General features: G+C 49.4%; 3 protein-coding genes and 1 long non-coding RNA gene across 8 annotated transcripts; 1 reads left to right on the forward strand and 3 right to left on the reverse strand.

The window, feature by feature from the left end:
- Positions 1-54,833: 54,833 nt before the first annotated feature.
- On the reverse strand, positions 54,834-109,178 carry KIF21B (kinesin family member 21B). 5 transcript variants are annotated; one of them, XM_049857998.1, is made up of 35 exons: positions 107,158-109,178; positions 93,967-94,189; positions 93,478-93,660; positions 90,542-90,691; positions 90,312-90,446; positions 89,769-89,936; positions 89,289-89,404; positions 88,562-88,757; positions 86,900-87,089; positions 85,320-85,383; positions 85,005-85,223; positions 84,351-84,432; positions 83,821-83,938; positions 82,598-82,789; positions 80,701-80,900; positions 76,654-76,761; positions 76,036-76,104; positions 75,293-75,525; positions 74,955-75,102; positions 74,546-74,740; positions 74,347-74,448; positions 73,385-73,550; positions 73,154-73,205; positions 72,914-72,971; positions 71,929-72,134; positions 71,775-71,849; positions 70,021-70,134; positions 68,285-68,323; positions 66,195-66,331; positions 65,172-65,352; positions 62,766-62,930; positions 62,356-62,473; positions 60,931-61,101; positions 60,149-60,348; positions 54,834-59,050 (listed from the first exon to the last, which is right to left on the reverse strand). In XM_049857998.1, the coding sequence occupies exons 1-35, from the start codon at positions 107,244-107,246 to the stop codon at positions 58,996-58,998; spliced, it is 4,917 nt and encodes a 1,638-aa protein (XP_049713955.1). In that variant the 5' UTR covers positions 107,247-109,178; the 3' UTR covers positions 54,834-58,995. The 5 variants fall into 5 exon arrangements, with proteins under 5 accessions (XP_049713955.1, XP_049713952.1, XP_049713956.1 ...); XM_049857995.1 differs by having other exon boundaries at positions 73,331-73,550; XM_049857996.1 differs by lacking the exon at positions 54,834-59,050 and adding an exon at positions 59,460-59,632.
- Positions 109,179-109,727: 549 nt separating this feature from the next.
- LOC126061530 (uncharacterized) lies at positions 109,728-124,576 on the forward strand. The gene is made up of 4 exons (XR_007513822.1): positions 109,728-110,001; positions 120,238-120,523; positions 122,253-122,318; positions 122,565-124,576. It is a non-coding gene; the product is annotated as an uncharacterized LOC126061530 (long non-coding RNA).
- A 4,677-nt stretch (positions 124,577-129,253) lies between these two features.
- On the reverse strand, positions 129,254-219,295 carry CACNA1S (calcium voltage-gated channel subunit alpha1 S). The gene is made up of 44 exons (XM_049858100.1): positions 219,144-219,295; positions 216,955-217,060; positions 193,033-193,172; positions 191,490-191,632; positions 191,156-191,308; positions 188,477-188,682; positions 186,711-186,814; positions 185,138-185,283; positions 184,614-184,695; positions 182,309-182,469; positions 174,947-175,172; positions 173,619-173,826; positions 172,482-172,602; positions 171,502-171,616; positions 170,184-170,277; positions 169,423-169,492; positions 166,807-166,939; positions 165,882-166,011; positions 165,500-165,559; positions 164,448-164,554; positions 163,622-163,709; positions 163,306-163,413; positions 155,173-155,225; positions 154,711-154,857; positions 154,012-154,213; positions 153,354-153,512; positions 151,740-151,850; positions 150,926-151,009; positions 143,637-143,693; positions 142,610-142,738; positions 142,321-142,386; positions 141,654-141,745; positions 140,827-140,986; positions 139,516-139,643; positions 137,584-137,680; positions 137,160-137,262; positions 136,121-136,222; positions 135,685-135,809; positions 134,002-134,130; positions 132,966-133,216; positions 131,159-131,244; positions 130,378-130,469; positions 129,978-130,121; positions 129,254-129,832 (listed from the first exon to the last, which is right to left on the reverse strand). The coding sequence occupies exons 1-44, from the start codon at positions 219,293-219,295 to the stop codon at positions 129,581-129,583; spliced, it is 5,622 nt and encodes a 1,873-aa protein (XP_049714057.1). The 3' UTR covers positions 129,254-129,580.
- A 1,197-nt stretch (positions 219,296-220,492) lies between these two features.
- Positions 220,493-222,072, reverse strand: ASCL5 (achaete-scute family bHLH transcription factor 5). The gene has a single exon (XM_049857988.1). The coding sequence runs from the start codon at positions 221,959-221,961 to the stop codon at positions 221,374-221,376; it is 588 nt and encodes a 195-aa protein (XP_049713945.1). The 5' UTR covers positions 221,962-222,072; the 3' UTR covers positions 220,493-221,373.
- Positions 222,073-239,900: the final 17,828 nt, after the last annotated feature.

A 239,900-nucleotide genomic window follows, 5' to 3' on the forward strand; every position in this document is an offset into this window, starting at 1 on the left:
TACAGGTACAGTCAACCCTGTTCTCTACCTGTAGACTGTGTTCATGTGCTTATATTTGTGACACAGCTTTATTTTTATTCATGCAGCAAAGGTGTATTGCCTGTCTTAGGTGTGTGTCCCCAGGCGTAGTTGACGCCAGTCACTCAAACCAGAAATCCAGGAACCAGGACTCATCCTTGGCTCATTTTCCTCACTCTTCACATCCAATTCAACACCACGCTCTGTCTCTTCTGCCTCCTAAATATTTCTTGGATCTTTCCACTTGGCTCCACCACCATCTCTTGCTTGGGTCATTGAAACAGCCTCCTACTGATTTTCCTGCTTCCAGCCATGCTCCCTGTCCAACCATCCTTCATGCTACCATCAGAGGATTATTTCTAAAACGTGAGAATTTTATTTCTAAAATCAAGTTATTCCCCTTCAGGCTGTCTACTGACTCCCCATTTTCCTTATACTAAAGTCCAAATTTCTTTGTATGGCCTCCAAACCCTGCGTCTGGCCCTTGCTGATCTTTCCTGCCTCATCTATTCCCTATTTTCCCTTTCTCACCCACTCGCATCTCCCCTGTAGGACACACTAGTCAGACCGAACGACTCTCCACCTCAGGCCTTTGCAGAGTCATTTCCTTCTACCTGCGACTACCTTTCACCCTTTCTTTGCTGGGTGGACTTTGGAGGTATTTTCTTCAGGAAACCTCAAATCTTTCAAGCCTGGCCCAAGTGCTCCCACTGTGGCCCTTCCCAGGTTTATCACACTGCACTGTAACTGCTGCTTACATGTCCTGACCTGACACTAAGTTCCTTGAGGGCAGGGGCTTTATGTGTCTTGTTTGCAGCTCTCCCCAGGTCCCAGCAGCAGAGCCAGGCACCTGGTTGGAACTCAATATTGTTTCAGTGAGTGAACTTCATATGGGTGTATAGACTCAGAGACATGAGGCCGTGTCTGCTTTCACTATAGCAGCCTGTCTTACTTCCAAATGCTGTAAACTCACTAAACATCAGAATTCGTTTCAAATGAACTGCCTGATTGTATTCAACAAGAAGTGCCTTTTGCATTACTCTCTGTACTGCATCGTCTAGACTATTGTTCTTTCTTGGGGACTTGATACTAAAGAGCTGGTGGCACTCTGAAGCTGGACCTGACACCATGCAAGATCCCGACCCTGGCAGGGACTGCCCCCACGAGAATCCTGAGGCTGTGGGGCATAGCAGATCCCAGAGGGGGATACCAGCACTGTGTGGGCGGCTGTTGTTCTTCCTTCAGTTCTTCAAGAAATACCTGACCCCTGGGGAGAGAGCAGACATGATCATGACGTCCATGGAGGCCATGACCACTGCCAGCAGGCACGACTCCTGTGCAGCTTCCAAGATGTTAAAGTGTATTCTGAAGGACTCCATTCCAGAAGTTGGAAAGGTAGCTGCTCTGAGGGACCTAATGGTTTGGCTCAGTGTAAGGTTTCTTCCTCTCTGTTGGTTTTTGGTCTTGTTCTGTTTTATTTCCTGTGGGCTTGGGTTTAAAGAATCAGGATTCTTTTATTTATATATTTTTTCAAATAATATTTTATTGTGTTTAAAGTGAGACTCTACACAGCAAATTAGATTCCCATTTAATGATTTCTGCATAAATTATTCAGTGATATTGGTTATATTTTTCACAATGGGTCATCATTCTTATTCATTACATTCTGGTTGTACCATTTCCGGTACCCTAGTTTCCCTCTCCTGTTGCCATCTCATTTTTGCTTTAGAGTAATTATTGACCACTTGGCCTCCTACTGATGATTTTTTAAAGGAGTTAATTACTCACAGGTGACATTCTTTATATTATGAACCAATCTGTTATTTAGCTAAAATGTGACCTCAGGGTGTAGTTTTGGTTTAAGGTTTATGGAGTGTCTCAGCGCAATAGTCTTGGGGCATCCTTTAGTCTCAACCAGCCTAGTAAGTCTGAACTTTTGAAGAATTTGAGTTCTGTTCCACATTTTTCTCCCATTCTATAAGGATCCATCTATTGTGGCCCTCATTAGAACAGTTGGTAGTGCTAGCTGGGAACCATCTAGTTCTTCTGGTCTCAGGGTAGATGAGGCCATGGTTTGTGTAGACTGTTAGTCCTATAGACTAAGGAATCAGAATTCTTTAATCCAGAAAAGGAAAGGTAAAAGAGGAGAAATTGTTTACAATTGTGTGAAAGGCCCTTCTGTGGGGAGGAGTGGCTACCCGGCTTCCATCTCCCCTAAGAAGGGAAGAAGAAGTGAGTGAAAGCTATATAGCAGGAGATTACTATGGGATGACCTCAGTCATCCCTCCTGATTCTACACATGGTTAGCAGAATCTGCAAAGATCAATAAGTGCCTTCCTCTTCATTCAGATGAGAGAACACACGGTCAAGGACAGAGGTCCCTGAGTGGTGCAAACTAAGCGCCTGACTACTAAAACAAAGATTGGTGGTTCCAACCTACCCAGATCTGCTTCCAAAAGGTCACAGCCATTGAAAACTTATGGAGTATACAGTTCTACTCTGCAACACATGGGGTCACTGTGAGTTGGAAATGAGTAAATGGCAACTGTTTTTCTTTTAAAAAATTATGTGTGTATCCCTATCTATATCTGTATGAAACATAGCCATGGAGTTGATTCTGGCTCATGGAGAACTCATGTGTGTCAGAGTAGAACTGACCTCCATAGAGTTTGCAATGACTAATTTTTTTGAAAGTACATTGCCAGGCCTTTCTCCTGAGGTGCCTTTGGGTGGACTCAAACCTACAACCTTTTGGTTAGCAGCGGAGAACCATGTTAACCATTTGCACCACCCAGGGACTCCATATATATCTAAGTTAATACACAAACTTACGAGATGGTGATACGGATGAGAGGTGGAATGCAGAGGAGGACTGGTCCTCAGTAAAATTAAGAAAGCACAGTTGATCTTTTTTTTTTTTTCCTAAATTTATTTATTTTGTTGTTTTTGTTGAGACTATACACAGCAAAACACACACCAATTCAACAGTTTCTACACGTGAAATTCAGTGATATTGATTACAAGATGAGAATGCAACCATTCTCATCCCCCTTTTCTGAGTTGCTCCTCCCTCATTAACATAAACTCACTGCTCCCTGAGGTTCTTATCAGCACAGTTGACCTTTAGCCATCCTGTCTGTTCTATTTTTAACAATCTCATAGACTAATGGATTCACTCTCATTTCAGAGGCCTGACCCGCCCTTCCACCTTGCTCATGTCTGCTTCACAGTAGGCCCTTGTGGGAACCCCTGGGTCTTACTTTTCCACCCTAACTGGCCTGGAGAGCCTTCTGATTGAATGTCTCAGAGCAGCTACCGATAAACTCTTGGAGTTGAAGGGTACTTCTGGGGTCAACTACTCTAGTCTCTCACTCAATGCTCGTAATCCCTTTCAGAGCCCCCTGACCCCTGAGCAGCCAGACTCTGCTGGAAGCAGCACTGGGGAGCTCACCACTTTAGACCATAGCTCATTTTCACTTTTGGACCGCTTTCATTGTTAGAAAGTTCTACCTTATAAAGTGAACTAAAATCTGCATCCCTTAGTTTCCAGTCCCTGGTCCAAATTTGCCCCCTGAGACTATGCAGAATTCAAGTAGTATTCAGGCTTAACTGATACTAGGTGCCATGCACTGTGCTAACCTCCTTCATGTGTTATTTCATTTAATTCTTACAGCAGATCTGTGAGGAAGTAATTATTTCCTCTTTAGAAAAGGGAAAAAGGCCCAAAGAGGCTAGGGCCTTAACAACGGAAGCTTATTGAGCACTTACATGACAGGCACTGTTCCGAGCAATATACGTGACAGAACCACTGAGGTGGGTGAAATTGTTCTTCTTGTGTTCTATATGGAAGAAATAAGGCACAGAGAGGATGAGAAACTTTCCTAAGGTCACATAGCTAGTAAGCAGGGAGGTGAGACCCAAATCCGAGCAGTGTGACTCCAGGGTGCATGGTCTTCATGACTAGGCTCCATTACTTCAGTCCACACAGACAGTAAACAGCGAGGACTAACCCCTTCCCTGGTTTTCAGATATTTGGAGGCAGCAATCATATGTCCCTCAGTCTTCCCTTCTTCAAGTGATTCATCCCCAGATTCTTCCCTTACTCCCCAGACCTGGTTCTAGTCACCCATCCCTGCCCACTCACTATTTTGTCCCTCATGAAATACGGGGGCCAGGGCAGCCCACAGTGCTGCTGGTGTGACTTGACCAGGGCAAAGCCCATCTGGACAGCCAACCCCTTTGATCTGGACTCTTCGTGTTCGTGCCCGGTAATGTTCCTCACGGTGAACTGGTGCTGGTGTCCAGGAAGAACTTTGCTCCTCCCTCCCCCACCCTGACTCCAGGTGCCGGAAATCATCCAGTACATTTGTGACAATATGAACAACATCACTGAAATCACAGCCCAAACCATCGTGCAGAAGATCCTTTACCTGCTGGCCCAGACCTACACGGATGAAGTGATCCTGACACTGACTAAGATGGAGGACCAGTCACATAAGTAGGTGATGCTGTCAACTCCAGACTGACAAGCCCCTAACAGTATTTTTTATTTGCGTATTCTTTAAATGTACTCATTTTTTGTAGTTCCCTACTTATTTGGGGTGAGGCAGCTGTAAAAATAATCTGGGCTTATTGCAAAAATTTGGAAAGCATTTAAAATTTTGAAAAAAAAAAAAATTAAATCTCACCCAAAAGCAAATTCTGCTGTCACTTGGGGATAGCTTGTCCAGCTTTTAAAACTGGTTTTTAAAAATGTATAGCCAAACTCATATGGTGTATACCAATTCCGTTACTGATTTCTAAGTTAATTCCATTATGATCAGATAACGCCTTTTGTATGATCTCTATTATTTATAATGTGTTAAGGTTTGTTTTATAGCCCAGAATGTGGTATATCTTGGTGAATTTTTCATATACACCTGAAAAGAATGTGTACTCTGCTATTGTTGGGTAGAATGTTTATAAATTAGGTCAAGTCTTATCCAAGACTTCTATATCGTTGCTGATTTTCTGTCCAGTTGTTCTATCAATTACAGTAAGAGAAGTGTTGAGGTCTGTAAGTATAATTCTGGATTTATCTATTTATCCTTTCAGCTCTATCAGTTTTTGCTTCATGTATTTTGTTAGCCGTGTATACACTTACGATTGCTATGTCTTCTAAATGAATTGAGATTTTTATCATTTGTTAATGTCCTTTTTATCTCTGGTAATATTCTTTGTTCTGAAGTTTACTTTGTGTGATATTAATATAGCCACTCTGGCTTTCTTTTATGTTATATTTGCATGGTATATCCTTTTCGTTATAATTTTAACTAATGTACTACTGCTGGTAACCAAAAGGTTGGCAGTTTGAATCCACCAGGTGCTCCTTGGAAACTCTATGGGGCAGTTCTACTCTGTCCTGTAGGGTTGCTGTGAGTCAGAATCAACTCAAGGGCAACGAATTTTTTTTTTTTTATGTCATTATATTTAAAGTGGATTCTTGATACAGCATATATTATATGTTTAGCCAGTCTGAGAATCTCTGTCTTTTCGTTAGTATGTTTAGACAATTTATATTTAATGTCTTTATTTTACCTTTGTTCCTAAAGTATATTTTTGCTGGATATAGAATTCAGTTGATGTCTTTTCTTTTAGTGCTTTAAATATGTTATTCCATTGTCTTCTGGACTATATGGTTTCTGATACAAAATCTGCAGTCATTCAAAAACATTATCCACTATATGTAATGTGTTATTACGTTCTGGCTGCTTTCACAATTTTTTTCTTCATCTTGGTTTTCAACAGTTTGATTATGATATTTCTGGGCATGGGTTTTCTTTGAGTTTATCCTGTTCAAGCTTCACCAAAATTCTTGAATCTGTAAATGTATGTTTCTCATCATGTTTGGGAAGTTATCTTGGGAAGCCACTATTTTTTCAAATTTTGTTTTCTGCACCAGTCTCTTTCTCCTGTCCTTCTGGAACTGTAATGGCACCAATGTTAGACTTTTTGATAGTGTCCCAAAACTCCCTGAATCTGTGTTCATTTTTTCTAATCTCTTTTCTTTCTGTTCTTCAGATTGCATAATTTCTTTTGATCTATCCACAAATTTGCTCTTTCCTTTATCACTTTCATTTTGATATTGATTCCATACAGAGAATTATTTTATTTCAGATATTGTATTTCTCAGTTTTAAAATTTTCATTTTTTTAATGGTTTTTATTTCTTTGCTGAGAACATCTATTTTCCTTTCATTTTAAGAACATTTACCTTTACCTCACAGAGCACCGTTAAAATGTCCTTACCTAATGCCAACCTCATGGAGCACCGTTAAAAATGTCTTTATCTAATGCCAACGTCTGGGTTATCTCAGCGTTGGCATCTGTTGATTGAATTTACTCTTCAGAATTGGTCACATTTTCTAGATTCTTTATATGACAAATAAATTTGGATTATAGCCTGAACATTTTGAATATAATGTGAGACTCTTGGTTCTGATAAATTCCTCTGAGAATATTGATTTTTTTTTTTTTTTTTTAAGAAGACAATCAACCTTGTAAGGTCTGACTGAAAGTTATGTTTTACCTTTTGTTGGTGAGTAATTTCAATGTCTGTTCAGTTTTCAAAGCCTTTGCTGTGCTGCTTTGGGCTTATCCTGTCCATGTGCCTTTCAGAGGTTATTTGGGCCTATCCCGTACATATGCTGGAAACACTGGTGGTGTAGTGGATAAGTGCTATGGCTGCTAACCAAAAGGTCAGCAGTTTGAATCCACCAGATGCTCCTTGGAAACCTTATGGGGCAGTTCTACTCTGTCCTATAGAGTTGCTATGAGTTAGAATTGACTCGACGGCAGCAGGTTGTACATATGCTGCTCAGAAGTGATCCTGGGTCTTGTGTTTGCTCATATACAGAATAAGAGGATCCCATGCTCTAGCTTTCTCCTCTCTGAGATTTCCCTCACTTTCTGGGGCCACTTTTTTCCAGTCCTTTGTCTAGACAACTGAGACTTCTCTCAGAGTTTTAGCTGCCTGTGCTGACACACGGTTCTGCACAAATGGGTCCATCTTCAGGGCAATGCAGTGAAAAAAGAGAAAAAAATAACAGGGATTTATCCCCACACTCCTTGGGCCACAAGTCCCTTTTCCTGGTTTTCTGTCAGGGTTTTAGGTACTTGTACCACTGCTGCTGCCATCATTACTGCCACCATGTAGCTCTACAACTGGAGCCATCCTCAGAACAGAGCTGGGAGGAAAAAAAAAAGGGCAAGGAAAGAAAGAAGTGAAGATTCCATCCATACTCTCCAGCTCACTGGGCCCCCTTTCCCGGTACGTTGGCGAGAAAGAGAAATTTCACTCACAGATTTTGTTGTCTGTGCCTGCTGGGCAGTTCAGCACTGAGGCTACCTTCAGGTCAAAGATGGGAGACAACAGAGAAAAAAATCTGGGAAACTCAGTGAGGGTTGTTCTTCAAGTTTTGACTTTCCTCCCTGTCTTAGTTATCTAGTACTGCTACAACAGAAATAATCACAAGTGGGTGGCTTTAACAAACAAAAATTTATTTTCTTACAGTTTAGTAGGCTAGAAGTCTGAATTCAGACTGCTGGCTCTAGGGAAAGGGTTTTTTCACTCTCGCTCTCTCTCTGAAGGAAGGTCCTTGTCTCTTTGAGCTTCTGCCCCTGGATGATCTTTATGTGGCCTGGCATCTCATTTCCCTGTCTCTGCTTCCCTAGGTTGTTTGTTCAATCTCTTTTATATCAGGAAAGAGATTGACTCAAGACACACCCCACACTAATCCTGTCTCATTAGCATAACAAGGACAAACCATTCCAAAATGAGATTATAACTACAGGTGTTAAAAAAAAAAAAACAAACCTGTTGCCTGTTCAGTCGATTCCCAGTCACAGAGCCCCTCCCTATAGGACAGAACAGAACTGCCACACAGGGTTTCCAAGGAGTGCCTGGTGGATTTGAACTGCTGGACCTTTTGGTTAGCAGCTGTAGCTATTAACCACTACGCCACCAGGGTTTCCAGCCACAGCCATAGAGGTTAGGATTTTTTTTATTTTGTAATTTTTATTTATTTATTTATTTTTTAAGTGAAGTTTACAAATCAAGTCAGTCTCTCTTACGAAAATTTATATACACCTTGCTATATACACCTAGCTGCTCTCCCCCTAATGAGACAGCACACTCCTTCCCTCCACTCTCTCTTCTTGTGGGCATTTGGTCAGCTTCTGACCCTCTCTGCCCTATCATCTCCACTCCAGACAGGAGATGCCCACATAGTCTCATGTGTCTACTTGATCCAAGAAGCTCACTCTTCACCAGTATCATTTTCTATCCCATCGTCCAGTCCAATCCCTGTCTGAAGAGTTGGCTTTGGGAATTGTTCCAGTCTTGGGCTAACAGAAGGTCTGGGGACCATGACCTCCGGAGTTCTTCTAGTCTCATTCAGACCATTAAGTCCGGCCTTTTTACGAGAATTTGGGGTCTGCATCCCACTGCTCTCCTGCTCCATCAGGGGTTCTCTGTTGTGTTCCCTGTCAGGGCAGTCATCAGTTGTAGCCAGGCACCATCTAGCTCTTCTGGTCTCAGGCTAATGTAGTCTCTGGTTTATGTGGCCTTTTTCTGTCTCTTGGTCTCATAATTACCTTGTGTTTTTTGGTGTTCTCGATTCTCCTTTGCTCCAGGTGGATTGAGACCAATTGATGCATCTTAGATGGCGGCTTGCTAGCATTTAAGACCCCAGACGCCACTCTCCAAAGTGGGATACGGAATGTTTTCTTAATAGATTTTATTATGACAATTGACTTAGATGTCCCTTGAAACCATGGTCCCCAAACCCCCACCCCTGCTACGCTGGCCTTTGAGGCATTCAGTTTATTCAGGAAACTTCTTTGCTTTTGGTTTAGTCCAGTTGTGCTGACCTCTCCTGTATTGTGTGTTGTCTTTCCCTTCACCTAAAATAGTTCTTATTTACTATCTAATTAGTGAAAACCCCTCTCCCTCCTTCCCTCCCTTCCTACTCTCATAACCATCAAAGAATATTTTCTTCTCTGTTTAAACTATTTTTTGAGTTCTTATAATAGTAGTCTTCTACAATATTTGTCCTTTTGCATCTGACTAATTTCACTCAGCGTAATGCCTTCCAGGTTCCTCTATGTTATGAAATGTTTCACAGATTCATCATTGTTCTTTACTGATGTGTAGTATTCCATTGTGTGAATATACCATAATTTATTTATCCATTCGTCTGTTGATGGGCGCCTTGGTTGCTTCCATCTTTTTGCTATTGTAAACAGTGCTGCAATAAACATGGGTGCGCATATATCTGTTTCTGTAAAGGCTCTTATTTCTCTAGGGTATATTCCAAAGAGTGGGATTGCTGGATCGTATGGTACTTAGATCAAGTGGTTGTTATCTTTTGTTTTATTTATGTGATGGATTACATTAACTGTTTTTCTAATGTTGAACCATCCCTGGTATGAACCCCACTTGGACATGGTGAACTATTTTTTTGATATATTTTTGAATTCTATTAGCTAGAATTTTGTTGAGGATTTCTGCATCTAAGTTGATGAGGGATATATGTCTGCAATTATCTTTTTTTGTGATGTCTTTACCTGGTTTTGGTATCAGGGATATGCTGGCTTCATAGATTGAGTTTGGGAGTATTCAGACCTTCCCTATGCTCTGAAATACCTTTAGTAGTAGTGGTGTTAACTCTTCTCTGAAAGTTTGGTAAAACTGCAATGAAGCCATCTGGGCCAGGGTTTTTTTTTTTTTTTTTTTTTTAATTGGGAGTCTTTTAATTACCTTTCAATCTCTTCTTTTGTTATGGGTTTATTTAGTTGTTCTACCTCTGTTTGTCTTAGTTTAGGTAGGTAGTGTGTTTCTGGGAATTCATCCATTTCTTCTAGGTTTTCAAATTTGTTAGAGTACAATTTTTCATAGTAATCTGATATGATTATTTTAATTTCAGTTGGGTCTGTTGTAATATCGCCCACTTCATTTCTTATTTGGGTGATTTGCTTCCTCTCCTGTTTTTTTTTTTTTGTCAGTTTGGCCAATTTTCAAAGAATCAGCTTTTGGTCTTGTTAATTCTTCCAATTGTTTTTCTGTTTTCTATTTAATTTAATTCTGCTCTGATTTTTATTATTTGCTTTCTTCTGGTGCCTGAGGGTTTCTTTAGTTGCTCTCTTTCTATTTGTTCACGTTGTAAGGATAATTCTTTGATTTTGGCCCTTTCTTCTTATTGTATGTGTGCATTTATTCATATAAATTGACCTCTGAGAACTGCTTTCACTGTGTCCCTAAGGTTCTGATAGGGAGTGTTTTCATTCTCATTGGATTCTATGAATTTCTTTATTTTATCCCTAATGTCTTCTATAATCCAGTCTGTTTTGAGCAGGGTATTGTTCAGTTTCCAAGTGTTTGATTTCTTTTCCCTGCTTTTTCTGTTATTGATTTCTACTTTTATGGCCTTATGGTCAGAGAAGAAGCTTTGTAATATTTCGATGATTTGGGTTCTGCTAAGGCTTGCTTTATGACTTAATATGTGATCTATTAACAGAATGTTCCATGTGCACTAGAAAAGAAAGTATACTTGACTGCTGTTGGGTGGAGTGTTCTGTATATGTCTGTGAGGTCAAATTGGTTGATTGTGGCATTTAGATGCTGTGTCTTTATTGAGCTTCTTTCTGGATATTTTGTCCTTCACTGAAAGTGGTGTGTTGAAGTCTCCTACTCTAATTGTGGAGCTGTCTATCTCACTATTCAATGCTACTACAATTTGTTTTATGTATCTTGCAGCCCTGTAATTGGGTGCATAAATATTTAATATGGTTATATCCTACTGGTGTATTGCCCCCTTAGTCATTATATAATGTCCTTCCTTATCCTTTGCAGTGGATTTTACTTTAAAGTCTATTTTGTCAGAAATTAATATTGCCACTCCTGCTCTTTTTTGATTGTTGTTTGCTTGATATATTTTTTTCCATCCTTTGAGTTTTAGTTTGTGTCTCTAAGTCCAAGGTGTGTCTCTTGTAGGCAGCATATAGATGGATCGTGTTCTTTTAATCCGTTCTGCCACTCTCTGTCTCTTTTTTGGTGCATTTAGTCCATTCACATTCGGTGTAATTACGGATATGTTTTTACATGAGTTTAGTGCTGTCATTTTGCTGTCTTTTTTGGTGTGTTGTTGACAGTTTCTTTTGCCCACTGAATTTTTTGTGCTGAGTAGTTTATCTTTATATATTGTCTTTTCCTCTTATTTGTTGTTGTTGATTTTGTTTCTGCTGAGTCTCTATTTTTTTCTTGTATTTTATTTTGATGAGTAGGATTGTTAGCCTCCTTTGTGGTTACCTTAATATTTACCCCTATTTTTCTAAGTTTAAACCTAACTTTTATTTCTTTATATCACCTTGCCTTCCTCTCCATATGAAAGATCTATGACTACATTTCTTAGTCCCTCTTTATTGTTTTAATGTTGTCTTCTTTTATATAATAATATCATTGTGTCCCTGTGTTGAGTGTTTATCTTGATTTATTTTTGTGATTTCCTTATCTGGGTTGACATCTGATTGCTCTGCCGAGTGTTCTAATCTTGGGTCGATACCTGGTATTATTGATTTTCTAACCAAAGAACTCCCTTTAGTATTTCTTGTAGTTCTGTTTTGTGTTTTACAAATTCCCTAAACTTCTGTTTATCTGGAAAGGTTCTAATTTTACCTTCATATTTGAGAGACATTTTGCTGGATATATGATTCTTGGCTGGCAATTTTTTTTCCTTGAGTGCTTTATATGAATCATCCCAGTACCTTCTTGCCTGCGTAGTTTCTGCCGAGTAGTCCAAGCTTATTGACTCTCCTTTGTAGGTGGCTTTTCTTTTATCTCTAACTGCTCTTAAAATTTTCTCTTTATCTTTGGTTTTGGCAAGTTTGATTATAATTTGTCTTGGTGACTTTCTTTTAAGATCGACCATATGTAGAGTTCAATGTGCATCTTGGATAGATATCTTCTCATCTTTTATGATATCAGGGAAGTTTTCTGCCAACAAATCTTCAACAATTCTCTCTGTATTTTCTGTTATCCCTCCCTGTTCTGGTACTGCAATCACTCATGGGTTATTTTTCTTGATAGAGTCCCACATGATTCTTAGGGTTTCTTCATTTTAAAAAAAATTTTAATGTTATTTTTTCTTCAAGTATATCGGTGCCAAGTGCTTTATCTTCAGTCTCGCCAATTTTGCCTTCCACTTCCACAATTCTACTCCTCTGACTTTCTATTGAGTTGTCTAATTCTGTAATTTTATTGTTAATCTGAATTTCTGATTGCTGTCTCTATGGATTCTTGCAGCTTATTAAAATTTTCATTATGTTCTTGAATAGCCTTTTTAATTCCTTCAACTGCTTTATCTGTGTGTTCCTTGGCTTGTTCTGCTTATTGCCTGATCTCCTTCCTAATCTCGTTCCTGATGTCTTGAAGAGTTCTGTATATTAATCCTTTGTATTCTGCATCTGGTAATTCCAGGAAGGCACCTTCATCCAGAAGACCCCTTGATTGTTTGTTCTGAGAGCTTGTTGAAGCGATCATGGTCTGCTTCTTTATGTGATTTGATATTGACTGTTGTCTTCGAGCCATCTATAAGTTGTTGTATTAGTTTATTTTACGTTTGCTTACTGTATCCTAGCTTCTTGCTTTGTATTGTTTTGATGTGCCCAAGTAGGTTGCTTGAGTGAGCTACCTAATTTTTGCCATTGAAGCTCTGATGTCCTGTCACCAAATGGCTAGAGCTTTTATCAGGTATATGAGCCTAGGAGTCCATTCACTTTTCCTGTATGGATTCAGCTCAGGTGTCCAGGTAGCTGGTCATCAAGTGTGTGGTATAGGCTCTGTCCTACAGTGTTAGAAGGGCAGGGGTGATTGGTGTAGGTACTGGTATCTGGTTGCGACAGAGGGTCACACTCTATACAAAGCAGGGGGCTGACAACCATCCCCCGAGTGTTTGTAAGAGAAGTGTGTCCCTGTTCCCTAAAGCATACAGGTGGGTGGGTTCTGCAGCCAGACCATAGGCACCCAATGCTTTTGGTTGTAAGGACTGGGAGGTATCAGTTATCTTTGGATCCCTGGCACTGTGGCTGGGTGACCTGTGTGGGGCCACCAGTCCTTAGGCCCCTGATATGGGTAGGTGAGGACCCTGTTTAATAGGCAAAGAGATGTCAAACATCAAACACCCAGCCCTCCACCACACAGCTGAAACAGTCGCCGTCTGCCAGCAAGGGCCTATTTTCGTGAAATAGGCCCACACAGGTCCATGCTGGGGGGAAAGTTATTCAAAGTCCATGGACTGTTTATGCCTGGAAAGGAGCCGCTTCTGTCCTAAGTCCCCCGGGTTAGTGGAGCTGGCAAATTATCTTTTCCCTGAATTGTTCATTTATTCCTTCTCCATGGCTGGGAGAATTGCTCAGAGCACTCAGCAGGACCTATCTCAGTCCCAGGAAAATCAACAGGCACTGAAGCCAACTTGGGGGCAGGGGTCCCAGTAAAATACTCGCAAGTACTTAGCTTTTGAGGAGAGCACCGTTCTTCTCTAGTTCCAGAGATGTGAGTAGGCTGTGTGGCTGGCTGTTTCTCCCTGAAGAAACTGCAGCCAAACTCTACCACCAGCCCCCCACAGCCATGCCTGGGATCCCAGCAATTCAGACCTGGTAACTCCTCTCCACTTCTGAACCATCTCTACTTCCCCCTGCCACTCAGTACATTTTCTAACTTTGCCTTTTATGTTCAAGACTCCTAGCTTGTCATAAGTGTAATCATTTCACTTGTTTTTTTGGTCTTTGTTGTAAGAGGGATCACTGGAAGCATCTGGCTATTCGGCCATCTTGGCCCCGCCTCGCCTTTTTTTTTTTTTAATTGTGCTTTAGATGTACTTTATAGAACAAATTAGCTTCTCATTAAACAATTAGTACACATATTGTTTTCTGACATTGGTTACCAACACCATGACATGTTAACACTCTCCCTTCCCAACCTTGGGCTCCTCACTACAGCTTTCCTGCCCCCTCCTGCCTTCTAGTCCTTGCCCGTAGGCTGATGTGCCCCTTTAGTCTTGTTTTGTTTTATGGGCCTGTTCAGTCTTTGGCTGAAGGGTGAACCTCAGGAGTTTCTTCATTACTAAGCTAAAACAGTAACCAGGAACCATACTCTCAGTGTTTCTCCAGTCTCTGACAGAGCAGTAAGTCTGGTCCTTTTTTTTTTTTTTTTGTATGTGAGTTAGAATTTTGTTCTACATTTTTCTCTGGCTCTGTCTGTGACCCTCTATTGTGATCCCTGTCAGAACAGTCAGAGGTGGTAGTTGGGCACCATCTAGTTGTGCTGCACTCAGTCAGGTGGAGGCTGTGGTACTTGTGTTCCATCAGTCCTTTGGACTAATCTTTCCCTTATGTCTTTGGTTTTCTTCATTCTCCCTTGCTCCCAACAGGTTGAGACCAGCGGAATATCTTAAATGGCCACTCACAAGCTTTTAAAACCCTGGACACTACTCACCAAAGTAGAATGTGGTACATTTTCTTTATAAACTATGTTATGCCAATTGAGCTAGATGTTCCCTGAGACCATGGTCCCTACAACCCTCAGAAGTTGGGATTTACAACACATATTTTTGGGGGATGCAATTCAATCCACAACACTCCCCAAACCACCTGCTACCAATAACTTCAGCATCTACAAGCAGTTGCTTTTTGTACTTTGTTGTAGGGGAAAAAACAAAAACATCAGGAAGTTTAGTAACGCAAAAGGAAAGTTTTATTTGGCATGTATTCAAAAAGGCAAAAGTGGGAAGCGGACAAGCATGTTGCTAGAGCTAATGTCTGCCTAAACCCAAGGAGGTATTACAGAATAAGCAAGAAAGGGAAGCAGACAAGCATGCTGCCACAGCCATGTTTATTTGAGTCCAAAGAAAGTTACAGAGTCATCAGTATATATTAACATTACAAATGGGCAAAACCATTGAAAACTTCAACTTTTCAGAGGTTGGCTAGAAACTGTGATCCTACATTTTGAATTGTCCCTCTCAACAATCTTGGTACAGGTTTCAGTAATGACAGTCAGGAGGGTCTTCATTGGTTGGTCCAACAAATTTTCCATCACTAAATGCTAAAAGAAAAAGATAAGAGTGGACAGTCTCCTGTGTTCTGTTTGACTGGCTTTATGTGAAAAGTTCCCTGAAAGATATTTTCCAAGATTATTCTATCTATTGTCTTTATACCTCAGGGCCCAGTTGATGTGTCCTTGTGAGTCCAGCTCCAGCTGGGTCATTCTCTGTGCTCAAGGACAGGGACTAATGATTACAATATTATCTCCTAAATCAGCTTGTCCAGTGTTTTTAGCTGTAACCAGTGGAGAGATAAGCTGGAGTGGGGTTGCTCTGCCTTGGCACTGGAAATGCATTCCTTAGTAAGAAAATTAAGATTGCTTGGTGTTAATTTTTAATAAATGCTCTTTATCATCATAAGGAAGATTTCTTCTATTCTAAATTTGTTGTGGCTTTTTTTTGTAAATCAGGCTGATGGTGCAGTGGTTAAGAGCTACAGCCGCTAACCAAGAGGTCGGCAGTTCGAATCCACCAGCCGCTCCTTGGAAACCCTATGGAGCAGTTCTACTCTGTCCTATAGGGTTGCCATGAGTCGCAATGAGTTTGGTTTGGCTTGGTTGTAAATCAGAATAAAACAAAGAAAAAACCCAAATCCATTGCTGTCGAGTCAATTCCAACTCATAGCAACCCTATAGGACAGATAGGAACTGCTCCATAGGGTTTCCAAGGAGAGGCTGGTGGATTCAAACTGCCAATCTTTTGGTTAGCAGCCATAGCTCACCATAGCTCTTAACTACTGCGCCACTAGGGCTCCAGAAATCAGAATAGACTTTAATTTTTCCTTTGTACAGCTTCCAATGATATATTCATGCTGTTTTCCTTTCTTTAATTTTTTAATCCCCAAGTCGTTGCTGGAAACTCTGGGTTCTGCTCTGCGCGACTCCGTCTAGGGCCAAAAGACAGTGACTGCACTGGGGAGAATGAAAGGCAACTTTATTGGTTGGCCAAGCAAGGAGACAGTGAGGGCTCCGTGCCAACCAAGACTGCCTCATAGGAGCTCGTTGAGGCTGGTTTATATAGGCAGGATCAATTTCAGAATGCAAAATGGCATGCGCACAGGCACGGAGAGTTTTAGAATGAGTAAGCATTTTCTAAGGTCCGGGTTTGACTGCCTGAGCAGGAAGAACTTAGTCATTTTTGTTCATTAGCATGTCAGCTCTCCATGCATGGGGGTAGAATTTACCATACATGAAGCAGTTAATGAACTAAAGGTCATCTGGAGTGCCAGGATGGAGGGCAGGGCTTTCAGCCAATTCAAGCTCGCTGGTGGTGGTTTCTCTTTAAGGAGATTCTGAGGAGGAAAAGAAAACTAGGAAATGGATTGGGTGAGGGGCTGTCTTGAGGCTAAGAAAAGCAGCTCTATGGCTCTAAAAAAAAAAAAGCCCTGTCTTAAAGTGCTTAGAGATTTTGGTTGTATTTTTCTAGCTTTATTGAATGGCAATTGGAGAACACAATCTAAAATTCTTTTCTTTTTAGAATGCACCAAGATTTTTTTTTATGGCCTAGTAAGGTTTTTTTTTTTAGTAAGGTTAAAACCTGGAGGAGCCCTGGTGGTGCGAATGGTTAAATGCTCAACTGCTCACTGAAAGGTCAGCGATTAGAATCCATCAGCTGCTTCTCGGGAGAAAGATGTGGCAATCTGCTTCTGTAAATATTTACAGTCTTGGAAACCCTGTGGGGCAGGTCTATTCTGTCCTTTTGGGTCACTATGAGTTGGCAATGGGTAAGGTTAAAACCAGTTACTGTACAGTTGACTCTTGGTGACTCCATGTGTGTCAGAGTAGAACTGTGCTCCATTGGGTTTTCAGTGGCTGATCTTTCTGAGGTAGATCACCTGGCGTTTTTTCCAAGGTGCCACTGGGGGGACCCAACCTACAACCTTTCATTAGCAGTTGGGCATGTTAAGCCGTTTGCACCACCCAAGCTAGTAAGGTTCCCCAAAAACCCAGTGCCATGGATTGGAAACTCCTAGTAAGGTTAGGGTTATCAATTTTATTATATTTTTAACGGCTCTTTGAAATAAATTTATATTCTCTGTTACACGCAAAGTTACCGAATCGGGCTTGTTAATTATGTTATTCAAATCTTCTATATCTGAATTTGTTGTTGTTGTTGTTAGGTGCTTCGAGTCTGTTCTGATGCAGAGTGACCCTATAGGACAGAGTAGAACTGCCCCACAGGGTTTTCAAGGAGTGGCTGGTGGATTTGAACTGCCAACCTTATCTGAATTTAGTTTGTGTTTATTTGATTTGTCAAATTCTTTTTTTTAAATTGTGCTTTAGGTGAAAGTTTACAGAACAAATTAGTTTCTCACTAAACAATTAACATACAAATTGTTTTGTGACTTTGTTTCCCAACCCTGACATGTGTCAACACTCTCCCGTTTGTTACCAATTGCCAATCTGACACAAAGGATCCTTGTCTTCTCCTGAATAAGAGTACACACGTAAGACAAACTTTATCTTCTGCAAGCTTTGCTTTGCTTGAGTCAAGCTAAAGGAGCCAGCAGGGATCTAAGCCTCTCCACAAAGAAGACTCAAAAAGGGAAGCAAGGCTAGGGCTTATACGGGTTCGGTGGAGACGATAGAGTAACGAATATTTAGTGGGCTTCTCTCAAGGGGTGGGTGCTTCTCAGAACGGTGGTGAATGTTAATTAGGTTGCGCACACATCTGGAATCTAAGGTGGAACCTGCTGATATTCAAGCTGGAGTCCTCTCGGCAGCCCTTGTTGTTGTTGTTGTTGTTAGGTGCCATCGAGTCGGTTCTGACTCATAGCGACCCTGTGCACAACAGAACGGAATGCTGCCCTGTCCTGCGCCATCCTTACAATCCTTATGCTTGAGCTCATTGTTGCAGCCACTGTGTCAATCCACTTCATTGAGGGTCTTCCTCTTTTCCGCTGACCCTGTACTCTGCCAAGCATGATGTCCTTCTCCAGGGACTGATCCTTCCTGATAACATGTCCAAAGTATGTAAGACGCAGTCTCGCCATCCTTGTCTCTGAGGAGCATTCTGGCCACACTTCTTCCAAGACAGATTTGTTGGTTCTTTTGGCAGTCCATGGTATATTCAATATTCTTCGCCAACACCACAATTCAAAGGCGTCAACTCTTCTTCGGTCTTCCTTATTCATTGTCCAGCTTTCACATGCATATGATGCCATTGAAAATACCATGGCTTGGGTCAGGTGCACCTTAGTCTTCAGGGTGACATCTTTGCTCTTCAACACTTTAAAGAGGTCCTTTGCAGCAGATTTACCCAATGCAATGTGTCTTTTGATTTCTTGACTGCTGCTTCCATGGCTGTTGATTGTGGATCCAAGTAAAATGAAATCCTTGAAACTTCAATCTTTTCTCTGTTTATCATGATGTTGCTCATTGGTCCAGTTGTGAGGATTTTTGTTTTCTTTATGTTGAGGTGCAATCTATACTGACGGCTGTGGTCTTTGATCTTCATTAGTAAGTGCTTCAAGTCCTTTTCACTTTCAGCAAGCAAATTTGTGTCATCTGCATAACACGGGTTGTTAATGAGTCTTCCTCCAATCCTGATGCCCAGTTCTTCTTCATGTAGTCCAGCTTCTCGGATTATTTGTTCAGCATACAGATTAAATAGGTATGGTGAAAGAATACAACCCTGACACACACATTTCCTGGCTTTAAACCAATCAGTAGCCCCTTCTTCTGTCTGAACAACTGCCTCTTGATCTATGTAAAGGCTCCTCATGAGCACAATTAAGTGTTCTGGAATTCCTATTCTTTGCAGTGTTATCCATAGTTTGTTATGATCCACACAGTCGAATGCCTTTGCATAGTCAATAAAACACAGGTAAACATCCTTCTGGTATTCTCTGCTTTCAGCCAGGATCCATCTGACATCAGCACTGATATCCCTGGTTCCATGTCCTCTTCTGAAACCAGCCTGAATTTCTGGCGGTTCCCTGTCAATATACTGCTGCAGCTGTTTTTGAATGATCTTCAGCAAAATTTTGCTTGCCTGTGATACTAATGATATTGTTCTATAATTTCCACATTCAGTTGGATCACCTTTCTTGGGAATAGGCATAAATATGGATCTCTTCCAGTCAGTTGGCCAGTAAGCTGTCTTCCATATTTCTTGGCATAGACAAGTGAGCACCTCCAGCACTGCATCTGTTTGTTGAAACATCTGAATTGCTATTCCATCAATTCCTGGAGTCTTGTTTTTCGCCAATGCCTTCAGAGCAGTTTGGACTTCTTGCAGTACCATCAGTTCCTGATCATATGCCACCTCTTGAAATGCTTGAATATCGACTAATTCTTTTTGGTATAATGACTCTGTGTATTCCTTCCATCTTCTTTTGATGCTTCCTGCATCACTTAATATTTTCCCCATGGAATCCTTCACTGTTGCAACTCGAGGCTTGAATTTTCTCTTCAGTTCTTTCAGCTTGAGAAACGCCAAGTGTTTTCCATCTCCAGCTCTTTGCACATGTCATTATAATACTTCACTTTGTCTTCTCGAGAGGCCCTTTGAAATCTTCCGTTCAGTTCTTTTACTTCATCAATTCTTCCTTCTGCTTTAGCCGGTCGATGCTCAAGAGCAAGTTTCAGAGTCTCCTCTGACATCCATCTTGGTCTTTTCTTTCTTTCCTGTCTTTTCAGTGACTTCTTGCTTTCTTCATGGATGATGTCCTTGATGTCATTCCACAACTTGTCTGGTCTTTGGTCACCAGTGTTCAGTGCGTCAAATCTATTCTTGAGATGGTCTCTAATTTCAGGTGGGATATACTCAAGGTCATATTTTGGCTCTCGTGGACTTGCTCTGATTTTCTTCAGTTTCAGCTTGAACTTGCATATGAGCAATTGATGGTCTGTTCCACAGTCGTCCCCTGGCCTTGTTCTGACTGATGATATTGAGCTTTTCCATCATCTCTTTCCACAGATGTAGTCAATTTGATTTCTGCCCTTGGCATCACTTATTATGGGATAATAAACACTTGATCTTCAGCACTATCTCCATCTTTGTTGGGCTAAGGAAGGTTAAACAGCGGTCACACTTTGTTCTTCTGTGCATGTGGAGCCTGTAAAGGAGGAGGGGACTAGAAAAACACTAAGAAGGTGATAGTAATTCATGGGTTGTTTCAATCTTATCTCATGTTGATAGGGTGGGTTCCTGTTTGCCCAGCTTCTAGATGGTAAACTTTTAACACCTCTTTTGTTCCGCTGCTGGCACAGTTAACCCTATCTGTCTCAATCCCCCCTTAGAGATTTCATACTCATGTTTCTTTATGAGGTTGTAGGGGCAGAGGTCTCTTCTTCTGTAACTTCTTCAAGCTGACACCCAGTTGTTGGCCTGCCTAGCAGAGTAGAAATCTCTTCCTATCTGGTCTAAAATTTTCTAAGGACTGGCGGTATCACTTTCAGTAATGGGCTGGAAACCCTGCATCATCTTGGAATTGTTGCAACCTAGAGGACATGAACGGCCCAAAAATCAAAAGTAGAAGGATAACAACTCCAGTAAAACCCAGGGGGCCCAAAAAGGGTAGAAACCAAGTAATAGAGGGGAGTGCCTCCCACACTGCCTACCAAATATCTTGGCCTCCCCCTCTTTTGTTTCTCAATCTCATCTTCTCCACCCCAGGTTCCCTGTTTCCATCCATAGAGTTTTCCTGTTCCTTTCTGCCTTCATGTCTTTGCTTTTGGGCTGGTGTGCCCATTTAGTGTCATATACATGATTGAACTACAAGGCACGTTCCTCACGTGTGTTATTGTTTGCCCTATAGACCTGTCTAACCTTTGGCTGAAGGGTGAACCTCAGGAGTGACTTCAGTACTAAGTTAAGAAAGTGCCTGGGGGCCATATTCTTGGGGTTTCTCCAGTCTCTGTTAGATTAGCAAGTCTGGTCTGTTTTTTGTGAATTTGAATTTTGTTCTCCATTTTTCTCTTGTTTTGTCTGGGACCCTTTACTGTGATTCCTGTCAATAGCTGGGCGCCATCTAGTTGTTCTGGGTTCAGTCTTGTGGAGATTGTGGTAGTTGTGGCCCTTAGTCCTTTGGACTAGGCTTTCCCTTGTGTCTTTGGTTTTCTTCATTCTCCTTTGCTCCAGCCGGGATGGGACTAGTAGATATATCTTAGACGGTAGCTCATAGGCTTTTAAGACCCCAGATGCTACTCACCAAAGTAGGACATAGAGAATTTTCTTTACAGAGTATGTTATGCCAATTGAACTAGATTTCCCCGAGACCATGATCCCAGCCCTCAGCCCAGTAGCTTAGTCCCTCAGGTCTTTTGGATGTGTCCGTGAAACTCCTATGACTTTGCCTTGGTCAAGTTGTGCTGACTTCCCCAAGTATTGTGTGCTGTCTCACCTTTCACCAAAGTTACCACTTATCTATCATCTAGTTAGTATTTTTCCCTCCCCACCCCTCCCCTCCCTTGTAACCATCAAGATTGTTTCTTTCTGTATGCAAACCTTTTTCATGAGTTTTAATAACAGTGGTCTCATACAGTAGTTGTCCTCATGTGATTGACTCATTTTACTCAGCACGATGCGCTCCAGATTCATCCTTGTTGTGAGATGTTTCACAGAATCATCATTGTTCTTTATTGTTGCATAGTATTTCATTGTGTGTATGTACCATAGCTTGTTTATCCATTCATCTGTTGGTGGGCATTTAGGTTGTTCTCTCTTTTTGTTATTGTGAATAATATGGCAGTGAATACATTTGTGCATATGTCTATTTGTGTGACAACTCTTATTTCTCTAGGATATATTCCTAGAAGTGGGATTGCTGGATTGTATGGTATTTCTATTTCGAGCTTTTTAAGGAAGCGCTATTTCCAAAATGGTTGTACCATTTTGCATTCCCACCAGTAGTGCCTAAGAGTTCCAATCTCTCCTCAGCCTCTCCAACATTTGTTATTTTTTGTTTTTTTGATTAGTGCCAGTAAAGTTGGGGTGAGCTGATATCTCGTTGTAGTTTTGATTTGCGTTTCTCTAATGGCTATAGGGAAACCCTGGTGGCTAGTGGTTAAGAGCTATGGCTGCTAACCAAAAGGTTGGCAGTTCAAATTCACCACGGGCTCCTTGGAAACCCTGTGGGGCAGTTCTACTCTGTCTTATAGGATCACTATGAGTCAGAATCGACCTGATGGCAACGGGTTTGGTTTGATTTTTTTAATGGCTATAGGGTCGCTATGAGTCGGAGTTGACTCGATGGCAATGGGTTTTTTTTTTTTTTTTTTTTTTTAACGGCTAGTGTGAGCATTTCCTCATGTGTCTGTTAGCTGCCTGAATGCCTTCTTTGGTTAATCACAGGAGGCACTTCTCAGTGCACTGCCCGGCACATTGAAGTTTGATCAAAAAGCTTTGGCCTCAGATATTTTCTTGGATAAGATTCATAGGCCAAAGGAGCATTTTCTTGTTTACTTCTGTGCGAGACGACACAGAACAGGGAGGTCTGGAGGTGATAGAAAGGAATGAAAGGAGAAAAGGGGCAATGAAGGAAGAGACAAGGACGAAAGGAGGGGAGCCTAGACTCCCTTCCCTCTGAAGCATTGTGGAACCCATGAGAATGGCCGGCTAACCATATTGGTGGGCTTCTGACTCTACAGAGGGTTTCGCAGGCCCTGGGAAATCCTGGCATCCTTCCCCCAAAGCTACAAAGTGATTATGGAGCATCTTCTGCAGAGACTCACTTCAAACCAGAGAGCAAATGACCAGGAGCCCAGCCAGAGGACACAACTCTCTCCACTGATTGTATGGAAGGGGCCAGTGAAGGGGGGGCTGGGTGCTAGAGAGGGGGACTCCCTGATGGCCTGTCCCAGGCTGGCCTGAGCTCTTTGCACCCTTTTCTTTTTGGTGTCAGTGCTTGGTTGAACATTCTAATGGCACAGTCTTGGAGTGGGCTTGGGGCAGGGTGGCGGGGGTCTCTGCCTTATTAGGAAGACAGGAGAACTGGATGCTGGTTCTCACTGGGTGATCTTAGGGTAAGAAAAGCACCACTCCTCACTAACTCTCGAGAATGGTGAGAGAATAAAGCCATCACAATTAGAAGAACACTTAAACAAAAGTATTCTAGAAATAGACCTTTATTTTCAGGGCTCGCACTAATTTAGTCTTACCTTGTTCTAGCAGCGTGGGTTTTACTGCAGTTTGCAATTCTATGGGAGCTTTGGATTGTGGGGCGGGTCACAGGAGCAGGGAGGGGAGTCTGGGTGGTGGATGACTGCAGTCTGCTTCTGCCATTACCCCAGTTGCACTGTGGAGGCCCTTCACAGTGATTGGCTGTGGGGCTGTAAGTTGAAGATGATGAAGATGATAATGCCCCCACTCTCCTCCCACCCCCAGGCCACCAGGGCCATCTATGAACTACTGCTGGAACCGAGCCGGCGGATTGAGGTGCAGGCCTTCTTCCCCTCCCTGTTTATGGCCTTGCTGTTCCAGATCTCCTTTCTTGTGGTTGAAAGGAGTATTGACATTACCCAGGATCAACAGCACATAGCCGAGTGGCTGGACCCTGTAAGGTACCTTCTGCCCCTGAGCCAGAATGGCTAGTGAATGCGTCCAGGACCCATCAGCAAACCACCCACATCTAGTTACTCCCCTGCCACTCACCCGATCTGGTCCCAGCCTGCTGGGCCGGATCACCCTTCCCACACCCCCTCCAGGTACTGAGTTCATTTCCCATACATCATTTTGAGAGGCCTTCCTGGACTTTTCAGAAAAGATCATTTTCTTCAAGTGTGAATGACTAGGCTGACACAGAGATTCTGTACCAATGTGAAATTAGTGCAATAGATACAACAATGGACCAAGAGTATGGAGACTGGATTTCATCCCTTGCCCTTCTGCTCACTCTCTGTGTCACTGTGGGGGCGCCACATTTCTCTTGGTTGCCTCATTTGCAAAAAGATCCTCTCAGGGTTGCCTCACCACCAGCAGTTTGCAATTCTATGGGAGGTTTGGATTGTGGGGCGGGTCACAGGAGCAGGGAGGGGAGTCTGGGTGGTGGATGACTGCAGTCTGCTTCTGCCATTACCCCAGTTGCACTGTGGAGGCCCTGAAGACCTTGATGCGAAGTTCTGGGTATGGATGCTACGTGTCTGATATTCAGGCACTTGGAGGTTGGGCGCTACTCACCAACCCTGAAGGACACTATGACGGAGTCACCCTGCTGGCCAGGTAAGCCTGCACCTGTGTCTCCAGCCAGAGACGGCTTTTCCTGCAGGCCAGGCCTGGTCCTAAGCACTGTGCTTCGTTGGTAGGACCATGGTTGCTAAGAACTGCTGGCACAACTGCCCCATCTTCAGCCTCATCCTCAGGATTCTCCAGGAACTGCAGTACACGAATCACTTAACAGCCCTTGTGTTCATGACTGAGGTGAGTGGTCTTGGTGGGAGGAGGAGGGCAAGTGAGGGTGATTGCTTCCTTTCAGAAGGCAGCCATATCCAGTGGACACTTCCAGGGAAAACGGCTGGGGAGGAGATGGCCTGAGCTACTGCTGCCTCGTGGAAGGGCTGGAGGACATTGTTAATGATGTTTTATTAGGGTATCACGAGCCATGGGCTTTGAATTTACCTGCTCTGAGTCCTCCTTGAGTCTTGAGGTGGCTTGACTCTGCCCTGACTTTTTGTGTGTGTGTGGTGAAAATATACACAACAACACATTCGCCGCTTCAGCAATTTCCACGTGTACAATTCGGTAACATTGGTTACATTCTTCAAGTTGTACAACCATTCTCATTATCTTTTTCCAAATTACTCTACCGCCATTAACATAAACTCAGTGTCCCCTAAGCAAAAGCTCCCCCTTACATCCACCTGTCCCCCTGCCCCTGGTAACCACAATAAAATCTTTGGTTTCTATGTATTTGCTTATTTTGTAGGAGTGAGAGCTACAGTTTTTGTCCTTTTGTGACTGACTTACTTCACTGAGCACAACGTTTTCATTATGTTGTGGCATCCCTCAGGACTTCATTTCTCTTTATGGCTGAGTAATATGTCCGGACTTTTGTAACAACATGGCTCTTTCTGTCAGCTGCCTCAGCATTGATCAGCCATTTTTAATTAACCTTTGTTCAGCCCCACGGATTGACTCAACATAATTTAGCCCCCTGACAGAAAAAAGTGTGGTAAATTTAGAAAATATGAAAAGTTTAAAGAAAAAAAAAGATAAAGCCATTAATAATTGCAATAACCATTGACATCAAGCTGATTCCTGATGATGGTGCCTGGGTTGGAGGGGAGGGAAGCCCAAACAAGCCAAGAGGCCTGACCTGTCTCAATTCCTTCTGTCTCTAGTTTGCTGTGTGACCTTGGGCCAGTCACTTATCACTCTGGGCTTTAGATTTCTAGTTGTAAAAAGATCTTCAAGAACTTCCCGTGTCATTACATGTTTATTGTAAGCATAAATTTTAATGGTGATATAATATTTCATCACAGATGTATACTATAATGTATTGGACATTTTGTTTCTAATTTTATACTATTATAAAATAACACTGTAATGAACATCTCCGTGCAAAAGCCTTTCTCCATATTTCAGACTACTTCCTTAAGGACTGAATATAAGTGGAATTACAGGCAGTCCCCAAATTACAAACAAATTCTGTTCCTTAGCCTGTCTTTAAGTCGAATTTGTACGTAAGTTATGGTTCATATTTAACATCAGTTAGTCAAATGTTTGTCTTAGTATATATGGTGTATCTTTCTGTGTGTAAAAAACATTAAAGAAACACTTCCAGATACACTAAAATATCTTTAACATAATAATGCAGGAATAATTAATGTGTTGATGTGTGTTGCAAAGTAGCGTCAGTTTGTTATTACGAACCACTGTATGTACCTTGAACTTTTAATATAATAAGCTTTATGGGGATTGGTTTGTAACCATGGATTGCACGTAAATTGGACGTTTGTAACCCAAGGACTGCTGGGTTGGTTCAAAAACTATGAATGTCTTCTGTAACTTTTGACATAAATGCCGAGTGCTTTCCAATAAAATTGTACCAATTTTTTCTTCCACCAGCAAAGTTGGGTAGCATTTCAGGATTTCTGACTTACCACAGCTTTAAATAGTCTCCTTTTAAATTTTAAGCTACCAGGATTTTTTTTTACAGGAGCTGGATTACTTTAGAACATAACTGCAGACATAGGAGATAATATGATGCTAGTTTAAGAATACAAACAGGTGCCATCCTTGTGCGTTGTAATGTATTTATATGAGCTACAGGGCAATGGTGTATTGGTGGGTGCCTACTACGGCACAATAACGTGTGCATGTTAGTGTGGGGTTGCTGATACGTGTATTCAGGGATATATGTCCATGTTGGCAGAACTCCTGCTAAGGATGTGGGAATGTGCGCATGTAGGACCAGAACCCTGAGTCCCTTAAGGTGGTGGGTCTCAAGCATTAGTGCACATCATAAACACTGACCCTAGTGACACTACTGTGGGCGTCTCACCTGAGTAGGGAGATGAGCGAACCCCACTCTCAGCAATTAAAAAAGCCAGTAGATTTGAAACTGGATGGTGTTTCAGGTACCAGGTACGGAAGTGAATCAAGAGCTAAAAATGAGAGACCGTGGTTATGAAAGCCTTCTAATGTTTCACAGACTTTTGTAGCATCCTTGTTGGTTGTTTTGTTATCCTCATCCATTTTCCTGCTTTAAATGCAGACTTCTAGGCCCTGTCCCCAGAGATTTTCATTTAGTGAAGGTAAGGTGAGGCCCAGAAGTCTTCATTTTCTAAAAGCACACCAGTGGTTTTTGTAGTATAGGTAGTCCTTGGACCCAGTTTTGAGAACAGTATAAGATACAAGCCCCATGAGATGAATGTGACTCTCTTTAGAGCAGTGGTTCTGAATTTTGGCTGCATATTAGAGTCTCCTGGGGAGCTTTTAAAAAGGTTGGTGCCAACCCTCCCCCTACTCTATTCTAATTGAATTGATATGGGACAGGGTCTGTCTTAGTCCTCTAGTGCTGCCATAACAGAAATACCATGGCTTTAACAAAGAGAAATTTATTTTCTCACGGTCTAGTAGGTTACAAGTCCAAGTTCAGGGTGTCAGCTCCAGGGGAAGGCTTTCTCTCTCTGTCAGCTCTGGAGGGAGGTCTTTGTCCTCAATCTTCCCCTGGCCAAGGAGCTTCTCAGGCGCAGGGACCCCAGGTCCAAAGAACACGCTCTGCTCCTGGTGCTGCTTTCCTTGTGGTAGGAGGTCCCCAACTCTATGCTTGCTTCCCTTTTCTTTTATCTCTTGAGGGATTAAAGGTGGTGCAGGCCACACCCTGGGGAAACTCCCTTTGCCTTAGATCAGGGAGGTGACCTGAGTGAGGGTGGTGTTACAATTCCACCCTAATCCTCTCAACATAAAATTACAATCACAAAATGGAGGACAACCATACAAAACTGAGAATCATGGCCTAACCAAGTTAATACGCACATTTTTTGGGGAACATAATTCAATCCATGACAGGGTCCAAGCATTGTTTTGTTTTAAAAGCTTCCAAGTTTAAAGCTATATTCTGGAAATACAGCTAGGATTGAGAACCACTGGTCTAGAAGCAAACAAACAACAAAAAAAAACAAACCCATTGCCGTCAAGTCGATTCCGACTCATAGTGATCCTACAGGACAGGGTAGAACTGCTCCATAGAGTGCTGGTCTAGAAGCTCCTCCAAATGCACAATATCCAACTGAAACAAAATGACACTGAGTGAAACTTCACTCATATGTCACGCTTACTGGTGCTTGAGGCTGAGAGGGGAAGGGGGGGGACCAGCCTGCTTGGGAGAAAGCTCAGACTAGCACCCAGTGTCATCACCACGGAGGTGTGGGTGGTGCAGACCACAGCGGGTGACACCGTCAGAGGGGATGACACCAAAATGACTGTCTATAAAAATATCTCTGTTAGTTATAATAAAAAAAACATTTTTCATAAGTCCAGCTTACATGTATCAATATACCAACAAGGCTAAAACTGTATGTTAATTTACTTTTTGAAATTTCTAGGGTCGCTATGAGTTGGAATCAACTCGATGGCAATGGGTTTGTTTTTTTTTTTTTTTTAATGCGCTCCTGTCAGAGCTGTCATTATTACCCAGTTACAACCACACTTCAAATCACTGTACACGCCACAGGCATGAGCTGTTTTTGTTGCTGCCGGTGTTTTTTTTTTCTACATGTACAATTTAATGACATTGATTACGTTCTTCAAGTTGTGCAATCATTCTCACCCTCTTCTGAGTTGTTCCTCCTTCGATAAGATAAACTCACTGCTCCTTAAGGTCCCTATCAAATCATTTGAGTTACTGTTGTCAGTTTGATCCTAGATATATAGTTCTTAAAAGAGCATATGCTCAAGGTAGACCATTTTTATCAGTTAAGTAAACTAATGTTCTGGAGCCCTCTTGGTGCAGTGATTAAGCGATATGGTAGCCAAGCAAAAGATCGGCAATTCGAATCTACCACCTGCCCCTTGAAAACCCTATGAGGCAGTGCCACTCCGTCCTATAGGGTCTCTATGAGTGGGAATCAACAGCAACATGTTTGGTTTCTTTCACTCTTTTTTTTTTTTTTAGCACTTACTATCTGGTTTTTAATTTTTTTTTTTAAGTTTACAAATCAAGTCAGTCTCTCTTACAAAAATTTATATACTGTTAGTTGCTCTCCCTCTAATAAGACAGCACACTCCTTCTCTCCACCCTCTATTTTCGTGTCCATTCAGCCAGCTTCTGACCCCCTCTGCCCTCTCATCTCCCATCCAGACAGGAGCTGCCCACATAGTCTCATGTGTCTACTTGATCCAAGAAACTCACTCCTCACTAGTATCACTTTCTATCCCATAGTCCAGTCCAATCCCTGTCTGAAGAGTTGGTTTTGGGAATGGTTCCTGTCTTGGGCTAACAGAAGGACTGGGGACCATGACCTCTGGGGTCCTTCTACTCTCAGCCAGACCATTTAGTCTGGTCTTTTTATGAGAATTTGAGGTCTGCATCCCACTGCTCTCCTGCTCCATCAGGGGTTCTCATTTGTGTTCCCTGTCAGGGCAGTCATCGGTTGTAGCCAGGCACCGTCTAGTTCTTCTGGTCTCAGGTTAATGTGGTCTCTGGTTTATGTGGCCCTTTCTGTCTCTTGGGCTCATAATTACCTTGTGTCTTTGGTGTTCTCGATTCTCCTTTGCTCCAGCTGGGTTGAGACCAATTGATGCATCTTAGATGGCGGCTTGCTAGCATTTAAGACCCCAGACGCCACCCTCCAAAGTGGGATGCAGAATGTTTTCTTAATAGATTTTATTATGCCAGTTGACCTAGATGTACCCTGAAACCATGGTCCCCAAACCCCTGACCCTGGTATGCTGGCCTTGCTTCTGGTTTAGTCGAGTTGTGCTAACCTCTCCTGTATCGTGTGTTGTCTTTCCCTTCACCTAAAATAGTTCTTATCTACTATCTAATTAGTGAATTCCCCTCTCCCTTCCTCTCTCCCCGTTCTGGTAACCATCAAAAAATATTTTCTTCTCTGTTTAAACTATTTCTCGAGTTCTTATAATAATGGTATCTTACAATACTTGTCCTTTTGCAACTAATTTCACTCAGCATAATGCCTTCCAGATTCCTCTATGTTATGAAATGTTTCACAGATTCATCATTGTTCTTTATTGATGTGTAGTATTCCATTGCGTGAATATACCATAATTTATTTAACCACTCATCCATTGATGGGCACCTCAGTTGCTTCCATCTTTTTGCTATTATAAGCAGTGCTGCAATGAACATGGGTGTGCATATATCCGTTCAAGTAAAGGCTCTTATTTCTCTAGGATATATTCCAAGGAGTGGGATTGCTGGATGGTATGGGTAGTTCTATTTCTAGCTTTTTAAGAAAGTGCAAAATCAATTTCCAAAGTGGTTGTACCATTTTACATTCCCACGAGCAGTGCATAAGTGTTCCAGTCTCCACAACCTCTCCAACATTTATTATTTTGTGTTTTTTTGTATTAACGCCAGCCTTGTTGGGGCGAGATGGAATCTCATTGTAGTTTTGATTTGGATTTCTCTAATGGTTCATGATCGTGAGCATTTCCTCATGTATCTGTTAACTACCTGAATGTCTTCTTTAGTGAAGTGTCCGTTTATATCTTTTGCCCATTTTTTAATTTGGTTATTTGTCTTTTTGTAGTTGAGTTTTTGCAGTATCATGTAGATTTTAGAGATTAGACGCTGATCAGAAATGTCATAGCTAAAAACTTTTTCCCAGACTGTAGGTAATCTTTTCACTGTTTTGGTGAAGTCTTTGGATAAGCGTAGGTGTTTGATTTTTAGGAGCTCCCAGTTGTCTAGTTTCTCTTCTGGTGTTTGTGCGTTGTGAGCAATGTCTTCTATACTGTTTATGCCGTGTATTAGGGCTGCTAGCATTGTCCCTGTTTTTTCTTCCGTGATCTTTATCATTTTAGGTTTTATATTTAGGTCTTTGATCCATTTTGAGTTAGTTTTTGTGCATGGTGTGAAGTATGGGTCTTGTTTCATTTTTTTGCAGATGGATATCCAGTTATGCCAGCACCATTTGTTAAAAAGACTATCTTTTCCCCATTTAACTGATTTCGGGCCTTTGTCAAATATCAGTTGCTCATATGTGGATGGATTTATGTCTGGATTCTCAATTCTGTTCCATTGATCTATGTATCTGTTGTTGTACCAGTACCAGGCTGTTTTGACTACTGTGATGGTATAATGGGTTTTAAAATCAGGTAGCGTGAGGCCTCCCACTTTGTTCTTCTTTTTCAGTAATGCTTTACTTATCTGGGGCCTCTTTCCTTTCCATATGAAGTTGGTGATTTGTTTCTCCATCTCATTAAAAAATGTCATTGGAATTTGGATCACAATTGCATTGTATGTATAGATGGCTTTTGGTAGAAGAGACATTTTTACAATGTTAAGTCTTCCTATCCATGAGCAAGGTATGTTTTTCCACTTATGTAGTTCTCTTTTGGTTTCTTGCAGTAGTGTCTTGTAGTTTTTTTTTTTTTTTTTGTATAGGTCTTTTACATCTCTGGTAAGATTAATTCCTAAGTATTTTATCTTCTTGGGGGCTACTGTAAATGGTATTGATTTGGTGATTTCCTCTTCGATGTTCTTTTTGTTGGTGTAGAGGAATCCAACTGATGTTTGAATGTTTATTTTGTATCCTGATACTCTGCTGAATTGAGGATTCTTTAGGGTTTTCTGTGTATAAGATCATGTCATCTGTAAATAGAGATACTTTTACTTCTTCCTTACCGATCTGGATGCCCTTTATTTCTTTATTTCTCCTAACTGTTCTGGCTAGGACCTCCAGCACAATGCTGAATAACAGTAGTGATAAAGGGCATCCTTGTCTGGTTCCCAGTCTCAAGGGGAATGCTTTCAGGCTCTCTCCATTTAGGATGATGTTGGCTGTTGGCTTTGTATAAATGCCCTTTATTATGTTGAGGAATTTTCCTTCTATTTCTATTTTGCTGAGAGTTTTTATGATGTTGTTTATGATGGTGTTGAACTTTGTCAAATGCCTTTTCTGCATCAATTGATAAGATCAGGTGGTTCTTGTCTTTTGTTTTATTTATGTGATGGATTACATTAATTGTTTTTCTAATGTTGAACCATCCCTGCATAATGAATCCCACGTGGTCATGGTGAATTATTTTTTTGATATGTTGTTGAAGTCTGTTGGCTAGAATTTTGTTGAGGACTTTTGCATCTAAGTTCATGAGGGATATAGGCCTGTAATTTTCTTTTTTTGTGGTGTCTTTACCTGGTTTGGGTATCAGGGATATGCTGGTTTCATAGAATGAGTTTGGGAGATTCCATCCTTTTCTATTCTCTGAAATAGCTTTAACGGTAGTGGTGTTAACTCTTCTCTGGAAGTTTGGTAGAACTCTGCAGCGAAGCCGCCTGGGCCAGGGCTTTTTTTTGTTGGGAGTTTTTAGATTACCTTTACAATCTCTTCTTTTGTTATAGGTTTATTTATTTGTTCTACCTCTGTTTGTGTTAGTTTAGGTAGGTAGTGTGCTTCTAGAAATTCATCCATTTCTTCTAGGTTTTCAAATTTGCTAGAGTGCAATTTTTCATAATAATCTGATATGATTTTTTTAAATTTCAGTTGAGTCTATTTTGATATCACCCATCTCATTTCTTATTTGGGTTTTTTGCTTCCTCTCCTGTTTTTCTTTTGTCAGTTTGGCCAATGGTTTATCAATTTTGTTATTTTTTTCAAAGAACCAGCTTTTGGTCTTGTTAACTCTTTCAATTGTTTTTCTGTTCTCTGTTTCACTTAATTCTGCTCTAATTTTTATTATTTCTTTTCTCCTGCTGCCTGAGGGTTTCTTTAGTTCCTCTCTTTCTATTTGTTCAAGCTGTGGGGATAATTCTTTGATTTTGGCCGTTTCTTTTTTTTGTATGTGTGCGTTTATTGATATAAACTGACCTCTGAGCACCGCTTTTGCTGTGTCCCAAAGGTTCTGATAGGAAGAGTTTTCATTCTCATTGGATTCTATGAATTTCTTTATTTCATCCTTAATGTCTTCTATAATCCAGTCTCTTTTGAGCAGGGTATTGTTTAGTTTCCAAGTGTTTGATTTCTTTTCCCTGCTTTTTCTGTTATTGATTTCCACTTTTCTGGCCTTATGGTCAGAGAAGATGCTTTGTGATATTTTGATGTTTTGGATTCTGCTAAGGCTTGCTTTATGACTTAATATGTCGTCTATTCTAGAGAATGTTCTCTGTGCACTAGAAAGGAAAATATATGTGTCTGCTGTTGGGTGGAGTGTTCTGTGTATGTCTATAAGGTCAATTTGGTTGATGGTGGCATTTAGATCTTCCTTGCCTTTATTGAGCTTCTTTCTGGATGTCCTGTCCTTCACCGGAAGTGGTGTGTTGATGTCTCCTACTCTAATTGTGGAGCTGTCTATCTCACGTTTCAGTGCTAATAGAGTTTGTTTTATGTATCTTACAGCCCTGTAATTGGGTGCATAAATATTTAATATGTTTATATCTTCTTGGTGTATTGTCCCTTTAATCATTCTATAGTGTCCTTCCTTATCCATTGTGGTGGATTTAACTTTAAAGTCTATTCTGTCAGAAATTAATATAGCCACTCCTGCTCTTTTGATTGTTGTTTGCGTGATATATTTTTTCCATCCTTTGAGTTTTAGTTTGTTTGTGTCTCTAAGTCTAAGGTGTGTCTCTTGTAGGCAGCATATAGACGGAGCGTGTTTTTTTTAATCCATTCTGCCACTCTCTGTCTCTTTATTGGTGCATTTAGTCCATTTACGTTCAGTATAATTATGGATAGGTATGAGTTTAATTCTGTCATTTTGATGTCTTTTTTGGTGTTGTTGACAGTTTCTTTTTCCTTCTTAATTTTTTGTGCTGAGTAGTTTATGTATTGTCTTTTCCTGTTACTCATTGTTGTTGGTTTTGTTTCTGCTGAGTCTCTATTTTTTTCTTGTATTTTACTTTGATGAGTAGGATTGTTAGCCTCCTTTGTGGTTACCTTAATATTTGTCCCTATTTTTCTAAGTTTAAGCCTAACTTTTATTTCCTTGTGTCACCTTGTCTTCCTCTCCATATGAAAGATCTATGACTACATTTCTTAGTCCCTCTTTATTGTTTTAATGTTGTCTTCTTTTACATAATAACATCACTGTGTCCCTGTGTTGAGTGTTTACCTTGATTTATTTTTGTGATTTCCTTGTCTGGGTTGACATCTGATTGCTCTGCCGAGTGTTCTAATCTTGGGTCGATACCTGGTATTATTGATTTTCTAACCAAAGAACTCCCTTTAGTATTTCTTGTAGTTCTGTTTTGTGTTTTACAAATTCCCTAAACTTCTGTTTATCTGGAAATGTCCTAATTTTACCTTCATATTTGAGAGACATTTTGCTGGATATATGATTCTTGGCTGGCAATTTTTTTTCCTTGAGTGCTTTATATGAGTCATCCCAGTACCTTCTTGCCTGCGTAGTTTCTGCCGAGTAGTCCAAGCTTATTGACTCTCCTTTGTAGGTGGCTTTTCTTTTATCTCTAACTGCTCTTAAAATTTTCTCTTTATCTTTGGTTTTGACAAGTTTGATTATAATTTGTCTTGGTGACTTTCTTTTAAGATCGACCATATGTAGAGTTCAATGTGCGTCTCGGATAGATATCTTCTCATCTTTTATGATATCAGGGAAGTTTTCTGCCAACAAATCTTCAACAATTCTCTCTGTATTTTCTGTTATCCCTCCCTGTTCTGGTACTGCAATCACTCATGGGTTATTTCTCTTGATAGAGTCCCACATGATTCTTAGGGTTTCTTCATTAAAAAAAAATTTTAATATTATTTTTTCTTCAAATATATCGGTGCCAAGTGCTTTATCTTCAGTCTCGCCAATTTTGCCTTCCACTTCCACAATTCTACTCCTCTGACTTCCTATTGAGTTGTCGAATTCTGTAATTTTATTGTTAATCTGAATTTCTGATTGCTGTCTCTCTATGGATTCTTGCAGCTTATTAAATTTTTCATTATGTTCTTGAATAGCCTTTTTAATTCCTTCAACTGCTTTATCTGTGTGTTCCTTGGCTTGTTCTGCTTATTGCCTGATCTCCTTCCTAATCTCGTTCCTGATGTCTTGAAGAGTTCTGTATATTAATCCTTTGTATTCTGCATCTGGTAATTCCAGGAAGGCACCTTCATCCAGAAGACCCCTTGATTGTTTGTCCTGAGAGCTTGTTGAAGCGATCATGGTCTGCTTCTTTATGTGATTTGATATTGACTGTTGTCTTCGAGCCATCTATAAGTTGTTGTATTAGTTTATTTTACGTTTGCTTACTGTATCCTAGCTTCTTGCTTTGTATTGTTTTGATGTGCCCAAATAGGTTGCTTGAGTGAGCTACCTAATTTTTGCCATTGAAGCTCTGATGTCCTGTCACCAGATGGCTAGAGCTTTTATCAGGTATATGAGCCTAGGAGTCCATTCACTTTTCTTGTATGGATTCAGCTCAGGTGTCCAGGTAGCTGGTCATCAAGTGTGTGGTATAGGCTCTGTCCTACAGTGTTAGAAGGGCAGGGGTGATTGGTGTAGGTACTGGTATCTGGTTGCGACAGAGGGTCACACTCTATACAAGGCAGGGGGCTGACAACCATCCCCTGAGTGCCTCCGAGTAAAGCATGTCCCTGTTCCCTACAGCACGTAGGTGGGTGGGTTCTGCAGCCAGACCATGGGCACCCAATGCTTTTGGTTGTAAGGACTGGTAGGTACCAGTTATCCTTGGACCCCTGTCATGGTGGCTGGGTGGCCTGAGTGGAGCCACCAGCCCTTAGGTCCCTGATGTGGGTAGGTGAGGACTCTGTTTAATAGGCAAAGCGGTGTCAAACATCAAACACCCACCCCTCCACCACACAGCTGAAACAGTCGCAGTCTGCCAACAAGGGCCTATTCTCCTGAAATAGGCCCCCACAGATCCATGCAGAGGTAAAAGGTATTCAAAGTCCATGGACAGTTTATACCTGGACAGGAGCCATTTCTGTCCTGAGCTCCCCAGCTTAGTGGAGCTGGCAGATTATCTTTTTCCCAAATTGTTAATTTATTCCTTCTCCAAGACTGGGTGAATGGCTCAGGATGTTCAGTAGATCCTATCTCAGGCCCAGGGAAATCAAAAGCCACTGAAGCCAGCTAGGGGACTGGGGACACAATAAAATATACGGAAGTACTTAGCTTTTGCTGAGAGCACCATTTTTCTCTGGTTTCAGAGGTGTGAGTAGGCTGTGCGGCTGGCTGTTTCTCCCTGAGGACAGTGTGACTAAATGGTACCACCAGCCTGCTGTAGTCACTCCTGGGAATGGTGCCTCAGGGTTCCCATCAATTCAGGTCCGAGATCTCCTCTCTGCTTCCTGAACCACCTCTCCCTCTCCCTGCCACTCAGTCCATTTTCTAACTTTGCCTTTGATGTTCAGGAATCCTAGCCTGTCATATATATAATCATTTCACTTGTATTTTGGATCTTTATCGTAAGTGGGTTCACCAGAAGTGTCTGACTACTCTGCCATATTGGCCCTGCTTCCCCGCCAGTGTCAAATTTTCTGGTGTTTTAGCTACCATATTGTGGCAATTAGTATTTGTGATGCTATATCAATAAGCTTTTTGAGAAGGAAGTAGTAATTAAAGGAAAAAAAGGAGCAATATATGGGAATTACATTTTTTGAGTAACATTAGTACAAAAAACATCATTAGGAATTCTGTGTGGTCTGATATGGGAGGAGGTCCGTGGGGGGAGGGCAGTGGCATCATGAGTTGCTGCACTAGGTGACACCAACCCTAGTGACTCCACTGCAGACACCTCACTCAAGTAGGGAGGTGATTGAACCCCACTCTCAGCAATTAAAGGGAGTGCCAGTAGATTTTTAAATGGATGGGATTTCAGGTACCAGCTAAGAAAGTGAGAACTAAAAATGAGAGACCATGATTGTAAAAGCCTTCTAATGTTTCACAGACTTTTGTAGTGTCCTTGTTGGTTGTTTTGTTATCTTATCCACTTTCCTGTGAGGATCATAAATATAAATATTTAAAACAGAAAGGGCTATGTGCCTCTCTTTGGGGCACCCAAGGAATGGGGGAGTTCAGTCTATTTCTTTTCTTTCTTTTAATTAATGAATTGCTCAGTTTTCATTTTCACCATAACTCTGTGAAGAAAAGGTATTATCACCTCTGATTTGTAGAGGATAAAATTGAGGCTCAGAGTAGCTCAGAAATTGGCTCAACCACTAAGTAAATTAGGTGGATCTGCCTGGTACACATGGGTCACCATGAGTCAGAGTCGATTCATGGCAACTGGTCAGCCAGGCTGCCAATCAAAGAGAGGAAAAACCTGCCCAACTGCCTGTGAACATTTCTTTGTCACTCAGGCCACACAGTAACAGGAACCTAGATACATATATATTCACATATGCATACATGAATACATACAAAAGCAAGTGCATGTATTTTAAATATGTCTTATCAGCTTTTTCCCTTTGCATCTTATTTTAAATAATCTGCATATGCATGCATTTTGCATAAATATACATTTGCCTCCCCCTCTGATCATCTCAGTCCTACACCTTTTTACCTCCTCGTCTCGCTATGAGTCAGAATCGGCTCAAGGGCACTGGGTTTGGGTCTCCCAGGTATTTCATGCAAGCAAAGAAGAACGTATCTTTCTATATTTTTCTCTATGCTCAAATAATCATACACAGATATATACAGATCTGGGGTTTTAAAACCATTGCTTATTTTAAGAGGACAGGATCATGTTATATAACTTTTCTGGATTTTGACCATCTCATTGGATTATACTTTTGTATTGTTCAATGCATTTTGTAATGCTGGAATCATTTCAGCCTTTTTAATGGCTGTCTTCAATTCCATGGTGTGGATGTAGAAGCCATTCTTTAATTGATAGCAAACAGCACTGGGTTTGGTTTTGGTTTTTATTATCACTTTTTCCTTTACTAACTTTTTGCTGCTGAAGGCAATGCAATACTTATGAATATGCCCTTATATAACCCACCTGGAACAAAGGAGAATGAAGAAAACCGAAGACATAAGGGAAAGATTAGTCCAAAGGACTAATGGACCACAACTACCACAACCTCTACCAGACTGAGCCCAGGACAACTAGATGGTGCCTGGTTACCACCACTGACTGCTCTGGCAGGGATCACAATAGAAAGTCCCAGACAGAGTTGGGGGGGAAATGTAGAACAAAATTCAAATTCACACACACACACACAAAAGACCAGGCTTGCTGGTCTAACAGAGACTGAAGAAACCCCGAGAATATCGCCCTTGGACAGCCTTTTAACTCAGTACTGAAGTCACTCCCGAGGTTCATCCTTCAGCCAAAGATTAGCCAGGCCTATAGGGCCAACAGTAACACACGTGAGGCATGTCCTTCATAGTTCAATCACATATACAATACTAATGGGCACAGCAGCCCAAGAGCAGAGACAAGAAGGCAGGAAGGGACAGGAAAACAGTGGATGGAAACTCCCAGAGTGGAGGAGAGGAGAGTGTTGACACATCACAGGGTTGGCAACAAAAGTCACAAAGCAATTTGTATACTTAACTGTTTAACGAGAAACTAATTTGCTCCATAAACTTGCACCTAAGTCATACACAAAAAAGAAAGAAAATAGTTGGCCATCTGCATTGCAAATATTTTCCAGCACAGTATTTTTTCCATGATGTGCCTGCCGTCCTGTCCTTAAATAAAAGGTGTGTGCCAGGTGGGCATATTCATATAAGTAGGTCTGAGCCAGCCCATCTCTGCTGACTTGTACATATGAGGTTGTCCAAGAAGGCATGTTGATCCCAAATCTTCAGTGTCTAGAGCAGTGGTTCTCACAACCCTGGTTACATGTAAGTATCTCCAGGGAAACATAAATAACACCAATGCCTGGACCCCACCCCAGATAAATTAAGTGACAATCTGGGAGGTGGCATGGGGCCCAGCATCAGCATTTTTCATAGGTCCCCAAGTGATTCTGACGTGCAGCCAGGGCTGACAATTTTGGCGTCAGCATTGCTTATATGACGTTGCCTAGCTAGCCCCAGAGACCCCTAACTAATACTGTTGAATGATAGTAACAATGTCCTCTCAATAATTCCCTTTTCCTCCTCATTCTTTTCTTTTTTTTAATTAATATTTTGTCGTGGTTTTGGTGAAAGTTTACACAGAATATTAGGTACCCATTTGACAATTTCTATACAGATTGTTCAGTGACATTAGTCTCATTTTCATAATGTGTCAACATTCTCTTTATTGCATTCTGGTTGTTCCATTTCCAGTGTTCTTTTTTCCCTGCTCCGTTATTTTCACATCTTTACTCTAGAGTAGTTGTTGGCCTTTTGGTCTTACATGGATGGTTTTTTAAATGGAGCACTTTGGTCACAGGTAATATCCTTTATTTTGTGTGCCAATCTGTTATTTTGCTAAAAGGTGACCTCAGGGGATGGCTTCAGTTCAAGCTAAAGAGTATCTCAGGTCCTCTAGTCTCAACTGGTCCAGTAAGTCTGGACTTTTTAAGAATTTGAGTTCTGTTCCACGTTTTTCTCCTATTCTATTAGGGTCCATCTATTGTCACCCTGATCAGAAGGTCAGTAGTGGTAGTCAGGCACCATCTAGTTCTTCTGGTCTCATGGTAGATGAGGCCATAGTTCATGTAGACTACTAGTCCTGTAGACTAGTTTCTTCTCTGAGACTTTGGTTTCCTTCTTCCTCTTTTGCTCTTGTTGAGTAAAAACCCCAAAAAACCAAACCCACTGCCGTCGAGTCAATTCCGACTCATAGCGACCCTATAGGACAGAGTAGAACTGCCCCATAGAGTTTCCAAGGAGCGCCTGGTGGATTTGAACTGCTGACCTCTTGGTTAGCAGTGGTAGCACTTAACCTCTACGCCACCAGGGTTTCCTCTTGATGAGTCGAGACCAATAATTGTTTCCTTACCCTTTAAAGTATGGATCTAGGAGAATTTGTGTTCTCTCTTTTCTTTTCCTTTTCCAACAAGTCAGTCAATCTGACTGATACGTACATCACAGTGCTCCTCAGAGTCACCCCTTATCCATTCCCACTGCCCTGGCCTAGTCCAGACCTTTGCTTGGAGCAACTTCAAAAGATAACACCTGGGTCTTCTCCATCCTAGGACTTTCCTACCAAGCAGAACTCCCCCATTTTCAGCATTTCTCACCTATAAGATCCTCCTCTCAAGTTGGGTTAGTGTCCTTATTGCCCCTCCCTCAACTATATTACGCTAATTCCTACATATTATCTCTGCTTTGCCTGTACCCACCCCACCCCATTAAACACACATGTACACATATTCCCCATTCACCTGGTCCCTTAGTCTTCATGTGCCACCTCTTTCATATTTTCCTAGGTTAATCAACACCTGTTTATAATATTTTTTCCTTGATTTCGATATGTACAAGATTGTTTCGGCCTTGAAATGTTCATCCTGTGTGAGTCTTTACTCCGTAACAGAATTGTTAAGACCCTCAAGGGCAAGTTGCTTTCCTCACTTTTATCTTCTACAGCTTTCCTTGTCAAAGATGCCTAAGGAAAACTTGCTGCATGAATGAGTGTCTTCTGGGATGATAACCAGTTGCCTTCAAGTAGATTTGACTTATGGTGATCCCATGTGTGTCAGAGTAGAACTTGCTCCATAAGGTTGTTTCGTTTTGTTTGTGTGTTTTGAAATTGTTGCTGAAAATACACAGCAAAACGTACACCAATTCAATAATTTCTACATGTACAATTCAGTGACATTAATTGCATTCTTCAACTTGTGCAACCATTCTCATCCTCTTTTCCGAATTGTTCCTCCAATGTTAACATAAACTCACCAAGCCCTGATCTTCCTAGCTAACCTTTGGGTTGCTGTTGTCAATTTGGTCTCACGTAGATAATTTTCTAGAGGAGCACAAGGCTCAAGGCAGACATTCTTTACTAATTAAGCTAAACTATTGCTTGAATATTTTTGATTTAAGGCTTAAGATTTAGAGATTATCTCTAAACAGTTCTGGGGTTCATCCAGCCTCAACAGCTCCAGAAATTGTGGATTCCATGAGAATTTGAAATTATCTTCCTGTTTTATCAAGATTCTTTTATACAATCTTTGATCAAAACGATCGATAATGGCAGCCAGTTACCATCCAGTTCTTCCGGTCTCATGGCAAAGGAAGCAGTTGTTTATGGAGGCGATTAACCATGAATCCATAGAGTTTGTAAGTGCTGAGTTTTTGGAAGTAGATTGCCAGGACTTTCTTCTGGGATGCCTCTGAGTGGATTCAAACTGCTAACCTTTCCGTTAGCAGCCAAGTGTGTTGACTGTTTGCACCACCCAGGGACTGCTCTGGAATAATAGAATGAATTTATTTTATAAATAAGCTTTGGCCTTATACCAATTCTTTCAAATCCTTAAGAACATTTATTTACTACTAAGTAGAAAACCAGGTTACGAAAGTCATTGAGAATTTTTTTTCCCCTTTGCCCATTGTTTCAGCCTTTCTCGATCTTTCAACAGCTGCTCCGGTCCCGAGATGTGGCAGCCATAGTGGATGATGTCACTGTACACGTTCTGGCAGGCTGCTTCCAGTATGAGGAGCCAGCCACGGTGAAGCTGTTGCTGCAGATGGCAGAGATCTTCGCGAAGCATGGAAACATGGTGAAATGGGGCAAGGGCCAAGGGCATGCCCTCTGGAGGTATTGTCACCTGGGGAAGGAATCAGCAGATTTGGAAGCCTAGAGCATTCAGTTACAGATGGAGTGGGACATACTCACGGGATCAAGCAGAGCAACTTCTCATGAGGCCAGTCCACTGAGGACAGGAATCAGGGGCTTGAACCATTAATGCCTTCTCCCTTCAGGGAAAGGCCGCCTGGGAAGGTTCTCACATGGGCTGCTTCATAGAATGAGCTGAGCCAATTCCATAATCCAGACCACCCAGGTCTCCTGGAGATTGATATCATCACCAGGGATGATAAAAGCAATGGAGATGGGGGGATTCATGGGTGTAGTGGAAAGGGGGTCTCCTCTGTCTTCTCCCCTCTTCTCACGGAGAAGAAAAGATACCTGCCCAAATGCTCTTCTGTGAGGCCACCATGACTGCCACCCATTTGCTAGACTAGTCCCAGTTCTGAGATGAAAAGGGTGACCACTGGCTCTTCCTGCGATTGAATTGAATTGGAGTGATTGTTCCTTGGCTTAGAATGAGGATTTCCCCAACCTCTGCATTTCCTGAGCAGCTGTCTCTGCAGGTGAGACAGCTCTGCATCCTCCAGCCCTATGTGCTCAACTGCTGCTACTCCTTGGACAATGACATCGTGGTGGAGACTTTCCTGGTGCTGAAGTGTCTCGTTGAGCATCTCACCTGGCGGCACTCGGCCTCTTTCATTATTCAGCTCACCTTCACTTTGGGGCCCTTCTTTGAGGAGGTGAAGTCCGCTGAGGGGGTTCTTTTCCTTCCTGGAGCGGGGGGAGGCCTGTAAAATAAGGGAGTTGGGCAGAGTTTGCTGGAACACAGTGCCATCTGGAAGGGGGCTGATGCTTATGTCCTCTTGCAAAATGATTGTAAAGGGGGTGAAATGGAGCAAGAGGACAGATGGCAGCAGCAAAGGGGACAGAGCTGGGACAGAGGATGCTGTAGACACAAAGCAAATCATGGGTGGGGGAAACGAGTGTACGAGGAGCACACACTTGGGGGGTGGAGCTGGGGGGCCACCTGTTCCTGGGTGGCTGAGCAGACAGAGTTAGAGGTGTGCACCCTTATGTTCATGTGCATGCATGTGTGTGTGTCTTCTCACCCAGGAGTCAGAGTATCTGCGTTTCATAGCCTTTGAGATCTATGGAGCTCTGTTGGCCAAGGTCAAAAGGAGGGTCCTTGTCTTCCCCTTGAAATATCAGATCCTCAACTTGGTAGTCCTCCTAGTGCTCCACCTGAAGGATGTGAATGCCAGCGTGGCTCAGGTGAGAGGCAAGGCCTTGGAGTCCGGTCTTCAGGCCCCTGTTCTCATGGGAAGTAAAGGCTCAAATTTAAAATGTTGAGTGTGTTGAAAGAGGTGGTAGAAGGATTGAAAGATCCTGGAGGAACCAACTTGAGTCTCTGACCCTGGAGAGTTTCAGTATGAGATTAGAGATGACCAGATGCTTGCACTGGGGTCTCCTCCAATTCCTGCCTCTATTCCACTGGCCACCGACACACAGTGGAACATGGTGGGTGTGAAAACTCTAAGGAGGGAAACTGCATGGTCTGGCACCGGTTCCTCTCTCTGGTCCCTGTCCTTGGCTGCAGTGACCTCCTCTCCAAGCTGCTTTCTGCCCATGTCCTTACCAGTGAATGGAGACGGGGCTTCCTGGGGAGAGACGCTAGTTGAAGGCAGTGTGTGGGCAGAACAGAGAGGCCCGGAACCGACCGGTGTTCCAGAATGGATGAGCCCAACTCTGAGCCCAAGCATGTGAACTGCAACTGGGAAAAGTCACACTTGCAAAGTGGCTGACTCCATTTACAACAGGACACCCAGTTTCCATTGAACTGGCCACTTTGCCATGGCTGAGACTCTGGCAGGCACCTCTGAGATGCTCTGACAAGTGATTGAATTGGGGTTATCACTGTGGGGGTGGAGTCCTACCCATGAACTCAGCAGTGATATTTCTGACAGAGTCTGATTTAGCATGGGGACCACCAGAGTTGGGTGGTCAAGACTCTGGGGAAGTCTGTTTTCAAGGAGACTGTTTAGTGGGGGTGGGAGGCCATGAGTGGATGGATGGGTAACGCTATGAGATAGAGAGTTTTGTCGCTCTGGCAACAACTGGGAAAACCACTATAACTGTCACTTTTAGCTTCTCATTAGTGGGAATAAAGGATGTAGGTAAAGGCAAACAGCTTCCAAGACCCCCGCCTTCCTCCTAAGCCCTCGTTCCCTCTCAGTTCACTGGAGGCTGACCTTGCTGCTCTTTGTCTCCCTTCCTTGTGCCCCTTCGTGTCCCTTAGCCATGCTCCCATAACTCCTTACACTCAGCCTTCCTGTCTCTCCAGGTCTGCCGTTCTGCCCTCTGCCACACTGCTACCACACTGGGCTGGTACAAGCTCAGAGAAGTATTTGCTGAAAAAGATGTATGGACCATCCTGAAAACTCTGGTAAGCCCGCAGCTTATGCACTGGTCTGCTCCCACATAAAGGAGCCCAGCAGGCCAGGTCATGTTCCTGCAGCTTCTAGGCTTTGCTGCAGCAGCAGTTCAACAATGAGATACACTCACCAAGCTCCTGCTTTGTGCTCACACAGACCACAGGAGGGCATGGTTCCTGTGGTCCCTGCCCTCCTACTGCTTACTGTCTAAGTTAGAGAGCTAGGCACATGAGTAGATAATTTCAGGGTAGAGAGGAATGTACTTCCTACTACAAAGGAGGGGTGCTCAGCCCAGTCTGAGAGTTAAAGGAAGGCTTCCTGGAGGAGGTATCATAGTGGAGGGGTAACACTTCATTAGGCAGAGAGCAGGGATCAGGAGTCCAGGCTGAGATGATGCCATATACAGAGGTGTGGAGCAAAGCACTCGCTCTGTCTCAGGGACTGTGCACACACCATCTGCCATAACTCAATCCTCACAACCACGCTGACAAATGAGGGGAGGAGAGCCTCGTACATGGCACGCTCTAAGTGGCTTGGGATCGTTAGAGCAGGACAGAAAAGTCAGATACCTACAAGGCATCGCAGAGAACCAGGGAACAGACTGTGATTCAGCTAAGGCAGTGAGTACTTCTCAGCACGGGCAGACTCAACACCCCCTTATTATGGCACACATTTTATAACACCCCTTTACTATCCTAAATTGAAACTCATAGGTAGTATAATCTGTTGTTGTGACTCATAGTGACCCTACAGGACAGAGTAGAACCGCCCCATAGGGTTTCCAAGGAGCCACTGGTGGATTTGAACTTGCGACCTTTTTGATAAGCAGCCTGAGCTCTTAAGCACTGCACCGCCAGGGCTAGTATAACCTACCTATGCATATTTCCGAAATAAAAAAATATAATGCTCTACCTATAATACAAAGGAAAAATGAAAGTAATTTATACTATTACGTGTAAATATAGGTGATATAAATAACATACGTAAATGCTTGGGCCCAGTTACTCTAGAAGACATAAAGAGGTAGCTGGGTCCTTGCAGCTCTGTGAAATCATTGTCAATGGGCCGGCTACAAACGCAGAATGATATAGATAATAAGGAGTGTTGTGTTGGGGACTCAAATGCCACAAGAATTGTTGCTGTTAGTGATATGACATCCAAAGTGGTGATCAATTCTTGGTGAAGTTCAGAACAAAATGAAGCATAGCCTTTCTTTAATTTATAGCACAGACGCTTTCCTAGAAAATTCAGGGTGGATTTAAATTGTGCAAAAGTATCTGTTTATTTAAAACAGGTTCTAGGCACCAATAATGGTAAGCAGGATTTTGATTGACACAAATATGCAAATGGTACTCCCCTTCTCATCATTTTGACAACCCCAAACTGTCCCTGGTTGAGTACCCATCAGTTGTTTCTATGAGGGAAAGTGGGCTCAGTGTTACTAGATCATTCTATTTTTTAAGGGAAATCTTAATTTTAGGTGAAATTTTCCACATTTATATTGGCGAATAATTTATACTGTTTAAAACATTGGGTGGACAAATAGAAAAACCTGCAGGCCAGTGTGAGGTCTCTGAGGGGCAGCACAAAGCAGGAAGCAAGAGGCTGGCTACGCTGTGTGGTGAAGGTGTTGTACATCACAGAAAGGAGCAGGCCTTGATGTTTTAGGCAATGGCGAGCCACTGGTGTGTTTTAAACAAGAGGGTAACATGGCTAGATAGCTGTGCATTTTAGACTGATCACCCTGGCTGCAGGTCAAATGAAAGGTTCACGAGGGACAAGACTGGAGCTCACATTTGAGAGGCCCAGGGAGAGATGATAATGAGGTTGTGAAGACAAAGACATAGTTGGGATTAGCCAGCCTTGGAGACTGATTTGATGTGGAAAGTGAAAGTAAAGAACTTGGGTTTCTGACGTGGATGAATTCTGGTGTCATGGGCTGAGGTCAAGAATATAGGAGGAGGAGCAGATAAAGGGGAAGATAAACAACAACAACAAAACCCATTGCTGTCAAGTTGATTCTGACTCATAAGCCATTGCTGTTGCCATCGAGTGGATTCCGACTCATAGTGACCCTGTAGGACAGAGTAGAACTGCCCCATAGAGTATCCAAGGAGTGCCTGGTGGATTCAAACTGCCGACCTTTTGGTTAGCAGCTGTAGCGTTTAACTACTACACCATCAGGGTTTCCATTCTGACTCACAGTAACCCCGTATGTTACAGAGTAGAACTGCTCCATAGAGATTTTTTTTTTAATTGTGCTTTAAGTGAAAGTTTACAGCTCAAGTTAATTTATCATTCAAAAATTTATACAAATATTGTTTTGTGACATTGGTTGCAATCCCCACAGTGTGTCAGCATGCTACCCCCTTTCACCCTGGGTTCCCTGTGTCCATTCATCCAGTTCTTGTCCTTTCCTGCCCATTCGGTCTCGTATATTTGATTGAACTAAGATGCGCATTCCTCAGGTGTGCTATTTTTTGTTTTATAAACCAAAAAACCCACTGCCATAGGTGCATTCCAACTCCTAGTGACCCTATAGGACAGAGTAGAACTGCCCCATAGAGTTTCCAAGGAGCACCTGGCGGATTCGAACTGCCAACCTTTTGGTTAGCAGCTGCAGCTCTTAACCACTATGCCACCAGGATTTTATACGCCTGTCTAATCTACAACTGGTAACCAAAAGGTTTGCAGTTCAAATCTACCAGGCTCTCCTTGGAAACCCTATGGGGCAGTTCTACCCTGTCCTATAGGGTCACTATGAGTCAAAATTGACTTGATGGCAATAGGTTAAGTTAGGTTAATCTTTGTCTGAAAGGTGGGCTTTGGGAGTGGTTTCAGTTCTGAGTTAGAGTGTCTGGGAGCCATAGTTTCACTGGTTCCTTCAGTCTCTATCAGACCAGTAAGTCTGGACTTTTTTCACGAATTCGAATTCTACATTTTTCTCCTGCTCTGTCCTGGACTCTCTGTTGTCCGTAGAGTTTTCTTGACTATAATACTAGTGGAAGCAGATTGCTAGGTCTTTCTTCCACAGAGCCACTGGGTGGGTTCAAACCTACAACCTTTCAGAGAGCAAACCATTTGTACCACCCAGGGACCCTAGGGGAAGAGAGTGACTCGATTTTGAGCGTGTTGAGTTTGTAAAGTTTGTAGGGACTTCATGTGGACCTATCCAATCGGGAGTTAGATACCTATGAGAGAAGTTTGGAAAACAGGGCTATGCTGGAGACATGGGCTGGTGAACAATGGCAGATGGAAGTTGCAATCAGGAGCATGGGTATGCTCACCTAAGGATATAGTGCAGAAAGAGAAGTATATGAGTCAACACTGAGATCCCAGAAAGCATCAGTTCCAAGGATCCCGTGAAGGAGACTAGAAAAGATAATCAGGCGAAAAAGTAGAAGGTAAACAAGGAGAGAGTAGGGCAATGAGGACCAACAGTGTGGCAGCGTATCTAAAAGGTAAAGACTGAAAGTATTCACTGGATTTGGACAAAGGAAGCCACTGGTGACCTTTGCCAGACCAGGGTCTGCGGAATGGCGGAAGGAGGAGACTGTGGTGCAAGACCCCACAGCTTTCTCAGGTAGCTTCAGAAGATGGAGGAGATGAACAGATGGCCCAGGATCCACCCCATCCCTACCTTCAACCAGAGCAGCCCCACTTCTGTGGATTTTGGATATTGGATTTCCAGTTAGAAGAACACATTTTGTTTTAGAAAGAAAATATTCTACTGAAGAAAAGCTTCTGCTGCCAAAAATGTGTGAAAAGCACTGAGGTGGCCTTCCCTTTTAAGAACATAGACTGCAAAGTGAAAATGAAGAGTAGGATAGTACCAGGAAGGAAATGCAGGTGATGGGGTTGGGGTTGTGTGGTGTTTGCAAAAAGAAGGACACGTCATCCTCTGATCCTTCTAGGAGGAAGACTTATGGACAGAGAAGGTGATGCATTCCTAGCTGGGGAAAGGGAGACACTAAAACACACAGCAAGGTTGTTGTTGTTGTTGTAGTCAGCTGCCATTGAATTGGGCCCAACTCATGGAGACCCCGTACACAATAGAATGAAATGCTGCCTGGTCCTGTGCCATCTTCACGGTCAGTTCTGTATCGGACCATTGTGATCCATAGGAATTTTCACTGGCTGATTTTCAGAAGTAGGTCTCAGGCCTTCCTACTCCATCTTAGTCTGGATGCTCCGCTGAAACCTATTCAGCATCATAGCAACACTCAAGCCTCCACTGATGGGTGGTGGGTGCACATGAGGTGCATTGGCCAGAAATCAAACCCAGGCCTTGAGCACGGAAGGTGAGAATTCTACCACTGATTCACCAGTGCCCTACGTGCAGCACTGTTCCAAAACCCACCCACTGCTGTCAAGTCAATTCCTACTCACAGCAACCCTATAGGACAGAGTAGAACTGCCCTGTAGAGTTTCCAAGGAGCGCCTGGTGGATTCAAACTGCTGACCTTTTTGGTTAGCAGCTATAGCACTTAACCACTGCACCACCAGGATTTCCGTGCAGCAGTGTTGGGTGTGTTTAAATAGAATGGTGTGGACATGACTGCTTCTTTTGCAGCCTAAAGCAGATGAGCATGAGATTGACGATTTTAAGCCAAGATGTAAATAATAAGGCATTCACTCCTCTACCATTAGGAGTAGGAGAAAAAAATGTGTGAGTCCAAGATTGGGACAAATCTATGCGGGTTTCAGGGCTCCAACTGGATCAAGGCCAGGGAAAGTGATCCCCATGGCTTGTTCAATCCTGGAAAGCTTCATGGAGGAAATGAGATTTCAGGAATTGGGGTGGAAGGGACGGAGGCTAGAATGTTTGCACGAAGAGGATGACTTCAATTACATCTCAAGATTGTCTGAGGGCACAGAAGGACTGGTAGTTGGTCCCTTGCATAATCTAGTACCTCTTCCTACAGCTGGAGCAGGAAACAAACAAAGCCCTCTGGTTCCTGAATCAGTGCATAAGCCTCTTCAAGAGCCCCCAGGCCCCCATTCGCCAGGTAGCAGTGTGGTTTGCAGGTATGGCCTTCCCTCTTCTTAGAGCCCCTATGTTCTTGTCCTTTTCGCCAGTTGCTGTCGAGTTAATTTTAACTCATGGCAACCCCATGTGTGTCCGAGTAGGACTGTGGTCCATAGGGTTTCCAAAGGCTGATTTTTTGGAAGTAGATCTCCAGGGCTTTCTTCTGAGGTGCCTCTGGGTAGACTCAAACTTCCGGCCTTTTGGTTAACAGACAAGTATGTTAACCATTTGCATCACCCAGGGACTCTTCTCCTTGTCATAGGGTCCTTTAAACAGCCTGAGGGCCTGAGATAATTAGGGCAGTGATAATTAGTTGGAGGGTGGAAGGGGGCCTCTCTCCATGCAGGAGGCTCCTGGTTGGGTTGGGTAACCTTCCTATAGCAGAATGGGCCACGGCCAGGACCATAGCTCCTAAAGAGTAGGGGGTGGGAGATGCTGTTCTGTGAGAAGTGCAGAGACTCTGGGCACTGCTTGTTTTCAATCTAGGGAAGGGATCTTCAGAGCAGAGGGGCACCCCCTCCCTTATCCAGCCCAATTTGCCTATGACCCTTCAGAAAAGCAGGGGGAGTAATTTATTTAAGAATTTACGTTTGTTGTTGTTGAGACTATACACAGCAAAATATACACCAATTCAATAATTTCTACAGGTACAATTTGGTGGCATTGATTACATTCTTCAACTTGTGCAACCATTCTCACCCTCCTTTTCCAAATTGTTCCTCTCTCGTTACCATAAACTCACTGCCCCCTAAGTTTCTTATCTAATCTTTTGAGTTGCTGTTGTCAATTTGATCCCATACAGTTCTTTAAAAGAGCACAATGCTCAAGGCAGACATTCTTTGCTAATTAAGCTAAACTACTGTTTGGTTTAGAGAAGACTTCAGGGGATGTTTTTGGTTTAAGGTTTAGAGACTATGTCAGGGCAATAGTTTTGGGGTTCATCCAGCTTCCATGGCTCCAGAAAGTCTGGATTTCATGAGAATTTGAGATTCTCCTTCATATTTTCCAGGGGGAATAATTTAGACTTCATTGGAAAGGTTCAGACCTGAGGCTGGTGGCTAAGACCAGCTGTGGGGAGGAAAAGACAGACAAGGGGTGGGGGGTGGTGGTGGTGGTGGTGAGTGTTTTGGGGAGGGGGCAGGGCTTCCACACCAGAATGGTCTAGCCAGGGCCCCACTGGTCCTCTGTGGGCCACTGAGGGGCCTCTGTGCACCCTTGTAGGCCAGATTATCCCGATCCTAAGGGTAGAAGAAACCAAAGAACTTGAGGAGGCACACACAGGTGAGCAGTGCCCAGTGGCTCACTCCTGTGTCATTTAGAGGCACTGGTGTTGGTGGGGAAGGCTCAGACATGAGGGAAAATGGACAGATGTGGGCACTAAAATTATCCTCCAGAAGGAGTGAAGAGGCAGGCTTATCTCCAAGACATTCAGGTTTTGGGAGAGTTGGTCAGAGCCCTCTTGCACCCATGCTCACTCACCCCCAACCCCACTCCCACTGGGCTCAAGTACTGTCATTTGCCAGGACAGTCCCTTGAATGCTTCAAAGAAGGGACATCCAACTTGAAGCCCCCAGAACTTTTCATGTTGTAATCCATGTATCCCCTGACACTCATTTCAGACACATCTCCCCCTACCTCCTCTTTCCTTTTCCTCCATCTCACCTCTCTCAAGCGGCACATCCCAGGTACTGTTTGGAGGTTCCCAAGTGCCGGCTGCATCCCTGGCTACGGGGCTCTTTGGAATTCAAAAGACTTCACTCATAGCCATTTCGTAGGGAGGAGGAAGGTAGAGCCAGGGGAGGGAGGAGGGGAAGGACTGAAAGAACTGGTAGTGGACGTAGGGTGAGGACTAACCGGGCCGCGCGAGCCAGTAACAGGTGTGTAGCCTTGTTTGCAACTGAGCCATGCAGATTTCCAGAAGAAACTCTTGCTCATCATTTAAAAGCTCCCAGGGCCTGTACCTTTCCCGAGTCACCCTGATGAGCCTCCCTGCAGGGCCCAGACCCCAGGCCCTTCTGCCCGGCCCCGCGGCCTCTCTCTGGTCAAAGTACCCAGCAGTATCTGTGTTCCAGCCCTCAAGTACATGCAGAAAGACCCCGACTCCATGGTCAGCTGCCTGGCCACGCAGACCTGCTACATCCTGGAAGTCAGGGAGAGAATGCGGCAGGACAGTACCCTGACCTCCTGCTTCTGCTGGAGGAGGCCCTGGAGGCACTAATTCTGAGCTTGCATCCTTGGGCCCCCAGCCAGGGCAGACAAGACTGTGACAACTGGCCCAGGCCCCAGAGCCCTGCACTAGAAATGGAAGAATCTGCGCAGAACTTTTATAATAAAGGAAAAGTGTGAACTCTCATGGAAGTAGGTGTCTCCTTATTTTCCCAGTCAAGTCCATTCTTGATTGAGCAGATGGGGCTGAGCCATTGTCTCTGCAGCAAACATTTGGCTCCAGGCTGGCCTCTCCCACCGCTGCCTTTCCGTGCCCTGCTTCCACCCCGCAGTGGGCTGAGGTCAGAGCATGTAGGTTCTTTTTTTTTTTTTTAATAATTTTTATTGTGCTTTAAGTGAACATGCAGGTTCTTTTGAGCCTCAACTTGAACTTCGAATTGAGAGGAGAGTGATGTTGGGACACATGCAGTATTCTAAAATCCAGTTTCACTGGGCAGGGTTCCTGGTGGTAAGCAGCAGAGTCCACTCCAGCTAGTTTAAGTGGCAATGTGATTAATTAAATTTTTAGCAAGCTCACAAAATATCCCAGAAGATTGGAGAGTTTGGACACTACGCAGGCAGGAACAAAGCTGCTTTATAAAACACCCCTTGACCCAGCCCAAACCACAGCCCAAGTGATGACATGCAGGCCTGGATACCAGAAGCTCAGCCACTGTCCCCGGGGGAGCCAGATGTTTCCTCCCCTCCACCAAGGTGAACTGGGGCGGCACCTACTCTCTCATGTCACTGTTGGCGTCAGTCTTACCAGGTCCATCTGAGAGCTCCTGGAGGAATTCTTGGGGCCTATGCAGGGTCACTTCTGCCCTCACTGAAACCAGCCCCTTCCCTGCCCTACCCCCCCAGCCAGAGTGTGTCACCCATTACTTCTGACAATAATGGAATGTCCTAAAAAGTAGACTCCCCCACGGCCAACATGCTCTGACTTGAACAGCGCTCTGGTTTGTGCTGGCTCCCACCTTGCAGTACTGGCCTTGCCGCCGACCCCTATCCCCTGGATCGTGCAGAGCCCCTCACTTGCTCCCCCTCTCCACCCCTACGTGCCTCCCTCCCTAGGTGGCCACGCTCCTCACAGCATCATCTTAGCTTGGCTCAGCAGCTGGTCACTTGCCCATGTATGAAAACAACCCTCAAAGGCAGCAGCATTATCACCCCCACTCATCTCTGGGTTGGCCAGAAGGCTTTTCTCACCCACTTTCCCTGGCCCCTGCTCTGGGTCCCCCATCAGCCACCACCAGCTATCACTGGGGCCTTATCAGCTGAACCTTTATAGGTGAAGGTGAATGGGGAATATTGCAAGACTTGGTGGCATGCTCATAGCCCCGCCCTCGCCCTCCAAAGGGTAATCTTGCTTTGTGACAAGCAATGACAAAGAAATAAACCTGTTGCCTTTGAGTCTATTCCAACTCATAGCGACGCTATAGACCAGGGTAGAACTTCCCCATAGGGTTTCCAAGGAGCGGTTGGTGGACTCAAACTGCAGACCTTTTGGTTAGCAACTGCAGCTCTTAACCACCAGGGCTCCAATAAATTTAAAAAAAAAAAAAAATTTTTTTTTTTTTTTTTAATAAATAGATCTTATTAAAAATCCATTAACAGGTCAAGTGCGTTGGTATATGACCATATCAGATACTGTTCTGAGGTCCCCACAAATCACTCCGTCACCTTGGTCAAGCCATGGTAACGGTCGCAATGGGAAGAGAGACGGGACAAGATCCTGGATCTGGACAGCCTTGGCCTACTCTGTCGTCATCTCTGGGTTTCCTTTTTCCCTTCATTTGTACAGTGAGGGAGTTGGAAAAACTATCTTTTAAGATGCCACCCAGCTTTACAGAGAATCACTAAAACTAACCAGTTGCTGTCGAGTTGATTCTGACTCATGACGACCCCATGTGTGTCAGAGTGGAACTGTGCTCCACAGGGTTTTCAGTGGCTGATTTTTTGGAAGTAAATTGCCAGGTCTTTCTTCTGAGGCACCTCTGGTAGACTTGAACCTCCAACCTTTCAGTTAGCAGCTGAAAGTGTTAACTGTTTGTACCAACCAGGGACTCCTGACAATGAATACTCTCATCAAGTTCTGAGAAATGTCGTTTCCTTGTCTCCGGGGACAGCAGCCCTATAGTTTATATCCTAGATGGGATTTTTCTCCTTGACCCTTTTGCTTTTCAAATTTTCTGTAACAAACGGGTATTACTCTTATAGTCTAAAAAAAAAAAAAAAAAAAAGAAACTGAACAAAAAATCCCAATACTTAAAACAATATAAAAACAATGTTCCATACCCAGTTCCCCTGCTGCCTAGCCCTCACTCCCAGGATCACTAATACTGACAGTCTTGGCATCCTCAAGACACATGGTGACCTGTTTGGAAAAACTGCCTTTGGCTGCAAACCCTGTGGGCGCAAAGGAGAGGAGGACAGTTGCAAGACGCTGGCTCCAGGGCGGCTTCTGACAAGCTGACCAGCTAGCTACCTGCTGGTCCCCTGGTTTCACTCCAGGCCCACCAGCCCAAAGCTGGCCCTATCAGTTGTCACTTCCTGTAGTCAACAGTTGGCTCAGTCCATGAGGGCAGAATCCTATGTAAAATAGCAGGGTGGGGTGAGACTTGGTAGGCGGGTGGGGCCCAGTCAGCCAGCCAAAGACAACTGTCCTCAAGAAGCCACTCTGCTTCCCAGGCCACTTGGCCACATGGGTCTCCCTCAGTGACTTGGGGTCCCCTCTGCCTCTAAGGCCCTTTCATTTGAGGACCAGAAGCTTCTTGGAGGAAACCTCCCCTCCAACTTGCAATGACCCCTGCCTGCAACAAACTCTGAACTCAGGAGCTGGATTATCTGTCAACAGCCTCAGGTCCAGATAAGCAGCACGAACCTGTGCAGCTTGAAAAAACAAATTTATATTTGGGAAACAAAGGGAGGGCTATCGTCTTCACTGGAATCCCTGGATGGTACAGACCCAAAAGGTTGGAGGTCTGAGTCCATCCAAAAGGCCTGACGATAATCAGCCACAGAAAACCCTGTGGGACACAGCTCTACTCTGACACATATGGGGTAGCCATGAGTCAGAACTGACTTGATGGCATTTTTTTTTTTTTAATTGCTTTCACAATACAAAAAACAGAAAGTAAAGCCTTACGAAAGGCCTTGGCTGGGGAGGAAGCTGTAGATTTCTCCCCTCACCCGCCCCACCCCCACCTCTATCCCCTGGGGATAGGCCGGAATCTCCAGGAGTTGGTGGTGTGTGATTTATGGTTATCAACAGGAATATGCCTTTTTAAAGACAGAAAAGCACCTATCTAGAAAAAAGTCTAGACCACTGTACAGCTGTTGTCATGTATTAACTTTTTATATTTACGTCTTTTCTTCATAAGTGGTGAGGGAAGGAAACTTGACTGGCGCACCCAGCATGCGTACACCAGGCCCTAGAGAAGTTGCACGAGATGTTAATGAGAGGAAATGGGTGTGTGGTGTGAGTAAATCTTGGCTCTGTTCTTACTGGCTGTTTCTGGACAAGTCACTTCCTCTCTTGAGACCACTGTCATCCCATAAAATGAGAATACCACCACCTGCCACACAGGGTAGTGGAGATCTAGTGAAAAATGCCAGCAACGGGGCCTGGAACATGGTAGATGCTCAATAAATGCTAGTGAGTCTGGCAAGGAACTCAACACTTTCAAAGCCCCGCTTACTAATTAGGTAAGCCCCAACCTCACAGCCCAAAGTCTGCCCTACCAACCCAACTCCAGCCTCCTACCCCAGAGAAGGGCCACCAGGGAAAGTTCAGCTGCCCTCAGGTGCCACACATCCACAGACAATGGTCATTCAATTTTTATTTATGACAACTTCTTAGAACACACACATCCAATCTAGGAACAGAAATGTACAGCAAGAGGCTTAAATAACTTTCATACACTATGTACAGTCATCAGCAGAGGTACAAAACATATATATACACCTTGTGCTAGCCACGTCACCGAGGACAGCATGAGCCAAATAAAACCCTGCAGCCTGGGCAGGGGGTGATAGCTAGAAAAGAGCTGGTGGGCAGGGCAGCGCCTGATTCACTTCAGGGGTCTTCTCTGACCCTCAGATCTTCACGGAGCAATCCCCACCTCCCCACTCTTGCGAGGGCCTCAGGACATGCGTTCAAAGGACTGATCTGGCATGTGGTGGGGGTTAGGGTTAGGGTTAGGGTAAGTGCCAGGAATGGGGTGTACAGAATAAAGATGTCATAGAAAAAAACAGAACTTTCCCTGCAGATTCTGTCCTTGCGCAAAAGAGGGCAGTGAAGGGTCTGGGAGCCAGGAGAGAAGGGCCAAGCCCAGGAAGGCCTGTGGTGGGCAGTGGCCAAGCCCTAGCTCTGGAGCCTGAACAAGGAAGCTGTGCAAAGTGAAGACAGCAGCAAGCAGTTTCCTGTTTGGGATGGCAAAGGGACAGCCACCACACGTTTGGGCCAGGCAATGGGGAGGAGCTCACCCCTCCTGCCAGGCAGGCCAAGCCCACACACGCAATGGTAAACACACCAGGCCCAGGCTGGGTTTGAACAACCAAGGAAACTGTGCCTACACCCAGTTTAGACGGCATCTGGGGTTGCCCCAGAGTTGGCCAGTCCCTATGCATGGACAAGAGCAAGGCCAAGGGGCATTATGTCTCCTGACCTCACAGCAGCTGCCTGCCAGTGGTGCCACCACACCAGGCAGCATGAGAAAGTCCTGCTATTCCATGTCTTCCCCATGGTGGCTGTGCTTAAACTGCCCTTTGCCCAAGCCACACAGCTCCAGGCCAGAAGCAGGGATGGACAACTTGGGGTGGAGGGTTTCCTAGGCTGAAGCTGGGGCGAGGCTGGGTAGACAGGAGACTACTCCCAGTCCACAGCTGTTCCTTCCCAAGAGCAGAAGGTGGCACCCTGACCACCTCAAAGGCTTGGGCGTGCCAGCGCCAGCCACTTAGCCTTTCCTCCTTCCTTAACAATCTCTAGAAGCAACTCCAGAGGTGTGACTACAGAGAATTCACACTGCCATGGCAGAGTCAATCACTCAAAGAAAGGCCAACACTGACCTGGTTAACACTGAGAATGGGGTTCTGGTACAGGACTGTGCTAGAAGGGCAGGGCATGAGGATACCTTCTATCCAGGGGGCTTGCCAATCGGCTTACAAAGTATTCAGAGGGCTTGGCCTGGGAGACAGGCACCCTGGCCAAACTCTTTAGGCTCAACAAGGATATATTGTTCTGAGGGCTGGGGTCCAGCCTGGGCTCCAGGCATTTAAAGACCTAGGGTGTGGGGTCTAGAGACGACTCAATTCCTGGGCCCATAGTGTACAGATGTGACCCAGCCTTGAGTCTAAGGATGGGCACGGAAGGGTAAGAAGCAGTATGACAAGTCCCAGAATTAGGACAAACTGCGGGCCAGGCCTTCCAGCAGGCCCTCCCAGACATCTTGTCTAACTGGACAGAACCTGCCCAGACTGCCTGCTGCAAGCCCTGCCATTGTGCTCAAATCACAACCATTTTGTGCTTCCAACACCTACGATGTTTGTGCAATGAGTGGAGTGGGGGCCTGCCCCCTAGCCATGTACCTTGGACATCCCTGAAAGAAGGGGTAGAGACTCCAGCGCTCTTGGAGCACAGCTCAGAGCGTGCAGGGACAGTGGGCTCAGGGCTGCCGAGGACTTCAAGTTTCCCAGTCGGTGATGCTCACTGAACAGCAGAGCTGGCCCCGTCATGAGGTAGCTGGCCCGTCAGAACAGCTGAGAGCGGGCAATGGCGGTGGGCACCTCCCACGGGGCCACAGGTCACACCTGGCTCAAGAGCAGGCCTTGTGGCTACAGTGTGTCACCCCAGCCGGGAGCCCCCAGCCTGTGAGGGGAGCGCAAAAGTCTGACGTGTTTCTACAGTTTGTAAACAGTCATGCTAACGGATTTCTTCCTACAGGTTGCAAGTTCAAAGCCTTCTGTTCAGGTGGAGAGGGATGAGGATGGGGAAGAGACTTGTGCTCACTTTTGGGGTAGCTAAGGGGGTTTCCCAGCAGCCCTGGGATGGCCGAGGAAGAGGGGTTTCCGCCATCCCAAACTGTCCCACGGTCCAGGAGACCAGCATTCCAGGAGGTGTCCTTCCTATAAACCAACTCCTTCAACACCACTTCCAGCAGGGCCACCCACAGCAGGACAGCATTTGTGGCCTCAGGGGCGGCTCCAGGAGGGCACAGGGGAGGCAGGGCAGGTATCTTTCCTTTCACAGCCAGGACGACCTCCTGGGCCTGCGCCATGGGGCCAGACCCCTCCACACTGGGGCCACACAGAGCTGACACAACTTGCCCTGGCCCAAGAGGGAGATTAGCCAAGGACAGAAACCCAGATCCACCTCTAGAAGGGCCAAAGGTCACCTACCGTGTCCTCTGAACGGAGTTGGGGTTCCTGGCTCCCAGGCTGAGGCCGGGAAGCACAAGACCAGTTAAGCAATGGAAAAGCCAAGTGTGGACAGGCTGGGGACCCAGTGCTGCAAACTCACAATTCCCCCAACAGGAGGTTCACAAACACCAATTTAAGAACAGCAACTCCTGGCCTGTGAGTCCACAGCCCGAGAGGAAAGAGAAACTCAATTAATCCCCTCTTCTAACAGGGAGGGCCCCTTGCCCCATGCCTGTTTTAAGCCTTGAAAACCGTGCCTCCTGAATAATCAGAGATAAAGAAGCTGGTGGGACAATTGTGCTGCATTGGGTTAAAAACTCTGTCCCAGTCAAGGGTGGGCTGGGTAGAAGGGTGGGGGAGACAGGGTGGCAGGGTGCCCTCCCCACCCCAAGCCTCTTCCTACAGACACAGTACAACAAGCTGCTTCTACGTGACGCTGGTGAGGGCTCTGAACTGAGGGGTGGAACCCCCACCTTCTGGCGGGGGGTGGTGGTGGTGGTGGTGGCAGGCACGAGACCCCGAGAGTGAGAAGACACATGTGGCCCCGTGGGCATGGCTGGTGTAAGGCTGCCCAGCATGGGTGCAGGCCCCGGGACGAAGGAAGGCACTGAAGCTTCAGGCAGCCTGGAGGCCAGGGGTGCACTAGAGGGGCCCAGGGGCAATGTCAGGGATAGGCCAGAGCTGCGAAGAGTCAGAAGGGGTGCCTCCCTCCTCTGCAGGGCAAATGGAGGTGGCACAGGAGGGTCTTGGGGGTCCTGGCCCCCAAGAGCTGAGGGAAAGAACATGTGGGAAGAAACTTCAAGTCAGTTTCCAGGAGGCAAAAGCAAAAAATAAAAACAATAAATTAAATAACTGACATATTTCTGACCGTCTCTCCCAAAGGAATCTTCCTAGCGGTTCCACCTTGGCCCCATCAGAAAACGAAGCCTGCGACCCCAAGGAATGGCTGGGGCCATATGGGACTGGCTGTTGGAGGCTTAGGGGTGGGGGTCAGCTGCAGGGCCCAGCGCTGGCACCTGGTTTCTATGGTTACCTGAGGGCTGTCTGTGGGCTCAGAGGCAGGTGCAGTGGCTCTAAAGGCTGGGCTGAGAGGGAAGAAGGGAGGCCAGCTCACCGGACTGCATAATGGGGGTTGGGGCTGCTTCACCTCCCCCCAGTGCCAGCCCCAACTGTCCCCTCAGAGCCGGGCCAAAGGCCTCAAGGATGGGGCAGGGCCAGCTCAACAGGAGAAAATGGGGCCAGTCAGGGAGGGAGGCTGAGGGCCTGCTAGGAGAGAAAGGAGAGGGGAAAAATGCCCTTTGGCTTCACAGCTTAATTTCTTTTCTGACCTCTCTCCCAAAGAGGCCCCCACAGGCAGGGGAGGGTCTGAGGGAGCAGCATCCTGTGGGAAAGCAGAGGGAGAGGAGGAAAGGGGGCCACACCCAGGCCCGCACCCTCTGTCCCCAGGCAGCTGGCCCTGTCCGGCCCAGACCACGGCTTCCCTTCTGTGCAGTCCACGCTGTCGAGGGTTGGGGGCATCCCTCGGACCTCACTCCTAGGGTGGGCCACCGGGTAAGCGCCGTACACTCCAGAACTTCACCGTCAGGTCACTGGGGTGGAGGACAGAGAGGGGGCTGGTCAGCTCTGGAGGCAGCCCAATTGGCTGCCCCCAGGGCAAAGGATGGGCCAGGTTCCCAAACTCACTGCAGGTAGCCAGGGCGGGAGCAAGCACTGCTGGGGGAGGGCAGCTGTGGGGCATAGGAGGCTGGGCAGAGGGTGAGGGGCCTCAAAGGCCAGAGAGGATCATGATCATGGTCTTTTTTTTTTTTGCTGTTGCTTTGATTTGTGCAGGCTTGAAAGTTCTCCCTCTGCCTTCTACTCCCTGGCTGCCCTCTCCGGGGGGTCTGCCCCACCGGGAAAGAGGGTAAGTGGGGTGGGGAGGAGCAGTCTCTCGGGGCCAGGCAGGCTGCGAAGGGAGGATGGGAAGAAGGAGTAAAATAATCTCATACCGTGAAGAAGCAGCTCAGATCGAAGTGGAGAGAGAGAGGGAAAAGGAAAGAGGGGAAGAATGAGAGAGGAGACAGGTGGGGGGTCAGGGCAGGGTAGTGGCACGGCCCTTTATGGCCAGGACGCGGCGTGGAAGGCAGGGGGTGAGTCCAGGGACGTAATTCCACAACTTGACCCGGCAGTCACTGTGGTGGGAGAGACGGGGAGAGACAGAGAGGAGAGGCAGGAGGAGGTGGGAGGGGTGGACAGGGAGAGAAGGGACATGGTCGGAACAAGAAGGAATAAGAAGAGACCCATCTGAGGAGCACCCCTGGGACAGAGGGCCTGGGCATCCCCTGCACGGGACTAGAGCTGGGGGCCTAGCAGGGCTGCCCTTGGTCTGAGAGGCACATACACAGGGGTCAAGACAGCGAGTGGGGTGGGAGGGACTGCTGTGTGAAGAGGAAAAGGTGTGGGGGGTGGACATGTCCTGGCCTGGGGCCCAGCACCTCCCTGCTCCCCTGCCTAGTGCTGTGCCTGGCACGGGTGGGCACTCAGGAAGGCTGGCCTTGGGCTGGGGATAGAAGGAGGGCACTGTGGGGTCTGCTCTGTGAACCCACGGCCTGCAGGGACAGCTGCAGGGTCCCTGAGCCTCCCAGCCTCCCTGCCCACCCCAGGGAGACAGGTGGGGAGCAAGGGCAGGCCTCTCGCCCAGCACCCACCTGGAGGCTGTGAAGATGTGCTTGGTGTTGGTGCAGATGGCGTTGATGGGGCTGTCGTGGCCCTTGATCTCACCAATGGGCGTGAAGTTGTCCACATTCCAGACCTTGATGACACCCGCACGGCAGGCACTCAGCAGCATGGGACGGCCTGGGACGAAGGCCAGAGCGCACACCCAGTCCTTGTGTGCATTTGGGATTTGCTGCAGGAGGATCAGGACCAGTGATGAGGTGGGAGGACTGGGGACAGGAGCTGGCAGAAGGGTTTCCCTGGGCCCCGGGAGCACACAGCCTCTCTTGCTAGTGGCAGAGGTCTGCTACAAGCCCCTTCTGCCTTAGAGCCACTACATGGGCAGCACCACAGTCTCAGTGGCCAGGCAGCAGTCACGGCACAGTTGCCTCTGTGCTGGGGATTCCAGGGCCTCAGAGATGGGGCCTTCTGCTCTGCCTCTGGGTTCAAGCCTAAGGCGCTGCAGCCCTCAGAGGGCCAGACTGAAAAACAAATGCTCCCCAGAAAGGCAACACGGTCACCTAGTCCCACATTCAAACCCAGTGTGGAGAGCAGGCACTGTGCTGAGAGCAGGCTGCATGGGCAGTGAGGGTGGGGTCAGAGGCTGCAGGTGAGCCGGGGAGGAGGGTAGAGAACAGGCAGGCTGGGAGCTCGGAAACACCTGCCTGAGCTGAAGGGCCCAAGACCCTGGGACCCGAGGCTTTGCCTGAGCTGGGGAGCAGAGTGGGAGGAATCCACCCCCTGGCCCGCTTCCCCTCTCCTCCTCCCAGCCCACCTGGATGAGCTCCTGCTGCTCCAGGTCCCACTTCTTGATGCCATTGTCTCGGGAGCCACTGAACAGGATGTCTCCCTGGATGGCAAGACACTCAATGCCGTCATAGTGCGGTGGCTCGAAGTTGTGGGTAGGGCCCACGGTGCCCATCACACACTCGCCCAGCTCAAACGTCTGTAGGAAGGAGGCGAGAGCCAGGGTCAGCCCGTCCACGCGGACACAGCACCACTGTGCTCTGTTTGAGGCCAGCTGGCGGGCTCCGAGCTGGAGTTTCCCCAGCAGGTGAGGGCTGCCCCCAAGCAGCAGGACTGCTTCCTTTGTTGTTGTTGTGTGCCAGTGAGTTGCTTCCCACTCATAGCGACCCTACAGGACAGAGTAGAACTGCCCCATAGGGTTTCCAAGGCTGTAATCTTTATGTGAGTAGATCTCCAGGTCTTTTCTTTCATGGAACTGCTGGTGGTTTTGACCTGCTGACTTTCTGGTTAGCAGCTGAACTCTTAACCACTGCACTACCAGGGTTCCTTTGCTTTTTTCTAGGGACCAGGGACTCTGAAAGCTGCGGTCTTGACCCTTCCCCTGGGGATTGGGGCTGGGGGGTAGTGGGGAGACTGACTTAAATTAATGCAAGATGTGGATCAGCCTGGGAGACCCCACAGCTAGACACAAAGCAGCTATGCAGAAAGGGGGCTTGGGGGCATCAACTTCCCTTTCAAATTCTTTTCCATTTTTTAATAAATTAAACATTACTTGTACCTTAAATAAAAGGAAAATATTTATTTGTAATCAAACCACCCCACATTTCCCTTTTTTGATGCTGCTTTCCAGCTTCTGGAGTCCCTGGGTGGTGCAAATGGTTAGCATGCTTAGCTGTTACCCAAAGGGCTTGGAGGTTCGAGTCTACCCAGAGCTGCCACAAAAGAAAGGCCTGGTGATCTACTTCTGAAAAGTCAGCCATTGAACACGCCATGGAGCACAGTTCTACTCTGACACCCGTGGAACAGTCTCCATGGCGACCGCTTAGTTAGTGAGCTCCTAGCTTCCGACCGTGTCCACACGTTTCTCAAAGGCATAATCGGGAAGCAAATAAAGTGAGCGTAGTTTTCATGCTTTATCTTTGGTTTTCATATTTATCACTTTAAGAGTTGCATCACATTCCATTTGATGGGTTTTCCAGAATTTACTTGACTGCTATTCTATCTTTAGACATTTAGGTTGTCTCTAATTTTTCATCATTTATAAAGTAATGCTGCAATCTATAACTTTCTGCGCATACCTTCTTTGGAGGGGTTTCTTTGGCATAAATTCCCACAAGCCTCAATGATTTTCATGAGTACTCCCCAAGGCAAAGACAGAGCAGGTGGGTGAGAGTGAGGAGGAAGCATGGAACAGTCTCTAGCTCTGCCTGGAGCAGAGGGCGGCTGCAGGTACCTTAACGTAGTGGTCCTTGGAGCCGGTCACCACGAGGTCATGGTGGCTGGAGGTCTGGCTGACTGTGAGGCACATCACAGGGCCGATGTGGCCGGTCAGCTTGCCAATGGGCTGGAACCTGCAGTGGGGAGAGGCCCAGCCAGGGGCCAGTGGGTCAGAGGGGACCTTGGGTTGGGGTAGGGGGTCTTCCCTGGAATAAATAGGTTTGGCCAGGGTTCTCTCCCTCCCCGTCAAGACAAGATCAAGAGCTTAGACATGAACTTCTTGTATCCCAGGGGTCTCAGAGGAAGGGCGCAAACCCAGTAGCATGGGGAAAAGGAGAATGGAGGAGCAGCTGACGTCCTACCCACCCCTGGTGTTGGTCATGCCAAGTGGAGACCTAAGCACCTGCTCTGAGTCATCTGACTGACCTGCTGAGCTCCCAGATGCGGACGGCGTTGCCTGAGGCGGCATACAACATGGTGCCCGAGGGGCTGAGGGCGATCTGGTTGATCTGGTGCTCCCCCTGAGCACTGGTGATGGCGCGGGTGGTCGTGGCAGCACAGGCATCACCTGAGATCACCTGGCCTGAGGACCTACCCGGGAGGAAGAGAGACAAGGCTAACGATCAAGACAGTCCATCTGAATGGGCCAGGACACCCATAAACCCTCACACAACTATGGCCGGTTGATTTTTGACAAGTGTGCCAAGTCCATTCAATGAGAAAAGAATACAGTGTCTTCAACAAATGGTTCTGGAGTAACTGGACCTCCACATGCAAAAGAATGAAGTTAGGCTCAGACCTCACACCATACATAAAAAGTAACTCAAAATGGATCAATGACCTAAATGTAAAAACTAAAATCATAAAACCCTTAGAACAAAACATAGGGATAATACTTTAGGACCTAGTTTTCAACAATGAATTCTTAGATATGATACCAAAAGCATGAGCAACAAAAGACAAAATAGATAAATTGGACCTCATCAAAATTAAAGACTTATGTACATTAAAGGACTTCATCCAGAAAGTGAGGAGACAGCCTAAAGAACAGGAGAAAATATTTGGGAACCACATATCTATGTGATCAGGGTGTAGTTACCAGAACTCAACAACAAAAAGACAAATGACCCAATCAAAAAAACGAGCAAAGGACTTGAAAGGTATTTCACCAAAGAAGATATACGAATGGCCAATAAGCACATGAAAACATGTTCAGTGTCACTAGTTACTGGGAAAATGCAAATCAAAACCACAATGAGATATCACTCCACCTCAATTAGGGTGATAATAAAAAGGTAGATATTAACAAGTGTTGGTGAGGATGTGAAGAAACTGGAACCCTCGTACATTGCTGGTGTGAATATAAAACGGTGCAGCTGCTTTGGAAAACAGTTTGGCAGTTCCTCAAAAAGTTAAACATAGAATTACCATACGATCCAGCCATTCTACTCCTAGGTATATACCCAAAAGACTTGAAAACAGGGATTCGAACAGATACTTGTCCACCAATGTTCACTGCAGTATTATTCTAACAGCCAAACGCAGAAAACAACACAAGCGTCCATCAACAGATGAATGGATAAACAAAATGTGGCACATGAATACAATGGGATATTACTCAACCATAAAAAGAGATGAAAAAAAAATGAACTTCTGATACATGTTATGACATGGATGAACCTTGAAAACATGCTGATGGAGATAAGTCAGACACAAAAGGATCACAAAAGATCAAATATGATCCCACTTGCATGAAATGTCTAGAATAGGCAAATGCATAGAGGCTGAAGTGTATGAGTGGTTACTAGGGGCTGGAAAGAAGGGGAAATGGAGAGTTATTGCTTAAGGGGCACTGAGCTTCTGTTAAGAGTCATGAAAATACTTGGAAACATAGTGGTGATGGTTGTACAACATGTGAATGTAATCACTGTCCCCAAATTGTACACATAAAAATGGCGGAATTGCCAGATTTTATATGTATTTTTACCACAGTAAAAAAAGAAAAACCAGCCCTCATAACCCACTTTTTCCAGGAAGCTTTCTCTGACTGACAGAGAGTGACAACAGCTTCTAAAAGTTTCTGATCCAACAAAGACAGGACCAAGGGGACAGCTCCATTCCACCCCCAGCAAAAGCCATGTCCCTATACCTGCCCTGTCCGTCAGCTAGAGCACCGGTGTGGAAAGGTTGTTAAGACTAAGGCTGGGTTTAAACCTAGATCTTTTGGAGATCACTTCACCTCTCTGAGCCTCAGTTTCCTCATCTGTACAAAGAGGTGATAATACCCATTCTGTTTCTCTCTTCTTTACGGAGCAAATCAAATAGCAATTCGTAGCTTACAATGTAAACAGAAAGACTAAGCATGACTTTTGCTAAGAAGTGATTTCATTTTCCATGGTCCCTTGTCTTAGTTATTTCCCATGCATTTGCCAGGGACTAGAACCATATCTGAGGGGCTCATTCATGTGGGCAGGTGGCCAAAATGGCTTTGGAGGCCAATACCCCTTGCCGTTCTCACCCTGTTTCCCCACCTCCTCTTTTGGACTCAAAAGGCAATACCTCAGGGAGCAGGGTTGAGGGACTGGGATGAAGGTAGGGACCAGGCAAGTCAATGGAATACCCCAAAGGCTCAGCCAAGCTGCTGCCCCAGACACTGTCCCCAGCCCAGGGGATCTCACCTGGTACCTCAGAGTCAAGCCAAATCCAGGGGCCTGTGAGGGCCTTTGTGTCCATGTAGCTGGCTGTGCTTAGTGGGTCTGGGGCTTTGGGGAAGCACTTGCATGCAACCAGTCTGCTCTGGCCATCACTGTGCCAGGCAGGTGGAGTACTTACGTGAGCGTGCGGATGCACTTGGCTGAGTCCCGGATGTCCCACACCTTGATATAGGAGGTGGACACGGAGAACACTAGCCCCGAGTGGCTGCAGTACTTGATGGACACCACGTTGTTGGGGTGGCCCTTTAGAGCCACGATCTCTTGCCCTGTCACCAAGTTCCACATCTTACAGCTTCGGTCTGCAAGGCATGGGGAGGGAGCCAGAGGAGGGGAGCAACATCAGCCAGGCCACAAACGCACCCCCTATCAGGGACTGTCAAGGCTGGGAGGAGGTGGTTGAGGGGCTGCAGAGGAAGGAGCTCGTGGTCTGAGGAAGAGAAAAAATGTGACCATGCATGCTCACACGAAAAGCCCAGGACAGCAGCTGGACAGAACATCAGACTAAGTTCCTCAAGCAAACTTCTACAAACACCAACAACCTGTGAGCATCACCAAGGTGTCCTATGCTAAAATAAAACCCCTAAGCTTTTGGTGCTTGCTCCTGCACGTGCTCAAAGCTGGTAAGATGAATGCCCAAGCAGCAAGCAAATCTTACCGAAAAACTTGGGATCAATCAATCACATCTAGATTGACAACTATGCCCCTGCCCGCCATGGATATGGATGCTGGTGTTTCTATTTACATGCTGACTATAGAATTATCCTTGCTGCTGAACATTTCTGACTTTGTTGTTGGGATCAAGTGAATCATGACGTTGTGGAGTTCTGCTGCCGAGGTCATAGGAATTACTTAGATATAAGCACTGGGGTGCATGGCAGTGGAAGTGGGGATGTTGGGGGGCTGGGGTGACCAAACATGGGTGGGGCATCTGAGAAGCTCCCTGGAGCTGCCAAGACAGTTTGGAAGGAAGTGCTGGATGGAGCCACCAGGATCAGTTATGTGGGGAGGGTCAGTAAGAGGCAAGAAACACAAGAGTAGAGAGCAAGCACAACCCCCCACATCTTCAACTCCTGGAGCTCTGTGGTCTCATCTTCTTCGGAGACATTCTGGGAAAAGACACTGTGATGTGTGTTCCACTCACCTTTGGAGCCTGTGAAAAGCAGCTCATCCGTGGCGTCCAGGCAGAGGATTGGCTTGGTGTGGCCCTCGGCCATGGAGACACACTGCAGTGGGGCTGTCCGTGCACCTTTGGCTCCTCCAACGGGGGTGATGATGCCCCTTCCCGGGAGAGAAGAGAAAGGGTGTGCCCGTCAGCCAGGGAGACCACACCAGGCTGAGTGAGGCACATGGCTGAGGGGGACAGGACAGAGTAGGGCCTGGGGACTAATGAAGGAGACTCCAGCCAAGCTCCACCAAGGACTGAGAGCCCAGAATAGGCTGCACAGAGTGGGAGGGCCTGCCTTGTACAGAAGCCTGCCAAATGCCATCCTGAGTGCTTCCAGGACACCAAGCCCTGTGCTAGGCACAGCATGGCCCTGCCTATGAGAAGTTCCCATCCGAGGCCTGCCTGACCCAGACTCTGAGACAGAAAGGCTCCCAGGCCCCCACTGGGCAGGGGCAGGGCTCCATGTGCTGGAATTGGCTCCTACAGCTCCCCTCCAGCTGGCTCTTCCATACTGCTTCAGTTAAACTGATAGGGAAGAAGGCTCAGGCTGTCACTCCTGAGTGCCCCAGCCCAGGATACCCATCTGCCAATGGCTGCCTCTGGGCTGGCACCTCCCAAGCTCAGAGACTCACACACCCCACACACCCCTACCCACAGGCCCCTTTGGATCAACAATGGTCAGACCTGTAATTATTTACAAAGAGGCAAATCTCTTTAAGGACCCCCACACAGCATTGGGTTACAGATGTTTGGGGCCCCTCTGGGAACGAGGCTACATCCACCTCCTGGCTCCCTGTGAGCACTCCCAGGAGAGGAAAGCTCGCTATACCAGCCTGCTGGAGGGGCTGGGATGAAGGTTTGCTTCTCAGTGAGGGCCTTTTGGGACGAGGCCCTGACTGGGTTACGTGCAGGACTGAAAATATATTCTAGCCCTTGTCCAAAGAGGATGCTGCCCCTGACGGTGACGCTGTGGCCGAGGGTATATGAAATTACCAGTGTCCAGGCCACAGTGCTCGTGCATAGCCCCCAGGGTTCAGCTGGGCCCCCCTCAAGAATGGCAGTCAGACATCAGCTGCCAGCCAGGTGTCCTGTACACCAGAACACCTCTGTTCCTCTGGTTTTGAACAGCTCCCCAAACAGCCCCAGCTCCCCACTTCTGACACTAATTTGGTCCAGCTGTATTGCTGGGAAGAAGCCCAAGACTGCTGTAGAAATTATATAAAAGGCTAACTCTTCCTCTGATGAGAGAGGGGCAGGCTGACTAGCATCTCATGGGGACAGAGCCTTGTTCCCCACAGGAGGGTATCAGAAACATCAACACCAAGGCCGGAGGTGAGGAGGCCAGAGAGCATGCCAGGTGAGCCAAAGGCAGCTCTCAACCTGAGAGTGGCCTTTTGTTCATCAGGGGCTCATGTCCACCAGGTCCTGAGACTTGCTTCCTGTTATGGGGGCATGCTGGGCTGGCTGGGGAGACCTCTAGGCTGGTCATCCCACAAGCTAGGTGTGGGGGGTGGGCAGGGAGAGGGTGCCGGTACACCTGTGTGCCAAGAGACGCGGGCAGGGGGTATTTCCTCCCAGGTGCCCCTCACAAAGCCAGAGTCTGATGTGCTCCCCCTTGTGGCACGACTTGAGCACGACACAAGGATCCTGATAGCGTCACCAAAGCCCCTCAAAGGAGCGCCAGCCCGGCGGGTCCCCACGGCTCCCAGGCATTTCTCCAGATCGCCTGTCCCTCAGCAGGGCTCAGCCCAGCCAACCCCTGCTTCCCATGCTGGGCCCCTCCCAACCCAGGTGACAGGGGAGAAGAGAACAGGGCCTGCGACGAGAAACTGCGCGCCCCTCCCCAAGCCCCCAGCTCCAGCCAGGCCTGGCGGTGGGAGGCCATGCGGCAACCCTGAGAGGAGGAACCACGGGGCGGGAACAGGTCTCAGGAGAGCCGAGGGCGGGCAGGGGGCGGCATGCTGAGGACGCGGTGTGCAGGCAGGGGTGGGGGTAGGGCAGTGGGAGGCCGAGAGCAATACAGAGAGTGAGAGCTGGGGACCAAACACGAGAGACAATCTGTGTACCTCAGGACCTCCGACAAAGAGGAGTCGCTGTCATCAGACCTGGGAAGGGCAGAAAATTAGCTGGATTAGGGGGAGAGAGGAAAACACTGAGGGACAGCAGAGGCAGCAGCAGCAGCATCGAAGGTCAGAGGACAGGTTATTCTCTTCCAGGAGAGCGGAGTGAGGCGGAATAGGGCGCTAGGGAGAGCAGGAAGGAGGGCGGGCAGGCTGGCCTGGGAGCTGGGAGACTGCCCCTTGAGCGGGCCACCAAGGGGTCCCTCAGCTAACAGGGCAGGAGGAAAGACGGGGCCGTGGGGACATGGGCGCACCAGCCCCACACTCTGGGGAGACGGTTCCTGGTTCTCTGGCTGCCCCATTGCACAAGCCGGGGTCCCTGCTCCAACCCCGCAAGGCTATACCTGCCCAAGGCCGAAGGAAGCCTTGCCTGCTCCCACCCTTCCCTGGGAGCTGGCTTTGTCCAGTGAGCGTACTTATTTACCAAGCCCACTATCCCCAGGGAGCCCCTGGGACTGTGTCTAGAAGCTGGCTCTGCACCACATGGGCTCCAAGACCTGGGCCAGCAGATAGGCCCCAGGCTCTGCTGTCCCACCCGCCCAGCGCCGGCAGAGTCCCACCCCAATCCTTTCGAAAAGCAACCTCTCGATTAGAAAGATGGGGCACCCTGAGGACCAAAGGCTTGGTCCACCCCCTCCATGGGATCCTGAGCTGAGACAGGCTTGGAGAAGGAGGGTGTCTGGTCTGCTGGATTCTGACCCCGAGCTCAGCACTCATTGAGCACTATTTCCATCCAGAAAGGGGCATTTTTGTATGGAGGTGGGAGGGGCTGATGTCAGGCACCAGGTGCAGACAAGGAAAAGCACTTTGTAGCTGGGGTTCCCCTGAAGGACACAGCATCACCCCTAGTGTAGAGAAGCTTTTAGGGATCCATCTGGGGTCCTCTCAGTGGGGGGATGGGTCATTCAGTGCAGAAGGCCCTGAGAGGCCAGGGGGCGTCCAGCCATTTAGGGGAGCACAGAGAGGAAGGCATGGAGGGTGGGGTCTCCCCACTTTCCCACTGTAGGAAAACAATGCCGGCGGGAGTCCAAAGCCCAGGCTTTGGTCCCAGCTCTGTCACTTTCTAGGTGAACGACCTTGGGGAACTCACTGCCCCGCGGTGAGCCTCATTCCCTCGTATGTAAAATGGGGAAGATAATCACTTTCTCGGGCTGATTTATAAGTCATGGATGAAGAAGGCAGGGGTTGCTGTTAACGTAAACTATACCATTTGTAATTGTGGTTTTACAACACAAGCAGCAGAGAGAGGCTGAGCTGTGCCTGCTGGGACAGTTCACAAGGGCTGATGGGGTCTTGTTTGAAGTATTTGGTGGGGAAGGCGAGTGGGTGAACTGAAGGAAGGGGCTTCAGAAACCCCAGTGAATCACGTGAGGGGGATTAAAGGGGCAGGCGGTCTGGGGGGAGGCCCTCTTATGCCTGGCCTGTATGGCCATTAATACCTGGCTGCCCTGTTCCCAGACCCAGTGACTACTTCTTGCCCTCTCCTGAGATCCCAGCATGTTCAGTCCAGAAAGGACAGAGGCACCAGGAGAGGGATGTTGGGCCTCATTGCTCAGAGGGGCCTGACCAGCATGGCTGGTGTCTGCCTGCCTACCCCTGCCCTGCCTCTGGCAAGGACCAGACCACAGGTTCTCTGTCCTCCTCTGCACCCTCCCGGACTTGCCCTCAGCCCTGGCTCTTACTTGTCCAGCGCCGACCCCTGGCTCTGATTACTGGTGAGACGAGAGAAGACGTTGCGGTCGTTGCGGGGCCGAGTGGGAGGGGATGAGGGGGGCGTGAATCCCACATCCGTGGACCTGGGGAGTCGGTACAGAGGGCAGCGTCTGTTAGTGACCACATCCCCCTGCCCATAGGCCCCTCTGGGGTTGTGCTTCTAGCACCATCTTCTGTCCTGGTTGTAAGGCCTGCGGGGTAGGGCCTGCTGTGTAATAATCCTGGAACCAACCCCCACTTAATGTCACAGACGCCGTTCTTAACCTCTCCAGGGCAAAGTCTAAGACCTCAGTGCACCACCACCACCCTGTTGCCATCGAGTCGATTCCAACTCATAGCAACCCTGGAGGACAAAGTAGAACTGCTCCACAGGGTTTCCAAGGAGCACCTGATGGATTCGAGCTGCTACCCTTTTGGTTAGCAGCCATAGCTCTTAACCACTGTGCCACCAGGGTTTCCTTAGTGCACTACCCACTTCCAGTTCCCCAAGATCTCTCTCTTTGGAAAGTTGTCAGTGGTCCAGCCTGAATCCCCTCTCCCTTTGGGAAGTGATTGTGTTGTTTGTTGCCATCAAGTCAGCTCTGACTCATGCCAACCTTATGTATAACAGAGTGAAGCAATGCCTGGTCTTGTATCATTTTCATGATTTCATTGTTATGGTTGAGTCCACTGTTGTGACCGCTGTGTATTCTGAATGCCTTCCAACCAAGGGGGCTTATCTTCCATCACTAAATCAGACAATATTCTGTTGTCATCCATAGGGTTTTCATTGGCTAATTTGTGGAAGTAGATTGCCAGGCCTTTCTTCCTAGTCTTAGTCTGGAAGCTCTGCTGAACCTTGTCCACCGTGGGTGACCCTACTGGTATTTGATATACCGGTGGCACAGCATCCAGCATCATAGCACCATGCAAACCACCACAAGTACGACAAACTGACAGATGGGTCAGTTCGGCCTAAATCCCTCAGACTACAACTGAAGTATGTTCTCTCAGTTTATGGGTGAAGTGAGATGGTCTGTAAACCCTAAGCATACAGATATCCTTGCATCACCTCCCCACCAAAGGCTGCCTCTACCATCCACCCATGCTTTGGTCAGGAGGAGGGCCAGGAGCTTGAGCAAGTCCTCCTCCTGCCTTCTACTGAGGAAGGTAATAAGAGACCATCTTAAGCCCCTGCTTTCTCACTATTTACTGTGTGACCTGGGGGAGGCCACCAAACTGCTTTGACAATTAGGTGCACGAACCAGATGACCCTAAGAGATATCCCGTGATATGCAGAAGCTCTGTGGGGCCTGGTCTCATGCTGGCTGACCAGGTGGAGACTTCCCCGCCATTCTGTATTGATCCCTCTGTTTTTCCTTTGAACTTCTACACTCCTCCAGAGCCTCCCAATGAACTAAGGTTGTGAGAAGGGACTGAAGGACAGCAGTATAATGACCAGTTGAAGTCACCACAAAGCCACTATGCTGAGCACACACGAGCAAATGGTGTTGAGCAACTGGTGTGGCCACTCAGTTCAAGGTGCCTGATGGAGATTTTGTTCCCTAAGCCCACTCCTGACAGGGTGGGGAAGGGATTACAGTGGAGAAGCTGAACAACCTAAGCAAAATGGCCCAGACTAGAAAATGTACATGGTGGTCCACGAAGTGGGACATCCCAGCAGTTGATCCACCCAAAGACCACACCAGCAGAGATCCTGGTGCCAGTTCTAGAACACTCTCACCTAATGGGCTGCCCTCGGTCATAGGACTTCCTGCGGGTCAGAGGGGACGTCTCTGTGCCGCGAGACTGCCGGGGGCTGAAAGAGAAGGGTCCAGTGAGGCCCAGACCCAACTCCCTGCCCACCCAGACCCCCATCCCTGCCTCCCTCTCCTTACAAGGTGCTGCCTCTAGTGGGCAGGCTGATGGTGCGGGAGACCTTGTCCCGGTAATAGGAGTCTCGGATGGAGAAGCCCACTGCGTCCTCTTTGATCTCGACAAGGGAGGCCAGGGACTTGGTGATGTTTTTGGTGGAGATGTCCAGTGGGGGACCCAGGCACTCAGCCGAAACAGCCTTCATTTGGGCAGACAGCTTGGGCTCCCCCTGGGAAAGGAAGGGTTGGGGTAGAGCAACTTTGCCAAAGGGGAAGTTCACATACAAGGGGAACCAGGGGAGAAAGTCTAATGAGAGAAACGGTGCCACCTTGGCCTAAGGTAGAGGAGGTCGTGGAAGGATACCGGTAGACATCACATGAGACCCTCTCCTGTGCTCCACAGCTAAACTCTCAAGGCCTTCTGGAAGAATCCAGAGCAACTAGCATTGTTTCACCACCCTTAGTCAGCCTGTGCAAACACAGACTGCCCAGACTGACCTCTCTGCTGGTCACCAGCTCATCATTTTATCCAAAAAGTATGCACAATCCATGATTCCCAGGCCGCAGTGGTTTCCCTTCTCTCTTGAATAAATTCTGTTTCTTGGTTCAGTCTCTAACCAATCCCTCACCATTAATAACCTCCCTTACTGCTGACTCTCACCTAACAAGCTGCCTAGAGTTAGTCTGTGATGCAAGGCATGAGGTGGAGTCCTGGTGAGGAAAGGGGAGCTTTTGGGAAGCAGGGCCTCTGGCTATGGTAACGTCACCAGGTAGCGTACAAACAGAGGTCAGCAGTGGTTCCACCCACCTCAAACAGGATAGGCTCTAAGAGGTTACACACCTGGGCACTCCCCAGTTCCAGGCTAGACTCGTCTTGGCTCCTCCATCCCAGCTGGGGGCAATATTGGATCAGATTGGGCATGGGGGCAGAGCCATAGTGAGGTGTGGACCAGCTGGGGAAGGCTGGCCCTGACCCACCCTATTGTCCATGGTGGGGCTGATAGCTCACCTTGAACTTGAAATCATCATGGCTGGTGGAGCCTTTCATGGTGAATGACTGGGAGAAGCTAAGGAAGAAGCAGAAGGAGTTTAGAATCCTGATATCCTATGCTCTGGTGCTCTGGGATTTTGACTTACGGGCCCCAAAGAGCTCCCAATCCTAGGCTCAGCTCTAGGGCCCCAGCAACCCTCACTGCAGCCCCAGGTACACACTGTGAGCCAACCTCTTATTCCCAACTTGGAAACTCACCTCCCCTCAGAGAATTCTGAGATCTCCTCATCTGTGCTGGCGTAGCCATTCTCTGTGGGAGAAAAGGAGGGTGAGAGGCCTGAGGGCAAGGAGGAGAGGGCGGCTTCCCTCCTGCATCTCACCCACTGGGGTCAGACAGGGGGAGTTCAGGGAAGTGAGGACCCCCAGGGTCAGCACCTGGGAAGCCCGGGAGTGCTAGGGCCTGTGAGGATGATGTCCACACCCCCATACCCTGCTGCACATTGTAGATGAGGGCCTGCAGCTCGGGGTGCGCCTCAGCCTTCTCGCGCAGGGCGTCCAGGAGCAGGTGGTTCTGGGAGGAGCCGGTCATGTCTGTCTGCCTCAGCCGTCCCTCCAGCAGCCGGATCTGGGCCTCCTTCTGTGCCACTTGCAGCCCCTGAGGGCAGGGAGCAAGGCCTGGACTTACCCTTCCTGGCGTGGGGCTGTGGATGCCTGGTCACTGCTCTTACACAACCTGTTCCCTACTAGACACCTTGGGGAACTCCCTTCTAACTTCCAGGTACCAGCCCTTGTACCTGACACTAACCTGAGATGTACCCCCAGCCCGTTTAGGTCCTGGAGGTCACCTGAGGACACGCTCTCCTAAGACACAGCAGAGCAAAGCCTGGAGCTCTGTGGGGCCAGGGTGGGGAGTCACAGAGTGCAGTCTCCCCACCCTCTTGCCACAGTTACACTGCATGGGTACTATGTGCTGTCTGCCCCACAAGAAACAGGACCAGGAGGGAGAGCTCATCTTCAGGGCAGCTCTCTGCCAGGGGAAGGGGAGGCCACAAGAAAGCCAGAGGACGGCTGACTGTTCCAGTGTAGACCCTCTACCTCCAACATGCTCAAGTCTAGCCTAGCTGCAGATGCCTTGGGCCACAGACAGAGTCACCTCTATGGAGCCCCTGCCATGTGCCAGGCGCCATGCCACGCCTCTTACATACATCATCTCGTTAAAGCCATGCAACATGCTACCAGCTAGGTTTGTCATCATCCCAGCTTTACAGACATGGAATTAGAGGCTGAGAGGCGAGGCAACTTGCCCTGGCCTGCAAGTGATGCAGGCCAGGAGGAGCCAGGTCTGTGAGCATTACCACTAGGGTAGATGGGCTCCCCGCAGAGAAACTGTGGGGACCACAGAGCACCTGACCCATGGGCTCCCTGCACAGGAGTTGCTGCAGCCAGCTTACCTTGTCAATGGATGCCTTGAGAAAGTTGTCCAGCAGGAGGCGGGCTTCAGCCAAGGAGCAGGAGCTGATGACCACCGATGTGTCTGTCGAGTCCAGCTCCTCCTAGGACCAGGAGGCACAAACCCCTGTCACCTGGGGCTGCCCATGCCCGCCTGCCTCTCCCCACACCCCGCCCCAGCCAGGTTGGCCCTGCAGGCACCTTGGTCTCCTCCAGCTGCACGATGGTGGCCTGGCAGTCGGTGATGCTGTCGTTGATGTAGTCGATGTTGGCCGCCAGCACCTCTATCTCCTCGGCCAGCTCCTGCAGCCCCTTCTCCTCCTCGGGGCTCTCGGCCTGCAGCCGTTCCCGCTTCCTCCGCAAGGCTTCCTGCAGGAGGAAAAGCTCCTCCCTTTTCTGGGCAGGGGATGGAGGAGAGGCCTCAGGGGCTGCCCAGCCCAGGGAGCTTCCCAACCACCACAGCTCCCATCCCCAGGTGGGCAGGGACACAGGCCCCTCTGCATTCCAAAGCAGGGCACAGACAGCAGAGGCAGCCAGGAGGGTCTGAGGGGCCAGTGAAGTCAGAGCTGACCGGATGGTGGGGAGGGGAGAGGAGGGAGGCAGGGCCCACCTTGATGAGCCGCTCCATGTCGGCCTCGAGGTTGACAATGGTCATCCTCTGCATGACGATGTCTATGATTCGCCGTTCCAGGGACTGCCACTTGAGTCTCGCAGCCTTGCTGAAGCTCTGGCTGGCCCCCTTCTTCTGGAACTTCTTTCTGGGGAGACAGAGGCAAAGGGGATTGGGTAGGACCACTCAGCCTCTGCAGCTCCCTAGTGCCCCCCACTCAGAGCTCACAGCCACAGGGACCCTCACAGAGCTTCCTTTTCCCTCACCCCCCCCGCCCCCACATTCTTACCCCCTCTGCCTGCCCCACACAGGCCAGGCTACCCCCCAGTCCTCCTTACCTGGCAGGGCGGGTGCCATTTACAGTGGGCACAGGGTGGTCCCCCAAGAAGTGGTTGATCTTGCGGTTCCATTGGCGCACGATGCTGGAGACGGAGCGGGCCCCCGACTCGGCCTCCGACGAGGTGGTGCTGGCCGACACCTCCGCTCCTGAGTCCAGCATGGGTGGCTTCAGTCCTGCACGCCCGGCCACTCGCTCAGACATGGGCTTGGCCAGACGCCTCAGTGCAGAAACCTGGGGGCCAGGAAAAGAGGGACCAGGTGAGGATGGTACCTTGGAGCTCCAAGGAAAGGTCCAGGCTGGCGGGTGGTGGGCAGAGGGGTGTCAGAATGCAGAGACTGCTCTGTGCTGTCCTGGGTCTGGGGCTGCAGAAGGGACAGGGAGGCTGGTTTGACATGAAATGGACATGAAAAAGACTTTCATTTTTTTGTTTTTTTCTCATTAACAGCTCAGGGGATTTGAGACAGGAGCCTGTAGCCTGCCCTCTGGCCTCAGCTCACTTGACGGAGAAAGGCTCTTCTGACAAGGCTTGATGTAAATAGCGATGGCTTTGTTGTGGAAAGAAGGGGGAGCCGGGGTCACAGGGAGAGATTGCGGACTTGTCCCCCCGCCCTCCTGGCTCTGGCAGATTGGGAAGTACCCCCTTCTCCCCCTGACCGGACATCAGAAGCATCGGAAGAGAGGGTGGGCAATATGAGTGCAGCAGGTTGGCCCGCCCTGCGTCCAACCCGCTGCCAAGCTCACCTCCTGGGTCTTCCTCCTGAGGACTATTTCCTGTTGCCGCTTCTGGGATTCCAGAGCCCGGATCTGAAACTGCAGGTGAGAGAAGAGGGGTGGGGTCCATGCTTAGGTGCCTAAGCCCTTTCTGCTTGGTTAGAAAGGAGAAGGTCTGGCCAGCTCTGCAGGTGAAAACCTGGGTTTCAGATTGATTCCCAAGCAGCCAAAACTCTCAGATAAAGTGAAATCCAGGATTAGGCTCCCCCTCCCAGAGGTCAGCGCAGGCACCTTCTGCTGTAGGAACAATCCCGTGGCCTGAGCTCCCCACCCATGAGTGAGGGATGCTAGACTAGAGTGCTTAGCCCTGTGGGGCTTCTCTGTGGGCCTGAAGCTGCATTTGTCTGACTCTGCCTTGCTGGTGGCCTTGGGCAAGATTTTCCCTTCCTCTGGGGCTTGTGCCCTTCCTCTGAGCAATGTGGGGGTGGGCCAGCAGCCCTCAGGGGCCCTAGCCTTCTCTGACAAGCTGTGCCAAGCACGACCACTACCTAGGACATCAGGGATGGAGCCCACGTGGCTGGGGGGACAGCAGGCACATGGGGAAGGGGGCTGCTGAGGGCTCCTGGAATTCTTTAGGGCTGCCCTCACCTCCTGCCGCCGCTGCTCCTTCTTGAGCTGAGCAATCTCCCTGTTCCTCTTGGTCTCCACCAGTCGCCGCCGCTGCTGCTCCTCGCGCATCTGCTTCATCAGGGCCACCTGGGACGGCAGAGGTTGGTGAGGCGGGGCTAGGCACTGGGTGGCTACACCCTCAAGGGAGTAGCTGGCTCGGAGGGTGTCAGGCAAGGGTGGGAGCCTGCCAGGCAGCACCAGCTCCGGACTTGGGGGACTGAAGCCAGGGATCTGCCCCAATCCTCCACAGGAACTGAAGCTGCCCCAAGACCTGGGCCGTCTGCTGAAGGTACTAACCAGCCCGGCAGTGCAGGTGAAGCCACTCTGCAAGGCCCAAACCTGGTCCCCACCGCTCCCAATGTCACAGCCCCGGCAGTCCTCGCTCAAAGCCACTGTCTTGGGTCTGGCCTTCCTAAGACCAGTCTTGGTTGTTGGAAGCAGGTAACCCCACCTGAGTGGAACACCTGCCTCTCTCCCACTGACAGCCTGAGTTGTGTACAGGATTGTGGTGGTGGGTGGGGCCAAGAGCACAGTGACAAGAATAAAAACCACCATCACTTACTGAGAACATACTATGTGCCAGGCACTGTCCTCGTGGCGATTTTGAGAGGCAATATCATTCCTGTTTTATAAATGAGGAAATGAGCCCCACAGTCGCAACTAGTACTGAATGGCTAGAATCTGAGCTCGCATCATTTTGCCCCCAAATCTAGCTCTTCCCGAGGCCCCAGGGCAGTTCAGAGCAAAGCTGGGGAGCAAGCAGAGAGGTAGAGCCTGGAACCTGGAGTCCTCAGGGGTCTGGGTAAAGGCACAGAGAACACCATGAGTGTGGCCAAAGATGGTCCGGTGTACTAGAGACCCATAGCCTGGGTCCCTGCTGCATCGTCTGCCCTCAGGAAGCTGGCTTTGCCCCTCGGCCCCATTCCTGGGGCCCAAAGCATGGGATGTGAGGTACCCAGAGCTTCAGACACCTTCCAAGTGCAGGGCCATGAGAATTACATGGGGTAATCTTCCCTCTGCCACTGAGGACAGGAATGGCCCTGTTCCGAGGAGTGCCAAGAAAGGCAATGGCATTGGAGGTGGGGGGGCCCTGAGGGTCCGGTGGCTGGTGGGTGGGCTTCTCCCTCAGAGGGCAGGCTCCATGGGGGTGAATCTAGAGAGAAGATGAGGGCTCACTGCTGGGTCTTTGGGGTCTGGAATGAGTTTTCCCCAAAGGACAGTGACTGAGAAAACTAAGTCAAAGCCCTGGTTGAAAGTGGAATACCCTAGGACACCATGAGGTTCCTGTAAAGCCAAGATGCCAGGTATTTTCTGGATTCAGGGGTCTGAGGCTACGTTTTCCTGATCTTAAGCCCAACCGCCCCACTTTGCATGTGCTGGTTGAGCTCCAAGGGGCCAAGCTTCATGGAGGTCGAACTCTGAGGAGGCTGAGGTCTGAGGAAGCCAAGATCCATGGGGGCCAAGCTCTGTGGAGGCTGAGCACTGTGAGGGCCAAGCTCTGAAAGGGGTGAGCTCCAAGAAGGCAAGCTATGTGGAGGCCAAGCTTTGTGGAGGCTGAGTTCTGTGGATGCCAAGTTCTGGGGGTAAGCTCTGTGGAGGCTGAGCTCTGTGAGGGCCAAGCTCTGTGGAGGTTGAGCTCTCTGGAGGCCAAGATCCATGGGGGCCAAGCTCTGTGGAGGCTGAGCCCTGTGAGGGCCAAGCTCTGAGAGGGCTGGGCTCCAAAAAGGCCAAGCTCTGTGGAGGCTGAGCTCTATGAGGGCCAAGATCTGCGGAGGCTGGCTCTGACAGGGCCAAGCTCCGAGGATCCTGATGTGTAGCTGAGCTCCATGGGAGTCATTACAGAAGTGATGGTCTCAGAATCGGTGAGCACATTCCAGGCACATGATAATGTGAAATGGGCCAAAATTTGTGAGACTAACATCGCTCTGCAGCTCTGAAGTAAAAGGCAGTGTCCCCCAATCCTGTGTGTCGCTGGGGCCCTGCAGCTGAACAGCGGTGGGAGGGTTCATGGGCACTAGGCTCACAGCATCTGGGTAGAATCCTTGCTGCTGCCCCTTCTGGGACAGCCCAGGGGTATTCTTGTCAACCTCTAGCCCTGTGGTCACAAATACACAGCCATGGGGGCAGAGCGGGACCCGTGCTGGAAGGATCCCAGGCAATCCTAAAGATGAAGCAGAGGTACACGCACGAATCCTCCTGTCCTTCAAATATGGCCTGGCGTTGTATCACTTTTGCAGGCTTCAGAGTCGTGTGGGATGTAGTGCCACGAGGCTCTGCAGGGTCACCCAGCTGAGACGTGGGCTGGCCAGGACAGGCCGGGTCACCCTGCAGAGGCATCTTCCGGGGGACCTCCGTGGAGAGTGTGGGCCCAGCCAACACCGCCCAGAACTGCTCTAGGAGTGGCTGCAGAGCCCACAGGCCCACAGACAGGTGAGCGGCTGGGCCCAGGGGAGAGGAGAATATGGGCCAACTAGTCCCTCCCTTCTGCACCACCAGGGGGCGCCTGGGGTCCTGGGTGAGCTGTGGGTGCTTGAGCTTCAAGTCCATTCACCTTCATCTTGGCAGCCCTCTGAATCAACATCTTATGCGATGGAGGCACCGAAGTGGAAGGAGAAAATGGGCTCTTTGGAGCCAGCCCAGGCCAAGCCAATCTGAGCACAGCAAGGCAGGGCATTTCCCTACCCCGTCAGGCTGATGGAACCCCTAGACCTGTGGGCAAGGCTCAGGCTTGGGGACAGAGCCCCCCCAGGTGAGACTGCTGGGCCTAAATGGTAGCCGAGGCTTCCACCTCCTCTCAGACCCTGCGTTGGCCATCATGGCACTGGCTCTTTTCTTCGTACACTGGTCAGCACCAGCAGAGTCAGCGCAGGAGACACAGTCACTGACGGCTCCCAGAATTCATGCCACTGTCCCTTCAGCCCCAAGCACTGGGCAGCTCCCTTTCATGTGTCCCTGTTTCCAAGGCCAGCCCACCACAGCTTGCTGAGCAGCCACCAGCACTGGGCTGTGCTAGGGGGTCCAGTCTGGCCCAGGGCTGTGGAAAACCCGAGGGGCTGAGGTCAAGCCAGGAACGCAGAACCAAGAAGGCCAGGAGGGGAGGGGCGTCATGAAGGGAGAATGAACCTGCAGAGTCCCAGGCAGGAACGACAACACGTCCAAGACCCCAGGTCCCAGAAAACAGAATACTCTGACTGAAGGCAAAGTAGAAAAGGGCGACACTGTGCCACATAGAACACACAGCTTTGGAGACAGAGAGCTGAGTTCAAATCGCAGCTCTACCTCTGGAATGAACTTCTCTGAGCTTCACTTTCTCATTCATAAAATGAGGATAATCCTTAGGAGAACATAAAGATTAAATGTGATCATGCATTTAGGCTAGCCTACAGCCTGGCCACAGTTCAAACAATGGTTAATTATTATGATGATGATTATTATTCTAGGCAAAGTCAGAAGAACAGCGTTGGTTCGGTGGCAGAATTCTCACCTTCCGTGGGGGAGATTCAGGTTCTATTCCCAATCAGTGCACCATCTGCCCAGTAGAGACTAGTGTGTTATGTGTTGCTATGATGCTGAACAGGTTTCAGAGGAGCTTCCAGACTAAAGAAGACTAGGAAGAAAAGCCTGGCAATCTACTTCTGAAAATCAGCCAATAAAAACTCTGTGGATCATAATGGTCCCATTGTCCATGGGGTCGCCATGAGTTGGGGCTGTCTGGACAGCAGCTAACAACAGGCAAAGTTGCATACAGAGGCAACTGTGGTAAAGCTTCCCACCACAGGGAGCAGCATTGAGCAGGGTCCCCACAGATCCTCAACTGTCTGGCCAGTGCCCCCCCATGCGCCCCACCATCCGGTACACTGGCCCAGATACTGGAGGAAGGGTGCTTCACCCCAGACAATGCACCTGGCTAAGAGGATACTGTCCAAGACACTTGGCAGAACTGATCATTTTTAACATGCTAAGTGGATTCTAAGAAGACATAGCATGGCCACCCCGAGGCACTGCCCTTACCCGCACAGACCCTACCTTGGCCTTCTTCATCTCAGCCACCTCCGCCTGCAGCTTCTTCAGCTCCCTCTCGTAGCGTGACTGGTTCTTGAGCAGCCGGGCATGCTCCTTCTGTGCAGCCTGCAGCTTCTGCAGGTCACGGTTCATCTCCCGCAGCTTCTTCTCATAGTCCGCCTTGATCTTGTTGGCCTTCTCCTCTGTGTAGCACTCCATGGTGCCTGAGGACAGCAAGAGGGGCTGTCTGTGCTATGCCCCTAAGCACTCCTGTCAGCCGAGGCTCAGGCAGGAAGTCAGGGGACCTGGGATCTAGTCTCCCTGCGTGAACTTGGGCAAGTCACACCCCTCTCTGAGTCTCAGTTTCTTCATTTAAACAAGAGGGTCTGCCTGGGTGATCTCCAAGGCCTCTTCCAGATCCAACATTCTATTGGACTTGAGATCTTGGAGCCTTTGGTCACCAGCTTCCAAGAGGGTCCTGTAGGCCGCTCACACTGCCTCACTTCTGACCCAGGAGTCACTGCTGGAGAAGTAAGCTGGGACCCATGGCAAGGGAAGAGTTAGCAAGGTAAGACAGAGTGATATGGGTCAGGACAGAAGGAGTGAGCTCATTCTCCACCCTGGACCTCTCCCCTGAACTGCCTACCAGACATCTCCCCTTGGATGTCTACCACTTGGATCTCAAACTTACCAGGTACAAAACCGAACCCCCAATCTCCACCCCTCACTCTCTGCAGTCTTCCCCATCTCAGTAAATGTCATCACCATCTTTCCAAAGCTCAAGCCTTGGAGACATCCATGGCTTCTTTCTTCCTTACATCCCTCATCCAACCAATCAACAAAGGTTTTTGACTCTACTTCCACATATATCCAGAGATTGACCACTTCTCACCACCTCCTGTCCAAGCAGTCTCTCCCTGGGATCTTTAGAACAGCTTTTTAACTTGTTTCTAGCCTTCACTTTTGTTTGGGACAGCAGCCAAAGTGATCCTTTTAAAATTCAGATCATGTTCCTCCTTCATAACTCCACTCGTTCTCATCTCCCTCAGAGTGTAAGGCAATGTCCTTACAATGACTGATGTGACCTGGTCCCCCATTTCATCTCTGCTACTGTCCCCACTTTTCCTGACTGTGCCCACTCTTACTGTGCCCCAGCCCTTCCAGCCTCCTCATCATTTCTCCAACATGCTGGGCATATTCCTGCCTCAGGGCCTTGGTATCTTCTGTTCCCTTTCCTGGAATGCTCTGCTCCTTGCTTGCTCTGCTCCAGCACTATCTCACCTCCTTCAAGTCTTTGCTCAAATGACACCTTCTCAGTGAAGCCTGCCCTGATCATCCTTTTTAAAACTCCAACCCACCCTCTGCACCCCCGCCCCTCTCCCCTGCTGTCTTCTTTCCCATGATACTTATCACCACCTGACATGCTATATGCTCTGGTTATTTATTTTGTTTGTCTGTTTCCTCCCACTAGAAGGCAAACTCCATGAGGGAAGGGATTTTGTTCACTTCAATATCCCTAGCACCTAGAATAATATCTGGTCTCTAAGACATATTCTATAAATGTTGTTGAATGAATGAGTAAAAGAATGATCAAATGAATGAGCAGAAGAGCAGGGTATGGAAGATACAAGTAGGCTTGTAAACAGATCCAAAGGAAAAGATTCAAGGAACAGAAGGCAGGAGGAAGGCCAAAGGGAGTCATGCTCACGTCCTAGGTGTATAAGAGATTCTACCATGTAAGATGATAGTATTAAAAAAATGAATTTAAAGTGTAGCATAGGAACTAGGGTTAAACACAAGAAGTCCCTTGCTCAGAAAACCAGGTAAATTCCAGAGATGCTAACTGCTGGGTGGCGTTTCTGATGGGCTGGGGCTGGGGGCCCAGGAAGCAGGCAGGGTGGGGCAGGCAGGGCGGCCTCACTGAGGTTCTGCAGCACACGGTCACGCTCCAGCTGCGTGTCACGGATCTTGTTCTGCAGCAGGATCAGCTTTTCCTCATACTGGTGCTTGAGTGTCTGCAGCCTCCGCTGGCTATTCTCCAGCTCATCGATCAGCTTCTGCTTAATCTCGATCTCACATGTCAGGTCAGCCAGGTCCGCCTGGAAGTTCACCTCTATGGGGGCAGGGACAGTCTCAGCCCAGCGCCGGGGAGCAAGGGGTGAGGTAGGAGCATATTCGCCAGCCCTGGGGGCTGGGGGTCTTCCTTGGCCAGCCAGGACCAATTAGCAACAAGTTCTGGACGGGATGATAAATCCCACATGGGTGGAGTGCTGCCAGATGGAGCAGCACATGCAATGTGCAGCCCAGAAATGCAAGGCTGGGCCCTGGGGTGGGATGTGGTCTAGATGTCCCCCCTGCCCCTCCTGTGCCCCAGAAATGCAAGGCTGGGCCCTGGGGCTGGGCGGGGGTCTAGATGTCCTTCCCGCTCCTATAGTGCCCCAGATGCAAGGCTGGGCCTTGGGGCTGGGCGGGGGGGGGGGGGAAGGGGGCGGTCTACACATCCCATCATGCCCCAGAGGCCAAGGTCCACCTGTCATAGATGACATGGGACCCAGCGGGGGTGGGGGAGGGTGAGAGGACCGTTAGCCTTTGCAGGCTGTGGGCCACAGATGGCAGCAGGCAGAGAGAGCTGAAGGGGCAGGTGTTCCCATTCGGGGGAATGGGCTTTGGCACCTAGACTAGACCTAGACGTCATATCTCAGCTCTATATCTAACAAATTGGGGGACGTTACTAAACCTCTCTAAGCTTGTCCTTCAGCGGGAATACAGGAAAAGCTCATAATACCCACTGCATAGGGTTGCAGGGCTGAACGCAGCAATCCTCATAAAGGGTTAAGCTCAGCACTGTGCCTGGGTTTTAATGAGCACTCAGTAAGTACCTGCTGCCATTATTATCCCTCTGGTTGTTTTTGTTGTTATTATCATTGGTGTCACATCCAGAGGTTCTGGGCCCTGAATGGCCACTATGAGAACTATACCCCAGGGGATCTGCCCCAGGCTTAATACCAGGCTCAGCCTTCCAACCAGCCAGTTGGCCCTGTCCTGAGGACGTAGTCTGATCCAGCACTGCCCAGGAGCCCCACCCTGGGTACTGCCCGCCTGGTGTCGCATCTCCCCCCAGTCCCTGGGCCAGGCCCCACATACCCTTCTCCTCAGGGTCCGAGTCTGAGTCCACCAGGCTCTCCTCGCTGCCCGAGTCCTCATCTTCATCCTCGCGTCCTTCCTCCTCCTCACAGCCGCTTTCATCCCGCTCTTCCTCCTCCTGGGCACCAAGCACGGTTATGGGTGGGCTGGTGGCCCCCCTTCACATGGCTGGGTGCGGCCTCAGTGGAGGGGAACCCAGAAGCAGAGGTGTGTCTGGACACAATGCCTCAGGTATGTAAGGAGGTAGAGAGGGGGCAGGTAGTAGGTCCCCTGCCAAGCTCCCTCCTGGAAAAGGAGCACCTCCTCCTACCCGGGGCGAGCTTCCCTGCCTGCATCATTCCTTTGGGATGAGGTGAAGACTGAGGAAGGTCATGTGGCAACCAGTCAGCGCTATCCAGAAGCTCAAGAGTCGACTGCGTGCAGACCTGAACTCCCTCCCCCACCAGGCACAAGTAAGTCGATGAGCCCCCAACCCCAGCAGGGACTTGGAGTGAGTACGTGGTGTGGAGTGGGTGGGACTGGCCCCTCACCTCCTCAGCCTCATTCTCATCGGTCTCCTCGCTGTTTTCCTGTTGGAGTTTTGCCCTCTTTTTGAAGGCGTCCTTCTCTGGGCTGCCCATGGAGGGGAGGGTAGGACCAGTTAGGAGGCTCACCTGCCTTGAGCATGCAGGCAGGGGAATGGTAGGGGTGGGAAAAGGGAGATTCTTGGCCAGAGGGGTGGGGATAGGGCTGGGCTCCTGCCCTGTAGTGAATCTCACTGCTCTTCCAGCCCCTGGCCCAGAATTAACCCCGGTGAATGCCTATCCTTCCTCTCCTTGGAGGGAAGCAAAGCACTGGAGAGGGTTGGGTGGTCTCTGTCCAAAAGACTCAGCAAACATGCTCAGTGAATTTCCAAGCAATACTAGCAGGAGGGAAACCCTGGTGGCGTAGTGGTTAAGTGCTACGGCTACTAACCAAAGGGTTGGCAGTTTGAATCCGCCAGGTGCTCCTTGGAAACTCTATGGGGCAGTTCTACTCTGTCCTATAGGGTCGCTATAAGTGGGACTTGACGGCACTGGGTTTGGTTTTTTTTTTTTTACTGGCAGGAGCCCCTGGGATTGGGCCTTCTGGGCAGCTGCCCTGAACACAGGTGGGCAGCAGTCCTCCTGGGGGGCTCTCCTTTGAAGGGTCTGCACCCTGCTCACCTCTTTCTCCGCTGTCTGCTCTCCTTCTTCTTTAGGCGCTCCAGGTCCTGCTTGGCCTTGCGGATCACCTCAGTGGCATCCTCCATGGAGCTGGCCGGGCTGCCCCCGAAGCTCGGGGCAGCTGGCGATGAGCCCAGGGAGTAGGGACTGCGAGCAGAGGCCCGTGAAAGGTTGCGGCGGAGGGACTCATTCATGGCCTCACTCTCCAGGAGCTTCGTCCTGCGTGGGAAGGAGTGAGGGCACCAGGTGAGCTGGCATCACCCCTGGCCCTGGCTGAGGCCCTCCAGCCTACCCAAGCCTCTGGGGCTCACTCACCGCAGCTCCTCAATCTCCCGGATGTAGTTCTGGATCAGAGTTCCAATGGCCTCGTTGCCATCACCTGGAGGGGTAAGACCAGAAGAGGGTGCAACAAATGAGGTAAATAACAGCAAGGACCTCTGGCTCTGAGATGGTCTGGGGTCTGTGCCTTCAATAGGCTGGCACACACTGGCCTTTTCCAAAAAGGAACCTATGCCAAAGAAATACTTGCTTGTATATGTGCACAGCTATATATACAAGCACTGCTGCTGGTAACAGCAAGAAATTGGGAACAACCTAAATGTGCATCAACAGAGGATGGTTATAATAAGTTATTCATCATCATCATATATGGAACACCACACGGTTGTTTAAAAAAGAATTACGTAGGTTTATATGTTTTGTTATGGAAAATATAATGTTACATGAAAAAGGCAAGTCATAGAACAATACATATGACCTTATACACACTAAAAGAAAAGCCACATATACAGCTTGTATATGTATATATACGAAGCCCTGCTGGCTAGTTGTTAAGAGCTTGGCTGTGACCAAAAGGCAGTTTGAATCCACCATCTGCTCCTTGGAAACCCTAAGGGACAGTTCTACTCTGTCCTATAGGGTCACCATGAGTCGGCATCGACTCACCAGCTATAGGTTTTAATGGGTATGTGTATATAAAAAAAAAACCCCATTGCTGTAGAGTTTCCAAGGAGTACCTGGTGGATTCAAACTGCCGACCTTTTGGTTAGCAGCCATAGCACTTAACCACTAGGCCACCAGGGTTTCCATGTATGTATATATGCATATATGTAAATATGTGAATATATAACCAAAACCAAACTCCATGTCATCAAACCTGTTGCTGCTGAGTCAATTCTGACTCATAGCAACCCTACAGGACAGAGTAGAACTGCCTCATAGAGTTTCCAAGGAGCGGCTGGTGGATTTGAACTGCCAACCTTTTGGTAAGCAGCCGAGCTCTGAACCAATATGTCACCTGGGCTCTGTATATATATACGTACATGTAAGTATAAATATGTATAATACATAGTCACTAAAAAAAAAAAAAGTTGCTCTTGAGTTGATTCGGATTCATGGAGACCCCAGGTGTTTCAGAAAACTGTGTCCTGTAGGATTTTCATGGCTGTGACCTTTTGGAAGCAGATCACCAGGCCTTTCTCTCAAGGCGCTCCTGGGCATGTTCTAACCGCCAGCCTTTCGGTTAGTAGCCACAGGCTCACCCATCTGCACCAGCCAGGGACTCCACATATATTCATACTTGGAGCAAATGTACTGAGAAAAGTGCAGGAGATGGGCATCAAGCTGCTGGTGGCGGTTCCTCCTGAGAAGTGGAGAGGACACGGGGTGGGGGCTTAGTGAGGGGGATTTTAACTCTTCACTTTGGATATTCATGTATTGTTTGCATGTTTAACAAAGAAAAAGTATTACTTGTGTCATACAAATACGTGTTAAAATTCAATTGAAAAAAGAATGCATAAATGAATTGATGACAAAATCGATTGGATGGCCCAGGCTGCCGGATATTCTGGGGTGCATGTGGGTAGAGGGGGCCAGCCTGGCACCCCCCGACTCACCGGCCTTGGCCAGGAGCAGGTTGGCTTCCTGGCTCATGAGCTGGGTGACACGGTTGTTGATGGCATCGATGGCTTCCTGCATGGCCTTCACCCGCAGCCGCAGTGCCCCGTTCTCCTTCTGCAGCATGGCATTCTCCCGGAACAGGTCGCTATAGCCCTCAGTGCCGTCCTCCCCGATGACCCGCTTGCCCTGTGGGAGGGGCGTGCGGGGAGCAGTCAGGCGCCAGAGCCACAGGCAGGGAAAGGGAGCCACGATGTTTCTGCTTCTGCCACTGCCCTGGCCTTGGCCTCATGGCAATGCTGCCCATCTCCTCCTGCCTCAGTTTCCCTAAAACACAGCTCCTGTCTCCCAGTGCTCAAAAACCTTACATGGCTCCTCACTGACAACAAACTAGTCCAAATTCTGCAACCAGCCATCTGAGGCCACCCACAATCTCACCTTGACCTGCCTTTCCATAGCTCACCTTCATATCTTCATAAATGCTAGTCCAGGGGTCAAAGCCTTCTGGGGCCAGCCAGTGGGCATAAATGATTGAATCGGTCTGAGTGTACTACAGTAGGGAGCAGTGGAGACTGGAGCTAACTGAAACACAGGCTCAGTCTAAAAGGGGCCAATTAAGCACCAAATGTTGTTAAATCTTCTGATTTTTCCAGAGAAAGTATGCAATTTCCTGATTTTCAGAAAGTTAAACAACTAATTTACATTCCTTCAAAACAGTGCAAGTCAAAGCAAACTTATTCATGTGTCAGATTCAGGCCACAGGCCACCAGTCGGTTACTTCTGCCCCAGTCACATGGAATTGGACACTTCCGCCAAAGCACCCATCTTACCCATCTCTGTTCCTCTGGGCAGGCCATGCTCTTAATCTACAATGCCTGCCCCACATCCTTTTGCTGCTAGCTCATTCGTTCTCCAAAATCCAGATCAAAGGCCCCCTCCTCCATGAGGCCTTCCCTGACCACCAGGTGAGCAGGGCCAATTTGCTCCTCTGCCCCTCTAGCACACTGGGTTACTACTCATGTGGCCCCTCCACTGCCAGCCGCTCTGTGTCACAGTCTAGGAGTCTCATCTGTTCCAGCAGACCTGGAAACGCCCAGCACAGTGTCTGTCATGTGGATGACACCTATGCAACAAAAGCCGAGCTGCTCTTCTTGCTCTGGTGCAGCATTTCAGAGCCCTGAGGGCTGAGGCTGGGCCAGACTCACCCGGGTGGGCCCCGCTAACTCTCAGGGCCTAGCTGGGCCAGACTCACCCGGGTGGGCCCCGCTAACTCTCAGGGCCTAGCTGGGCCAGACTCACCCGGGTGGGCCCCGCTAACTCTCAGGGCCTAGCTGGGCCAGACTCACCCGGGTGGGCCCCGCTAACTCTCAGGGCCTAGCTGGCTCACAGCAGTGCTCGGCGGGTGTGTGAGGGACGGACACGCAGGTGAGGGCTGGCACACAGCAGTGCTCGGCGGGTGTGTGAGGGACGGACACGCAGGTGAGGGCTGGCACACAGCAGTGCTCGGCGGGTGTGTGAGGAACGGACACGCAGGTGAGGGCGCAGTGGGAAGGATACTGGTGAACTAAGGCATGATGTGTATGCAGGGCCCTGGCTGGACTCAGGAGTGCTGGGCAGTACCCTGCCCGTGTCACGGCCCCCTGTGCCTGGGAGGAGCTCACCGCCTTGTACTCCATCAGTTCCATCTGCAAGCGAGCGATCTCAGCCCGCAGCGCGCTAATCTGTTGGCTGGTCTTGTCCTGGTTCACCACCACCTTGTTCTTGATGTTGCGGGCCCGGTTGGCGTATTTGAGCGTGTTGAGCGTCTCCATAAAGTCCCTGTCTGAGGGGCTCACGCAGGCGATCATGATGGTCTGGCTGGGGGTGCGGCCAAGGAGGAGTGGAGGGTGGCACACTCAGCCCCCACCCAGCAGCACTGCCTCAGAGCAGAGCTCTAGCTCCCACCCCCCACCCCCACACTGTCAAGGAGCTGGGCATTCACAGTGGCGGAACCTGGGATGTGGGGATCTGGAGCACACGGCCAAGGGTTCTATTCCCTATATAGTGGGTGTATTCCTACAGTGGCTGCGGCTAACAAGGTTGGGAGGCTGTGATGCAGAATCTCCAGAGCCTTCTGCTCAGGGACGGGAATGCGCTGCAGCCCCGTATTTTTCTAGCGTTTCCCACCTATGCTGTCACATGGGCTGTGTCACCTCCTTCAGCATTATCTCTCTCTGCTGTGCAGATGAGGAAACTGGGTCTGACTGCAACTGGTGTAAGGTCATGGAACACCTCAAGGTTCCCACCTCCCAAGCCTGCAGCCTGGAGGAGGCAAGTCTCCAAACCCTCACACGAGTATGCCTGAGTCTCCCACCTCCCCTGCCCTTCACTGGGCGGGTCGTCAGGTACCTGTTGCCCCCTAGTGAGTCCTGGAGGAGCCGAGTAAGCTTGGAGTCCCTGTAGGGCACGTGCACCACCTTCTTGCTCTGGTCCCCCAAGGCGCTGATCACGTTGCCCAGGGCCAGCTGTGGAGACAGACCCAGGCACTCAAAAGGCACTCAGCGTGGGGGTGGGGGTGGGGGTGGGGCAGGGACAAGACATTCCTCAAGTAGTCTGTACCTGACTCACTGACCTCAGCAGCCCTTGGGCTCCCTGGGAGGGTTTATGGGAAGATGTGATAAGCTTGGTGAAGTCAGGAAGATGGGGGCAGGGGTGAGGGCTGAAGATGAAGGGTCAAAGGTCCAACGGTAGTGACGTTTGGGTGCTCTGAACAGCAGCTGGCAAGAGGCCCAAGGAGGGATGGGCAGCCGTGGGTCACAGGGCTGTGGGAAGGTCTGAGACTGACTAAGCTGTACAGGCTGCTGGGGCTGGTGACCACCAAGTCCCTACCAGGCCGCAATTGATGGAGATGCCTTCCTTGGCCCGCTCGCCGGTGGCCCCTGTCCGCTTCAGCCGCTCGGAGCCAGCCAGGTCCACAAAGTGAAACTTAGCAGTGAGGGTCTCGTACTCGCTGGCAGGAGTCGTGCCCTCAGGAAGCCCAGCAACTGCCTCGTTCACCTGCAGCAGAAGCCAGCCGCTGACTGCCCAGCCCTTGCCCTATCTTGCTGCTCTGCTGCTCACAGCCCACCGCCCACAGTAGAGCTGTCCAGGGAGACTCTAGGCAGGGAGTCAGGGCAGGGCTGCCAAGGGCCTGGCACTTTACACAGAACTTGCATATGCAGATTCTCATTTAAATCTCATAACAAGAGAGGTATCATAACCCCCTTGTATAGAAGAGGAACCTGAGGTTCAAGGAGAATAAAAAGAAAAGCCAACAAGTGGCAGAGTGAGCCCCAAATTCAGGTTTCCTAGATCCGGATGCATGGCTCCTCGTCCTGCCCTCCCTGGGACACCCCTGCAACACACCTGCTCCTGGCCCCATGGGCTGCTCACCAGATTGGGCTGGGCGCACACACGCATCTGGCACAGGTGGATGGTGAAGATGGCGTGGGAGCGGGAGCTTTGCACGTTCATCTGGGTGCTGGCTGTGGTGCGTGACAGTGCTCCCTGCTTCAGGCACTGGATCAGCTGGGGAGGCAGGAGGAGCAACGACTCAGTACATGGATGCATGATGCCAGCCCTGCCCTTCCCGGGATGCCCCACACCTGCCCTGGGATGCTCACCTCCTCCTGGGAGCTGATGAGGCGAGAAGTGACACCTGTGGTATAGATGCCGCCATTGGCGTCCTCATGGATCTTGATGTTGGACCTGCGGTGGCGGGCATCAGGGTCGCGGGTGCTATCGAACAGGTCAAGGATCTCCTCATTGTAGAGCTGTGCCAGGGAGGAAACGGCTGCTGTGTTTGAACGGCACACAGCATGTATGGCAAGGGGCTTTCTCGTGCTTATCATGCTTATAACCACCTCCACTTTGCAGACGTGCAAACCGAGGCCCTGGGAGGTTAGCTCATCCAATCCAGGTCCCCTCTGGCTTCTTTTTTTCCTTTGCCGATACACTTGCCTTTCTGTAAAAACTGTAACCTGCTGTATACTGTTTTGCACCTTGCTTGTTTCCATTTAACAATATTACTTGGAGATAATACCACATATGTTGTTGTTAGTTGCTGTCATGTTGATTCTGACTCACAGCGACCCCATGTGTGCTCCATAGTGTTTTCAAGCCTGTGACCTATCAGAAGCAGATTCCCAGGCCTGTCTTTCGAGGCACCTCTAGGTGGGTTTGAACCCTCAACCTTTTGGTTAGTAGTCAAGCGCTTAACCATTTGTGCCACCCAGGGACTCCAACTCCATGTGTAGAGTCGTAAGTTTAACATTACAACGTATTCACACATTGCTACACCCTTGTTATAATCATCTTCCTTAATGGCTGCAAAAGTTTTTTTCTCCTGGCTTCTTAATTCCATGATCTTTCTCCTGCACAAGGGTGGGAGGGCAACTGGGCCCTGGGCAGCGCTAGCCTGAGCCTGCACGCTGCCTTCCATGCCCCGTGCAACTAGCATTCAGGGGCTGCCAGTCCCAGTGGAAGGTAAAGGACCCAAAGAGGACCAAGAGACTTGAGCCCTAGATGGAGGAGAGGAGGAAGGTGTGGCCATGATTTGAGCAGGTCCTATTGTCTTACCAGGCTGGGACAGAGGGGTGGGGGATGGTTCCGGATGAAGGCAGCAAAGGCAGAGCTTAGCAGGGACCACAGAACAGTGCCCTGATCAGATGGTCCCTGGGGTTGCAGATACGACAACCTCCCTAGGGTGGGAGGAGCTGTCTGTGTGCCTTGCCCTGTGCTCAGAGGGGAGGCGGGCATGGCGAGTGTGCCATCATAGCCCGGCCTCCTGGGAAAAGCCTGGCAAGAGCATTGTGGGGAGGTGGCCTGGCCGGGAGCAGTCACCCCATTTCAGATGATTTCCGCTGTAGAGATTCCTGCTTTAGAATCACTGGCAAGGTAAGTTTCATCCGTTGGACAGCTGGGCTGCTCACCGCAGTGAGCTGGGGCTGGGGAGCTGGAAAAGGGATGAGGCAGCAGCCAATAGAATTCTGGCCCAGGGGGACTCTAGCCCTCGGACATCTAAGGCTTTGATGGCCTTAAAGGAACAGAAATATCCCACAGGAAGGGGAAAAGGAAAAGGAAAGGACTGGGGCCGAAGTGGGTGCCATAGTGTCTGTCTGTCTGTGTTGGGATAGACACACTGCATCATTTAACCCTTTGTGGTTTGCCCTTTGGCAAGAACTGGCCTTCTCTTTGGGGATCTCCATGGCAACAGGATGGAGAAGGGAAGAAAACAAAGAGATGAGAAAAGCTTATAGATATACAAGCAGTAAGACACACAAGCTTGCATACGCAAGTGTGCGCACACACACGCACAGGCACACACACACATGCACGCATGCACACACGCACACACACACACGGACAGTCAGTTTATCAGAACCAAAAGTCCGGAAGGACAAAGGAAGCCTCTCAAGTCTAAAGAATGCCCAGGAGAAGATAAATGTGGGCAGTAGGGAAGGGGTGGGGCGGGGTGGCCTGGAGACGGCTGAGGCCACATCCCTCCCTCAGAGACAGGCAAAGGGCAACCTGGACACCATCAGAGCAGCAGGTTTAGGGGTGAGAGGAGTGACAGCCCAGCATAGTTCCAAACTCAGCAAATGCCCCAGGGCTGGGGTTCTTAGGTTGTGGTTTTGGATGCTGAGAACCAGAGGAGGACCTGGGCGAGGCAGAGTCTCGAGGGAAACGTTCCGGGCCCACCTGCTTTCCAAGAAGCCCCTCTGAGAGGGCCCCTTTCCAAGAGGGAGCTCCTACTTCTGGGCTTACTGAGCTGCAGCTCAGTATAGGCCCAAACGTCAGAGAGCCCAGAGACCCCCTCTTCTACCCAAAAAGCCTCTGGCCATCGTGATTCTGGGCTTTGGCACACTGGCAACCTCTCAGAGACAGGCAGGGCCAGCTGCAGAGAAGGACCTTCTGTCCAGGGTCACGGAAGACTCAGAGGGCCAGAAAGTGCTTCAGCCAGAAAGGACGGGGCAGACAGCTCTGAGGCTGAGGAGGGACTCGGCGAAGGCCAGAGGAAGGGCAAGAACCAGAGTTCTCACTGTGTACCAGGTCTGCTTCCAGGTAAGCCTCACAAAACCCCCGGGGAAACAGATATTACCACCCTCATTTTGCTGATGGGGCAACCAAGGCTGAGTGGTGAAATGACTTGTCCCAGGTCACATACGTAATAAGCATTAGAGCTGACAATCCCAGAATCAGTCAGGGTTTGAAGATATTGTATATGTCATTGACTCAAACCCCATCAGATACAGGGAAGCCTTTCAGAATATGTCACCATGCAGTCCTCTAGCCTTCACTTGAATACTTCCAGCAGTGGGGAACTCATCACCTACAGATGCCCCTATGGCTCCCTAGGTTCATTACACTGCCTGGAGAGGGGCCAGGCCAGTGCCCATCCAGGGCCCAGAGGCACCTACCCACAGAGCCGAGGGGCCTCAGAGCTGCCATCCTGTTCCTGCCCAGGGTCCCCAAGGTCCACTCAGAGACGCAGGCCCAGCTTCCACGATCTTGTTGTCTCCTACATCTCCCTCCTGCCCACCCTACAAGGCCCCAGTACCTCTAGGAACTGAGCGCTGACTTTGAACTCAGGCCCAGCCACGCCTTGCTCCTGTGCCCGCCGCTTGCGCTCGGCGATGCCCGTGAAGAGGTGTGAGATGGCCCTCGGGATGATGCCCTGCTCGTCCTCCGACGTCGCCATGTCAAAGCCAGTGCCCATAGTGTACGTCTTCCCGGCCCCCGTCTGTTTGGACAAGAATGCAAGGAGGGTGTTCCCCAGCATCCCCTGGGGGCACCAGCAAGCCCTGGACCTGGGGCAGAATCCCCTCATCTGTCTACCTCCTGAACACTGGGGTTCCCACTCAGGCCGTGGCTCAGCCACACCACCTGCAACACTTCACTGATTTACAGCCCGGCAGCACTGCAGCTCCTGGAAGACTGACGAAACTTCTGTGCAGCTGTGCCTGAACTGCTCCAACCCTGAGCTGCCTCCCCCATCAGGTGGGGGCAGATCAAGGTTGGAGTGGCCAGTGGTGGGAGGGGTCCTTACCTGCCCGTAGGCCAACACTGTGGCATTGTAGCCCTCGAAGCAGCCCTCAATGAGCTTGTTTACACAGGTTGAATAGATCTGTTCCTGCCAGGTATCCAAATCGAAGACGAAGTCGTAGGTGAAGGCCTTGTCCTTCCCCAGCAGGACCTGGGGCTCCCCCGGGGTGACGGACGTGCAGATATGACAGCCCTCAATCTTCTCCTTTGAAAGCTGGGGCCGGATCCTGCCCAGGACGGGGAGAGCCCTGGGTCAGGCCCAGCTGGAGGGGCTGCTACGGGCAGCCCTCCCTCACACTGGGCCCATGAACTTCCACTTCTCCCAAGCCCTCTCCAGCCCCCGTAAGCTAAAGCAGGAGGCAAGCTTAGGAGGCCCCAGAGGACAAGGCCAGCTTCAGTAGTAATAATATCAACACCACCCAAAACAAGAGTTGCTAACATTTATTGAATACTCCGTATATATCAGAGTTGTGTTAAAAAGTATTTTACATAACTTAATTCATGTATTTTTCACTATAAACCCATGAGGTAAGTATTATTCACCAGATTTTACAGATGTGGAGGCTGAGAGAGTTTAAATGACCTGCCCAGGGTTTTATAATGGAAAGTGGCAGAGCCAGGATTGGACTGGGAACCCTAGAAATCATCGTCTCCAAGAGCACGGCAGAGAAGGCAGACTGCCCACTTCCGGGGAGACAAAGCTCGGAGCTGAGTGGGAAGAACGGGACTGCCCCAGAGGCCTGGACCCCATCCCCCTAGAGCCAGGGCTGAGCTCTAGGCAAAACTAGAGCCTCTGCCAAGGCCTGTGGGGGCTGCAGTGGTCCTTTAGCAGAGAGGCCAGAGTCTGGTGGAACATTCTCAGGCGCCAGCTCTGGTTCCTCTCCAGGAGCCTAAGGGGCCAGACCAAGCACAGTCCTGGCGGACCAGCGAAAGTCAAAAGAGCCCTATGAAGGGCTGGGGCCTCTAGAAGGAACACCAGGCCAGCCACACTGCCATCTCAGAGCCTGGTGGCTCCTATAAATAGGAGGACAAGTGACATCAGGGCTGAGTGGGGAGACAGCCATAGACAGAGCTGTCTCCATCCAGTCACCCCTCCCTCCTTTTCTAAGCAGCCATCACCATAGTGAGGTCCCCATGGCAACCAAGCATGAGCCAGTGAGTGCGTGTTTGTAGCGATTGCCAGAAAGCACCCCTAAACCTAAAGTAAAACCCGGGCAGGTCAGACTCTAATGCCCATGAACTCACACAAGCCAGCCTCGTCCGCCGGGTACTCACAATGGGCTGCTTGTCAGGCTCCCTCTCCCTACACCAACATTTACCAAGAGAAGAAAAGAGTTTGAGGAGCCAGGCCAGCACCCATCCAGGGCCTCAGAGCCGCCATTCTGTCTCTGACCCAGGCTGCCCAGCTCCCCAAGGCTCACACAGAGCTGCAGGCCGGATGAGGTACTCACCTGAGCCTGTTGCCTGTGCTTGGCTCTGAGGTGTTTAAAGGGGACTGGGTGGGGGGTAGTTCTTGGATGGGGGGCTAAGCAGACCCACTTCACACCTGGGAAGCTGTGGATGGTAGTCTGGGCTTCCCTCAGAAGTATTTCTCCTCAGGCGTGAACTGTTCTTCACATGTCAGCAGCTCTCCCTCATTGAAGTTGGCGGGAAAGGAAGCCCGAGGAGGTCACACCCTTACACAGCTGTTTTGGGCCAAGGTGAAATGAGAACTCAGTGTCTCAGTCTCCTGCCTGAACTGGTTTCTGACTGGGAAGGGAGCAGCCAATTCCTGCTTGTCACCAATTCCCTGGACCTCCAGACCTGAAACCTGTAAGATATCAGGCGCAGTACGGCTTCCACCTCAGCTACCAACAATGACCATACTGGGCACTCACTGCCATCAGGCAGTGTCTAGGCACTTGACAAATATTAACTCTTTTGATCCTCACGACAGCCCTATGAGATTAGAACTACTGTTCCCATTTTGTAGATGAAGAAGCCGAGATGGTCCTCAGCTAGTCACAAAGACAGCAAGCGGCAGAACCGGGGTTTGAACTCAGGTAGTCTGTGTGCGCTGCTTCTTCAATGCTCTTACATTACATGGTCACGAACAAGCAGGGCTCAGAGTGCCAAGGGGAAAGAACGTCCCATATCCAAAGGGAGAGGGAGAGCAGACAGCAGCCCCAGAAGGAGGGAGATGTGGCATTGCACACGAAGCACCAGGCAGGACTGTGGAGCTCTGGCTCTCTGTGCTGGCTCTGTCCCTGGGTCTGCAGGACCCAGGACCAAACACTTCCCGCCCAGGAGTTCCCAGGTGAACCGAGGGCCTGGCCTGGGCAGGACCCTCCGGCTCTGCTGGCTAGCACCAGCTCTTGAAGACACCTCTCTACCACGTTGCTGTTTGCAATGTGATTTCTGGATCCAATTCAAATACCATTTAATTATCCCAGGCAGATGGCAATGCTGGTGATTGGAGGAAATCAAATCAGGATCCCTGGAGACAGCCAGGGGCAAGGGAGGGGGAGCAGCAGCCCTGCCTGTCAGAGCCCTTCAATGGAGGGGCAATTTCTCCTTCAGCATCCAGCCCCCACACCACCCGGAGAGCCCACCTGCAGGAACGAGAGTAGGCAGGAGAGCAGTGGGCATGAAGGGGGAATCCTGGGATTTTAGGGTCCAGGAATTTTGGGGCCCGTTGGACATTTATCCTGGGATACTCCATTGGCCCAGACAGCCAGCCAGCCAGCCCCACACTGGCCCATCCTAAGCACCAGGCTACTTTGCCAGGGTGCAAGTGGGTGGGCAGTGTCACCCAGAGAAAAGGGTACCAGCCGGGAGACAGAGGACACGGATCCTGCATGAGTCACCAATTCCCAAAGCAAATGGCCTGGATGAGGGAGACAGTGCTAATCCCAGCAACGGGACTGAAAGAACAACTGGAGATGGACGCCGAGGGAATTACCATTTCACAGATGCCTTCCACGTGCTAGCACGGAGCCAGGTACTGCCACAGATGACCTCATTTAAGTGATCCTGTGAGCTAGGGGTGGGCCGTGGTGGCTCAGTGGTAAAATTCTCACCTTCCGAGCAAAAGACTCAGGTTCAATTCTCAGCCAACCTCACGCGCAGCCACCGCCCGTCTGTCAGTAGAGGCTTTGTGTTTTGCTATGATGCTGACCAGGTTTCAAGAGAGCTCCTAGAGTAAGATGCACTAGGAAGAAAGGCCTGGTAATCTACTTCTGAAAATCAGCCCTATGGATCACAATGGTCCTGTTGTGGCCAACATGATGGCAGCTAACAACACAACGAGCTAGGGATTTCAATCCCCATTTTCTAGAGAGGAATGCTGAAGCTTGAAGTGGATGTCACATACCTAGCAAACACAGTGAAATTGGCAGTGAAGCTGGGCTTCAATCCTGCTCTGAGTAACCCTAAAGGCTGCCTCCTACCCAGGAAGCTCCCAACCCCCAAATCGATAAGTAAACTTCCTCCCATAGCACCACCAGTAAAGCCTGGGAGGTCCTTGGGAAAAGATTCCCACCAGGTCCGCTCATGCTTATACACCACAGGGTCTGAGGGCCTGCTGTGCGCCACTCAGGGGATGAGGCATGGCCCCTGCCTTCCAGGGCTCACAGTCCAGTGGGGGGAGACACTGTGTTTCAGTCACCCTGGGGTTTCCTCCTCACCACACTCTGCCTCAGGGAGAATTCAAACACATGCCCCCCAGCTAGGGGAGTAGCTCCAGCCAGGGGGCAAGAGGCTGTGGCTTATGAGTCTCTGCTTCCTCTAGGGTTATCTAGGTCACCTTCCAGGTCTCTCCCAGTTTTAACTTTCTAAGAACCCTACCATCTCCCCTGCAGGGGCCTCCTCTCCTGTGGGCTGCCCTCTGAGTGGCACTCAGCCAGCCCTGCCCCACCCCAGATGAGGGGAAGAGGGAAGCTTCCCATGAGATCAGCAGGCAAGGCAGCAGGAATGGGAGCCACTCAAGGGATGGGGTCAGTAATGGAATCTCAACGTCTGTCAGTCTTCAGTTTCTAGGGTCTTCCAACTCAACTGCTAACCTAGGGGCTGCGGACCAGGTGCAGGAGGGTGAGGAAAGCGAGGCACTCGCCTCAGGCACAAAATGTAAAAGGAGGCACCAAAAAACTCAGTAATCAAGAGAAATTATACTTTAATGCAATATGAAAAACGTAATAATAATCATCAAATTGGCTAGCTATGGCCCGAAGCTGGCCACCTGTTCCTCCAAATAAAATTTTGGGGACCAAGCAATCAGTGGCATTTCTGCCAGAGCCTTTTTGAATACCGGGCAGCTCATCTGAAAACCCCTTACCCACCCCCGACCACCCCACCAACGAGCCTTCGGAGCTGCAGCCCTTCCCAAGGCTCCGCAGGGAGGGAGGGCCGCCAGGCCGGACGGCGCGGCTCAGAAGGCCCCCGGAATCTCCCAGAACAGAGCCGGGTCTATTTGCCACTTGGCAACCCGCAGGCCGAGCGGCGGGCGAGCGCGGGCGCGAGATTAAGGGAAAAGGCCGAGCGCTTTTCAGAGGCAGGATCTGGCACGGGCGACGAGGCCGCTGTGCTTCCTCTGCTCACAATTGGGATCTGGTCTGAAGCGGGAACCCGTCACCACCCCCAGAGAAGAGCGCGCCCGGGGCTGAGGGACCCGCCGGCGGCCGAGGACCGCCCCCACCCCGCCCGCTCGGAGCCCGCGGCGGCCACGGCGGGACAAAGGCCGCGAGCCCGAGCCCAGGGCTCCGGGAATTGCTGAGCTCAGCGGTTCCTAGGCTCTTTGAGGAGCAGAAAGGACAGAGGAGACAGGGAGGAGGCAGGCCCGGGGCGGGGGGGCGGGTACTGCTGAGAGGCTGCCAAGAAGAAAAGGCTCCCCCTGCCAAGGCTGGGTACATCCGGGCACGTGCCCCGAGTCCCAGGCCCTACCTCCATGGCTTAGGAGGGGAAGGACTGGGCTGGCTCCGCCTCACCCCAAACCCCGTCCTTAGTGATATTATACAAAGCCAGCCCATCGCCCCTCCCAGGAGCTCCGCCCAGTGACCTTGGGCTCCTGGGGGTTGGTGCAGCTTCTTAGGTGAAATTAGTCCCACCCAATCAGCTAGCTGTGGCCCCTTCCTGGTTCCTAACCGACCTACCCCCCAAGTACCACCTCCAGTCCCTAAGGGTGCTGGTCCAGGATCTTTCCACCGGAAAGCTCTTGCTCAGTGATGAGAGGTTATCAGGCTGTGATATTAAAGTAACCAAGAAGGGTTCCAGGATGCTAGAAAATTCTTACAGTTAGGGTGCATGGTATGAGATTCCCGATGCCTCTCATTTGCGGGTACATGGAAACTCATTTACACCTCTGCTTTCCAAACCTCCCCCGCTTAGTAACAATCACCACATTTATGGAGCAAGACTGAATTTTTGCTAGGCACTATACTTTGATGCTTTGCACATGTTAGATCATTACATTGTATCATTTAATTCTAGGTGAGTAATTTTGCCCCTAATGTACAAATGAGGGCTCAGAGAAAAATAAATAACTTGGCTCAAGGTCACATAGCTAATGAGTAACAGTCCCTTCTTCCAGGAAGACCACTAGACATCAGACCTGAAGATTCAATCCAGAAAGAAAGCCCAGGAGAACTAGCATGCCTTCGGCTGCCCACTTGTGAGTAATTTGGGCTTTGGGGACTTTCAGGCTGGGAGACACCCTCTCACCAAGCCCCACCTCAAAGATTATGAGAAGAACCAGGGGTCTGGCCTTTCAGATGGCCAAATTAACCAACATAACTCCTCCCTTTGTAAAAAGCCCCAGGAGGGCCAAAAAGCATTCCTGCTTCTACCAGAATCGAAAAACAAAAAACAACCCATTACCATCAAGTCAGTTCCGACTCATGACAATTCCATGTGTGTACAGTAGAACTGCTCCAAAGAGTCTTCAAGGCTGCGACCTTTTGGGTGCAGATTGGCAGGCCTTTCTTCCGAGGCACCTCAGGTGTGTTTGAACCTCCAACCTTTTGGCTAGCAGCTGAGTGCTTAACCATTTGCGCCACCCAAGGACTCCTCTCTCCTACAGAACCCTCAAATGTCCCTCTAGAATCCTGAAAAGGGGCTCTTGGAGGCTAGTGGGACAGCCCAGGGAGGGACAAGAAGTCAGGAAGCTCCTAGCCCTCTCTGGGTCTGCCCAGGTCCCAAGACCCACCCACCTCATTCCTAGCTTGCAGTCGCATTCCTGGCTCCAACCGTGGGGCTGCTTCTGCTGGAGCCAAGTTGTATCCTCCATTGTGGAAATGGGGGTAGGGGCTGGAAGGGGTGCCACAGCAGACACAGAGAGGAGCCCCATTACCTCTAGTCTGCTGGGCACAGAAGAGCCACTTGGTCATGTTGTGACCAGCCGGGGGCCAGCTCTTCCTCATCAGTGACAAGGCCAGATCAAAGGGAAACTCTGATACAGCAGGAGGGATTTAGATTAGGTAGCAAAAAGAACTTCCTGCTTATAAAGATTGTTAAGCCCTGGGAAGGGGAGCCTGGAGGAGACTGGAATCTTCTTCGGAAATCATTAGTCAGTCATTGATATTACTCTGGCCTCTTTCTCCACCCCCGCTACCCCTGTGCATTCTCCACCGACCGTGCCTCATTTGATAAGGACAACACCTAATACTTTTTGAGAACCTACTATAGTAAAACCTGCAAAAGTCAGAACGTGTCAGAGAAGGAAAATGCAAATATTTTCCACTAATAGAGTGTGATAGAAAAGTGTTAAGGCTGCACTCTGTCAAAGGCAGAAAACTTGCAAGACCTGGAAAAACAAGGCAGTCCTGTCACGTTCCAGCTCCCACAGGTTTCACTGTATATGCCAAGCTTCCTTATATACACTAATACATTTAATGTATTATGACCACCTCATGAGGTAGGGGATACTTCCCCCATCTTACTGAGGCTCAGAAAGATTAAATTTAACAAGCCCAAAGCCACACAATTCATGAATGGTGGAGATGAAATTCAAACCAAACCTGCCTGGGCCCAGTCCTGCCTGCATCCACTAAGCAGCTTCACCCCAGGCCTAGAGAGCAGCCGGGCTGGAGGAAAATGATCCCCTCAAACAATCTCCCAGCCTGATCCTACCAACGGCTGCCAGCAGCGCCACGAGCTCTCTGTTGGGAAAGCATTTTTCCCATTTAGTAGTTTAAAAAGCCAAGGCCTGGAGCTTGGAAAAGCATGGAGCCGAGAGGCGGCTTCCTTGCCAGAGGACCTCGGCTCTCCTTGACCACAGAAGGAGGACATCTACACCCCCCACTTTAATGAGCATCCTCTCCTCCTCCTCCCGTGGTGGCAGCCTGCCAGCTCTCAGGCAGGCGGCTAGAAGCAAAATCCCGGCTCTCTCAGGGGAGTCTGGCTCCCAGACACCCAGGGGCTTTTAGCTGACTTAGCCCAAAGAAGGCATCTTCCCAGAGAAGCCAGTCCTTTCTAAAACAGGATGAAAACCCAAACAAAACCCAGTGCCGTCGAGTGATGAGGAGATGCAATTTGGGGTATCAGCCCTTTAAGTGCAGGGGTAAGGTGTGGAGAGGGCATAGCACCACCAGATTTCTCCTGGTTCTCAGACCCTCCCCCAGCCACAGCCTTTCCTGAGGTTGCTGTCAGGGAAAATGCCCAGGCTGGCTCTGAACCCCCAAACAAGAAGGCTTTGTACTGTGGGGCCAAAGGGCATGAGTTTATGAAGCCTTTGGCAGGCCTGCTGTCAACCCCCTCTGCCTGACTTCTGCCCCCCAACATGTTCCTAAGAGCACAGGGAGGGGTGAGACGCTTCCAGAAAATCTACAGGAAGCCTTAGGTGTCAACTCAGGATGACTTGGGTTTAGGACTCTGGCCCTACTCTTCCTCAGGGGATGTCCTTGATCTTTCTTTCAGTTCATCCCAGAGTCCTGACCACTGACCTTTTGAGTAATGCCCAGGGACAAGCAGTCAAACAGGTTAGGGGTGCCAGGCAGGAGGCAGCCTGGGGCGAGTCTTGTTCCATGGCCCTCCCAACCAGGGCATCAGGATCCCAGCTGTGCTGAGGAACCCTCCAGAAAGGCTGAAAACCAGGCATGGGAGAGGACGCAGGCAAGCAGAGTGGGGTGAGATGTCAGAAGCCCCGCAGCGGGAATGTGGAGGAGAACTGAGAAGGGACCAGTCCCTGTCCCGAGCTAGACAGACCCCAGTGGCACAGGCCTGGCTGACTCCTCCGTCCCCAGGGCCTGGGAAGACGGGCAAGCCCAGTGCAGGGAAGCCCCGTTAGCTGTGCTCCAGCATCTCTCTCGCCGTCCCGCCCCCATCTCCAGGCATCTGGCAGGGGTTTCCCATGACCTCCCAGGAGACAGGAGACGCTGTGGAGCCCAGCTTAGCCTGGAGCTCCCGGAGCCCAGAGCTATGAGGCCATGACAGCATCTGCATCTGGTGGGGGACAGCTCGGTGGGGAGGGACTGGGTCCCTGGGGATGCTCCCCTGCTGAGGAATGCAGCGAATCAGGCGGCTGGCCTGAGAAAGTACAAAGCTGGCTGTGGAGGGCAGCGAGCCTCTCCAGCCACACACTGCCCAGGTCCCCAGACCTTGCCGCCAGGCTGCACGCAGGACGGCTCTCCTCCGTCTCCTAGCTCTGCCTCCTAACTCCCAGACCAGCCTAGAAAATGTACAGGTGGCCTCCACTCCAGGTCTAATGGTGGGCTTCCACTGGGGGAGGCAGAGAGATAGGGACTCAGGCACCTGGGGATGGCAAACAGGACACTCCCTCCCTTCCAAACCCCAGAGCAGCCTGAGGTGGGAGAAGGAGCACTGCAAAGAATAGGGCACTGCAGCCAGCACTGTGGCCACCTGCTGTGTTCTACCAGTCCTGCCTGGGGCTTCACAGCAGGGCTTTGGGTTGGCGGGCCAGATCTCTGGGGCTAAGGCACCTAGTCCCAGCCCAACTCCCCTCCAGCCATCCCCCAGCCCAGGAGCCTCTCGGTTCCCCCCTCCAGCTGTTCTAGGAGGAAAGGCACTGAAGACACTGCTTCCCTCCCTAACTTCTCAGCAGGCTGCTGTGTCTAGAAGACAAAATGGAAGGTTAGGAGACCCAAGAGGAGCCCTGGTGGCGCTAACAGTTAAGCGGTTAAGCGCAATTAACCAAAAGGTTGGCAGTTCAAACATTTCCAGCAACCCACCCAGCAGCTCTATAGGAAAGACAGCCAAGAAAACCCTATGCAGCAGTTATACTCTGTCGCTTGGGGTCGCTTTGAGTTGAAAATGACTTGATGGCACCCAACAACAATAACAGCAGACCCAGGATACCTGTGGTTCTGCCCTTTGACTGGTGGTTCGGGGAGGAGGGGGCAGGTAGGAGTGGCAAAGGCAGACCTGGCTGCCCCCAGAACTCCCTTCCATAGAGATTGGCAAGATGGAACTCAGGCAGGAAAGCAAATCCCAGGGATAGCTGCAGGGGTCTAAGGAAAGGGAGAATGCAGACACACCCAGCGGGGCGGGAGAAGTTTCACACACACAAGAGGGAACAGCACAGGTAGGACCACGGTGGTGACAGCCTACCCCATGCTAAGCTCCCCTACTTGCTGCACATCTGCATAGCACTGCCCGCTTTCCTTAGCAGTGGCCCATGCTCGTGCTCATGGGAACCGTGTGCAGTCAAGCATTTGAAGAAACTGAGGCACGGAGACTCAGAGCAGACAGCTAATTAGCAGCAGAACTAGGCGGCAGTTTGGAGCGGTATGAGGAGCATGTGCCTGAAGGTGAGAATGGCCTGGGTTCAAATCCAAGCTCTTCGGTTTACCAGCTATGGGACTTGGAATAATTTGTGTCATCTCTCTGAGCATTTGCTCATCTACACAATGGGAATAACATCAGCTACTTTTGCAGGGTTACCAAGAAGTTAAATGAGATGATTTAGACCCAATGCCTGGCACAATGTAAGCGTTCAATAAGTAATATTTATTTTTAGCTAACTTCTAGCTTGGTCTGCTTTCTATCATAATGTGTTTTCTGTTCTTTAAAAAAAAGAAGAAAAAAAAAAAAAAGGATTGGATGTGAATTCTTCATTTTACCAAATAGTTCACTACCGCTTAAACTAGAGAGAAACCGGTTAGGTACACTTAAAGTTAGGGCTTATTTTTAAAACATTTTATTCATACTTAACTCCTAAGGAGCCCACCCCTGTATTTTGTTCCCTCCAAGGATTGTATGCCTTCTAGTTCATCCAAACCACTGCTTTTCACAAAGGAAGCTCCAGTTTCATATGCAGTCTGGGACCTCAGAACAAACCAGCTTTTCCCATTCTACTGTGGGGAAAACTGAGGTCCAGACAGACACACAGGGCAGGGGCCCACGACCTGCCAATGCATGAACTGTATCCACCCCAGCCCTGCCCTGTGCACCCAGAGCCCTAAGAGTAAGGCTGCTAGGCACACCTCACCTCTGCCACTTCCTCCGCCTGGCCTCACCCTACTTCCACACTACAGTTTTCAAAAGCTGAGATCCAATCAGGCTGGCTGGCTGGTGGCGGAGGGGGGATGGTTTCCGGGGCCTGTGGTTACTCCGCCCCACTTCCTTGTGATGACATAAGCCCTATTTCTGCAACAGGAGGACACCACCAAGAGTCTCAGGTCTCTACACAGCCTCCGTGAGGTCCTGCCTGGGCCTCAGTTTCCTGGACCTGTGTACTTGACAACATGGAACACAGTTGGCGTTAACTGGCCCTGGCTGGCCCTGAGCAATGTCAGAACAGAGGGTGGGGACTCTGAAGACGCTCCCATATCCTCATCCTCACACAATTTCTTCTGTCTTCTTCAGTCTCTCTGTCCTCACCCACCAACGCTCTGGATTCAAAATTCAGTCTCTGGAAGATTTCCAAGCAGCCTGGAACCAGGGAGATATTGCAGCTAGAGAGCCCAAATGGAGCTGGCAGGGGGAGGAGGTGCCATCTAACATTGTCTCTTGGGTTGCTGGCTGGTGCTCTCCCCATGCGCACCCTACCCCCTGCTCAACCCTATAGTGTCAACTGATGGAGGTGAGACTCAGGGGCACCTCCCCCTCCCCAGCCTGCTGAAGGAAGGAAGCAAAGGGAAATGGGGCAGAGATGGGGGGGGGCGGGCAGAGATAAGGGGGGTGGGGGGCTAGGCAACACTAAGCGCTCCCCTCAGGGTGGGGGCTCAGAGCTGGGGGCTTGAAAGGGTCTTAAATAAACTCACCATGTGACTTGGCTTCCTTCCCCAATTTCAACTTTGCCAACTTGCATTTCTTAACAGCCACCCCCTTTTCGTCCCCCCCCCCCACCCCAATTGTCAGGCCTGTATTTCTGCAGCCTGGGACAGGTTATAGCCCAGCCTCGCCTCTCCCCAGCCTTGTGAAGTGGGGAGCAGAGGCGGGGAACAGCAGGTAAAAGCCAATTCCTTATCACACAAGGGGATTAGTGGATAGGGATCCCAGGGCAGGCCAGAGGGGCAGGTCGGGCCAGGGTTAACCAGAACCAGGGCACATAGCTCAGACTCTGCATAGCTGGGAGGCCTTTGGGTGAGGCTTGGGGGTCTGCTTAAAACCTGAATCTTCTCCTCTTATCCTGTAGCCCCAGGCCCTGAAAGCTTCCTCCCCTGGCTTTCCCCCAGCCCTGGCCTTCCCCATGGCCCTCTGTAGACAGCCGGCTTTGATCCTCATCCCAAAGAGATTAGGGGGCCAAGAGCCCCAAGAGCCCTGGGCCTGCACTTCTCACCTCCTGAAAGGCCCTCAGGCCCCACTACCCCACCCCCACACACATGCCAAACCAAGTCTGCCTCACTCACTCCTGCCTCACTCACTCCTGCCTCACTCCTGCCTCACTCTTCCAAGAGCTCACCCCAAGCCCTCCTCATGGCAACTCAAAAAGCACTTCAGTTAGATGTAAGTAAGGACTTCCAAAAAGACAACTGAGCCTGGCAGAAGGTTATGAGCCCTGGGACGGGCTGGGTCCTCAACAGTCTCAATTTCTTGGTCCTTGCCAGAAATGACCCCCCCTCCCCCGCCACTTACTCCAGCCCACCTACCCAGCCTTTCCAATGGGGCAAGTGATCCTTTAGGGTGGCAGACCTGAGGGCGAGGTTAGAAGAGAATCCAAAAGCATGGAGAAGAGAACTCCCCTCTACAGCCCCTCACTGGCACCATTTGCTCTGCTTTCCAGCCCCAGTCCAGTCCTATCCTCAGCTCTCTGGTTAGAAACTGGGTTCTGTCCAGGCATTGTCTGCCTTCCACGGCTGGCTGCCCATTGAGGTCTGGCGTGTGCCAGGGCTGAGTGTTCATGCTGAGGTGGGGAAGGGGGAGAAGGAGGGGCCCTCACCTTCCTGGAGCCCCCGAAAGCTTGGCTTTTCTGATGCTGCGGTACAGTGAATTACTTTTTTTTTTTTTAGCCATAGTTTCTGTAACTCCCAGCAAATGACTGGGTGGGACTATGCAAACGAAGTGCTTGTGGCCCACCAAGGGGATTAGATAGCTTGCTAATAATGTAAACAACGTGCATGGCACCCTTGTGGGGGGCGGGGGTGAGACTATGCAAATAAGGTATATGGAATACTAACAAGGGGATTGGTCAGTTCTGCCATCCTGCTAGGCTTAAAATGAGCCACTCCAGAGGCAGGAAGGGAGGATTTCAACACCACCAAGAAAGAAGAGCCAGGAGTGCATCATGTCTTTTGGATCCAGGATCCCTGGGCTGAGAACCTCCTAGATCCAGGAGACAGAGAGAAGAGCTGTAACAAGGAAGATAGCGAGAGATGGCAGCACCAGATGGCTGCGGTGGGGCTTCCGCACACAGAACCAGAAAGCTGAGCACCTTTGGCCACAAGGCTTACTGGAGGCTTACTGGCAGAGATCGGGGGCCTCTGAGCACTTACTGATGAGCTAAAAAGAGCTTTGTAACACTTGCCTGAGCAGGGCAGAGGCCAGGCAGAGGGGCCACAAGGCCCACAGGGCCAGAGAGAGGTATGCCTGTGGGCACTGCTGAGAAGAGGCTGTCCTGATGGAAGAACTGTATCCTGAGCATTCCTGAGCCTGAATTATAACCTGTTACTTCCCTAATAAACCCCATAATCACGAGTATCGTTAGCAAGTTCTGTGTGGCCGTTGCAACGAATTATTGAACCCAGCAGAGAAGCAGAGAGTGTCATAGGAGGGATGGCTGGTGTCAGAATTGGTAAAAAGGGGAGACAGAGGAGCCATGTCTGACCTCCGCCTCATAGGAATCAGCCTTGGGCTGTCGATCTTGATTCTCTTCCCCAGCGTGAAGTTGAAGAGGACAGAGGCAGCCCCCGCCATGCCATTTTTACAGACGCTCAAGTCCCTCTAACCCCCAATCCCGAGCAGCAACTCAAGGTACCAGGGCAACCTAAGTGGGGAGCAGAGATGATATCCATTATCACCCTACAGAACTGGGCGTAGAGGGCAGGCACAATCCCCATTCCGTGGAAAGGTCCCAGGCACTTTCTGACGGAGCGGGCTAGGAGAAGGAGCACCAGCTTTCTCTCATTCCTCGACATAAATGCCAATGCCATAGGGCTCCCCAGCTGGGAGCCCCACACTTCACTATGCACCCAGTCCAGCCTGGGGGCCCTGAGCAGAGGTGGGGGACCTTTGTTTGGCTCTCTCCTGCAAGACTGAGTCTAAAGGAAAGCCCCCAGGGGAGGGGCACCCCAAGCTCCTTCCTCCCTGGCCCCTTGGCTCACATTGGGTGGGGACCAGGGCTTCATTTCCTTTTTATGATGCTCTTGGACTCTCCCTGACTGCTGCAGATGCCAGGGTTACATTTCTCACTCCCACCGCCTTACCCATGGATGTCCCTCCCTCAACGTCCACAGGATCCTGCCGCAATGTCAGCCCAGGCAGCCGCTGGCCCCGCCCTGCCCAGCCCACCAGGCACCTGCAAGGCTCCTCTTTGTCTCTCTGGCTGTTGGGGGCAGGAAGGCTGTGCTCAAGTGATGCTCTGAGTGTGACCCAGCATGCATGGATGGAGGCCCCTCCATCTCCCTCCCTCGGCCTCAGCCATGATCAGCGGTCAGGTCCTCTTTCTCCAAGCTGCAGAGGGCTGGCCAGGTGGCTGGGGCATCTGCCCTGGGGCAGGAGGGGGGAGGCTTTTTTCACTGTCATCTCTGACACTGTCTGGAAGGGACTTCCCAGGACCCCTGGTATCTGGGTCACCTATGACCCAGGGAATCTAGAGGTCTGATCAAAGACTCATCTGAGACCTGGGTCCTCCCGTGCTCTTCACACAGGTCTGGGGCAGAGATGGATGTTCCTCTCCACCATCCCTGCCTTGGTGGCCAGTCCCAGATCGGAACTCTCCCACCAACAGACCTCCTCAAAGAGAAAACCCCAAAACAAAAACAGGCAGAGGTGGCACGGTGCAAATGTTCTCCACCCAGCACAAAGGACTCCGAGGGTTCAACCTGCCCCTGCACCTCTGCACACCCCTCCCAAGAGACCCCCAGCTATGCCTCTCCCACCTCAGTTCTGTCAGGAAATCACCTCAAGTCCCAGAGCTGTTGAGAATGGAACCCCGGTTAAGTCTATGGAGCCCTCCTCTGCAGGATTTTACCTGGGTGCCTTTGGATAGGGCGTCAGCATCACAGCCTCTTGTTCTCTCAAAGGCAAACCTCTGAACCATCTCTTCCTCCCTCCCCTAGCTCCATCCCCTCTTGGGAGAGGGCCAGCAGGATTCTCTCCAAACGCTATTCACTCCCTACCGAAGGCCACGGCACCATCCCTGCCCTTCCATTCATCCCCGCACCCGATCTTTGTCTGCGGAACCGACTCCCCGGGGGCGGCGCTGCCTTCTCCAGCGGGACCAGGAGCACAGAACCTGCTGATTAGGGTGGACGAGGGGCAATTTTTTCCCTTCCAATGTCCCCGTACGAGACAGCAGCCCCGTAGGGAGGCGAAGAGGAAACACACAAACGCTCCGGCCTGCGCCAGAGCTGGGTGTGAAATACCGGATTTCCTTGTTTATTCGATTTTCTGATCATTAAGGGCTCCCAAGAGGGGGCCGAAATTACCACCCAAACAAAGCCACCTTCCAGCAGCCCCTGGGGCCGCCGTTCCCCTACCGCAGCCCGGCCAGCGCGCGGCGCCCTCCAGCCGTCCACGCCGGGCCCTCCTCCGGGAGTGCAGGCACCGGCTCGAACTGCGCCCGCTCCCGGGGCCCCGCGCCCACGCGAGACAAAGCCTCAGCCCCCTCCATGCACTCCCTGCCGCCCCAGGTCCCTACCTGACGGCCACCTTGACACAGCAGTCCCCTTGGCCTGCCATGGTCCTCTGGCGCGGGGGTCCGGGCGTGGATCAGGGGCGGGGGTCCGGGGGCCAATGCCCGAGGCTGCGGCTGCGGGAGGCGGGGACGCGGGCACTGCTGGCAGAGGCTACCGCTGCGGCTGGAGGTGACATGCTCGCGGGGGGCGAAGGGGCTCACCGGCGGCTGGGGGCAGCCCCCCGGGGCTGTGCCCGCGCGTCCCCTCGAGCCATTGGGCGGCGGCGCGGAGCTTGCTGACAGCCGGCGGCGCGACCCGCCGCTCCCCACGGCGCTGCACACGCGCGCACACACCTCCCACCCTCGCGGCCACCTCCCGCCGCAGCGCGAACAAAGGGGGCGGGGGCCGGCCTGGCCCAGGCTCCGCCTCCGAGCCCGCTCTGGGCCCGCCCCGTCGCGGAGCCACCAATCGAGGCCCGAACGAGCAGCAGGGGCGGCCCTTGAGCCTTTAAAGGGACCTCTTGGCTCAAGGCCATCCGGTTGCGTGGGGGGCGGGCGGTGTTGGAGGGCTGGGGGTTGGGTGCGAGACCCTGACTGCACCGGAGCCTCGCCCCTGGAGTGGCAGGATTTCAGCCTCGATGGGACCCTCATTTCGTAAATGAGGAAACAGATGCATGGAGTGAAACTACCCAAGGTCTCGCAGCGAGTTGGTGGCTGAGCGTGGGTAAGGACCGAGGTCTCCGCTACGGAGCGCTACGCTTGAAAGCATCCCACAGCGATTAGCCGGCTATATTTTAAAAGCGCCTTGAAAGCTTCCCTCCTGCGTTTATTCCAGTGAGTTCGCCACCCTTTATTGAAGTGGAGTTCTTGCTAGCGTGTAACTAAAATGTTCCCCGCACCATCACTGCCATCCTGCAGCACTTTAAAGCTCATCTCTTGGCTGATTTTTGGTCAGACTAGTTTGTCCACGTTGGCCTCCTTTCTCCCACTCCTAACCCAGGCTGGCCCCTCCCTTCTGCTGGACCACGGTCCCCATTGACCTTTATGACCTGCACATGACCCCATTGGCCTGGCTCACACTAGGCTTGTTGTGGCAGTAGGGGGCAGAGGGTCAGTATGGGAGGCCTGAGGTGCCCCCAGAGAGGAGGGAACAAAAGGGGCACTCAGCTCCCGGCACCTGGGTAGAGGCTAGGCGGTGAAGTGGGTGAGGAGGAGGAGGAGTGCAGCTGCCTGCAGGAATGGGGTATAAAGGATGAGGGGGGACGTTTAACACAGGGCATTGCGGAGGAGCCCTGTGCTGCGGGAATTCACAATTCCCTGTCGTTATCCACCGCCCCTCCCTGAGTCCTGACTCCCTCCCTGCCCCTCAACGCCGACATTGGGGCCATTCACTGGGCCCTTCACCAGCTGCCCTCCCTTCCCTCACTTCACCCAGCTCTCTCTCCTGGAAAGGGCCCAAGAGGAGGACCCAGCTGTAGCTCCAGATGTGGACAGAGCTCTGGGGGAGCAAAGGGGAGGGGAGGAAGGGGAGTCTGACTCCAGGCCTCTTGCATCACCCTCAGATGATGAAACTGAGTCTGAGATTTTGCAACGGTGTGGGTTAGGGTCTGAGGTGCACCTGTTGGTGCTATCCTTCTCTTTCACTTTCCCCTCGCCCCCATGGATAACTGCTAGGCCCAGTAGCCCAGATCCCTCTTAAGGTCAGACCAAAACCAAAGATCATTTCAAGGGCAAATTGACACTCTTCCCTCTACCCCCACCCTGATAGCAACAGAAGGAGCACCTGACAGCAGTGCCCCCAGAGCAGGGAGGGGTGTGTGTGTGTGTGTGTGTGTGTGTGTGTGTGTGTGTGCGCGTGTGCCCAACGGAATCGCCCTCCCCTGGGTCCAGTGGTTCGCCCCTATGGGGCAGGGGGCCAGCAGAATGTTGAGGTTTCAGATCCTGGACATACACTCCCCACCTTCCAGCCAAAATCAGAGCTGGTGAGGAGACTACCATTTATGGGAAACCCACCACAAACAAGATACTTTACATGCATATTCTCATTTTATCCTCATAACTTGTGAGCTAGGCTTTGTTATTGTTTTTTAGTTTTGCAGATGGGGAAACCGGGTCTCACCCAGCATAGAAATAACAGACACAGGATTTGAACTCATGTGTCTGATTCCCAATTTCCCATATCACCTCCAAGCAACTGCCCAGAGAAGGGAGCAGGGCTGGCCCAGCTTTTCCTCCAGGCTCAGTGAAGTCCAGGTTCAGGGCCTCAGGACTTCAGCTACCCCAGCCACCTCAGCGTCTCCTCCCTGGGCCACCTGGGAGCAGCAGGGCAGACTGGTGTCCAGACCCTGACGCCTGGATTCGGCTGCACAGAGGTGAGGAGGTAACTGGGCACTGAGGTCAGATGGGGATCCAGGTGGTGGAAAAGAGGCTTAAGCCACAGCTTGGGAAGATTTAGGTAAGACAGTCAGAGGAAGCCTAGGACGATCCCGACCCACTTCAGGTCTCTGTCGAGCTTCAACACAGCCACTGCCTCCTCTTTGGTTTTTTCCCCCCCACCGTCCTACCCCCTCTGCCTCCTCCCAGCTGCTCTTCCTCTTTCCTTCCCTCCTTCCCAACCCCTGAAATTTCTCAGGATCAGCTGCCTAATCTATATGTCTCTTACCCACCCCCAACCCTTTCCTCTACCTGACAGAAACAGGCTAACACACACACACACATACACACGTACACGCACTCACTCACTCCCAGGTAGGTTGGCCCTGACCCCCTAAGTGGACTGGAGTGTGAGACCCAAGCTCATGCCCTGAGATAAAGCCCTTCCCCCAGGCATCTTGGGGCTTCCATCATTTCTCCTGACTGGAGCTGTGGGCGTCTGGGCAGATGGAAACCTGGGGGAGGTGCACAGGGGCCCTCCCCAAGGCAGGAAGCTCCCACGCTACTGCAGTTAAAATACTCCAGCAGTGACTTAGGCAGCCATCTGGCCCGTATCGCTCAGGCTTGGCCCAGCTCTCAACAGCAACCCTATAGTAACAAAACACCTAAAAGATACCTGTGGTTGTTAGCTGCCTGTGGAGTCAATTCTGACTCATGGCAATCCCATGTGTGCTGATTAGAACTGCTCCTTAGGCTTTTCAAGGTTGTGACATTTTGGAAGCAGATTGCCAGGACTGCTTTTGAGGTACCTCTGGATGGGTTCGAACCGTCAACCTTTCGGTTCGTAGTCAAGCACTTAACTGTGCCCACATGGGGACCTTTTAAGGAGCCCTGCTGGCACAACAACTAAGCACTTGGCTGCTAACCAAAAGGTTGGTGGTTTTGAACTTACCCAGCAGCTCCACAGGAGAAAGACCAGGCGATCTGCTCATGTAAATATTAACCGATAAAAAAAAAAAATCTGTTGCCACTGAGTTGATTCTGACTCATAGCGACCCTACAAGAGTAGAGCTGTCCCATAGGGTTTCCAAGGAGTAGTTGGTGGATTCAAACTGCCGACCTTTTGGTTAAAGAAGCCCTGGTGGTATAATGGTTAAATGCTTGGCTGCTAACAGAAAGGTTGGCTGTTTGAACCCACCCAGCAGCTCCTCAGAAGAAAGACCTGGCAATCTGCTTCCCTAAAGATTACAGCCAAGAAAACCCTGTGGGGCAGTTCTACTGTGTCACATAGGGTTGCTATGAGTCAAAGTTGACTTGATGGCACCTAACAATAACAGGGACCTTTTAAAGATAACTGTAGGTCCTAGAAATATCTCCAAAGGTGGCCTGGACTTGAGCCCTGTTCCTTTTGTCTTCCTTAGGGCTAGAACTAGGCATTAGAATTTACAAAAACTTTCTGAGTGTTGACCTAAAGTTCTGGAGTGGAAGGCACAGAGTCCTGGGCCTCCAGTCCTAGCTCCCAGCCATACCCCTGCAGCTGCGCGTGGTTCTCTGAGAGAACAGGCACTAGCCTGTCCTGCTGACAGATGGTCCAGCTGTACCCTCCAGCGCCCACCTGTAGACAGAGCCCCGTTCTGCCCAGCAGCAGGAACTCAGAACCCCAGAGGGGGCCTATTGGGGCACAGACTCAGGAGATCTTAACTCAGACACAGGCTTAGCCTGACTTCCTTTGTTACAGGAGGGGACAGACTTAGCCACAGAGGAAACCAGAGTTTGTTATAAATAGCAAGGAAGAGAGAGAACTGTTGTGAATTACAAACATCTCATCAGTCTTAAAAAACTATTTTTAGTTGCAAATGTTGATGGGGGTTTAATTAATACTCCTTGTAACCTCAAACATGGGATCTTTACCCAAATTCTTGCAAAAAGACCTGACTTAATGGTCTGACTGAGACTAAAAGGTCCCTGGTGGTCATGGCCCCCAGACCTTCTGTTGGCCCAGGACAGGAACCATTCCCAAAGCCAACTCTTCAGACAGGGATTGGACTGGACAATGGGGTAGAAAAAGATGCTGGTGAGGAGTGAGCTTCTTGGATCAAGTAGACACTTGAGACTATGCTGGTCAGAAGCTGGCAGGATGGACACAAAAAGAGAGAATGGAGGGAAGGAGTGGGCTGTCTCATTAGGGGAAGAGCAATTAGGAGTATATAGCAAGGTATGTATAAATTTTTGTATGAGAGACTGACTTATTTGTAAACTTTCACTTAAAGCACAATAAAAATTAAAAAAAAACATGGGATCTTTATTCACTCTTTTACTTTGCAATGCTTTCTAAGACAGTATTAGGTCCAAAGGCAACAGCAAGTGTGAGCAATTCTCAACATCCCAGAATGCTAGAGTTGGAAGGAGCCATAAGATCAACAAGTCTGATTCCTTGGTTTTCAGGTGAAGAGATGGAGGCGCAGAGAAGTAAAGGTACCTGTGCAAGGTTGCACAGTAAGCTGGGGATGAGCAGTGACTAAAAGCATGGCCCCCATACTCCCAGAATGGGGCAGTCTCCACAATAGCACAATAGGACCTAAAAACATCCCTCCAGCTAAACATCTGAGGTTGAGCTGTAGATGAGCTTATGATCTGGATAAAAGTTAGGTCTGAACAGAGCAAAAGAAGCCCAGAAGCTGAAACATGGTCTCCTGAGTCACAGGGATCTGGGTTCAAAACCCAGCTCTGCCATTTACTAGCTCTGTAACCCTGGGCAAGTTAAGTAACCACTCAGTTCCCTTATCTCAAAAATGAGGATCACACCCTCCTCACCACAAGGCTATTATGAGGTTGGAATGAGGTAACCTGGGTCAAGCACCCAGCACAGTGCTTGGCGCATTGTAGGTACACCATAGATGCTAATTTCCTTCACATTTCCCTTGGATCCTTTACTCTTCCACTGGGTCCTTACCCTCTAACTGGACAGAAGAATGGATTTGTCATACAGAAGTCCATTGATGGATAGGAAGTCTTAGGGATGGCAATGGGTGAGACTAGGAGGTAGGGAAGGAGGTTTGCCTGGCCCAAGTGGTCAGCGTCATATTCAGGGAGGTGCGAGGAGGCAGATTTCCAGAGAGGTGTTCATCCTCTGCTGGCCACTCAGTGGTGGGGCCTTGGGAGCCAGGTAAGTGTTTGCAGAGGCTGGAGGGAGCCTTGGCATGCTGGACCCCCATTGTATATAAATATCTCTGGTCCCAACCACCCTGAAAGGGAATGTAAAGTTTACTATACTCAGCCCATTTTATTATACTCACTGTGCTGAGGGGTTTACAGACGATTTTTCACTTAATCGGCACCACGATCTGTGAGGTAAGAACTGTTATTATCCCCTTTTTGAAGAATTGGAAATGGGCTCATAAGTCACTTGGCTAGTGTGGTAGTCATTAGTGCTGTTCACCAACTATTTCCAGCTCTCGGCCTTCTGGCACAAGGTAGGACTGCATGCCCTCATTCCCCTTTGTTGTTAGGTTTGGGCATGTGACTTCCTTTGACCAATGAAATGCAGGCAGAACTTGTTAGTCGTAGCCATGTGACTCACTTTGACCAATGAAATGTGGGCAGAACTGACATGTGCCTTCTCTGGGCGGAAAGTTTAAGAGCCAGTGGGTGACTTATGGCCTTCTCTTCCCACTGCTCTTGTGAGTGTTTTGAGATGAAGTCTCTGTCTACTGAGTCCTTGAATGACTAAGTTTTGTAGAGCCCACTGCACCCTGCCAACCCATGTTGTTCAGGAAGGGTAAATGAGAAATAAACGTGTATTGTGTTAAACCACCAAAATTATGGGTTTGCATGTTACCATGTCTCTTAGTTATCTAGTGCTGCCATAACAGAAATACCACAAGTGGATGGCTTTAACAAACAGAAATTTATTCTCTCACAGATTAGGATGCTAGAAGTTTGAATTCAGGGAGCCAGCTTGAGGGGAAGGCTTTCTCTCTCTATTGTTTTGGGGGAAAGTCCTTATCATCAATATTCCCTTGGTCTAGGAGCTTCTCAGTGCAGGGACCCTGGGTCCAAAGGACACGCTGTGCTCCTGGCTCTAGTTCGTTGGTGGTATGAGGTCCTTCTCCTCTCTGCTCCATTCTCACTTTTATATCTCAAAAAAGATTGACTCAAGATACTACTTAATCCTGAAGATTGAGCCCTGCCTCATTAACATAACTTGCCTCTAATCCTGCCTCACTGATATCATACAGGTTAGGGTTTACAACACAGAGGATAATTACATCAGATAGCAAAATAGTGGTCAACCACCCAATACTAGGAATCGTGGCCTAACCAAGTTGATACACATTTTTGGGGGATACAATTCAATCCATAACACCGTGGCATAATCTAATCTGCCCTGATGTGACTAATGAGGGAAGAGCCTGAATTTGGAGTCCTGATCTGTGTAAAAATGCCAAGGTGCCCGAGTGCTTTTAATACTCTACCCTGCCTGCCTACCTGAGACAACAGAGCCCTTTCTAGGTTCTAGTCTCTAGGGCTACCTGGAGCCCTATGGGGCAGGTAGAGGGGGGCAAGTAGCCTCTCTACCCTACACCTATCCCTACCTCCCATGCCATCTGATAAGAAAAGCATATCTGGGAGGTGGAGAGCTATAGTCTAGGGAAGGAGGCAGTGTGTATATACATGCACACACACACACGCCAGTATTTGACCATGCTTTTGCCAGGTTGTTCAGGTCACTGAGTCCTGGGGACTGACTGGATGAGAAAGCCTTTATATTAACCATTGGGGAGCTCAGAGTCTTCTGGTCCCTGTGCTGAGCTTCCCTCAGGAGTTCTCAGGGCCACCCTATGAAGTAGCTAGACAAACTCCAAGGGCCTTTCTCTGCCACTGCCCATCACCTGCCTAAGAACAGCCTCAGAGTTGGCTATCAGGACACACTGGGTTAACCCCTGACTTGAAAATTTACCCTACTGAAGCCACTCTTCCGTGGGGGCTGATTTCCTCCTCCGTGAGACAGAGCCACTACAAAGGTTAGGAAGCCCATCGTGCGTTGTATAGGTCTCCTCAGAGGCACATGCTACCATTGCTGAACATTGTGCTGGGCATGGTGCTCAGTGCTTCAGACACATACTCCTGTGCCATCTTCACGGCAGTCCCAGGAAGTAGGATCAAGTATTATCCATATCGAGCAAATGAGGATGGCAAGAGTTGTACAAGGTTACATCGCAAGTGGTGGAGCAGGGAGCAAACCTAAGCTGTCCAATTTTCCTGTTTCATCCTGTGTCAAATTACAATAAAGCAAAAAGATGGTTCTGGGCCTTGGCAGCTGCTGAGCTAAGAAAGTGAACAAAATGCCCTAAGAGGTCACCTGCCGTGTGTGTCCAGACAAGCGGTTGTACAGCAGTGTGCACAGCAGCTTGTCATCACCTTAAACTGGAAACAACCCAAATGCCCATCAATAGGTGAACGGATAAAGAAGCTGTAGTGTATGATACACTGCAACGGTGTTCAGCAACGAAGAAGAATGAACTATCGATATATGAGACAGCATATATGAATCTCAGAATAATTGTGCTGAGTGAAAAAAGGCAGACAAAAGAGAGCACATGCTGGATATTTCATTAAAAATGCAAAGTAATCTATAATGTCAGAAAGCAGGTCAGTAGTTGCCTGGGACAGGGTGGGAGGGGCAAAAGGGATTACAGGGGATCATGCAGAAACTTTTGGGTGGTAGATATGTCTATTATGTTGATGGTGGTGATGCTTCCATGGGTGTATACATCTGTCAATATTTACTAGGCTGTATTGGAAACCCTGGTGGCATAGTGATTAAGAGCTACAGCTGCTAACCAAAAGGTCGGCAGTTCAAATTCACCAGGCGATCCTTGGAAACCTTATGGGGCAGTTCTCTTCTGTCCTATAGGGTCACTGTGAGTCGGAATCAACTCGACAGCAATGGGTACAGCCAGAACGCTCCTTAGAATGGCAAGACTGCATCTTACATACTTTGGACATGTTGTCAGGAGGGATTAGTCCCTGGAGAAGGACATCATGCTTGGCAGAGTACAGGGTCAGTGGGAAAGAGGAAGACCCTCAACGAGGTGGATTGACCCAGTGGCTGCAACAATGGGCTCAAGCATAACAACAGTTGTGAGGATGGCGCAGGACCAGGCAGTATTTTGGTCTGTGATACAGACTCGATGGCACCTAACAACACAACAACAACATGGGAGAAGGATGTGGCAGCCTTGGCATAACATAGGTCATAAAGAAAATGTTCTATATTCTGCTTTGGTGAGCAGCATCTGGGGTCTTACAAGCTTGTGAGCAGCCATCTAAGATACTCCACTGGCCTTATCCCATTGGGGGCAAGACAGAATGAAGAAAACTGGAGACACGAGAGAAAGATTAGTCCAAAGGGCTAACGGACCTCAAGTACCACAGCCTCCACGAGACTAAGTCCAGCACAACTAGATGGTGCCTGGCTACCACCACTGACTGCTCTGACAGAGATCACAATAGAGGGTCCTGGATAGAGCTGGAGAGAAATGTAGAACAAAATTCTAACTCACAAAGACCAGGCTTACTGCTCTGACAGAGACTGGAGAAACCCTGAGAGTATGGCCCCCAGACACCCTTTTAGCTCAGTAATGAAGTCACTCCTGAGGTTCACCCTTCAGCCAAAGATTGTTGTTGTTGTTGTTAGGTGCCGTCGAGTTGGTTCTGACTCATCGTGACCCTGTGTACCACAGAACAAAACACTGCCCGGTCCTGCGCCATCCTCACGATCATTGTTATGCCTGAGCCCATTGTTGCAGCCACTGGGTCAATCCATCTCGTTGAAGGTCTTCCTTTTTTCTGCTGACCCTGTACTTCACCAAGCATGATGTCCTTCTCCAGGGACTGATCCCTCCTGACATATCCATAAGTATGTAAGATGCAGTCTTGCCATCCTTGCTTCTAAGGAACATTCTGGTTGTACTTCTTCCATGACAGATTTGTTCGTTCTTTTGGCAGTCCATGCTATATTCAATATTCTTTGCCAACACCAGCATTCAAAGGTGTCAGTTATTCTTCGGTCTTCCTAATTCATTGTCCAGCTTTCACATCCATATGATGGGATTGAAAATACCAGGGCTTGGGTCAGGTGCACCTTGTCCTTCAAGGTGGCATCTTTGCTTTTCAACACTTTGAAGAGGTCCTCTGCAGCAGATTAGACAGACCCATAAAAAAAATGAGAAGAAAAAAAAAAAGATTACAGCCTTGGAAACCCTATGGGGCAGTTCTGCTCTGTTCTACAGCGTCACTGTGAGTAGGAATCATGGGCAACAGGCATGGGGGTACACTTTATAGATGTACAATTTATTGTATATTAATTATACCTCAATAAAGCCGTTAAAAAAAAAAAAAAGCCACTTGCTCCAGCTTCCCATTTGCCCAAACAGGTGTAGAATAGGCTGGTTGCTGGGACGGTTGATGGAGTTCTGGCCCTGAAAGCAGTTCTGTCCTCTTCTCTGCTTGCTGAGGGTTCCCAGTCCTCATCCCAGGTGGAGGACCGGTACCAGTTTGCCATCAAGTCGCCTCAGACTCATGGCGACCCCTGTGTGTCACAGGAGAACTGTGCTTCACAGGGTTTTCCATGGCTGATTTTTTGGAAGTAGGTCACCAGGCCTTTCTTCTGAGGCACCTCTGGGGGGACGCAAACCTCCAACCTTTTGGTGAGCATCGAGCTTATTAACCATTTGCACCACACAGGGACTAGATGGTGGAGGGTGGAAGGGAATTAGAGGATCACAAAGAGGGGAAGGTAAGCATAAAAATGGAGAAGAGGACCCCAGAGAGGAGAGAGCCCTGGAGCTGGGAGAACCAGAGGAGAGAGGAAAACAAAGAGGTGCAGCGACAGGCCTGGGGACAAAGAGAGAGGAGGGAAGGGAGGACAGGAAGCCCTCTGCAGGCTGGGGGATGAGAAGGCAGCCTCCAAACCGTCCTAGCCAGGGCCCCAGAGGACACTCCCTTCCTGCATCAGATGCCACCCTTGTAAGCCCCTTCTCTTTGATTAAGTTAACAAATAACCCTCCCACCCTGCCTGGAAGCTATTGATTTTCAGTCCCCGAGGAGACATCGTTTCCTTGGATTTTAATAGATATTTGCCTCAGCTAGACCCTGCAAACTGCCAGTGAATGAGCATTTAACACTTAAAAAGACAGGGGGAGAGCTGGGGGTTACAGGACACACAAAATTAACCTCTCAAGTGCCAGCTAGCCGGCAATGCCACCAGATGGAGGCCTTTAGGGGGCAGTTTTTTTTAATGAATGCCAGCACCCAGGCAGTGTGTGCACTGAGTATCACGGGGCAGTTTTAGGAGAATTCAAAGGCCCTTCTGACAACAACAGCCTGTATTGACCTGAGGTGAAATAATTTCTTGAAAAGTTCATCTGTGTCCTCCCACCTCCCTGCCCCCCTGACGCTTGTATGAGCAGACAGGGGCGTCAGCTTTGCCTTGAGGAGAAGTAGGATGGATCTAGTGAAGGTGCAAAGCGAAGTATACAAAGGACTTTTTTTTTTTCTCTGTAACTTCCAAACTAGGTTGGAGGACCCAAAAGGAAGCCAGGGCAGAGTTTAAGCCATAACTGAAATTAGAAGGAACCCATAGGGAGAGGCCCATCCTCTGTCTCCTATCTCCCTCTCCCCCACCTACCACAGATTCGTGAGGATCCCTTGGATCGGCAGAAGGAAGGTGGTGGGCCCAGGCTGCAAGACGTAAGGACCAGACTTGAGGTGTCCTGGAAAGAGGAGGGTTGGTCCTGGAGAGACAGTGAGCCTCTGACAGTGGCTGGCAGCTGGGCCCACCTGTGCAGACCACTCCTCGTTGCCATGGGTGAGCCTCCATTTGACCCTGAGAGGAGACTGAGCGGGTCTCGGTCATGACAGATGCCGAAAGTCCCCCATCAGTGGCCGCCTGCGTGTGGCCCAGAAGCCATCTGCTTTGGTAAGCCCCCATCCAACCTCTTTTGTGTGGTCAGGACACATATAAACCATCCCCAAACAAAAGATGGGGTCCCTCAAGATTAGTACCGTTCCTGAAGCTAACTCTTCAAACAGGGATTGGACTGGACTATAAGACAGAAAATGATACTGGTGAGGAATGAGCTTCTTGGCTTAGGTAGACACAGGAGACTATGTGGGCAGTACCTGTCTGGAGGTAAGATGAGAAGGCAGAGGGGACAGGAGCCGGCTGAATGGTCACAGGGAATACAGAGTGGAGAGGAGTGTGCTGTCTCATTAGGGGGAGAGCAGCTAGGATTACATATAGCAAGGTGTATATAAATTTTTGTAGGAGAGACTGACTTGATTTGTAAACTTTTGCTTAAAGCATTAAAAAAAAAAAAAAAAGAAAGAAATAGTGTCTGATCCCACTTACGTGAATTATCTAGAATAGGCAAATGTGTAGAGACCACGGTGGTTACCGGCAGTGGGAGGGAGGGAGAAAGGAGGACTCATTGCTTAGGGGCATTGAGTTTCTGTTAATGGCGGTGAAATAAATTGGAAATGAATAGTGGGTGTATAACATGATGAGCATAACCAATGTCACTGAACTGTCATGTAAAAAATGTTGAATTGGCAAATATTTTGTTATATATATTTTTACCACAATAAAACAATTAAAAAAAAAAAAGATAGGGGCCTTGCTCCCCAGAGGGGCAGTGGAGGTACTTGGTTGGCACTAGACAGTGGGGAGACCTGCCCTCATTTTATTAGGTTAAAATAAAAAATTGCTATTTCGTAGATCAAAAACAATACAATATTGGCAATTTCAAATGCTTCGACCTAATATAAATTATTCAGTACTTTGCCTGATACACTGTTTTGGTCACCTTCCCTCCCTCTTTTCTCCCTCTTTCCTCCCTTCGTTCCTCCCTCCCTCCTCATTTCTTCCCTTCCTTCCTTCTTTCCTTCCTTTCTTCCTCCCTTTCTTCTGTCCTCCCTCCCTTCCGTTTCTTCTTCCCTTCCCTTCTTCCCTTCTTCCTTCCCTCCCTCCCTCCCCCCTCCCTCTCTCCCTTCCTTCCTTCCTTGCTGGGGATACAAAGTTAAAAAAGACTCAATTCCCACCCTTGAGAAACTGCAGTATACTAGGGAGAAATGAACCGGAAACCCATAATTATGATAAAAAAAAAAATGATACAGTGTAATAAATGCCATAATTAAAGTTTTCAACTGCTATCAGAGCACTAAGGAAAAAGCAACTAACCTAAATTTGTCAGAAAGGGTGATGTCGGGCTTCCGTCTTGAGTCTGACTCTGTCAGAGTCTAGCTAGCGAGGGCGGTCTCCTTCCATCTGGAAGGCCTGTCCCCCTCACTAGCCAGACTCTGCCAGGTGGAAGGATGAGGTGTTTTCCAAGTGCAGAAAGGCTGTAGATGGAGGCATGAGAGAGCCTGGCCTGTGAGAAGAGGGAGTTGTAGAGTGTGGTTGGCTGGTGTGAGGCAGGCTGTGCAAAGCGTCTTCAGCCAGATTGGTAGATGTGGAAGGGTGGGTAGGTTGTGATGTGATCCTTACAATAATGCAGGAAGTAAGCATCTCAAGAACAGTGTCCAGGCTCCTGTTAAGACACCTGGGTTCCCCACTTCTTGGCCAAGTGACCCTGGGTAATTCACTTAGCCCCTCTGACCCTCAGTTTCCTCATCACCAAATGAGATTAACAGGAATACTTCTTTTATAGGTGGTATTGCAAAGATTAAATAAGATATTGAAGGCAAGAAACTTAATGAATCAGGCTTGATAAATGGTAGGTATTATTGTTCTTTTTGATTATTGTTCTGGAATCCTTGGGTTACACAAACCCCTAACAGCTACTAATCGAAAGGTTCGAGTCCATCCAGAGGCACCTTGGAAGAAAGGCCTGGCAATCTCCTGAAAAATCAGCCACTGAAAACCCTATGGGACACAGTTCTACTCTGACACACAGGGGGTTGCCAGGAGTCAGGGTTGACCGGATGGCAACTAGTTACTGGTTCTTATTATTGTTCTACAGGTGAGGAAACCAAGGGACAGAGGCTCTGTTAAACGAGCATACAAGGAGAAATGGGAGCAGGTTTTCTCCAAGAACAAGGTTTCATTTCTTGCAGTACCTGGCACATTTCACTGTAGCCTTTCTGAAGCCTGGATGGAGGGCTCTGGCTCCTCTCCCTGACTCAGTGATATTGGGTATGCATTTCTCTTTCCTTCTCTGGGTCTTGGTCTTCTACCTGATCACCATGTAATCTCCACTTCTGTTCTTTTGATTTTAAACAAACACCAGTCAGTTCTCCCTCCTCTGAACCCTCTGAGTCCCAGTGCCTGTCCCATCAAAGTACTGCGTTTTCGATTGGTATTCAACACCAAAACCTAAACCCACTGTCAGTCAATTCAGACTCATAGTGACCCTAAAGGACAGAGTAGAACTGCCCCATAGGGTTGCCAAGGCTATAAATATTTATGGAAGCTGACTGCCATATCTTTCTACCATATTTTTCGACTGGCGGGTCGAATCGCTGACCTCTCAGCTAGCAGCCAAGTGCTTAACCACTAAGCCGCCAGGGCTCCTTATTCAATAGCAGAATTATTATTTTGCCAATGGATTTATGGCTGTTACTTTTTTAAATGCCTCTGCACCTTGGTCTCCTCAACTGAATTTTAAGTTCATTTTAGGGACACAGTTGCGTGATAAAGGAGAAAGAACTGATGGACAGGGAAAGCTTGGGGACGAATCCTAGCTCTGCCACTTACCAGCTCTGGGATCTGGCCCCTCAGCAGCCTCATCAGTACAATGGAACTAGTAAGATGCATGGGGTGGGGGTGGGGGTCACCTGCACTATAAACTGTCAACCCCAAGACAGCTGTGACATGTTACCGGATCAGATGCTAGAAGGACCCTGTGAAATAAGGGCTGGGGGTCAAGGTCAACTCCAGGGTGGCAGTGCCTTCTATAGTGGTCTGCAGCAGGAGCTGGACTGATGACCCCAGCTGTCGGTGAGAGCTGTTGAGCCCATAAGAGGACTGGGCTTGATACCAAGGTGCGTGGGCAGAGTGTCACTCCTCCTGGTTTCCACTAAAAGGCCCGGGTGTCTCCCTGAGGGCAGTCTCCTTCCATCTTGAAGACCTGGCCCCCTTACTAGCCAGACCCTGACAGAATTAAAGCAGTAACTTCTTACCAAGTTCTGGCAAACCAAGCTCTGTCACATCTGTACCTTCCAACAACCCCAGAAGTAGGAATTACCCTCCTATTTACAGATGAAGGAGCAGAGGCTTAAGAGGGTTATGTAAACTGCTCAACATCATGGAGCGTGGAGGTAGGGGATGGAATTCAGATCCAAAAACATCTGGCTCACTTACAGAGAGTAGCTGTAGCCTCCTTTAAGAATCCCAGGAGAAGCAACTCAGCAGAAGTGACCCAGCCCCATCCAGAGCAGAGGCTGGGAAGGCACCAGGGCAGTCAGGAGCTCCTTCCACTCTGAGGAGGCACTGGAGCTGAGCCCTGCCTCCTGGCCTTTCCAAGGATGTGCCATCTGGGCTCTGTCCCTCCCAGAGGGGTGGGCTCCCCTCATCCCCAGCCCCAGCATGCTGCTTTGTGCTAACCCGCTCTTGCCAGCCACATCCCCACCCCTTCTGGCAGATCCCCCACCCAGCAGCTGGGCCCCAATTCTGCAGGGAGCTGGCAGGAGAAGACAGAGACCATCAGAGTCAGACACTGTCCCTGGCCAGTACCCCCAGGCGACGGAAGGTGGTCCCACTGTCTGTCAGATGGTCCTGCTGAGAGGACTCCTGAGGCCCCCCACTGCCACCCCTGAATCCTCACCCTTTCATAGTTTGTTTATTTTTAGGCTTTATCTGAGAAGCATGGCAGCCTTATCCATTATTTCAAGAGAAGCTGGGGTAGAGGTAGGATTTTGCACATCCTGATGAATTAGAACACTGTATATATTGCAAGGGAGGAATGGGGTTCAGTGGTAGAATTCTCACATTCCACACAAGAGACCCAGGTTCGATTCCCAGCCAGTGCACCTCATGCGCAGCCGCCACTCGTCTGTCAGTGGAGGCTTGTAGGTTGCTATGATGCTGAACTGAACAGGTTTCAGCGAAGCTTCCAGACTAAGATTATGAGGATGGCGCAAGATCGAGCAGCGCTTCTTTCCTTTGTGCATGGGGTCACCATGAGTTGGGGACTGACTCAACGGCAGCTAACAACATATGTTGCAAAAACCTGCCTGAACTGTTCAGAAGAGTCAAGTGCTAGTAGAGAGAGAAGTTTCTCAGGGTCTGTGTGTACGTACCTGTCAGTCAATCTAGGAGTGACAGCATAAATTTGATAAATAGTATGCTTATTAAAGGAGCCCTGGTGGTGTAGTGGTTAAGAGCTTGGCTGCTAACCATAAAGGTCGGCAGTTCAAATCCACCAGCCGCCACTCCTTGGAAACCCTATGGGGGCAGTTCTGCTCTGTCCTATAGGGTTGCTATGAGTCAGAACTGATTTTTTTTTTTTTTTTATTAACAACAACAACATAACAACTCATTAAGGAAGTGGAATTTGATGCAAAATGGCCTGGGTTTGGGTCCCGCCTTGGCCCTCCTTCCAGCTGTGTGGCCTTAGGCAAGTTATTTATTCTTCTGTGCCATTTTGCAAAAGGAGGATGATAATACCTCCTTCTTATGTTAAGGGGATTAAATAAATGAATGTATGCAAAACACTTAGACCAGGGCCTGCCATGCAGTTAGTATTCTGTACCTGTTAGGTATTCATATAAGATGCCAGTACCTTTCTATAAATAAAAATGCCCTTTTAAGCAATATTACAGCTTATGCAGTACTTTTACATATATGCCCCATTATTGAATCTTTCTGCCACCTTATGAGGTGGATTATTTTATCTCCCCTTAGAGATAAGTCCATTGAGTTGGAGACAGGTTAGGTGGCTGTGACTGCCTGAGTTGGGCCACTCTCTGTCATGAGGGAGCTGTGACGTGGTGTCCAGCTGGTCTGCCCTCCGTAGCCAGAGGGCCCCATTCCTGCCTCCCTGAGCACAGACAGAGTGAAGGCAGGAGCCCGAGGCTGCGAGGTCCACTGGGTCGTGAGGGGATGAACCTACTGAGGACAGGGTCCGTGGCCTCTTAGCTGGTCTGTCCTGCATTTACTGGTTGTTGTTGTGTGCCCTTGAGTCGATTCCAACTCCTAGCGACCCAATATGAAAAACTAGAACGGCCCCATAGGGTTTTCTTGGCTGTCATCTCTACAGAAGAAGATCGCCAGATCTTTCTCCCACAGAGCCACTTGGTGGGTCTGAACCACCAACCTTTCTGTTAGCAGCCCAGAGTGTCACTGTTGCACCACCAGGGCTCCTTTGGTGGCTCCTTCTGTTTATTTAACGAGCAGTTTCTGAACTGCCAGTCTACACAGCAAAGTGCTCAGCTCTGTGCAGGGAAAAAACCGTAAGCATGGCAGACATGGCTTCCATGCTGCTTGAATGTGACTGGGATAAGAATGAACAGGCAGTCAATACAGTTATGACACCTGGGGCTGTAACCTGGGAAACACAGCCTGCTGTATTTCTGGGCCAGACAACAAACGGTTTGGAGAAAGCTTTCTGTAGGAAGTAATATCAAAGCTGGGATGTGAAGGATGACTAGATGGCGGGTAAGCAGAGGTTCAGGAAGAAGGGAGAGCAGCTCCTTCAGGCTGGGGTGAGGGGCGGGAGGCGGGTGGGGGAAGCGAGGCAGGAGATGCATGTCGGGGCCAGATCTAGAAGAGGTTCATAAGCCGAGGCAAGGAGTTTGCACAACATTCTGAGGGCAATGGGGGTACCTTGGTGGGTTTTAAGCAAGAGGATAAGCAGATCAGTTTTTCCTTCTAGAAAGATAAGAGACCAGTTGGGAAGAAGAAGAGACAGGATCTGGAAGACCAGTTCAGAGGCCTTGCGAGAGATGAGGCCTGAGATGATGATTGAATGGACCAGGAAAGTGACTGTGGAAATGAAAAGAAATAGTTAGGAGGGTGACTCTCTGGGGCTTTGTGAGGGTATGGTGGGAGGGAGAGGTACGAGTCCAGGAGGATATGCAGACTTCTGGTTTGAACAAAGAGTCAGCTTCCTTGACATCAGCAACACCAGAGGAGTAGCTGGGTTGAGGGAAAAGATAATGTGGTCAGATTTGTAGAAGGCAAGCTGTAGGCACAAGTGGGAGACGTATGTGGGGTCGTCTGGGAGCAATAGGACTCAGAGATCTGGAGTTTAGGAGAGGTTTGGACTAGAAGTAAGGATTTGGGAACGATCAATACATAGATGTAATTAAAGTATGACAGTGAGTGAGATCACCCAGGAAGAGTTGCCGTGTGAGAAGAAAGGGTCAAGGAGACAGAACCTTGAGGAGCACCTCACCTGAAAGGTAGGTGGGCCAAGGGAGAACACACAAGGAGGCTTCAAGTTGGAGCACATGAGAGGTAACAGGAAATTCAGGAGATCCAAGGGGTGCAGGTATTACAGGAAAAAGGGTTGAATAAATTGTAACTAATGCTTCCTAGAAGTCACATAAGATAAGGACTTCAAGGATTCTGTGGGATTCACAACAAAGTTGTTAGAGATACGGGAGATCATGGTTTCAGAGAAAGGGTGGGGCCAAAGGCAGACTGCATGGGAAAGCAGAAATAGAAAGGTAGACAAGGAGACCACCCAAGGAAGAAGGTTGGTTTCCTGAATGCAAAGAGATGTAGATAGATAGAGAAATAGATGATAGATAGATAGAGACAGGTGATAAATACATAGATACATGGGTTATAGACAGACAGATGATAGGACAGCTGCTGCAAGGTCATGGGTGGTTAAGATGGAAGCACCTTGAACGTGTTTACACACAGAAGGAGCCAGTAGAGAGGGAAGAAGAAGGGATAATGGCTGGGATAGAATCTGAGGAGGTCACAGGAGGAGAGGCCCAGCTTCCATGAAGTCAAAAGGGAGGGAGGGAGCGTGAGAGTGGAAGCAGGTAAGTTCATCAGCTAAGGGAGGGTCCTTCTGGTAACTTCCCTTTCTCTGTGAAGGAGGAAGCAAAGCTCTTGCTAAGGGGTGGAAGGGGGCAAGGCACGGTGTTGAAAGGAGAGTTGAAATAGCTGCAATGACCTTGGATCCAAGGCAACTTCTGCCCAACTGAGACTGGTGACCGTGGATTTACAGGGCAGAGAGTGAGTCTCCCTGAGCTGGGGGCTGGCAGCCCAGGGCAGGCCAAGGAAGCCTGGCTGTGGATTTGCCAGGAAGCAGCATTGGAGGCCAGAATGGTTACCACAGAAACGGCCCTGGGCAGGCATTTGGCGAACGCTTACTCAATGAATGAACAGTGAGAAGAGGAAAAAGTATCCAGTGAAGGGGACTTGGAGGGCCCAGGGCAGAGTCCTCCCTTTGCTCTCCCTGGCTGTGCAACCACAGGCATATCACTTCATCTCTCTGTGCTGCCCCTTCTTCATCTTTAAAATAGAATATATACCTACTGGGCAAGGTTGTAGTGGGAATTAAATGGATATTGTATGTGAACGTGCTTTGTAAATTAAATGTGTTGAGACTCCTGGCATAAGAGAACTAGGTGGCTGGCACATAGGAGGTGCTTGGTAAATAGTAGCCACTGTGACTAATCATTACTCATGTGGATAAGAGAACCATGAAGACTGTAGATCTTTAATATCCAAGGCCACAAGTGTGCAGTGAGGGCTCTGGGGACCTGAATAGGCCAGTGAGACCAGTCACAGCTAAGTGAAGGTTGGCTGTGGTGTGACCTGGGTATGGGGCTACTGCTTCTAAGGCAGCCAGTCTGCTATGGATTGAACTGTGTCCCCACAAAAAAGATATGTTGAAGTCCTAACCCCTAACCCCTGTACCTGTGAATGTGACCCTATTTTGAATAAGGTCTTTGAAGATGTTATCAGTTAACATGAGGTCATACTGGAGTAGACCCACTGCCATCGAGTTGAGTTGATTCTGACTCATAGCAACCCCACAGGACACAGTAGAACAGCCCCATCAGGTTTTCAAGGCTGTAATCTTTATGGCTGCAGACTGCCACATCTTTCTCCCACAAAGCACCTGGTGGGTTCAAACCACCGAGCCTTTCTGTTAGCAGTTGAGCCTGTAACAATTCTGCCACCAGGGCTCCTTATACTGGAGTAGGGTGGCTCCTAATTCTGTATGACTGGTGTCCTTATGAAAGATGAGAAGATACACAGAGACAGGGAGACAGAGGAAGGACACCATGTGACACTGCAGCTACATGCCAACGAATACCTGGAGCTACCAGAAGCCAGGAGAGAGGCATGGAACAGATCCTCTCTCAGAGCCTCAGAAGGAATCAACACGGCCAGCACTCTGATGCTGGACTCCCAGGCTCCAGAATTGTGAGGCATGAAATTTCTGATAAGCTACCTGGTTTGTGGTATCATCACGGTAGCCCTAGGAAACCAAACACAGTCTTTCCTGGGGCTCCTCAGCCTCAGCCAGTGGAACCAGCCATGTTCTTACAGGAGGATCCACACTCTCTACAACGGCCCCTCTCTGCCCCAGCACAGAATAAGAATCAGAGGGCCCCTCTGTCCTTCTCCTAGGTCCCGGCTCCCAAGCCCATGGGCAGGGCTCCGGGGGAAGGGAACTGGGGAGGTGGTGGTGGCGGGGGGTGGGGGGGGGATGAAGTGGGCCCAAGAAAGGAGACATGCGGATGCCAGGTGCCAGTGTCAGGCCTGGAGACTTTAATATACTGCTGTTAAGAGTGGTTTGATGCCAGACAGACAATGGCACTGACCAGGCCTCTTTGAACAACCAAGGAAGCTCCATCCAATCATGACTCTTGCAGGTAAGGGGAAAGACCCATCAATCTACTTCCTCCTGACTTTATGGAGGTGGTTCCTGACCGCCCCTACTCAGCCCATCCATCTAGCTGCTGAGAGGAAGGGAGGCTGACATGGAGGGGTAACCCTTCTCCATTCCAGCCCCAGCTCCCCCACTGGTCATTCAGTTCCAAGCCCGTGTGGATGCTGTGCCAGCCTTCACAGCCTGGGAGGAATAAGGCTCTCCTGGGAGCCCTGATGCAGGTTGAGGCTGCCCAGGGAGGGGCTGTGGCTCAGGCATCGCAGGGCACTGGCCATGCCCTCTGGGGACTCTCGTCCTTTCAGTAGTTCTGCTGCTGCCACCTCTACTTCCTCTGGTTCCATCTGGCAGGCATCTGCCAGGGCCTGGCCTGTTCCCACGACAAAGCCAGCATCAGCCGCCAAGGTGTTCAGGCCCCCTCGAACCAGAGCCTGTAGGGAGGAGGGAAGGCTAAGTGTGGTCTTCTGGGGAGCCACCTCTGGGGCCTGCCTCACTGCCCCTGCCCTCTCTCAGTTCCAGGCTATCACAGGGTCACCCCTCAAAACCACCCACTGCTCTGTCCCAGCCCCACCTAACCTCTTGGATCAGCAGGGCAGTAGCTGGAGCTGGGCACCCAGAAATACTCTTCTCGGTCCTACCCCTGTCGGGTGTTTCCTCCTGCAGGGACCCTGGGGTGGAGCTCTCCCTCTCCTCAGGGATGGGACACTCTGTCCCAGGGCGCTGTTCAAATGTACAAAAGCAAAGACACCATCAGGGACACTGGAGGTCACTAGGATCCAGCAGAACCCCCCACCCCACCCCCACCATCAGAAAGAGCCTCAGCCAAGACCCATACAGAAACGGGACGGCCCAGGAATCCAGTCCCTTCTGTTATTGATGGGCATATTGGTGCCATCCTTTCCCTGCCATAGCCCTGCTCCCAGTATCAGGCCAAGGCTCCGAATGGTGTTTCCTCCTGGGTCTCTTCCCGTCTTACCTGGCAGGGGACAGGACGTGCCTGGCCTCTAGGCATTACCCTCTGGGTCAGCTTTTCCTTCAGCTTCTCCACACAGGATTTGCTTTGAGGCCCTGTCGGGGAGGTGGTGAAAGGCTAAGAATTGCTGCTGACTCTTGCCAGGAGCCCAGCTTGGCCAGCCAGCCAGATTTGTCAGCCTACTGAGCTCTTTGGGGTGTGGGAGGCAGGAACATCACCCCCACCCAGCACCCCCATTCCAGTTGCCCCCTTATGGGTTTGGGAGGGGAGATCAGGGCCAGAGTCTAGTGAAGCTGTTTTCCAGTGTGTCCATGTATGTGTGCACACGAGAGCACGTGCATGCGTGTGTGTGTTGGGAAGCAGGGGAAGTACCCATACTCCAGCACCCTCAGGCTCCTACACAGCGGCCTGGAACCTACTAGGAGACTGCCAGAGTATCTGATGAAGGGACCCAGGGCTGAGGTGTAAGGCGTTCAGGGGCTGCCCTTCCAGGACCCTTCTGGAGCCAGGATGCCTGACCCAGAGGGAGAGACTCCTGTGTTGGGGTCCGAGGTGGGGTGAGTTTCCAGGCAGGCCTGTGGAGGGCTCTTTTGCACAGGTTTTTCTCTCCCACTTCACTTAGCCACCTAGATGGCACACTTCACCTCTGCCTGGGTGACCGGCTGGCACTGACAGCCTCCCATTCTGGGTGTCCAGGTAGTTCTCAGGCAGTAAGGAACAAGCAGGGCTTCTCAGGCCTCATTGGAAGAAGGCTCAGCTTCTCAGGTGCACAGAAGGGACTGACCTGGGGCCCGGTGGGGTTGTCCAAGGGCTCCTTCTCTGGCTGCAAGCACCTCTCTCTCTCCAGGGAACTCCCTTTCATAGTGAACGCTGAAATAGAAGCAAGCCAGGTGAACCAAAGCAGGCTGCTGGTTCTCCTGCCATCCCTACCCCTCTGCAGCCCCAAACCTCCTTTTCCCCCGGGTTCTGGACCATCGTAGTAAAGAGCAGAGTGGCTGCTCCTACCACTGGCCAGGCCACACTTTACACCCCAGCCAGCCTTGATGCTCTGAGGGGAATATGCCAAATATTCTCGCCTCTACTCCTCTGTTCAAGTGGTCCCTTCTGTCTGCGATGCCTTTCCCACTGCTTTGTTCACATTTGTTCATCTTTCAAGGCCCAGCTCCAACCTCACATCCTTCAGGACACTGGTTCTCAATCTCTGCTGCTCCTTAACTGGGGAGCTTAAAAGACTAATGGTGGCTGGGTCCCACTCCCAAAGTTTGTGGTGAGGCCGGCTACCAGGATTTTTGAAAGCCCTCTAAATGTGCAGCCAAGGATGAGAACTGTTGATTAATTTATTCTAGATTTCCCCAGCCCAAGGTGATCAACGAGCCCTCTGCACTCTCAGGACACTCTCCGACCAGAGGCCACATCCCCCAAGAAGACTACAACCTCCTTTGGGGCAAGGCCCAGATCTGATGTGTCTATATCTCCACAGCACTTAGCACCATGGTGACCCAAGGCTGCATGCTCTCTTCAAGGCTTGCTGGCTGGATTCAAGGGATCTCTTGACTGGAAAGAGGGTACAGGCAGCCCTGGCCATGGGAAGTAGCTGCTTACCTGACTTCTGTCCTGTCTGCCCATTCCTGAGGGCCTGGGACTCAGTGCTTCCAGGACAGAGACCTACAATCACCTGGCCCCCAGGACTAGAGCAGAAACTGCTTAGAACCAGCCCATAGACTATGATTGCTGAGAATTTCTCTTCTTCCTCCTGCTGTCTTTATGACACATGTGTAATCACAGATTACATTTAGAGGTAGTCTACAGCCCCAGAGTCGGTGAGCGTGGAGCAACCTAGAGCAGTGGAATCTCCCTGGAACCCAAACTCAGCAACAATTGAACCTTACTGTCCACAGTTTTCTGTAGTATGGGCTGCTGATGAAGTCCTCCTCCTCCTATGCAGCCTGTTCAATACGTCTCAGATCCTGGACCTGCTGTCCAACCCACTGCCCTGGAGTCAATTCTGACTTACAGAGACCCTATAGGTCAGAGTAGAACTGCCCCCATAGGCTGTATATGTAAATCGGAAACCCTGGTGGCGTAGTGGTTAAGTGCTACGGCTGCTAACCAGAAGGTTGGCAGTTCGAATCCGCCAGGCACTCCTTGGAAACTATGGGGCAGTTCTACCCTGTCCTATAGGGTCGCTATTGACTCGAGGGTACTGGGTTTTTTATATGTAAATCTTCACAGAAGCAGACTGCTACATCTGTCTCCTGCGGAACGCCTGGTGAGTTCGAATCACCAACCTTGTGGTTAGCAGCTGAGCGCTTTAACCACTGCGCCACCAGGGTTCCTGGACCTGCTGTAGTTAAAGAACCAACCAACATTGGGTCCAATGCTGACATGAGGCTGCCCCCTTCTGGTCAAAGCAGTCTCTGCAGCCCAGGCCTGCCTCTTGGCATTAAGGTGGAGGATGGATGGATTCCAAAGGGAAAAAGGGCAAGTGTAGGACACTCTACAAATTTCAAAGAATATCTCCTTCCAAGCCAACTTTGGAGTTGCTAACCTTATCCTTCCAGTCCTATCCCGGTATCCCTAGACCCTGTTACCTGGAAAACACGTGGCTGTTGCTATGGTTGCTGTTGCCGCACGCAATGTTGGCGTTGGCATTGTTGGTATTGGCACGAGCAAGAGAGTTGGTACTTGGATCTTGAGGGAAGTCCTCCAAGAAGACAGGTGATTCCAGTTCTTCCATCTCTATCTCAGCAAACTGGAGGGGTCTCTGGTTGGCCATGACAGGGGGCAGGGAGTTGGTCCTTTCCAGGAAGTTGTCTACCTGGCCAAACAGGCCTCCTGTCCTCTAGAGTTAAGGAGGAGGGTGGAAGGATTGAGATCAGGGACTGGAGGATGAGGGTTGGGATGACGTTGCTGGGAACTATGGATGATAAAAACAAAAAAAATTTTTTTTTTTTTTGATACTGGGAGACAAATCCTTTAAAATCAGAGGAGAATGGACTGAGTGGTGAGTCCAGAAGGAGAAGACAGTCCCCACTATTACGGAGTTCTCAATTTGATGGGGTAGATACGACATTCCTGAGGAACCATATAGGAGACACAGACATACAGACGGGGAAATATGGTGTAGAGGAGAGAGCACTAAACGAGGAGCCTGGAAAACTGGGTTCTAGTTCCACCTCTGAAACTAACTTGCTAAGCGATAGTGGACATCTCCCATCAACTCTTTGGCCACTGTTTCTTCATGAATAACCTGAGAGTTTCAACTAGGTGGATACCGCGGTCCTACTAATTCTATAGTGTTCTGGGATGAGGCTGAGGTAAAAGGAAGCAGATGGAATATTTTGATAATGAAGGGTTTCCAGTAGATGGAATGTTGATCAGGGAATGGGAAAGGGAAGGACAGAGTTTGGCAAAAGAAGAGGCAAAGAGTATCTATTATATTTGATACCTTAAGTAGGTTGGGTCATCAGTTCTGAGTCCCAAGAGATGTGGGTGGTGAGGTGGAGAGGGGTGTCTTCAGCTCCCATGTCCCCATCCTGTATGACTGGACTCCCGGCCCTCCCTCTCTGCTGGATTTTGCTGCTCGCTGTCCCTACATCACTAGGGGTGGTCATGTCCCTCACTCACTCGGAATATCCCCTCCTCCATCGCAGCCTCCACCATGGCTCTCTCCAACTCCTCCTCAGCTGTCAGGTCTCCTGAGATGGTGCGGTGGATCTCAGGGGCTGCCTCTTCCTCAATGGTGCGAAGTCCAGCCTGGGGATGGAGAAGACACCCAGTTACCCCTCCAGTCCAGGAGAGGGGCCCAGAACCACTTCACACTGCCCCACTCTCATTTCTAATCCCTGCAACCAGGGACTCCCTGAAGCCCCAGCTCTGGCTCTCACTCTCCCTCCTGGCTCATTCAAGGTCCCAGGGCTCCAAGAGGCCACCAGGTCTTGCTCTAGCCTCTGGGCTAGTCCACACCATCATGGTTTCCAGGAACTCTTCTCTAGACTCCACGAGTGAGATTTCATACCTTCCCCAGGCCACCTGATTGAGAAATCTTGTTACTCAGTTCAGTGTTCTAGTCAAGCGACCTCTTTTGATTGCACATACTATTAATAAAATTTTTCTTTAATCTGACAATGGGCAATGGGACAAATCAAAATTGGTGCAAAACTGATAGTTTGCAATAAGAAGAACACAGCACCACTTCTGTAGCTTTCCTGTCCAAGATGCATATCCTATGTAGAGCATGAGGAAATATCAGACTATGTCAAGATGAGAGATACCCTGGCCTATAATCTTCCAAAGTGTCAAGATCATGAAAGTCAAGGAAAGATCCAGGAACTGTTCCCGATGGAAGAGACTAAAGAGACACGACAACTAAATGTAATGTGTGATTCATCAATGGGTCCTTTTTCTATAAATGAGATTCTTGGAGCCACTGATGAAACTTGATGGGGTCTGAGGATTAGGTGGTAGTCATTTATCATTGTTAATTTCCTGATATTGATGATTCTATTATGGTTGTAGAATGCCCTTGTTTGCAGGAACATACATTAAAGTGTTCTGGGTTGATGGAACATCATATTGGGAACTATTCTCAAATAGTTCTGAAAAAAAGGTTTGGTACTATACTTGCACTTTTATTTTTTTTAAGCATAAGATTGTTTCAAAATAAAAATTGCAGTTGAAAAAAGATGTTTGAGCACGCGACCTAAATGCATGTATATTTTATGAACTTATCAACTATGTGCATTGTAATTAGCACAAAAATAGAGAGTAAAAAACCAAATGAGATAAAGCATCAAGTTCTGAAGTTTTCCTTTCACACTGAATGAATCATCTTAAGCGCCCCCTCAGAGATCTCCCTTTAGAGACCACTGTTCTTACCTAGGAAACCCTGGTGGTATAGTGGTTAAGGGCTACAGCTGCTAACCAAAATGTCGGCAATTCGAATCCACCAGGTGCTCCTTGGAAACCATATGGGGCAGTTCTACTCTGTCCTGTAGGGTCACTATCAGTCAGAATTGACTTATCGATGGCAAGGGGTTTGGGTTTGGTTTTTGGTTCTTATCTAACTCAAGTCTCTCCTTTTAACAAACCCCATTTCTTTGGTCTTATCATCCGGAAATGAAGAACTCCTGGTTATTTCCCTTGAGGTTGAAAGGTCTTTGTGTACCATCCAGAACTGTCATCTCATTTCCTCACTCCTTCCTGGGTTCCTCTTCCCTCTGTGCTTCCATCATTGACCCCTCAAGGACATGGAGACGGAACTGGAGTCTGGAGACCTTGGAAGTCCCTCGGCGCTCAGGTTGGGCTTACCTGTATCTGTACAGTGTCCTTCTTTGGCCGATACCCATAATACTCCTCCTGGCGCTTCATGAACTTCCGGAAGTGCTCTTGGATAAGGAACGTGGCATAGAACTTTCCCACAGTCACCTCATCATCTGCAGAGGAGCCAACAAGGAATGTCCTGAAGGCCAGTAGGAATCTGACACTGGGTCCAGTGTGGGAGCCAGGGTGCAGACAGGACTGGGCACTCTAGGCCACCACTTGTCTTGCTGATTTGATCAATGGGTAGTTTCCCCATGATGCTGGTAGCTTCCCTGATTGATGCCCATGGGGTCTAACCAGGTAATTTACATAATAAATTTGGGCAATTCTCAGAGCCTGTGCCATTCTTAGATTCCCATAGAGCTTCTTGGAGCCCCCTTTCCACAGCTGCCTCTAGACTCTGGTCTCCCAAAGCAGCACCCACCTCCTATTGGAGGAATGACTTGGTCCAGGAGCTTCATGCTGGTTCTCTTCCAGATCTTCTTGATGATGGCCCTCAGCTCCTCATTGGCCTGCTCAAAGTTACCTACGAGCAAGAGAAAGGTAGGAGTGACCCCAAAGGCATCTAAGCCAAGCCAATTCCACTTCATAAGGCCAGTACTCTCTGAATCTCTCAGAGGGCCATTCATGCACACAATAAACACTGGTCAGGGGGTTCTTTTGTGGCAGGCACTGAGCTGGGCACTGGCACTGGGGGTAGGAAGAGGCAGCTCAACCCTTGAGTCATGTCCTTACTCCCAACAGGTCTTGGCTGCCAGTGCCTGGAGTGTCTGTCCTTGAAGACTCTCATCTCCTGCTCTCCCCACTCCATACCAACCACTCTTCAATTGTCCACTCCCTATGGTCCATCCCCAGTACCCCAGGCAGACTTCCTGCTGCCCTAACTTGGCTCCTCACTGGCTCTTCGCCTCCCTCTCCTTGTCCTCCCAAAGAAACTTTCCCCGTAGCTGTCTCAGGAGCCTGCAGTGGTCCTGATGTGGGGTTGGGCCTGATGCAGATGGAGTAAGCAAGGGCTCCAGGACAACACCCAGACACCACTTGAGTCCTTCTCCTTGCTCCTGCCAGGTCTGTCTTCCCAGCAGGTAGAGAACTACAGGTTTCCTGAAGGCAAGGATGGACTTCCATCAGCCCACCTGAGTGTATTCTCTGCTCCTGCCCAGAGTCTAATCTCAGAAACCCCGTTCCCCCAATCCTGTGCTAACAGTGTCACTTCTCAGGCCTCCTTCAGACACAGCTGATGAGTGTGGGAGCAGATTTCTAGTGGCCTTTGCCCTCCAGAGGACTCTCAAGCTCCCTCTGAGCCCTGAGTAGCAGAGGATTTTGTGGCCATAGTCTGGCTCCTCCCTTTGCTCCTCCCATGGCTCTTGATTTCAACCTTTAGGTCTCTGAGAATCTGGCAGAATATGCTCCAGAAAAACTCATGCTCTGAGAGAAGGGAGGGTTGCACGCTGGAAGGCTTTCACCTTCCGTCTTGATCTTGAGTGCTGTACGGACAAGGGCGAAAAGCGTGGCGTTGAAGGTGACCGTTCCGTCGCTGTTCAGGGGCATGTTCATGCCCACCAGCCGCTGTGTGGGGAATGGAAGTGGCTCAGTGCTGAGCTGGGACCAGGCCAGGCTTGGGAGGTTATCCTCATCCCAACTATGAGCTGGGAGGATAGGAACATGAGGACTGGGGGTGAAGGCTAAACAGGACCCCCTTTGTGAGAGGATGGAAAGATGGGCTTGGGGACATTACTAAGACTAGGTCCACAAGGAAGAACTTGGGGAGCCAGGAAATCACCTCTCTAAAATGGCCCAGCCCATCAGGCCCTTCACTAGCTTCCCTACCCTATGGCACCTGTGCCTCTTCCTCTCCCAGGGCCACCCCTCCCTGGCAGCTCTGGTTACCTTACATGCCACCCGGTGGGGGCAGAACTTCCCAAAGCCCAGAGGGGGCTGGATCCGTCTCAGCAGGGTCACCACGTCCAGGTGTTTGATGCGCCCCCTGCAGGGGACACACAGACTTACACCCAGCAGCCCCACCCAGGACCTCTGTCCCTGCCCAGAGAAGAGACAAGGTGAAGAGAGCCAGAAGACAGAGAAGTGCTTCCTTATTTTCAAAACATGCTCAGGAAGTGGAAGCCAAGCTCCCTTTTGAAGAAGAGACAGTGTTTGGATTCACTGTTGCCTGCCACCAGAAATAAGCGCTCTTCCTTTGGGCAGACAGAGGCCAGCATTCCCTTGGATAGGCGATGTCCAGGCTGGGTGCTGGGCCTCATTTTCTCAATGGTGGTCCCATCTTGGGTTTTGGTTAAGTTTATCAGGGGCTCTTGGTCTATATTAATAGAAGTAGAAGGTATGGATCAAGGGAGGTGAAAGCCTACTTCCAGAGACTGGTCCAGAGCTGGAAACCACATTTCACTGGGACCATGACCCCCAGAGTAGGTATAAAGCAGGGCAACCAAGAAGGTCAGCTGAAGAGAGGACCAAGGTGAGAGCAGTTGGTGTGTGTTGCCTTTAGAAAAGCCAATTTGGAAGGTCTTGTTCGCTTCCTCTTTTCTCCTCTGGCTGCATGTGATAAAGAGATTAAGTGTTTCTTGCCTCTCTCCAGAGGGCAGAGTTAGGACTTGTGGGTGGCTACTAGATGCAGGTAGGTTTTGACTTGCCTGAAGTAGGCACTTTAAAGCATAGTGGTTATGGGCAACTTGTTCAATACCAGATGAACTGATACTGAATCTGGGCTCCATCTCTTACTAGCTATGTAACCCAGGGCAAGCTACTTAACCTCTCTGACTCCTCATCTGTGAGACTAAGGTGATAAGGAGACCTATGTTGTTGGCCCTTGTAAGGAATAAGAGAAATAATGCGTGTAGTATTTAGTACAATGCCTGACACATAGGACATATTCATTGATATGAGCTTACTGAATCCTTGGGTGGTGCAAAGAGTGAAGCGTTTGACGTCTAGCCAAAAGGTTGGAGGTTCAGAATCCCCCTAGAGGCACCTTGGAAGACAGGCCTGGCATCTGCTTCCAAGAAGCCACAGTCTTGAAAACTCTATGGAGCAGTTCTGCTCTCCACACATGGGGTTGCCATGAGCTGGAATTGACTTGATGGCAACTAACAACAACAGGAGCTTATTACCTTTTTGGAAAGGATTTAAGAGCGCTGCTTCCCAAGCTTTACCCTGCATATGAACGCCTTGAGGATCTTGCCAATAACAGTGCAGATTCTGACTCCATCTATCTGGGGTTGGGCCTGGGACTTTGCATTTTTAACAAGCTCCCATGCTGCTGGCCAGCTGACCACATTTAGAATAGCTAGGGCCTAGAATGCCTTGAAGGAGCCCTGGTGTCACAGTGGTTAAGCACTCAGCTGCTAACTGAAAGGTCAGTGGTTCGAACCCATCAGCTGCTCTGCAAGAGAAAGATGTGGCAGTCTGCTTCCGTAAAGATTATGGCCTGGAAACCCTATGGGGCAGTTCTACCCAGTCCTATAGGGCCACTATGAGTTGGAATCGACTCAACGGAAATGGAAGAGTGCTTTGTGAAGCATTTGAGTTCCCTGCTCCTAGAAGGCTCCAGGTAGAAGCTAGGCGGTCATTTCTCAATAAAGCCAGAAACTGAAGGGGTTTCTGCCCTGGGAGGCCTGGGGGACTCTTCCAACCCTGACAGACTGATTCCCTGGCCTGGGATCTTGGATAAATGAAGGGACAAGAAGAAGCCCACTGATACCTATTGAACTGGAGGGTGACTTCCCATGGAGCACCTAGGATGGGGTCTAGGACAGAGGGGTAAACAGTGTAGGGGGGCCCAGTACTGAGCCTAAAAACTGGACTCACTTTGCCTCCGGGTCGTACTCTGCCCAGATTGCCTTGAATTCATCCAGGTGGTGAGGGCCCAGGATGGACCAGTCCCGTGTGAGGTAGTCAAAGTTATCCATGATGACAGCCACAAAGAGGTTGATGATCTGCAAGCGGAGAACCGACAGGGAAAGACAAGTCATACGGGGCTGGGGTAGGGGAGCTGGGAGGGTGCGCTGAGCGTGGGCCCACAGCTGCTCCCTGCCTGTGCCCTTTATACCAGCCTTCCTGAGCGACCTGCAGCTCCACACACAAGGAGCACTGGGCCATGCCTCTGTGCTCTTGTACAGGCAGTGTTCTCCACCAGGAGAGCCTGGGCTCATCCTCTAAAACCCGGCTCAAGCATCTCTTTGGAAGCTACTCCAATGTCTGCCCCTCTCCGGAAAGAGGTGCTCTCCCTCCTTTGTGCCAGCATGGCTGAAGCACGCCCCTATTACTCCTTTCATCTTTTCTATATATCCTGAGTGTGCCTTTGAATTGCAAGGTTTGCTTTATGCGAGGGTTGCTTATTGCAAGATTTGCTTATTGCAAGTTGGCTTATGCATAGAAACATGTCTTATTTATGTTTCTATTCCCTGCACTGAGCCCAGGGCCTGGCACACACCAGATATTCAAACAACTGTCCTGAGTGAATGTGGGAAAGAAAAAAAGATGAAGGAGCAAGGGCTCAGTGGTGCTGCCTTCCCCACGAACAGATAGCAGCCTGGAGCCTCCAAACAGGCTGGTGCTCTGTTTCTAACTCTGACGATGGCTTCCTTTGGGACCCTGTGTCCAGGGTCTCAGCCTCCTCAGAATGGGGCAGCTTTCCTCTTCAGAGTAGTTAGGGCCTATGGCTTTATGGGAAGCCCTTCCCTATTTAGGACAGAGCCTCACCAACTTCCCTTTTGGTTATGAATTGCTAACAAAAAAAAAAGTAAAACCTTTTGACAACCTTTCTAGGGAAGGAGTAAGAAGCCCTGGTGCTGCAACAGTTAAGCACTCAGCTGCTAACCAAAAGGTTGGTGGTTCAAACCCACCAGCTGCTCAGCAGGAGAAGAGACCTGGCGATCTGTTTCCGTAAAGACTACAGCCTAGGAAACCCTATGGGGCACTTCTACTCTGTCCTATAGGGGTGCTATGAGTCAGAATCGACTCTACGGCATGTGACAATGACTACGGCATGAAAAAGCAGTCACAAAAACAAAGGACAGTCTAACCAGAGCCTCTTGTGCCCCTGGGATGGGTCCCTGGAGAGACAGCCCAGGAGGGAGAAGGAGGCCTCCACCTTCCTCAGCCCCCAGGACAGCTCACCAGGAAGGCGCAGAGCATGTAGAAGCTGATGAAGTAGTAATAGGCGAAGTTGGTGCCACACGTGTACTCCTCACCGGGGGCGTAGTCTGACTCGGGGTCGCACAACTTCCCGTAGCTGCAGGCCAGCAGGATCTCCTGCCAGGCCTCTCCTGTTGCACACCTGGAGGAGACAAGCTCCTGTTGGCCCAGCCAGCTGGGGGCAGGGCGTGGCCTGAGGACGGGACGGGAGCTGCCATCTTAGAAGTAGGAAGGTCAGATCCCCAGGCTCACTGTGTAGCTCAGTGTGAGGTGGGTCTCAGTTTCCCCTCTTCATGGCAGTCCCATTCTCTACCCTCATGGGGTACTTACTACAAACAGGAGCTAAACTAAAGAAAAGGGTTCCTTGGATGGAGGGACAAAATCAACCCATGATTAGTTCCCAGTGGGGAGGCAGCAAGAGAGACTACAGGGCTGACCGCTGACCAAGGTAAGGCAGGGCCAGGGGCCATCGAGGCTCACTGCTTCCTTGGGAGGACACCTGACCTCTGCCTCTTGCTTCAACGGGATGAGACTGGGGTGACCTGCAGCTCTCCACTCAGGACCTGTGACAGACTTTGCAGGCCCTGTACAAACTGCAAATGCAGGGCCCTTTGTTCAAAATGCATGAAGAACAAGATGGCGCCGGCAGAGAACTAAACCAAGTGCAGGGCGCTCCTGAGCCCAGGGCCCCACGCGACTGCAAGGTCACCTGCCCACGAAGCCAGTCCTGCCTCCTGAGGCTAGGCGGTGGAGGCAAGGGGATGGCCCAACCCGTCAACTGGGGTTGGAGGGAGATGTGGAACTCCTGCCTGAAGAGAAGCAATACAGCTTGTGGGAAGGTCTGGAAGTTGTTGTTCCGGTTTATTTGCGTCCCGTCGACCATGGCGATCTTCCCGAACATCTGTAAGTCACACAGAGCTCTGACGTTGGAACCTGGATAGAAGTCTCCCCTTAGCTCATCTCCCACCTGACCTGCTCTCGGCCTTCACTCCTGCCTCCCCCAAGCCCTCTTCTTTTCACAACACATGAGACCCAAAGCCAAATAAGTTGGATTACTTCCGAGGCTGGATGAAGTTCTTCCCACCAAGTCAAAGAAAAGTAGGAGGAGCGGACTAGTTTTGGTGGCAGCCAGCAGACCTAGGGCCTCCTTTGTGTGTGGGGAGGGCCCTCAGAGAGGTGGGCCAGCACCACCTGGGCCTCCAGCCAGGGCCTCCGAGACATGATCTGGCCCCTGCTGTCCATCTGCACACCAAAGTTTCCCCTGGATTGCTTCCAGCCTTCTAAGGCTAGAGCCATGTGGGGACCAGGCACCATGGCCTCCTCTCTCAGTCTTGCAGCTAAACCTCTGGGCTGCCAGGATGAACATGGCAGGGAGGGTGCAGGCTCCATCTGCTGATTGGGCCTCTCTAGGGTGCACTGATGGCCCCTCTACCTTGGCCAAGCCCCATCCTTTAGCTGGGTCCACCTGCCACTCACCTGCATGCCGATGACAGCGTAGATGAAGAAGAGCATAACAATGAGCAGGGCCACGTAAGGCAGGGCCTGGGGACGAGGAGGGGAGAGTCAGTGCACAGTACTCCACCGCCTGTTCCGCAGCAGTCCCACCTTTAGCCCCTGGGGCCCTGCTCCGCTTACCCTATGTACCCCGAGGCCCCACCCAGGCTGAGGCTGGTGTCTCCAGGGGCCTCTCAAGGTAAGTGCAGTGGCCAGGTCCCTGTGCAGACCCTGCCCTGGCCCCTGGGTCAGGTGGGTTGGGCATGCACACCTGGAAGGACTTGATGAAGGTCCACAGCAGGGTGCGCACCCCCTCTGCCCGGCTCAGCAGCTTGATCAGCCTCAAGACCCGAAACAGGCGGAAGAAGGCGCTGGAGATGCGGGCACTCTCGTCTGGGTCCTGCGGGGCAGCAGCCCCAGAGGTCAGTCTGGGGGCGGCACTTCAGAGGGGCAAGGGGCAGGGCAGGGCGGGAGGTGCAATGGCAGACGTTGCGTGTGCAGGTGCGCATGTGTGCCTGTGTGTGTGTGCATATGTGTGTGTTTATGTGTTGGGGACATGTCCATGGGGGGAAAAGCTCCAGCGCCACGTCACAGCCTCTGCTGCCCACTAGCTGTGGACCATCCTCGGGCTCAGAACTCTGAGTTGTTCAGCAGGGAGGAGAGGAGGTAGGCTTGGAGCAGAGGTAGGGATTCCACCCTGGGTGAGGCCGCAGCCAGGTGCTCTCCTGCCTCATCTCGCCTCCTCCAGCAGCCACTGAGCCAAGGGCCCTAGTGGCCCTCTTAGGCCCCCTCCCCTGGTGGTCTCCCAGTACAAAGGCTCCCTAAAACTGGGCTGCTCGACTGCCATAAATTCAGCATGGCCACTCCCAGCCCCAGCCCACCTTGAGGCTGGCCTTAGCTGTCCAAGGCTCTGCCTTTATGACAGCCTTAGAAACACAGATAACTCCAGAAGTGGAGGTCCTTCCCTGCCCAGCTTGCCCTGTCCTCACAGGCCCTCTACCCTATGAGCTGCCACCACAGTCCTGTCCCAGCAGTCACATCCCTCTCTGGAGGTTCCCATGTGCATAGAGGGTGCCAACAAGAAGCCTCGCCCCCTTTTCCAGGGCTCTGAGAAAGCCACTACACCCATGCACATTCTACCACACAGCCCTGGGCCCACCATAGCCCACCCGACCCCTCAGCGGGCCTGCTCTGGGGAAGGATCCATCCCATGCAATGCACGCGGCCAGGCCTAAGCAAGCAGCTGCAGGGCAGAGAGCTGGCGGGCGTGCTGGCAGGCTCATGCAGCCTGGAATTACAACGTTCCCGCAGCCTCCACCCAGGCAATACAGTCCCCCGCTGGAGGCCAGGAAAGTCTGTGGAGAGAAGAGACCAGGGGAGGGGAAGGAGAGGAGAGAGAGAAAGAAGGACACGTGGGAGGGAGGTGAGGAGAGGTGTCAGAAAGGACAGACACATCAAAGAGTTAAAGAGAGAAAATGGTTGTCAATCAGAGGATGGATGGGTGGGAGTGAGGATGAAGCTCTGTGGGACAGTGAGGCAGGAGGCTAGGGACAGGGAGCAAGAAGGAGAGGGAAGACTGGACACGGAAAGGTCCCTTCTCATCTCTAAGATCTATATACAGTTGACAAAGGGCTTGGGTTCTTCTTGTGTGTCTGAGTTATGTGATGCTGGGGACATCCCTGATGAGGCCATATTAGAAAGTGCTTGCCTCTTCATTGCAAATGGAGTCACACCCCTATCTCCCTGAGGCCAGTGATGCTGGCCAAGTCTCTGGTGGCACTGAGGCCCCCGTGGAAGTCCCATCTTTCAGGCGCAAAGCTGCTCTAGGGGAGTCTGTGATCCCCACAGCAGGTGTCTCTCTGCCCCAGGACTAGGACCAGACTCTTAAAGAGCAGGTGGTTGAGTGTGTGGGAGCATCGTTTTTTCCTGTTTACTCTGAGCATCTTCCTTAGGCCACATTTCATGAGAAGGCTGTGGTCTGGAGCCCTGGGTTGGGGGAAGTCAGTTGTTTCATCTTCCAATTACCCACAGTGAGCTAGTCCCCAGCCTGCTTGTTTCCTAGGCCAAGCACCATTCTCTTGGGCTGCATTTCCCTGAACCACCAGTTCTCAACCCTGGCTGTACATCAGAATCGCATGGGGAACTTAAAAAAAATATCAGCCTCTGCTGGATCCTCACCCAGGCCAATTAAATCAGCTTCTTTGGGATGGGGCCTGGCTTCAGAATTTTTTTAAATACACTCCGGACCAACCAATTGCCATGGAATTGATTCTGACTCATGGTGCCCCCATGTTTGTCAGAGTAGGACTGTGTTCCACAGGGCTTTCAATGGCTGATTTTTTGGAAGTAGATCACCAAGTGCCTCTGGGTGGACTGGAATCTCCAGCCTTTTGGTTGGCAGCCAAGTGTGTTTACTGTTTGCACCACTCAGGAACTCCAGACACATTCCAGGTGGCTCTAACACACAGCCAGGAATGGCAGCCCATACTCTAGATCTGCACTGTCCAATGCGATAGCCACCAGCCATGTGTGGCTATTTGACTTACAATGAAAAATTATTAAATAAAACTAGGAATTCCATTCCTCAATTGCACTAACCACATTTCCAGTGATTAGTAGCCTCATGCGGCCAGTGCCTACCATACTGGACAGAGCAGAACATTTCCATCCCTCAGAAGGTTCTACAGGACAGTGCATGCTCTCCACCTGTCTCTGTTTGTGCTTCAGGAATATAAATCAATTTAAATAAGACTTCAGGTAGACATCACTGGTAAAGGAACATAGGCCGCTCCCAAAGCTCCAACGACACCTTCCCGTCCTCCACCACCACAGAAACGGTTTTGATTTAGCCAGACCTCCCCAATGTCAAGAATTAACTTTTTAAAAAAAACATTGCAGGGAGGGTTGTTTATTTTGGCTGTTTAGAGTTCTCTCCTCTGACTGGGCTGGTGAGAAGTGCTGTTCTCAAACCACAGGGCCCTTTGGGGATGCTATTTCCCAGCCCAAACTGAGCTTGGATGGACACACACACAGGTTTACATACTGGTTTTGCCCAGAACTTGCCCAGCCCCTCCTGGGCCCTGCTCTCTTGTGGGATCTGGGCAGACAGAGTTCTGTCTGTCACTGTCTGCTTTGTACATGTGTGTGAACAGGATTCCAGCCCTGGCCTTTCCCTGGCACAGGCAGGCAGCTGGGGAGCCAAGTCCCCAGAAAGGGCCGCTTCCTGCCAGGGCTCAGCCTTCAGGAGCATCAGGCCCAGGGCTCCCACGGACTCCAGAATTTTCCTCACCTGCTCCCCTCACCCTCGCCCCCTCTCAGGCCTCCAGTGCTGAATCCTGCCTCCCCACCCACCAAAGTTTCACCCCACGGGCAGGTGCAATCTGAAGGGCTTTCTGTTGACCAGCGGGAAGTTCAGGAGGAACCCCTACTCACAACGAGCCCTGCACTCCCTTTGGGGCTAGTTCCCCCGTTTCAGGCCCCCATTGGCCACACCAGCCACCCTTCAGTTAGAGTCCTGCCCTGGGCACGGTTACGGTGCCCTCCTCCTCACTTGTCTCCTCCATTGCCCACCCCCTACCAGCCCCTCCACCCCAAGCTGCTCAGTCTGCCTAGAGCGATGCTGTCTGATTTCAGCCCCTGACTCTTAGATCTCCTCCACCCTGTCCCGGCTCCCTTCTTCACCCTACAGTGATCCTCAGCTTCAGCACCTCAGCAAGGCCACCCCTGGAGGGCTCCACTTCCAAGATGCTAAGTGTGGACCTCTCTGGCTGGAAGCTCCTCCGTGCCCCTCTCCTTCCTCCTCACAATCTGATCCTGCTGCTGTTGCTCATTCTACCTCAGGATCTCAAACACTCCATCCCTATCTCTTGGTCCAGCTCCTGGGCCATTTGCCTCTCTGCTCAGCCTGGGCTCCAGGCTCTGCCATTTCAATAACAGCCTTGCTTGCCCTGAGATGCTCCACCCAATGTGCCCTTAAGACCACGCTGTCCCTGGGGTCCGACCACCTTTCTCGGGCTCCGGGGCCGCCAAGCATTACCCCAGGATGAAACCCAGCTGATGAACACTGCCCACCTCCTCCTCCCCACCCCCGCCCCCAGACTCAGGTCCCTGCGCACTGCTGCCTGGCTACCTGTCACTCCTCCGGGAGATCCATTCATCACATCAGCTGGTCCTCAAAGGCCACCCACACCCTCGTGCCCACTGTCCTCCCTTCTGGAGGACTCTGCTCCTGCCTGTTAGACACTCTCATGGCCAGCATCCCTCCTTCGCCCTCCCCCCGCCCCCCGCCCCCAGCTCCCTTTCATACTTTCTGTCACCTCTTTCTCACACTGTTCCTTTTCCTGGTGTTCCAAATCGTGTCCTTTTTGGCCTCCTCTGAAACTCTCATTGTTTCCTCAGTGATCGCTTCTCACACTTGTCTTGACTGTCTCCCCTGTCTAGGTTCCATCTGTAGTTCTCTATTTCCCTAAAACAAATCTATGCCTTGAATCTACCACTCTCCAGTAACTACCTTTCACCCAGCTGCTCACAAAAGCTGCTTCCTATACTCACCACCTTGGTTTTCTCACCCTCTAGCCACTGTTCAATCCCTTGTAACTGGCTTCAGCCCAGGTCTGCTAAACTGTCACCCTGAAGGTCTGTGATAGCTTCCCAATCACTAAGCCTTGTACAGGAATCTCAACTCCTTTGCAGTCTTTAGTCTTACTCTGGGGCAAATTATCCACTAGGCAAGGTAAGCACAGTGCTTACCTTGCTTACTAGGTCATCTGTAGTGAACAATTTCACATTTTTTCACCACATTAAAGGCTCTACTTCTAGGTATATGGCTGGCATCTGTCTCTGTCCCAACTCCACAGCACCTTCTACAGAATCATAGCCTCTTTTCAAATTTTTTTCTAAGAGGGGCAGGTGACCCATTAAGCAAGGTAAGCATCGTGCTTACCTTCCTATCAGATAATCTGTCCCTGGTCTCACCCAAGGCTTCCACCATTACCTTCATTCATCAGTGTCCAGCCCATGTTTTCAGAGTTCTTACCATGTACTAAAGTCCCTGGGTGGTGCAAACGATTAGCACTCAGCTACTAACCGAAAGATTATTAGTTCAAATCCACCCCTGTGGAAGAAAGGCCTGGGCCTGGTGATCTACTTCCATAAGATTACAGTCATTGAAAACCCTATGGAGTGCAGCTCTTCTCTGACGTACATGGGGTCACCATGAGATGGAATCAACTTGACAGCAATGGTTTTTTTTCACCATGCACTAGATGCAGATAATGACACTCAGGTCCACTCCTGTATTTCCAACAACTTGATTCATGTCTCTACTTGTATACCCTTCCTACAGGCATTTCACCCTCCACAGTCCAAACAGAATAATGGTGAGTGTGCTCTCTCCAGTCTTCTCTTCTGGGTTAACAGCTCAACACCTAGAGTCACCTCACACCCTTTCCTTCCCCTTGGCCCCAGGTCAAACACTCACCAAAACCTGTTGGCTCAGCTCAAAGTCTCTAAGCTTTTCTCTTCCACTGTCATAACCTGAGCTGTGACCCTCATTGCTTTATGCCCATTTTGTTTGCCTTCCTTCTTGCTGCCATGGATGAACTGGTTTTTTCTTAAGCCTGGCCCCTCCCATTGGGGAACGGGTCCCAGGCCCTCTGACTTATTTAAGGACTTGGCTCCTGTAGTTTCCTGCTGGTAACCAGCCAGTGGCATGAGCCCAAAGATATGCTATAATTTCCCTCATTTTCAAGGAAACTCTTCTTGACCTCACATTCTCTTCCAGCTTCTATCCCATTTCTCTTTGTAGCAAAACATCTCAAAGGGATTGCCTATACTCAGTCTTCACTTTCTCCCCTCAGTTCACGCCAACCAGGCGTTCTCCCCCATAATCCCAATGAAACTGCTCTTGTCAAGGTCACCCATGACCTCTACCAATGATCTCCCAAATCAAGTCAATGCTCAGCTCTCATCTTCCTTGATCTTGCAGCAATGTTCAACACACCTGATCACTGTCTTCTTGCAACACTGTCTTCTCTTGTTTTCGGGACTTCACTCTTGATTCCCGTGTCTCAGTAGTCAATTCCTTCTTACTCCTGTTCACTGGCTCTTCCTCTAACAGCCTTGGACCTTTTCTCTCTAAACACCCTTCTGTTTTAGTTATGTAGTGCTGCTATACCAGAAATATCACAAATGGGGGCCTTTAACAAACAGAAATTTATTTTCTCACAGTTTAGGAGACTAGTTAGGGCACCGGCTCTAGGGGAGGACTCTCTCTGTCTGCTCTGGGGGAAGTTTCTTGTCCCTTTTCAGCTTCTATTCCTAGGTTCCTTGGTGATCATACAGTGTATATCTTTCCCCTTTTTTGTGTTCGCTTGCTTGCTTAACCTGCTCTTATATCTCAAAAGAGATTGACTTAATACACCCTAGACTAGCATAACAACAAAAAAAACCCTATCCCAGATGGGATCACATCCACATGAATAGGAGTTAGGATTCTAATACACATTTTTTGGGAGACACAATTCAACACTTAATGCCTTCTAGGTGATCTCATCCATTCCCATGACTTTAAATACCATCTTTACGTAAAGTCTCAGATTCATATCTCCAACTTGACCCAGCCTCAGAACTCCAGACTCATAAATCTCACTGCCTACTTGGTTTCTCCATTTGGAAGTCTTGTAACCATCCCAAATTTAACATGTCCAAAACAGAACTCTTGGTTTCTGCCCCATGCTTGCTCCTTCAGCAGTTTTCACATCTTAGTAGATGGAAGTTCAGTTGATTGGGCAAAAATCCTTGCAGTCATCCTTGATTTGTTTTCTCTTACCCTAAATTAAGTCCATCAGCAAATATTGTCAGTTCAGCCTTCAAAACAGATCCAGAAGCTGACCACTTCCCACCACCTCCATAGCTGGCACTCCAGCCACCATCATCTCCCATCTGGATTATTGAAACAGCTGCCTGAGTGTTCTCCCTGGGTCAGCTCTGTCTCCTATAGCTTGTTCTCAACACAGTAGCCAAAGTGATCCTTTGAGAACTAAATCAGGTCATGCTTAAGCCCTTCAAATTCTCTCATCTCTCTTAAAATAAAACCCAAGATCATAATCATGGCTTTCAAGGGCCTATGTGATCTGGTCCCCACTTTCTCTCTCTCTTTCTCTGACCTCATCTCCACCATTCTCCACTCCAGACACAAGGGCCTCTTGCTATTCCTCAAACTCACCAAACATGGTCCCACCAAAGGGCCTTCATACTCTTTCTCCTCTCTCCCTACAACACTCATCCCCCCATCTCTGCCTGGATCACTCCCTTGCTTTATTCAGGTCTTTGCTCAAATGTCATCTTCTCAGAGAGGCTTTCCCTGACACCACATTCCCATTCTCTGTCACTCTAAGTCCTTGTTGTTGTGACTAGCTGTTGTTGAGTTGGCTCCCAACTCAGGACACCCCCATGCACAACTGAATGAAATGTTGCCAGCTCCTGCACTATCCCCGTGATGGATTGCAGATCGGACCCTTGTGATCCAATCGTTGGCTGAGTTTTTGAAAGTAGATCACCAGGCCCTTCTTTCTAGCTTGTTTTAGTCTGGAAGCCCCACTGAAACCTGTTCGGCGTCAGAGCAGCACTAAAGCCTCCACTGATGAATGGGTGGTGGCTGCACATGAGGTGCATCAGCCAGGACTCAAACCCAAGTCCTCTGCATGGAAGGTAAGAATTTTACCACTGAACCACCAATGTCTCATCTAAGTCCTTAACCTGTTTTATTTTTCTTCATAATACATACTTGTCATCACTTGCCATGTTATAGATGTATGTGTTTATAGTCTGCTTCCCCCATGATTTGGTTCACTGCTGTATCTCTAGCACTAAGAACTCTACCTGGTACAAGGGAGGGTGCACAATAAATGTATGAGGAGTAACCAAAGGTCCAGCTTCCTAACTGGGCCTGTATTTTCATTTATTCTCACCTCCTGCTCCTCACCTCCAAATGAACGTTTTAGAAGGATAATTCTAATCCTTCCACGGCTCTGTTCAAAGGCCTTTGGTGATTTCCACAGCCTGTTAAATAAAGTTCAAGTCCCTCACCCACCACCACTTCTCTCCAGCCTGACCTCTCCCCCTCTCCTCTGCATATTTCATATGTTCTGCTAACCTGAAGCACTCAGCATGCCCTGAACCTACTTTGCACCTGCTGCTCTGTGCCTCCCCCACAGCAGCCCTATCTGTGGTACTTGCTCTCCTCCTCCAATGCCAATGACCACCTCCATTTCCTTCAGGGCCCGGTTCACATTGTGCCACCTCCAAGAAGCCTTCCCTGACCACCCACACAGAGATGACCCCTCCCTTCTTTCAACAGCTACAGCTCTTGCCTTGAGACACTCATTCTGACCACCTGGTATCTGAGTTACCTGCCTGCCCAGCAGGATTGTAAGCTCCTTGAGAGCAGAAGCCACAGTTGTCACATCCATCTTTGTAACCCCTGGGTACCATGCTGCACACGCAGTGGGTACCTCACAAATATCTGTGGACTAAATACAGGCTTTTGGTCCTACCCCGGTAATGGGTCCGCCTGCCTGATACTTACGTCAATCTCACTAAGGATGACGTCAATGATGCTGCCGATGACGATCAAGAAATCAAACACATTCCAGGGGTCTCCAAAATAGCCCTGGGAAAGAAAGAGATGAGAGAAGCAGGGGGTGAGCTTCTGGAGGAAGGAGCTCTGGAGGCCAGTAGAGGGAAGTGGTCCCTGTCCAGGGTAATGGAGAGCTGTGGGGCCAGGCCAGGTGGGACCAAGGCTCCACTCTACTGGTGCTCCCGTGTGCCCCTATCCATATACCTTGCCCCTGGCTCTTCATTTCCCTTCCTCTAGAGCACAAAGCAGTAGAAGAGGGGAGGGAGAGTTGTAGGGATTTAGGATTTGGGATCCTGGTCCAGGTTAGGGAATTCTTTCATTCCCCTCCCCCATTTCCCACTTTCAAGCCCCATCTGGAGCCTGACCTTATAGAACTGGCAGAGGTGGCTGGACTGGGAACAGCGAGAGTGGGCTTGGGAACCGAACAAACTGAGTCAGGCACTCCCGCTGGCCCTGGGCCTATTCTTCAAAAGCTTAAAAGAAGGTGGGGAATGTCAGATGGGCTCAAAGAAGGGGACAGGAAAGAAGTGCCCAGCATCCATTCTGTCACGGGTGGATTGTGAGCACCTTGAAGATTTCACTTATCCTGTATCTAAAGGTGGAAGTGGTCAGGGGGGTGAGCAGGTTAGGAACAATGGTGTTGGATAAGGGGTCTTCAGCGAGATGAGGGGGTGAGCTTGGTGGCCCATGAGAAGGCCCCCACCCCACCATGCCTCAGCTGCCCTCTCAGCTCTGCGTCTTGCCCTGTGGCCCCAGCACTTACCCTGGCCTTGAATGCCATGAGCTTGAGGATCATCTCCAAGGTGAAGATGATGGTGAAGGCCACGTTGAGGATATCTGAGATGTGATTCATCTGCTCTGATTGATTGTAGTGCTGTGGGAGAAAGGGGCTGGGTGAGACTGCGCTTCTCTCCTACAGGCTGCATTCTCGGATTCCCAGTCTCTTCCTGGGCTGCCCCCACCCTCCTCCTTGGGCCCCCTGCCCACCCTTCTTAGATCAGAAAACTAAGAGCCTCCTTTAGTAATCACCCAAATTCCATCAAGTCTTATGGACCTCTCAGGAGTTTATGAAGGAGCAGGTGCTCTAATTCCAAGGCCTGCTGAGTGGGTCTATTTACACCCAGGGCTGCAAGACGAGAGGCTCATTGACATATCTGTTATGGGATGACGGGAATGCGGGCCCCAGGCAGGGCTTCTGTGACAGCCCCATCTAGTCATTCGGCACAGGGCTAGGAGAGAAGACCCCTGGACTCTAGAGCTGGTACTATCACTGACTACTGGTAGGGCAAGGAGCCCTGGTGGCAGTTAAGCTCTCAGTTGCTAGCTGAAAAGTTGGTTCAAACCCACCCACCCAGCAGCTCTGTGGGAGAAACACCTGGCGATCTGCCTTCATAAAGATTACAGCCAGGAAAACCCTATGAGGCAGTTCTATTCTCACATGGGGTTGCTACGAGTAGAAACTGATTGAAAGCACCTAACAATGCCGGTGAGGGCTGAGCTCACCAAGTTTACTGTATCTGCACGCTGGCACAATGATGGGGAGGCAGTTATAAGCAATAACTTTGGGCCTCTTGCCCCATCACTATGGCCTCATCAATTCCTTTTCTGTATACATTTCCCCAGGAATCTCTTATCCTTCTTTTAAAAAAAACCGATGAAATCCTCCCTCTTCCACAAACCCTTCCCAGGTAGTTCAAAGGATCTGAGGGCTGCCCCCACCCCATCCTGTCTTGACAGGTCTGCCCCAACTCTGCTGCCACAAGCCATTGCTCTGATCCTCTACACAGTCTAGGCCTGCTGACTCCATGACTCCCTTTCTGTGTTCTCATGACCTGGCCACATGTGGCCACGTCACTGAGTGTGTCTAGACTCCTAGAAGCAGGGAGCCTAGCCGTGCGGTTCTATTTCTACAGGGTTTAAGGGATCAGGTGCTTAATTAAGGCTCCATAATGATGCTGCTGATTATGATATTGTCTGTAAAGTGTGCTCATCTCCTAAGAAAGACACCTGTTCTGTGACTACTGAACTCATTTTTCTCGGGACCTGAACCAAGATTCCAACCAACTCAACCATCCAGGCAACAGTGGAAGAAAAATAGAGAATGCGTGTTCTACTTCCTACACCTCCTCCTTCTTCTGCAGCGACCATGTCTTGTTTATGGAACTACCACAACTGTCTGTACACCTGAATGATCTCAATTAACCATCAGTGCCTGTTCACACAGCATTTCAGTCCTCAGTGCCTGGCACACAGTAGGGGCTCAGGAAATGTCTATTTTTGGGGGGAAGACCAGACTGGAATCCTGCCTGCCCACCCTGCCCTGCCCAGGGCTCAGGTCCCAGTCTTATCACACCCCTCTCTCCTGGGGGTCCTTTACCTGCATGCCCAGGCAGATGGTGTTGAGCATGATGAGGGCAAACATCAGGTATTCGAAGTACGAGGATGTGACGAAGTACCACACCTTGTACTGGTATGGGTTTTTGGGGATGTAGCACCTCAGTGGGCGGGCTTTCAGGGCATACTGTACACACTGGCGCTGAGACACAAGGCAATGGGGCAGGTCAGCACCAAGAAGCCCTCCCTCCCTCTCCACACCCACATCTATGGGCTGCTAGGAACCTGCATCTGTGCAAGCCATGAGCAGCTGTGGCCAGGAGCCTGTGGCTTAGGGATTCTGAAAGACTAGGTAGGATGAGACTCCCATTGGGCTCTGAACCCGGAATGTCCCCTTGGCATACCCTGGAGTTATCACAGCCTATCCCTAAGATGGCTCTAGCCCAGCCCAGGGCCTCCAAAAGGCTTCCTTTCTCTGGATGTAATGGAAGTTCCATGAGAAGACTCCCACTCCCCCAGCTTGTATTGCTTTGGTTTGGAAATGGGGTGGAGTGCAGGAATGCTGGGGTTGGGCATCAAATGGAGGCTCTGGGGCCACTCTTGGCCCCTGGGCACTCTTGGCTGGCCAGATTCCAGGGCTTGGAGGTGTCAGAAGGCCTCCTGGGGCTCTGCCCTCCATCTCTAGCAGGTGGCCCAGCTACCTGGTTCTTGTTCAGCTCACAATTCTTGTACTCAGTCTCCCCCTGCTCCTGGAAGGTGACAATAACGAAGCCCACAAAGATGTTCATCATGAAGAAGGCAATGAGGATGATGTAGATGATGAAGAAGATGGCCATCTCCACTCGGTTATTGTAGATGGGGCCCATGTCCTCCTTGTTTGAATCTATGGCCTTGTACAGTAGCCTAGTGGTATTCAGGAGAGAGAGGATAGACTGGGCTGGAGTGAAGGGGCAGAGAATCAAGCTGCGGAAGGAGGGTGGGCTCTATCCCATAGACAACAGGGAGCCAGGAGAGCTTGCTGAGAAGTCAAGTGATGGGAGAGAAGTAACAACTGTGCCATCAAAAGCCTGGAACAGATCCTGAAATGGCCCTGCCTTTCCATAGGAAGCCCCGTTCTATCCCTAATCAATCAGTGGGACCCTCCCTGCAGGCAGAGAGGTACACACCCGTGTGAGGATTGGGTACATTTTGTCAGAGCCCCAGGTATGACTTCCTTTGGAGTGGCCATCAACATACCAGCCCTACATAAGCCATTAGAAAGTTGGTGGGATTTGTTGAGCATCCACCATGGGCCTAGAATGACCTTGGGTGCAGTGGGGGCTGCAGAATGGCAGGCTGGCTCCCAGGTACTACTCCCCACCCCGTACCTGTGTCGAGCCCAGGCCCCAGCCCTCACTTACTGAGGCCATCCCTCGAAGGTGGAGACTGTGAAGAGTGACATCATGGCCGAGAGCACGTTGTCAAAGTGGAATTCGTTGTGTATCCACTGCCGGGGACGCAGCTCCATCTGCGTGGGGTCCCCATCTTTGTACACATAGTAGTAGCCCCTGATATAGGGAAGTCCCATCACTTGCCTGTGTATGACTGAGCTGCTGACTCCCCAGCTCACCCAGCCTCTGGGCCCTGGGTAGTGAGTGTGCGGAGAAATGAGGGCCCACATCTAGGACCAGAGGGGGCACCACTGGATTCTCCCTTTCCTATAATTCCCCAAGGAAAGGGGCTTCTCTGAACATCCCTGCTGGGCCTAATGGCTCTGGTTCCCCGGTTCCCCAGCCTGAGGGACCACCCTGCCCTCTCGCACTAGGTACCCCATCCATGACCCTGCTCATGGTGCACACCTCAGCCCCCAGAGCACAGCATACCTGCACTCCTCTTCTGTCATCTTGGATAAGTCATTGCAGCTGAAGAACTTTCCCTGAGCCCAGAAGGAGAAAGGGAAGGAGGTAAGTTCAAGGAAACAGGATTAAAAAATGGACTCTGGAAGTGGAAGTGAATGGTAGAAGGAGAAGGGAAAGAGGGACGGCAGGAAGTGAGAGCCTGTCCTCTTCCTCTCCAGCAGGTCGCCTAACCACTGGGGCCCATTCCTAATCATGGCAATCCCATGTCCGTTAGAGTAGAACTGTGCTCCATAGGGTACTTTTTCTTCTTTAATTTTGTTGTTGTTGTTGAGAATATGCACAGCAAAACATAAACCAGTGCAACCCTTTCTACACGTACAACTCAGTAACGTTGATTACATTCTTCGAGTTGCGCAACTGTTCTCAGCCTCTTTTCCTGAGTTGTTCTTCCCCTATTAACATATACTCACAGCCCCCTAAGGTTTCTGTCTAATCTTTCCAGTCACTGTTGTCATTTCAATCCCATATAGTTCTTAAAAGATCATAACGCTCAAGGTAGACATTTTTTACTAGTTACGCTAGTTTTAAGAAAACTTCAGGAGATATTTTTGGTTTAAGGTTTAAAGACTATCTCAGGGCAATAATTTCAGGAGTTCATCCAGCCTCCATGGCTAAGAAAGGTTGCAGTTCATGAGAATTTGAAATTCTGTTCGGTATTCCTCCCCGCTTCTTTTAAAACTATTTGTCATTTTTATTTAGTGCTTTCCTCTCCAAAGTGATATTGGCAATCTCTTCCCATTCCCACCTCCAATGGCTATTAACTTTTATTCAACCAAGTGATATGTAATGTACTGTGGCTTTTTAAAGAATAATTTCATTTATTTTATTGCTGTTGCTGTTGAGAATACACACAGCAAAACACACAATTCAACAGTTTCTACACGTACCACTTAGTGACATTGATTATATTCTTCAACTTGGGTAACCATTCTCACCCTCTTTTCTGAGTTGTTCCTTCTCCATTAACATAAATTCACAGCCCCCTAAAGTTCCTGTCTAATCTTTCGAGTTGCTATTGTCAATTTGGTCCCATATAGATAGTTCTTAAAAGAACATAATCCTCAGGGCAGACATTTTTTAGTAGTTAAGCTAAACTACTGTTTTGTTTTAAGATGACTTCAGGAGATATTTTTGGTTTAAAGTTTAAAGATTATATCAGGGCAATATTTTCAGGGGTTCATCCAACCTTCATGGCTCCAGGATGCCTGGAATCCATGAGAATTTGAAATTCTATTCTGCATTTTCCCACTTTGATCAAGATTTTTCTATGGAATCTTTGATCAAAACATTCAGTAATGGTAGCTGGCCACCATCCAGTTCTTCTGGTCTCATGGCAAAGGAGGCAATTGGTCATGGAGGCAATTAGCCACACATTCCATATTCTCCTTTCCTGACTCTCCTTCTTCCTCTGTTGCTCCAGGTGAATAGAGACCAATTGCCATCCCTTGGATGGCCACTTGCAAGCTTTTAAGACCCCAGGCACTATGCAACAAACTAGGAGGTAGAACAGAGTCACTAAACATGTCATTAGGCCAATTAAATGGGATGTTCCGTGAAACCATGACCCTAAACCTCCAAACCAAGGAATCAAATCCCATGAAGTGTTTGGTTGTACATAAGCAGTCTCAGCAGCTACTCTTTTCTTTTTCTTTTGGCCATTGCTGTAAGTGTATCTGTCACATAACTTTTGCCAATTAACTTTTTAGAGGTGTACAACTTACTGACATCAATAATACCCTCAATCAAGGCAATTCTTCCATCACTGTTAAACCTCTTCTCCCTTCTTGTCCCTGGTAACCACTAATAAACTTTGGTCTCTATACGTTTGTCTTTTCTTGTCTTTTAATATGAGTGAGGTCATACCATATTTGTCCTTTTGTGATTGACTAAATTCACTCGGCATAGTGTCTTCCAGCTCCATCTATATTGTAGCATGTATCAAGACTTTATTTCTTCTATTGACTGCGCAGTATTCCACTGTATGCATGTGCCACATTTTGTTTATCCATCTGTTGATGGGAATTCAAGTTGTTTCTACCTTTTTGGCTATTGTTCATAGTGCTGCAATGAACACTGGTGTACAAGTCTCTGAGTCTCTGCTTTCAAGTCTTTTGGGTATATACCTAGGAGTGGAATTGCTGGGTCATATGGTAGTTCTTTTTTTTTTTTTTTCTGAGAAACCACCACACCGTTTTCCACAATGGCTGTACCATTTTGCATTCCCACCACCAATGGATAAGGGTTCCAACTTCCCTACATCCTCTCCAACATTTGTTATTTTTAGTTTTTTTTTTTTTTATCTTAGCCATCCTAATCAGAGTGAAATTGTATCTCATTTTAGCTTTGATTTGCATCTCTCTGATGGCTAATGATGTTGAGCATCTTTTCGTGTGACTGATGGCCATTTGAATGTCCTTTTTGGTGAAGTGTCTACTCAAGCCCTTTGCCCATTTTGTGATTGGGTTATTTGTCCTTTTGTTGTTAAGTTGTCCAATTTTTATATATACTTTGGTTATTAGATTCTTATCAGATACATCATTTCCAAAGCTATTCTGCCAGTCAGTAGCTTTTTTTTTTTTGGTAAAGTCTTTTGATAAACAAAAGTTTTTAACTTTTATGAGGCCTCATTTATTTATTTTGTCTTTTACTGTTTACACTTTTGTTATTATATTAGATAATTCATTGTTAAAAGCTAGGCCCAACGGCCTTACCCCTACATTTTCTTCTAAGAATTTTATGGTTTTAGTTTGCATGTTTAGGTCCTTAATCCATTTTTAGTTTATTTTTGTGTGTGGTGTGAGGCATAGATCCTGTTTCATTTTTCTGCATGTGGAAATCCAGTTTTCCCAACACCATTTATTGAAGAGACCCTTTCCCCATCAAATGGACTTATCTCCCTTGTCAAAACTCAGTTGAGCATACATGTTTGGGTTTATTTCTAGACTCTAAATTCTATTCCATTAGTCTATGTGTCTATTGTTAGAGGACTACCAGGCTGTTTTGATTACGTAGCTGTATAGTGTGTTTTAAAATCAAGAAGTGTGAGTCCTCCTACTTTGTTCTTCTCTTTCAACATTGCTTTAGCTATTCAGGTCCTCTTGTCGTTCCACATAAAGTTGAGGATTGTTTTTTCCATTTCTGTAAAGAAGGCTGTTGGAATTTTGATTGGGATTTCGTTCTTTGGGTAGTACTGACATCTTACCAATATTAAGTTCTTTTTACCCAAGAACATGTAACATCTTTCCATTTATTTAAGTCTTTAATCTCTTCCAGCAGTGTTTTATAATTTTCATCGTATAAGTTCTTCATGTCCTTGGTTAGATTTATTCCCAGGTATTTTATTCTCTTAGATGCTATTTTAAATGGAATTATTTCCCTAATTTCCCTTTCAGGTTTCTCATTTCTGTTGTAGAGAAACCTAACTAATCTTTGTTTATTAGCTTTGTCTTCTGCAACTTTGATAAATTCCTCTATTAGCTCTAGAAGTTTTCTTTTGGACTTTTTGGGATTTTCTATATATAGGATCATACCATCCACAAATAGAGGTAATTTTACTTCTTTTTTTCAAGTCTGTGTACTTTTTATTGTCTTATTGCTTTGGTTAGGATTTCTAATACAATGTTGAATAAAAGTGGTGAGATTTGTCCTGTTCCTTATTTCAAGTGGAAAACTCTCAGTCTTTCTTCATTAAGTGTAATGTTGGCTGCTGCCTTTTCATATATACTCTGAATCATATTGAGGAATTCCCCTTCTACTCCAATCTTATTTAGGGTTTTCATCAAGAAAGGCTGTTGGATTTTATCAAATTCTTTTTCTGCATTCATGGAGATGATTATGTGGCTCTTTTCCTTTGTTCTATTGCTGTGGTGTATTACGTTGATTGATTTTCTAATGTTGAACCATCCCTGCATTTCTGGAATAAATCCCACCTGGTCATGGTGTATGACTCTTTTGATATGCTGTTAGATTCTGTATGCTAGAGTTTTGTTGAGGATTTCTGCATCTGTGTTCATAAGAGATATTTGCCTGTAGTTTTCTTTTCTTGGGGTATTTCTGTTTGGTTTGGTTATCAGGGTTATGTTTGCTTCATAGAATGAATTGTGGAGTTTTCCTTCCTTCTCCATATTTTGGAAGCGTTTAAACAATACTGGTGTCAATTCTTCTCTAAATTTGGTAGAATTCCCCAGTGAAGCCATCTGGTCCAAGACTTTTTACGTTGTTGTTGGGAGGTTTTTGATCACTGATTTGATCTCTTCATTTGTTATGGGCCTGTTGAGACTTCCTATTTCCTCTTGAGTCAGTTAAATAGGTTTTGTGCTTCTAAGAATTTTTCCATTTCATTCAGGTTATCTAGTTTGTTGCCATACAGTTGTTCATAATATTCTGTCATAATTCTCTTTATTTCTATCGATTCAGGTATAATGTTCCCTCTTTCATTTTTTATTTTGTTTTTTTTTGTATTTTCTTTGTCAGTCTAGCTAAAGGTTTGTCAATTTTTTTTTTATTGTAGGTTTACAGAACAAACTAGCTTCTTCTTAAATAGTTAGGACACATATTGTTTTATGACATTGATTACCAACCCCACAACATGTCAACACTCTCCCTTCTTGACCTTGGGTTCCGTATTACCAGCTTTCCTATTTCCTCCTACTTTCTAGTCCTTGCCCTGGGCTGGTATGCCCTTTTAGTCTCGTTTTGTTTTATGAGCCTGCCTAATCTTTGGATGAAGGGTGAACCTTAGGAGTGACTCCATTACTGAGCTAAAACGGTGTTCGGGGCCATACTCTAAGTTTTTCTCCAGTCTCTGTCAGGCGAGTAAGTCTGGCCTTTTTTTTGTGAATTAGAATTTTGTTCTACATTTTTCTCCAGCTCTGTCTGGGACCCTGTATTGTGATCCCTGTCAGAGCAGTCCGTGGTTGTAGCCAGGCACCATCTAGTTGTACTGGACACAGTGTGTGGAGGCCGTGAAGGTCTGTCAATTTTATTGATCTTTTCAAAAAACCAACTTCTGATTTTGATTCTCTCAATCTTTTTCTGTTTTTGATTTTATTTATTTCTGCCTCGGTCTTTGTTATTTCCTTTCTTCTGGTAGGTTTAGGCTTAGTTTGGTCTTTTCTTTCTAGTTCCTGGAGTTGCTGTGTTAGGCTACTGAGTTGAGATCTTTCTTCTTTTTTCATGTAGATATTTATCACTATAAGTTTCTCTCTGAGTACTGCCTCTGCTGGATTCCATAAGTCTTGGTATATTGTGACTCCGTAGGGTTTTCATGATTGATTTTTTAGAAGTAGATTTCTAGGTCTTTATTTCAAGGCACGTCTGGGTGGACTTGAACCTCCAACCTTTCAGTTAGTAGTTGATTGCATTAACCATTTACACCACCCAGGGAACAGTATCTCTTCTTCACCATCATACATTTTCGCAGCTCCCGCATTGGCTTTCCCACCTGATCTAGATGCTGCCAAGGCCAAGAATCCAGTTCCTTAGCTGAGCATTTGCTGAGTGCCCCAGGCACCTCCTCACTGCTGCAGGAAGCTCTCTCAGAGCAAGGAAGAGGGGTTGCCTCACCTCCCTCCTTCCTTTTCCTGTCAGTGGAGGGGCCCACAGGGCTACTGTGGGGACAAGAGCCACAGAGATGGAGACTGGAAGCTTCCAGCGCCCTCCGCCCCCCTCCCCCAAGGCCTGAGTTGTGGCTGTGTACAGCTCTGTGCTGATTTCAGCTACAGCAGCTTCTCTTTTTATCTACATCACACATTGGGCACCCACAAAGGATTTTGTTTGAACAAAAGGGGCTGATTGATAGGTTTTAATGTGGCTAAATTAAGTTGAAATCCTTGGATTCTGGTTCAGTTCCCTCAAAGACCCAGGGACACAAAATGCCTTAGCAAGGACATAGGACTGACTAGTTGGAGGCACAGCTGAGAACCCCCAAGGTTTCTGCTCTTCCTACCACATCCCCTTCACGGTTCCTGAGGGCAGAGGGCTGAGGGTGAGGCAGATGACATTTGAGGGAGAAGCAGGGAGAAGACATAGCAGCCACTAGGCAGATTTCTGGGCACTTGAAATTGAAGACCCAATTTAATATGAAAAGCAAATTTAAACTCTTTGATATAATATGGAATGTATGTGACAAGTTTCTAAGAAGTAAAATGTGATGTAAAATGCCAGTTTTAACTGATGTTTTACTATTTTATCTGGGTAGGCATGGAGTAGGGGTCTTGATTAGAGACTAAAGCACAGAGGGGGTCGGGGTGTGGAAGGGCAACAGCTCTTGCCTGGAAGGGACATGGGAGTCAAAAGAAAGGCATCTCATTCATTCATGCAACATGTCTGTGGGCCTCCTATGTACCAGGCCCTGGGCTAGATGCTGGGTAAGAAATGAGTAAGATGCAGACTCTGCCCTTAGGGAGATTCCAGGGCCCCAGGCCTGACAGAGGAGGAGCCCAGGAGAGGGCAGCCCTGGACTGGCCCTAGGAGATGGCCACATGCAGCTGGCTGGCAGAGTGTCCAGACACTGGGGACACTCCTGCTCATCCAGGACAGTGACCAACAGGAAGGTCCTCTGGACGGCCCACCCCACCTGCATCCCAAAGCCAGCCTCCTGCCCACAAAGGGGGGACTTGTTGGGTTTACTTCATGACCCCCTCAATCCTAGCACAGAGCCTGGCCCAGAGAAAATGTTCCATAAATGTTTGAAGGATAGATGACTGATTGTAAGATGATGTCACTGCACGTCTAAGACAGACCGAGGTTAAATAATCAAGAATTCAAAAGATCATGTTTTGGGGGGCAGGAGCAGGATGGGCCATGAAGGGGAGTATGAACGCTGTAGGAGGTGTACTTAGGTATCAATTTCCATGCCCTGCAGATGATCTCAAGAAGCCCTTGGCTGCTAACCAAAAGGTTGATGGTTCAAACCCACACAACAGCTCCATGGGGGAAAGACCTAGTGATCACTTCTGTAAAAATTATAGCCAAGACAACACTATAGGGAAGTTCTACTCTGTCACTCGGGGTCACTATGAGTCAAAATTGACCCAACAGCACCTAACAACAACAGCAGCAGATGATCTCAGAGCCAGAGGCATCTGGAAATAGGAGCTCTGCAGAAGGGGCACACTTGTAGGGCTGATTTCCAGAAAGGAAGCAAATGGCTTTGTTTCTCCAAGGAAAGTGGGAACAGAATGAGGTCGGCATCCAGACATGAAACAATGGATTCCCATCCTCAGAAGCTCCTGCTAGATAGGAGACAAAGCCCTGACACCAGCCGCACCAGCCGGGGCACGGGGCACAGAAGTTCAGCAGCACTGAAGGAGGTAGAGGGGCTGGGGCTGGGGAGGGTCTCTTGCTTCAGACAGGCCTAGCAGGGTGAAGGAAGTGGAGGAGGGTGATAACGGAAAGGGGGTGAACGTGGGCCTGTCAGGCTGGCAGCGCATTGGTGGCGGGAGGACTCTTGGGGCCACATGGGGAGGGGCCTTTGTCCTCAAGGAGAAGTCCTAGAGAGTCAGGGAGAAACCAGACATGATGGTGATTGTAGCCAGCAAGCCCTGAGGCGGAGTGGAGCAAAGGCCCTGAACCACTGCAGGGGCTCGCAGGAAGGCGGTTCCTTGACAGCTGGAAGCCCTGAGGGTCTAACAGAGAGCGAATATGGGGGCAGAGCAGTGTCAGCAGATTGAGGGAGCACAGGCCTGGAGGGGCAACACCGGATCTAGACCAAGACAGCTTAGCCTCAAAACCTTGGGCATGTAAGGATGTCTGTTACCACAATGTGGTGCTCTGTTTGCTTAGGAGGAACCCCTGGGTTGTGCAAATGATTAACATGCTCAGCCACTAACCAAAAGTTTGGAGATTCCAGTCCATCCACAGGTACCTCAGAAGAAAGGCCTGCTGATTTATTTCCAAGAAACCAGTCATCGAGAATGCTTTGGAGCACAGTTCTATTCTGACACGTATGGGTCGCCATGAGTTGGGCTGACTTGATGGCAACAGGTGGTGGTTGCTTAGAGGAGGGTACAGACAGGCTCTTGCCTTGGGCTGCCAGCTGAGCACCAGTGCTGGGGAGGAGAGGGGAGGTTGCCCGGGATGGTGGCAGGGCCTCACCTTGAAGAGCTGGACGCCGATGCAGGCGAAAATGAACTGCAGGAGGGTGGTGACCAGGACGATGTTCCCGATGGTGCGGATGGCCACGAACACACATTGCACCACGTGCTGGAGAAGGCGGGAGGGGCCGGTGGGGGTTGGCCAGGTCCGCACCGACCCCCAGCCCCAGCTATCTCAGCCAAGTCTGCTTCCTGGCTGTCCCAGCCTCATCCTTGGGCCTGGCTCGGCTGAGGACATGGACAGGTGCCCCAGCTCTGGTGGTTTCTGTACTTAGTTGCCAGCAGCCCTCCTCTTCCTGCCCCGGCACCCCTCTCACCTTCAACCCTTTGGCTCTGTTGATGGCTCGGAGGGGTCGGAGCACCCTCAGCACCCTCAGGATCTTTACCACAGAGATGGTGCTGGACCTGGGGAGGCAGCAGAGGAGTGAGGGCTGAGGGCAGGGAGCACTCCACCTGCCTCCTACCGCTAGCTGTTTCCACAGACGCTGCGTTTCTGCTGAAAGCATGCCCATCTTCCCCTGCCCTTTCCCTCAGACTGTACACATGGGTCCCTGTTGCTGTTGTTAGCTGCCTTTGAGTTAGACCCTAACTTACAGCAACCCAAGCACAATGGAATAAAATGCTGTCCAGTCCTGTACCATGCCTGCGATCAGTTGTGGATTGGACCGTTGTGATCCACAGGGTTTCCACTGGCTGATTTTCAGAAGTAGATCACCAGGCCTTTCATCCCAGCATGTGCCTTACCCCAGGGTAAAGCATCTTCCTCATAACTTGGCTAGGGTGCTCACTGGCGGGTTATGCAGCACGGTAAGTGCTTCCTCTCTGAACAGTATAGGTTCTGTCTCTTCCATCAGACTGGAAGCTACCCAAAGGCAGGGGCTGTGCTCCCCACCAAATAGCTGGGGGTTGCTTTCTACCCCCTGACTCCTCTCACAGTCTCCAAGACAATTCTGTCCTCTTTGTATTGTCACTGCAGCCCAGCAGGTAAGGACCTGTCCCCTTCTCCCCAACCAATGGCCCTAAGAGACCCTCCTCTAGTGGCATGGTGCCCACCAATAAATGGTGGATGGGGTTCCTGCTCTGAGGCCCTGGCATGGAGTGAAAGTAGGCTTCACGCCCAGGCTGGCCCCTGTCACTGCTCACTCAAGTCCCATGGAGATGAGGGACACGGCCACTACCACCAGGTCCAGGATGTTGAAATAGTTCCGGCAAAAGGAGCCCTTGTGCAGGAAGACACCGAAGGTTGTCATCTGTGGAGAAAGAAGCAGCATCCTGGGTGGCCTGTACCCCCGCCCCCCTTGGCCCCCTATGTATCCCAGCCCAAAGGGGCCACTTTCTCCTTTCCGAACATTCCCAGACTCGCCTACACTGATGCATTTGCTATTGTACTGTCCACCTGCGCTGCCCCTGCTATCACTGTCTAATGAAATCCTAACCAATTTTAAGGTCTAACTCTAATGCCATCACCTCCATGAAGTCCTCCTTGACCTTGGGGAAGCCACTATCTCCTGATGGTCAACTCCTTTAATAGTCCCATGATTTTATACCACAGCCTGCTCTGGATCTGTTCCTTGTGAATGGCTACTCTCTCCTCTCCTCATTCATGTATGTGAAGGCTGGGGCTACTCTGCAGTAGATGGCTCCTCCCTCCTCCACCCAGAGCCCCAAGATGACTTGAACCTCTGTGCCCACTGAAAGCTTGGGTGAGTGGTGACGTGCTTTGGCAGGGGGTAGTGGGAGGGCCGTGAGAGGGCAGAGCTTCCAGCCTGGGGCAATGGTCACTTCTCTGGGACTCCTGGAGAGAGAGGCCCTTCCAGTCATTAGTAATGAAGATCTAGGGACAAATCACAGTTCCCCAGGTCTACTCTTAAGCTGTTCTGCCTTCAGTGTGGAAGAAAGAGTCTGAGGCTTCACAGACATGGATTGTGCTCTGCTGAGAGGTGGGCAAGCTACAGGTTGGTTGTACCTCAGGTATGCACCCAGCCACCCACTCACACACTCATTCCAGCCAATAAGCCAAAGGCCCACCTGGCCTCCCAGGCCCCATGATTCTCTCCCTTCTGCCCCCCATCTTTATTGTACTCCTCCCCTTCCCTGCCAACCCCAGCCCTTGTGTGAGTTCGGCATGTGGAAGTCGAAGCCACATCAGGCATGCCTGGTTCCCTGGCCCAGGGCTGTCCAGAGCCTTCACGCACCTTGAGGATAATCTCCACAGTGAAAACAGAGGTGAACACGATGTCAAAATACTCAAGGATCTGAGGACAGAGTGAGGGTCACACAGGAGGGGAGAGAAGCAGTGAGAGGAAGGATAGAGTAATGCTATCTTCCTCCTCCTCCTCAGCATCGTCATTGTCACCAAAAGCCAGGAGGGACAGCCTGTCTGGGCCACATGCTATGACAACACTGTCAGAAGGAGTGGTTCGGGCAGGCTGGGGCCTCAAGGAGCTTAAACTCTAAGAAACTCTGATGCCTGCATAGAGGAAACAGCTGAACTCTGAGCACCAGAGTGAGGCATGGCTGTGGCCGAGGCCTCAGTGGGGGAGCGAGCTGTGCCTACAGAGGCGGTGCGGCCATCACCTGGTTCCTGACAGATTTCACCCGGATGGGGTCCTCAGCCGCCAGGGCAGCACTGCTAAGCAGGATGAAAAGCAAGATGAAGTTGGTGAACCAGGTGGCGTTGACAATGCGGTGACACAGGACACGGATCCTGGTGGGGCAGGGAAGGGTAGTCAGGGCAGCTGTGAGCTACTGGACCTCAGACCCCATCAGCTTCTGTCCTGCAGAGGGACAACAGGCCTCCCCCATTCCCACCTCCCATGTGTCAGCGGAGAAGTATTGCTTTGCATCTGGATGGTCCTCTGGCTGGACATGCAGGGGGTCCTTGTGCCCTATCCTGTCCCTGCCTCCTGCAGCCTTAGCTGCATCTCCCAACCAAGCCCCTGCACCACCTGCCCACCCCGCTAATATACCACCACCATCCTATGGTCTCCGACCAAAACAAAGGGACAGACTCATCTCTATCCACAAGGAAGACAGATAAAACTTGGTGAAGACTATATTAAAACAAAACAAACCAATTGCCATCAAGTCAATTTGGACTCACAGTCTGTGTATATTTTGAAGTGTAAAACTGCGAAGCCAATAAAAACTACAGCTTCCCCCTTTCTGCTGTCTCCCACCGTCTCTTCTTACCTGCCAACCCTCCTCCTAGCTTCTGGCCACGTTCATTGGCCTCTTGCTCTTATGCCCTTGTCCCTCAGATAGGAACCAATAAACACAGTCCGTCTTAGGTGAAAGTAACTAATAAGGCTTAAAGCATTACTTCTCCCAGAGATACTACCATTTTAAAAAGGACACAGGTCTTAAGGTAAAGGAATGAGTTTCTCATGGTGTAGTCATAGACACAGAGACTCAGGAGGAGGAAATCTCTTTAGGACAGAGAAGCAGGCCTCTCTGACAGCCCTATCAATCACCCTGCACAGTATTGGCAGGCACCACCCACTTATTGGTGGGGCTGAAGATGAAGAAGGAGCTGGCTTCTGGAATGGGCACTGCCTTCTCCTTCAGCTGCAGCTCAGCCAGGGGACGTGGTCGGGGGCTCACTGGGATCTCGGGCTCATCTTCCTCATCATCCCCTGTGGGGAGAGGGGGAGAGAGAAATTGGGGGTGTCTTCCCATACCTTGCTGCTCTCCTGGCTTCTGTGTTGAGCCCTCCTATTAGCCCGGAATGCAGCCAGCACACAGTGGTACCAGGCCAGTGTGGGCATAAGGACGTTGGCAGGGTCTGGTCCATGCATATTCTTGTCCCCCCTCCCCCTAGTCAGCAGATTTGAGCTGGCAGGGGTGGATAGGACAGGCCCAGAACCTTCCAGAAGTGGGCCTAGGAGCCAGCCAGGGAACCTTGCTGCTGCATCTTTTGCCTCAGGTCCAGGCCCACCTGCACCACCTCAAATCTCATAGGTGGAGGGCAGGAGTTGGACCCCACTTCAGGTGAGGAGACCTGAGTTGTGGTCCTGGCTCTGCCACTAACTTGCTGAGTCCCTTCCCGTGGCCGAGCTTCACTTTCCCAGTTTCTGAAACCAACGCCGGGCAGGACGGTTATTGGAATAAGCGAACTCTAAGGCTCTCTTCTGGCCTAGGATCCTAAAAATAATCATTTTCAGAGAGGAACTCCCAGCATGAAAAAAAAAAAATCAGTATTTCTTGAGCTTCAGCCAATCCCCAGTACCATGCCAGGTAAGGGAGGGGGCGGTGGTAGAAGAAGGAGAGATGGACACTCCAGGCACATTTGTAGGGTCTCAGGGCCTTGTGGGAACTGAACGTCTGAGGTCCTCAGTTCCAGGGTGGGAGATCTAGTGATGAGGCTGGGGGGCCCTGTCTAATGTTGGGGTGCTCCTCCTCTTACAAGTACTAGCCCAGCCCTCGGCTCCTTCAGCCTATCCACCCCACCTTCTTCCTACCCCTAGCTGGCCATGGCCTTCCGTGGTTATCCTGAACTGATGGAGACACTCAGAGTCACCCTTCCAGCTGCGGGGTTCTCAGCTCCACTGGAATCACATGCTGGTTCTCAGGAACCTGACTGCTTTCTTCTTCCTCAGAATGAGCATCTCGACATGTCAAGGCCCCAGAGGCACACTTTATGCTCAATCACAGGGACACATTCTTAGTTAACACATTTGCTTTCTTTTTTCCCTTAGTTCATACTTCCTCAGTCTATGCCCGTTTTGTAAATTGTTTCCACATATCTTTTGTTGTAGGCCATTTCAAATCATTTTCAGAGAGAGCCAGGATATAAACCAACATATTCGATCCCCTTGGTAAGACCTTTCTTCCAATGGCCCGGCCCACAGGCCCTCTACCCTCCTGGCTTCTTCTGGCTTCTTCTTTCCAGCCCTTCCCCTCCCCCTAAGGCCCTTCCAACGTTATTAGTCTTGTCTACACCAGCTCTGTTCCCCATACTTCACTGTGTAAAATCACTTACTCAGCACTGTGCCATTTATAGCACAAAAAGTCCCCCTGGAGCTCAGGGGCACTGGAGAAAACAGATGCTAATCAGCTGATTCCACAATAGACATAGAAAGGCATCAGTGGCCCAGTGCTCTGCAGGACCCAGGAGCGAGCAGAGAGAGAACCTGAGCACCCTTGGGCACCAGGTCTCTCTCGTCCGGGCAGCCTTTTCAGATGAATACAGCCTGGTTCTGCTCACTCTGTTTGTTCCTCTCCTTGAACAGGAGTTTCTGCAGCAGCCACTGGTTATTTGCATTTAGAAATGTTTGTAATTTGTCCATGGCTGTGTCTTATCCATCCTCCCACCCCCTCCTTTCATTGTCTCCTTCTTTCAGATTTTCCCACAATGCCAGTCGTGGTTCTCCTCAACCCTGTGTCAGTCCAGCCCCCAGCCCTGCCCGACACGGGATGGTGACTAGTCTGCCCCAACTCCAGCACCACTTAGATGGCACGCCTTCCTTTACCGTCTGTCCTGCGCTGCTGGTATGGAAGACATGTGTGCCCACGAGCCTCTGTGCTCCGTGAAAATAGAGTCCTCAGCACGGAAGCACGTAGCTGGCACTCAATAAATACTTGCTGAATTAAATGGAAATGAAGTGTGTAGATTTTTCTATAGTGTGTGCTGCGGGAAAGGCAGGCTAGGAGATGGCTTATGTTCAAGGCTAGGTACAGGAGGGATGTCTTCAGTATCATGAACTCCTCATGGAGGGGTCGATGTAGCGGGACACACAAGAGATAGTCCCTGGGGAAAATTCAACATCAGTATTGTTGTTGTTGTTAGCTCCGTGACCCATGCACAATGGGATCGGACCATTGTGATCCATAAGGTTTTCACCGGCTGATTTTTGGAAGGAGATCTCCAGGCCTTTCTTCTTCATCTGTCTTAGTCTGGAAGCTCTGTTGAAACCCGTTTAGCATTATAACAACACACAAGCCTCCACTGAGGGACAGGCGGTGGCTGCGCACGAGGTGCATTGGCTGGGAATCAAATTCTGGTCTTCTGCATGGAAGGCAAGAGTTCTACCACTGAACCACCACTGTTCCCTGACACCAGCACACCCCTTCCACTGTCCCCGGATCCCTGCTCCCGCCCAGGCTCCAGAACCCTCACCTGGGAAGTCAGCCGAGGGGTAAGGGTCCTTCACCTCATTAACGTTAGATTCAAACTCATCGATTTTCAGCTGTAGGAAGAAACACAATGAAGATGAACACAAAAGCTTTAGTTTCCATTTATTAAGCCAATGCGGGCTTCCTCATTTAATCCTCCGTACAGCCTGAAGGATAGGTAATATTATGATCTTTACTGTTTTACAAATGAGAAAGGCCTAGAAAGATCAGACAACTCGCCCAGGCAGAGTTCAGACCTAAGCCCGGCAGTCTGAGTCTGTCTTCTCTGTGTCTCTGCTTGGTTCTCTGGAAGAGAGCTGAGCTCCTCAGACCAGCATCCTCAGCCTCTCTGGAACCCAGTTCCCCAACCCTTTAAGCTGTGCTTCCTCAGCTTCTGGGAAAATGAGCTGAGACAGCCTGGAATAAGTGGGCTGGGGCTGGAAATGGTGGGAAGAACACCTGGGCCCTTCAGAAACAGTGGGCGTCAGGTTGGGAGGGAGTTTCCTCCTTGTTCTGGGATGGGAAGCTGAGACTCTGAAGAAGAAGTCAAGTCCCAGATAGGGGGCCTCTGTGGCTCTCAGTAGAAAGGATTCTGTAGAGAAGCTAAGCCACTGACTCTCCTTCTGCTCAGAGTAGAGGTGGATCCCCTCACTTCCCTTACCTTCCAACCCACCCTGCCAGCACCCTAAGGCACAGGGGTGAACCAGGGGACTTTTGGAGGTCCTCGCATCCTACCTCTGAAAGCATTCCATGTGATGTGCTCACCTTGGCAGTTGTGGGGATGCCCTCACCCTTGGGTTTCTGTTCCAGCTTCTTGGCCAAAATTGACTTCTCCTCCTCTGACTTGTCTGGGAGACCCCTGAGTCAGAAAAACAAGACAACCTAAAGTGGAGACTCAACCAGAAAGTTCTTGGGGTTTCTGCTCAGCCTGAAAACACCCTCAGGGAGACCCCACACCAAGGGCTCCAAGGGCTTCGTGGAGGAAGGTGCACCTTTGGCCATCAAGTGGCTATACATCCGGACACGTCCTTTCTCTGTGATGAGAAGGCGTGATGCACATCTGGGTTTTGGATTGGCGAATGGGTAGAAAGCAGGTTTGCACCTAGTTCATAAACAATTCTCAGCGTGGTTTGGTCCAAGACTGGGCTCAACTCTGTGGAAATGTCTTAGGAAATGTCTGGACTCCATTTCTGGTCTCTCCTATTCTCTTCTTAACTTTCCTTCACCAGGACTGGGTATCCCATTCCTGCACGTGTGGGCACTAGAGGGAGCAGGCCTTTGTCTAGAGCAGAGGTACTCAAATGTGGTCCTCCAACCAGCAATATGGTCACACCTGGGAGCTTGTAAGAAATGGCAGCAGCTCGGTCCCACCCGAGAACCACTGAACCACAATCTGCATTCTAACAAGATCCCCAGTGGCTCATTTGTGTGCTAGAGTTTGAGAAACAGCCAACCAGTCCTGATTTCACTCCCAGGGAGTAGTTCCAAAACCGCAGCTGGAGAGAACTATAAAGGACCTGAGAAATCAACCCCACTTCACAGATGAGATGCCTGAGGCTCAGCGAAGGGACAGTATTCCCTCCGAGAAGCGCAGTGACTCAGCGGCAGGCCTGCACGGAGAATCCCTAGAGCCCTTCGCCAAGGTACACTGGCCCAGCCCGGCCGGCTCTGACAACATGTTTCCTGGTGCAAACGGTTAACATACTCAGCTGCTAACCCAGAAGTTGGGAGTTCCAGTCCACCCAGAGGTGCATCAGAAGAAAGGCCCGGTGATCTACTTCCAAAAACTGTGCCATTGAAAACCCCATGGAGCACAGTCTAGTCTGAACCACATGGGGTCACTGCAGCTCGATGGCGACTTTTTTTTTTCATCTAAGTGGGATGATTTCCTCTTTGAACTTAGAGAAACGTTTCCCCTCATAGAACTTTTTTTTTTTTTTCATAGAACTTAGAGTCCCTGGATGTCCACAGTGTCATGGTCCTGCTCCTCAGGCTACTGGGAGGCATCTGCCCAGGGCTGGGAGCCTGCAGCCATGGAGGAGCACTGCAGACCCCCCGCCCCAGCTGAGAACACAACACTCACTTGGACATCTTCCTGCGTTTCTTCTCCTCAGCCTTGGCCTTCTGGGCGGAAGTCAGGCTCTCCGCCTCGGCCAGGTTGTCCACAGCAATGGCCAGGAAGACGTTGAGCAAGATGTCTGAAGGGGTCCAGCTCAGGAGCCTCAGGTTGTGGGTGAAAGGGCAACCTCCCAACAGGAGTGCCACCCTGTCTGCGTGTTGGCAGGACCTGAACCCATTACCATTGAAGTCCCTCTTGCCTGAGCTTCCCCATAGGAGGGTATGGGGCCAGGGATGTGGATGTGAATCTTCAGAGACAGCTGCCTGCAGAGGATGCCCATGATGGGGCCTGAATCCACTATGGCCTTTGAATCCCACCACTTCCCGTCCAGAGCCCAGCCTTTCACCAGGAGCTGCGTGTGAGGCCAGAGAAACACTGCAAGTGAGGACCATGCTCGGCATACACGTTAGCTCAGCGAACAATGGTTCCCTCCCTTCTCACCACTACCTATAATGTCACATTCCAAGGTGCCCTTAGGCACAACCAGCTTTCTGTGGCCCCATCTACTTCACCCTCCCATCTCATCTCTCGGCCTGTCCTAGCTTAGACTATCTGGCCCCAGTGTTCAAACTGACCACCCATGGCCATAAGACCCTGGTTTCTCCGACAGCCTCCAAATCTTTGCACCAGACTGTCCCACCAACTTTACCACTATCACCCAAATCCCACCCTTCCCCTACCTGCCCCCCCGTTCTCCAATGCTTCTGAGATTAATTCCTCCCACTTCCAACCGATCATACCTGTGAATCTCTAACCTCCTGGATGAGAAGAGTCACCCTTTAGCTGTATCTCCATTTGCTATGTTCTACCTCCATCCCCATGAGCCTGGGAGCTCCCCTCTCACCAGAGCTACCTGGAAAGTGGGCACTTTGACCTTCTTTTTCAGCCCCTCTCCCCACCCCCGTCCCTGAGCTCTTTTCTGCACCCCACTCCCAAGGGGATACAGTTGCCACAGACGAAAAGGATGATGAAATAAATGGACACAAGCATGCCGGGGTAGGATGGCCCGCCGTAGGCCATGATCCCGTTGTACATCATCGAAGTCCAGTCCTCCCCTGTCAGGACCTGGGGAGAGGAGTTGAGGAGTAGAAACACACAGGGGCTGTGAGTCCGCTGTTGGGAGTGTATTGTCCAAAGGCCTCTTCCAATGGTCAGGTTATTCCAGAATTTTCCCCTCCTCCACCTCTCCAACCCTTGGCCCAAGATGCATGGTCACTGCTCCCTCACTGCACCTCTTCCAATGATCTAAAAGCTTATCATTGGCTCTCGAGGGCCAAGGAGGCTGATTGTGGGGTCCCCACTTCCCGTGCTCTGTCCCCAATCCTCAGGCTTAACTGTACTGCCCCTCCCAGGCCTCTTGTCATTCAGCCTCCAGAAAGGATGCGGAATGTCAAGTCCCCTGAAATTCATGATGCCTAGCCAGCCACCAGGCAAATGGGAAAAAGAGAGGGTGGAGATCTCCGCTAGTACCACAAGGTGATGTCACTCTCAACACACAGGTACTGACAATAGAGAAGAATGTTTCTATGGTCTACAGGAAGAAAACACCTCTAGGAGTTCTGGGTTTGGAAGACCTCTCAGGGGTCAACCATGCTTCCTCCGTGGGTGGAGTCTGGTGAATGATTGACTGAGTCATGCTTCCTGGGTGAGAAATGGTTGGCATTTCTCGAGGCTTTCCTGGCCTTGGGAAGGGAGAGTTTTCTTTGTCTAACTGCCCTCAGAGACATGAGTACACCTGGGAGAAAAACACACCTCTGCACTCCCAGCCCACGCAAAGACATTCAGTAAATATCTGTTGAGTCCCACTGGGGCCAGCACTGTGCTAGGCACCAGGGGCAAAGACAAAACAAATTGGGACCGTGCCTAGCCTCAGGAGCTCAGAGTCCTGTGGAGAAGACAGATACACAGCTATTACAATGGAGAGATGCACAGGCGATGCACAGCCCAGAGGGGGACATTGAACTAAAGCCAGAGAGTTGGAGAAGGCTTCCTGGAGGAGGTGATGCCACCCTGATTTTGAAGGACAAGACGCAGCATTCAGCAAGCATGGCGGGGGAGAGGCATGCAGGCCAACAGCCTACCTGGAAGACGCTGATGATGGCTTGGGGGAAGTTGTCGAAGTTGCTGCGCCGCACCTCCACGTCCTCGAAGTCGTACCTGCCCCCAAAGAGCTGCATGCCCAGCAAAGCAAAGATGGTGATGAAGAGGAAGAGCAGCAGCAGCAGGGAGGCAATGGAGCGGACGGAGTTGAGCAGGGATGCGACCAGGTTGCTCAGTGATGTCCAATACCTGAGGGAAGAGGAACAGCAAGGTGGGGGGAGATGAGCCCCTCACACTGTGCTTCATGAAGTCTAGATGGACATTGGAGGAAGACTTGGGACTGATGGATCAGAGGGACAAAGGGCTGCCTGAGGCCTGGAAGGACCTGGATTCATGGCTGCCTCGCCCACTCTTTCCTTTCTCCAGAGCTCTTACCTCTGTTTATAATTTCACATTTGTTAGTGGGACTGTTGATTAGTTTTTGATTAACTTATGGTTCCACCCCCGGACTAAAACTCCATGAGGGTAAGAGTCACTTCTCTCCTGGTACTCCCCTCTCCCCTGTGCCTAGCAGTGCCCAGCTCACACCAAAAAACAAAAAACCCAAACCCGTACCTGTTGAGTTGATTCCAACTCATAGTGATCCTAGAGGATAGAGCAGAACTGCCCCCATAGGGTTTCCAAGGAGCAGCTGGTGGATTCAAACTGCCGAAATCTGGTTAACAACCTGAGCTCTTAACCACTGTACCACCAGGGCCCCGGTTCACACTAACCCGTTGCCATTGAGTCAATTCCAACTCATAGTGACAGTGGTGAAGAGAAGTGGTTGGCTCATCAGTTAAGAGCTTGGCTGCTAAACAAAGGGTTGGCAGTTGGAACCCACCGGCCACTTCCTGGAAACCATATAGGGCAGTTCTACTCTGTCCTACAGGGTTGCTAGGAGTCAGAGTCCACTGGACAGCAACAGGTTTTTGTTTTTTTGTTTTTCTAATGAGTAAACAAATCTCCTGCCACTCTCTCAGTCACATGCAAAATTCCAGGCTTCCCCTTTCATATCCCGTTTGCTTTTCCTCTCCCAGTCTTGCCTTTGTTCTCTTTCCACTGCCCTCTCTCCCCTGTCCTGCCATAAGGCAATAGTAACAGGTGAGAAAGAAAATAGCGAAATGAGGTCAAAGGGGGAGAAGTTATTTCTCTTCTGGAGCATGAAGTTAGTTCAAGGAATGAGAGAAGACTTGGCCCAGGGGCCATCCCTGGACTGGCACAGACCCCAAAAAAAAAAAAAACTAAGACCCTGGGAAATGAGACAGGTGAGCAGATCAGGCTGTGGTGTGCGCACAGAACCTGCAGAGCCCCAGCCCGCCGCCCTCACTTGGTGATCTTGAACAGCCTCAGGAGGCGGATGCAGCGAAGCACAGAAATGCCCAGCGGTGTCATGGCGCCCGACTCCACCAGCAGGATCTCTAGGATGCCGCTGCACACCACGAAGCAGTCAAAGCGGTTGAAGATGGACATGAAGTACTGGTGTAAGCCCAGCCCATACATCTTCATCAGCATCTCGATGGTGAAGAGAGCCAGTAGCACCCGGTTGGCAACGTCTGTGGGGTTGAAAGAGTCAGCACTACTTCAGCATCACTTTCCTTACCTCTTCCTGCCTTCAACATGTTGCCTTGGCAAACCCCACAACCCAGCACGCCCCTACCAGGTTTCCAAGGTCTCAAAGTCCAGTAAAGCCTGGTAAGTTTTTACCCTGGAAGGAACACCAATCTAGATTTCTAAAAGGTTGAACCATATCATACTTAACAGTAAGCGAGCTGTGTTACATTTGAGTTTGTTGAGTAGTGTAGGCTCTGCCACTCCCTCATCACTGTATGCCTCCCTATCTCCTGCTAGAAGAGGTGTCCCTCCGTCTAACCAAAACCAGTCTGTTCACCTATGCTTTGGTCCCCCCACCCATTGTCTCAGAAGCCCCAATGTCAACGATCCTTTCTTTCCTGTACATTTAACTTCGTCCTTTCAAATGGATCCTCCCACTGACATTTTAAAATGTCCAACTCTCTCCCCTGTCCTTCTTTAACTCCTGTCCTAGCCCTCTCCTCTGTCACAGCCGAACTTCTTGAAAGAGTTGTCTATATTGCTCTCTTCCTGTCTTCACACCTGGGGTCCTCCATACCCACCTCCTCCACTCACATCTGTCTGAATTCTCCACCAACACAACTCTCTCCAGAGTCATCAATCACCTCCACGTTGCCAAATCCATGGGACATTTTCATCATCATTTTCCTGACCTACCAGCAGCACTAGACACTGTTCCATTCTCTTGTTCTTTCAAACCCTCTCTTTCCTTGGCTTCTTTGCCACCACATTCTTCTGGATTTCCTCTACTTCTCCTGCTTCTCCTCAGCACCTTCTGCAGATGCATGCTTTATCCAACCACTGACTGCCGGGCTTGAGCCCCAGCCCTTCTCTTTCCTCACTACGTACAGTAAAAAAACAAAAAAACCATTGCTGAGGGGTCGATGCTGACTCACAGCGACCCTACAGGACAGAGTAGAACTGCCCCACAGGGTTTCCAGGGCTGTGATCTTTACAGGAACAGAACGCCACATCTTTCTCCCATGGAGTAGCTGGTGGGTTCAAAGTGCAGACCTTTCAGTTAGCAGCCAAGCACTTAACCACTGTGCCACCAGGGCTCCTTACTGTATGCACTAAACCAAATAACTCATTGCCACTGAGTTGATTCCAGCTCAGAGTAGAACTGCCCCATAGGGTTTCCAAGGAGTAGCCGCTGGATTAAAACTGCCAACCTTTTGGTTAACAGCTGAGCTCTTAAGCACTGCACCACCAGGGCTCCACTGTTTACACTATCCACCACCAGGGCTCCACTGTTTACACTATCCACCACCAGGGCTCCACTGTTTACACTATCCACCACCAAGGCTCCACTGTTTACACTATCCCTGGTAATTTAAGACCACACAATTGCTGTCTCTATGCCCATGACTCTCAGCTTTTTTCTTTTTCCTCTTAATGAAATAGGTCCTATTATTATCCCCATTTCACATAGGAAGAAATAGAGGTTAAATAACTTGCCTAAGGTCACACAGCTAAGCAAATGGCAGAGTCAGGATTCCAAGCCAAGCTCCAAAACCAAAAAATCCGTTTTGTGGAATAGATTCCAACCAACAGAGACCCCATGTGTGTCAGAGTAGAACTGTGCTCCATAGGGTTTTTGAAGGTTGATTTTTCAAAAGCAGATCACCAGGACTTTCTTCCAAGATGTCTCTGGGTAGATTCGAACCTCCAACCTTTTGGTTAGCAGCTGAGCTTGTAACTCCAAAAAAAAAAAAAAAAAAAAAAACCCAAGCCTTTTGCTGTAGAGTCAATTCCGACTCATAGTGACCCTACAGGACAGAGTAGAACTGCCCCATCGGGTTTCCAAGGAGCAGCTGGTGGATTCAAACTGCCGATCTTTTGGTTAGCAGCCAACCTCTTAACCACTGTGCCACCAGGGCTCCAAAGTCTCCTCTTAATCATTACGTGACACCACCTCCTGCTAGGCTCAGAGCGCTGGCTCCTGCCGATGCTTCGCACCCTGGAAGATCACGATGAGAATGCAGTAACAGTTTTTTAGATTATTCCCCAAATCAATACCTGAGCCAATTTTTGTTTTTTCAAGTAAGCCTCAAACTAGGAATAGGGTTGCCAGATAAAATACAGGAGCCCAGCAAACTTTAACTCCCTTGAACCCAACACACAATTCCTTAGCGTAAGTGTTTCCCATTTAATATTTGGGACACACATACTAAAAAACCATTTGCTAACTGTAGCTCAAATTCAACTGGACATCTGTCTTAGTTATCTAGTGCTGCTATAACAGAAATACCACAAGTGGATGGCTTTAACAAACAGAGGTTTATTCTCTCACAGTCTAGTAGGCTAGAAGTTCGAATTAAGGGTGCCAGTTCCAGGGGAAGGCTTTCTTTCTCTGTCGGTTCTGGAGGAAGGTCCTTGTCATCAATATTCCTCTGGTCTAGGAGCTTCTCAGCACAGGGACCCCAGGTCCAAAGGATGCACTCTGCTCCTGGCACCACTTTCTTGGTGGTATGAGGTTCTTCTATCTCTCTGCTGGCTTCTCTTTTTTACATCTCAAAAGAGATTGACTCAAGATACAACCTAATCTTGGAGATTGAATCCTGCCTCATTAACATAAAAAAAATCCTGCCTCGTTAACATCATACACCCACACACACACACCGGTTGCTGTTGAGTTGATTCCAACTCATAGTGACCCTATAAGACAAGGCAGAACCGCCCCATAGAGTTTCCAAGGAGCCCTTGGTGGATCTTAACTGTCGAACTTTCGGTTAGCAGCCGGAGCTCTTAACCACTATGTCATAGATGTAGGATTTACAACACATAGGAGAATCACATCGGATGACAAAATGGAGAACCACACAGTACTGGGAATCACATTTTGAGGGGACACAATTCAATCCATAACAGCATCCTACATTCCTTCTGCTCTAGACTCTCGGGTTTTGATTCCTCAGCTCAAACCTCTCCTCTGAATCCCAAGCCCATTTTTCCATCTGCCTCTTGGACATCTCTGTTTGGATGTCTCAAAGACACCTCAAATTCAACATGCCCGAGACCAAGTTGATGACACTGTCCACCCCCCCAGCCCTCCCCCCGACCCCAGTGCCTGGTCATTGACCATCTTCCTCATTTCAGTAAGTGGGACTACCACCCGTTGGTCTGCATAGGCCAGAAACCTCAGATTCACCTTTGACCCGTCTTGGAGGGCAGTGTCTACGTTTTGTCGACATTTGGTCATTGATAAGGGCACATTTAAGGAGTTCTCCAGACAGACTGACTGCAATGAATGAAGGAAGAGATGGATACAGCTGATCTGTAGTTTCATTTCCTATCTTCTTCCCATAGAAAAAAAGTCTTTATTCTATTTATTTTTATCTTTTATCTCCTTCATCATTTTAAACGTAGTCTCTTTTATACGGTTCTATTATATTTATTATATTGGGTTTCTGGGGATGCTAGCTCCTGTTGGTTGTGCCTTATTTGGTTTGCAATGTTTTTTATTTTGAGTTCATCTTTAGGAACCACTTTTCCTTGCAGGAATTCTGTATGCCTTGGGTTGAGAAGCCTCCTTAAAGAGTGGCTTGTGTTTGCTTCTGTTGGGCAGCCTAGGCATTTCACTTTCCTGAGACTAGTTTTTATGTTACTATCTTGACTTAGGAGCCCTGGTGGTGAAGTGGTTAAGTGCTTGGCTGCTAACCAAAGGTCAGTGGTTCAAACCCCTCAGGGGTTCCTAGGGAGAAAGATGCGGCATTATGCTTCCATAAAGATTTACAGCCTTTGAAACCCTATAGGGCAGTTCTGCTCTGTCCTACAGGGTTACTATGAGTCAGAATTGACTTGACAGCAGTGGTTTTGATTTTTGGTTAGGATTCCTGCACCATGAAGGGTATTTCGAATTGAACCCCATATCCATACAGGATATAGCCTGGGATTTTGATTTTTCACTTGAAATATTTTTCTTTCCTCCCAGAGCCTCCAGCAGGGATAAACTTCTAAGCTCCTTCCTCAGCTCAGTGGGCAGTGAGACTTTTGTCTCCCTTATGCAGGGGGCAGGCCTCCCAGAGTCCTGGCTCTACACAGGACATCTGTTACAGCTCCCTCACCTCATGCAGCCCAGGGCCCTGTCTCCTGAACCTGCATAGGCTTTAAGGGCCCAAACCCCACCCCTTAGAGTCTAGGCCTAGGTCTAAAAATGTCCCTGGAAGTCAGCTCATGAACTCACCACTCTAGCTTTGGGTAGCCTTTTTGTTTATGTCAACCAGAGGCTTCCTCATCTTTCTTTGAAATATTGTTATTTTAATTTTTGCAGCATTGCTAGATGTTTGGAGGGGCATTTGGTTCGGACCACATGTTTTTGGGACTGGTTCTCCTTTTCTCTTAACCTACTCCTTGTCACATGGTCCCTAAGTGGTGCGAACTATCTACGCTCAACTACTAAGCTAAAGGTTGGCAGTACAAACCTACCCAGCAGTACTGCGGAAGAAAAGGCCTGGCTCGTGTGCTTCTGTTAAGATTACAGACAATAAAACCCTATGGAACAGTTCTACTGTGTAACACATGGGGTCACTATGAGTTTGAATTGACTCAACGGCAAGTAACAACAACACCTCCTCGTCACAGTCCAGAGCTCCACACCCAGGGAGGCATCTACTACCTAGATGAGGCTGACTGGTTTGTCTCCTACCAAGACTGATCTTTCAAAAACTCCAGTCTGATTATGTTATATCCCTACTTATAACTTTTCATAGTCTTCCCATTGCCTAAAGTTCAACGTCCCAACACTTAAGTATATAAGGCCCCCTATGAAGCCCTGGGGAAACCCTGGTGGCAGAGTGGTTAAGTGCTACAGCTGCTAACCAAAAGGTCCACAGTTTGAATCTGCCAGGTGCTCCGTGGAAACTCTACAGGGCAGTACTACTCTGTCCTATAGGGTCGCTATGAGTTGGAATAGACTCGACAGCAGTGGGTTAGTGGGTATGGAGCCTTCATGGCACAATGGCTAAGCATTTGGCTGCTAACCAAAAAGCCAGCAGTTTGAGTCCCCCAGCAGCTCCTTGGAAACCATATGGGGCGGTTCTACTCTGTCCTAAAGGATCGCTATGAGTTGGAATCGACTTGACAGCAATGGGTTTGGTTTTCTGGGTTTTTTTTTATGAGCAAATACATTTCTTGCCACTCTCTTGGTCCCATGCAAAATTCCAGTCAAATCAAATTTTGCATGGCTTCCTGAATTCGCCATACTGTTCTCTATCTTCATATTTTCGCACATGAAACTCCTTCTGCTGGAATTCCTTCCTCCATTTGATTGCTTGGTGTTTGTCTACTTAAGACTCATGAGCTCCGACATCTCCTCCTCTGGGATCCTCCTCTTGCTACCTTATATTTACCTTTATCATTGCCCTGTTGTTGTTGTTAGGTGCCATCAAGTCAATTTTTGACTCACAGCCGCCGCATGTGACAAAGCAGAACTGTCCCATAGGGTTTTCTAGGCTGTAATCTTTATGCGAGCAGGTCACCAGGTCTTTCTCCCACGGAGCTGCTGGGTGGGCTTAACCACCACCATTTCATTTTGCAGCCAAGTGCTTAACCATTGCACCACCAGCACTCCTTGTCATTGCCTTACCTATATTGAATTAAGAGTATTTATTTATTAACAGCTTTCTTCTCCTGTATATAATACATTAATTTTCTCTGTATCTCCAGTTCCTTTTCTATACCTTACATATAGTATGTACTTGTTATGGATTGAATCGTGTCCCCAAAAATACATCTATCAGTATGGCTAGGCCATGATTCCCAGTATTGTGTGATTGTCTACCATTTTGTCATCTGATGTGATTTTCCCATCTCTATTATGATGTTAATGAGATGGGATTAGTGGCAGTTATTGTAATGAGGCAGGACTCAATCTACAAGATTAGATTGTGTTTTAAGCCAATCTCTTTTGAGATATAAAAGGGAGAAGTGAGCAGAGAGACAGGGGGACCCCATACCACCAAGAAAGCAACACTGGGAGCAGAGTGGATCCTTTGGATCTGAGGTTCCTGTGCACAGAAGCCCCTAGACCGGGGAAAATTGATGACAAAGACCTTCCTCCAGAGCCAACAGAGAGAAAAAGCCTTCCCCTGGAGCAGATACCCTGAATTTGGACTTCGAGCCTACTAGGTTGCAAGAGAATAAATTTCTCTTTATTAAAGCCATCCACTTGTGGTATTTCTGTTGTAGCAGCACTAGGTGACTAAGACAGTGCTGTACTCAATAAATAGTTGGTGAAAGATTGTTGTTTCTGTAGCAGAATTTGAACCTGGATGCTTAAATAGAATCCTAAATTACTGGTAATATTATGTTCACCACTCCATACCTGCTACCATCAAGTCGATTCCAACTCATAGCAACCCAATATGACAGAGTGGAACTACCCCATAGGGTTTTCAAGGACTGGCTGGTGGATTCAAACTGCTGACTTTTTGGTTAGCAGCTGAGCTCTTAACCACTACGCCATGAGGACTCCAATATTATGTCCAGGAATCTGTAATTGGAATAATCTGCCCAGACATTTGGGCAAGCAGCTGGAGGGTGTCCCAATGTGTTGATGCTATTGTCCCTAGTAATGTCATGGGGGGGGTGCAGTCGTAGAATTCTTGCTTTCCATGCTAGAGATTGGGGTTTGGTTCCCAGCCAACGCACCTCATGTACAGCTACCACCCATCTGTCAGTGGAGGTTTGCATTTTGCTCTGATGCTCAACAGGTTTCAGTGGAATGTCCAGACTAAGATGGACTAGGAAGAAAGGCCTGGCTATCTACTTCCAAAAAATCAGCCAGTGAAAACTCTATGGATCACAATGGTCCAATCCTATTGTGCGTGAGGTGGTCACGAGTTGGGGGCCAACTCGATGGCAGCTAACAACAACGTCATGAGGAGGAAAGTTGAATGTGTCATTTTGTCTTTTAGGGTCCCCATTTTTCCAGTGTAATAGGAAGGGTTGGACCATAAGATCCGGCCCCAGCAGTTTGTAATTGCTGGAAAATGATGTCAAGATCTAATTGACTTCTTCTGCAAAACCTGCAATTCCACTGGCTGCCTTTGGCATCAAGCCATCTCTGCCCTCTCTCTTCCTTCTGTTCTCGTCTCACCTTGCAAATAGGTCAAATATAGGGGCTGGTTATGGTGCTCTGAGGCGATGGACAGGGTGTTGAGGGCAACGATCAGGATCACCAGCCAATAGAAGACCCTGGACTTCACCACATCATGGCACTTCCAGCGTAAGATGCGGTTCCAGCGCCTCCAGTGTCGGCTGCAGGGAGGAGAGAGAGGAGGATGGAGGTGAGGGGCCCCGTACCTAAGCCCCACTGTCCCACTGCTGCTTTCAGATAAAGCTCTGCATGCTTTGTCTGATCAGTCGCTCTCCTCTCAGCCACAGGAGGTGAGCTAAGGGCAGGCAGGAGCCAGACAGATTTAAAATCGTGCCTCTTACTAGCAAAGTTCTTCATCTTTCAAAGGTTGATGCCAATCTCTGAGAGAATTAAATGAGATGATGCAAGCAGGATGCTTAGCACAGAGCCTAGCATAAATTAAGTGCTCCATACGTTTTGATTTTTAACTAAAACAACACTGTGATACTGCATTTTACCCGTTAGAAAGGCAATGTTTTAAAAAATTAAAATCTGGAGTTGGGGAGGGTGGAAGGAAGGGCACTTCCACAGTTAGAGCTGCTCTTTTTGGAGAACAGTTGGGCCGTGCTTACCAGTTTAAAATCTATGTACCCTTTGACCCAGCAATTCCATTTCCAGAAATCTCTCTAGCAGAAATGTTCACACTTACGCACAACCAGTTACATGCAAGGATGTTCCCTGTGGCACTGTGTGTATTGCAAAAATTGAAAAAATTCATTAAATAAATTATGGCATATTCGTACTCTGCAATCGTTTACATCCAATCAAAGAAGATATATATATATGTTGTCCTCAGTAGGTATTTTTAAGTGAGAAATGAAAGTCACTAAATAGTGTATATATCATATTTATTTATTCAACAAATATTTGATAGTACCTCGCATGTGTTGAGCACTGTCCTAGGTTCTGTAGTGGTAGGAATTTAATATAAATAACCCCACTATGTGAAGAACAAACAGATCTGTCTTGGAAGAAGTACAGCCAGAATGCTCCTTTGAGGCAAGGATGGCAAGACTTCATCTCACATACTTTGGACGTGTTATCAGGAGGGACCAGTCCCTGAAGAAGGACACCATGGTTGGTAAAGTAGAGAGCAAAAAAGAGGAAGACCCTCAATGAGGTGGACTAACACAGTCGCTGCAACAACTGGCTGAAGCATAACAAGACCATGAGGATGGCATAGGACCAGGAAGTGTTTCGTTCTGTTATACTCAGGGTCGCTGTGAGTCGGAACCAACTCCACGGCACCTAACAGCAACCACCCCATTATGTAAAAACAAACAAAACAAAGTCCTCTGTGTGTGTGTGTGTGAGAGAGAGAGAGAGATTGAGAGAAAGAACTAGAGAGAGAAAGAGATATATAAAAATGTAGAACTGGTCTTAACCAAAGCCTATTGCCATTGAGTCAATTCTGACTCATGGCGACCCTGCAGCACAGAGCAGGACTGTCCCCACAGAGTGTCCCAGGCTGTCATCCTCACAGAAGCAGACTGCCACGTCTGTCTCCCGCAGACTGCCTGGTGGGTCTGAACCACCAACCTTTCACTCAGTAGTTGAGCACTTAACCATTGTGCCATCAGGGCTCCTTAGAAATGGTTTTAGAGGGATACAAAGCTAACCATTACCATGGTTACCTCTTTGGAGAGCAATGGGGACCTTCACCTTGTCTTTAATATTTTTTTTTATTTGATTCTTTAAAATCACAATTATGTATGATATTTATTATGTGATAAATATTATGTGATACTTTAAAATCACAATTAGCATGAATATGTAAAAGGAAACAACCAAACAAACCTCCCTTTTAGACAAAGACAAGAAAGCTCATAGTGTCACTTTGTGTCCTGACATCTGAGCATGGCCAACCTGTTCCTGAAAAGCTCACGGTGCTGCCTCTTTGCACTGCACATCTTCTCCCTTCCCTGGTGGAGCTTTCCAAGACTGATGGCCTCACCTCAGCTCCGCCCTGTCCCAGCTGACATGGCAGCAAATGTGCTCGCTGCCCGCCCCCACGTTCCTTCCTCACATGCCCTATGAACATAAATAGGTCATCAGCTCTGCCCTCTCTGATCACATGTCCCCTGAGGATCTGGTCACCTCAGAGCCTGTCAAAGCAAGAACTGGCCCTGTTTTCTGAGAAAGGTCACCTTTTCAAGGGATCAAGAAAGTGACTCTAAAGCTACCAAGGGAAAAGGAAACTGGTTCTAACAGCACCGTCTCAGGGGGCTGGGGCTGGGAGCCCACTGGGAGCTGGACAGATACTCACACAAACTGGATGATTTTGTTCAAGCCCTCAATTTCATACAGGCTCTCTGTGTCGGAGCCACCTTCAACCAAAGACAGCTTCCCTGGGGATAAAAAAAAAGGAGAGAGAAAGTTGGCCGGCCTTCTGGCACACCTGGGCTGGGCACACTGACAGAGAGACACCTGTGATAGTGGGCTGAGGTGGGCTCAGATCCCTCTGTGCTCTCCGGAGATCCAGATTCCCGAGAGCCAAGAGCCCACCTCTGAGGGGAGGGCAGTTATGGATGGGCGGCATGGTAGTATGGGAAAAGCCCTGGGCTCCGTGTCAGGACACCTGGATTCTCCCATTTTGAGGTGTAAGGCTTTGGGTAAGTCACTCAGCTCTAAGGGTCTTAGTATATCTGCACAATGGCAACAGAGGCCTGTTCGATGGCCCTCCAGGCTTGCTGGAGGGTTAAATGAGCTGGTGGGTCTCTATGGGGACAGACTGTAAGGTGTAGCTCAGCTGTGGGGAGGGGAAGCAGACCTTGGCCTTTAGATCCAAACCTTCTCTTAAATCCTCCACGTCCATGACCTCGCCCTGCGTAATCCAGCTCATGTAGCCTCGAAGGTCCTCCTCCAGCTGCTGCTTCTCCCGGAGCTTCTGGAAGGTTCCCCTGGATTTGGCCTTCTCCCGCTCCTTGGTGAATTCCCTGAAATGGAAGGGGGTGGGGGGGAGGAATAGGGAGCAGAAAAGGGGAGGAGAGGAGAAGATAGAAGGGGAATTCCCCACCCCGAGGGTCAGTGAGGGATCTTTGGACCAGCAGAGGGCAACCCTTGGCCACCAGGCAGTGCTGAGGAGATGGCCCTGAGAGGCCAGGAGGGATCTGCTCCCAGGACCTGTCACACGGCCTCTCAGCACTTCAGCACCACCCAGAGCCTATGCCCTTACAGGGTAGGGTCTAGGCAGGGGCTCTTGGCTGTTCTGTGCCGTGGATCCTGGGGTGGTCCGGGGAAGCTGATGGATCCCTTTTGAGAATAATGTTTTCAAATACACAAAATAAAATCGTAGCCTTACAAAGGGAACCAAGTATATGAAAATACAGCTATCAAGATATTTTAAAAAGTGATATAATAATACATGTGTTTTTTAGTAATTCATTAATTAACAAGATCGAGTTGCAGGTCTAATAACTATCATAATTTCAAACTAGTAATGAGTGTAAATAATATTTGCAACAGCCGCAGCCAGCAGTCGCGGAGGGATTTAAATCTAGGCAGTCTGGCTCCAGGCACTTGAGCTTAGCCGGACGGATATACTGCGTCTTACGCCAACCGTCTGCTTGTGCACATCCATTGATAGGAGGTTGGGGTCTGGGGAAGGGGTTTCACTCAGAAAGAGTGCAAATGCAGAGAGCGGGGAAGGCTTGAGGAGGGGAAGAGAGAAAATTTAAAAAACGGGGGGTCTCTGCCTGTATCTCGTATCTCTTCCTTGCTAACCAGAAAGAGCCCTCTGACTCAAAACCCCTCTCAAAAAAAAAAAAACAAAAACCCAGCGCAGTCCAGTCGATTCCGACTCATAGCAACCCTAGAGGACAGAGTAGAACCGCCCCATATGGTTTCCAAGGAGCGTCTGGCGGATTTGAACTGCCGACCCTTTTGGTTCGCAGCCGTAGCACTTAACCACTACACCACGAGGGTTTCCCCCTCTGGCTCAGTTGGGGTTAACTGGAACCAGAGATGAGCGGAAGCTCTAACCCATACCTCCTTGCTAGGGCATAACTACGGTATGGCAGGGAGGGCGTGCGCCCTGGGCGCTGCTTGAGGTGGGCCCCAAGGAGAAGTTTTCATTGATCATCGCAGTTTCCATCGCCAGCTGTGAGAGATCCTTCGGTAATTTAAAACTAATCACTACAGGTTTTATTTTCTGTAGATGGGCCCCTGCCTCCCTGGCCTCCTCCTCCCTTCTTTCTTCTCCACGCTTCTGCTCTCCCTCTGTCTTCCCCACCCCTGCTCCTCCTCCTACCCCTTGTTCTCCTCATTCTTCTCCGCTTGGTCTTCTCCTTCTTCGTCCCCTTTCTCCCTCCCCCTTCCCCCTCTTTCCTCCCACACCTTCTCCCCTCCCCTCCAGCTGCCTTACCCACTTAGAATACCCAGCACCAGGTTGAGAATGAAGAAGGAGCCCAGCAGAATGAGGGTGAGAAAGTAGATCCAGGGCCACTCGTTCCCGATGGCATCATTGACCTGGCCAGGACAAATGTGTGAGTTCCTGCCCTCTGGCTTGAGGGCATAAGTCCTCTTCCCCAAAGTCTGCCCACTCAACCCCACCCAACCCTGGAGCGCCAGGAGAGCAGACATCTGGGCCTATCGAGGCGGCTTTTCTAGCCTGAGGACCACAGAACCGGAGCTGAAAGGACCTCCTCAGGGGGCCTTGCTGTCTACCTGGCCCAGGCAAGACTGACCAGCTTTTCCCTCCAACCAAGGGCACCTCCCATCTGCCTCCTGACTTAACTCCCTCATGGCCACCATCTCAATTTACAGCCAAGATTTCTCAAAATAGAAGAAACACTAAAAAACTTCGGGCTGAGGTTCCAGCTCCTTCATGGACAATTTCTGTGTTCCTAGACGAGTTACCTGACATTTCTGAGCATTATCCCCATCTGTAGGAGCCCTGGTTGCACGCTGGTTAAGGCACTCAGCTGCTAACTGAAAGGTCAGCAGTTCGAACCTACCAACTGCTCCGAGGGAGAAATTTGTGGCAGTCTGCTTCTGTAAAGATTACAGCCTTGGAAACCCTGAGGGGCAGCTCTACCCTGTCCTATCATGTCACTTTGAGTCAGAATCGACTCGACAGCAGTGGGTTTGGTTTGGCTTCTCCCATCTGTCTAACGGGGTAATGATACGTGCGCTCTCTCTTCACAGGCTTGTAACAGAGGTGGCATAACACATGTGACAGCCCTTTGAAATATGTAATTATTTGCTCACCTAATATGAGTTTACAAAAAATGATCACACTAATCCTGACAGTTTAACAATCCCCCATACCCCACCCCAGAGGCAGTATCACATCATAGCGAAGATATTCAGGGATTGGAGCCATATGGATCTGTGTCCAGTTCTTGGCTGTTGCTTACTGGGCCCATAACCTTGGGCAAGTTACTTAACTGTCTTTGAGCCTCAGTTTCCTTATCTGTAAAGTGGGGAAAATGCCTTCTTCCATTGTTGGAAGATTAAATAAACACCAAATAAATAATATACTACAACAAGAAATCTCTTATATACACGCCAGGCAGGCGTCCTTGGGTGATGCAAATGATTGACGCACTTGGCTGCTAACCAAAAGGTTGGAGGTTCAACTCTACCCCGAGGCACCATGGAAAAAAGGCCTGACAACCTACTTCTGAAAAATCGGCCATTGAAAATCTTATGGAGCACAGTTCTACTCTGCCACACATGGGGTCGCCATGAGTTGGAGTCGACTGGAAGACAACCAGTATGTGTTGTAAATCAGTTTATCCTTTCGTTAACCCCATGATGTAGGCAGTAGTTTTATGCTTATTTTACAGATGAGGAAACTGATAGCCTATAATATTTATATACGAAAGCAGCCGTGCCCAGAGGCAGTGAGAGAGACTCAAAAGGCCCTTCATCACAGAAGGGGCCTGAGATTCTAGGCCACCAGGAAAGAGCCACTCACAGCCAGGCTTAGGGAAAAGTTAGGAGTTGAGATCAGAGCCCACAGAGCTTCAGGTTTCCATTCCTCACCCCTCTCGGTCCTATGCAGACAGAGTGACGTGGGACTGCCCCAGAGGATGCTGGGACACGTGCCTGAGGGCCAGGGTGGCCCAGGCAAGCCCTCCTCTGTGGTGAGAGGAGACGTTCTGCCAGGCATGGGCCCTGACCCACCCAGTAAAGCACATCGGTCCACCCCTCCATGGTGATGCACTGGTACACGGTGAGCATGGAGAAGCCAAAGTTGTCGAAGTGGGTGATGCCGTGGTTGGGTCCTGGCCAGCTGCCCCGGCACTCGCTGCCGTTGATGGTACACCGGCGCCCCAAGCCCGACCTGGAGCAGGGCGAGGGCTTCTCATTCTCTACTGTGGCCATGATATCTGCAGGTGGAGGGGGCATATACATCAGACAGTAGTAATGGGTGGGCAGTAACGAGGGAAACGGTGTCGACAGCAGTTTAAAATGATCGAGTAATAGGTCTAAGACACAGTCTGCTGAAAATGCAAAGGACTGCTTCCTATGGAGCATAGGGAGAGAGATGAAGAACAACGCTTGGGGCCGAAGACCCAGCAATGGAGAGCTACCTGCAGCAGTAATCTTAGCCCTGGGGCCTCATTAGAGGGTCTACTTCTAGGGTGCATTGTCCTGTGAAGTGCCACCTATGAAGCAGGAGTTATGAGAGTGTCATTTGTACCTCAGAGCTTTAAAAAAGGAAGCAGCTGCCTGGCAGGGCCCAGGGAAGTGGGGGGGCGGGGGGAGAGGGAGGGGAAGATGCCTACAGGTTGGGACTTGAGAGTTCTGTCTGGGAAGCCAAAATGCAGATGTTCAAATGGTCCTGGGGCCACCTCTACAAGACGTGCAGCTTCAGGGGCAGGGGTCTGCTCTCAGGAGAGCTCCTCAACAGGCCTTGGCCTGTGTTCCTCTTTGTTCCCCTGCATGGTGCTTTTATTGCTTCTAAAAGCCCATGATTTGATGACATCCTGGATCCCCTTTTATCTTAGGATGTTTCACAGTCTCCTTTTGTGTTCAGAGATTAGGGTAGTCACCAGAACGGGGATGCCCTCCCTTACCTATAGTTCCCATGCAGGCTTTATCCTCTGAAGACGGGTGTGGGGAGGAGGACATTGATGAGGTCCTGAGCAGGCTCCCTAACACCATGAAGTCAGGTTGCCCTGATCCAAGAGGGCATCTGAGCACTGCTGGTCAGCACTCATCCAAAACTCATGAGAACCCCAGGGGAGACCTCCAAACTTGACATGAAGGTTGTGATAGAAAGTCCTCTCCTATCTGTCCTGATAATGTTTATTGTGGGATATAGGTTGTTACGGTGACAGAAGGAGATTGAAATGGGAGGGGATAGGAAGGTAACCACTGAAAGCTTTATCAGAGTGGGTTACTCACTTGAGTTTGGAACCCGTTTTGACTGTCCCCTTGTTGTCAGTGGACATGATGAGTGGAACCTCCTGAGACCCTACAGGTCAAGGTGGTCTCTGCTCCCTGTGTTACTCTGGTGAGTCACTTGCCGTGGTTGTGGGGGAAGGGCTTGTCCTAACAGGTCACCCCTTTCTTGTGCCAAGTACAATTCCCTGTGTAGACCCCAATGTAAGTAAGGCTCGAGATAAATATTGAGTCCAGATACCAACAAGCTGTTTAGAGCAGCAGTTCTCAAAGTGTGGAACCTGAGAACTCTTCAGGGTGCCCACCTAGTCAAAGCTACTTTCATAACAATGTTGTTGTTAGGCACGGTTGAGTCGATTCCAACTCATAGCAATCCCATGTGATGGAGTAGAACTACTCCATAAGGTTTCCCAGGTTGCAATCTTTACGGGAACAGATCCCCAGATCTTTCTCCTGCAGAGCCACTGGGTGGGTTTGAACTACTAACCTTTTGGTTAGCAGCTGAGCACTTAACCATTGGCACTACCAGGGCTCCTTATACTAAGATGTTATTTGCCTTTTTGTCTCTTATTCTTTCAACAGTGCACAGTAGAGCTTTCCAGAAGCTGCATGACATGTGATATCGCAACAGTGTGAATGCAGAAGCAGATGTGAGAACCCAGCAGTCTTCTATTAAGCCAGACATTAAAGAGATTTACAAAAAAATTCTTCTCACTATTATTTTGGGGGTGGGGCTGGAAAATATGGTTTTTTTCATAAAATTATATTATTCATGTTCATATGCTATGGGATTATTATTATTCTTTTAAAATGAATTAATAAATACATTTTCTCAGTTTTCATTTCTAGTACAGTAAATATCAACAGAGAAAACAGAAGCTCTTTGGAGTCCTCGATAATTTGTAACAGTGAAATGGTCTTGAGACCAAAAAGTTTGAGAACTTCTTGTTTTTAGGAAGTTTAGCTCAGTTGCACCTGGGCCTCAATGTAGGTTGTCTCTGATGATCCTACAAATGACCCCTTCAGTCTTGGGTGTTTTCGTGAGGTCCCGTTCTGACGCTACTCTGTGGGTTCCTGCTCTGAGGGGCTGCTCAGACTAAAGTTAAACTATGGCTAGAAGGGAAAATGAAAACAGAATTCAGGCTTATCCTGAACCCCCATCTCAATCCACAACTAGCCCAGAAAGCCCAGAGGATACCACGTTTTAGGGGCAGGGGAGCTTCAGAACAAACTATGTCCCAAACCCCTGCCCACTTCCCTTGGTCAATGCCCCTGGTAGGGTTGCACTTCCTACAGTTTCTCTTTGTCCAGGGGAAACCCATTCCCGAGGTCAACAGGTGTGGAAAGCCCTGTTGCTTATGGCCTAGCCCTGGTGCTTTTTCACTGGCCCTGGGTGGCTTCTCATTTAAAGTTGTCCTAGGGCCTCTTCCACCTCCCAGTCCGTGGGGAGCTCACCTGTTCCAATGAAGTAGCAGGTCTTGTGCATCTTGCCCTTGAAAAGTTCCAACCCAATGATGGCATAGATGATGAGCATGAAGAGAACAAGCAGGGCAATGTGGAACAGGGGGAGCATGGCCTGGAAGATGGAGTTGAGGACCACCTGCAGGCCTACAGTGGGTGGGGCAAGGGGAAGAAAAGAGGAGTCATCTCCCCTCTTGATCTTATGTCCCCCCCCCATATATCCTGGGAAGCCTCTGGGACGCCAAGGTAGGAGGGGAACCCAGAACTGGGGACAAGGAAACAGGATGGGATAGGAGGAAGGGGGTTTGTAGAGGGCACTGCCACCCACTGGGCACCCCCGACACCAGCCGGAGGGGTCTGAGCACACGGAAGGCTCTCAGGGCCTTGACGTCCAAGCCAGCTCCTTTGCTGCCCAAAGGGGTTGTGTTGCTTTGGATGACGTTAACCTGCTCCAGAATCACAGTGAAGACCCTACGGTGGAAAAGAGGGTGAGAAGGGGCCCAGTGGTCAGATAAGCCACTGCACAGTGGCCTGGGACCCTGAGCTTTGGGTCCCACTATGCACAGGGGGCCTATGGAAAGGCCTAAGAGAGAGATGGCAAATACAGTTCATTAATGGCTAATCATGATGATTTGGTAACAGCTGTCTAGGGTATTTTATTAAAAAGAATTGTGAAGCCAAGTTCAGACCCAGTGAGGAGTATTATGATTCGTGATGTCTACTCTGGGTGTTGAAGTGATGGGTACGTGCGTCAGGTATTTGCAGTCCCTAGACTTGGGGCTGAATACACCCATAGTGGACTGAAGATTACCAGCAAGCCCCTCACTCAGTGGTGACCCACAGAAGAAAACCCAAAGCTAGGTTTTCCTCTGGAATTTTCCTCACACTGCACATCCTGATAAGATGTCCTTTTATTTGTTTTCCCGTTCACCTCTTTCTCTTCCTCTCTCAACTTACTCAATTTCCATTATCCTTTGAAATCCACCTTGAATCTTCCTCCTCTATGACCGTCTTCTGACAACTGAACCCCTTGGGACACGTTATCATGTGAAACAATGATACACGATGTGGTATTGTTTACCGACATCCTATTATTCTGTAAACAATTGTCTTGGCTACAACAAGGGCGGTTCATTAAGGGCAGTGGCTGAGTCACAGAATTCTTCTATTTTCTCCATTGTGGCTAAAGCAGTATTGGACAATTAGCACAGGTTCAAAATAATATTCGTTGAATTGAATGACAGAATAGTGGTTAAGCTCACAGTCTCTGAAGCTAAACTGTGTTGGTTTGAATACTGCCATTGCTGTGTTGCCTTGAGTAAGTTGGTTGACTTCTCCACGCCTTGGTCTCCTTATCCAGAAAATGGAGACACTAAGAAGATTGCTGTGAGGATTAACTGAGAAGTCAGATGTAAAGCAATAAATGTAAAGTAACTGCTATAATGATGTGAAAGTAGCTAAGGAGAAAGGAGCTAAACGTCCATTTTTGTAAACCCAAATAACAGGCACTCAGTTTAGGTCCATAGAAGGAATGAATCAATGATAAAGGTTGGGAAGCTTATGAAAATCCAGAAACTGGAGGCCATTAGAACCACCAATATCATTTTCAATTTTAAAATACAATGTGAAAAGAACAAAGGACCTTAAAGTTCCTAGCGGGGGAAGGGCCTGGTGACCTGCCAGGGTAGGAAAATGGTTCACCCTTTCGCTCCCGCCACATTGGCTGCACCCCTGCAGGGGCCAGTCTCTAGCATAGGATGCTCCATGGCAATGGTTAGCACAATGCTGGGGCCTCGTCCTGCCTTTGGATTGGTTGGCCATGGGCACGAAGACCTCAGGAAGCCTTGTATTCCTGCATCCCCAGGCCTCACCCCAGGAAGACAATGATGAAGTCCAGCACGTTCCAGCCGCTGCGCAGGTAGGCATCCTGGTGGAATAGGAAGCCATAGGCGATGATCTTCATGGCAGCTTCAATTGAGAACACGATGAGGAAGAAATACTCAAGCTTCTCCTGTGGGAGCAAAATGAGTCACATCATTCTGGGAGCAAGATTCCAGCACCTTGCTGTCTACCCTGCATAACCATGGGGGCCCATGTGATGACCTACAAGTGCTATCCACTCTTCGTAACCAAGAGGGCCCATACCATGACCTGCCTGTGCTGTCCACTCTGCATAACCATGGGGCCCATATCATGACCTATAATTGCCATATGCTCTGCATATCCATGGGAGCCCACACCATGACCTACCAGCTGCGTCCTTTTGCACAAGCATGGGAGCCCATGCCATAACTTACAAATGCTGTCCACTCTACATAACCATGGAACCCAGTATATGAACTACAAGAACTGTCAACTCTGCCTGACCAAGGAGGCCCACACCATAAGCTACAAGTGCTGCCTACTCCGCATAATCTTGGGGCCCACACCATGACCTACAAGTGCTATTCATTCTGCATAACCATGGGGCCCACAGTGACCTACAAGTGCTGTTCATTCTGCATAACCGTGGGAGCCCACTTTTTGACCTATAAATGCTGTCAACTTAGCATAGCCATTGGGTCCACTCTGTGACCTACAAATGCTGTTCATTCTACATAACATGGGTGCTCACATCATGACTTTCAAGCGCTGTCCACTCTACATAACCATGGGGGCCCATGCATGACCTACAAGTGTTGTCCATTCTCCATACCCATGGGGCCTACACCATGACCTACAAGTGCTATACAATCTATATAACCATAGGGCCCACAAGGGGATCTACGAGTACTGTCCACTCTTCATAACCACAGGGGCCAAAACCCTGACCCACAAGTGCTGTCCATTCTGCATAACCAAGAGAGATTACACCATGACCTACAAGTACTGTTGTCCATTCTGCATATTTATGGGTGCCTAGAAAAAAAAAAAAAAAACACTGTGATGTACTTATTTTTTTTAACACTGTGACGTACAAGTGTTTTTCATTCTGTATAACCATGAGGGCCTATACCATGATGTACACGTGCTGTCAATTTTGTATAACCATGTGGTCCCACAGCATGACCTTCTTGGGATGTCCACTCTGCATAACCATGGGGGTCCACGCCATGACCTAAAAGGGTTATTCATTTCCTTAACCAGGGGGCCCACTGTGACCTGCAAGTACTGTCCATTCTGCATAACCATACAGCCCACACTATGACCTACAAGTGTTGTTCATTCTGTGTAACCATGGGGCCCACACTGTTCCCGACAAGTGCTGTCCACTCTGCATAACCATGGGGTCACACAATGACCTAAAGGTGCTGTCCATTCGGCATAACCACGGGGCCCACACTGTGACCTACAAGTGCTGTCCACCCTGTAAAACCATGAGGGCCCAAACTGTGACCTACGAGTTCTGTCCACTCTGCATAACCATGCAGGCCACACTGTAACCTACAAGTAATGTCCACTGTATAACCATGAGGTCCACACTATGACCCACTAATGCTGCCAACTCTGCATTTCCAAGGGGACTCACGCTATGAAATGCAATGCTGTCCAGTCTGCATAATCATGGGGCCCCCGCCGTGACCTACAGTGCTATTCATTCTGAATAACCACGGGAACCACATCATGACCTACCAGTGCTGTCCACTCTGTAAAACCAAGGGAGCCCACACTGTGACCTGCAAGTGGTGTTCATTCCGCATAACCACAGGGGCCCAAACAATGACCTACAAGTGGTGCTTACTTTGCATAAACATGGGGGCTAACACCGTGACCTACATGTGCTGTCCACTTGGTATAACCATGGGGGTCCAGTCCATGACTTGTAAGTGCTGTCCATTCTGCATAACCATGGGGGCCCGCACCATGACCTATAAGTGCTGTCCACTCTTCATAATCATGGGGACCTATGTGGTGACCTACAAATGTCATTCATTTTGCCTAACAATGTGGGCCCCCATTGTGACCTACAAGGGCCATTCATTCTGCACAACCATAGATACCAACATCATCACCTACAAGTGTTATCCACTTTGCATTGCCATAAGGCCTACACCATGACCTATGAGTGCTATTCATTTTGCATAAACTTAGGGCTCAAATGTGATCTACGAGTACTGTTTACTCTGCACAACCATGGGGCCCACACTGTGATCTACAAGCGCTGTCCACTCTGCATAACCATAGGGGCCCACACTATGACTTAGAAGTACTATCCATTCAGCATAACCATGGGGGCCAACGCCATGACCTACAAGAGCTGTTCATTGTGTATAACTATAGGGGCCCATGCCATGACCTACAAGGGCTGTTTATTCTGCATAACCATGGGGACCCACACCATGACCTACAAGCACTGTTCATTGTGTATAACCATGGGGCCCATACCGTGACCTGCAAGTGCTATTTATCCTATATAACCACGAGGGCAGTACCATGGCCCATAAATATTTTCCATTCTGCATAACCATGGGTCCCCACACCATGACATACACATGCTATTTATTGTTCATAACACTGGGGGCCCTCACTATGACCAACAAGTGCTGTTCATTCTGTATAACCATGAAGCCCATGCTGAGACCTATAAGTGCTATCCATGCTGCATATCTATGGGGGCCCACACCAAGAGCTATACATGCTGTTCATTCTGAATAACCATAGGGACCCACACCATGACATAAAGTGCTGTCCATTCTGCATAATAATAGGGGCTTATACTAGTCCTTTATACTAGTCCTATGGAAACCTCGGTGGCGTAGTGGTTAAGTGCTATGGCTGCTAACCAAAGGTTCAGTAGTTCGAATCCGCCAGACGCTCCTTGGAAACTCTGTGGGGCAGTTCTACTCTGTCCTATAGGGTCACTATGTGTTGGAATTGACTCGACAGCACTGGGTTTGGTTTTTTTTTGGTTTATACTAGTCCTATATGTGGTGTCCACTCTGCTTAAGTGTGGGGGCCCACATGGTGACCTACAAGAAATGTCTATATAACCAAGGTGGGACAGACTGTGATCTAGAAGTACTGTTCCTTCTGCATAACCATGGGGCCCACATCGTGAACTATAAGTGCTGCCCACTTGGCATAAACATGGGGCCCACACTGTGACCTATAAGGGCTTTTTATTCTGCATAACCAATGGGGCCCACACCATGACCTGCAAGTGCAGGTCATTCTGTATAACCATAGGGGCCCAACGTTCAACTACAAGTGCTGTCTATTCTGCATAACAGTGGGATCCCATCCCATGATCTACACATGGTGTCCATTCTGCATAACCATGGAGGCTCACACCATGACCTACAAATGCTGTCCATTGTACATAACCATTTTACATAACCTATACGTGGTTTCCACTCTTTAAAACCATGGGAGCCCACACTGTGACCTCCAAGAAATGTCCACTCTTCATGACCATGGGGACCCACACTGTGACCTATAAGTGCTGTTCAGTCTGCAAAACCATGCGGCCCACACAGTGACATACAAGTGCTGTTCACTCTGCATAACCATGGGTGCACACATTATTTGCTACAATTGGTGCTCATCCTCATAACCACGGGGACCAAAACCAGGACCCACAACTGCTGTCCACTCTGCATAATCAAGTGTCCCACACCTTGATCAACAAGTGCTGCCCATTCTTCATAAATAAAAAAATATATATATAAAAAATATGAGGGGCCAAATAGTGACCTACAAGTGCTGGCCACTCTGCATAACCATGGGGGCCTGTGATGAGACCTACAAGTGCTGTTCATTCTGAATAACCATAGGGGCACATACCATAACCTACAAGTGCTGTCCATTCTGCATAACCATGGGAGCCAACATCATGACCTACAAGAGCTATTCATTGTGATAACCATGGTGCCCACACCATGACCTACAGGTGCTGTTCATCTTGCATAACCATGGGGCCCACACCTAGATCCACAAGTGCTGTCCATTCTGCATAATATTGGGAACCAATACTGTGACATATAAGTGGTGTCTTCTAAACTATGGGGGCACAAACTGTGACCTCTAAGGGCTGTTCAGTCTGCAAAACCATGTGGCTCACATGGTGACGTACAAGTACTGTTCATTCTGCATAACCACGTGGGCACACATCATGACCCACAAGTGGTGTTCATTCTTATAACCATGGGGGCCAACATTATGACCTACAACTGCTGTCTACTGTGCATAATCAAGTGTCCCACACCTTGACCTACAAGTGCTTTTCATCTGCATAACCATGGGGGCCCAAATCATGACCTACAAATATTATCCATTCTGTGTAACCATGGGGCCCACCCCGTAATCTACAATTGGTGTCCAGTCTGCATAACTGTAGGGCCCGTAATGTGACCTACAACTGCTGTTCATTTTGCATACCATGGGGGCCCACTGTGCATAACCATGGGGACTCACACCACGATATACACATGCTGTCTACTCTGCCTAACAATGGGCCTACTTCGTGACCCACAAGTGCTGTTCATTCTGCTTAACCCTGGGTGCCCACATCATGATCTACAAGGGCTGTCTGTTCTGCATAACCATGGGCCCACATCATGATCCACAAGGCTGTCTGCCATGCATAACCATCGTGGCCCATATGGTGACCTACTAGTGCTTTCCACTGTGCATAACCTTGGGGACCCACACCGTGACCTATTAGTATCGGTCATTCTGCGTAACCATGGAGACCCACACCATAACCTACAAGAGCTGTCCACTCTGCACAACCATGTGGGACACACCATGATCTACAAATGCTGTCTACTCTGCATAATGATCGGGCCCACCTCTTGACCTCAAGGCCCTACAGGATCTGGAGGCTCTCAGACCTCATGTCCATGGCTCCCCCAGCGCTCTCTGCTTTCCATTGACACTGGATTCCCTGCCGTTCCTAGGCGTTCCAGGTACACTCCTTTCTGAGGGCATTTGCTGTTGCTATTCCTCTGCCCCAGATGGCTCCACCCCCATCACCATGACCCCACCCTCTACCACATAGCCCCACATTGCCAGCTCCCTCACTTCCTGCAGGTCTTTACTCCAAAGTCGTGCCCTCCTTAGGCCTTTGCTGGCCACCCAAGTACAACTATAGCCTCCCTCCAACATGCCATGTTTCTTTTCCCTGATTTATTATTTCTCCTTAGCAGGTATCCTTAGTTAAAATACTACATATTTTCTTATTTATCTTTTTCACTATCTTCTCCAACAGAATATAAACTCCATGAAATGTGCCAATTGTCGGCCTTTTTTTTGTTCTGTTTTTCCATTACTTCCAGTGCCTGGAATCAGATGAATAAATGACTGGTCCAGGGCAGCTTCCTAAGTGAAGGTCCCCCAGGTGGTTCTGGTTTGGACATCTTTCTTCTCCCACCCTCCTGTGGACTGAGGGTAGGAGGTGAGGGTGGATTTATTTTTCTGTAACCTCTTCTGCTCACACCATTAGCCCCCACACCAGCTGCTTGCAGGTAGCCACTTAAAGGGAACTAGCCCTATTATGGACTGCCAAAAGAATGAACAAATCTGTCTTGGAAGAAGTACAACCAGAATGCTCCTTAGAAGCAGGATGGCGAGACTACGTCTCACATACTTTGGACATGTTATCAGGAGGAATCAGTCCCTGGAGAAGAACTGAGGAAGACCCTCAATGGGGAAACACTGGTGGTGTAGTGGTTAAGAGCTATGGCTGCTAACCAAAAGGTTGGCAGTTCAAATCCACCAGGCGCTCCTTGGAAACTCTATGGGGCAGTTCTACCCTGTCCTATAGGGTTGCTGTGAGTTGGAATCAACTTGACGGCAATGAGTTTGGGTTTTTTTTGGCTCAATGAGATGGATTGACACAGTGACTGCAACAATGGTCTGTTGTGTATAGGCTCTCTATGAGTCGGAACCGACTTGGCGGCACCTAACAACAACAACAACAATAAGGCCTCTTATGCAGGCTGAGGGGAAGGTGGGGTACACTGCGTACGGAGGAGGCCCCACATGTAAGAGGTTGAGGGTTTCAGCTTAGCCCCACCCTGCAGAAGCCTCTGCTGAATCGCCAGGCCCAGCTTCCCCTGTGGTCTGATCCTCTTGGTTTCCCTATCCTTGGTCACATTTCCCACTCCTCTGGGCCCAGGCAAGAGCTCTTTGGAACTGAGAAAGCAAGTCCCTCTGACAGGGCTCCAGGCTGAAACTGCTCTCTGTGCAGCCACCCAAACCCTGGGTTAGAGACTTCCAAGAGCTAGGTCCCCCAGGCCTCCCCAAATGAGCTCCTCCCCTCCACATCCTGACGGGGTACAGCCCCAGCCTGATGCCTGGGCCTAGGCTGCAGCTTTGTACAACTTCAGGAGACAGCACACACATAGACTTAAAACCTGCCTGGCACCCTCTGGAGTTTTGCATCTCAGTCACCAGTGCCTGCACCCAGGAAAGCACCTTCCTGGCCAGGGCCCCTCTCTCCCCATTAGCTCACTGTGGAGGCATCCGCTTCATCTTACAGACTGACAATTCCTTTACTCTGGGCACAGCTAGAGCAGGGAACTGGCCACCCCACTAATGATTCAGAAAAGGATTTATTTTTACCTGGTGGCAGCAGATAGGTGTGAGAGGCAAGGGGAAGGGCTTCCAAATAGCCCACTCATATAGATGTGACCCCAGAAATCTCCAAACTTCTTATTCCTAGAATTTTCCTGAATGTATAATTTCCCCTGCCATGTAGAGGGGGAAACTCAGGTTCATACGGACTAGACCCACTTTCCTTATCTCACTGCTAATTCTTTTCACCAATTTACGATCCCAAAGCTTTCTCCTTCTTACAGAAAATGACAGTTAAAAAAACCAAACCAAACCTATTGCCACTGAGTTAATTTTGACTCACAGCAACCCTGTAGGACAGAGTAGAACTGCCTCATAGGGTTTCCAAGGCTGTAAATCTTTACGGAAGCAGACTGCCACATCTTTCTCCCAAGGAGCAGGGGGTAGTTTCAAATCACTGGCCTTTCGGATAGCAGGCTAGCACTTAAGCACTGCGCCACCAGGGCTCCTGAAAATGGCAGTGTATGATTAAAATGCAAAGCCATGCCATTCTAGTAAAAGGCCTGTTGAAAGGGACTGTGCTTTCTACTAGGTATGAACCACTGGGGGCAACCGGCTCCCTGGAAGGGAACTCCCGAGGGAGGTGTGGGAACTGCCCTACTGAGAGGAGTAGGGTGGGGTCAACAATGGAGCATCTCCCTGGGATCAGGTGGTTCCCACTTCTCCGAGGGGTAGGCTTCCTGGGAGTCAGGCACACTATTAAGGGAAGTACATAGGGATGAGAGTGAATTCAAGTCAGCATTTAAATTTTCAGGTTGTTGCAACCCCAGGGGGATGGACTGGAGGAGTGGGGTGGAGGGGAGGGAAAACAGGACCCAAAATAGTTGCGGTGCTCGTGGGCTCAGCAGCCGGTTGTGACACCGGAGAGCTGCCTGCACCTGCCACTGCCTGTCCTGCTGCTGCCTGGCCCAGAGCCAGCTGATCAAGGGCTGCAAGCCCTCAGATGGGGTCACTCAGGTATCACAGCCCATTAGCTCCAAAGGTCCAGCTCTCCCTCCATACTCTCCCAAGCCTAGTCGTAGAGTCCCTGAAATTCTAAAGCGTTTCCATAGGAACCCTGTGTGTACACACAGGATGGGCCTTGTCCAGAAGGAGAAGGAAGGGAGAAGAGGAAAGTGGGATATGTCTGCTCTTACATCATAGGAACAGCATCATCAGTGTCACATTGGGTTGGCCTATGGCCCCTCCAGGCTGAGCTTAGTCTTTCAGCAAGGAGCGAGGAATATTCATCCCACAGATATTTATTAAGCACTGGACTGGACGTGCTGGGCCAGGCCAGGCTGTCTCTCCAAGATCAGCCATTGTCCTTTCCTAAAACACCCCAGTTTCCTTGGTACCCCTTGCAAGTCCATCATCAACAGGTGGGAGGCAGTCGATGTGTGGGGTCATGGTTCTCACCCGCTGTTTTGTGCAAAGTTCCTACACCTCTGTGCACCTCAGTTTCCTCTTATGTAAAACTGAGATAATGATAACTACCTTGAAGAGTCATCTTGGGGAATTAATGGCATGCTGTAAGTGCCTACTGTTGCCTGGAGCACACCAAATGCTCAATAAGTCACAGCTGTTCTTATTAGACACCTGGGCCTTTGGGAAGGCCTCTTTTCTGTCAGGGCTTAGAACCGGTTTCTGGTTCCCACCCCTGCTGAGAATTTGCATTTCCACCCCAGATATACTGAATCAGAATCTACATTTTACCAAGATCTCCAGGTGATTCTTACGTATAATAAATTTTGAGAACCACTGTTCTACTAGTGGAGCCCTGGTGGCACAGCAGTTAAGAGCTTGGCTGCTAACCAAAAGGTGGGCAGTTCAAATTCACCAGCCTCTCCTTGGAGCAGTTCTACTCTGTCCTGTAGGGTCTCAATAAGTGGGAATCAACTCAATGGCAAAAGGCTTGGTTTTTGGCTTGGTTCTACTAGTGGTTCTCAGAATTGGTCCCTAACCAGTAGCATTAGCATCTCCTGGGAACTTGTTAGAAATGCAAATTCTTAGCAGGAATTTAAACTAGACCAATCCGGTTGGAAGGCCTGTTTTCTGTCTGTACAACCTCTTGAAAGATTATGTTCTATTGGTTTCCTAGTGCTGCTGAATGAGCATGCCTGCTGGTGGCTCACCAGGGCTTGGCTCTGTCTTATCTTGAACTTGACATGACGAGAACTGGACTCCTTTTCTCCTGGAACCTGCTCCTTCTCATATTTTTTGTCTCAGTGAATGACATCAAGTCACCTGAGTCAGAAACGCAGGGGCTTCTCTAGACTCCTCCCTCTTGATCTCCCCTGGGTCCCACCATTCGGGTGTTTAGACCTTTCTACTCCCTAACATCTGTCGTATCCAACCTCTCCTCTCTACCACCATTGCTCTCATTGGCTCCCCCTTATCTGCCTTAGGACACCTCCTCCTCCCCCACCCCAGTCCTTTCTCTCTAGAGATCAGAGCACTTCCATGCCTACAGTTCCTCAACGGCTCCGTACTGCATCCAAATGCTTTGCTTCAGCACGCAAGGCCCTCTATGACACGACCCTCTGAACTTCTCGACTTCATCACTGGCCTGCCCCATCACCCTGTCACTCACGTGGCATGACTTTCAGGCCCCCAAGCTCTCTGCCTTTGTTTACACCAGCCCCTTGCCTGGAGTGCCCCTCAGGCCCGCTGCTCAAGCAGACCTACTCATCTGTGAAGACCCTTCTGACCCCCACAGGAAGAATGAATCCTGCGCGTCCTCTTCACCCCCTGCACCACTGCACTGCCCTTTACTGCCTCCTACCAAGCTGCAGCCTCCTAGAGACCATATCATAGTCACGCTTGTAGTCCTGGCCATGGGGTTCTCAATGGATTTGTGCCCCAACCATAGGGAAGCTGTGGCATTTCCCCATCAGTGATAGAATCTGGAAATGGAAGACAGAAGAAGAATTGATGTATTCGAATTGCAGTGTTGGTGAAGAATATTGAATATACTGTGGACCGCCAGAAGAATGAAGAAACCAGTCTTAGAAAAAATATAACCAGAATGCTCCTTAGAAGCAAGAAGATTTTGGCTCACTTACTTTGGACATGTCTTCAGGAAAGACCAATCACTAGAAAAGGACATCATGGTTGGGAAAGTGGAGGGTCAGCAAAAATAAAGGAAACCCTCAGTGAAATGGGTTGACGTAATGGCCACAACAATGACCTCAAGCATACCAATGATCGTGAAGATGGCATAGGACCAGGCAATATTTAACTCTTTTATACATAGAACCACCATGAGTTGGAGCCAACTTGATGGCAAGTAATAACAACAATAGCATTTGGGTACAAGGGACAAGGACACCCTCCAGAGAAGGCTGCTCAGAGTCCGTGGTGGTGGATGCAGGGAGGTTTTGTGGTTTGAAGAAGCCCATGCTCCTGGTGATTCCAATACCTTTCCTCAGGGGCACATGCCCCTCTCTCCCATCTGAAAATAATCTGGGCTCAGGGTTTTTTGCTCTTTCTGTTCCCTCTGCCTAGAATGTTCTTCCTCCAGATACCCACAGGGCTGAATGTCTTCTTTCTGTCAGATCCCAGCTCCAATGTCACCTTATCATGGAGGCCTGCCTGGCTTCCTGTCCCCACACTGCACTCTCTTCTTACCCTGATTTATTTTTCTTATTAGCAATTATCACCATCTGGCATGCTGTAAATGTATTCACTTTAAAAAAAAAATCTGTCTTTCCTGACTAGAACATAAGGTCCAAAAGAGCAGGGACTGCTTTGTTCACTGCTACATCACGTGCATCCAAAACAGTGCCAGCCACCTACATATTTGTGATTGAATGAACTCATTGATGCCCAGCGCTGCCCCACAAGCTACATCACTCTGAGACAAGATAAGGGCCGGCACTGAGGGGAGCATTTGGAAACTTGTATAGCAATTCACTACAACCTCCAAGCACACAGGTGGGCACGTCTCATGGAACAGGGTACAGGCAGTTTGGGTTTGTGTAAAGCCACATGATGAGTCCCACATGGCCCAAGTTGTGACTGCATATTGGTCCACAGTAGACTGGACATTAAAGCCAGCAAACAAGCTGGTCCAGGCCCACGCACAGTCTAAGAAGCTCTGTTGTAGAGCACAGACAACACAGTGTCCGCACATCAGAGGTGCTCAAGAACTGCTTGTTGAATGAACTCTCTGTGGGAAGGTGTGACCTCTGCTACAGCACAATGCAGAGGCAGATGGAGCCGCAGGGTCTCTACTCCTAAGAATGGATACCTGGGCCCAGGGGACACAGCCCTGCCTTGACCCCCAAGCCCTCCTGACCTCAAGGGGGGGGGGGACACTGTGAGCCTACCTGACTTTGTGACGTGAGTGCTCTGTTTCCAGCTCTGGTGGCACAGTGGTTAAAGCACTTGGCTGCTAACCAAAAGGTCAGCAGTTCAAACCCAGCAGCTGCCCCGAGGCAGAAAGATGTGGCAGTCTGCTTCCATAAAGATGTACAGCCTTGGAAACCCTGTGGGGCAGTTCTACTCTGTCCTGTAGGGTCGCTATGAGTTGGAATCAACTCAAAAGCAGTGGCTTTGGACAAGGGCCTTTATTACTGTTATGGATTGAATTGTGTCCCCCAAAATATGTGCTGTAAATCCTAACCTCTATACCTGTGGTTATAATTCCATTTGGGAATGGGTTTCTTTGTTACGTTAATGAGAAAGGATTAGTGTAGGGCATGTCGTAAATCAATCCCCTCTGAGATACAAAAGAGATTAAACATATGAGGGAGCAAGAATGGGAGAATAAAGGTACCAAGCCACAGGAAGCTGCCCAGGAGAAGCTCAAAAGAGGCAAGGACGTTCCTCCACAGCCAGCAGAGAGAGAAAGCCTTCCCCTAGAGCCAGTGCCCTGAATTAGGACTTCTAACCTCCAAAACTGTGAGAAATATTTGTGGTACTTCTGTCATAGCAGCACTGGATAACTAAGACAATTAACAAACTTCCCCCTCCAGGGAGTTCTCATCCCTACACTGACAGGCATCTAACCCGGGCTCCCTGGGGCCATGCTTGGCCAGAGGTAGCCTAGTGCGTGACCTTGACCCACAGGCTTGCACCTGTTCTCAGAGCCATTGGAGTCCCCCACTGAAAGTCCCAGGCAGAAAAAAAGCAGGCATCAGATCACACCTCCTCTTGCCCTCCCACGCCCTGTGTTTCCAGGCCGAGTCTTCCACCTCAGGGGTCAGCCAGTCCTGAACCCAGACTGCTCCAGCCACCCCGGCATGCAGTAGACTTCGTGGGAAGATGGTGGAGCTGACTAGTCCCCCCCAAATGGAACTGCCCAGCTCCAGTCTCCCCACCTGGGACCACAGGGGCAGCTGTCACCATGCCCTCCTCTCCCTTGTTCCTATCCCAATCACTGTGGCCTGCAGGAGGGGTGACCTGGACTCCAGTCTTCTGGACCACCAGCACCCTCCTTGTTGGGCTCTGGGATCTACAGAGCCCAGAGATAGAACCTTAATGAGCAAGTCTGGGGAGGGACCAATGGAAGGGTCAGAAAGGGTAGTTTAAGGGCTTCCTGGGAAGGTGTCCAGCACCACATGTCTCCCCTATCACCTGTGCCTCCTTCCTGAGGAATTTGTTAAATTACAAATCCCACTGGTAGGGGTAGCTGTTGTTAGTTGCCATCAAGTCAGCTCTGACTCATGGAGACTTTATGTATAACAGAACAAAATGTTGCCTGGTCCTGCACCATCTTCTTCACGATTGTTGGTATGTTTGAGTTCATTTTTTGTGGTATTGTGTCAATCCATCTCACTGAGGGTTTCCCTTGTTTTTGTTGACCTTCTACTTTACAAAACATCAGATAGCATGTTCAAAGTAAGCTAGCAGAAGTCTCACCATCCTCATTTCTAAGGAGCATTCTGGTTGTGTTTCTTCTAAGAGTGATTTGCTTGTTCTTCTGGCAGTCCACAGTATGTTTAGGCATTAGACTAATATCTGCTGTTAACTCTTTTAAGATGGGTTTGCTTCCAGGAGCCAACAGGAATTTGGCTGCGGGTGAGAGAAATGAGGGTGCTTTGTAGGGCGCTCAGATCAGGGTGAGGGTAGCTCAGTATGGCCCTAGGTAGATCCTAACACCTCCCTTCGCCCTTTGGGGCCTCACAGCAAGTGTGCGAGCAGCTGGGAGGGCAGTACTATGATAAGATACGTTTTTGATGTGCACTCGCAGATGTTCAATGTTATGATTTATAAAGATATAGATAATGAAAGGCAATGATAATGAAAACTAAAAAAAAACGAAGTATTTGACTTACGTCAGAATCGACTTACAATGGAATCATCGGAACAAAACCCTGCGAAAGTCGGGGACTACCTGTAATATTTTCTTCTGAATCCCTCCCCTTGCTCACTCATTTACGCAGGCTGTGCTCAGGAGAGGTGTGTGACAAGGCCTCTGGCTTTTGTTTTTTTATTATTTATTTATTTATTTTTGTAGTACTTTAGATGAAGGTTTCCAGAACAAACTAGCTTCTCATTAAACAATTAGTACACATATTGCTTTGTGACACTGGTTGTCAACTCCAGGACATGTCAACATTCTCCCTTCTCAACTTTGGGTTCCCCATTACCAGCTTTCCTGTCCCTTCCTGCCTTCTCGTCCTTACCCCTAGGCTGGTGTGCCCATTTAGTCACATTTTGTTTTATGGGTGCATCTAATCTTTGGATGAAGGGTGTCTCAGTCATCTAGTACTGCTATAACAGAAATACCTCAAGTGGATGGCTTTAACAAAGAGAAATTTATTCTCTCACAGTCTAATAGGTTACAAGTCCAAATTCAGGGTGTCAGCTCCAGGGGAAGGCTTTCTCTCTTTGTCAGCTCTGGAGGAAGGTCCTTGTCCTTAATCTTCCCCTGATCAAGGAGCTTCTCAAGCACAGGGACCTCAGGTCCAAAGACCTGCTCTGCTCCTGGTGCTACTTTCTTGGTGGTATGAGGTCCCCAACTCTCTGCTTGCTTCCATTTCCTTTTATCTCTTGAGAGATAAAAGGTGGTGCAGGCCACACCCTAGGGAAACTCCCTTTACATTGGATCAGGGATGTGACCTGGTAAGGGTGTTACAATCCTACCCTAATCCTTTTAACATAAAATTACGATCACAAAATGGTGGACCACCACAGAATACTGGGAATCATGCCCTAACCGAGTTGATACACACATTTTTGGGGGGACATAATTCAGTCCATGACAAAGAGTGAACCTCAGGAGTGACTTCATCACTGAACTAATAGGGTGTTCGGGGACCATACTCTTGGGTTTTTGCTTCCTAACACCTGGGGCCATCATAAGGAGGAAAGAGTTGAAGAGAGAGGGCCATCTCGCAAGCAAAACATCAATCGGCCCCCAGGCTGGGAGTGCACAAGGGTGTAGGAACCTGGTGCCTGCCTTGTTTCAGAGCCCTGAAGAAGTGGCAGGATCTGGGAGGAGGCCACAGAGGTCTCTGAAAAACAAGACCCAACTTCACCAAGGATTCCTGCATCCTTGGCTTCCCATGGAGACAATTGAGTGTGTCCCCAAGGGGACCATGTGGAATCAATGGACAATCCGGCCCTAACCAGGGTGGACAGAGGAGCTGTGGCCCCTGAGACCTGGGCACTGCCTGAGACACAGAGCCTGGCACAACCCCGGGACAGGCAGGATGGCAAAAAGTACCCAGAGTAACTGCAGTTGAAATTCTCTCCATCCCAGCAGGGTATGGGGTCAGAATCCAAACAAAGGTTGGTTTATAGAAAAAATATGATGCTTGTTGCACACCTCAGCTGTGGGCTGAGGCTCAGCCCTGTTACACTGTTTTTCCCCTTTTACATATGAAGAAAGTAAAGCTTAGAGAGGGGAAGCAAGGTGCCCAGGGCTGCAGACTACAGGGTGGCAGGCCCTCGCCCCACGTGCAGTTTTGGAGTCAACTGCTTTTCTAGAATGCTGTGGCGGCACCATTCACCGAGAGTCCAGATACCTGGCATCTCCACAACCACCTCAGCCTCCAGATTTGGAAAATGACTGGTGGAGAAGTGAGGGAGGTGGCTATATTTAGCCTCATGAACTCTTACGCAAATAATCTGGGCAGGGCTACCACCCCAACAGGGGCCTTCACTCAGCCTCTTCCCTCCCACACAGCACTTCCCACTCGGCAGCACCAAGCTCCCTCCAGGCCTATGAGCAGTCAGATAAGCCAGGGCTTTCTAGATCAGGGCGCCAGTGGACCTGAGAGGGATGGGAGGGGTCTGTACACTTGGGGGGGTGGTGAAGGAGGAATGAGGGGTAAGGCGGATGCCCAGCCTGGGAGAGCATGAGAGACCAGTACTGTCCTGAGTAATAATGATATTGATTGCTAACATTTATTAAGCACCCAGTGTGTGCCAGACCCTATTCTAGTCAAATACATTTAATCTTTACAAAAACCCTATAAAGTAGGTACTCTTACCCCCATTTTATAGATGAGGAAACTGAGGCTACTAAATGGTAGACTCCAAATAGTTCGACTCCAGGCTGTGTGCTACCAACTACCATGCTGGAGTGGGCAAGAAAGAGACCGATAGTAAGAAACAGGACACGTAGGAGAGTTTGGGTGGGTTTGTCAGATCCTACCCCAGCCACCCCAGTGACTGTCACTGCTGCCCCAAGTCTGGGCTCAGTGTGACTTCAGCTGTGGGCTTTGCATGCTGGGGAGGGCAAAGAAGGAAGAAATGAACACTTATCTGGAGCACCTCCTGTGTTCCAGGCTGGGTGTGATGCCATCCCACTAATCCATGTTCTAGTCCTGGAAGGTAGATATTGTGGTTCCCTTTTCACAGATGGGGCATCTGAGGCTCAGAGAGTTTAGGAAGCTGCCCATAAAAACCTAGACTGAAACTAGCTGTGTTTGACTTGAAAGCCCAGGGTTTTCCCACAGCTCCTCTTGAAGACTTCACAACTTGGGGCAAGTGCCCAGGGCTTCTTCAAAGGCAAATTGTGGTGTCCACAGCCCCTTGCCCTAGTGTAAGAAGGCTAGTATTAGGGGTGGGGATGCTAAGACCCCAGTGGTGGGGAGAAGCAGGCTCATTTGACAGACCGTTGTTGAGTAGGTCAGTGCTCAGAGCCCCCTGTGCCCCACAGGCCTGCATCCTTGAAAGGCAAGGCCAGAGCTAGGTCCTTTTGAGCCCCAGCCTCCCCAGATGGCAAGACGGAGTGGATGGCTGGCCGGCCACAGGAGTCAGCAGGCACATTCCGGACCCGAAAAAAGACAACTGCCTTGGAGCCAGAGGACTCTGAGCTGCAACCTGAACCCCAGGAATGCAACAGGGGCCTGACAGTCTGCTGACCTGAAGGTTGAGGGAGGGGGGAGGCAGAAGAGCGGCCGGAGTGAGCAACTCTTCTGATGAGTCCTGCCCCCGGGCCACCCCCAGGCTGGGTGCTTACTTCACGAGTGTTAAGAAAAATCATCCAGAACTTGGAAATAAGGCAAAAGGAGGGTACCATATCCTTGTAATGGCAATTCGAATCATTGTTTAAGAGTCCTGGCCAAGGACAAGTTCATTATCTAGGTGGGACAAGGTTTCTCAGCCTCAGTGCTATTGATATTTTGTGCTGGATAGTTCTTTGTTGTAGGGGCTCTCCTACACACTGCAGGATGGTTAGCAGGATCCTTGGCCTCTACCCCAAGATGTAGACATCCCTCCCCCTCCAACCCCCTCCCCCCACAATCCCAGACATTACAGATGTCCCCTGGTGGGCAAAACTACTCCTCCCCCCAACTCCCTTTGATCTTGGGGATACTGACCTAGGGGACAGTACCTTTGCTTGACTTTAACTGTTCTGTCCTGTAGAGATGCAAATAATAATTTATGCCTGGTAGAAAAGATAACCCTGAGGGTTACAGTCCTATTGCCCTGTAGGACATTAACCAGTCTGGTACCTAACCTGGCCCCGAAGGTTACGGTCCTATTGCCCTATAGGACATTAACCAGTCTGGTACCTAACCTGGCAGTCCTGTTCAGCATTCTCGCTCCAGTCTCAAGTAGCTTCTGTTCCTCTAATTCTTTGAACCAGTTTTCCTCTCCTGCTTGTTCTCTTCATTAGTTGAATTAATCTTTGACATACGTTCCTTCTACATTTTTACGACAGTCATGTCTTTAATTCTTTGAAAATTATACTTGAACACAAGGTTGTTTCAGAATGAAATGAGATCATGTCACAAAACCCATCAATTCCCAGCCCACAACCAATAATTAGTAACTCTGATTACTGTTGTCGTTGCTTTTCCGCATGGATCCCCTCAGGCTGGCCATGCTTGTATGGCGGTCCTCTCAAAGGTCTCCTTTAATCTAATCAAGGACTGTTCCCGACAAGCAGGGCCCCTTCAGACCTCAGGGAGCAAGTGAGACTTCAAGGGGCAGAGCTGGCTTTGAAGAGCCTGTGCCTTTGGAGGATCTGGTTCTGGTCTTGGCTTCCTGAACATTCCACTGCCCTTCCACTGGCCACAGCAGTGACTCGGTGTCTATTCCATTCTCCCTCTTCTCTGGCAAATGGTTCTCCTTTGTTACCTGCCTACCGCAGCCTCCACTCTCCTGGGAGAATTCTGTGTGGGGGCTGTGTTAGGCATGATTCTCAGAGTCTAAGGCAGGTTTCTGCCTTGTGCAAATGGAGTCCTGCCTGGAGGTTGGGGCTAGATGTTCTGGATGTCCATTCTGGCATGGGCAGGCTGCAACTACACAATTAGAAGAAAGCAGGATTATGGGAGAGAGGCTGGGAATCTGCCCTCCTGGGGGCCTCCTTCCTGTACCACTACCCCAGGAAGCAGGGATGACCATCCTTCTCTCCCCTCTTCTGATGTCCAAAAAGCCTCACCGAGACACGCAACTAATGGTGCAGGTCTCCCCATATAGCCAAATATAGCATGTGAAGTAATTTAGCCTCTCTGTGCCTCAGTCTACTCATCTATAAAACGGGAAAAATCATAGTACTTGCCTTATGCAGGCCATTGTAGACATTAAATGTGATAATGCACGTAAAGCATTAGAATAGTGCCTTGTACAGTGCAAATGCTCAGCAAATATTGGATGCTGTTGATGACGATGATGATATTATTCATTTGCTGAAGGATGAGGAAGGAAGGCCACGAAAGCCATTCAAATACATTCCAAGGAGAAAAGATGAGGGGGTTGGGAGAAATCAGGGACAAATGGTGGGTAAGGTGAAGAGGAATTTTTTATCTGAAATAATTGTTTGGTCATAGGTATTGGCGGTCATACTCCTTGAATCTAGAACAAACTGGGAATCTCTGCAAGCAGGGGCTCCGTGGCTGGGAGCCCACTCTGAGACACTGTGGTGCCTGCACAATGAAAGTTTCTAACATTGACAGATTGTTGTTGCCCGTCATCATCAAGTGGATTCTGACTCATGGTGGTCCCATGTGTCACAGTGGAACTGTGCTCCACAGGGTTCTCAAGGTTGTGACCTTTCAGACGCAGATTGCCCGGCCTGTCTTCAGAGACACCGCTGAGTCAGTTCCAACTGCCAGCCTTTAGGCTAGTAGCCCTGCTCTTCACTGTTTCTGCCGCTCAGAGACTCTCTCTGATAGGTAAGGTACTACAGTTTACAAGGTCTTTCCTCTTCCAGTAACCGCTCTGACGTATACAGTGCTATCCCCATATTACACCTGAGGAAACCAATTCTCAAAGACATCGGGTTATAAGACAGAAGGCCTGGTGATCTGCTTCTGAAAACCAGCCACTGAGAACCTTACGGAGGACATTTCTACTCTGACATACATGGGGTCACCACGAGCTGAAATCGACTTCATGATGACAACTGGTGTTTTGCTTTAATGCTAGGCGCTATTCTCAAAACTTTGCATGTATTCATTTATCATTCTTCACAAAAACCCCATTGGGTAGGTGCACTACCATCCCCATTTTACAGATGAGGGAACCAAGGAAACAGAGAGGTTAAATAACTTGCCCAAGGTCACACAGCTGGTATGCGGATGGGCCTGGACTCAAAAACATACATTCCAGCTCCAGAATCCATCCTCTTAACCACCATGTCCTAATGTTTCTCCAATATGTCAGATTTCAGAGCCCTTTTCTCCTCCACCATGATGGACACAGCAAACCTATATTTGGCCAGAGGAGCAAGGGGACATCAGCATCCTGGATCCTTTCCTTGCCACCTTGTCACTGTGTGTCACTGGAACTCTTTGTCTTCTCTGGGCCTCAGTTTCCTCTTCTACTGAGGGAAGACCCCAGATTACCCACGGACACATGACAGGCTGAGTCATAGGAGTGCCCTCAGCTCTAAGACGTCCAGGGCTCCAAGCCCATTATCTTCAGGTGACGGCAAGCAGGCAAAAGCTCCCTGAGGGGCACCCAGACCTCCTGGGGACCATTCCCACAGTCAGGTGTCAGGGCTTTCTCTTTATCAAGGGTGCTGACCATCCCACGACTCTGCCTTGCATACAAGGCAACTGTGGGAAGACTTTCCTTCCCTGGACCATCCTCCAACACAGCCCCAGCTAGGCAAGCGTCGCCCAAAGGGAAGAAACCTCTGGGTATCTCTGTCGGGAAATGCCCAGAGCTGCAGGTTCAATTACCCAGTGGACACAGGCACCGGTACCTCCACATGCCTAGAGGTGAACTCACTGCATTCCTCCTCCCCAGCCCCAAGCTCACTACTCCTCCAGTGCTGCCGTCTTGGTAAGTGACACCACCCTCTGCTCTGTCACCCTAACCTGAAACCTGAGTGTCATCCTGGCCTTCTTCCCCTCCCCCATGCCTCCATCCCCACACCAGGTCAGTCAACAAGTCCTATTAATTCCACCTCCTAAATGTCTCTCACTTCCCCATCTTTACAATTACCAATGTCTTAGGTCCAGACTCCTTCCCCATTTCCAGCCTGGATGACTTCAGTGGCCTCCTCGCCACTTCCCCTGCTTCCTGCCTCACCTCATCCCCCACCCCCGACCCCAGTCCACGCTCTTCATGGTGGCCTGAGAGAGTGTTCTAAAAGCCAAATTGATCTCTCTATCGCTTGCCTCCATCCCTTTGCCCACATGGATCCCTTGGTTTAGAACCCTCTTCCTGACTGGCCTTCCCAGTGCTCTCCTTCACCACCTACCTCCCCATCCAGGGTCAGCTACTTAACTTGTGGGGTCCCTGGGTGGCACAATTGGTTTATGCTCAACTATTAACTGCAAGATTGGTGGTTTGAATCCACCCAGCAGTCCCATGGAGGAAAGGCCTGGCGATCTGCTTCCATAAGTTTACAGCCATTGAAAACCATATGGAACACAGTTCTACCCTGATACACGTGGGGTCACCACGAGTTGGAACTGACCCGACAGCAGTGGGTATTCTTGTTTAAAAAGTAGAGGAAAGATGCCATTGAAGGTACTAAAATATAAAGCTTCTTCCTTCCTTCCACACTCTTTTTCCACCTGTCATGGTGTCTTTATTCTTATTTACTATCGTGTCCCTGAGGCCAGAGATCTGCAGAGTCGCCCACCAAATGGGCTATGGCACTCCCAGTCTACGGTGGGGGGCAGCCACCACCAACGTGCTCTTTCCAGAGATGTCAAAACCAAACCTGGCCCTCTCTGCTCTTGTGCCCAGACCCCTGTCTGGCAGCCTGAGGCCCAGGGGGCAAAGGATCAGGCTGGGAACCCATCCTGGGAGGCAGTGAAGTGGTGGGAGGTGGCAGAAGGCAGGACCAGCAAGCCACTGGTTCATGCTCCATTGTCCTATCAGACTTCACTTAAGAAAAAAAAAAAAAACCAAACCTGTTGCTGTGAAGTCGATTCTGACTCATAGCGACCCTATAGGACAGAGTAGAACTGCCCCTATAGGGTTTCCAAGGAGCAGCTGGTGGGTTCAAACTGCCGAACTGCCAATCTTTCAGCTATCAGCAGAGCCCTTAACCACTGTACCGCCAGGATTCCTCAGAATTCACTTATCAAACATATTCAAAGATAAAGTTATTAAGAATTTCAATACTATGACCACAGACGACTAAACCCCAAGCACAAGACCTTTCTGAACGTGGGACCCTGTGCAGTTACAGTGGTCACATGCCCTGGAAGCTGGCCCTGTCCTCACCCTTCAGGTTTTAGGTTAAACATCCCACCCTTTGGGAGGCCTCCCTGACCCCAAGACTAGTTGAGGTCCTCCTTCAGCATGCTATTATACTGACCCCAAACTTCACACTCTTCCTGTTTCATTTTAATTGGCTTAGTTTTAATTACTTGTTTAATTGATTTAATCAGTTAAGTCTGTGAAGACAGGAAACGTGTCTGTTTTGTTCATGATTATATTCCCAGTATGTGGCAGGCATATAAGCCAAAAAAACAAACCCATTGCCATGGAGTTGATTCCAACTCATAGCGACCCTACAGGGCAGAGTAGAACTGCCCCACAGGGTTTCCAAGGCTGTGATCTTTACAGAAGCAGACTGCCACGTCTTTCTCCTGCGGAGCAGCTGATGAGTTCCAACCACCGGCCTCTTGGTTAGCAGCCTAGCACTTAAACTGCAGGCATATAATAGTCACTAAATTTTTTAAAATAAATGTTTGTTAAATAATGAGAAAATCAATGAAGAGCTGATCCTTAGCTCTCCCTTCTTAAAAACTATGGGTTATTTTGGATGGCTGGAAAGTCCCCAACCTTTCCCAGATACCTACAAAGCAGCCCAGAGGGTAAGAAGGAGAGAACTGTGTAGTAATTCTCCTTCCTCCTGCTCTAACTTGTCTCATTTCCCTCTTGCTGGGTTTGAGAAAGCCCTGCTTCTAACCAGCGACGTGACCTGGAGTATCGCCTACTCTCTTTAAGCTTCACTAGAAAGGGGTCGGATTAGGGTCCCTCGCTGACCTTTAATCTCCCATCCAGGTGACATTCTAGGTGTCATTTGCTGCTTTGGAAAGGTTTACAGAAAGGTCTTTTCCCCTTCTAGATAACTCATAATCCTGTCTCTGTGAGCTCTAGACCTTACCCAAGGATTTGCAACTCTAACCCACATACTGAGGGGAAACACACAGAAGCATTTGAAACTTCCAGAACTTCCATTTTGTTTCAAGATGGCAGATGACATAACTAAGATGAAATTCAATACTCCCCAGGAAGGCACAAAGTTCCATTCAAAAGCAGTCAATTTCTTAAGGAATTCACAGGGAACCAAGGTCCAAAAAGATGAAATCCCAAAGAGGGGTAGACCCAGAGCCCCCTCCCCTAATCAAGCAACCAATTATTTAATTAACTTAAACCAAAAAACCAAATCCATCGCCATCAAGTCAATTCCGACTCATAGCAACCCTATAGACCCTGTACGACACAGTAGAACTGCCTCATAGGGTTTCCAAGGAGCAGCTAGTGGATTCTAACGGCCGACCTTTTACTCAGCAGCTGAGCTCTTAACCACCGTGCCACCAGGGCTCCAATTAATTAACTTAATAGTAATTAATTAATTAAAAATAAGCCCTCTTTAAATAATTATATCAGGGACATAGAGAGCTAAGCCAGTTTATAGAAGGCCCAGGGCTCTGCAAACCACCTCCCCTACCACCATAGGTCACATAGGGCCTGCTCACACTTAAGCTCATTCCTTTTCACACTCATAGCAAGCACACATTTAGAATCCCAGCTTCGCACCCACTCAAAAGAGATTCCCATGGAAACCAGCATAAAGACGAGGCAGAGATACATATCTTCCTTTCAGGATACACTCTAATAGGCCTTCTTCCTCTCTACCCCGGCATCTAAATGCAGGAAAAAGCCCCATTGGCGGGTTCGTTGTCCTGTTTTCTAGGGGTCTGAGCATAAAGGTCTGAGCCCACTGTTTCTAAGAGGGCTTCCTTCAGAGGACTTCATGTTGTCACCACCTGGGCAGCAGGGCCGGTGCAAGGCCCTGCTACAAGACTTAGATGTGAGTGACACTGGGCAAGGTGCCTCCACTTTCTGTGCCTCAGTTTCCTTGTCTTTTAAATAAGGTTAATAATGTTGCCTTTAAAGTGTTGAAAAGCAAAGATGTCACCCTGAAGACTAAGGTGCGCCTGACCCAAGCCATGGTGTTTTCAATCGCATCACATGCATGTGAAACCTGGACAATGCGTAAGGAAGACCGAAGAAGAACTGACGCCTTTGAATTGTGGTGTTGGTGAAGAATATTGAATATACCATGGACTGCCAAAAGAACGAAGAAATATGTCTTGGAAGGAGAACAACCAGAATGCTTCTCAGAAACGAGGATGGCGAGACCGCGTCTTACACTTTGGACATATTGTCAGGAAGGGTGGGTCCCTGGAAAAGGATATCATGCTTGGTAAAGTACAGGGTCAGCAGAAAAGAGGAGGACCCTCAACGAGACCGACTAACACAGTGGCTGCAACAATGGGCTAAAGCATAACAACGATTGTGGGCGTGGTACAGGACCGGGCAGTGTTTGGTTCTGTGGTACACAGGGTTGCTATGAGTCAGAACTGACTCGACAGCACCTAACAACGACAACAACAATAATGTTGCCTTCCTTACAGATCAAATAATACAATAATGTGAAATATTTAGCACAGAGTATGGCATCTAATAAGCACTTAATAAATGTTAATCAGTTTTATCATTAAATAGCTCAGTTTACAGGGCAACGTGAGTCTCGAAAACCCCCTCCACCTCTGGCATTTTATGGCTCTGTGTATACATTATTGGTGAAAGGATGAGGAGAAAGTGGGACACTGAAACCTGTGAGAGCCAGAACTCGATGGTATGGCCTTCTTTTTCCAGGTCTCCCAAGTTTTCCACCTTTGACAGCGTGCTGTCTTACCACTTTTCTATTGCTCATTTTAGTGGAAAATATCTGAGTTCTCCTTCTCTGACAGGTTTCCAAGTTACGGAGGCTCTGGCTTTCACAGGTGTTGTAGTATAGAACTCTAAAACATGTTCTCTCTCCCGCGTCCTAGGCCAAACTCTTTCATGAAGGCAAGCTCAATGGAAGCTGTTTTCTCTGGGTTATACCCGAGGAAAGGAAATTAGCCTTCAGACGCCATTACTCACTGGCTGAGGCTGACCTTACTAAGCCTCAGTTTGCTCATCTGTAAAACGGGACTATTTCTCTGAGAAGCCATTGAGCCAGGCTGCAGGTGACTGGGAGAGCAGGGTTCACATCCTCAGGGGACCAAAGCATCAGCATCATCTACCAGAGCAGAGTCCACCAAGGGAGCCAGCCTTCCCCAGCAGGGGCTGCAGACCAGCAGGCAGGGGGAAGGGAGGACGTCTCTTACCAGGCCCAGGTTCAGAGAGTTGTTGTCATCTTCAGGCATGGGCAAGTACACGGCCAGGGCCACACAGTTGGCAAAGATGGTGAGCAAGATGATCATCTCAAAGAGTCTGGTACCAGGGTTAAGGAAAGCCTTGAGAGAGGGCTGGGGTTTGGAGGGTTCAGGGGAAGAGAGCACTGAGGGTCACCCTGGACTGTGAATGTAATGCCAGGTGATGGGCAGGCTGCTTCTTTTCTACTCTCCCGTGGGGTACAGAAAGTGTTGGGGAAACTGTGGGACTCCCCTACCCTCAGGAACAGGTAACTTGCACTTAGACTCTGGGACTGCAAAGACCTGGTAGCTGGCTGAGGGCTGCTCAGCTTTTAAGGGCCAGGGCAGGGCGCTCTTAACATTGCTCCATCCCGTTCTCCCCACCCCTCTGCCCAAGGAGCCATGACTTTCTGAGATTCTGGCCAGACGACTATTCAGGGGCTCATCCAGGGAAATGGCCAGGGAAGCTGGGGGACAGATGCAGGTTAGACAGGGCTGAGTACCCACAGAGCAGGATCAGGAAGGAAGGTGGGAGATGAAACCTGAATTTCCAAAGCCTGAGGAAGGAATCGGTACTGATTACATCAGCATACCCACAGAGCTGTGCACTCACGCTAGTTACACGTGGTGCCAACTGCTCACACCCACCTACACATATGCCCCCTGCCAGACACACCCATCCCTCCACAGCCATTTTCCAGAGGGCACCCGCCACCCACACCTGTTCCTTTCTTGATTTGTTGATGAGCAGCACGGGCCTACCATAGAGTGGCAAGAAAGAAAGGGAGCCAAAGCGTGAGTTGCTTGCCTGTGGTTGGGTTGGAGGTGGCGAGCATGCTATGTAGATGAGCTTGATTGAAAACACCCGTTCCCTTTCCAGCACTCTCCAGTGTTTGAGAAAAGTGGAGGGCTACAGGCGCATGGGCCTACAAGAGGAGAAGACACAGAGGGGCAGAGAATGGGGAAAAGGGGGAAGCCACCAGGTAAACCTGCTGTCAGGAGCCTGGGTGGCACAGACGATTTGTGATTGGCCGCTAACCAAAAGGTTCGTGGCTAAAACCCACCCAGCAGCTCCTTGGGAGTAAAGGCCTGGTGATCTGCTTCCTTAAAGATTACAGCCCAGAAAACGCCATGGAGCAGTTCTATTCTATAACACGTGGGGTCACCATGAGCCAGGGGCCAACCTAACAGCAGCTAATGACAACAACAAAACCTGCTTTGACAGAGACAGGCAAGGAGGAAGAGGGAGTGGGAGGATTCGATGCGGGGTAGCTGAGGGCAGCTGTGGGGAGCAGGGCTTCTGTGGGCCCTACACTAGTTTAACTTGGTCCCGTGTTCTTCTTGTCCTCCATCCATTCCTTATTCTCCTTTCTTCCGGAGAACAGCTGGTGGGAGCCCAGTCTTCTTGAACCCTTCAGAAATATTTCAAATATTCCTGACTCTCTCTCTCAGACCCCATTTGGCACAGGCCTCCCTCCTCCGCGGAGCTCCTTCCTCCCTTCCCCAAATAACCCAGATATTTTCATCATTCTTCCTCCCAGAGCTAATACAAACATAGAAAGGGATTTGAAGTCCCTGTCCCCAGGGTGGCGAGTCTGAGCTAAAATAAACAGGCTTGCTTGGCCTGCGTCTTGGAGCCGTTCACAGCAGCCCTTCTTCAAGCCCATTTCTCCTCCAGCTCCATCCCCAGCAGGGTCCAAGTCTGGATTTTCCCCCAGGGGAACCCTTCGCTCAACTCTCTCCTCTCTTCACTTTCACCCCCTCTTCCATCAAGGCACAGGATTTTCCTGTAGTGGCCACCCCTTCTCTACTCCCACCCAATGCCATACCAAAATGAGACTGTTGCTTCAATTTGGGCACACTTGGGAACAGTCCCATGAAACATCCCAGGACCCTTTCCTAGATGGTCAAGAGGCATCTCAGCTCGTCAATCAGGCCGTGGATCACCCACTCATGCCCCAGGAAGCCCACCAATTCCTCTTCCTTCTCTCTGGCTCAGTTGACGGCTTCCTTCTCAAGACTCCTTATGACAGTCTGGCCATACCCCCATCTTCAAGTCCCCAGTCTCCCTGGTCCCCAAAGTTTACGTTCTGTGACCCCATTGTCTCCCCCTCCCATATTACACATGCTCTCCCAGCAGCCCCAGGGGCCCTGAAGGATACTTCCATTCCACGATGCTGATGCAGGCCTTTCTCAGGGGGTTCTCTAGGGTCAGGCAGAACAAGGCACGGGGTGGCCTTGGCAGATTCTCAGGAACAGGCTTCTTGGGCTGTTTCTTCTTCAGGCCCTCATCCTGGGGCGAGGAGGGCTCCATGGCTTCCCTGGCAACCTTGCTTTCTCCCGCTCCCCTACCCCACTGCCTGCTCTTCCCTGCGTCCCCAATGCCCCCACCTTGGGGACTGGGCTGGCTGAGCCTGGTCGGCCAAGACTGCCCTGCTGAGCTAGCCGGGGGCGGGGGTGGGTGGATTACTCTCCCTACTCCCAGCGAGTAAAATTAGCCTCCACTCAGCTCGCTGCTGCCCAGCCTGAGCTCCCGAAGCCAGGCAGCTGTCATTCCTTCCCAGCCTAGCCAGTGACATCCCAATCTGTCCCCCCCCCCCGCCAGGAGGTTGGGGTGGGGTGGGGAGGGCAGAAGGAACTTACACACAGGGCTCAGATGGGGCAGTGGGAGACAGGATGGAAGGTTCCAGAGTTGGGGCCATAGAGAGTTCAAGTAGAGGGGTGGCCTACGATATGGAACCTCAAACCTCAGAGTGGCTTCGTCATGCCAAGGTTAGGCTTCTCCCTTCTCAGCCCCACAACACCGTCCGGAGAAGCTGCCGGGCAGCTAACTCAGCACAACTCCACAGCACCCCTACTCATCTCAGTACCTGAAGAGATCAGGCCAGGGCTCCTCCCTACCCTTACCCCACCCCACGTGCACTGCATGTCAGGGAACCCCTCCCTTCCAGGGCGTAAGACTCCCAGAGCAACCTCGAGTGTGCACACCTCCAGCACAGCACCTGCTACAGTGCAGTGACTTCGTGTCTTTCTCCCCACCCAACTGCGCAAGGCTGTGTACTTTACCTCTGGGACTCTCCGCCCTCTTTCACGCACTGAACAACATAAAAATCCTGTCGCCATCAAGTCGGTTCTGACTCATGGCGATCCCATGTACTACAGAGCAGAACTAACTGCTATATAGGGCTTGGATTACAGCCATAAAAACCCTATGGAGCAGTTCTACTCTAACACATTGGAAATCCGTGAGTCAGAATTGACTCCATGGCGACAGGTTTTAAGCTTTATGGAAGCAAATCTCCAGGCCTTTCTTCCATAGCACTGCTGGGCAGGTTTGGAAATATCAACCTTTAGGTTAGCAGCTGATCACAAACCGCTTGTGCTTAAACTCTCTGCAAATGTTAGCTGAATGCATGCCCCATACACCCTTGCAGCAAGTGCTCTGGGTGGGAGTGGGAAAGGGGCCCCGGAGTGCCTAAGAGTAGACAATGATAGAAATCACAAACCTCAACAATCCTTTTATTCAGTCCTGTGAGGCACACACAGCACCAATGGACCTATAGGATACCTGTCTTCTCCCCCACCCCCTAGAGGCTTATAGTCCGAGAGTAAAAACACAGGCTTCACTCAACCTGGGAAAAGCTACAAGGCCACACTGGGGAGTGAGGGGTGACTGGAAGCCCTCCCTCAAGGAAGCTGGAGAGCGCCACCTGGTGGCACAGGCATCGCCTCTTCCAAGCGTGTCGGTTCTGTTCGGTCTGGGCTGAGTTCAAGCAGCAACTTAGCCTCCAGCGCCTCCATTTAGGCTTCGTTCGTGAAATGCCAGAAAGCTTCCACGAGGACGCTAGAATTTGAGGCCGTCTCGTAGAAAGCCGGGGCACGGCGGACCCGAACCAAAGCTCGGCCCGCACTGGTCCCGGCTCGCCTCCTGGGAACTCACAGACAGAGCTGCGCCTGAGGCGGTGGAGGGCCGAGTAGGGCCACGGCCGCAGGCCTGATGTGCACAATCTGGGGCTGGACTCCGACTTTGCCACGCACCGCGCTGAGGCACAGCAGAGCTAGACCAGGGACGGCCAATCCGGGGGTGCCTTCGTGCAGCCTGCAGGGGTCACAGCGCGCACCCGGAGCTTTCCCCAGTCGCTCCCCATCCCTGCAGCCACGAGGCTCCTTCGGTGTCTCTATCGTGCCCCTCGCACCCCCGGCCCTGCACCTCCGTTCCCAGCGGGGAGGGATGAGGCCGACGGTGGCAGGGTGTCGCAGAACGGGAGCGCCGCGGACCGCCAAGTGTCAGAGACCTGCGCCGTACCCGGGGTGACCCAGCAGACCCAGGCTTCACCCAGGAGCGGGTTGGGGCCTGCGGATCCCGCAGGCCGGGGGTGGCCACTGCGCCGATTAGTGGCTGGACTCCTCCGACTCGAAGAAAGGTGAGGAGGAGAAGCAGGAGGACTCGGACGACTCGGGCGCCAGGGAGGGCGGCACCCGGGCCTCGCCGTCGCTGGAGCAGTCCTGCCGGGGCCCTGCGGGCGGCGCGGGGGCGGGCCCGGCACCGTCCGGGTTCGCGCTGAGCAGCTCCTGCAGGTACTTGATGTAGCGGATGGCGGCGCGCAGCGTCTCCACCTTGCTGAGCCGCTTCTCGGCCAGGGCGCCGGGGAGGTGGCCGCGGAGGCGCGCGTAGCCCTCGTTGACACACTTGACGCGCTGCCGCTCGCGCTCGTTGCGCTTCTGGATGAAGGCCGGCTCGAAGGGGTAGTCGTAGACGCCGAAGGCGCCGGGGAAGGGCACGTAGGGGAACACCCCTGCGTAGGCGTCGTAGTACGGTGGCTCGGCGTGGCCCGGGTACAGCAGGAGGGGCACGTTGCTCAGGGGCTCGGCGGCGGGCAGGGGCCCCTGCCCGGAAGGGGGCACGATCCCCAGCTGCATGCGGCTGGGGGGCGCCATGGGCCTGCGGTCCACCAGGGCTCGACAGAAGTTATTGTTCATGGTGCCGCGTGGAGCTGGACCCAGAGTGAGACCCTCACGGAACCTCTCCTGCTTGGCGTCTGCACGTGCACGGGCCTGACCGTGGGGGGCGAGTCACATCGCCAGCAGCGGCTCTGGGGTGGCAGGACTGCCTAGGGTCTCTTTTCGCCCTTTGGGATGGCTTCCAGGGTCTCCCTAAGAGGAACCATGGCGTCGGACACGTGTGAGCCCTCGAGGAGGACCAGCAGTCACCGCCTCAAACCCAGCTTGTGACCCCGCAGCACCCCGGAGCCCTGCCCTCCGCCGCGGCACCCATGGGCTGGGCCACAGGCCTGTGCACCCTGCTTCCCGCAGCCCAGCACGGGCACCTCCCGCCGGAGCTAGCCCCGAGGCGCCATGGTGGCCCGCCGCCCCCAGCGCCTTGCCCTTTTGGCCTTCGGGATCCCCAGACTGTTCAGGGAGCCGGCAACAGGCGGCTGCTCTTAGGAGTGCGCCAGCTCCGCAGAAGGAGTGTCCCGGGGAACAAAGTTTCTAGAGAAGAGAGAAAGTAACAATTAGGAAAGACATTATGTTATGGGCTCCTTTGTGTCATCCCGACCCTCAGAGGGGATTATAAGCATCATGAGGGGACACTGTGTCTACTGAAGAGGATACAGGGATCTGCGTTCACCCCTTAAGGGTTGGATGACCTTTCTGAGTTGTGGCTTTCATAAACGAAGCAATTAAAACAACCCTCACTGGAGATTAAGAAAATAAGAGAAATAAGTATATTAAAAACCATCTACTACATGGCCTGGCTTATTAAAAATATGCAGTAACTCATTTCCTTTGAGCCCACTGCTGTCCAGTGGATTCTGACTCATAGCGACCCTATCAGGTCTCCTCATCGTTGATGCCTTCCAGGACCTAACATAGAAACGGGCTCGAAGGCTGCTCCGTGAATTAGCAGGAGAGATCCCAAGGGCAGCCACAAGTCAATGGAGGGGCCTAACTCTTTTTTTTTTTTTTGCTTTAGGTGGACGTTTACAGCTCAAGTTAGTTTCTCATACAAAAATTTATACACACATCGTTATGTGACCCTAGTTGCAATCCCCGTATGTGACAGCACGCTCCTGCTTTCCACCCCATATTTCCCATATCCATTCAACCAGCTTCTGTCCCTTTGCACCTTCTCATCTCGCCTCCAGTCAGGAGCTGCCCATTTAGTCTTGTGTATCTTCTTGAACTAAGAAGCACACTCTTCATGAGTATCATGTTGTGTCTTATCTTTGCCTGAAGAGTTGGGGTTCGGGAATGGTTTTAGTTCTGGGTTAACAGAGAGTCTGGGGGCCATGTCTTTTGGGGTTCTTCCAGTCTCAGTCAGACCATTAAGTCTGGTCTTTTTACGTGAATTTGAGTTCTAGCCCCCACTTTTCTCCTGCTCTGTCAGGGACTGCCTGTTGTGTGAGGGGTTTAACTCTTTCTTTATAGAAGGAAATGCAGCTTTGATTCCAACAAAGTCAAGTGTTGTTGGGGTTTTAAAGGCCTGGCAGAGAGACAAAGCCTTCCCCAGCCAGTCCGCATGGGTCCTGGTGATGCCCTCTCACACCATCCTGTTTCTCCTCCATGGCACTTAACAGAAGTGTCTATTCTTCCACCACTGTGTGCCCAGAGCCCAGCCCAGCCCTGGGCTGTAATAAAACCAAAAACCTGTTGCCATTGAGTCAATTCCAACTCATAGTGGCCCCATGTGTGTGAGAGTAGAACTGTGTTCTATGGGGTTTTCCATGACTCTGTTCTTTCAGAGATAGATTGCCAGGCCTTTCTTCTGAGGTGCCTCTGTGTGGACTTGAACTACCAACCTTTCAGTTAGTAGTTGAGCACATAACTTTTTGTGCTGCCCAGGGACTCCTGGCATGTTATTACCAAACCAAACCAAACCAAACCAAATCTGTTACTGTCGAGTCTATTCCGACTCATAGTGACCCCACAGGACAGGGTAGAACTGCCCCATGGGGTTTCCAAGGAGCAGCTGGTGGATGCAAACTGTAGAGCTTTTCATTAGCAGACAAGCTCTTAACCACTGGGCCATCAGGGCTCCTGGCATGTAATAGGTGCCCTGTGTTAGTCATCTAATGCTGCTATAACAAAAATAAATACCACAAGTGGATGGCTTTAACAAAGAGAAATTTATTTCCTCACAGTAAAATAGGCTAAAATTCCAAAGTCAGGGCATCAGCTCCAGGAGAAGACTTTCTCTCTCTGTCAGCTCTAGAGGAAGGTGCCCCTGGTCAAGGAGCTTCTCAGGTGCAGGGACCCCGGGTCAAAAGGACGTGCACTGCTCCTGGTGCTGCTTTCTTGGTGGTATGAGGTCCCCCTGTCTCCCTGCTCGCTCCTCTTTAAATCTCAAGAGAGTGCCTCAAGATACAACCCAATCTTGTAGGTTGAGTCCCGCCCCACTAACACAACTGCTGCCCATCCTCACAGACGCAGGATTTACAACATAGAGGAAAGTCCCACAATACCCGGAATCGTGGCCCAGCCCAACTGATCCACACATTTTGAGGGGAACATAATTCAATCCATGACATGCCCAGTAAATACTTATTGACTTAACACAGAGAGGATTAGGCAGAAAGCTGGGCTTGAGAAGGTGAAGGTAGATTACACAGAGCCCTTCCTAGGCTTTAAAAAAATTTTTAAGCCAAAGAAGGGCTCTGTGTAGGAAGCTGTTATTTCAAAAATAATTGGACTGTGTTGACTTTAAATGCCAACAACTCTCATCACATGTGGTTGTTATGTTGTTGTTCAGTGCCATCAAGTCAGTTCCGACTCATAGCGACCCTGTGCACAACAGAACGAAACACTGCCCGGTCCTGCACCGTCCTCACAACTGTGACTATGCGTGAGCCCATTGTTGCAGCCGCTGTGTCAGTCCATCTCATCAAGGATCTTCCTCTTTTTCACTGACTCTTTACCTCACCAAGCATGATGTCCTTCTCCAGGGACTGATCCCTCCTGATAACATGTTCAAAGTATGTGAGATGTAGTCTCACCATCCTTGCTTCTAAGGAATTTGGTAACGTGATTATCAGATTGAATTTAGTTGTCATTTCCTCTAGGAAGCCTCTCTGATCCCACTCGCCCCTCTCGTGTGTACCCACAGACCAAACCTGTAAACCAAACCCATTGCCTTCGAGTCGATTCTGAGTCATGGTGACCCCATAGGACAGAGTAGAACTGCCCCCACAGGGTTTCCAAGGCTGTGATCTTTATGGAAGCGGAATGCCACATCTTTCTTCTGCAGAGCAGCTGATGGGTTCGAACCACCAACCTTTTGGTTAGCAGCCAAGCACTTAACCACTGCGCCACTAGGGCCCTTTTGCCTACAGATAATATCCTGTAAATGCCATCCTAGCACTCATCCCGCTGGTCTATTATCATCCTCCCCATCAGCCTGTATTTCAATGGGGCAGCATGAGGTTGTGGACACTGGGTAAGTCCTCTCCAGGAGACAGAAAGGGGCCAGCTCTGTTCCCTGCAGGGGGAGGTCGGTGACAAATTCAGATTCCAGAGTGTCTTCTTCCATGCTTTCTTATCCCTGTCCTTTTAATGGGCTCCCAGTCTGTTCTCGGCTAGCTTTGCCCCCCATGCTGATGAAAAACAGGAGCAATTGGCAGTGGTTCTAAGCATCACAGAGACTTGCATCTGCACTTGAAAGCAGAAACAAATGTGGGACTGGGCATCAGGACAGATTCTCATGTCCTTCCTCTGCTCAACAGCCTTCAAACACTCCCAGTTGCTTTCAGGGGAGGGTTCTAGTGAATCTGCTCTCCTACACAGACCCCTGTCTTTGCTAAAGTTCTCCTCCTGACCTCACACCTTGGCTTACACTGACTCTGGTCTCGGGGCCCTGTCTGCACCTTTCTGCTTTCCCCAGTCCTGCCACCCCGTGAGGGAGTGCTCAGAGTGCAGCCCTCTTCACTCCTGCCCACACCGATTGCCTGTGCTTTCCAGCTCTCAACATGGGCTTTCAAGGTTGTCATTCTGAGCCTTCAGCCAGATTGTAAGCAACCAAGGAACAGGCCTTCTATATCTTAGGCAGTGGCCCTTAGTACCTTGCCCAGTGCTAGGAACATATTGGGTTCTTAAAATTATTTCCTGGTAGCGCTATCTTTATTTTTTTTTTGTAAAAATATAGAATCTAGACTGTACCCTTCCATGTGATTCTTTTCTATTCATCTATGACTTGCTTAATTTTAATTGGTCAGAAGTTTATTTACATCCAATGACATTTTAAATATCTGTTAACATTGATTCAATATTCATAACTTACTTATTTTCCTCACACACTATATTTTTTCATAAAACTGTTCAGAAAAGTGATTCAAACAACCTGACCGCAGTCTCTTTTTTTTTTTGAAAGTACAAGTCATTCTTTTTTATTGAAATTGAAGCCAAAAGTATGATACAAATGAAATATGGAAGTGAGTATGATATAGATGCTTATATGCAAAATTTGTAGAGAAAATATCTAGAATAACTATTCTTGGATTCCTCAAGAAAATCAATGGCAATAAACCGAGTCAAGGTGTAGAGAGAGCAGATTTGTGAACATAGTTGTTGGGGTTCTGAAAGTCCCCACTCTCCAAGGTAGATGGGATAAATGTGGGAAATGCTACCTCTTCCATCTGAACTGACCGCAGTCTCTTGAGCCTGTCTTCTCTTTACTCTAGAGAACAACAGACAAGCTTGTTAGGGAGGATCAGTGAGAACGCAGTTGCCAGGGAATTGTGTTCTTAAAAAAAAAAAAAAAAAAAAAATTTTTTTTTTTTTCTTCTGCCACTGAAGTGTCACCCAAACCAGAGGCTGAGGGGCAGATTGCGGTAGACTATCACTCAGTCACACCAGGCTCATTCATTGTTTGCTGAGGGCCTTCTACATGCCAGAGACGGGTCTAGGCAGTGGGATAGAGCAGTGAATGAAATATTGTAATGAAATAATGATGATGATGATAACAACAACAACAAAAAAACTCTGTTGCTGTCGAGTCAATCCCAACTCATAGCAACCCTATAAGACAGAGTAGAACTGCCCCATAGGGTTTCCAAGGAGCAGCTGGTGGATTTGAACTGCCAACCTTTTAGTTAGCAGCCAAGTTCTTAACCACTGCACCACCAAGGCTCCAATGATGATAATAGCTATTATTATCATCTGTGATGTGCTAAGTAGTTCTTATGGCAATCTTATGAGGTAGGTGCTAATATTTTTATCTAGTTGTACAGGTGAGAAACTGAAGCTCATAAAGGTTAAGTCCCTTGCTCAGTGATAACCTGAACTAATAAATACCGATTGACTGTACCTGGCTTCCTCCCTCTTCCATCAGTATTTCTCCTAGAGACTTCACATCTGAACCAAAGGACCCAACGGGTTTGCACTGAAGTAAGTATCTGATTGAACTAAGATTCTGTTGGCGGGAATGTTCCACTGTAGATTGAAACTATGGGGCTGTCATTACGCTCCTGCCCTGATGAGAGAACGGTAATGCTGGTCACCTTGGTTGGCTCTGGGAAGGTAACATCCCCTGGAGGATGTTCTTAGGAGGGTGGTCATGAAGCTCTGTTGTTGGGAAGTGGAGAATTGGGGTGTAATTTAAGTTTGAAGGCTCAAAAGAAAAAGTGCCAGATCCCTGAGGGTGTGGATCCCAGGCATGGCAAGGGGCGGGGGCTGGGGGGCTGTAAGAGCAGAAGCCCCAGCCAGTTTGGACTTGGTACTCCTGAGGCTGCTTGGCGGACTGCAGGAGTAGAGCACCAGGGACTATGTCCCTGGAAGCCCGATGAGGGCTGATATTAGAAAACCCTGAGTAGTGTGGTCGCCTTCTCTCAAAGATCCCCAGAGGCCTGGGTGGGATCTGATCAGCAGCAGAGAACCCCTATCCACCACTCAGGTCACTGGACTGGGCAGAACCAGGTGTCCACAGCGCCACTGTGTGGCGGCGAGAAGCAATGGCAGTAGCAGATGGGTGAAAATCCAAGTCCTGATCCCATGGGTGTGGAAGTTATAACTCCCTGTTATACTTCTCCTTGAGGTTTGCGGGAGTCCCCAAGTCTTTTGAGAAATTCAAGGTGAGGGAAGATCCTCAAGGAAGAGCCACTGGGTTTTCTGTTACTATCTCCTAATTTCCTCCCTGCATTTGTGTAACAATGCACATCACTTAAACTTTCATCTCACATCTGTCTGTCTATTACCGACCTACTTACCTACCTATACCTCTATCATATATAAAAAAAATATATATATATATATAGATACACAAAATATGTATAATTAAATATTTTGTTACTTGTTTTGAGCAAAAAAACAACAAACAAAACAGCACATTGTACCAGTATTAGACAACTGACTAGATAAAAGTGTGGTCCTGAAATATTGTAGGGAGCTCTCCCCCACCCCAACACACACAAATTAGCCCCAGTGGTGACTGTTGAGAGAATCTAGTTGAATTAACAAAAGAACTGCCTTCAGGAGCCACAGAATATCAACTGCAGGCAATACTTCCCACCTTTTTAAAGGACCAGGAGCACCCCTTGGCCCCCAATGTGCCCCGTTCCTCGCCAGCTCTGCTCCCCTCTGCCTTACTTGGCCCCGCCTGGTGAATGGCCTGTGAATCCCCGGCGCTGGAGAGAACAGAGCCAATGGCTTGGCTGGAGCTACCTGATGCGCTTCTTCTGTGAACCGTACTTCATGATGCCAGCGGCACCAAGCCTTCCCTTTTATGTCCACAGTATCCACAGCATGTCAAATCCACAGTCATGCCCCATATGGCTAGCTTAGTAAGAGCCAACTATCATCAAGAAAGAGCCCTGGTGGCACTGTGGTTAAGAGCTTGGCTGCTAACCAGATGATCGGCAGTTCAAATCCACTAACTGCTCCTTGGTAACCCTATGAGGCAGTTCTACTCTGTCCTATAGGGTCACTGTGAGTCGGAATCAACTCGACAATAATGGGTTTGGTTTGGATCATCAAGATGTGCAAAGAATTTTATAATCCTCAACTCCACCTTGCAACAGAGAAGATAAGTAAGTTGCCAGTGGGAGCCTCCTGGGCCTCCTTCACGACGCCTTGCCACTTTTAATTGTACAACACGTAGTGTTTACTCTAACAACCTTAAAAACCAGTTGCCTTCGAGCTGATTTCAACTCACAGTGACCTCCGTGTGTGTCAGAGTAGGGCTCTTAATGGCTGGTTTTTTGGAAGTAGATCACCAGGCCTTTCTTCCGCGGTGCCTCTGGGTAGACTTGACCTCCAACCTTTCAGTTAGCAGCAAAGCACATTAACCATTGCACCAGCCGGGGACTCCCCAGCGACATGAGCCCCTTGTTATCACCCACTGTGGGGCTGTAGCTGCTAACATCTCCCGAGGCTGGCACATTATTATACACGTGTTGATCGTCTCATGAGCAGCCTCTGCTGATCCTGCCCCTGTCCCAGCCCTCTCCCAGCTGTCCACTGTTCACCCAATCCCATTTCCCCCATGTTTCCCAGCCCTTTCTTTGCCAGCAGAAGGCTTGGGATCCCTCCCCCCAGAGCTCTTCCTGATATTGCCACCCAAATCGGGGTGTAAACTGTGTAAGCGCAGAACTCCTGCCTCCTACTTCACCTTTGAGACACACAGTAAGTGCTCAATAAATGTTTGTAGACTGACACTGGCGGGGCACCCTTTGGAGGACCGAACCGCCGCTCATCAAGCAAAGGCTAATGGGAACTTGGGACAGTCTGGACCAATAAAAGAGAGACAAGATAATTCTACCTTTCTAGCTTCTCTCACTGCCTTCCCTGGGTCGCAGAGCCAGAGATGGAGGTCTGAGGTTGGAATCCGGCTCAACGGGCCACTTCCATTGGGAACCTTTGGCTCTGGGAGAAGCTTGAGGAGAGTGATTCCATGCTCCTGGGCGTGTTCTGCCACCCTGAAAAATGTCTAACAGGGTACAGTCCACTGCAGGGCTTTCTGGCACTGTTATCCAAACTGCTTCCAGAGTCTTCCCCCTATCTCCTGCTGCCCCAAACTGGGAGGATTTGTAATGAAACCCAGGACTCAAAATGACGGAGCTGATTGGAGCTGATTGGCATTGCGGAGTCAGCTCACCGGGCAAGGTGGTCTCTAACTAAGCCAAAGGGCCCCCCTGGGACAAATAATTTAGGAAATGCATTCCTCTTTCTTCTCTCCTTGAAGATCTGCAGGATACATTAACATATTAGAGGCCCCAGGAAGCTCAGCTTACAGTAAAGAAACCTGTTGGTGTTTAACCCAGAAGTCCCCAAATGGATCACAGAATCTGTTTTGTGTGTGTGTGTGTGTTTGTGTGTGTATCATACCTAACCCACCAGCTGTCTGTCAATTTGTTGTGCTGTGGTAGTTTGCGTGTTGCTATGAAGCTGGAAGCTATGCCACCAGCATTTAAAATACTAGTAGGGTCACCCATAGTGGACAGGTTTCAGTGGAGCTTCCAGACTAAGACAGACTAGGAAGAAAGGCCTGGTGATCTGCTTCTGAAAATCAGCCAGTGAAAACCCTGTGGATCACAACAGAATATTGCCCAATATAGTGCTGGAAGATGACACAGTGGCTGCGACAATAGGCTCAGGCGTTCCAACAACTATGAAGATGGTGCAGGGCTAGGCAGTGTCTCATTCTGTTGTACGTGGGGTCTCCGTGAGGCAAATCAACAGCACCTAACAGTAATGACACCTGCTAACATCAACTAGCATAGACTTCTGGAAATTCTGCCTTAAAATCTCCATGATAGATACGAACATTTTATATATATGAGAAATGTCACAATCTCCCTTGGGAAGGTTGGTCTTACAGCCTGTAACTATTTCTAGAAAGGTAATCTCACCACCCCACCCCCAAATAAACAAAAACAATCATTTCAGAATCTCTGTGATTATCTGGTATAATTTCTACATCCATGGGATCTGACTGAGTAGAAAGGGACAGCCAGGCCCAGCGCCCACAAGCCCACGGCACCTTTGGGGGCTTAGAAAAAGCTGCCCCATGGTCTGGGCAGATGCAGAGGTTGGCAGCCCCGTTGGCCCCTCAGCCTCCACTAAAGATGGCGGTGCTCTACATGGGTCTCGGCCCTGAGCCTCCTAGCCCCTCACTGTCCTCTGAGACATCCTTCCTTACCCAGGTTTTAGAAACCTCCAGTTGCTCCCAAGCAACCCATCTGCAGCCACTTTCACCAAGAAAGCTGAGCTCTCAAACATGGTGTCACTCTATGACTATCCTGAAGGAAAGGAAAGGGCTGGAGAAAGGAAGGTGAGCCTGGATTAGGTGCCTTCCGACACCATGTGCTGTGCTTGGTGCTCTGCTTTCCTCATTTCATTTGATCCTCACACTTGAGATGAAATATCATTGTTTCTGCTCACAGAAGAAGAAACTGAGGCTCAGATTTGTTAAGAGAGCTGCTGAGGGTCACACAGCTTGGGTGCAATTTACCGGGGTCTGGTGGGGTTGATACATGAGAACCTTCTTGGCTGGACAGGGGTCTCTAAGATTTTTAGTAGGAGTCAGGGTCATTACAGGCCTTCTGAGGGCCAGGGCTGGACAAGAGCCTTGGCCTTTCTGAATTCCCTTCCCTACAACCTGGTATTTGCAATGCTGCGGAGTCACAGGAAAGTAACTGTGAGGCAGCTGCCCCACTTTCCAGGAAGAATACCAGGCTTCACAGCATCCTCTGGGAGGGAAGCCTCAAGTCTTATACGTGTCCAAACACCTCATCTACCTAGGAGTCCCTGAGTGGAAAGCACTGTCCTTTAGATCAGGACTTAATCCTGGCTCTGCCGTTATTGGTAAGTGGCCTTAGGCCAGTTACTGATTTCTGTAAGCCTCAGCTTCCTCCTCTGCAAAATGGAGGGAATAATACCTAGGTCAAAAGGAGCCTTGGTGACACAATGGTTAAGCGCTCAGCTGCTAACCGAAAGGTCAGTAGGTCAAACCCACCAGCAGCTCTGCAGGAGAACTGGCGATCTGCTCCGGGAAAGATTACAGCCTAGCAAACTCTATGGGGCAGTTCTATTCCGTCACATGGGGTCACTATGAGTCAGAATCGACTCTACGGCACCTGACAGCGACCACAATACCTATGTCAGAGGTTATTGTCAGGGTGAAACCCAATGTCTGTGTGTCCCAGGCACCTAACAGGAACTGCATCTGGTCGCTGGTTTGGTCAGTAAGGCAGGGGCACCCTGGGAGGTGCTCTGGGGGCTCTAGGATCCTGGGCTATGGCTACAAAAGCCTAAGACGGCATGTGCCTCCCCATACAGTCAGCATTTCAGGTGAACACAGCACACCCAGTAGTTTCCCACAGTCACACCCATCCTGACAGAAGTTTAGAAGGAAAAGTCTATACACTAAAAGTCTGATTTTCCCCATCTTTGAAGGAAAAGCCTAATTCTTAAAGTAAATTGGATATATTCAGCCATGCGTCCTACTGTCTGTCAATCCACTCACAAAAACATCTCCTGAGCTCCTTCCAGGAGCACTGCTATGCGCTGGGCACCCAGCAAATGACAACCTGCACCACTGCCCACAGCCTAGTACAGCAGGTAAGGGCCACACGTTAGTAACAGTGCCTGACATGTACCTAGCACTTACCTAGGTGCTGTGGAACTCTCATTACAACCCTGTGATGTCAGGACCGATAGTATCCCCATCCTACAGATGAGGAGACCAAGGCACAGAGAGGTTAAGCAACTTGCCCGAGGTCATACAGCCTGGTACCAGGCAGAGTTGGGCTTCATACCCAGGCATTTGGGGTCCCAAGTAATATGTGTCCTTTGCCACTCACTATATATATGGTGGGGGTGGGGGGTATCCCACCAGAGAGAGATAAAAGCAACAGAAGTTGAGAGGAGAAAGTAAAGACCCCCAAGCAAGGTATGGGGTTAGGGGGGAGTGCACTGCACGCACTCCGCTCTGCTCCTGAGTACCTGGCATAGAGCAAGTCTTATGTAAATGTTAGCTATTGTTCTCTGTTCCCTGTACCCTCCAAATTCAAAGCTCTCAATGATTCCTGAGCCACCAGGTCACGGTTTCTGATCATCCAGTTTCTCTAACGATAAAGGCAAGAATACATTTTTCCTGGAGTTCATTACAGTAACTGCCTTACTGGGAAAACCAGCTACCATATTCAGTTCCGATTAGGTACCCTGTGACATGTAAACATTCCCTTTCACCCTGACAATAACCTCTGACATAGGTATTGTTGTTGTTAGGTGCTGTCGAGTCGATTCCAACTCATAGTGACCCCATGTGATAGAATAGAACTGCCCCGTAGGGTTTTCTAGGCTGTAATCTTTACCAGAGCAGATCGCCAGGTCTTTCACCCACGGAGCTGCTGGTGAGTCTGACCCACCGACCTTTCTGTTAGCAGCTAAGCACTTAACCACTGTGCAACCAGGGCTCTTTTTGATGTAGGTATCGTTGCCCCCATTTTGCAGAGGAGGAAACTGAGGCTTATAGAAATCGGTAACTGGCCTGAGGCCACTGACCAGTAATGGCAGAGCCAGGATTCGATCCTGACCTAGTTGGAGCGTGTAAACGATCACGTCTGCCCAGTCCACTTCAGGGATCGTTTCGATGGTCAGATGAGTAGGTTTGTAAAACCACTTTGTGAACTGTGAACTGTGAAGTGCCAGGCTAATAGATGACTATTATTATTAATTTTGTGATTACCATAGTATAGAAAGGCACCACCCAGGTACCATCCTCCCTCTCTCTCTCTCTCTATATATATGTTTGAAGGGTGAGCACAGAAAGGGTTGAAATATTTTCTCAAACATCCTTTCCAGCCTGTAATGAACTCCAGGAAAAATTCATTCTTGGTTTGATCCTTAGAGAACCTGGATGTTCAGAAGCAGTGACCTGGTGGCTCAGAAGTCATTGAGAGCTTGGAATTTGGAAGATGTCTGGAGCAGAGAACAATAGCTATGCCAGGCGCTCTTGTGAATGATACATACTTGTGAGAGCCCACGTGTGCGCACACACACACACACACACGCTCACGGTCGTCCCATTCTCAGAACAAGGTGCTGGTTGTTGTTTGCCTTGGAGTGGATTCCAACTCATAGTGACAGTACATGACAGAGTAGGACTGTCCCATAGGGTTTCCTGGACTGATATCTTTACCGGAGCAAATGGCCACATCTTTTGTCCAATGGAGCGGCTGGTAGGCTTGAACAGTGGACCTTTCAGTCAGCAGCTGCGTATAGCCACAGTGCCACCAGGGCTCCTCACACAAGGCGAGTGTCCTTACTTTTCAGATAGACATATCGAGGCCCAGAGAGGTGAAGTAACTTTGCTAAGATCACACAGCTCATAAATGGTGAAGCTGGCATTCAAAAGAAACTGGTATACAGCTGGGGACTGGCTCAGCATCCGTGGTCCTGTCCAGGGATCAGTCTTTCTAAACACTTCAGGAGAATGAGTAAAACTGAGATTCAGAGGAGAGAACGGCTGCTCCAGGCATTGTTCCTGCTACCCCCAGCCCCATTCTTGTGCCCTGCTGAAAGCGGAGGGGAGAGGCTACGGCTTGGAGCCTGGACAGCTGGACTCCAGTCCCAAAGCGACCAATAAGTGCTAATGTGACTCAGTGGACAAACATTACCATGAGCGAAAACTGATCCTTACCTTTCCTTTCAGGGCGGGTATGAGTAGAAACAGCTTCAAATGAGTCAAACAACCGCAGTGGAGAGGAAGCTGGGGTTGCAGGAGGCAGCTGGGGGATGGAAGGGAAAGAGAGGGGCCTGCCTAAAGTGCTGTTTGCGAGCCCAGTATTTAACCTAATCCCCTGGCGGAAGTGATTCGTCCAAGTACAAGTTCCTATGATTGCCGTTCTGTCCACTGGCTGCCCAGAGGAGGTGCTCAACTGGTGTCTTTTAATTTTTATTTAAAAAAAAAAAAATTTTTTTTTAACCAATGGTAATTTTACAAAAGAAAAAGGGGGAGGAACACCATTCTACTGATGCTGCAGGTGCATGGTCAGAACAGACCTGCAGCTCTACGGAAGAAGTCGGCTTTGACCCGAGTGATTCAAGCCACCTCTGAGCCTCCCTGGAAGCGGCACACTCGGCCTGGGAGCTGGCTTCACAGGCTGGGAAGCCAGGGAGGCTGGTGGCCCCACCATGGAAGCTGCCCCCAAGGGTGCTGCCAGCCCAGCCTTCTGCCTTCCCAGGCCACCTACCCCCTTGGTCGCCATGTGGCTGTCTCCTCCCTGGGCCTCCAGCCTGTGCCCAGCATGCAGGGGGTTGCTCCAGAGCCCCTGTCATTGCCAACTCAGGGGAACCGAGGACAAAGGCATTATTCTCACTCCTTTCTCCACAAAGGGAATCTCCATTTGAGGTGACAGGTGTCTCAGGGGAACAAACACTTTAGGGGCTGGTTCAAAAACCAAAGTCTGAAGTTTCCCGAGGAAGACAACCTGTTCGCCCCACCTGATCATAGGCTTACAGAATTTGTCGGGAGGCAGCGACCCTCTGCTACAGGGCATCTGTAATTCTTCAGTAGTAGCCAGGGGTAGGAGTCAGACTCCAGAGGAGCCCTGGTGGCACAATGGTTAAGCCTTTGGCTGCTAACCAAAAGGTTGGCGGTTCCAACCCACCCAGCCGCTCCACGGGAGAAAGACCTGGTGATTTGCTCCTGTAAAGATTACAGCCAAGAAAAGTCTATGGGCCAGTTCTGCTCTGTCACCTGGGTCGCAATCAGCTTGACAGCACCCAACAACAACACAACAACAGCCAGGTTCCAGGAAGGTGGCACCTTGTTGGTCTGCAGTGAGGGGAGGGAAGGAAAGCAGCGCTGTTCAGCACTGACCATGCTCCACACGCTTTGCAGGAGATGTCTTCTGCCACAGGGGAGAAGCTGAGACCCTCAGAGCCTGGACCTGTGGCTTCTCCACCTCCTCCCACCCCAGGTCCCTCTTCTGGTGGCTGAGGCCCTTGTAGCTCCCTGTGTGTACCAGATGTCACTGGGATCTCCCAGACACCTCTCATTCATGCGGTTACCCACATATTAGAGAGAATTGGTACTCTGTGCATTCGGTCATGCTGTGATTATGACCGGGGGCTCTGGAGCTGGTGAATGTGGGTTACACTCCTGGCTTTGCCACATCCCAGCTATAGGGCCTTGAGTAAGCCTGTTCCAAGCTCCTGGACTATTTTCTCTTCCTTGGGGTGGGAATGGCAGTAGCATTTACTTCCCAGGGTTGCTGCAAGTTAAAAAAGATCATGTGTGAAACGTCTTTGCAGCTGCCTGGCTGACAGTGCTCAGAAACATCGACTGTAATTGATGTTGATGTTAATGGTACCCTGGCCCTAGTCTTGCCCCCACACAAACTCTCTGGGTGTGCATGACCAGAGTCATCTTCCTAAAACCTTATGCTGTTCACGTTGCTCCCCGATAGACAATTTAGAGCTCCCTTCAGCCCACACAACGGGACATTGTCTGACCCACAGCCAACCATGGGGGTGACGCAGAACCAGGCTGTATTTTATTCCATTGTGCGTGGGGTCGCCATGAGTCAGGGCCGACCCGACAGCAGCTAACAACAACAGCCAGGCGTTTAAGGTCCTCAGCAGTCTGCTCTCCTCCCCCAACTTCCTCTCTCACCACATCCCCAAATCAACCCTCCACTCCAGCGTGACCCATCCGCTCTTCCTCCTCTGAATCAGCCTCTGCATTCCCCCCTCCAAGCTCCCGCTCCCAGGGCTGCTCCCACCTGGAACACCAGCCCCTTCCTTGCCTTTGGGTGTTGATGGCTCATCCGTCATAACTGGTTTTGCGGTGCCCTCGAGTGGTCCTTTCGCCTTGCCATTTACCTTGCCACATGTTTGCCTCTTACCTTCTCAAGAAGAAGGGGTTCCTTGAAGGGAAGGATTCTGCCTTGTGCATCTTGGCACCCTGCAGGGCCCAGCGCTGTGCCTGGCACATAGGAGACACCCAAGGAGTAACATCAAGGCAGAGGGGTGATTCAGTGGCCAAGCGCATGGTCACACCCAATGCCACCGCTCCATAGAACATTATGGCAGAGCAGGCGTGCTCACAAGCTCTGCCTAGCTTTTCTAGTGTCTGTGTGGGACAGCTAGACACAGGCTGTGTGCCTGAGAAGACAGAACTCGTCACTCCAAACCACTTCCTCTGGGAGCAAGATAAAAAGCTCAGGCAAGATAAAAAACGGGAGGACATATGGTATTTTAACAGGGACAGAATCTTGGCTTCCATCAAGGGGAAGGAGTCAACCATGTGTCAGCATCTTATTTAATCCCCTAAAGAGCCCTTCAAGGTAACTTTTAATTCCCATTTTACAGATGGGGAAACTGAGCCTTGGAATGCTTAAGTGAGGTTATATTTCCAGAAAATGGCAAGATTAGTACGAGGCACTAGTCTAAGCAGTTTACATATTTCAACTAATTTTATTCTCACAACTGTGGTGCGAATACTATTATTAGCTCCATTTAACAGATACACAGATAAGCTAATGGCCTGTGGCCACACAGCTACTAAGCTGTGAGCTGAGATTTGAACCTAGACACTCTGCTCCAGATGCCAGGTCCCTAACCACTGTTCTGTACCACCTCAAGCTTGCTCCCACATTCAGACCCAGGCCCAGGCTCTCCCCAGCCATACCCTTTCACATTTTAGCTCCTTTCTGATTCCAGCCCAGAAAATTCATCCTTTTGTCTTCGGACACTGGCAGGGGGCATTGTCCAGACGCAGTCAGCCATGGGTTCTCCAAAGGACAAGTCCACGGAAAATTCCTGGCTGGTGGAAATGTCCTTGGCAGCACAGCTAATCTCGCCTTTCTCCCCTCAGAGGTGGGTGCCCTAACCCCAGCCAGCAGGTGGCCGGCTCTGTTTTCCTTTCCTTTGGGTAGGAAAGCCATCAGGGGTGACTAAGTCTTGAATAAACACTATCCCTGGCTGGTCTCACTCCTCCAGGCTGGCTGGGGCCCTTGCAATTTCAGGACCGAGCCAGGACACATCCCTCAGCCACCCCTCACACAGTTACCTCTCCAGGGGACGCGCCTCCGGCTCTGCTGCCCCTCTACGTCCTCCGGTAGGCTGTGGGGCGCAGCTTCCTGGGGCTGCAGGCCCCTCCGCACCTCCTCAGCCTCTGCCCCAGCTTCTCCTGCCCCAGCACCAGGAGCCAGGTACACTTTACCTGATTAAGCTTCAAAAGGCGACACACCCAGAAGGGGAGGGAGGAGGGCGGGTGGGGGGCTCCTCTGATCTGGGATCAGCTCCCAAGGAGGAGAGAGGGCCACTCCTGTCCGCCTGTGATTGGCTGCCCTGAGCCAAGCAAGAGACCTGCAGCTCTGGGCTATAGTCAGGGGGCAAGCGGGGATGCTGCCCTCCAGGCACTGTCTAGCCAGGGGTGCGGTGAACAGCACCTCTGGCCAGAGTGGCAGGGAAGCTCAGATAAGCTCTCCAATGAAATCTGTGCAGCAGAAGAGGCTTGGGTTAGAGCTCAGAAACTAACTGCCTCATGAGTGTGCCTGGCGGGACCCAGGAGCACCAGGGGATGGCTAGAGGGAGACAACCCTCTATGGGGTGGATTTGGTGGTGCCAAATTGGTATTGGAAGATGGTCACTGGGCACTCTCAGGCTTGAATTGGGGACGGGGAGGGCTGTAGTGGCTCTCCAGGGACACAGGTCCAGGACTGAGGAGGGCCCCTGAACAGCCAGCACAGCGTGGGCTGGGGGCCGCGATGTGCCCACTGAGGACTGCCAGGCAGCAAACAGGCACATTCTCAGAACTGCCTGAAGCCAGAACTGGAGTGGTCCTGGAGGTCCCCCAGGCCACCCTCTTTGTGTCAGCTGAAAAAGCCAGTGCCAGAGAGGGACAGGGCTTGCCCAAGGACACAAAATGAACTGGTTTAGCCTTCTGCAAAGCAAAAGCTCAGCTCTGCCTGGTGAGGCTTGTTGGCTGAGGGAGGAGACTGAGTCTAGAAGCTGGGAGACCTGTGTTCTAGCCACTACCTCCTCCCACTCCCACCAGCTGGATTCCTCACTATTTCCCTGCAGACGAAGAGCCCACAGGGACCCCTCTCGGCAGCAGTGTGAAGTCCCTCCTTTCTGTTGCATAGAAAGAGTAACAGATAACTACACCCACTGAGCACTCATTCCATGCCAAGCACCCTTACATACACACACACACACACACACACACACACTCACATTTATCCCTCACAACAGCCCTATGAGATAGGTGGCGGCTGTGGTTAGTTGCCGTTGAGTCAGCTCTGACTCATGGCGACCCCAAGTACAACAAAACAAAACGTTGCCTGATCCTTCGCCATCTTCATGATCATTGGTATGTTTGAGTCCATTGTCGCGGCTATTGTGTGTGTTGTGGCTAGGGGGCTCATCTCCCAGCACTGTATCATTCTGTGGTAATCCACAGGGTTCTCACTGGCTAATTTTCAGAACTAGATCTCCAGGCCTCTCTTCCTAGTCTGTCTTAGTCATGAAGCTCCACTAAAACCTGTCCACCATGGGTGACCCTGCTGGTATTTGATGCTGGTGGCATAGCTTCCTGCATCACAGCAACACACAGGCCACCACAGTATGACAAACTGACAGACGGGTGGTGAATGAGGTAGGTTACTATTCCAATTTTTCAGTTGAGGAAACTAAGACAGATTAAGGTGCCTAAGATCACACAGCCAGGAGGAGTCAGCACTGGGATGTGGACCTGGGCAATCTGGCTGTGGTGTCCACACTCCTGAACACTGCACTCTGCCTTTCTGGGCTATGGGAGGCCCAGGGTTTCTAGGTGTGGATCCGTCTAGTGGCTAAGCCTGCGCACCACTGCCCCTGGGAATGAGAAAATCCCCTCACTACATTCTCTCCTCAACTGACCAACAGGGAGCCTGAAGTCTAGAGAGATTAAGTACTTTACAGATGTTAGAGCAGAAGGT

This window comes from Elephas maximus, chromosome 18, assembly GCF_024166365.1.
Source record: "Elephas maximus indicus isolate mEleMax1 chromosome 18, mEleMax1 primary haplotype, whole genome shotgun sequence".
Taxonomy (NCBI): domain Eukaryota; kingdom Metazoa; phylum Chordata; class Mammalia; order Proboscidea; family Elephantidae; genus Elephas; species Elephas maximus.

What these genes read in the sequence shown, in the direction of transcription:
- CACNA1S (XM_049858100.1), bottom strand. Translation starts at nt 219,295, where the DNA reads ATGGAGCCCTCCTCGCCCCAGGATGAGGGCCTGAAGAAGAAACAGCCC. An exon ending in GCTGGTGTCGGGGGTGCCCA is followed by an intron (nt 191,309 to 191,489) that starts GTGGGTGGCAGT and finishes CACCCACTGTAG; the next exon opens with GCCTGCAGGTGGTCCTCAAC. An exon ending in TCATCCTTAGTGAGATTGAC is followed by an intron (nt 143,694 to 150,925) that starts GTAAGTATCAGG and finishes TTCTCTCCACAG; the next exon opens with ACTTTCCTGGCCTCCAGCGG.
- KIF21B (XM_049857995.1), bottom strand. Translation starts at nt 107,246, where the DNA reads ATGGCGGGGGCTGCCTCTGTCCTCTTCAACTTCACGCTGGGGAAGAGA. An exon ending in TCTCCATCAATTGCGGCCTG is followed by an intron (nt 89,405 to 89,768) that starts GTAGGGACTTGG and finishes CTGTCTCCACAG; the next exon opens with CTGGCCCTGGGCAACGTGAT. An exon ending in AGCAGCAGGAGCTCATCCAG is followed by an intron (nt 60,349 to 60,930) that starts GTGGGCTGGGAG and finishes ATCCTCCTGCAG; the next exon opens with CAAATCCCAAATGCACACAA.
- ASCL5 (XM_049857988.1), bottom strand. Translation starts at nt 221,961, where the DNA reads ATGAACAATAACTTCTGTCGAGCCCTGGTGGACCGCAGGCCCATGGCG.